Here is a 240,822-nt window from a genome sequence, read left to right on the forward strand (position 1 = left end):
GCATATTACATAATTTATGCAGCAGCATACAAGACATATTTGGACTCACTGTTGTTGTGCTGTGCTCACTTGTACAGGAAGGCAGTCCTTGTGGGATTTTTTTTAAATCAAACTTTGTCATCAAAGTCTGGCATTCACTGGATTTTTGGTGCTTTCAAGACAACTGGGAACTCTGGGGGAAAAAAACAAGGTAAAATCCTGACGTCAGGTTGGAGCTCTAGAAAGAGGCCAGAGTTTCTGAGTTTGATGACAGTTCAAAACGTATTTTCCCAGTCAGAGCTCGTTTTTTTTCCTGAGTTCCCAGTTGTCTTGAACTCATTGAAGTTGGAGATTTCCCACTTCCGAGTTTCCAGTTGTTTTGAATACAGCACACCTTCACACCTTGGACAATGTGACAAGTGGTCCATCAACACCCAACCCTAATTCATGAGCACCACATGCAAACATACTTGCAGATATATATATATATAAAAAAATCATGTATATTTAGTTAGCTAGCTAGTTAATGAAATGTTTAACTATCTAGCTAAATATCTAGGCCTTGCTGGGCTAACGCGCTCATTGACTGTAGGGTTTCCCACAGTTTTTTCCATAGAATTACCATTTGTCAAACAATAGAGGTCGCCAGCTTGTAGTCCTAAAACCCGGAAATAAGTTACATCTGGGTTGTTCGACCATACCAATGGGAAAAATCAATTGGGAAAGAATAGGGCTTAGAAATAAATGCAGAAAATAAGGCCTGAGGTTAACACAGGTTTAGGATATTTTATACGTTTTGTTATATGAGATAATAGCAGTCAGTTAACATGACTTTTATGAATTATGAAGCCTTTATGTTTTTTATAATTACATAAATATATTTTTTTAAATCCCCAAACGTGACATTGGCTGATGAAGATTATCTCATAGAACAAAACGTATAACATCTCCTAAACCTGTGTTTACCATAGACCTTGTTTTCAACATTTATTCAAAAACCTTAGAAAAACGCCATTCATTTTCTTGAAGGCTTTGTCCAACGAACTATGGCATATTTAGAGCAAATTATGAGCCAATGTACGCTTGATCCGAAAATGTGGTTCGAGGCGCCGTATGGATGGTGAAACGCAATTGCGGGCCCTCTGGAGGCACGCGGAAGCCAAATGTAAGTTAGCTCCTTTATTGATATGATTGGTTGACGGTAGGTGAGGGCGGGACGTCCTGTATAAACGCAACCCCCTTCTTTCACAACAGCTCCTTGCTGCTCAGCGAAGCACAAGAAGAATGCCCTGATTTCTGCTGAGGCCGTATCACCCTAAATTCTGCACGGCTGTTGCAGACCGTGGGATGAACATGCATAGCCTTTAAACCACGGACCTTCGCTCTGGTCTAACGACCGCTAGTGGGTATCATGGTCGAGTCGCCTGCGTTAGATACGTGACCATTTTTTCTCTTGCATTATTTTATTTCAAGTAGGATAGCAGCATACACAAGAAATAACGAATATTGATAACCATCTAGATGTCACCTTGATACATTTTCGGTTCCCAAAACTATAATCTGTTACGAAGAGTGGACTAAGTTTTGTAGACTTTACCCTTTGCCAAAGTTTAAAAAATGTGCGTTGTTTAGAAGGAGTGCGAAGGATAATTTACTTATTGCACACGCGCACCTCACAGAGTAGGTGTTCCCTAAATTTAAATATGCAAACGTCAGCTCGAACACGCCAATAGGATCTCGCTAGCTTGTGCTTGGCTCTGCCCGCCTCCTTGCTTGTTCTGCCCTCTATGACCAATTTGTTCCCGTTTCAAATGTCAGGCTGTGGTCTATCTTGGTTTAGTTATACAAATCTTTGCCCATACTCCCGGTTGCCTTTGGGATGCATCTATCTGCCCACGGCCGGCACACTTATTAGGCAAGATTAGGTGCCTATGGCGGCAGATTGAGGAGGGCGGCATTTTCTGAGCTAAACTGACCAACCTCACACAATTCTGCCCAAAAACAATGACAATTTCTCTCAACCAGTGGCATATGGGCTTTTTAGGTGAGCGCTAAATCTGCCCTTTGATAAGCAGTGCCCACTTTGTCAAAGGCAGGGGCGCAAAATATTTTGCTTGTCCATTCGCAGCGCGCCTCTCGACGGTGCTGTTGGAGTGACGCATTTCTGCAGTGCTCCGCCAATGTTCCGTCAAAAAAATATCGAACATAAATCATGTTGCAGATATAGTTTTTCTACCATATCCTATGTGGCTTTTTCTGTAGCCTACAGGCTGGAGATAAAGTGTATGACAATGTAATGAGGACACTTTTTACATCATGCCGGTTTCTCCGATCAAATTGCCTAACCTAAATGGCGCTCAATCAATTAAACAAATGTTGATTAGGTGACCATGATGGTTCGAGGGCCAGATTGGGAATTTAGCAAGGACACGAGGGTTAACACCCCTACTCTTACAATAAGTGCAATGGGATCTTTAATGACCACAGAGAGTCAGGACACCCGTTTAAAATCCCATCCGAAAGACAGCACCCTACACAAGTCCCTAATCACTGCCCTGGGGCATTGGGATATTTTTAGATAAGAGGAAAGAGTGCTTCCTACCAGCAGTGGGATGCAGGGTGGTATGCTGGTAAACACATTGCAAATAGGATCGCGATAACTCCTGGTAAAGTTGGATAGCTGATATTCAGAGCTGAAATAGCCACATTGATTAGTCATAGGAATCGGGACTAATAAAGTCAATGCAATGGCCTGTTTTACAAACGGTGGGCCTATACAACATGGGTGGGCTTTCATAAAATTCCATTGCAGGCTGACCAGGAGCACAATCCGACGTCTTTTATACGTTTTTTTCTTCTCCTGTCCAGACGTTATTTATTTGTTTTACGAACGGTAGGTAGGTTTACGATTTTGACGGGGATTCATAACATTAAACTTCAGGCAACACCTCAGTAAGCACGGACCGACGCCTTTTGGACATATTTTTTGGTGCAGTTCCGGACCAACCATTTTTATTTTACCTTTATTTAACTAGGCAAGTCAGTTAAGAACAAATTCTTATTTTCAATGACGGCCTAGGAACAGTGGAACAACTTCCTTGTTCGGGGGCAGAATTACAGATTTTTACCTTGTCAGCTCAGGATTAAATCTTGCAACATTTCGGTTACAATTCCAATGCTCTAACCAATAGGCTACGCCCCAATGATTTTCACATCCATGGACATGGTTTTTTGTCCGGTCGGGACCAAATCTTAACTTGATTTCAACGTCCACGGATATTTTAGGTACTGAGTGTTTGGTTCAGATTTGGTGTGCTCCAGACCGCCTTGATTTCAACGTCCCGATTGGTTCAGATTTTGTCCTGTCCGGAACAAATCTGAACCAATCATAGACGTCGATGTTTGGTTCATATTTTGTCCTGTCTTGACCAGCCTTGATTTGGCCCAAACATAGACATCTATAAATGACTTATTTTCAACTTTCATTCAGAAGCGAAAATGAACCTGATTTCAATGTCCGGAAAATACATATCTTTCAACATCTGGAAAAGATGCATTTTCAATGTCCTGGAAATACCTTTTCATCTTTCATACAGAACCTAAATTGAACCTAACATCAACGTCTGGAACTATTCTAGTTTCGCAGGGGAACGGAATTTTTTGGTCTTGCCTACAGCGGCAGAATGGCAAGGACCGGCCCTGTATCTACCCCCTTACTATCACTGTTACAATCAACTCATAGTGCAGCCCAATCAGCCACGCAAAACAGTTTTGAGTGGCAGCAAATCTGTCCAATTAGCTGAGTCGCTTTCCATACACCCACTCCTTTCGAAACACCCACTCGCCCAAACTCCGGTCGCCATATTGAGTTAGTGCCTACAAAAATACGCCATTACTATTTCTCTCCATGGGCGTAGTCCTTCTTCCAAACATAATGGCCCTAAAACTACATCTCCCATGGCGCACAACTGTAGACCTGAAACTGTATTCCTCATAATCGATGATCTCAACTTAGTTTCCTCTCTAGTGGCATGAAGTAGGCTAGCTAGGGACCGCGGCTATGGAGCGAGCTGAAAATACTATCTGATAACGGTATCCGCTTATAGACCGCTGAACTTTTTGTTCAGATCAAAAAGTTGAGGACCCGACGAGAGAGACAATAACACAGCCATGCCGTTCAAATACAGAAGGCACTGATTTATTTTTTATATGCTTTTCTGTTGTCCTTCAAGTGCTGGCCAAGATGTCTGTGGAGGAACAGGAATATCCAGAGGCGACTCTGGTTGCAGAGGCCGGGCCGCAGTGGTTTCGGGCGGAATTAGAACGCCTATCCCGGGAGTTGAGCGAGACGACTCATGAGAAGATCCAGGCGGCGGAATACGGGCTTGCGGTGCTCGAAGAGAAGCAACTGCTCAAACAGCGGTATGATGAGTTGGAGACTGAGTTCGAGACCGTTCGGAAGGAACTCGACCAGCTGAAGGAGGTAGAGTCAGGTCACAACATTCCACTACACATTTGTCAATTTTACTGTCAAAGAGCGCCCATTTAACTTTGTAACCGTTAATGGCTAAATTGTTTCTTACAAAGAGTACAGTCATTAGTGTACGTTTCTCATTCGATTCAGGCTAGTTATGCTATGTTCCATTACTTTGTCGAACGTTTTAAATTCAATTCAGCTGTGATGTTATAAGGGACAGTTCGACATTTACCGGGGGGTGCATAGCTGGAGGAAGATGTTTTGAGTAGGCGGTGCTGTGTGTGTGAGGTAGAAAAAAACATAAGTATTTGCAGGCTAACAATAAAATACAATTCCAAATGTAATGAGTAGCCTAAGCATAGGACAATATTCAATAAGAGTAGTCACTGCAGCCTAAATTGAATTGAAATACATTTGCCAAAATTATATAATTAAGCCTGTCTATGGAAAATACTTAAGCAGAGAGCATGATTTAGCCACAGAGCATCATTAGCTCCTTTTAAAGCAGTGATTGAAATCACAACCGTGTAGGCCTATGCGCCTAGTTGGGAAGCCCGCAATTTGCTTTTTTTGAGATGTGGCAGTCAGTGAAAAGCAATGCATCTAAAATATGTGTGAAGATAATGTCTTCAGTATAATTTGAAATGTTGAGAAGAAGGGAGGGGTGTGTGTGACAGAGAGGCCAGCATCCTGGAGTCGCCTCTTCACTGATGACATTGAGACTGGTGTTTTGCGGGTACTATTTAATGAAGCTGCCAGTTGACGACTTGTGAGGCATCTGTTTCTCAAACTAGAGACTCCTAATGTACTTGTCCTCTTGCTCAGTTGTGCACCGGGGCCTCCCAATCCTCTTTCTATTCTGGTTAGGGCCAGTTTGCGCTGTTCTGTGAAGGGAGTACTACATAGCGTTGTACGAGATCTTCAGTTTCTTGGCAATTTCTCAAATGGAATAGCCTTCATTTCCCAGAACAAGAATAGACTGACGAGTTTCAGAAGAATGTTCTTTGTTTCTGGCCATTTTGAGCCTGTAATCGAACCTACAAATGCTGATGCTCCAGATACTCAACTAGTCCAAAGAAGGCCACATTTATTGCTTCTTTAATCACAACAACACTTTTAAGCTGTGCTAACATAATTGCAAAAGGGTTTTCTAATGATTTAAATAGCCGTACGCCTATGTAGATATTCCATAAAAAAAAAATATCTGCCGTTTCGAGCTACAATAGTCATTTACAACATTAACAATGTCTACACTGTATTTCTGATCAATTTGATGTTATTTTAATGGCCAAATAAATTGCTTTTCTTTCAAAAACAAGGACATTTCTAAGTGACCCCAAACTTTTAACCTCTCTGGCGCATGTGGGACGAACTCGTCCCACCTACGTAACAGCCACTGAAATCCAGTGGCGCGATTTTTGAATCGTTAGAAATACTATTACTTCAATTTCTCAAACATATGACTATTTTACAGCTATTTAAAGACAAGAATCTCGTTAATCTAACCCCACTGTCCGATTTCAAAAAGGCTTTACAACGAAAGCAAAACATTAGATTATGTCAGCAGAGTGCCCAGCCAGAAATAATCAGACACCCATTTTTCAAGCTAGCATATCATGTCACATAAACCCAAACCACAGCTAAATGCAGCACTAACCTTTTATGATCTTCATCAGATGACACACCTAGGACATTGTGTTATACAATACATGCATGTCTGTTCAATCAAGTTCATATTTATATAAAAAAAAAGCTTTTTACATTAGCATGTGACGTTCAGAACTAGCATAACCCCCGCAAACTTCCGGGGAATTTACTAACAGTTTGCTAAATTACTCACGATAAACGTTCACAAAAAGCATAACAATTATTTTAAGAATTATAGATGCATTATTCCTCTATGCACTCGATATGTCCGATTTTAAAATAGCTTTTCGGATGAAGCACATTTTGCAATAATCTAAGTACATAGCCCGGCATCACAGGGCTAGCTATTTAGACACCCACCTAGGTCAGCCTCCACCAAAATCACATTTCCTATAAGAAAAATGTTCTTACCTTGCTTGTTCTTTGTCAGAATACACTGCCAGGACTTCTACTTCGATAACAAATGTTGGTTTGGTCCCAAATAATCCATCGTTATATCCAAACAGCGACGTTTTGTTCGTGAGTTCTAGACACTATCAGAATGCTTCATCACGGTCTTGCGCATGGCGCATTGGCGTGACAAAAAATGTCTAAATATTCCATTACCGTACTTCGAAGCATGTCAACCGCTGTTTAAAACCAATTTTTATGCCATTTATCTCGTAGAAAAGGGATAATATTCCGACCGGGAATATGCATTGAGCCTAAACAGCCGAATTAAATTTCTCCTCAGGAGCGAATCGTGCACGCGCCTCATTCAAAGGTCCTCTGAGCCGCCACTTACCAAAGCCGATAATGTGTTTCAGCCTGAGGCTCCCTCGTCAACCTTCAGGTATTTCCCGGGTTCTGAGAGCCTATCGGAGCCCTGGGAATTGTCACGTTACAGCTAAGATCCTTACTTTTCAATAAACAGATGCAAGACGCACGACTCCTTGTCAGACAGGGTACTTCCTGCTTGAAACCTTGTCAGGTTTTTGCCTGCCATAGGAGTTCTGTTATACTCAGACACCATTCAAACAGTTTTAGAAAATTCAGAGTGTTTTCTATCCAAACCTGAACAATAATATGCATATTCTAGCTTCTGAGTTGGTGTAGGAGGCAGTTAAAAATGGGCATTTATTTTTTCCAAAATTCTCAATACTGCCCCCTATCCCCAACAGGTTAAACGGTAGTGTATTTCCTATTACCAAGTCATTAATGGTTTCTATGCCTTTATTTTTCCACGTGTCTGGCATCTCTGTCCTCTTAATGTTGATGGAGGCTAAATGGATGTCTGATTTCTGATTGTCCTAACTCACCACAACTAATAAGCTGAGCGTGTCAAAATTATCTTCACCTCACACAGTAAGTCAACATAGTCAGTCATTTAAAAAAAAATCCGTTGTATATGATAACATTTCCTCACACTATTTGAAAAATCTTTCAAACACTCTCCCCCTCGATAATCACCAGGCCTCGGTGTGAAAGAGCAAAATATCATGCTCCGAGGATCCCATACATCCAGTGGAAACGTCATAAAATACCCTACCTGAACACATGTCCCTTTGCGCAAAAACAGCTTTTTCTGTCCGGAGTTCACTGGAGCAGGAAACTCTGAGGGCCCAGAATAGGCTAGTTGATGCAATGTTGCAAGTTCGCAAGCAACAGCATAGAGCCGGACCTTCATATATAGTAACTGGCGCTGGACCCAGTAAGACAGAAAGAAAGGGAGACAGACCGGCGGAGTATCTATAGAGAGATGAAAGAACCTGCATTTTCATCAGGACATATGTCTTCTTTATGTATTTTTTACTTAGTTGACAATGGAAGTTGTAGGCCTACTGCTACATTTGCCTAGGCTATCTCTATTTTATTTAGCCGCCAATGGCTCACGGTGAATCGATGTGTCTAAATGGCAGAGGCTGGTGCTCTCGTATTAGTGGAATTTTAACTTTCGGATTGGTATCATTTTTGTGTTATTAACCACGTGACAATGATTTTGAGTAACGAAAACGTTATTATTAAAATGAAACTGTTTCACGAAAATGTGCATATGAAATGTCATGCAGATCGGTAGAAATGGTAGGATACATTGTAAGCTTCCCCAAATGTGAAACTCATACTTAACTCACGCGCCTAAGAACAGACTATTGTTAAGAGTGCACATTTCTTTGTACTGCGTAATTACAACGTGTGAGAGCGATAAGGAGAGGGGTGTTGTAAGTAAGATTGTGCGTATTAAAACTGAGCATAAATGGACAGCTATGTGGAGAAAAGCGCTCACCTCGATCCAGCACCAGCAGGTGGATAGCACCACTCGCTGGTCAATCCCCAGCACTGTGTTGCTTGCCATGGGAAGGAGCAGGCCTGCGAGCCGAGGGGGCAAGAGAATGCCATGTACCTTATTTGATATTGTTCCCTTTTCGCCAAGTTTAGAATTGTAAACTAATAGAAAACAGAAGTGTAGAACTAATTGTGAGCACTGCTTCAGATCACTTGATATCCACTACAATTGGGAGAAAAGAGAGAGGGAGAGAGAGACCCGACTTAAATCAAACTAAACTGTCTATTGCACAGCAGAGGGTGTGTCCAAAATCCCACAACTGAACAGATAAGAGCATACCGCTTACAAAACAGAGCTGAGAGCTCTCCATGCAGAATGGGCCCCATATATAATTATCCCATGTTTTCTTCTCTCCCCTACCCGAATCCCATTATCATTATCATCAAGAATGCAACAGAAAACACACATTCTTACTGGGGAGGGGGTGGGCTGGTCTAACCCGAGGTGTCATGAAAAAAAAGCACCCCCTCCCCAAGGGTCGTCGTGGTATCGGCTTGAGGGGGAATATACACAGCTGTGACTATAAACGAAGAGAATTCTCTTGGGAGGTAATACCGTCGGCATTTGATTGAGAGGCATTCTTGGTCGGGTGAACAAAAGGACTTGAGTTTCTGTATGTTTTCACAATCACACAATGAGTAGTTTAATCATGAAACACACATCCTCGCCTTTGTTCTTCCTGGAGAGTTCTTTATTCTTGTCTGCGCGATGTACTGATAATCCAGATGGCTGTATGGACGGGGACAGTATATCCCGAGAGAGCCCTGTTTCTGTGAAGCAGAGTATCTTACAATCCCTGATATCTCTCTGGAAGGAGATCCTCGCCCTGAGCTCGTCTACTTTATTATCCAGAGACAGTAAATTAGCGAGTAACATACTCGGATGCGGTGGATGGTGTGCATGCCTCCTGAGTCGGAATAGAAGTCCAGTCTGAATACCTCTCCTCCGCCGGCGGTGTTTTGGAGCAGCCTCTGGAATAAGTTCAATTGCCCTGGGGGGTACGAACAAAGGATCCAATTCAGGAAAGTCGTATTCCTGGTCGTAATGCTGGTGAGTTACCACCGCTCTGATTTCCAAAAGTTCTTTCCGGCTGTATGTAATAACACCAAAAAATGTAGCAATACAAAATAACAATAACAAGGCTACAGTGAGGGGAAAAAGTATTTGATCCCCTGCTGATTTTGTACATTTGCCCACTGACAAAGAAATGATCAGTCTATAATTTTAATGGTAGGTTTATTTGAACAGTGAGAGACAGAATAACAACAACAAAAAATCCAGAAAAACGCATGTGAAAAATTTTATAAAATGATTTGCATTTTAATGAGGGAAATAAGTATTTGACCCCTCTGCAAAACATGACTTAGTACTTGGTGGCAAAACACTTGTTGGCAATAACAGAGATCAGACGTTTCTTGTAGTTGGCCACCAGGTTTGCACTCATCTCAGGAGGGATTTTGTCCCACTCCTCTTTGCAGATCTTCTCCAAGTCATTAAGGTTTCGAGGCTGACGTTTGGCAACTTGAACCTTCAGCTCCCTCCACAGATTTTCTATGGGATTAAGGTCTGGAGACTGGCTAGGCCACTCCAGGACCTTAATGTGCTTCTTCTTGAGCCACTCCTTTGTTGCCTTGGCCGTGTGTTTTGGGTCATTGTTATGCTGGAATACCCATCCACGACCCATTTTCAATGCCCTGGCTGAGGGAAGGAGGTTCTCACCCAAGATTTGACGGTACATGGTCCCGACCATCGTCCCTTTGATGCGGTGAAGTTGTTCTGTCCCCTTAGCAGAAAAACACCCCCAAACCATAATGTTTCCACCTCCATGTTTGACGGTGGGGATGGTGTTCTTGGGGTCATAGGCAGCATTCCTCCTCCTCCAAACACGGCGAGTTGAGTTGATGCCAAAGAGCTCCATTTCGGTCTCATCTGACCACAACACTTTCACCCAGTTGTCCTCTGAATCATTCAGATGTTCACTGGCAAACTTCAGATGGGCATGTATATGTGCTTTCTTGAGCAGGGGGACCTTGTGGGCGCTGCATGATTTCAGTCCTTCACGGCGTAGTGTGTTACCAATTGTTTTCTTGGTGACTATGGTCCCAGCTGCCTTGAGATCATTGACAAGATCCTCCCGTGTAGTTCTGGGCTGATTCCACACCGTTCTCATGATCATAGCAACTCCACGAGGTGAGATCTTGCATGGAGCCCCAGGCCGAGGGAGATTGACAGTTCTTTTGTGTTTCTTCCATTTGCGAATAATCGCACCAACTGTTGTCACCTTCTCACCAAGCTGCTTGGCAATGGTCTTGTAGCCCATTCCAGCCTTGTGTAGGTCTACAATCTTGTCCCTGACATCCTTGGAGAGCTCTTTGGTCTTGGCCATGGTGGAGAGTTTGGAATCTGATTGATTGATTGCTTCTGTGGACAGGTGTCTTTTATACAGGTAACAAGCTGAGATTAGGAGCGCTCCCTTTAAGAGTGTGCTCCTAATCTCAGCTCGTTACCTGTATAAAAGACACCTGGGAGCCAGAAGTCTTTCTGATTGAGAGGGGGTCAAATACTTATTTCCCTCATTAAAATGCAAATCAATTTATAACATTTTTGACATGCGTTTTTTGGGATTTTTTGTTGTTATTCTGTCTCTCACTGTTCAAATAAACCTTCCATTGAAATTGTAGACTGATAATTTCTTTGTCAGTGGGCAAACGTACAAAATCAGCAGGGGATCAAATTCTTTTTTCCCCTCACTGTATATACATGGGGTACGGTTTAGTCGAGGTAATATGTACATAGTGGTGAAGTTACTATGCATAGATGGTAAACAGAGAGTAGCAGCTGTGTGTGTGTGTGTCAATATACGTGTGTGTGTGGGGTTAGAGTCCAGTGAGTGTATTTGAGCCTGTGCAAAATAATTATAAAATAAAGGGGTCAATGCAAATAGTCCAGGTAGCCATTTGATTAACTGTTCAGTCTTATGGCTTGGGAGTAGAAGCCGTTAAGGAGTCTTTTGGTCCCAGACTTAGAGCTCCGGTACCGCTTGCCGTGCGGTAGCAGAGAGAACAGTCTATGACTTGGGTAGCTGCAGTCTTTGACAATTTGTAGGGCCTTCCTCTGACACTGCCTGGTTTAGAGGTCCTGGATGGAAGGAAGCTCGGCCCCAGAGATGTACTGGGCCGTACCCACTACCCTCTGTCGGATGCCGAGCAGTTGCCATGCCAAGCGGTGATGCACCCAGTCAAAATGCTCTTGATGGTGTAGCGGTGGAACTTTTTGAGGATCTGAGGTCCCATGCCTTTTCAACCTTTTGAGGGGGAATAGGCGTTGTCGTGCCCTCTTCACTGCTGCCTTGGTGTGTTTGGACCATGATAGGTCCTTAGTATTGTGGACACCAATGAACTTGAAGCTCTCGACCCGCTCCACTACAGCCCCGTCGATGTGAATGGGGGCATGCTCAGCCCTCCTTTTCATGTAGTCCACGATCAGCTCTTTTGTCATGCTCACATTTAGGGAGAGGTTGTTGTCCGGGCACCACACTGCCAGGTCTCTGACCTCCTCCCTATAGGCTGTCTCATCATCGTCGGTGGTCAGGCCTACCACCGTTGTGTCGTTGGCAAACCTAATGATGGTGTTGTAGTCGTGTTTGGCCACACAGTAGTGGGTGAACAAGGAGTACAGGAGGGGACTAAGCACACACTCCTGAGGGGCCCCTGTGTTGAGGGTCAGCGTGGCGGATGTGTTGTTGCCTACCTTTAGCACCTGGGGGCGGCCCGTCAGGAAGTCCAGAATTCATTTGCAGACCAGCCTTTCAATGCATTTCATGGCTACAGATGTGAGTGCTACGGTACGGTAGGCATTTAGGTGGGTTACCTTGGCGTTCTTTGGCACAGGGACTATGATGGTCTGCTTGAAACATGTAGGTGTTAGACTGGGTCAGGGAGAGGTTGAACATGTCAGTGAAGACCCTTGCCAGCTGTTCAGCGCATGCTCCGAGTACACATCCTGGTAATCCGTCCTTAGGCCTTGTGAATGTTGACCTGTTTAAAGGTCAGCTACGGAGAGCGTGATCACACAGTCGTTTGAACAGCCGGTGCTCTCATGCATGGTTCAGTGTTACTTGCCTCGAAGCGAGTATAGAAGGTATTTAGCTCGTCTGGTAGGCTCGCGTCACTGGGCACCTCATGGCTGGGTTTCCCTTTGTAATCCGTGATAGTTTGCAAGCCCTGCCACATCCAACGAGCATCAGAGCCGGTGGAATAGGATTCAATCTTAGTCCTGTATTGACTCTTTGCCTGTTTGATGGTGGTTAGCTTCTTCCAAAATCAAGCTTCGCTTGGTAACAGCATAGAATCCCTTCCTGGATCAACAGCCTTGCTGTCTAATATTTGTTATGTGCGTGGAGCAAACTGTGAGTAGTATTTTTGAGTTACTTGTATAGTTAAGTCAGAAACTGTATAAAATGTTCGCAATGCACTTGTTAGCATTTAATTATAATTCTCTGAGATATTACATGTACGTGTTAGCAACAAATTTTCCACCAACAGGTTTCTGTGCAAATGCACCACACAACCAATAAACAAAGCATCCTGACATTGGGCACACTAATATCATGGTTTGCGTTTTCAACACCACAATAAATAGACTATAGCCGTATTTGCACGGGACTAGAATTACTAGAGAATGTTGGTTATGTAATTATTACGACAGAATGTCCATTATTCCAGATGACTATTCGGACGGGATTAGTTTTTTTCCAAACTGCCCCCTGTAATTCTTATTTTCTGTAAATGAAACATTATGACGGAAGCCTGGAGGTTTATGTTCTAGAAGTGATATTTCAACATGTCCAGGCGATTAAAGGCTACACTGATAACTTGAGCTCCCAAGTTTCTAAACCATACCAAACTTGTCATTTCCAAAAGTTTAGCCCAGTTGGAATGCTGCTTTGCGATCAATTAACAGCAAGGGTTGCATTAAATAGGCACAACATTTTATTTTTTATTGACAGATTTGGTGATCAATTCATTGGCACAAAACTTAAAAGCATTCACTGTGAAAGTTGATACATGTAGGCCCTTATATGTATATACTGCCGTTCAAAAGTTTGGGGTCACTTAAAATTTCCTTGTTTTTTTTTTTTAAAGAGAAGCACAGTTTTGGTCCATTAAAATAACATCAAATTGATTAGGAATTTAGACGCCTCAATAGTCCTCAACTGGCAGCTTTGTTAAATAGTACCCGCAAAACACCAGTCTCAACGTCAACAGGGAAGAGGCGACTTCGGGATGCTGGCCTTCTAGGCAGAGTTGCAAAGAAAAAGCCATATCTCAGACTGGCCAATAAAAAGAAAAGGTTAAGCTGGGCAAAAGAACACAGACACTGGACAGAGTGCCTACCACTCTAAAACCACAAACTGTGGTTTTAGAAGGTGCAACAGGTCAGCACCTCAGTAGTAAATGTCAGTTGGCTTTTCAATTGGAGAGCGTTTTGAGCTGTGTCTCATGTCTTCACTGTCCTTTCGCAATGATGCACCTGGGCTCCGCTACCTATCAGCTATTCCTATTTGTTCTTGTGGATTCATGTAAAAAAAATGTATGCAGCATTGAATGCTTTAATGTGTTGTATGATTTGTAGTTAGCCTATTGCAGATCTTGACAAATTATGCAGATCTTGACAAAATGATACACCTCCCACGATTGTCACTATGAATAGTGCGTTTAGGGCAGGATAGGCTGTTAGACTGGTAGACTATACAAACCTGTGGTATAGTAAAAGTTAGCACACAGAAAAGTTTAGTGCGTAAGGGAAGTACCAAAACACCTTTATATAGGGGTGGTGCATGCAAACAGATCAGGAAATGTGGCTAGGATGTAAGAAATTGTATAGTAAAACCTGCAAAAGAGTGACTGTAAAACAGGGAAAAAACACACTACCCTCCCGTGTGCCCAATAAAAAAAACACACAACCCTCCCGAAAGCAAAAAAAAAAAAAGCTAATTAAATCGAGTTGAGGAGGAAACTGACACCTTTGCAGCCTGAATGGAGGATGTTTTATGTACCAGCCGGTCCATGGGTGGCACGAGTGTATTACCAGCTGGGCTGACTGTGTCGACACCTAGAGGTAATACGACATCAGGAAGAACTCTCTAGGGGTCTCGGTGCTAGAAGTTTGTTAGCCTACTTTAATAACATCAAAGTTGGCCTACTGTGATAAAAGACGAGGAAAACATTCAAAAAGACAGAACACTAACTTCAGGCAAGAGTGTAGATGTTTTCAGATGTTTACAAACACGTGTGTGTGTGTGTTAGTATTATTTGGGAAAATGTGGGTGATATTTGAATATCCTTGTTATTATCTCTGCATGACATCTATCAGCAATAACCTACACCAGTCCCAACTTGCTCTTTGTTTGACAGTGGAAATTGTTGTGGTGGAGGCCAGTACTATATTTAAAGCCAGTCAGCCCCATGCTGGCTTTGCCTCTGCCAGAGAAAGGTTTCCCTGCCTCAGGCTTCTCCAATTGGAGAACAGCAGTCGAGTTGTTTGGCTGGTTTTGATCAGGTTTGACCTAATGCTTTAGGCTTCTCTCTGAGAGACTAGGGCCTCTATCTTGTGAATCCTGTTGCAGTTTATCCCTGCGTCATAGGGGCTAGTACCCACTGTTGAACAGGGCTGGAGTCCAGAGGCCAAGCTAGGTCCAGCCCATGTCTTTATGACATTTAAGGGGATTTTAGTCACCCTGAAGCATGCGTGTCCCTCTCCCAACAAAATGGCTTGCAGTATACTGAAATCAACTGTTAGGCTATGTCTTAGAGCTAAGCAACAACATTCTCACAGAATTCTGACTATGGTGCTCTAGCAGAATGACAGCATTTATAGCCACACAGCGCAACTTCACTGGCATTGTTTATGTTTATCTCTATCAAGAATAGCTAATTTGTGACCTGATTCAGGAAATTAGGCGTATGTCGCAAGTCACAACTTCACAGGAGAGCCGTTTGAACGTAATATTTTTTTAAAAATCAAAATGCAGTTTTTTTGGCAGAAATGCCTTCTAGAACATGTGAACTTTCATGTGCCTTACTAACAAACTTGTATGCCATCTGATAATACGAATTAAATTGTTAAATTACGAGCCTTGTTGGTTAAGCTACAGAAAAAGGGAGTAACCTTCCCACTAGCCATGGCTGAGATAATGAGTGGGCTGGACATGCCAAGAGATGAGTTCGGATTGGTCTGCCATATAGAAGGCTTCTGTCTATTTGAGCTCGTCAATCTGTGTTGGTAATCCTGTTGAACATGGCTTTTAAAAAAATGTATTGTGTAGTGGAGCTGCATAAGTGTGGTTCTCCACTTTCTGGAGGATCACGTTTTGAAATCAGTGGAATTAGAGTATGATAGCTAAAGAGTTGGAGAAAACACCAATCTCCGTATTACATCTTCAAACTAAGGGCAACTGTGGTATGGCGTTCCTGACAGGGAGACGCGTGGTGATGTACACAGGCAAGATAGTCAAGCGACAGCTAGCTACATTTTCAGATATTACACGTTTCTAATTTTGACAAAGTAGTTTCATTTCAAGCTAAAGTGTACTGTTAGCTAGCTATCTAACGTTAGCTAGCTGGCTCCCTAGCTGATGATATTAGTTTCCCAGGGCCAGTTGCTTTTCTAGTTAGAGCCTAATCAATCAATCAATCAAATTTATTTAGAAAGCCCTTTTTACATCAGCGGACGTCACAAAGTGCTGTACAGAAACCCAGCCTAAAACCCCAAACTGCAAGCAATGCAGATGTAGAAGCACGGTGGCTAGGAAAAACTCCCTAGGAAGGCCAGAACCTAGGAAGAAACCTAGAGAGGAACCAGGCTCTGAGGGGTGGCCGGTCCTCTTCTGGCTGTGCCAGGTGGAGATTGAACGTTTATAACGGAACATGGCCAAGATATTCAGTTAAACGTTCATAGATGACCAGCAGGGTCAGATAATAATAATTAGAGGTCGACCGATTATGATTTTTCAGCGCCGATACGATTATTGGGGGGGGGCAAAAAAAGGCGATAACGATTAATCGGCCGGTTTTTTGTTTTGTTTGTGTGTGTGTGTGTGTGTATATATATATGTATATATATATATATATATATGTATATATATATATATGTATATATATATATATATATATATATATATATATATATATATATATATATATATATATATATATATATATAGTGTGTGTGTGTATGTATATATTATAATAATAATAATAATAATAATGACAATTACAACAATACTGAATGAACACTTTTATTTTAACTTAATATAATACGTAAATAAAATCTATTTAGTCTCAAATAAATAATGAAACATGCTCAATTTGGTTTAAATAATGCAAAAACATGGTGTTGGAGAAGAAAGTAAAAGTGCAATATGTGCCATGTAAAAAAGCTAACGTTTAAGTTCCTTGCTCAGAACATGAGAACATATGAAAGCTGGTGGTTCAATATTCCCAGTTCTTCAATATTCCCAGTTAAGAAGTTTTAGGTTGTAGTTATTATAGGAATTATGACGCGTCAACAATTTCTCTCTATACCATTTGTATTTCATATACCTTTGACTATTGGATGTTCTAATAGGCACTTTAGTATTGCCAGCCTAATCTCAGGAGTTGATAGGCTTGAAGTCATAAACAGCGCTGTGAAGCAAGGATTGCTAAGAGCTGCTCGAAAACGCAGTAAAGTTTGAATGAATGCTTACGAGCCTGCTGCCCCCTACCACCGCTCAGTCAGACTGCTCTATCAAATCCTAGACTTAATTATAATATAATAAACACAGAAATTCGAGCCATTAATATGGTCAAAAACGGAAACTATCATTTCGAAAACAAAATGTATATTCTTTCACTGTAATACGGAACCGTTCCGTATTTTATCGAACGGGCGGCAAGCCTAACTCTAAATATTACTGTTACATTGCACAACCTTTAATGTTATGTCATAATTATGTAAAATTCTAGCAAACCAGTTCGCAACGAGCCAGGCGGCCCAAACTGTTGCATATACCCTGACTGCGTGCAATGAACGCAAGAGAAGTGTCACAATTTCCCTAATTAATATTGCCTGCTAACATTAATTTCTTTCAACTAAATATGCAGGTTTAAAAATATATACTTCTGTGTATTGATTTTAAGAAAGGCATCGATGTTTATGGTTAGGTACATTCGTGCAACGATTGTGCTTTTTTTGCAAATGCGCTTTTGTTAAATCATCCCCCGTTTGGCAAAGTAGGCTGTGATTCGATAAAAATTTTACAGGCACCGCATTGATTATATGCAATGCAAGACAAGCTAGTTAACCTAGTAATATCATCAACCATGTGTAGTTAACTAGTAATCATGTGAAGATTATTTGTTTTTTTTATAGGAAGTTTAATGCTAGCTGTAATGCTAATGCTGTAATGCAACTTACCTTGGCTCTTTGCTGCACTCGCGTAACAGGTGGTCAGCCTGTCACGCAGTTTCCTCGTGGAATGCAATGTAATCGGCATCCAAAAACGCCGATTACCGATTGTTATGAAAACTTGAAATCGCCCCTTGACCTCTAATAATAATCACAGTGGTTGTAGAGGGTGCAACAGGTCAGCACCTCAGTAGTAAATGTATGTTGGCTTTTCATAGCTGATCATTCAGAGTTAGAGACAGCAGGTGTGGTAGAGGGAGTCCAAAACAGCAGGTCCAGGACAAGGTAGCACATCTAGTGAGCAGGTCAGGATTCCATAGCTGCAGGCAGAACAGTTGAAACTGGAGCAGCAGCATGACCAGGTGGACTGCGGACAGCAAGGAGTCATCAGGCCAGGTAGTCCTGAGGCATGGTCCTAGGGCTCAGGTCCTCCGAGAGAAGAGAAAGATTGAGAGAGGGAAAGATTGAGAGAGCATACTTAAATGCACACAGGACACCGGATAAGACATGAGAAATACTCCAGATATAACAGACTGACCCTAGCTGACCCCGACACATAAACTATCGCAGCATAAATACTGGAGGCTGAGACAGGAGGGGTCCGGAGACACTGTGGCCACGTCCGACGATACCCCCGGACAGGGCCAAACAGGCAGGATATAACCCCACCCACTTTGCCAAGGCACAGCCCCCACTCCACTACAGGGATATCTTCAACCACCATCCTACTACCCAGAGACAAGGCCAAGTATAGCCCACGAAGACCTCCTCCACGGCACGAACCCAAGGGGGGGGGGGGGGGGGCGCCAACCCAGACAGGAAGATCACTTCAGTGACTCAAGTGACGCACCCATCCTGTTAGCTAGCTGACATTGAACCTGGTTGGTTAGCTCCGAGCACTGTGGCATTGTTCATTGTTGTTTAACTAGCTAACGTTAGCTGGCTGACTCGTTAGCTAACCTTACGTGACGTGTGTACAACGCCCGTGGAATATGGCCAGAGTCAGTAAATGTCTGCAAAAAAGCGTCATGAAATTGTTGCCAGCAGAGCTGGTTAGGCTGTTTTCATGTTATCCAGAGTTAAGCAAATCATCGGCCAGAGCGTCAGGTGTGCGTTCCGAGAGCGAAACGAGATGGGTGGGGCTAAATCTTAAGAAGGTGTGAACGATGCTGAATGGGTGTAGACAAAGAGGAGCTCTTCACTAGATACCAAAACATTCAAAGGCCATTTTCACAAAAGTGGGTTTACAAGTTGATCAACTTTCAAAGCAGAATTACTTGCCCATTGTTCCTGAAATGTAGTGTATGATATATCATTTTGTAGCTCTGAGTCTCTACTTTTATCCAATGTAAAAAAAAAACACTTTCAAAGACCAAATCCAGGTGGTGAGTCACATTTCTGTTGTCATTTATCTCAAGCATGTTGATGCTAAATCCACTCCAATGTAGCTAATATCTGAATACATTGTAGACAGCCTCAATATTGAACTTTGTGTGAGAGACAAAGGGAAATAAAAGAGCATGAGTTCCCAGGCCAAGCATCAAGCATGTCTGTCCCTTGTATTGTATGTGTACCTAAATATTCTCTCTCTCTCGCTGACACACACAGCCTATGTTCTTACTCACAGACACTTGACAGGGCTTGACATTACCACTTGTCCTCTTGTCGAACAAGAAGAATTTAGATTTAAGTTGTCCGAATGGACAAGTGAAAAAATATCAAACAAATCCGAATATCAAACAATTACACCTATCAGATTTGGATCAGAGGTGCTAACATTGGAAAAATATTCAGATCTATTTTTCATAGGCCTATACATAAATAAAAAAGCCTACATGTCAAAGTGTAGGTGATAGGCTGTAGCCAATATGCATCATGTCCAAACCGATGCTGACATGAGGGAGGCGCAAGAAAATGTAGACAAACATTAATGAGACTTTTAATTGGATAAATATAGGCTAAAAGCCAGTGATGTTTGACAAATATAATGAAGGGTAATTCACTTAACGTTTAAAGGCTTGATTCTGTCGACATACTCGAGGCACGGTTCGTTCAGCTCAAATGGTCATAAGACCGGAGAGTGAAGGACGGTGCCTGTTGCGCACCCCAAATCACCCACCTTGAATCTGAGCGGAGGAGATTAGCATTATGAAACAATTTAACCATAAACAGGATGTTTTATGTCATTTTATGACACGTCTAGTTTCAGTATGCCATTGAAACCAGCTTTTTTCCTCATGTTCTATTGGTTTTCAAATCAACTTTATTTTATTGTCCAGCAGCCAAAGGCACAATCCTAGTCATATTAGTAACCCATACTAGTTGATGCATCTTTAGATCTCCCCTCTTTCTTATTTTCTAATGGATATTTTTTTTTATCTCTGCCACATGAAACCGCTCACATAGAGTGCACGTTTGAGAAGTATTTTCCCGCTAATTGTTTTTTGGAACATTTGCCCGTAGCCTACAGACATGTGCATTGTTGAGCTTATAATATGAGGAAATAAAACTTTGTCAACAATTTTAAGCTAAATGATCTGATCTGTTGCATAAGTGTCATTGCTTTTGTTTTTCTTTTCTTTTTTACATTTATTAGGTGCAGTGTTTGTATGAATTTTGGATGTCTTCCCAGAGTCTGTATACATTTCTTTATCGTCCCAGGGATGAAGGGACGCCCTTAACTTCGAGCCCTGGAAGGAATCAATTTTTAAAGACATTTAGTTGTAATTGTAATGTTACCCTGTTAAGTGAAATATGTTTTAGGCTACCAAGGGTGGCCAACCATTCTCCAGGAGAGCCTTAAAAGGCCAGTGTTAAATTTGAAGACAGGCTTGAATATGCAAAGTTGCCAATAGACAGTGTGTGGCCTACATTTTTGTTTGATTCTCTATGCTAAAAAATATAGTAATGCATTTTATTTTGTAAAGTGGATCCTTGAGTCATACAATGATGTAAAAATTGTGTTAGAGAGAACTTTTTTGGGGGACAAGTGACTTGAGCTTTTGGACTCCAAAAAAATCTGTCCTACTTGTCCAAAGGACAAGTGCCTAAAAAATGTTGTCATGCCTTGCTTAATTGTTTGGGTAAGCCATTCAACTGTATGCTCTAATCTTTTCTAAACAGCCCTAAATAAAGGTCTAAATCTAAATCTCCCACCGGGTTTTAAGAGGATCTATCCTTTCTCTATGGCCTGGCCCTGGGAATATGCCAAGAGCAGGGGGGGGGGAACTAAGACTTGTGGGACTTGTAGTTGAGAAAGGATCTATTTTTCTTCTCAGTAGCTCACACACCAGGACCAGCGTCAGAGGGTATGGGGCCACCATTAAGCTCATGCCTCTGCTGATTGAACTAGCCTACATCAGAATGAAAAACAGACTTCTTTATTCAGCTACATTGCACTACGTTCACTATGTACTGCGATTTTGGTGTGAAAACAAAGACATAGGAGGACACAGTTCAGTTGAATGCATTCAGTTGTACAACTGACTAGTTATTTCCCTTGAGTTTGAGAAAGAGGGAGAGAGGCGGCAGATGGGATGGGTAGAACCAAGCCAGTAGGCTCACCACACTCCTGTAAAGGCACTTCTTTACAACCGAAACAGTTCGGAGCAGTTCATGTTGACATATTATGATGACATTTTGTGACGTTTTGGTTCATTTAGTTTTTTTGGGCACACGTTATTCTCGAGGCAAGCTGAAGTTGGTAGCCGAAGTCTACACCCCCTCGTCGGCGATTGGTCAACCGTAGGGATTCTTCAACGACTCGTCCTCATGCACAGTTTTTTACTTGAGAAATAAATAGTGCATCAAACATCCTAGTCAGATGCAACATTGCGCGACTAAGATCTCCTCGGCAAAAACAACATCAAAATGAATGACCGATTTCTTGAGTTATCAAACAGTAGATAAATTCTGACTAATTTGAGGAAGTTTATATCGGCTACGGCGTCTCAAAATGGACAAAAGTACAATTGCTGCTTTTTTCTTGTTTTTCAAGTGAATGTCTTCTAAGGGAGTATGCGAGGCTAGGCGCCAGCCAAACTGAAGCATGCTGACGCCATTACACACATTCCCACACTAGCACCCTCTCCTTCCTTGAATTCCCAATTCAGCAAAACCATAGCTTAGTTAACACATGTTTATATGCTGACCTTTACGTGAACTGCTTAAGTGTTTCCGTGTAGGATTGTCTGTTCCTGTGAAACATGGATGCACATACACTCACACACTGAATGTACGTTAGGTACGTGGACATGGGTTTAGACACAGGTGGAGGTAGTTAAGACTAAGCTCCTCATGTCTCAGACAGGCGTGTCTCATGCCTCCCTTCGACTCTACTGCTCCAAACACACTTCAGGAACTTGTAGGAAAGAAAAGGAGGAAGGGAAGCGCTGCTAAGGTACACAATAGTAGGTTTTGGTAGACAGAAGGTGCTAAGGTACACAATAGTAGGTTTTGGTAGACAGAAGGTGCTAAGGTACACAATAGTAGGTTTTGGTAGACAGAAGGTGCTAAGGTACACAATAGTAGGTTTTGGTAGACAGAAGGTGCTAAGGTACACAATAGTAGGTTTTGGTAGACAGAAGCTGCTAAGGTACACAATAGTAGGTTTTGGTAGACAGAAGGTGCTAAGGTACACAATAGTAGGTTTTGGTAGACAGAAGGTGCTAAGGTACACAATAGTAGGTTTTGGTAGACAGAAGGTGCTCTTTGGTAAAACGGGTAAATTGGTCATCAAAAAGAAAGGAGGATCAAGGCACTCTTCATATAATTAGTTAAAATGAAGAGTGCCTTGGGCCTCCTTTTTTATGACCTTTTTTTAATGACACTTCAGGAACTATAGGGCTCCCGAGTGGTGCAGCAGTCTAAGGCACTGCTTCTCAGTGCTAGAGGCGTCGCTACAGAACCTGGTTCGATTCCAGGCTGTATCACAACCTGCCGTGATTGGGAGTCCCATAGGGCGGCGCAATTGGCCCAGCGTCGTTGGGGTTTGGCCGGGGTAGGCCGTCTTTGTAAATAAGAATTTGTTCTTAACTGACTTGCCTAGTTAAATAAAAAAAGAAACTATTGGACAGTGCAACAACAGGCCTAGGTTTGCAATATTCCAGGAACTTCCCCAAAATCCCCAGTTGTGCATAAATCCTGGTTGGAGGATTCCCAACTGGGATTTCTGGAAAACCTGGGAGTTTTGGGAAAGTTACTTTTGCAACCCTACCAGAAACTTTGGGACAGGCCTCTAATAAATGACAGGCCTTTAATGTTTGTATTTCTAGGCCTGATTCTTTAATCAATTGTCACATCATCTGATCTGGAGTCCAACACATGACATGTCAGAGAGTGTGTCCGACCAAGTATAAAGTATCACAGTGGTGAGATGCATAGCCCCAGATACTGAAGAACTTTAGAATCATGCCTGACAAAGCCAATGAACACCGTGCCTCAATGGAAGCCCCGCCTTTCACAGTTGATAATCCCAAGGCACGGATTCATTCATTAAATTCTTTCACTCTTCACTTCAACCTGAGCAGAACAATTTCACGCATTCTTTAAAATAAACATGGGAATGCGAAATCTGTCAGGCTTAATCCAACCATTTCCTGTTTGCGAAAGTTGTAATAGTTGTCCTAATTTGAGTTTCACAAAACAAGCAAGTATAGTTTAGAGAATCATTGTACCATCTAAACCGCTGTGAAATGGCTTTTCCACAACCAAAAATATTGTATTTTCAGCTGTTTTAACCTGGTGTACAAAACCGAAAGTGAAAGATGCAAAAACTAAACTTAAGAACGGGAAGCATAGAAATAGCACAGATCATCTGCTTCTTAGACTTGCTTTCAATGACAGATCTATAACACACATTGACAGATCTATAACACATATTTCTATGTGAATTTGGTCTGGTCACCCAAAAAGTTACATATTGCAGGTTTAAAGGAAAACGCCATCCAAAAACTATTTCTCTATTTTTAAACTTGAATATCTTGAAAACTTGATTGCTGACATACAAAACATTTCCTGGTTCCCAGAAGGGGTGTGACTTTGCATCCCTCTTTAGACAAGCACTTCAGGGTCTACAAATTCAGAATGCTTACCAACAGCAGGTTGTTACAGTCAGTGTGCCTGGGTGATTGGAGGTGAACCATCGACCTGAAGGACGCGTACTTTCATGTGGCCATATATCCCCCTCACAGGAAGTTCCTGAGTTTCCATTTTGAGGCTGCAGCGTATGAGTTTCCGGTGCTCCCTTTAGGGCTTTCCCTCGCGCCTCACACTTTCACCAAAGTTGAAGTACTACTCCCTTAACAGAACAGCGCAAACTGGCTCTAACCAGAATAGAAAGAGGATTGGGAGGCAGAGTTGCAAAGAAAAAGCCATATCTCAGACTGGCCAATAAAAATAAAATATTAAGATGGGCAAAAGAACACAGACACTGGACAGACGTTGAGACTGGTGTTTTATGGGTACTATTTAATGAATCTGCCAGTTGAGGACTTGTGAAGCGTCTGTTTCTCAAACTAGACACTCTAATGTACTTGTCCTCTTGCTCAGTTGTGCACCGGGGCCTCCCTCTATTTCTATTCTGGTTAGTGCCAGTTTGCGCTGTTCTGTGATGGGAGTAGTACACAGCGTTGTACAAGATCTTCAGTTTCTTGGCAATTTCTCAAATGGAATAGCTTTCATTTCTCAGAACAAGAATAGACTGACGAGTTTCAGAAGAAAGTCTTTCTTTCTGGCCATTTTGAGCCTGTAATCAAACCCACAAATACTAATGCTCCAGATACTCAACTAGTCTAAAGAAGGCCAGTTGTATTGGTTCTTTTAATCAGCACAACAGTTTTTAGCTGTGCTAACAATTGCAAAGGGTTTTCTAATGATCAATTAGCCTTTTAAAATGATAAACTTGGATTAGCTAACACAACGTGCCATTGGAACACAGGAGTGATGGTTGCTGATAATGGGCCTCTGTACGCCTATGTAGATATTCCATAAAAAATCAGCCGTTTCCAGCCACAATATTCATTTACAACATTAGCAATGTCTACACTGTATTTCTGATCAATTTGATGTTATTTTAATGGACAAAAAAGTGCTTTTCTTTCAAAAACAAGAACATTTCTAAGTGACCCCAAACTTTTAAACGGTAGTGTACATAGATACATACATGCATACTGAATGCACCTACAGTAGAAACGACAACACGATATACAGAAAATAAGGAACTTACTTTGGTAGGAACGCACACATGTCCAAAGTTATTATTGGTAATGAAAACAACAAGGAAGGCAATGCGAGCGCCAGCCAGAAAATGTTCCAATTCGTGCAAGACTGCTCAAATGTCTGCGTACTTGATCTGCGCAAACATTGGTGAAGTACATGGGCTATCCTCGAAGAGAGAAGTTTGTCCGGCTCAGTAAAGCCTCAAACATAAATTGTCCGCAACGCTGAAATGGGCAACTTCTATGTGAATTAATGAGGAGGCGGAACACACCTCAATTCAAACTGTTGTTAGAAAATACAACTTGTTCGAAAATAATTAGAAATTGACAAGTTGAAACACAGCCTATAGATAATTAGCAGGCAGCGTGTTAACTGTCCGGTTGCGAAATAATCACATTTTGGAACAGTGAGTGCATTTTGACATCACGTGCCTAAAACAACTCATGCCGGGGCGACTGTTAGAGGTATTTGAAACTCACGTATGAAAAGGTTAAAGGGTTGCCTGTAGGAGATATTTGTGCTGCAGCGAGTTGGGTGTGCTTACAGCTGGGACAGGAGTGGGTCATTAGGCAGCGTGCAAATTGTGCAATACCCAGGTACCGCAGGTCTTCCTGTCGGGTTGGCACTCTGGGTTGTCTGCCGTGGGCCCTGCTTCGGGCGTGATTTCATATCCCAATAGTTGTGTTGTAGTGAGTTGACCGACTGAAAGGGAACATGCAGTTATGATAACTACTGTTCCCTGAAGGAGGGAAACGAAGGAACAGCACAAGTTCAGCCCCACGCCGCCCAGTTCTGGGCTATGTGAAGAGTGGTACTGAATTGAAGGAATTCATCCGTGCCTCAGTTTAATTACCTGTGGAAGGCGGGGCTTTCGTTGAGGCACGGTGTTCATTGGCCTTGCCAGAAGTGACTCTAATGTTCTTCGGGTTAGTGCACACAAACTACCTATAGCTGTGTTGTTCCTCCTTTTCCTTCATCAGGGAACAGTAGTTGTAGTCATAACTGTATGTTTTTCTGGGTCGTTACAGTAGTACATTTACCATTGTCGGCTGACATGTTGACTGGCTCTCTATGAATGAATCGCGTATACCTGCATATGGCTACTCACGACGTACTCGTATCCTCATCCCTTTGTAGAGGTGATAGGTGGAGGTCTTAGCTGTTCTCTGTCTGATACACAGCTAAGCCTGTCTGATCCTGGGCCAAACCGGTGTCCGTGTCTGAAATCTGGCTTGCCTACTACCTACTTAAACTGCATACTGTGTACTAATCATACTAGACACTATTTGTAATATACTGTTTAGTATGCAACAAATATCATCATACTAGGCCCATCCTACTGAGAATGCGTCATCCAATGCACAGTTGCGTTGAATACCCCCATTCGTTCATTTTGGTACAGGCGTCCCTTCAGCTGATTAGCAGCTGTCAGACACACGTGGGTTCAGAAAGACGATTATTTTCTTCCTCAATGGTGTTCATCGAATTCTACTAGATAAAAAGCAGCACGGCCACTGTCTTGGTTTGTTTTAGAAAGCAGGGATTGGTTGACGTCTAGGGTCAGGCTAGGGCAGGGCAGAGACGAGAGAGCTAAGGTCAGCTTATCCTTCCTGACCAACAGGTGGTATTGGCATGTGTGTCTACTGGCTGGTGAGTCTTATACCACTGTGGCCCAATTACATACGCATATAGTATACACGGGGTTATACAATGAGTGTTATAGCGACATTCTCAAATACCTAATAACACAATTGGTTCACAGTTGTAAACTTTGGACAGACCTACTCATTCCAGGATTTTTTTATATTTTCTACATTGTAGAAAAGTAGTGAAGACATCAAAACTATGAAATAACACATATGGGATCATGTAGTAACCAAAGTAGCCACCCTTTGCCTTGATAACAGCTTTGCACACTCTTGGCATTCTATCAACCAGCTTCACCTGGAATGCTTTTCCAACAGTCTTGAAGGAGTTCCCACATATGCTGAGCACTTATTGGCTGCTTTTCCTTCACTCTGCGGTCCAACTCATCCCAAACCATCTCAATTGGATTGAGGTTCAGTGATTGTGGAGGCCAGGTCATCTGATGCATCACTCTCCTTCTTGGTCAAATAGCCCTCACACAGCCTGGAGGTGTGTTGGGTTATTGTCCTGTTGAAAAACAAATGATAGTCCCACTAAGCGCAAACCAGATGGGATGGCATATCGCTGCAGAATGCTGTGGTAGCCATGCTGGTTAAGTGTGCCTTGAATTCTAAATAAATCACTGACAGTGTCACCAGCAAAGCACCATCACACCACCTCATCCATGCTTCACGGTGGGAACTGCACATGCAGAGATCATTCGTTCACCTACTCTGGAACCAAAAATCTTTAATTTGCACTCATCAGACAAAAGGACAGATTTCCACTGAACAGTTGATGTTGAGATGTGTCTTTTACTTGAAATTTGTGAAGCATTTATTTGGGCTGCAATTTCTGAGGCTGGTAATGCTAATGAACTTGTCCTCTGCAGCAGAGGTAACTCTGGGTTTTTCTTTCCTGTGGCAGTCCTCATGAGAGCCAGTTTCATCATAGCGCTTGATGGTTTTTGCCACTGCGCTAGAAGAAACATTCAACGTTCTTGAAATTTTCCATATTGACTGACCTTCATGTCTTAAAGCAGGGCTGCCCAACCCTCTTCCTGGAGATCTACCACCCTGTGGGTTTTCAGTCCAACCCTAATTCAACACACCGTATTCTACTAATTATCTGCTCAACAAGACCTTAACTAGCTGAATCAGATAAATTAGGGTTGGACTGAACCTACAGGACAGTAGATCTCCAGGAAGAGGGTTGGGCAGCCCTGTCTTAAAGTAATGATGGTCTGTCATTTATCCTTCCTTATTTGAGCTGTTCTTGCCATAATATGGACTTGGTCTTTTACCAAATAGGGCTATCTTCTCTATACCACCCCTGCCTTGTCACAACACAACTGATTGGCTCAAACGCATTAAGAAGGGAAGAAATTCCACAAATGAACTTTTAACAAGGCACACCTGTTAAATTAAATGACTACCCCATGAAGCTGGTTGAGAGAATGCCAAGAATGTGCAAAGCTGTCATCAATGAAGGGTGGCTACTTTGAAGAATCTCAAATGTAAAATATATTTTGATTTGTTTATCACTTTTTTTGGTTACTACATGATTCCATATGTGTTATTTCATAGTTTTGATGTCTTCACTATTATTCTGTAGAAAATAGTAAAAATAAATAAAAACCCTTGAATGAGTAGGTGTGTCCAAACCTTTGACTGGAACTGTATGTCTATTGAATAACCCAGGGTCAGTTTTGTTGTAGCAGCTAGCTGTTGAGTGAATGAGTTCAGCTTTTCATTCTGTGTCTGCACAAGATCCTTATGATGATTCCCACTGTAACTCAATAGCTTTGTTTAGTTCTGTCCTTCTTTGTCTGTATGAAGCTATAAGTGAATTATTCTGTAGGCTAGTTATTCTTACAGCTGTCTCTGATTTGACTGAGCTCTTCCTTTATCTGTGTGACTCGGTCCAGATCGCTGAACTGTTAGTGGGCGTGACCAATTGCGTGGTCTCTGAAACATTTTAGAGGCCCTCTTGGCTACAAAGACAATATTTATCAGTTTTAAAGCTAATTTCCTGCAATTCTATAAATATTTGCATCGCTTATGCTGTGTTTATATGCTATATTACCACAAAATGAATGGGGGTGCCATGCCATTGTTTAAATTTTAGTTCCTCCCAGACTGTGTAGTTTTTATTTTGGTGATTGTTAGTTCTCAATTATCTTTTTTAAAATATATATAGCTCCATTATGTTTTCTACATACTTTATACAGTTGAAGTCGGAAGTTTACATATACTTAGGTTGGAGTCATTAAAACTAGTTTTTCAACGACTCCACAAATTTCTTGTTAACAAACTATATAGTTTTGACAAGTCAGTTAGAACATCTACTTTGTGCATGAAACAAGTAATTTTTCCAACAATTGTTTATAGAATGATTATTTCACTTATAATTCACTGTAATTCCAGTGGGTCAGAAGTTTACATACACTAAGTTGACTGTGCCTTTAAACAGCTTGGACAATTCCAGAAAATGGTGTCATGGCTTTAGACGCTTCTGATTGGCTAATTGACATCATTTGAGTCAATTGGAGGTGTACCTGTGGATGTATTTCAAGGCCTACCTTCAAACTCAGTGCCTCTTTGCTTGACATCATGGGGAAAATCAAAAGAAATCAGCCAAGAACTCAGAAAAAAGATTGTAGACCTCCACAAGTCTCGTTCATCCTTGGGAGCAATTTCCAAATGCCTGACGGTACCACGTTCATCTGTACAAACAATAGTACCCAAGTATAAACACCATGGGACCACGCAGCTGTCATACCGCTCAGGAAGGAGACGCGTTCTGTCTCCTAGAGATGAAGTGCAAATAAATCCCAGAACAACAGCAAAGAAACTTGTGAAGATGCTGGAGGAAACGGGTACAAAAGTATCTATATCCACAGTAACCTGAAAGGCGGCTTACCAAGGAAGAAGCCACTGCTCAAAAACCGCCATAAAAAAGCCAGACTATGGTTTGCAACTGCACATGGGGACAAAGATCGTACTTTTTGGAGAAATGTCCTCTGGTCTGATGAAACAAAAATAGAACTGTTTTGGCTGTAATGACCATCGTTATGTTTGGAGGAAAAACGGGGGGGCTTGCAAGCCGAAGAACACCATCCCAACCGTGAAGCACGGGGGTGGCAGCATCATGTTGTGGGGGTGCTTTGCTGCAGGAGGGACTGGTGCACTTCACAAAAAATCATTAGGAAGGAAAATGATGTGGATATATTGAAGCAACATCTCAAGACATCAGTCAGGAAGTTAAAGCTTGGTTGCAAATGTGTCTTCCAAATGGACAGTGACCCCAAGCATAATTCCAAAGTTGTGGCAAAATGGCTTAAGGACAACAAAGTCAAGGTATTGGAGTGGCCAAGCCCTGGCCTCAATCCTATTGAAAAGTTGTTTGCAAAACTGAAAATGTGTGTGCGAGCAAGGAGGCCTACAAACCTGACGCATGTACACCAGCTCTGTCAGGAGGAAGGGACCAATATTCACCCAACGTATTGTGGGAAGCTTGTGGAAGGCTACCAGAAGCGTTTGACCCAAGATAAACAATTTAAAGGGAATGCTCCCAAACACTCAATTCGTATATGTAAACTTCTGACCCACTGGGAATGTGATGAAAGAAATAAAAGCTGAAATAAATCATTCTCTCTTATTCTGACATTTCACATTCTTAAAATAAAGTGGTGATCCTAACTGACCTAAGACAGGGAATTTTAATGTCAGGAATTGTGAAAAACTGAGTTTAAATGTATTTGGCTAAGGTGTATGTAAACTTCCGACTTAAACAACTCAACACCAGATACAGTTGAATTTTACACTGAAGACGTTTTACAATCCCAGCAACGATTTAGGGGAAACACTGTGTTGGGAATGTAAAAAGAAATGTGACGTGGCATTGTGTAGTTCTCTTCATCCCTCTCTCTCTCTCTACCCCCCCCCCCTCCCCCTTACAGGGAAATATTTTGGTGCTCTTGCTACTGACTCAGCCAGACCAAGCAGTGCCTGCCTGCCCACCCAGGCCTGTATTAGTAATGGAACATTTGTCTTGTGAGAACATGTCAATGGTCAGTGGCCTCCGTAATGCCTCAGTGCTCAAACTAGCAACCCCTTGGCATTGCTTCAGCCACACTGACTGACATGCCGGTGTATTTGTATACACAGTGCGGAGAAAGAGAGGTTAGATGGACACAAGTGAGGCGGGAGAAGAACCCTGGCTCTGTTGTAGCTGGGTTTTTTTTGGACCGTTCTGCTCCAGCGTCCTGTTACATCATCAGTTGGCACAGTGTCCCTGGCTGTGTTCCAGATGGCACCTTTTTCCCTATAAAGTTCACTACTTTTGATCAAAGCCCTATGGACACTGGTCAAAAGAAGTGCACTATATAGGGAATAGGGTGCCGTTTGGGTCGCAGACCCTGTGATGCGGACTGAATGTTCTATAAGCCCAGGGGTCAACTGTCTGTTAGTATCTTACATTGATATTTTCAGGCCATTTAAACTGTTGTTTTTTACCTTCACTGGCCTTGGACATCTGGGTTATCATGCCTGTTATCATATCTGTCTTAACCCTACATGTATGCTCTTCTGGTTGTGTTAGATGCGTGAAGACATATTTCGGTTGAACGCATTCAGTTGTGCAGCTGACTAGGTAACTCCCTTTCAGTGTTACCCAACACGTTACAAAAGTAATCAATTATCTTGGCCAGGTCGCAATTGTAAATGAGAACTTGTTCTCAACTTGCCTACCTGGTTAAATAAAGGTGAAATAAATAAAAAAATAATTACTTTTATGAGTAACAGAGTAATATAACGATTTACTGTGTTCAAATATTGTAAAACTATTAGTTACTTTTTAATGTAACACGTCTGTAACTTTCAGAAGTTAACGGCCCATTCTTTTTCTGTGTTTTTATTTTTTTACTTAGCGCAAAATTGTTTTGCTCACCCTTCCTTCACATTCATCACTGTCAAGAGAATTCTAGAGCAGATGGTGTTAAACAAATTGTAGCCTACTGTACCTGTGTCTTGTTTCAATCTATTTTGCATTGTGGCACGCACTGTTGAGTTTTGTGGCCGCATAAGCGAAAAATCCGACCATTCAGATTTTGTCTTACAGTAACGTTATAGTATGCTATTATATTCAGTTCTATAGTCTATAAAATAGAGGTCGAGCGATTATGATTTTTCAACGCCGATACCGATTATTGGAGGACCAAAAAAAGCCAGTGCCGATTAATCGGCCTATTTATTTATTTATATATATATGTATTATTTTTCTTTTGTAATAATGACAATTACAACAATACTGAATGAACAATTATTTTTTTAACTTAATATAATACATCAATAAAATCAATTTAGTCTCAAATAAATAATGAAACTTGTTCAATTTGGTTTAAATAATGCAAAAACAAAGTGTTGGAGAAGAAATTAAAAGTGCAATATGTGCCATGTAAAAAAGCTAAAGTTTAAGTTCCTTGCTCAGAACATGAGAACATATGAAAGCTGGTGGTTCCTTTTAACATGAGTCTTCAATATTGCCAGGTAAGAAGTTTTAGGTTGGAGTTATTATAGGACTATTTCTCTTTATACCATTTGTATTTCATATACCTTTGACTATTGGATGTTCTAATAGGTACTTTAGTATTGCCAGCCTAATCTCGGGAGTTGATAGGCTTGAAGTCATAAACAGCGCAATGCTTGAAGCATTGCGAAGAGCTGCTGGCAAACTCAGGAAAGTGCTGTTTGAATGAATGCTTACGAGCCTGCTGCTGCCTACCACCGCTCAGTCAGACTGCTCTATCAAATCATAGACTTAATTATAATATAATAACACACAGAAATACAAGCCTTAGGTCATTAATATGGTCAAACAAAACGTTTATTCTTTCAGTGAAATACGGAACCGTTCCGTATTTTATCTAACGGGTGGCATCCATAAGTCTAAATATTTCTGTTACATCGCACAACCTTCAATGTTATGTCATAATTATGTAAAATTCTGGCAAATTAGTTCGCAACGAGCCAGGCGTCCCAAACTGCTGCATATATCCTGACTCTGTTGCACAGAATGCAAGAGAAGTGACAGAATTTCGATTATATGCAACGCAGGACAAGCTAGATAAACTAGTAATATCATCAACCATGTGTAGTTAACTACTGATTATGTTAAGATTTATTGAATGTTTTTTTATAAGGTAATTTTAATGCTAGCTAGCACCTTGCCTTGGCTCCTTGCTTCACTCGCATAACAGGTAGTCAGCCTGCCAGCAGTCTCCTCGTGGAGTGCAATGTAATCGGGCATAATCGGTGTCCAAAAATGTCGATTACCGATTTGTTATGAAAACTTGAAATCGGCCCTTATTAATCGGCCATTCCGATTAATCGGTCGACCTCTAGTATAAAATGATCATTGTGATCTCGCAGACATAGATTTAGCTTTGATCTAACTTTATTAAAGGTCCAATGCAGCAATTTTTATCTCGATATCAACAAAAAAATTGGGTAACAATTAAGTACCTTACTGTTATTGTTTTCAATTAAAATGGTCAAAAAGAAACAAAAATATATATTTTAGCGAGGATATATTACTCAAGCAAGAATTTAGCTAGGACTTGTCTGGGAGTAGTCTGAGTGGGGAGGGGAAAACTTAAAAACTAGCTGTTGTTGGCAGAGAGGTTTGGAACTCTCTTTCTTATTGATTTATTAACCCATTTACCGCAGTAAGATGTCACCAGGCAGGCCCAAACTCCATCCCACCCAAACAGGAAGACATTTCAGGTGGTCTTTTCAAACAGCAGTTACACTAAAAGGGCATTATCATAATTTTCACAATTTCCCAGTATTTATTATTATTCCAACCTCTTAGGGTGGAAATATAAAACACAGGCAAATCGCATTTTTGACTGCACTTGTCCTTTAAACGAGCACCATTCTCCATTCATGTTCTGAAATGCTGAATGGAGAAATGCTGGTATATCCTTAGTCTATATGGAATTATTCCACAAAAATGTGTAAAAGAGGAGACATTTATACTCATTATGATAAATAATTTTTCCAATTTCCATATAAACAACCAAAATGTTCAATAAATGCAATTCAAAACGTCAAGAAAAGTGTATATCACATCAAAATGGATCTTGATATATCTAACGCATCAAATGAATATTGTCCATAAACATTCAGGCAACTTTAAGAAACAAAATATACATATTAAATGCCAGTTAAAATCTAACATTTTTTCAGCTGGAAGACGAAATATTAAGTCAGTAAGTCATTGTTTAAGTCAAATTATGATATATTTGGTCTTGAAGTGGGAACTTCGTGGAAATCTGTGTCAATGACGTGTAAGTTCATTCTGATTTACGTGTCAGTTGTAGGGCTGGCTTTAGTTAATTTGGAACCACCTGCCTAGAAACATGTTAGAGCTAACACGTGGGTTCCTTACTTCGTGCTTACAACCTTTTGCTACTGTGGCTTACTGCGGTCTGCAATGCGTTTCCACGGTTGGATGGGCTGACGCCGATGAAAGGGTGAGTAAGAAAAGAGCTATATTATTCTGATGAAGTGGATAGGTGAAATGTCAAAACAGCTGGGACACCTCGTAGTGTCTGGAGACGTGCTGGATGTCGCTACAGCAAGACTGCAGCTAGCTGGCAAGTAGCATTTGCTCACTTATTATACAAGTTTGGTTGGCTAGCTATAGCTAGCATAGCTAACTTGCAGTGAACTAAATTCAAATGAAGTAAGTTAATATATAGCTCAGTGAGTAAATCAGTGCTTTACCAGTACAAATGCTACCACATCGCCTTACTTTTGTTAACGAACTCGAAGCGGTCTCCAAAACTGCAAGGTGTCTCTACAGTAATGTACCTAGCTGTCAAAGAGAATGTGCTTGCAAAGTCATATCAAAACATTGAAACTACAGTTCAGGTAAAGTTGTAAGGACAAAACATAATACAGTGCCTTCAGAAAGTTTTCAGACACCTTGACTTTTTCCACATTTTGTTACTGTTCAAGCCTTATTCTAAAATTGATTGAATAGTTTTTTTCCTCATCAATCTACCCACAATACCCCATAATGTTTTTAGAAATTTTATTTTTTTATTTTTAATAAATTAACTATCACATTTTCATAAGTATTCACGCCAGTACTTTGTTGAAACACCTTTGGCGGCGATTACATTATCGAGACTTCTTGGGTATGACGCTACAAGCTTAGCACACCTGTATTTGGGGAGTTTTCAAGCTCTGTCAGGTTGGATGGGGAGCGTTGCCGCACAGCTATTTTCAAGTTTCTCCAGTGATGTTTGATCGGGTTCAAGTCCAGGCTCTGGCTGGGCCACTCAAGGACATTCAGAGACTTGTCCCAAAGCCACTCCTGCGTTGTCTTGGCTGTGTGCTTAGGGTCGTTGTCCTGTTGGAAGGTAAACCTTCGCTCCAGTCTGAGGTCCTAAGTGCTCTGGAGCAGGTTTTCGTCAAGGATCTCTCTGTACTGACTATCACAACAAGGCCGACTAGTCTCCCAGTCCCTGCCGCTGAAAAACATCCCCACAGCATGATGCTGCCACCACCATGCTTCACCGTAGGGATGGTGCCAGGTTTCTTCCAGATGTGACGCTTGGCATTCAGGCCAAGGAGTTCAATCTTGGTTTCATCAGACCAGAGAATTTTGTTTCTCATGGTCTGAGAGTCTTTAGGTGCCTTTTGGTAAAGCAGGCTGTCATGTTCCTTTTTTACTGAGGAGTTGCTTCCATCTAGCCACTCTACCATAAAAGCCTGATTTGGTGGAGTCCTGCAGAGATGGTTGTCCTTCTGGAAGCTTCTCCCATATCCACAGATGAGCTCTGTCAGTGACCATCGGGTTCATGGTCACCAATCGTCTTCCATTTAAGAATGATGGAGGCCACTGTGTTCTTGAGGACCTTCAATGCTGCAGAATTGTTTGATACCCTTCCCCAGATCTGTGCCTTGACATAATTTTATCTCGTATCTCTACGGACAATTCCTTCGACCTCATAGCATGGTTTTTGCTCTGTGGGACCTTATATAGACAGGTGTGTGCCTTTCCAAATCATGTCCAATCAATTGATTTTACCAGAGGTAGACTCCAAGTTGTAGAAACATGTCAGGGATGATCAATGGTAACAGGATGCATCTGAACTCAATTTTGAGTCTCATAGCAAAGAGTCTGGATACTTGTGTAAATACGTTTTTTTTATGTAAATGTACAAAGATTTCTAAAAGCCTGTTTTCGCTTTGACTTTAAGGTATTGTATGTAGGTTGCTGAGGATTTAAAAAAAAAATCATATTAGAATAAGGCTGTAACGTAACAAAATGTGGAAAAAGTCAAGGGGTCTGAATACTTTCCGAAGGCATTGTATGTTTTAATTAGCTAGTTGAGAGATTGGCTGTATGCAGCTAGTGAAATTAGTTCATCTCTCAATTTTGCACTTCTGTGTTTAGCAGAGTAACATTCAATCCTATCCAACAGACAGCAAATGTGAGAACTAATATTGTAGTTGCCTACATGCCATTTTCTCTTAGGCTACCCATCCCAGCCCCCCTCTGCTCTGCATGGCCACATAAGTGAAACAATGGCCAGACAGACACCTTCCCCTCCACGGAGAATGTTTGAATATGTTATTGTCAAGTTCATAGAATTTAGGCTACGTTGATCCATGACAGGCAGACAATGTGACTATTCACTAATTCCACCTTTTGTGTCTGTGTTTCAGGAGTCAACAGACAACAACAATTCACCCATACTGAATTTTTTCCAGAGAAATGCAGTGTACACATTCATTTAAGTAGCTTATTGCAAATCAGGTCATCGTCCATGATTGTCGAACCCTGCTAAAATTCAGTCGGGACTACAACAAGGCTGGACAGTCATGGGAGGCTTGACCAGGGTGTTGATCTACACAGTGGGTAGGAACCTGGCAGCACTGTCTTGACTGTGTACAGAGAGAATCCCTGCCTGATTCTCAGTTCTCTGGGCTGAACTGAGAACAGTTTATGATCCATGAAAGACATGTGTTTCATGTGTCTTACAGGACTGAGGACTCTCGGTCGGTGTGACACAGACCAAGGACAGAGGCTGAGCAAGCAGCAATATTGTAATATTGACAGAAAGTGAAGATTTCGTTGAAATTGTTAAAAAATATATATCATATAATGGGTCCATGTTTTGTTCTGTTTATCATTCAATGCCTGTTCTGATAATGTTTACATAACCAACTACAAAGCTGAGCAAACAATGGAATGGGAAATAAATGATTACACTGTACAGAAAGACCACATGTTCATTATAGCCTACTCCTGCACTCAGGGTACTATCATAAATTGACTGCTGAGGGTTCCCAATGTTACAATATGTTTGTGGGGGGCCACATTGACATTTCAATTGTTATGGGGGTCCTGATGAGCACCACTGAAATGTGAAAATGTGCTCTAACAAGCCACCAATTCCTCCTCTCTCGGCTATAACCTATCTATATTACATTATACACATTATTTTACAGGAACACTGGTGTTATTGTTTGTAGAATACAAGCCAACTAGTAATATTGTACTCCTACACACCAACCGTGTAATATCCGGATGAAGTTTGATAATACTAAGTAAATAATTAGGAACATACAGTAAGTAGAATTACATGATATGTATGCATTGAAATATGTTTTTTGATAGGCAATGCATTTGGTACAGAGTATGATTTTTATTTATTTAACCTTTTAATTAACTAGGCAAGTCAGTTAAGAACATTCGTATTTACATTGGCGGCCTACCGGGGAACAGTGAGTTAACTGCCTTGTTCAGGGGCAGGATGACAGATTTTTACCTTGTCAGCTTGGGAATTCGATCTAGCAACCTTTCGGTTATTGGCCCAACGCTCTAACCACTATGCTACCTGCCGCCCCGATTTGACCAAGTGACATCCTTATTCTATTTGCCTCATCAAAACAATATTCAAGAAGTTGGGCGATTTTATTAGTAGCTAACTATATTGCTATTAAAGTATTGGTCCATATTCTAGCTAGTGTCCAACACTGATACCGTGTTGGACACTGCAGCTAGGTCGTTTAGTTAGCTAGCCAGGTAGCTACGGTGCCTTTTGGATTAAATGTAGATTGTGTCTCGCTGGCCTATAAACAGTACCCCATAATGTCAAAATGGAATTATGTTTTTAGACATTTTTACAAATTAATAAAAAATGAAAAGCTGAAATGTCTTGAGTGAACAAGTATTCCACCCCTTTTGTTATGGCAAGCCTAAATGTGTTCAGGAGTAAAGATGTGCTAAACACGTCACATAATAAGTTGCATGGACTCACAGTTTTTGAATGACTACCTCATCTATGTACACCACAGATACAGTTATCTTTTTATTTGTATTCTTTTTATTTAACCTTTTATTTAACTAGACAAGTCAGTTAACTCAGGGGTGTGAATACTTAGGTAAATGAGATATATTTCTTTATTTAATTTAATACATTTTCAAAAATGTCTAAAAATATGTTTTCACTTTGTCATTATGGGGATATGTGTGTAGATGAGGGGAAAAAATGGCATCTATTTTGAATTCAGGCTGTAACACAACAAAATGTGGAATATGTCAAGGGATATGAATACTATCTGAAGACACTGTAGCTAGCTACATTTTGAGTGCACTAGCTAATAACTACCTACCTGAATGGTAGCTAGATAGATAGTGACAATGACAAATATTTAAGATATTAAAGCTAGAACTATAATTTTTCCTAGGTACGCTTGTGCTCTTAAGTAAAAATTCCAGGTTGCACAACAAAATATTTAGGTGCATTTTTCAAGTAAAATGTTGGCACTGTAGAGCCTTGTATTGGTCCAGGGAGTAGGTTAGCTAGCCTCTAGCATCACCAGTAAAACTCCAGTATTGGCGCTGCACTGTATTCATCCTTGATCATTCAATTCTGTTGCAGAAGAGGAGAATGGATGGTCCTTCGCCATGTCATAGCTACCGTTAGCTGTGCTTTGCTTCGCGACTCTGACCCTGGATTTTTTGTTTGTTTACAAAAATTGTGGAGTATGGGCAGTGTAGACATGCACGCCTGATTTAATCAATATTTATAAGGAGCCATACCTCTGTGTTCGGATGGTGGAACTATACAAGCATTTTCGCATTAAGACAGGAATTAGGTCGTAATAGTGGCAGAAACTTCCTCTGGAGGGGTCCTTTTAAAGCCATTAAATACCGGCTATCAAGTCACAACAAGGCCGACTTCAAATGCCGACTTCAAAATTCAAATAACCAGTGCATTAATATAAGGATCGGACCCTTTTTTTCCAATTTTCGCCAAAAATGACACCCAAATTTAACTGCCTGTAGTTCAGGACCTGAAGCAAGGGTATGCATATCATTGATACCATTTGAAAGGAAACACTTTGAAGTTTGTGGAAATCTGAAATTAATGCAGGAGAATATAACACATGAGATCTGGTAAAAGATACAAACAAAAAAGCATGTGTTTAAAAAAATGGTGTTCCATCTTTGAAATGGAAGAGAAAAGCCATAAAATGACACAGGAGTTTAGGTGCAATTTTGACTTTGCCACCAGATGGCAGCAGTGTGTGTGTGTGCAAAGTTTCAGACTGATCCAGTGAAGCATTTCATTACTGCACAACATTTTGAATCAAGTCTTCCCAAATGTGCCGAATTGGTCAATTGATTAATTCAAGTACATAACTATGGAGAACATACAAAAATGATATGGTAATAAAAAATTAAGTTTACACACTCCCAGGGAGGTCATACATGATGGAAAATTAGCTTCCCTACAGTAAAGACACTAACCTTCACACATCTAGATGGCGGGGTGGGTGTGGGGCCGGAAACAGCAGGGGTTCAAACTGTAGAACCCAGTTCCTACATTTGAATATAAAAATGTATTTTATCTCTGGAACCCTCAGGATGACAAATCAGAGCAAGATTGCTGAATGTAAGTAGATTATTTACCTCCAGAGGTGAATGTTGCCGTGACACAAGTTTTTTGTTGTGCACTCTCCTCAAACAATAGCATGGTCTTTTTTCACTGTAATAGCTACTGAGAATTGGACAGTGCATTTAGATTAATAAGAATGTAAGCTTTCTGCAAATATATGACATGCATATGTCCTGGAAAGTTTGCTGTTACTTACAACGTCATTCTTGTCACATTAGCGCACGTTAGCGACAACCGTCCCGGTATAGGGACACCAATCCCGTAGAGGTTTTAAATGACTGCGGCGCGAATTCAAACTGTCAGATAAATCCTAAATATAATAATGCATTGAAATAGACTGCATATAATCAAAAGGATTACTTATCATCAAGGATGCATGTAAGTCAAACAAAATTGACCAAAAAATTGCCTTTCCATGCAAAGTAATATTGCAAGGTGATTACTTTTGTTAAAAGTAACAAGTAATAGATTTACTTTTTCAAGTAATGAATCCCAACACTAACGCTGATGACTCTCAACTAGTCATGATGTCCACCCTTCTCCTCCCAGTTCTGTACTCATATGACTGTTCTGTCCTGGTACTAATCTATGCGTATATATGTTTCTCCCCTCCTGTCCCCAGGCGTTCTGCAGGCATACTCCACCCTTAGGAAGGTGTTCCACTTCAGTCCTAGTATTAATCAATGTATTTTTCTCCTCCTGTCCCCAGGCGTTCGGTCAGGCCTACTCCACCCATAGGAAGGTGGCTGCAGATGGGGAGAGCAGGGAGGAGTCACTGATGCTGGAGTCAGCCAGTAAGGAGGCCCAATATCAGCAGATGGTCCTGGATCTGCAGAATGAGCTGCGGTTGGCCAGAACCGCCCTCACTAGCACCCAATCAGAGAATGAGCGCCTGGCTGCTGTCGCCCTGGAGATGAGAGAGGTGAGCTGGAAGGTGGAGGACCTGCCAAAAACACAACCATGGTCAATGTGGAGAGGTCAAACCACAATGTGGAAATACTCTTGTATCTCACCAATCTGACGAAGAGGACCATGTCTTTTTAGTAGGCACTCTCACTCAATGGCCTAGTCTGGTAACTGGATCTTGGTCCTCCCTAATTAGAGTTAACAAGCTTCCAAGATCTCATCTCAACACTATTCCACTGGCATACAGCCACATAAGCTGGGTGTTGGGTGTTCCTCAATATTCATACTACCATGCTGCACATTCTCATGCTCCGAGTACATTCTCAAATGACGTTCTCTGGAGTATATTCTTGTGTGGATGAGAGTGTGGAGAACGCATAAAACATTTGAGAAGCACTGCTTTTTTATCTCACGCTGCACCTCCCCATTCACTGAATTTTTCTTTATTTTACTATTTTCTACATTGTAGAATAATAGTGAAGACATCAAAACTATGAAATAACATATGGAATCACGTAGTATCCAAAAAAGTGTTAAATCAAAATATATTTTATATTTGAGATTCTTCAAAGTAGCCACCCTTTGCCTTGATGACAGCTTTGCACACTCTTGGTATTCTCTCAACCAGCTTCATGACGTAGTCACCTGGAATGCATTTCAATTAACAGGTGTGCCTTGTTAAAAGTTAATTTGTGGAATTTCTTTCCTTCTTAATGCGTTTGAGCCAATCAGTTGTGTTGTGACAGGGTAGGGGTGGTATATAGAAGATAGCCCTATTTAATAAAAGACCAAGTCCATATTATGGCAAGAACAGCTCAAATGAGCAAAGAGAAACGACAGTCCATCATTACTTTAAGAAATGAAGGTCAGTCAATGTGGAAAATTTCAAGAACTTTGAAAGTTTCTCGAAGTGCAGTCGCAAAAATCATCAAGCGCTATGATGAAACTGGCTCTCATGAGGACCGCCACAGGAAAGAAAGACACAGAGTTACCTCTGCTGCAGAGGATAATAAGTTCATTAGAGTTACCAGCCTCAGAAATTGCAGCCTAAATAAATGCTTCACAGAGTTCAAGTAACAGACACATCTCAACATCAACTGTTCAGAGGAGACTGTGTGAATCAGGACTTCATGGTCGAATTGCTGCAAAGAAACCACTACTAAAGGACACCAATAATGAGACTTGCTTGTGCCAAGAAACCACGAGTAATGGACATTAGACCGGTGGGAATCTGTCTGAGTCGTCCAAATTTCAGATTTTTGGTTCCAACCACCGTGTCTTTGTGAGACGGAGAGTAGGTGAATGGATTATCTCCGAATGTGTGGTTCCCACCGTGAAGCATGGAGGGGGAGGTGTGGGGGAGCTTTGCTGGTGACACTGTTGGTGATTTATTTGGAATTCAAGCACACTTAACCAGCACACTTAATAATCTAGCTAGCCAGCTAGTTTAACAGACAAAAACTACCTAAAACTAATGTTATGCAAGGTAGATGACTAGCTGTCAATTCTTCATGGGTAGCTAGCTACCAGTTCTTGATGGATAGCTAGCCAGTTAGCCCTATTGGCTTACCATGGGCTTGCGATCTACTCACACTAACACAGTATGTATTTATTAACTAATATACAAAATATTTTTGTCACAGAACATATGAGATGTTATTGGTCAACATTTTATTCCGAAGTCAGAGCTCATTTCATCTCCCTTCAGCTGAAATACTGTCCGGCATTGATTTCAATACATTTTGTGACGTTTTTTTCATGGTTGCGTCATATTTCTGTGCATACTTTCCGTTGAAGCTCACATTGATGCATGCTTCAAAATATGTACAAACGGAGTACGCATCCAAGAAGTGCCCTCCGTGCTCCGTTTCACACACTTTGATACTTCGGAGTATGCATATTGAGAAACACCCACTTCGTTGACATTACAGTACAGCCACGGAATGCATTTTTATCAAATCCACATTTCCTTGTGTTGCACTCTCTGACATTACTTTTTCCTCTTTCGCTTCTTCTCTCACCCATTTCTTTCCCCGTGTCTGTAGAGCACTGAGCAGGTCGAGTTGCAGCGCACCCAACTGCGTGATGACATCAGAGAGTATAAAGTGCGGGAGACACGTCTGCTGCAGGACTACAGTGAGCTGGAGGATGAGAACATCTCCCTGCAGAAACAGGTGTCCCTGCTACGACAGAGCCAGGTGAGAGGAAGAGGAAGGGACCAAGGGGAGGGGAAGTATGAGGGAGGGGGAGGATTCGTTTAACATTTTAGTCATTTAGCAGATGTCCTATCCAGAGCGAGTGATTAGGGTTAAGTGCCTTGCTCAAGGGAACATCTACAGATTTTTCACCTAGTCGGCTCGAGGATTCGATCAAGCGACCTTTTTGTTACTGGCCCAACGCTCTTAACCACTAGACTGTCTGCCGCTTCCCCTGCCCTAGGATAGTCCGCTGGGGGCAGGGGAGGAAGTGGGCGCTGTTGTGTATGGAGATTAGGGGAGGATGAGGGCTTATTGTGGGTAATGGGTAGCGGTAAAGGTTATAGAGACTGGCCAATACACTTCAGATGTTTGGGTGAAAAAGTGACAAGGCTCGATAGTCGAAAGCCGTTGCCAATGAATGAGGCTATTGATACAAGGACCAACTGGACGGGATGAGACAAAAATATGCTTTTGTGATGAGTGTAAGGGGGATTCTCCCTATTTAGTTAGTGATTCCTCTGATGTGCTGTGGCTTCTCTGTGATCTCTAGGTGGAGTTTGAGGGTCTGAAGCATGAGATCTGTCGCCTGGAGGAAGACTCCCAGTGCCTCCACAGCCAGCAGGAGGAGGCCATGCGCCTGAGGGAGATCGCCGAGCGCCAGCTGACCGAGGCTCTGGAGACCATTAAGACTGAGCGCGAGCAGAAGGCCGCCCTGCGTAAAGAACTGTCCCACTACATGACCATTGGGGACAACCTGTTACCGTACCACCACAGTTCCCTCAACATCTCCCTGGACGGACTCAAGTTCAGCGAGGATCCCACTGCTGCCACCAACGAGCCGAACAACGATGACTCGTTCCGCAGCTACGAGAACGGCCTGGCCAAGATGGCCACCGACGGCAACGAAGATAACAAAGCCAAACTTCGGCCCGCCCCCAGCCTAGTGGATGACCTGCTGAGTGAACTCAACATCTCAGAAATCCAGAAACTCAAGCAGCAGCTCATGCAGGTAAGATGACCACATAGTAGCTTTAGCAGGCAGGACTGTAAAAATGCTTAGCTTGTTTGCTTTATTAACAGTCAACTTTCAAGGTGTCAGCGTCCCTGGTAAAGCAATAAAGTAATAATTAGCATTATTGAGCTGTGTTTGTAAGTGTTGCCAGGAAAATAGATAGGCTTACATGCAGCTGTGAACAGTTCTCTGACTTATGGCTGGAAAGTTCATTAAGCATTGTGGAACACAGTGTTCATCCATTTAGGGACATTGATTACCTATACTGGCCTTAGTGGCCTAGTCAAAGACTAATCAATTGAGCCCTATGTGGGACTTCATGGACTGACTTGGCTACTTCTCTTATACATGCACTGTTGACTTGCTGGTAAATAAATACTGTGTGAAATTATTGAGTGAGTACCTCACACTACATATGGCGTTTTGGATTACACTTCATTTTAGAGCCAGATATTTACCTGGTATTTACATAGAAATTAGAAGAAGAAAAAAAAAGACAAGTGTAAATATATAATTGTTACTTAATTTCTCAATCAAAAGTAATAAACACCAAGCTGAAATAGGACTGTATCGTAGTGTTGCAGACATTTCTCAGTGCTGTTATGTGACTGTGTCCCGTGTCTGTTCTCCAGGTGGAGCGAGAGAAGGCGGCGCTCCTCTCCTCTCTGCAGGAGTCCCAGAAGCAGCTGGAGGTGGCCCACGGGACTCTGTCAGAGCAGCAGGAGACGGTGGGACGCCTCACCGAGAACCTCAGTGCCATGAGGAAACTCCAGGCCAGCAAGGAGCGCCACTCGGCCCTGGACAGCGAGAAAGAGCGAGACAGCCGCGATGACGGCGACGGGGACTACTACGAGTTGGACATCAATGGGCCTGAGATCCTGCAGTGTAAGTACACCATTGCCGTATCAGAAGCCGGGGAGCTCAGACAGGAGCTGAAGACTCTTAAAGCCGAGTACCAGTCGTGCCGGAGCCAGTACGAAGAAGAGCGAGTCCGCCTGGAGAGCGACGTGGCAGGGCTGAGCGAAAAGCTGGCCTCCCTGGAGAAGAGCAGCCGGGAGGAGCACGAGGAGGTGGCGAGGCTGGAGAAGGAGCTGCGGCGAGTGAGTGAAGCGGTTGGCGAGTCGCAGGGAAGCCTGAACGTGGCGCAGGACGAACTGGTGACGTTCAGCGAGGAGCTGGCCAACCTCTATAACCACGTGTGCATGTGCAACAACGAGACGCCCAGCCGGGTCATGCTCGACTACTATAAGGAAGGTAAGGCCAGTATAGGGGGCAGGGGCAGCCGAGAGGGGAAGACACAACATCTGTCCCATGTTCTGCTCTCCAATGGGCTGGTTCCTGAAACTGAACCCAATAAATCTGAAGCCAGTGACCCAGCCACCCCAGCCCCAATCCCAGAGTCCCGTTCAGAGCCCATGAACATCTATAACCTAGTTGCCATCATCAGGGACCAGATCCGTCACCTGCAGCAGGCGGTGGACCGCACCACAGAGCTGAGCCGCCAGAGGATGGCCTCCATGGAGCTGGGTACTGTGACCGATAAGGACAAGGAGGCCTGCATGGGGGAAATCCTCAAACTCAAGTCTCTGCTCAGCACCAAGAGAGAGCAGATCGCCACCCTGAGGACCGTGCTCAAGGCCAACAAACAGGTGTGTGCGATAGTGTGATTTTTCTGCCAAAACATGAACAGTTGGTACTGTTTAAAAGTGGAGGTGATACGGTATGAAATTAACAGTAGTTGAGAGAATTTACTTTTTGTGTAGAAGTTCAGAATGAATATTAGCATAAGATCTTACTAATCCTGTGACTGTAACCTCTGCCCTTCATTCTAATAAAATCGACAATAAAGTATTCTACTCTACTCTGCAGACGGCTGAGGTGGCACTGGCCAACCTGAAGAGCAAATACGACAACGAGAAGACCATGGTGACCGAGACCATGTTGAAGCTCCGCAATGAGCTCAAGGCCCTGAAAGAGGACGCTGCCACCTTCACCTCATTACGGGCCATGTTTGCTACAAGGTAAGGCTTAGTAGATACACGTTTAGCGCTTATTGGTATACTTAAGTTATCAGAAGTCTGCCTTTAAATGTAATGTAAAAATGTAGTTTCCCACCTAAATACACATACCCAAAAGTAATTTATCACGAGTACAAATATGATACAAAAATGAAAATATGAAAAATCATGATTCTTTTTTTTTTCTTCTTTTCAACAAATGTGGGGGAAATGGGGCTTGAAATTATTGAAATACTTTCCATGTAGTAACAATCAAATTATAAACAACTTACAATAATATTTCATCTTTTCTCATAACTGTAAAATAAATGATATACTTAGTAATATTATTATAAATATACTTAGTGACAGTACAAAATTGCCACGATTTCATAACTGTCAACAAAGCATTTTCTGCCCAGCTTCCTCTGAGAGACTCAGAGACGTCATTCAAATGCCTGCTGACTCGTTACAACTTCAGCTTTATGCACAAAGTCATTTCGTCCCTCTGTGACCAAGAGGAAGTGGTCTTGTTTCAATTCTACAAAATTATTTAGTATTTTTTTCATGCTGACAGCTCTAAATCCACCTGAGAACATCACAGTGAGATGACTCATTTCCTGAAATCGCAAGGTTTTCTTGTTTCATATGCGATATTGCATGCAGGGTTCCCCATTTTATTTGTCCCCCCCCACAATTTTTTTAAGCCCCCCCCCCCCCCAAAAAAATGTACACCATTTTTTTTTGCATAAATAACTGTAAAAAGACCAGAAAATCAGCTCCATGTGATTTTAATTTTAGAAATCTGTTCCAAAGTATTACCACACATAATATATATAGATACAGTGCATTCACACTATTCAGACCCCTTCCCTTTTTCCACATTTTGTTACGTTACAGCCTTATTCAGCCTTTTTTCCTCATCAATTTACACACCATACCAAAATGACAAAATCAAAACAGTTTTTTTTTTAAATGTTTGCACATTTATAAAAAATAAAAAATAAACAGAAATCCCTTATTTACATAAGTATTCAGACCCTTTGCTATGAGACTCAAAATTGAGCTCAGGTGCATCCTGTTTCCATTCATCATCCTTGAGATGTTTCTAAAATTGATTGGAGTCCACCTGTGGTAAATTCAATTGATTTTAGACATGATTTCTCTATATAAGGTCCCACAGTTGACAGTGCATGTCAGAGCAAAAACCAAGCCGTGAGGTCGAAGGAATTGTCCGTAGAGCTCCGAGACGACAGGATTGTGTCGAGGCACAGATCTGGAAAGAGTACCAAAACATTTCTGCGGCATTGAAGGTCCTCAAGAACACAGTGGCCTCCATCATTCTTAAATGGAATACATTTTGGAACGACCAAGACTCTTCCTACAGCTGTCCGCCCGGCCAAACTGAGCAATCGGAGGGGAAGGGCCTTGGTCAGGGAGGTGACCAAGTACCCGATAGTCACTCTGACAGAGCTCCAGACTTCCTATGTGGAGATGGGAGAACCTTCCAGAAGGATAACCATCTCTGCAGCCTTTATGGTAGGGTGGCCAAACGGAAGCAACTCCTCAATAAAAGGCACATGACAGCCCGCTTGGAGTTTGCCAAAAGGCACCTAAAGACTCTCAGACATGAGAAACAAGATTCTCTGGTCTGATAAAACCAAGATTGAACTCTTTGGCCTGAATGTAAGCGTCACATCTGGAGGAAACCTGGCACCATCCCTACAGTGAAGCATGGTGGTGGCAGCATCATGCTGTGGGGATGTTTTTCAGTGACAGGGACTGGGAGATGAGTCAGGTTTGAGGGAAAGATGAACGGAGCAAAGTACAGTGAGATCCTTGATGAAAACTTTCTCCAGAGCACTCAGGACCTCAGACTGGGGCAAAGGTTCACCTTCCAACAGGACAACGACCCTAAGCACACAGTCAAGACAATGCAGGAGTGGCCTTGGGACAAGTCTCTGAATGTCCTTGAGTGGCCCAGCCAGAGCCCGGACTTGAACCTGATTTGAACATCTCTGGAGAGACCTGAAAATAGCTGTGCAGCGACGCTCCCCATCCAACCTGACAGAGCTTGAGAGGATATGCAGAGAGGAATGGAAGGAACTCCCCAAATACAGGTGTGCCAAGCTTGTAGCGTCATACTCAATAAGACTTGAGGCTTTAATCGCTGCCAAAGGTGCTTCAAGAAAGTACTGAATAAAGGGTCTGAATACTTATGTAAATGTGATATTTCAGTTTTTTATTTTTAATACATTTAATACATTTCCGGAAAAGCATCAGATAGATAGTCAACATATTCTGAGACTGAGGGGAGCTGTTTCGCTCGCTCGGATGCTTTACCTGAGATTGATGCGTCTTTCTGTCGGGGCGCGCGTCTCGGTCAAATAAATGATCAATACTTTATTTGATTTGGACGGGCAAGGAGGTACATTAGGGCGGGTCAGGCTCCCTAAGACCCGCCCATAACGCCGGCCCTGAATGAGCTTCTAGGTTGTTGAGGAGCTGTGTTTCTGCCAGAGGCTGCATGCAAAGATGTTGGATAAATGAAGATGCTTCACTTAGGCCGTTTACCAATGATAAAAATGGTCAGTTCCTGTCTACTTAGCTGGGGGTGTCTCCCATAGACACCAATGCAATAGCAGGTGGGTCTGGTCTACTTACTTCATTGACTTTCATCGAACTAGAAAAAAAAACGTAAAAAATAAAAAAGTGAGTGGGGTGTCTCACTTCCTCTTCCGTGTCTGCTACATGTGTGTGTGGGAGAGACGGGGCATTGTGGGAGCAGTCTGATGTAATACTGAAGAGATTCAGAGGCTGCTGGCAGGCTCCTCCTGACAGCATCTGGAAAATGCGGCTCTGTGAGTCTGAATGGAGGAAACATGCACCGACTGGCAGCAGGAAAAGATTTGCGCCATCTGGTGGAGAAAATTACAAGTTCCTTATTTGGTTTTCATTTGACTAATATTTTCCCTTCTCTCACTATTCCTGTCTCCCTTTTGCTCTCGACCTCTTTCTTTAATCCCTCTTTATCGCTCTTTTTCTCTGTCTCCCTCCCCCCTCCTCTCTCACCCTCTCAGGTGTGACGAGTATGTGACCCAGCTGGATGACATGCAGAGGCAGCTGGCTGCAGCGGAGGATGAGAAGAAGACCCTGAACTCCCTGCTCCGCATGGCCATCCAGCAGAAGCTGGCCCTGACCCAACGACTGGAGGACCTGGAGTTTGACCACGAACAGGCGCGCCGCGGCGGGGGAGTGGCTGCAGGCGGGCGGGGAAAATCCTCCTCATTGGCGCGGGGCAAAGTGGCATCGGCCAATCATTATGTAAGTCAGAGACGCTCCTGCAGGGTCCTCCCCGAGCCCAGCGGCATCCTGGGAGGCCCCGTGGTCCTCTGCAGCGAGATTTACTTTGACCTTTGAACTCTAACCTCCATCATAACCTCTAACCTCCATCATAACCTCTAACCTCTCATCACGCTTTGCACTGCTGAGCTTCACCGGCATGGTTCTGTCTAGGCTGTTGCTGTGACTAGGACAGTGGTGGCTAACGGTGCTTTACCACACTACTGTGTGATGGCTATGTGTTCATATCCAGCATGGCATGATACTAGCTTGGCTCAGGCATACCTTTTCTGCTAGTAATACTCACAGAGTGGCAGAATGTTGGCAAGGTTGCAGAATTTACTGCTATCAGCTCTCCTCAAACAGTCAAGAGTTCAGAGCAGGCGTGTGTACATAACATAATCTGTTATGTCTATGTTATTTCATGTTTATGACTGTGTAGCTCTTATGACGAAGGCTTCCAGTAAAGTGTAACTGAGTAAGCTTATAACTTTCATTCAGACAGGCAGCAGTGCAGGCTGCAGAAAGACCTCTGCTGCGTCCGTCTAGTCCATGCCATTCGGGGACCATTAAAACAGTGCAATGAAATGTACCGTAGCTGCTAAATAAAAAAGCACTGTGGCTAAGCACTTGTCATATCACTTTTGCTGTGATGTCACAAAGTGATAACTGTGGTGTGGCACATTCGGTTTACAGATTAAGTTCCCTGGCACTTGATGTAATAGAGATTGTAGGGCAGTGGTCATTACAAAGGCAAATAGTAAAGCACTTCTAAATAGGGGTTAGTTACAAACCCTAGTTAAGGAATAAGCTTTTAAAAATGATATATGGGTCTAGTTTTGTGTGAATTAGCCTGGTGGTTTTAAAATGTTTAGAGTAAGGTGAAGACTGAGTGAATCTGTTCCATACACTCCAACTCTTATAACCCTCATCCAGTCATCCATGTCTGCCTCATCCTCCTCATCTTCTCCTGCCTGTCACCAGAAACCTCTATGCTGGTGTAACTTACATTTACCTCATAACTCATGATCATCCCTTACCTGCATGTTGAGTACCATACTTGTGAGTCTTCTGCAGCCAGTTGCATCATGGTCCGCTGTGCACGACTAACCCTTACCATCCTAACCCCACTGACTCCCCCACCTTTCCAATGCAACTAACGCAGGTAATGATTTTATCAAATTAGATTGTATCAAATGAAGACTGACCAAATGATAATCAAACGCTCAGATTTTAATGTTATTTAATTTTCTCTCCATTTTACAGTAATTTAATCAAGCCCAGTGTTGACAGTAATCAAGCCCAAAAGGTTGACAGTCACCTTGCCGATGATTACTTCAGTACCCCCACCCCCCGTGGCCTGGGACCCATGTCAGAGACACACACTGCTGTAATGTGAGGACTTTGATTTCTGAGTGCAAACACACACCAGAGTATGTGAGCGGAGTTGAGCGGTCAGAGATCCCACTCATTGCTCACGGAGGGGTCTTCTGCCACTCCAAATTTGCTCCATTCATTTTCTGTTTAAAAGGGATCACTTAACAAACACCCCATCTACTTTTGTGACTATGTACTCGTATCAACATCTCTTTGCATTAGTGGTAGGGGTAGGCTAAATAAATACAACAGAATAGGCATAATTAAAAGAACATAATGAAGGAAATTAAAAATGCTGGCCAGAGCATGCCCAGAGATCGTGGCTGAGCAGTACCGGAGCGAAATTGGAAGCGGGATAGAAGGCCGACGCTCCAACATTTTAGAAATTCGCTGAAGCACGATCCACTTCAGCTCCACTCTGCTCACGTCCTCTGACACACACACACACACACACACACACATGCTCCAGGCCCCTACAGACACACGTGAAACCCCCAGGGTTTAGTCCCTCTGTGCGGCTACATGAAACAAGAAAGTCTCCTCGGTATGATGACCAATAGAGGTCTATTTATATGTATATGACCGACAGTATGACCCTCATTTGTGATCCAGTCATTCACTCCACATTGTCCACCACTATACTATTATAACTCTTGTGTCTTTCCCCCGACTATAGCCGACTCCAACTCAACTCCACGATTTACGATGGAGTTGAGTGGCGACTAGTGTTGACGAACTGGAGCGCCGACGTCACATAAAAACCCACTGTCGCGTGTAATTACGGGCTATGTTTTGGGTGCTGAAATCATTTTATGTGATAGTCGCCGCTCAAATCCATCGTAAATCATGGAGTTGAGTTTAATCGGCTACCCGGATGACTGCGCCCTTTTAATGTATTTATTTATATTTTTTTGCTTGTTGTAACTCAGTGAACGTGTGAGGTGTTCATAAGCTTTTTGTTGCATTTAATAATTGTTGATAATTGAAGCATTCATAATAGAATTTCCATGGAGAGCAAACCTGTGTTGATTTATATTTATTTCTAGAGAAAGATCAGAGGCAGGAAAGTCATAGGAACTAAAGTGACTTGCTACAGTTTTCCCTGGGGGTCAATATTCAGTGGGACTCCCAGGCTAATGTAAGTTCTCTGCAAGAACATGGATGGAAATCTTGATTGGAAATAGTCCTTTCTCTCTTTGTTTTAAATCTTGTCACATGTATTTAGATGTTTTATTTAACCTTTATTTATCCAGGCGAGTCAATTAAGAACAAATGGTTCTTTACAATGACCGCCTGGCAAATTTTTATAATGTGCTTCAAAAAAGTTAACCAGAGAGCAGGATGTTCAAGAAGGCTTTTTGGCGCCTTATTCTTCTACCTTCTGGTCTTAGTTTTGACTAGTAGTGCCTTACTGTCCATAAAATAGAAGCTAGATTTGGTTTTTTTATGTTTTCTATGTCTTTGAGAAGGAATTGGGGTGAGAGGTTTTGACCCCAGTCATTACAGATTGAGGAAAATAACAGGAACTGTGGCGAATTCTTTTGTAGTGATTCTGTGATCTTGCAGAATTGCACATTTAGGGGCTGTTATTATGATTATTATTCTAAAGAAAAAACGTATTTTAAAAGTTTTCATACTATAACTGTTAACTTTGGCTGCCGAGTTAGTGGTTCGAGGCATTTACAACAGTGGCTGATTGAGAGATTACTAATGCACATACTTATTTATACTCTATTGTGTATGGCAAAGGTCAGGCAATGTCAATATAGAATTGACAAGTATGGAGGATCATTTCTTTAATTGTCTGTTTTAATGCAATTTTATTAGCCTTTTTTATGTCCTCTAATAGAGTTGTTGTGACTTCAGCAAACAGAAGAAGTAAAGTCATCAACACTTCTGCAGTGCCATTTAATTCACAGCTTTGTTGATGCAATAAAAGTTACATTTATGACTTTCTTTTCTTTCTTTCTTTTTTACAAGTGCAATTTAAACGCAGTATCAATATGGAAATACGGTATAAAAATGCTGTCTGTTTGCTGATGCTATTATGTTTTACTACTTACTCACAATCTTGATCCAATTTGAGTTTATCTTTGTACTAAATAACTTGTTTGTATTTATTTTAAACAATGTCATGTATGTTGGTATTGTCAATAATGTGGATTATGATTAGTGGCATATTGATACCATATTGATGTCATTTTCCATGTTATCTTCAAGGGACTTTGGGTGGAGATGGTGGTCGCGTTCCACTGCTAGGTTCGTTGCATGCATCAACCAATGGTTGCTTGCCATGTCATCGACTGACAGATTGCTATAACATAACGATGTGGTTAGCTGATAGGTAAAATACCTATCCAGGCGTTGTAAGATCTGGCAACGTCTAAGCAGTGGAACGCTCAATAGAAGCCAGTAGCCTACCTACCTACCTATGTGGTGGTGATGATGATGTTGCACTGGCAAGGTGCATGCTTAATAGTATAAACTTAACTTCAGACTTAATGTGGTGTTGTTGGGGTTATTATTAAAACATATATATTGATCCTATCTAAGCCTATTTCTGCTTCGGTCATTCTATGTCTCCTTCTAAAATAGTCTGTGTATCAATTTAGGAAGTTTTCCAACATGCATTTGTCAACAACAAAAATGTGGCCATAATAGCATAGGCCTAAAATTAGTCAAATTGGGAAATTGAGGCCTACTGTAAATCAAACGAGATCAAATTATAACAAATTCCTTTAGTAAAAATGTTTAAATAGATAATATGGATGTCAATTCAACGTTCAATAAAAGAAATGACATATTGATACTGTAGGCTACTTCATAGTTACTATCCAATGTACTGTTGTCGGTCTAAAATAAGACAGTGTATCAGGCGTTTCCGGGAAAGTTCTAGCCACTCCCTGCAGTGCTGTCGTGTTAATGGTCTCGAGGAGGGAGGGGCCACTCAAAGGAAAGAAGGGACCACACAATGGGAGGTTTGTAGGCGACTTCTTAAACTATTGTACTACTGTGTTTCTTGTTTGTTTTGCCATGGGTATATGGGTTTTGTCATTTACACATACCCACATATTGTCGCTGCGCTTGAACAATTTAAGAACCCCGTCTGTCTTTTCGATAGTTTTGGGTGGCACATGGCGCTTTCAACTTCTGTTTTCTGTCGGGCTAACAGCGCTTGATAGCCTAAACTTTTGCAAAGTGTAGTGTTCCCGACAGCTACGTCTATTTCTAGCAACATAGTTTCCGATGTAGGCTACACCTCGTGTCCGCCTTTGACCTAATGTAACACGACATCACCAGTTGCTGTATTCTACTACCCTTTGCCACATTGTAACACATCCCATATACTGTATGCCACTGACAGCGAGAGAAGTTTTGGCCAGATACTTTACTAGCAATTACGCAGGCAGACTGAGGTGAATTCAACAAATTGTCTGAAGAGACAATTGTATAGCTACTGACACATTTTCATCTTTTTCGGTAGTCTATTTCGGTTAACTTGTCCAGTGATTTGTTTTGCTGTCGACATTTAGAAAGTTCGTATAGAAAATAGATGCGACAATTGCCAGCTAGAGTGCGTTGCCATTTAACCATCTCGTGTCGATAAAACATCTGGACGTCATGACGTCACACCTACCGTTTATAATATTTCCATAAAACCCAGTGTCGAATAAGAATGTAGTGGTTGAAGTGGTTACTTTACCCATTTAGGGAAATTGCGAATTAATAACGACAGCCTATATGCCCTCCCATTTATCTTTTTTTTATGTCTCGGAGCCAGCGAAAACCACCATGAATAGAATGCAATCATTTACAAATATTTTCCATATACTAATAATTCTCATGCGCCAACGTATCACCGCGGTTCATGCCATGGTGAAACTTGCACTACTGTAGATCTGAAATAATTGGACACGGTGAAACCTGCCAGCCAAGCAGAAAAGCAAGGGGAAGCAATTCCGACATTCTTGGAAGTCAGGACAATCCTTGTCCTGCAAAGAAACATACATTTTATGGTTGAAAAATACTATGTTGCAAGTAGCAGACTACCTTAAATGATTCGGCAATAATCATTTATTCGAAAAACACCTTTCCACCATAATTTTTTCGCAATAAAGGAAGTTCGACAAAAGAAACATCTGCCCCTGTCAAACGATTAAAAATGTCGTCGCTCTTTAGAAAATGTCTCATATCTGCCGTTTCCATGACACATTTTTCTTGCAACATTGCTTTTGTCGAATAAACCTGGGTCAATGGAAACCTGCCTGGTGTAGCTATACAGTTTATGCGAGATATGTGATAACTATGGCATTGTGGGGTATTGTGTTTAGATTGAAGAAAGGAGAAAAAAGTATACATTTTTGAATAAGGCTGTAACGTAACACAATGTGGGAAAAGTCGAGGGGTCTGAATTCTTTCAGAATGCACTGTATTCTATAGGATAGGTTCCAAAATCGAATAGGGTTTTCTATTGGATTCTAATAGGATATTTGTATTGGAATCCAAAATGATTTTTTTTTTACTACCGCAACCACAAAGGAGCTTGCTCTCCCTGCCTGTTTCATTACTTCATGATCAGAGCCGCTTGCAATGATCAGCTAGGAGGAAATCAGATTTTCAACATTCTGATGCCTTATAATTATATAAAATATATGCAACGATTTTTCCATCACAGTGTGCCAATGCACCACACAACCAATAAGCAAAACATACTGACATGGTTTGCGTTTTCAACAACACAATAAATCGACTATGTCAATCTCGACAAACAGAAAATGCATCCCTCCCTACCTTGTAGGCATACCCAGTATCGAAGGCTTGGCTTGACAATCTCTGAATGTCATTAAACTTTTTGGTGTATTCTAACAGATGTCTCATTCCATTAATCGAATTGCCTTTGCACCGTTTGGATTGATTGATTTTTATTTGTCAGTAAAAAAAAAAACATATACACAAATAATTATAAATGAGACCGGGATTTCACAACAGAGTCGGGACTTATTTCCATTGTGGTCCCTACATTTGCTGCAGCATATACAGTAATATAACTACTGAATGCACGTCTAATTTATGTCCATCTGGCTTTCGGGGGTCGCCTTGTGTTTTTCTGTTGTGGGTAGCCTATATCTTAGGCTATGTATTGGATAACCGCACAACCAGTAGTGTTTCCATCAAATTGACTTGTTGCAGATAAAAGTCTACGTAAATATGTAGTGCACATAAAAATACATTTTGGGGGGTTAAATTCCCATGTACCGAGTAAAAAATACAAGTTAAATGAGATTCCATCGCATTTTCAACTCCAGGTGTACTGATGGTTTTGTCACAATGTTGCGTGGTTATAGAGAATGTGGCCACTGGTATTGGCACGTGCGCTGATGAGATTATTATGGACAAAAGTGCGAGATTATTTGTTTTTGTCAAATGGCAGCCAAGCATTGATCATCATGTCACCAGAATAAGACCCTTTTGATATTTATTGAAAGGAGAATCAACCTCATCACTGTGGACTTTCACTAACCTGTGAAGTGCATCATCATTTATTTCGTTTCCTAATAAACTGCATGCTTTCCCGTGATGTGGTGCCATTTTTTTATTAGACAATTTACTCTCATAAAAAGATTGGAAACCTGTTTAATGTCAATCCATTTTGAGGCTGCTGGAATTCTATTTGGACGGACGTGGGCACGCCTACACGAGACTTTTGAAGTAGTCTGGTAATATTACAACATTTTGACTGGTTGTGTTTATGCCACATATAAAACGTAATACATTTTTGAAAAAAAAAGCTAAATTAGAACTATTTTGGAGTTTAGATTGGAGAAGCTGCAGAGCGTGTGTTAAGCTTTTTACTGGGCCTTTCTAGACCTTATAAACTGTTGAGAGTAGACCCGCAACTGATCCAAATCGAAGGAAACATTCAAATCATAGGTGCTTTTGCGCCATTATTCAAGTGACATTTTCACTCTAGGCTAGAATGTTGTACTCACTTGAAAACACTGACGCAATTATTCATTGCATTTTGGTGTTGTAAACTAGTCTAGGTAGCATAATTCCATTGTCCCGAAACGAGATCAATAGTGGAGATTTTTTAGCTGTGTCTCATGTCTTCACTGTTCTTTTTAGATGAGCCATGATGCACCATGCCGCTCCGCTGCCTATCAGCTTCTCCTATGTGTTCTTGTCGATTCATATTTAAAATGTATGCAGCCTTGGATGTTTTTATGTGTGGTATACTTGCTAGATCTGGACAAACGATCCACCTACCACTGTCACTATGGTATAGTAAAAGTTAGCACACGGAAAATCGTAGTGCACAAGGGAAGTACCAAAACACCTTGATATAGGTGAGGTGCATGCAAGCGGGCGAGGAAATGTGGCTAGGGTGGAATAAATTATATAGTAACACCTGCAAAAGAGTGAATGTAAAAGAGCCCCCCCCCCCCCCAGAAAAAAACACAACCATCCCCAAAGCCAAGTAAATTGGGATCTGTACCTAAATCCATTGTAATTCAATCACTTTTTGACAGCGTTCTTTTTGTTTTAAACAAAACTTTTCAGACATGTGTTTGCCCTTGGAAGAAGTGGTCAGAAAGTGACTTTTTGGACATCAATGCCAAAAGAGAAATGTGCTCAAAGTTGACACATTTTGCATATGCCTATCCCAAAATACATGAGATATCCATGTCTTCATCACTGGAAAATATAAACGTTTGAGTTTGATATCATTTCAAAGGTTACAAACAATGCTGTCAAACTATTTTATTGTTTGTTTTTTTTAAATAAAAATTGTCTTAAATCTTGAACGTCAATTATCTAAAAACGCGTAAACTCCGATTTTAATATGCGCATACGTTGTAGCTTAGACCCTATTTCACATCATCTGAGGTTTCTGTGTTGTGCCGCCATCGGTTGAGACACAACGTGCTCTTGAATACAGCGTGGGTGTCATTTCAATCATAGCCTACCCTGTAGCTCAGTTGGTAGAGCATGGTGTTTGCAACACCCGGGTTGTGGGTTTGATTACCACGTGGGGCCAGCACAGAAAAAATATATATATATATATATATATATATGAAAAAATGTATGAAATTGTATGAAATGTATGCATTCACTACTGTAAGTCGCTCTGGATAAGAGCGTCTGCTAAATGACGTAAATGATAGACCACTGCAATTTAGCTGGTACACACACCATTGACATTTAAGTTGAATTGAAATGGTATCTAATTCATAATACTACAAAGATGACTGCTGGCCCACCCACCATCACATCATGTCCATTCTATTATATCTATTTGTATGATTTCAAAAGGTTTCCTTTGGAGGATTGACAGTATCATTTAAAACAACCGATATTCCCATTTAAGTCAATATTCTCTGATGTGTGGACCTCCAACTATCTTTTTGGTAGACATTTTTATTTTAGTACATTTATCAGCCAAAACATGACACCCACGCTATATTCACGAGCATGTTCTGTCTCAACCGATGGCGAGCACAACACAATCACTTTAGATTACTAAACTAGGGACTAAGCGACAACATATGCATATATGAAAAAAATAGGACTTCATGCATTTTTTGATAATTGACAAAGGACAAAAAACAAACGTCATTATTATATACATAAAAACATCTCCAGAAATGGTTAAATAGTTTGACAACCCTGTTTTCAAGCTTTTAAATAATATCAATCTCAACCATTCATATTTTCCAGTGTCTCATGGTATGGTGGGGTATCCAAAATGTGTAAACTTTGAACACTATCTCTTGAATGATTTGGCATTCAGGTCCAACAGTCACTTCGAGTATTTCTACAATGGGCAAATACACTACATGGCCAAAAGTATTTGGACACATGCTCGTCGAACATCTCATTCCAAAATCATTGGCATTAATGTGGAGTTGGTCCCCCCTTTGATGTTATAACAGCCTCCACTCTTCCAGGAAGGCTTTCCACTAAATGTTGCAACATTGGTGCGGGGACTTGCTTCTATTCAGCCACGAGCATTAGTGAGGTCGGGCACAGATGTTGGGCCTGGCTCGCAGTTGGCATTCCAATTCATCCCAAAGGTGTCCGACGGGGTTGAGGTCAGGGCTCTGTGCAAGCCAGTCAAGTTGTTCCACACCGATCTCAACAAACCATTTCTGCAGGGACCTCGCTTTGTGCACAGGGGGCATTGTCATGCTGAAACAGGAAAGGGCCTTCCTGAAACTGTTGCCTCAAAGTTGGAAGCACAGAATTGTCTAGAATGTCATTTTATGCTGTAGCATTAAGATTTCCCTTCACTGGAACTAAGGGGCCTAGAACGAACCATGAAAACAACCCCAGACCATTATTCCTCCTCCACCAAACTTTATAGTTGGCACTATGCATTCATGCAGGTAGCGTTCTTCTTGCATCCACCAAACCCCGATTCGTCCATCGAACTGCTTCCACTGCTCCAGAGTGCAATGGCGGCAAGCTTTATACCACTTCAGCCAATGCTTGGCATTGCGCTTGTGTGCGGCTGTTCGGCCATGGAAACCCATTTCATGAAGCTCACGACCAACCGTTACTTTGCTGACATTGCTTTCAGGGGCAGTTTGGAACTCGGTAATGAGTGTTGCAACCGAGGACAGATGATTTTTACGCGCTACATGCTTCAGTACTCAGCGGTCCCATTCTGTGAGCTTGTGTTGCCTACCACTTTGCGGCTGAACCGTTGTTGCTCCTAGACTTTTCCACATCACAATAACAGCACTTACAGTTGACTGGGGCAGCTCTAGCAGGTCAGAAGTTTGACAAACTGACTTGTTGGAAAGGTGGCATCCTATGACGGTGCCATGTTGAAAGTCACTGAGCTCTTCGGAACGGGTCGTTCTACTGCCATTGTTTGTCTATGGAGATGGCATGGCTGTGTGCTCGATTTTATACACCTGTCAGCAAGTATTCAAATCAAAAGGGTGCTGTCAAAGTGATTGAATTCAAATGGATTTACCCTACAGCTTAGTTTATGCAAAACGCTGCCATATATATGTCTGTCAAGTTGCCGGTGGTTCTACAAAAATGAGAGAAAATTCTGAAAGATGTTAATAAAATCCATGTTTTGTATCGAGTGAGATGTCTCTTGCATGTGTAGATCTTTGTTTTCGTCGCAAAGTGTGACGCGCTGTCGTGTACTTCTACAAGTGACCACGGCTGCGTCGCATAGAACCGACCAGTTCCTGCAAAGACGCTGGGAAATGCTAGATGTGCGGCAGTTAAGATGGCAAGGAACCTCCTCAGGATGTACAAAACATGGATTTAATTCATATCTTTCTGAGTTTTCTGTGGTTTTTGTAGAAACCACCAGCAACATAGTTATCACATATCTCGCGTAACTGTAGCTACACTGGCTCCTGAGCACTTCGGTAGCCTATACTTGCCTCTTCAGACAATTTGTTGAATTCATTTCTAGCAATCGGTAGGTGGTGCCAGTGAGGCATCATGCGTATGTATCTCACCCTAGAGAGTTAGTACAAGCACTTGGCTATTTTAGGACGAACGGTGTCCCTGACGAGCAATGTTGAGGTCGACCTCCTGGCATAGCTTACCTATTCTTTAAAAACGTTCAAATTCTGCTGTAAATGTAAAAGCCTGTTTTGAGATTTCGCTTCCCTCGTTTGTTTGTTGATATATCCTCATTATCAGAAAGTGAATCCTTCCTTATCCTGGACCTAATATGAAGAACTGTGTTCGGTGTTAATCAATTACCGTTTTAATCATGTTGTGATTCATTCCCACGTGACTGTCAGACAGTTTCCATGACCAGCTATTGGAGGACAGCCGGTTCCTCAGGACAGACCGTCGACTGGACACAGAACTAGTGGATAAGCTCATCCTGCAGCTCAACAGGATCTACCCACAGATCCTCACAGACAAGGAGGCCACCAAAGTGAGTAACCTCCTCCTGGACAAATTAGTTTGAACCAAGGTCATTTGTAACTTCCACATGCAGAGCTCTTTGCTCTAAGGGATGTGTCCTACTGAAATGTAGCGAATGACTGCTTGTTCAGGCAGCTGTGGTTTAAAGCAGCACTTTGTTACATCTACAGTATTTTAACTCGATCTAAGCATCCGTTCCATTTCCAGACCACTTGAACATGAATTTAGTTCCAGAACGTGCAGTTAGTCAATTAGTAGCCCCTCGTGGCCGACTGTAACAAAAAAATTCTAATTGAGTAACAGGCTAGCGTGTACAGGACATTCGTTTCTGGTTTCCGAAGGTAATCACTTAGATTCAGAGAGAGAGGTATTCTACACACACATCTGGGTTTCTGAATATGACATGATGATCCAGTTTAGGGACCTTGATGTGCCCACCTGCGTCCGACTGGCCGAGCTCCTGGCTCACCTGCAGGGGAAAGGTGACGAGGCCTGCCGGGAGTTCTACCGGGCGCTTCACCTGCATGTGGAAGAGGTGTACTTCAGCCTACCAACACGCCTCCGCCTCAGAGGTTAGTCCCTCCGCCCCGACAGTCAGTCTCTGGAGAGCTGAGATTTGCTCTCATTATTATTCACGTGAAAATGTTCTAGTATTTTTTTTTTTGTACACTACCGATGGCATATTTGCATCTAAAAACCTGCATACATGTATTCACCAAAATCACTGACATTTTGTAATCCCTTTCCCAGATTCTGTAGACCCGTTCACGATTAAAGCCTCACCCACCCAGCCGAGATATGTGCTGAACGACCGAGGTAAGCATACACACAGAAAGCTGAAACTCTGTCACACATACAAACACACGTACTGTAGACACACATACCTTTCTTTCTCACAAACAGTCTCCTCTTCTCTCTCCTCTGTCTCTAGGTCCTCTGTTCTTCCTCGGTTGTTTCGGTGTTGCGGTGGGGATGGCTCTACTGTATTACTATGGCGGTGAGTACAATATGTCCCTTCCATGTTTTCTTTCTTTCCCCACAGAAAAAAACAGAAGTCATTATGTCGTATGGCTCCGAAACGGATTATTTTGAAACCAAGCTAAGCTTAACATTGCATCTTCATGTTGTGCCACAAATCAAACTCCACATCAAACTTGATTTAAAGGGTATTTAAAATCGCAACCCACTTTTGAAGTATAACAAACAAGAAGCGGTGAACAGGATGAATAAAAGACACATAAAAACCTCCGTGGTGTCTGCCCCTCTTACTTGACTGGGCAAGCTATTCTGTAACGCACAGACCAAATCATGTACACCTATTCTGTTTCCATTAGGTTGAAGTTGTCAGTGTTATCATGCTTAGTTGTTAGGAAATAAAACAAAGTGTAAACCGTCCATGTGTTGTCCTACAGAGGCCAAAGTAACAGGGGGAAGCAGGGCTCTTGGCATGGCTGCTCTTGGACTGGGCCGACGAGCCAGAGAGGTTCTCATATGGTACGCTGAAGACCCCATCAGGAAGTAGTCTGTGTGTCTCCACTACCACAGCAAAACAAGCACTCCAAAGGTGTTTCCCGGACATCTATAACACACTACACAAATACCCTTTTCACATTACAATGCCAACCTGAACCAAACTGTGCTGGTTACAACAACTATGGTCGATGAGTAACTGGGCCAGTTGATTACAGCTTGGTTTGGCTCAGTTCAGTTTGTCTCAGTGGTGTGAAAAGCCAGGGGGTTACAACTTTGTACATACTGTATATAGCAGTCTTTTGGCTTTAGGAATCAGAGTTTTTTTGTTGTTGTTGACAATTTGTCATACAGCAACTGGTTTTCTTATGAACTTTCATTGTCTTCATAATGGTTAGATATTAGACATGCGTCTTCTCTGGTGAAAGGGACTATTAATCACACTAAAGCTCTGTTACTGAACAGCATCTTGTCAAGAGCCAGCCTCCTTTCGTTGTTGTTCTTTTGGTGGGGTTTGGACACCGTGTACAGAAACCGATGAACCAGACTTACTTTAAATAAACCTTTCCTATTGAATGTGTTGTACTACTTACGGTATACTCAGGAGATTGACGTTAGGAAACATCAAACGGCAAAGGAGGGTATTTATAAAAGTCGGATGTTTATTTGTTTACTGAAGGAAACCAACCAAGCACTACGTTTTATTGCATTTTGATTTGTAATATCATCTCTGTTATCAGGGAGGATCTATAAATGGAAAACATGAATGTTATATAATTTGTCTTTTTAGCAGACACTCTTATCCAGAGTGACTTACAGTAGTGAGTGTATACATTTCATACTGGTCCCCGTGGGAATCAAACCCACAACCCTGGAGTTGCAAGTGCCATGCTCTACCAACTGAGCCACACGTTGTAGCTCAGTTGGTAGAGCATGTTGTTCGTCCGGTGTTTTGTCTTGGATGAAATGTCTACCACATAATGCCTTTCAATTAGATCAATCCAGGCCCACTATGCTCGTAGCTAGATAGCCCGGCACTGGTTCAATGAATGCGTGACCTAACCATATCAGAGAGATTGCAATATGTTCACTAGAACTATCACATTATAGCGGTTGATTACACTACTTTTGAGTGACAATAGTACTTAGTTACTGTTTTTGAAAGTGTTCTTTTTGTTATTATGCCCACTGAAAAGCCAATGCAAAGTACTACATTTCAGGTCTCAGCCGTGTTGTTTCACCTCAGTCTGTTTTTCTCTCACTTTTTTCTGTTATTAAGCATTTTCAAAGTTTTCTCTAACACAGTGTGAAGCCTTTGTTCGCTAACTTGCCTTAATCTGTGCTTTGTTTGGGACAGGAAATATTGTTCATTGGGGAAGTAGATTATAACGGTTATACTGTTTTATAGTAGGGAACATTTATAATATTAGATACACATGTAACCTTCCTGATATATATTCAATGTGAGGAGAAAATCCTAACTCCCATTTAAGTCAAATGGACATCAATGCACGACTAAGTGGTTTTAGTGGAAGTTAGGATTCTCCCCAGAGTCTCTGTCTAACAAGTGCCATCATTATGATTTATATAATTGTATGACTTTTCACTATTTATTCTTTTCAAGCCTTTCTATGCGTGGACAATACAAAACAATATCTGGACAAATGGTTACTTTTCATTTACAAACTTCATTTCAGGATAGTACAGTTTTCTACTGCATACAGTGCATCAAACAACAAAGTGCATTAAAAGTGGGGCTAAAATATGATTTGGTCCTTCATTTAAAAAAAGAGAAGTCCTTCAATCATAAAAAAAAGTATATTGGCAAAGCTTATGGTCTAAACAAGGCATGAAATACACACTTAGATTTTTTTATTAAAACAATTTTTACATTTAAATTGTAATGGTACATACTGTATGTTGCATAGACCTGAGATTACATATAAGGCAGCATGCAAAGTCAATGTCCGGTTGTAAAATTCCAGTAACTTAACATGAGAATTTTGGGTATAAATCCACTAATTACCAACATTTTGCAACGCTAGATCAGTGGTTCACAAACTCTTCACACCCCTCTTGTTGGCGGAGAGAACATTTTGCAGGTTTAAAGCATATTTCCTGCAGTTCTATACACTCAGCTATCACATGAACACACAGAAGATATGGGAAATGTGTGGAATACAGGAAATGACCTTTAAAATGGCGGCCATGGAGGGTGATATTTTTTGGGGGCATTTAAAAGCTAATTTCCTGCATTCTACACATTTTGCCATATCTTGTGTGTGTTCATCTGATAGCTGAGTGACTCAAACATTACAACAAATCAATGGGCTAAAAAACACAGCAGCTGGGTCTGTACAGCTTGAGTATTTCTAGAACAAAGTTACCACGACGGCAGCTCTAAGATATGATATACTTTAGTGTATGTGGACACCCCTTCAAATGAGTGCATTCGGCTGTTTGTTTGCCAGTGACCGTCTCTCTCGTCCCATTCAAATATTTGTTTTCAACAAAAAGTTCAGTAAAAGACCCATGTGATTCCATTTGATATTGCGAGGGTTGTTTTGTTTGCGCGTTACGCTGTCTATGCGTTGGTATATTGTCTATAAAAGTGGATCCTCGTGATTGTATCGCCTTTCCCTTTTAGACCACAGGCCTAATAAAATACTTCCAATGGTAGGCTAACCGCTTCTCTCACTCTCTCTCTCTCTCTCTCTCTCTCTCTCTCTCTCTGTGGTGACTTAAAGAAGAGTACAGGTAAGGCCTCAAAATCTTGCTGAATTTATATGAATTAACGTCTGTCTGAATTTCTGTCGGTGTCCATTTTGAAGGTGCTTGTTTAAGCAAGTCAGCTATGGTTTTAAAAAGAAAGCAAGTGAGGCTGAAGGAACTGTTTTCGCCGCCGGACGAGGCTCCGCTAATAGCCAGGTGTAGCGATGGTAAGGATTCACTCCATGGTGCTGAAAAGAAAGCTCTGCTGTTAGGGCCTACATCAAGCTGTCCCAACAGTTTGTGGGCACCGTTTGTCACCGTTATAATGCAATTAATGTATTTTTTTTAGTGTTGTGGTTGCATCAAAAAACTAAAAATGGAGTTTGCCCCACCAAGATTTACATGCTAAAAATCGCCACTGAGCAGTGTGTGTATATATAAAATAACCCTGATATGTCCATATTTGTAAAGGCAATACATTAACACTATTGGTCATTTGAACAATGTATTGTTCACACAAGTGATAGCAACATATGAAGTGTGACAGGATCGTCATGAAGAAGGGTCAACCTGACTGAGATTGTGACTGGCCGTGTGTATGAAAGGCCAGTGGGAATCCTGCATAATGGATCGATCCATTATCTTTGGTGTCACGGAGAATCTGATGGAATACTGGATCCGTGAACCTCTCTTGCTTGTAAAGTGGCAGTGATGTGCTTAGTGCAGCTATGGCATTCCGGTATAAAACATTTACTTTAAGATTCACCTATGTGTATTCTAACTCTAAGTCTATGTACAATACATATATTTATTAAACTTATGTAACCTGACAATTTGACACTGATTACCAAACACTTGTTTGATGGTTTCAACCAAGGGTACACGTTGGCATATATGTGTGTATTGTGCATATAACACCAGTATAATGCCTTTATAACTGTAATAATTGATGACCGGGGAGTAAGGAGTGAGGGCGGTTAATAGTTTTGATTGGGCTTCTGGACGCCGAAGGCCGTAATAAAGACGTTGACTACGACGATGATGAAGATGAGCGCTGTGGCGATGTTCTCCATAATGTTCAGCTTGTAGTGGGTGCTCTCATCGTTCAGGTTCCACTTCACTGCAGAGCAAGAGAAGAGCACAAACGTTGCGGATTAGCTTAGTGGCTCCGAGCATGTCCTCAGTTCATAGAAAGCAACCAACAGAGGGAGCTATGTCAAAAGTTGTTTCTAAGACTGGGGGCCCTGTTTTGAATTCCCTAAAAGTGCATTCTGCCTCTTCCCCTTGACGTAATCCCTGAGAGGTGCAGGGGGCTGCCTTAATCCACATCCACGTCTTCGGGGAGCAGTGGGTTAACTGCCTTGCTCAGGGGCAGAACGACATATTTTCTTTACCTTGTCAGAGCGGGATTCGATCCAACAACCTTTCGGTTACTGTGCTCTAACCACTAGGCTTGATGGACTTTTAAATAATCAGACCGAGGCCTGGCTTTTGAACCATCAAATACCCATTGTCGTCATATTTAACTAATCATTATTGAACCATGTGATATGAAGATACAGCATTTTACATTTCCTACACTCAGGTGAATGACTATTTAGGACATTAGTTATATGCCTCACCAGAAAGGAATGCCAATATGTTGTTGTGGGTGTTGTGAGAGTTGAAGCCCAGTTAAGCATTTTTTCACATGCTGACTCAGAGCCACACCTCCTGTAACATTAGCAAATTCTGCCCGAGGACATTAAACTGAGTATTCCTCATTTGAACCAACTGACAGGAGAAATACAATGGATATACAAACACTGTCTCCTATGGTCCCATTCTTTAACTCTCCCACCCACACAATGGGAGCCCCTGGCAAGGGAAGATACGGACATTATAACCAGGTACACAGATAATAACATTTTGCTGAGAGAGCCGTTCAAACATAAAGTAGGGTCAGAAACGTAGGGAGTTTATCTGTTCTTGGAGCTGAGGAGAAACAATGGCACCATAAACCAAGTGTTTATGTCTCGTCAATAGGGTCAGGAGTTTGTCAGGTCACATGGTCAGGAAAGACTCTTGGCCCCATGCCTCATCAATCTGTGGCTACGTCCCAATTATCCCTCCTTCCTCCCAAAGTGTGCATTTCCCTTAACTAATTTGAAATGAAATGACTGGAACAAGAAATATGGTGGAAACTCCTTTTAGCCCATGCCTCCGCCAACCCAATGCTTTTAGATTTGTGGAAAGTATTAAATGACTTCACTCTTCAGGAGAAAGGAGATCTTATTGGGTTGCGGTCATTATGAGGAAGAGGACTTTGCTGGTTAGAGCCAGACGGGAGTGACTACGACTTTCTTAATTGCCTCTGAGGGGATAAATACAGTTGAGTAGAAAAGAACTGAGACCCACCAATGAAGATGAGCAGGATGCCCACGGTGATCTGCAGGATGAGGGATATGGAGATGAAGGTGATGAGGGGGGTGTAGAAGGTGAAGTCTGGACCCTGCTCCAGGACGGCCTTCAGCTGGGAGGCGTTGGCCATGAGTAACGCCACGTCCAGCATGCTCTCTGCTGCGCTCTTCTTATTAGCATACCGGTTCATGTTTATAGGCTGGTCTGCCTGCCTCCGATTCCAGCTGCCTCGACGCGGCTCCTGGACATAGAGAGACTTAACGTCAGTACAACATAGATATACAGAGATTTAACACGGGCACATCACTGTTAGGACTTAAGTAATCTAGCTTTCTACTAACTGGCAAACATGGCATTTAACTGATTTAACATGCATATAGCCATGCTATTACCTGGTACTCCCTGTACATAGCCATGTTATTGCCTGGTACTCCCTGTATATAGCCATGTTATTACCTGGTACTCCCTGTACATAGCCATGTTATTGCCTGGTACTCCCTGTATATAGCCATGTTATTACCTGGTACTCCCTGTATATAGCCATGTTATTACCTGGTACTCCCTGTACATAGCCATGTTATTGCCTGGTACTCCCTGTACATAGCCATGTTATTGCCTGGTACTCTCTGTATATAGCCATGTTCTTTTTACTCTTATTGGTATTCTTTATTCACTGTGTATTTAATCCTTGTGTCACTTTCTGTTTTTTACCAAACAATTCTTATCCTTAACTCTGCATTGTTGGAAAAGGACTAGTGAGTAAACATTTCACTGTTAGTCTACACCTGTTTTTTACGAAGCATGTGACAAATGACATTTGTTTTGATGGGGAAAGATGGGGAAATTCTAGTGATTTCTGCAGTTACTCTGCTGTGGTTTGTGGGAAATTAGTGTTGTGGGACTTTTAACAGGAAGTGTGACCATGCACATGTTTCTCACCCATCTACACACAATACCCCATAATGACCAAGTGAAATAATCTTTAGTGGGAGGGGATTTCTGGGGATTTCTACAGGGACTGCTGTTCATTTGTGGGAAATGGCCATTGTTCCGGCTCACTGTGCACAGATAACTGCTAGAGAGGACAAGAGGTCTAGTGCCATGATTCCTCTGTCATTTCCTCCCAACCAGGGTGTAGCTACTGTAACTGTCAACCAAGAGGAAGTTGGATAATATGAATGTAGAAAGCAGAGAGGTGTGTTATTGTGTCTTAAGTGATGCGGAAGCATGTTTTGTGTGTGTGTGTGTACTGAACATGTACTACTTGAGTGTATTGTAGAGCAGTAGTGAATACTGTTCAGTAACAGTCCATTCGTTGTATAAGTTAATTGTATTTAGGAACTGTAATTGTCCTATAATCAATAGCATGATAATGACTAATGTCAGAATATAGCAATGTTATCAAATGATGAGGACTGAGGAACACTTCCCCTAAAGTATGTGCTACTATGCTATGGTAATAACATTGTGTAGTACAGCAGTGAGGAGAGGAGAGAAGCAAGGCCGGTCTAATGAGTGCCACTCATGACTCATGCTTACAAACAGAGTAAACCCCAGGAATCCATTACAGCAGAACTGATGTCATGCTGTCTGGCTCAGTGGTCAAACACATGACAGTGTCTATATATCTTGTCCTGTCTCAGCTTTCAGAAAGTAGTTCAGAATGTCCGCTCCAGCTGTGAGCCAGGTTACTCAGCTTTACATTGCTTTACTTTCTCCACTAATTCAGAAAGGCATAGAGAGGGCATGACTGTACGGTGATGTAATTACATTGTTACGTCATTGGAAAAGTGGGCCCCTAACCCAAACATTACCCAGGTTTTTGTGTGGGTTGAAGGACAGAGTTTTTTTTGGGGGGGTGAAGTACAGTCTGGCAGTCCAACAGCCAACAAGGAGTGCTTTGTGCCCAATTTGACAGTGTAAAACAGAGAAGCCCACATCCACATGCCTCTTGCCACCTCTGAAAACACACAAAGCCCACAGAGGGGAAAAGTCTCCTTGTGACCAAGGCTAGCGATGACTGGACAGTTAGTTATCTCTGAGAAGCAGCCTGCTTTCCCTCACTGCCTTATAACCCTCAAATTCCTGCACTCGTCTTTCTTTCTTTTGTTCATTCCATTCTCTCTATTATTCCCTTTCTACGGCCCTGTTTTGTGTGTGCCATTTTCCTCACTCGATCTTGTTGCCCATTTTTCTGCATGCCCTTCCCGATCATGAGGGCTAGTTTCATATACCGGCGTTCTAGAAATAGGCCTACTGAAAAGGGTGAACTTCCTCAAATTCCGTTTCTCGTAGTCCATTACCTCCCCTCGTCTTCCTTCTTTGTTCTCCGTTTGGTCTGGTTATCTGTCCAACTCCCTCTCTCTCTCGGGCTGAGGAGGGACTCGCCTCTACCGCTGATGTTCAGAGTGTTATAAGGCGCTGAGATACAGTACATGTCACGTAATTCCCTGTGACGGCAGACACCCTTCTTCTGCGGGATTGTTGAGTAACAGATAGATCATTGTAGGTCTGAACAGACACTGCTGACTAGTCAGTGTTGTTACTCATGTAGAGATGGGAGTTCCTTTCAGCTCTTCTATTGACTTTTTCTTCTCTGCCTCTGCCCTTGTTCATACGCCGGTAGTACATCCACTGAACAACTGTTGTTGTTTGACTGTGAGCTTCACATGTGGGCTCTTTTCATGTTGCTTTTCACTGAACAATTAGACTCGCCAATGAGTCTAAGCCACAGGTTTAAGATCAACACTGACGGGTTAAAAAAAACAACAAAGCGTGACGATCACACAGTTTTCAATTGAGTTCAATCAGGACCTTTCGGAGTAACCTAGTCGTCATTTCCAGAATACCAGGCCATGATGTCACTTTGCTCACAGAGCAGAGCGGCCTCAGACTGGACACCTCCTTCATGTTGCTCATAGCACTCTTTCAGAGGTGTGAAATTGCCCTAGGTCATAAACAATATTGTGCTTCCGTATTTCTGGACTGTCTGAAATAGGCCTGGACAATGTCTAGCAAATGGTTTTGAAAGCTATCTGACAGACAGGACACTGTGTTTTCTGATGGTGCCAAGTCTAGTTTCCTCAATATTATAAAAGGGGTACCGCTGAGGTTGGTATTGGGACCTGTTCTCTTTACTATTTATGTAAATAATATTAGTCTATGTATTAAATTGTGTAATATTCATCCGTATGCAGACAAAACGGTTACGTATGCCATAGCCTGGTCAACAGTCGGTGCAATGTTGGAGCTGCAATCTGAATTTGTTGCATTACGGAAAGCCCTGGTTGATTTAAAACATACTGAATATATGTTCTCTAATTTGTGGGAACATTTCTCAGGTGGGCTACATATTCACTCATTGGATGCCTCTCTTATCGAGCAGGTTCCCGCCTATAAATATCTCTGTGTTTTTGATTGATAAAGATCTAACATTTCAAAAACATAATGATGAGCTAGTGCCAAAAAACTGATTTGAAGTTGGCTTTTTTAATTTATTTTATTAGATCTTGCTTCCATGAACAGAACGAAACGGGTAGTGCGGTCAACTTTCCTGCCAGTTCTTGACTATGGTGACACCGTTTACCGGACGGCAGCAGCCCCCACTCTTAAACCAGTGGGGACTTGGGGAATTCTACTGCTTTCCTCCTCACATTTGACATGGTTATAACCTCTTGGTGTTGTGTAACAGGAGTTTACGCAGTGACTGAAATCTTAGGTGGTTTCCCCCTTAGTATCTGTTCACCAACACATGTTCCCTGAATAACCTCTGATTTAACTTTAAGACACACCAGTGGGAAATAATTTACTGCTGTTGGATTGATCACTGTGCTCAACAAAGTGGGTTTTAATTTGAAAATCATCAAATACATTAAACAATGTTTAACATGAAATGTTTGAAACACTAATATTTTTGGTTTACTAAGTATTTGTGTTACATCAACTCATTAATCATATTATCATCATATTATTACAACTTATTCAAGTTTAGAATCCAAAACAGGACATTACATCTACTCAATAATATAGTGTGTAAATCTATTGCCTTCATTTTATTATGTAGATTCAACACTTTTTAATTATTATTATTTATTTTTTTACAGTGAACACTCTTCAGCTGTTAGACTATCATAGATAACTTCCTCTAAACGTGTTTAGGTTATAACTGAGTTATAATGCATCACAGTTTGGTTGATTTTATAAACAATTGATAAATCTCGTTATTGCCATCTTCTAGCTACCCAACATTGTTGGATCAACTCCTTGGTTGAACAGTGAAAGTGATACTTTTCCTCATTTGGGTTTTCAAACACATCAACATAATATTTGAAGGTTGGTCACTATGCTACATAAAATTGTGTGTTGTCCAAGTTGCATGCAAAAAGGAATTCCCCTGCTGTCGGTAGCCTAAGTCAGGGCAGGGCCCATGTTGTGGCTCCCGAGTGGCGCAGCGGTCTAAGGCACTGCATCTCACTGCGAGAGGCGTGGTTCAAATCCAGGCTGTATCACATCCGGCCGTGATTGGGAGCGGCATCGGGTGGCGCACAATTGGCCCAGCGTCGTCCAGGTTTGGCCAGGGTAGGCCGTCATTGTAAATAAGAATTTGTTCTTAACTGACTTGCCTGGTTAAATAAAGGTTAAATAAAAAAAAAATTAAATGATGGTCTCACACCTAATCCTCAACAGGTGCACTTTGGACTAGAATGAATGAGTTTATTTGATTAGCTGTAGGCCTTGTAGTAGAAACCCTGACCTATTGTCCCAAGGTTCGTGTGACAATGGTCTTTGAAATAGGCCTAAAAAGTGATCAAGCTTTGTTTAGGGCAGGCTATGCTCTGTTGCCAAGTGTTAAAGCACCCTGCAGCCACTGATAATGTAATAAATGTTGATAATGTAATACATTGCCAATAATGCAATAAATATGCTGAATGCATAATGTAATAACGTTTTTTGCGTTGATTACTACATTATGTTGTGGGTAAAAGATATCCATGAATAGTGTAATAACTATATCCAATATTGTAATATTCACTGCCTTTCCCCCCCCCCCCCATGTATATCAAGTGCCATGCTTCAGTAATAGCTGACTTCACACCAAGCCACATTCCTGAACCGTAGCTTGAAACCTGACTTTAGCAAGACTTTCAAAATACACATTTGACCCTCAATACACACCCACAGTCTGTCTGTCTGTCTGTCTGTCTGTCTGTCTGTCTGTCTGTCTGTCTGTCTGTCTGTCTGTCTGTCTGTCTGTCTGTCTGTCTAAATGAGGGCGAGAGTGTGTGTGTGCGTGCTTCTGCAGTTTTTTTGTTGCAAACTACTACTAAAATCCCAAATGTTATGCAATGTTTTTATAGATATAACCCTGCGAACAGCATCACAAAATGGTTGCCTAAAGTGGTAAGGACTTTGTTTCATGGTCCCACAAAGGTTTTGTCTAGTTCCCGGTTTGTCCCAGGAACGTTCACAATAATGGTTTTAGGACATTCATGGGACGTTGTTTCATGGTCACCTGGAGGTTTTTGTGTAGTTCCCGGTTTGTCCTGGGGACGTCCCAGAGGGCATTTTTAGGGCGTTCTCAGGATGTTTTGTCATGGTCCCCTGAAGGGTCTTGTACCCGGCTTGTTCGCTTGTGTGTTTCAAAGAGCTGTCAGTCAAGGCAGCGTAGGGGTGGCAGCGTAGCCTAGTGGTTAGAGCTTTGGACTAGTAACGAAAGGTTGCAAGTTCAAATCCCCGAGCCGACAAGGTACAAATCTGTCGTTCTGCCCCTGAACAAGGCAGTTAACCCACTGTTCCTAGGCCGTCATTAAAAATAAGAATTTGTTCTTAACTGGCTTGCCTAGTTAAATAAAGGTTAAAAAAAAGTCAGGGACATGAATAATAGCTTCCAGCCCACTCAACCTGTTCTTTCAGGCTTCCTGATTGTTAGAGATGAGAGAAAAGGTGCAATATCTTCAATTTTTAGCTTTATAATAGTGAACAAATATTATGGGTGATGTTTTGGTCATTCAAAATAATTTTTTACTTGGGAAATAGGATGACTGTGCGGGACCTTTAACACTCTGTGTTATTTCTTTTTTTTGTAACTGTGTGACTATAATATAAATCAATTTAATTAAGATAAAATATCAGAAATAAATATTAGATAACGGCCAGTATCATCTTATTTACTTAAATAAAAGGGAATAAATAATCTCAAACTGCAGCAGTCAAATGATTTGCGCTCAGAAGCAAGCACCAACAAGCTTCACATTGAGCGTGGGAAATGAGCTCTACAAAGTAAATAGTATTATTATTATTATTATGAAGACAGAAAAATGCACATGTAAAAGCTTAATTAAATAAAGGAATATTCGTGGGAATGTAGCCATAATATACACAAGAGAAAGAATATATTCGAAAAGGCATTTTTTTTATAAATTGAAGCAGCCCCCATGTGTGAATGCTATTTTTCAAACATTTTGATATTTCTTAGTGTCTATTGTGCAAATAATGTTATTTTTTATTGGAGAAAGAAAACAAGTAGGTGGCCAGTAAGGTGCAATAAACTTTTGTGAACTATTTACCGAAAATATACATAAAGGAACAAATCAGCCTGAATATCAGGACGCGCAACTGCAATGTGTTTCGACTACTTATATGAACATTACATCTGAAACTGTTCTTTAGAGATTGCAACCCTTCTGTCCCAACGCACTGTGCGTTTAGGGATCTATCTACGTTCATTCCTCCTGGGCCTATTGATCCAGTGCTGGATGCGTACCTATGGCTGCTTTGTAAAGACATATATCCAAGCTAGAAACCTCTGTCCCCTATGCCAGAAACATCTTTACCCACTCTGACAAACAAGCCCTTAAATCTCCAGAATGACACCTCTGTCATCCACCTAGTGGACAAGGTAGGTGCTGTTACTGTACAAGATTACACTGTCTTTAAGACTGAAGTACTCAGAACGAAATGATCAGACGTTCTATAAGAGACTCACTAAAAAACCCACGAAACAGTATTTGGCTGTAATCGAACAGACTGTCACTGAGGGTATGTGCAATGGTGATCTCACCCAAAGAAATCTTACCTCTGCGTCGGCATGTCCGTTCATTTCCATGTTTTCAGTCGCCATATTTGCCTCTTAACTATTGAATTTGAAATAAAGCGGGTTAAATTCCAAAAGTATTGTGGGAGTTCGTGTCGTTGTTTCGCTGCCGGTGTCCGCCAGGTCTGTCGCTGTGTGAAATAAAGACTGAGATGAGGAAGAGTGCCTAGCACCCGTCGACGAGGGGCGTCTCCACACCGGGGCTCAGGAACTGAAAGTAGATCCAGAATTGTCATGTTCTCATCTATAAGGAGAGCCCCTTTTCATTTGGAATGAGAAACAAGAGATTCCACAGAGTTTCACAACATAAAATATGCAATAAAGGGTTTTTATGAAATTATGTAAATTCTCGTTGATCTGATCATTTACAAGCCTCTGTTTCTAACTTTGGGTTAAGCCTGATATGTATAGCTTTTGACAAAGCATCATGTCAACATCAATTGAATAACCTAATGCTTATTTTTCGACTGTAACACCAGTGTTACACTATTGTATAGGATACAAGGGAAATTATGTTTTCATAGCACTGACTGTGAGAACTTGTGAAGCGCAGAATCAACAACAACCTCTGCATAATCTCATACTGAACAGTTGCTTTGTGAAAAGGTGTTAAAGTTCACTGTGAGCCATTGTTATGTAAATGACAGCTGAAAAGTATAAGTGGCCTGGCTTTGGGCTCAAGTGAGACACGGGTACCGGCCCCCGAATGGAAACAGAAAGGCCTTTTAGGTAAAACACTGGGGTAAATCCTGTATAGAAATGCACCATAACTGTTGTAGAATGAGTCAGAATAACGATCAAATTTTCAGTGCTGAATGAAGGTGCCACATTGCGTACATCTTCAGAAACAACACCTCCACTACGCTGATCGTCAACACAGGGGCCCCACAAGGGTGCATGCTCAGCCCCCTCCTTACTCCCTGTTCACCCGTGACTGCGTGGCCAAACAAGCCTCCAACTCAATCATCAAGTTTGCAGATGACACAGCATTAGTAGGCCTGATTACCAACAATGACGAGATAGCCTACAGGGAGGAGATAAGGGCCCTGGCAGAGTGGTGCCAGGAAAATGACCTCTCCCTCAACTTCAACAAAACGAAGAAGCTTATCGTGGACTTCAGGAGACAGCAGAGGGAGCACGCCCCTATCCACCTAGGCAGGACCGCAGTGGAGAAGGTGAAAAGTTTCAAGTTCCTTGGCGTACACGTCCCTGACAATCTGAAATAGTCCACCCACACCTCAGGAGGCTGAAGAAATTTGGCTTGGCACCTAAAACCCTCACAGACTTTTACAGATGCACAATTGAGAGCATGCTGTCGGGTTGTATCACTGCCTGGTACAGCAACTGCACCGCCCGCAACCGCAGGGCTCTCCAGAGGGTGGTGCGGTCAGCCCAACGTATCACCGGGTGCACACTGCCTGCCCTCCAGGAGACCTACAGCACCCGATGTCACAGGAAGGCCAAAAAGGACATCAACCATGCAAGCCACGGCCTGTTCACCCCGCTACCATCCAGAAGGCGAGGTCAGTACAGGTGCATCAAAGCTGGGACCGAGAGACTGAAAAACAGCTTCTATCTCAAGGCCATCAGACTGTTAAATAGCCCTCACTAGCCGGCTACCACTCGGTTACTCAACCCTGCACCTTAGAGGCTGCTGCTCTATGTACGTAGACATGGAATCACTGGTCACTTTAAACATAGAACACTAGTCCCTTTAATAATGTTTACATACTGTATTCTACTGTATTTTAGTCAATGCCACTCCGACATTGCTTATTCTAATATTTATATATTTATATATATATTATATATGAACTCTACAAGTTGTAGAAAGCATTCCACAGAGATACTGGCCCATGTTGACTGCAATGCTTCCCACAGTTTTACCAAGTTGGCTGGATGTCCTTTGGGTGGTGGACCATTGTTGATACACACGGGAAACCGTTGAGCGTGTAAAACCCAGCAGCGTTGCAGTTCTTGACACACTCAAACCAGTGCGCCTGGCACCATACCCTGTTCAAAGGGAATTAAATCTTTTGTATTTCCCATTCACCCTCTGAATGGTACATATACACAATCAATTGTTTTAATGTTTAAAAATCCTTATTTAATCTGTATTCTCCCCTTTATCTACACTGACTGAAGTGGATTTAACAAGTGACATCAAATAGCACCTTTTTTTCTAACAGTGTATCTATAACCTAAAAGGGTTATTTGGCTGTCCCCACAGGACAACCATTTGAAGAACACTTTTTGGTTCCAGGTAGAACCCTTTTGGGTTCCACAGAGCTTACAGAACTTACTAAATGACTGAGAGTTTGACTGTGTGATATTAGGTTGCTTCTTGTGTAAATATCTTCCGTTTGGATTTTAATGATTTGTATGGGTTCTCCTATGGGGACAGCCAAATAACCCTTTTGGAACCCTTTCTTTCTAAGGGTGCAAGGGATCATAGCTTTCACCTGGGTTCACCTGGTTAGTCATGGAACGAGCAGGTGTTCCCAAATGTCTTAAGTATAGTCAGTGTATTTTCTGAGGCAGAATACGTGAGCAGTAGTAATAGAACTCTCCTGTAGGTGGAACAGTCTGCACGGGCAAAAATAGCACTGTCATGCAAGTTTCATTTCAACAGAGATTGGCGCAGCGCCATTGAGAAATGAGAACTGAATAACTGTAGAACTCAATTCGTTTAATAGAATATAATATGTTTCTATTGTATTCTATTGAACAGAGTATAATATATATTATGTTATCAAAAACAAGCATGTTGCCTACTTATCGCGGATCACTTTTAGGCTATTATTTGCTGGCTGTTCTATTCCATTCCAATCTATTCTATTTCGTTATTTTCTATTCTATTCTACTGCACTTAACTCGAATGAATAGAATGTAGGCTAAAATATATTTTAGTCCATCAAGAACAAGCAATTAGCCTACTTATCAGTCATCATTTGCATGCTGTTCCATTATATTCTATACATTTAAGTGCAGTAGAATAGAAAACAATAGAATAGGCAATTATCCTAGTAATCCCTTTTCGGAAATAATTTGCAGGTTTCTGCCGGGCACAGAGGGAGCGCCCTACAGGCTTCTCGTCCTTCACGGGAGCCTGTAGCGTCATGCAGAGGATGGGAGGACACAGCGAGTGGTGTGGTCCATTACAACCCGTGTCACGGAGGCTGAAAGGTAGCGCCTAAAAACGTGCGTATTTATTGGATGCGTGTTGTTGCTAGGGGCGTGGGTTTGTGTCTTAAAATGGGCCTGTCTCCTTACCATAGAAAGTGTCATTCGAGAGAGACATGGCACAAATACTGTCCGAACGAACGGTGAGATGCTCTGGGCACATGCTCTGGGAGAAAACTGTGCCGCAGTGAGCAAACCATTTGATCTGATCAGCGTTTTTACTCCGCACCCGGACACCGCTCAACAGAGGAACTGCCCCCCCAGCGGAGTGCTGCGCATAGGGGGCGATGCAATGGGGGCGATGCTCTGATGTGGAGGTCACACTTCCCTGACTTCATTCTGCTTTTCAATCGATAAATAACCGTAATACATGCGCAATAAACAGCTACTGGATCGACTAGCCTACGATTATAGTGGTCACAGCTGCTCACCTGACAGTTGCATGTGATGGGTATTTTGAGTGATTAGAGAGAGACAGGGAATTATCCTTGCCCGACAACCGTGAGTGTTCATCGTAGCAGTTCTACCTTCTACGAGTTCTGCAGCCTACACTGTAACCAATTCGATCAGTTGATGAACCAAAGTCGCAATAAACGAAGGCTTTACCGAAACTGCATATGATAGCAATTAATTACAATTGTAATGTATTAATGCAACATTTCAATTGGCTGTTTGGCTGGCTGGCTTGATTCGTGATAAGATGAGCCGTATTAAATCATGCGGTGGCACCATTGCGACTGTTTTAAGAGTTTGTCGTTATTAATTGCCGTTTTATAAATATGCTAAGATATCTCAAGTGAGATTGTTTAAGGGATTGTATAGCTGCCTAACTGCGTCAGTACATGCGAACGTTGCAGGTAGCCTATGCACACCCTCACTGCTGGGGAAGGACCATGAAAGCAGTAGCCTCTGAATGTCACCGATAAGTGTCTAAATATTTCCCGGGGATGGATTCCGGGGATGACTCGGGCTCGGACGCGCCACTTGGATCGACATTCTCCTCGGTTCCCAATTTAGACTCTGACACCAACGCGAACATCCGTATCTATGAGAACGGTGGAGAGCGGAATGTCAACAACATGGAAACTGCAGCGCAGAGAGGGGCAAGCGATCCGAGCGCGTACCCCTTATCGGATTACCGGGGACTGGTCCGTCAGAGGTTTATTCGCAGAAGTTTGTGGTTTTCCGACGCGGACGACCAAGCGTTGGACGCGCCAGAATGCGTCAACAGTACTCCAATGCTCAGCGTCCACCTGCGCACCATCGTGGACCGTACCCGCGCGCTCGGACCTCGCGTGGCTTTCCAGGTCCAGGAGAGCTCGAGCACCGAGAGCCAAGTGGGGCAGAAGGACAGTGCGACTGAGAGTGTGAGCGCGGATGAAGAGAAGGAGAGGAGCGAGGCCGAGCCAAAACCAGACGATGCAGCTGCACCGTCGCCTGACACCACCGGGAAAGCGGGGATTGATGAGAACGAGGATGAGAACGAGATAAAAGCCGTGTCCACCTCACCCGGGGGCCGGTTTCTCAAGTTCGACACTGAGATCGGGAGAGGGTCATTCAAGACTGTCTACAAGGGTCTGGACACAGACACCTGGGTAGAAGTTGCTTGGTGTGAACTCCAGGTAATTCAATAGGACTCCTTGGTTTACACTTGAAGTTACTAACTCCAATATCATGTCTAATTGTTTAGAACTAGAAAAATCCTTCTGAATCCATTTCTATCCTGGTGATAAGTTCTTACACTGCAACGTGAGCAGCATAACTATTTTATGAAGCTGTAATAACACCTGCTCTTATGGCTGCCTAAGGTGCCCATATAACACTTTGCACTAAACGTGGCAATTGTTAGCACATTAAGTATGCTGAATTCCTCCCAGATTTTTTTTTTTGGGGGGGGGGTTATGAGGGCCTTGGTCATGAAACCGTACTCTATTATGAGGCCTAAGATACCACTGCACAGACACACTGACAGAAACGATGTGTTGCATTTAAAAGCATTACTGTAGATTGCCACCACTTGAACCGGTGCTAGTTCAGACGAGACAGAGTCGGAGGCTGGTAGTACTGATGATGGGACGCCAGTTTTGACGATGGGTTGTCAGGTTTGCACCACCTGTCCCTCCCTCCACCCAGAAATGCAAGCAGACCCAGTCACCATTGTGTTTAATACAACTCTGTAATGTACATTTTCAGTGGACTGAACAAAAATACCGTCATCTTTCTGCACGTCGGTTCTGGATTGGGTCCATTTGCAGTCAATCGGAGGTTTCCGTACTGCTGCATAGAGCGTTTCAGGGTGTCGCCAAACGAGCTGAGAGAGGAGTTTAGCGTCAGAGCGGAGACGGGTGAAAGAGAGACTCGGCTAGTTCCCCGAGATGATCTTATACCAGCATTTTAGAAGTTCCACTGATATGTGTATGGATGGATGTGATCATTTAACAATACACAACCTACTATTTGCACCATGCCAGCCATTAGGTAATGCTATGAATACACTGTTTCAGTGTACAGGTAGGTGAGTCAGAGTCCGTGTTGTGGTTCCGGAGCTAAGCCAATGGAAGGGAGAGAGAGATATTCAGTATTTCAGACACATAGGGGCGAGAGGGTTTTTTGTTATGGAGCTGATGCAGCATTTCTCAGTGTTAGACCCAGGAGCGGAGAGCTGGTGTTTTTTAGGAACAGTTTTAGCCTGGAGCCCCCTCATTGTTTAGGTTCCCCTGGGGAAGTCAGGCATGAATATCATACTGTACCTCCAAGACATGCTAACCTCTCATCATTACCGATAACAGGGGATGTTAGCATTTTTGGGGTGGGTATGATATTTATGCCTCTAACTTTCTCCCTCCTCATTATTCACGGTTCATTCATGATTATCCGTAATCACGGTAGCATCCACATGAATGTAGAAGTGTTTAGAAACATATTCTATTCTTATTTACAATAAAAGTGACAGCAAAATGACACAATACATTATTTACCAATTTGAGCTCCAAATAATCCGAAATGTTGTTATTATTTATTTATTTATTTCACCATTATTTAACCAGGTAGCCAAGTTGAGAACAAGTTCTCATTTACAATTGCGACCTGGATACATCCAAAACAACCAGAAATACAACCAAAACAAACTGAAAATGCATCCAACAAGTTTGTATAGTCACAGTCTTGATGTAGTCATTGAGTGCTAGGAATATGGGATGAAAATACTAAACTTTTGACTACTTTAATAGACATAAGTGAATTTGTCCAAATACTTTTGGTTTCCTAAAATGGAGGGACTATATACAAAAAGTGCTGCAATTTCTAAACAGTTGACTCAATATGAATGAAAATACCCTTAAAATAAATCTGACCGTCTGTACTTTAACCTCATAGTCATTGTATAATTTCAAATCCAAAGTGCTGGAGTACAGAGCCAAAACAACCAAACAATTTGTCACTGTCCCAATACTTTCCGACCTCACTATATAAAGAGAGATAGAAAAGAGAGCGATACAGAAACATTAGCCAGATGAATGAGAGAGCAAAATAAGGATGATTGAGTTAAAAATATTTCAAAAGACAAAAGGGATACAGCCGTCTGCAGAAATACACAAATGTACACATTCATTTAGTAAATCAACTGATCATATGGATGTGTTTCCCTCTTTCTCTCTGTCCCTATCTCTGGGTCAGACAGACTTACCAGCTCCTGATTGTCTCGGATCAGTGGATGATGCAACATGATTCAGGGAAAAACTGCCAGCTGCCAGTGTGTCTGATCAGCTGAGGATACAGTTCTACACACACGCAAACAAACCTTCCACTCGGCGCGTCTCCACATCATGTGGACAGGCCGATAGTACAGCATACTAAACTAAACGACAGCCTATCCCCTGGAGCGTTACTGGGCAGATCTGTCTGGAGAGGCTAAACCTGCTGATGCAAGCGCACCCTTCTGCAGAGAGAGAGACAGAAAGAGAGAGAGAGAGAGAGAGCGGGAAAAAGGGAAAAAGGGAGAGGGAAAGAAAGGGAGTGTGCGCCTGTGCGGGTCAGTTGGGGATAAGCAGTGATCGGCTCTGGCTTGCTGTGTATCGGGGACAGGAAAGCTATGCGTCTTATATCATAGCTCATTGCTGTCATGCTGGGTCTCACCCATTCCGTTAGAGCAGAGGGCTAATATAGCTTCTCTGTCTTCTTTCGCAATGACAAAGCTCAGTAAGGCAGGCAGATGCTGTAACTGCCACGCCCTGCCTGGGGGGGGGGGGGGGGGAATCCATAAACTGCCACAGGATCCTTAGATAGCTCTGAGCAATTCCCACTCCCCAGTTAACCTCCTTCCAGAATAGGATCCTGAAAAATGTGTTGTATAGGAAACAGTATGGGCAATTAAGGACATGCTTACTAGGCTAGCATCTGTTTATCAACATGTTAGATATATACGGATATACGGCAGCTTAGGTCGCTATGGGCTTTAGGTGAAATACGACTCTGCACCTTCCTCCAATAATCCATGCTGGTGAATGGACATTATGTGAACATTCTTTATTACTGCCATCTGGAAATCTGTAACACTATATGCACACGCTTCCCAGAAGAAAAAGTGTGTGTGTGTTTGAGAGAGAGAGTGTGTGTGTGTCTTTGCCACTCAGTATCTCAGTATTGTTGCATCCCTCTGCGTCCCTTTGACGTTTCTCTCTGATTCTCAGTGGGTATTTGGTTATGTGCACTGTAGCCTTCCCTGTAGCTCAGTTGGTAGAGCATGGTGTTTGCAACACCAGGGTTGTGGGTTCGATTCCCACGGGGGGCCAGCACAGAAAAAAAAAAATTTTATGAAATGTATGCATTCACTACTGTAAGTCGCTCTGGATAAGAGCGTCTGCTAAATGACGTAAATGTAATGTAAATGTCTGTAGCCACGGTTTCTCATTGCTGTATGCTGCGGTCCCCTCTTCTCCATCACTGTTTAGTGGTCATTTGGGTCATGTACACAGTACACAGGTGTGTGTATACTGTCTGTAGTGTGAAGAGTTTGTACAAGTATGTAGGAGTATGAATCTTGTTACAGACAAGATCTTGGGTTCATCCTTCGTTTTGTGGGTCTCATGATTCAAGGCTGTGACTAAACTGTGTGTGCGTGCGTGCGTGCGTGCGTGCGTGCGCCCAGGCCGGGGTTGTCTAAGGTTTCTGCCAGACTGTGCTGAGTGGAACAGAGATGTAGAGGATCTTTACTGTCAGCTGTTTCACTATTTAAAGAGAAGGAGAGGGCCAAAATATTGATCCACAGTAAACTCCATCACCCAGAGGCTGTATAGCCAAAGACACAGGTGTTCCATTCAGCCTCTCCTCACTACAGCTGTGGAAGGCATCCTCATTCTTAGTGTAGAGCCTATATCTGCTTCACAACACCTTTGTAACAAAGCAAGACTCTGATCCCACTTCTGGCATCACCACATGTCATTCAATTAGACATCTTTACTGAACATCGTGCTTTCAAAAGAGGACATCACCTATGACATCATGTCCAGATCACACTGCATGTTTCACACATGGCTGTTACGAGAAGAATGATTCCCACCCCTGCGCTTTCCTCACTCAAAATATCACACTTGCGTTCAATCCCAGTCTTTTCCCTATATTCATTTTGCAGCGGTGGCCGACCGCTGCTAAATCGTTTCCACCGCTCCAAAAGATAAGTCATTTAAAAAAAAATATATATATTTCTGCCGAGACACACTTCGGCAATTGAGCCCTTTATCTACTTACCCAGAGTCATATGAACTCGTGGACACCATTTTTATGTCTCTGCCTGCAGTCTGAAGGAAGCTGCTAACTCGCGTTATGGAAACAGCTACCTTTTCCACCGCTGCTGAAAAAAAAAAAATCCTTGGGGAAAATTCATAGCATTACTCCCAAACATGGCCCACAGGAGTCCTACAGTACATTCATGGGTTTCTAGACCATCCCATAACGGTCGAGACACTGGAATGATGTCATTGTCTCCCCTTTCTTCTCATAGGACCGTAAGCTGACCAAAGCGGAGCGTCAGAGGTTTAAGGAGGAGGCAGAGATGTTGAAGGGTCTTCAACACCCCAACATTGTGCGTTTCTACGACTTCTGGGAGTCACCGGTCAAAGGGAGGAAGTGCATCGTTCTGGTGACAGAGCTCATGACCTCAGGGACACTAAAAACGTGAGACAAACACAACCAGCAGCATTCTCTCTCCCCATCACACAACACTGCTGAGCTTAACATTAAACAAGGTCAGGTAAAACCTCCTAAACTGTTCTTATGAAATGAAAAACAGTAACTTTCCAAAAGGGGAAATTCCACTGGTGTCAGTGGAAAGTTTTCATTGTATAAATTAGTTCATCCACAGTTTGACAACTTAATTGGGCAAACTAATAGGTGAAGGATAGTTGTTCTTATCAGATGGATTGTAGTGGTCGTGATGATGATGATGATGCCGATGATGACAATTATGATGATGATAATCATGATGCTGCTGATGATAATGGTCAGCTCTTCATCCTCCAGCAGTGGAGGCTCCTCAGAGGAGGAAGGGGAGGACCATCCTCAGTGAATTTTATAAAATCAAAATAGTGAAACATTTTAAAGTTATCCTTTTTAGATACAACTATACAAAATATATCTAAATGTCACCAAATAATTCATTAAAACACACTGTTTTGCTATGAAGGCCTACATTAGCCTCAGCAGCACTCGTAGGGTAGCAGCATGGTGTAGGCGGAGGAAAGCTAGCTTATGTCCTTCTCTGTGTACATTGACTTCAATACAAAACCTAGGAGGCTCATGGTTCTCACCCCCTTCCATAGACTTACACAGTAATTGTGACAACTTCTGGAGGATGTTCTCCAACCTATCAGAGCTCCTGCAGCATGAACTGGCATGTTGTCCCACCCAATCAAAAGATCAGAGAATTAATCTAGTACTGAAAGCATAAGCTACAGCTAGCTAGCACTTCGGTGCATACCGAGTAGTTGACTTAAAGAGAGAGAAAGATAACAGTTTAACAATTTTGATCGAGAGAGCGGGAGAAAAGGAGAGAGAACTATATTTAGTTGTATTTTTTAAACTTTCACTTTCACTTAGCTGGGAAATACAGCTAGCTAGTTTAGCCTACTCAAATAGAGATGTTATGTTAGCTAGCTGGCTATGGCTATCCGACACTGGAACTCTTTCAAGACAAGGTAAGCTTTTGATTTTATGATTTTTTTTTGCCACCGGGCCCACCGGTGTAACTACTAAACTGCTTTCTGACTGTACCGCATGATTGTAGCGTGTTTACTAACACGTTAGTTCTATTAGTTTTAGTTGACTATGATGTTACAGCAATGTAGGCTGTGTGTAGTGGTTAGCGGTCATAATATGAAGGTTTGGCTTGGAACGTTTTTTTTTGCCTGGTCACAGACAGCTGATGTGTACTGAAGTCCACAAATGAAGGGAAAAGGTGAGAGGAGGAGAGTGCGTAGATAGTTGAAAGAAGGAATTATTTATACAACAACCAAAGTGATCATGCTGTTTTTATATGGCTGCTGTGAAAGTGAACTGTTTGCGTGTGATCAGAGGTGTATTCATTCTGCCGATTCTGTTGAAAAACATTTCTTAAACAGAAACAAAAGTAACGAAACGGGGACAAACATACCTGAATTTGTCCAATAGAAACTAATTTGCAACTGTTGGATTAATGATTACACCCCAGATCAGCTAGATACAGGCAAGAGTGTGCAAGGCGGTATTGAATGTGTCACTGTCTGTCACCTTGATTACTCAAAATTATTTCGACCTGTGCACTTACGCTGTAAACTTTCATTAATTTGATAGGTTGTAGAAACCTCATGATGGGTACAGGGATTTGAGTATTATGCAGTAGCCTAAACCTATCGGTGATACATCGAGCTGGGTGAATGGAATATGAATGACAGTCATCCAGTATGCTGTAACAAAAATAAGGCCATGCTCCTAAAAAAAAGAGAGAATCATCCTCCCTCTTCTTAAATGGCTCCGACCGCCACTGTCCTCCAGGTATCTGAAGCGGTTTAAGGTGATGAAGCCTAAGGTTCTGAGGAGCTGGTGTAGACAGATCCTGAAGGGGCTCCACTTCCTACACACCAGGGACCCTCCCATCATCCACAGGGACCTGAAGTGTGACAACATCTTCATCACCGGCCCCACCGGCTCCGTCAAGATCGGGGACCTGGGATTGGCTACCCTCAAGAGGGCCTCCTTTGCCAAGAGTGTCATTGGTGAGGAATTACACATGCTCTTTCATGCTCTGCTTGGAAGGGTCGTAAACGCATCATCTGTAAAATGGTATGGAATCTATACTGTAACTATGCACTTAATGGATTGTGACAGTACTTTAGCCTTGACTCCACTTGATCCCTGAAAGGCTGTTTCTGAATTCATTGATCCTCTTTCGGATGGGTATACAGTATGTGAGATAGCTTAGCATGTTTATCATATTTGTGTGTGTCAGTGTGTTAGGGAGAGAACCTTGTTTCTTTCAAGAGGAGCCCTGTAACTCTTGTGACCTTTGATGTTTGCTTTTTGCCTTCTCCCCTGACCTCTGTCCTCCCAGGCACCCCAGAGTTTATGGCCCCTGAGATGTATGAGGAGCACTATGACGAGGCGGTGGACGTCTATGCCTTTGGCATGTGTATGTTGGAGATGGCTACCTCAGAATACCCTTACTCCGAGTGCCAGAACGCCGCTCAGATCTACCGCAAAGTCACCAGCGTGAGTTTAGCGAGTCCAGCACAATACTGTCTATCACCCACACCGTGCTGGCGCGTATGTTTTTCCACCAGCACTAAGTCACCCGTCTCATCGCCATCGCCAATGTTTACTTACTAGCACGAACAGCAACGCCATGAAGATCTATATTCAGTATATAGTTCAAAAGGTTACCACAGTGATGTGAGATGCTACTGCTTACAACAAAAACCTACGAAAGCACAGATACAGTCACTCAAATGAGTTAAAGTAAAATACCAAGAGAAATGATCAAAATTCTCTCTCTGCTGCTTTACAAGAAAATAGTTGTTGCAGTGTGCTTTTTGAAGTACAACAACAACCCAGAGGAATGTACAGTGCAGAGGTTTAAAAGGAAGTGAATCATCACATTTTCAGAAATAGTTTGCAGTTCTTTCAACAAGGATAAATAAGATGTTTATGACTTATGGAGAGCATGCCTGTATTTCAAAATGCACCTTATTCCCTACAGTGCACTACTTTTGATTGACTTTTGGTCAAAAGTAGTGCACTGCATAGGGAATAGGGTGCATTTTTGGGACGTAGCCCATTCATTTCTTCACAGGGAGCTTCCTGCCACAACCTTCCTCTCTAGAGCAGTGTAACGGCAGCTCATCACTTCTCATTGGAGTGGAGTAGACGACATGTCACCATGGGGAGTCTGTTCTTAATGGGGTGGGACATTTGTTAGCCGTCTTACTCCTGTCGCAAAGAACGAAGGTCACACACTCTGTGTGTTATTTTTGTGACACTGACTCAGTGCAAGACTGTGTGAGAAATGGTATTTGTGGACTCCAGGACCAGTAGCTGTCACACCCGGGGATCCAAATAAACAAATGTGTTTTATATTTGTCTTCAGGAAGATTGTTTTGGTTTTTCTGTCTGTGAGTGTCAGTGTGCGAATGTGTAATATATCCCATGACATTCTTCTTACGTCATACTTTGTGAGATATCGCGTAGAATATACTTCCCATCCTGCATATTGTTGTTCTTTGTGTCTGGCATCTCCAGGGGGTGAAGCCTGCCAGCTATGATAAGATCAGTGACCCAGAGATTAAGGAGATCATCGGGGAGTGTATCTGCCATCGGCGGGAAGAGAGGTAAGTGGACCAAGTCAAGTCCATCTGTAAAGTAAAGTATGCCGGTAAAGTACTGAGCAGGTAGAGGGCATTAAATGGTCACAACCAACACATACACACAGGGGTATATCCATTTAAATTCAGTCACTTTTTGACAGGACCCGAATGCCAAAACATTCAAGAGATAAAGGTGCTGAAAGTTGAGGCGTTTTGCATAACCCACCATGCTATGAGACATCCATGTCATCATTATTGGAAAAGGTAAACGGTTGAGATTGATATAATTTGAAAGCTTACAAACAGGATTGTCAAATTATTTGATAATTTCTTGAAAAAAACATTTTGTTAATTAAAATGATGACATGTTTTAATCTTTAATGTCAATTATCAAAAAATGCGTGAAACTCCTAGTTTTCTTTTCTCCAACCGATGGTGGGCACAAAACGTATGATGATGTAAAGAGAGTCTAAGCTACAACATATGCGAATGTGAAAACAAATCTGAGTTGAGATAATTGACGTTAAAGGTACGAAATGACAGAATAAAAATATTGAATAATAATTGATTTCAAAAAAGTTTAAAATTTTTTGACAACCCTGTTTTGTAAGCTTTTAAACGATATCAATCTCAAGCATTTATCTTTCCAGTGATGAAGACATGGATGTCTCATAGTATTGGTGGGGTATGCAAAATGGGTCAACTTTGAGCACCTCCATCTCCTGAATGTTTAGGCATTCAGGTCCAAAATAATAATTCACATTTCCTGTTGCTGTGGGATTATTGTCCTGCTGAAGCAGACTGGCTCAAATTAAGATCCTACGTCTGCACTGTTGATGTTCCTATGTGTACTGACGTTTCGGATCAGTCATTCTGAGTGACACCATAACCGTTCCACAGCAGCGGCGTTGTGTGAGTGTGTGTATACTTTACTGTATGTTTGTTGACTACAGGTACAGCATAAAGGACCTCTTGAACCATGCCTTCTTTGCGGAAGACACAGGCGTGAGGGTGGAGCTGGCCGAGGAGGACGATGGGAAAAAGAGTTCCATCGCCCTGAAGGTGTGGGTGGAGGACCCCAAGAAGCTGAAGGGGAAGTACAAAGACAGTGGTGCCATCGAGTTCACCTTTGACCTGGAGAAAGAGACCCCAGAGGGCGTGGCCCAGGAGATGGTGAGTAGCAGAGTAAAGGTCTTCACGGGTCCACCAGACCCGGAATTCCGAGATCTGTCCCGGGCCCAAGTGGGTCGAAGTCCAAAATTTGGACCTTTGTCTCGGATCTAGGTCGGGTCTGATATAATTGCCACAGGACTCGGGTATGTGGAATTAAAATTGATTTACCAACTGGACCCGATTGGACCCGTCCTCTAGTAATTTAATCAGTGAGGTGATGAGAAAACTGTGCAAGCTTGTTATCTGTGTCACTCCCATTGCAACTTAAAACATAGCTTATGCCGGCCAGGTCAAGCTGAAACTTGTTCCGGCCGCTCACCTCTCGTACGTATGTTGCTGAGGAGAGAGAGCAGCCTTGGCCTAGGCTGCTGTTGATTGCGATGTGTGGAGGCATTTTTCATTGAAGTAAAGCAAACGTTAGAGGGGAAAGAGTACAATGAAAAGAAGCTGAGAAAGGGAACGGACAGGTCGCTATTCAGGTTTGATGCAATTTTCTAACTTTTTATTTATTTTCGTGTTTATTATCTTTATTATCCTTATTATTATTATTATTATTATATATCATGATTATTATTGTAGGCCTATTTATCCTAATCTAAACCAGTTCTTTAAGTATGCAAAAAGTGTTTTGTTTCATTCTGTTGAGACATTTTCGTTGGCTAAATGAAGTTTCAACTGTAGGCTCATCCTAGTGTTCACTGCAATATAACAGCCTGTTCATATTTTCCCTATAAACACAGACTTTACTTACTTTTGATAATACCCCTATAAAGATTAGAAACCTTTGTGAAGGTTTGTTGTGGTGTGGCTATTATTAGGCTATAGCTGCAGGCCTATGAAGTTCAGTGAGCACCGACGCTCCCTCGGACGCCGACAGTTGAATTTGACATGACAGTTTAACTTGATATGATTGATATGTGACAAAGAATGTTTTAGGACTACCAATGTTACTCCTATAATCTAACAATATAATGCTTATCTTTAATAAACAAGTATTGATTTAATCATATCGGGTCAGGTAGGAAAGCCACGGATCCATTTCGGAACAAGTCCAACTGTTTGGACCCGTGAAGACGTCTATAGCAGAGCCATATGTAGAGACTCTAAATGGCTGTGGTGAGCAGGGTTCACATTATCATGGCTCAGATCTGTCTTGCAGACACTGTTGTTGTATTTGCACTACCAGTTGCAGAGTATGATATTTATGTTATAGTGAGAAATTATATAACTGTCCCCTAGATACCATTTATTTGATGAGCAATTTTTTGATTTATGATGAGTAAAATGTAGCGTTTTACTTTAATCTAGCCATGTGGCATCCTCATGGAAACAACTCTGTCCTCTAGACATATATATATATTTGGATAACAGAAAAAACAAGCAAAAATGAACCCAGCCATTATCACCTTGGCTGTTGTAGGTTCATTCACCTCAATCGATCTACACTGAACAAAAATATAAACACAACATGTAAAGTGTTGGTCCCATGTTTCATGAGCTGAAACGCAAAAAAAAGCTTATTTCTCTCGAATTTTGTGCACAAATTTGTTTATATTTGTGTTAGTGAGCATTTCTCCTTTGCCAAGACAGGTGTGGCATATCAAGAAGCTGATTAAACAGAATGATCATTATACAGGTGCACTTTGTTCTGGGCACAATAATAAGCCAGTCTAAAATGTGCAGTTTTGTCACACAACGCAATGCCACAGATGTCTCAAGTTTTCAGGGAGTGCGCAATTGGCATGCTGACTGCAGGATTGTCTTCCAGAGATGTTGCCAGATCATTTTATGTTAATTTCACTACCATAAGCCGCCTCCAACGTCGTTTTAGAGAATTTGGCAGTACGTCCAAACAGCCTCACAACCGCAGACCATGTGTATGGCGTCGTGTGGGGGAGCGGTTTGCTCATGTCAATGTTGTGAACAGAGTGCCCCATGGTGGTGGTGGGGTTATGGTATGGGCAGGCATAAGCTATGGACAACGAACACAATTGCATTTTATCGATGGCAATTTGAATGCACAGAAATACTGTGACAAGTACCTGAGGCCCATTGTGAGGCCCATTTCTTATAAGGTATCTGTGACCAATAGATGCGTATCTGTATTGCCAGTCATGTGAAATCCATAGATTAGGGCCTAATTAATCTATTCCAAATGACTGATCTCCTCATATGAACTGTACCTCAGTAAAATCTTAGAAATTGTTGCATGTTGCGTTTATATTTTTGCTCAGTATACAAACACATAGCCTATTAGCTATACAATTGTAATGTTGTTCCCCTGAAAGGGGCGAAATATGAGAAATGATTCACACTGACACGTAGCATCAGCAACTGTTCAATCAGTTATAATGATGAAATGCATAAAATCATCAACTCTTTACATAGATAGTTATTTTCTCAAATTACACAGTGTTCACATTTGTAATCCTAGGCATTAATAATCAAGCTCCGCACAAACAGACATCAACGGAGCACACAGATGATCGTATTATCACATTCACATGAATTATTACGATATTACTTACGATTCTGTATTGCTCTCAGTGATGTAGTGGTAAAAAGGTGAGTAATGGGTAAACTATAAACTCCAGTGGGCGATCGAGATGAGACGAACAACCACAGATATAAATGTAAACGGATGACATTTTTAGAACTGTATTGATTGCATTTTAATGCAGGTCTATAGGGAAGATAGTCCATGTGGAGATGTTCATATTGAAACATATCTTCTTTTTTTTAAGTTCCTAACTTGTTTGATAAGATTAGTACCAATTTTCTTAGGGGACTCCACATGGGGCCATGACCCCAAGTTTGTGACCTACTGTACTAACCCCTCTCTCTGCTTGCTTCCGCTCGCTCTCTCTGTCTCCTCTACTTCCTCCTGAATGCATTGCAGCCTGCCTCAGCCTCACCACTGAGTGCCACATCACCGTCTGTCTCAGTAGCCTCTGTAAAGCAAATTTATTATGAGAACTTAATACCTTATTGTTTGCTCTTGCTGAAGTAGGCTCCATTTAACATTAGCTTCTTACTTCATTCTTCTAGTTGGCTAAGTAATAAGTTTACCTCCACTGTACTCACATCCTACCATACCCTTGTCTGTACATTATGCCTTGAATCTATTCTTCCACACCCAGAAATCTGCTAATTTTACTCTCTGTTCCGAACGCACTAGACGACCAGTTCTTATAGTCTTTAGCCGTACCCTTTATCCTAGTCCTCCTCTGTTCCTCTGGTGATGTAGAGGTTAACCCAGGCCCTGCAGCCCCCAGCACCACTCCCATTCCCCAGGCGCATTTGTTGACTTCTGTAACCGTAAAAGCCTTGGTTTCATGCATGTTAACATCAGAAGCCTCCTCCCTAAGTTAGTTTTATTCACTGCTTTAGCACACTCCGCCAACCCTGATGTCCTAGCCGTGTCTGAATCATGGTTTAGGAAGTCCACCAATAATCCTGAAATTTCCATCCCTAACTATAACATCTTCTGACAAGATAGAACTGCCAAAGGGGGCGGAGTTGCAATCTACTGCAGAGAGAGCCTACAGAGTTCTGTCATACTATCCAGGTCTGTGCCCAAACAATTCGAGCTTCTACTTTTAAAAATCCACCTTTCCAGAAACAAGTCTCTCACCGTTGCGCTTGTTATAGACCCCCTTCAGCCCCCAGCTGTGCCCTGGACACCATACTGTATGTGAATTGATTGCCCCCCCATCTATCTTCAGAGTTTGTACTGTTAGGTGACCTAAACTGGGATATGCTTAACACCCTGGCCGTCCCACAATCTAATCTAGATGCCCTCAATCTCAACCAAATTATTAAGAAACCTACCAGGTACAACCCTAAATCCGTAACTATGGGCACCTTCTTAGATATCATCCTGACCATCTTGCCCTCTAAATACACATCTGCTGTCTTCAACCAGGATTTCAGTGATCATTGCCTGCGTGCGTGATGGGTCTGCGGTCAAACAACCACCGCTCATCACTATCAAATGCTTCCTAAAACACTTCAGCGAGCAGGCCTTTCTAATCGAAATGGCCCAGGTATCCTGGAAGGATATTGACCTCATCCCGTCAGTAGAGGATGCCTGATTGCTCTTTAAAAGTGCTTTCCTCGCCATCTTAAATAAGCATGCCCCGTTCAAAAAATGTAGAACTAAGAACAGATATAGCCCTTGGTTCATCCCAGACTTGACTGCCCTTAACCAGCACAAAAACATCCTGTGGCGTTCTGCATTAGCATCAAATAGTCCCCGCGATATGCAACTTTTCAGGGAAGTCAGGAACCAATATACTCAGTCAGTTAGGAAAGCTAAGGCTAGCTTTTTCAAACAGAAATTTGCATCCTGTAGCACTAATTCCAAAAAGTTTTGGGACACTGTAAAGTCCATGGAGAATAAGAGCACCTCCTCCCAGCTGCCCACTGCACTCAGGCTAGGAAACACTGTTACCACTGATAAATCTACGATAATCAATCATTTTTAATAATAATTTCTACGGCTAGCCATGCTTTCCACCTGGCTACCCCTACCCCGGCCAACAGCTCAGCACACCCCTGCAGCAACTTGCCCAAGCCCCACCCGCTTCTCCTTCACCCAAATCCAGACAGCTGATGTTCTGAAAGAGCTTAAAAATCTGGATCCCTACAAATCAGCTGGGCTAGACAATCTGGACCCTCTCTTTCTAAAATTATCTGCCAAAATTGTTGCAACCCCATTACTAGCCTGTTCAACCTCTCTTTTGTATCGTCTGAGATCCCCAAAGATTGGAACGCTGCCGTCGTCATCCCACTATTCAAATGGGGAGATACTCTAGACCCAAACTGTTATAGACCTATATCCATCCTGCCCTGCCTTTCTAAAATCTTCGAAAGCCAAGTTAACAAACAGATCACCGACCATTTTGAATCCCACTGTACCTTCTCCACTATGCAATCTGGTTTCCGAGCTGGTCATGGGTGCACCTCAGCCACGCTCAAGGTCCTAAACGATATCATAACCGCCATCGATAAAAGACAGTACTGTGCAGCCGTCTTCATCAACCTGGCCCAGGCTTTCGACTCTGTCAATCAACACATTCTTATCGGCAGACTCAAAAGCCTTGGTTTCTCAAATGACTGCCTCGCCAGGTTCACCAACTCCTTCTCAGATAGAGTTCAGTGTGTCAAATCGGAGGGCCTGTTGTCCGGACCTCTGGCAGTCTCTATGGGGGTGCCACAGGGTTCAATTCTTGGGTTGACTCTTTTCTCTGTATATATCAATGATGTCACTCTTGCTGCTGGTGATTCTCTGATCCACCTCTATGCAGACGACACCATTCTGTACACATCTGGTCCTTCTTTGGACACTGTGTTAACAAACCTGTTGTATGGCTTCAATGCCATACAACACTCCTTCCGTGGCCTCCAACTGCTTTTAAATGCTAGTAAAACTAAATGCATGCTCTTCAACCGATTGTTGCCCGCACCCACCTGCCCGACTAGCATCACTACTCTGGACGGTTCTGACTTAGAATATGTGGACAACTACAAATACCTAGGTGTCTGGTTAGACTGTAAACTCTCCTTCCAGACTCACATTAAGCATCTCCAATCCAAAATTACATCTAGAATCGGCTTCCTATTTCGCAACAAGGCCTCCGTCACTCATGCTGCCAAACATACCCTCGTAAAATGACTATCCTACCTATCCTCGACTTTGGCGATGTCATTTACAAAATAGCCTCCAACACTCTACTCAGCACACTGGATGTAGTCTATCACAGTGCCATCCGTTTTGTCACCAAAGCCCCATATACTACCCACCACTGCGACCTGTATGCTCTCGTTGGCTGGCCTCACTACATATTCGTTGCCAAACCCACTGGCCCCAGGTCATCTATAAGTCTTTGCTAGGTAAAGCCCCACCTTATCTCAGCTCACGGTTCACCATAGCAACACCCACCTGTAGCACGCGCTCCAGCAGGCATATTTCACTGGTCATCCCCAAAGCCACACTTTCTTTGGCCGCCTTTCCTTCCAGTTCTCTGCTGCCAATGACTGGAACGAATTGCAAAAATCACTGAAGCTGGAGTCTTAAATCTCCCGCTCTAACTTTAAGCATCAGCTGTCAGAGCAGCTTACCGATCACTGTACCTGTACACAGCCAATCTGTAAATAGCACACCCAAGTACCTCATCCCCATATTGTTATTTATCCCCTTGCTCTTTTGCACGCCAGTATCTCTACTTGCACATCATCATCTGCACATCTATCACTCCAGTGTTAATGCTAAATTGTAATTATTTTGCCTCTATGGCCTTACATCCCTACTCTTCTACATTTGCGCACATTGTTCATAGATTTTTATTTTGTGTTAGTGACTGTACATTTGTTTGTGTGTAACTCTGTGTTGTTGTTTTTGTCGCACTGCTTTACTTTATCTTGGCCAGGTCGCAGTTGTAAACAAGAACTTATTCTCAACTGGCCTACCTGGTTAAATAAAGGTGAAATAAAAAATAATAAGTTAGTAGTTTGTTTCTCATTCGTTTCACGTCCTGTGTCGCAAAAGGGCAGAGTTACCCGTTTCAGAGATTGGTGAATGTGCTGCTAAAAAGGCAAATCTGGGGGATGCAGGCGAACATAACTAACAAACCACTGTTCATCATTCCAAGAATATAAGTTTTCTGAGCTTTGATCAATGCTGGGAGCAATATTTAGATGTTGACCCGTAATTGATATTCTGTATTGTGTACAAAATATATATTTTTATTATTATTCTTTTCAAATTAGAAAAGAATGAAACATTACTGTAGTCCGGATCTCAGTGTCCTCATATGTAGTTATGGCCTTGTCTGTACAGACTACATCTCCCAACATGCCTCTGGGGGTTGGAGCCTGCTGTGCAATTGGCGATAGTCATGTGTTTTTGAGATTACAGTCAGACTGCACAGAATCACAGATCTACAAATAACCTCTAATCCCATTTAAGACGGAATATACTGTGTTCAATAGCGGATAAAATGAAAGTGGAGCGAGTTCCAGGTCGCGTGCCCCAAACAAAACAGTCCACTTGGCTCTACACTCAGAAAGGAAAGGGCTACTTCATTTCTCAAAGGAAAAACATCAACCACTTTCTAATGACTGTTGACATCTAGTGGAAGCCATAGGAACTGCAAGCATATTTCTATTAAAAGGGATTGCCATAGGAAACTAATGGAAAACAGATTGAGCTCCAAAACATTTTTCCCTGGATGGATTGTGCTCGTGGTTTCACCTGCCAAATCAGTTCTGTTATACTCACAGACATTATTCAAACAGTTTTAGAATCTTCAGAGTGTTTCCTATCCAAATCTACTAATAATATGCATATCGTAGCTTCTGGGCCTGAGTAGCAGGCAGTTTACTTTGGGCACGCTTTTCATCCGGACGTGAAAATACTGCCCCCTAGCCCAAAGAGGATAACAACTCATTATGTGATTAAACTGATCTTCCTCAAACACGCTGAAAGACTTCATATCGTGTTACAGTCCATTCCTGGACAGTAAAAGAACTAATCTCCACAAGCCGGTCCTGATATAATTACCCATCATGTAATCAGTAAATTCTAATTGGTCTTGTGGTCGGGCCAGTATCATCCAGGAAGGTATTGATTTAAACCAGTCTGTCTGGTAGACCCTGCCTAACCCTGTGGCCCATCAGAGAGCTGTGGGCTAAGGAGGGGCAAGCTTTTATCTCGTTGGGTGACTGTGATACAAAGATAGGGACAACTGATGTCCCTAAAGTGCTGTCTGATCAATTCAAATTTCCACGTTAGCTCTTATGCGTCCCTGTTTGATGATAACACCTCTGCTTTGCTGTCCTGTCTACTGTAGATTTAGTCAGGGTTCTTTGTGATAACCTCTGTCCTTCCCTGTTCTGTCCTGTCTGCATTGTCCTGTCTACTGTAGATGGAGTCAGGGTTCTTCGTGATAACCTCTATCCTGCCTGCACTGTCCTGTTCTGTCCAGTCTGCTGTAGGTGAAGTCAGGGCTCCTCCTGGTTTGTTTAGTGATAACAAAGACAATCTACTGAAAGACCCTAAACTGTAGGAAATATTAATATAGAAATGCCTAACGCTCTGAGTTTTTTGACCAATCACATTGACATTGTCATGCTGTATCACACGGTTGCTAGGCCATTCATCACACAGTTCCTTCTAGAAGGTCAGGGTATGAGTCGAGAAACTTGTTTTTTCACTCAAAAGCATGTAATGTCACGATTACAAAGCAGAAAATATTACAGAGAACTTAATAATCTCACATCTCAGAAAAGATCTGTAATATTGTGCATCTTGTTCATGTAATTCAGGCTATACTTGGGATGTTGAGCTAGTGCCCAATTGACTCCCATTCACTCCTTGAAGGAGTGCACTCCTTGACCCAGAATGCACTGCACTGCTAATCGAAAAGAACTGGATTAGCATCTCGTCCTTAGAGTATTTCTGAGGATAACCTCTTTACTGTCGGTGGAGTCAGGCTTCTTCCTGGTTTGTTCATGCTGCATTCATAAAAAGTGGGAAACTCTGAATATACTACTTGTAAATTTAGAGCAACGAGTTGTGTGCATTCACGTGCTTTCAACTCATTGAGATCGCCAATTGGCTAATGGCAAACAAGCTGCAGCAATCATAAAGTAAAAGTACAGATCATGCTCGTAAACAAATTATAGTGGTCAAAAACCATATTAATTGTTTTTTAAAAATAATGTTTTTTTGTAGCATTTAACCCTCCGAAAATTCTGTTATCGGGGTAATTTTAAGTTTCAAGTTTTATTAGTCGGATGTATGGGATACACATGTTATACACCATCCAACGAAATGCTTACTTGCAGATTCCTTCTTGACAATGCAACAGCAATAAGAAATGATAAAATATAAGAATACGAGTAGTAGCATAAGTATAATACAATTTATAGTCTGATATTTACACATGTTTTGGGGAAGAGGGGATTGGTGAGCAAGTTTTTAAACTATGCGGCATTTAGCAATCATAATGGTAGCAGCAGTTGTGATGTGTGTGTTTGTGTAGCATGAATGTACACTGCTCAAAAAAATAAAGGGAACACTAAAATAACACATCCTAGATCTGAATGAATGAAATAATCTTATTAAATACTTTTTTCTTTACATAGTTGAATGTGCTGACAACAAAATCACACAAAAATAACCAATGGAAATCCAATTTATCAACCCATGGAGGTCTGGATTTGGAGTCACACTCCAAATTAAAGTAGAAAACCACACTTCAGGCTGATCCAACTTTGATGTAATGTCTTTAAAACAAGTCAAAATGAGGCTCAGTAGTGTGTGTGGCCTCCAAGTGCCTGTATGACCTCCCTACAACCCCTGGGCATGCTCCTGATGAGGTGGCGGATGGTCTCCTGAGGGATCTCCTCCCAGACCTGGACTAAGGCATCCGCCAACTCCTGGACAGTCTGTGGTGCAACGTGGCGTTGGTGGATGGAGCGAGACATGATGTCCCAGATGTGCTCAATTGGATTCAGGTCTGGGGAACGGGCGGGCCAGTCCATAGCATCAATGCCTTCCTCTTGCAGGAACTGCTGACACACTCCAGCCACATGAGGTCTAGCATTGTCTTGCATTAGGAGGAACCCAGGGCCAACCGCACCAGCATATGGTCTCACAAGGGGTCTGAGGATCTCATCTCGGTACCTAGTGGCAGTCAGGCTACCTCTGGCGAGCACATGGAGGGCTGTGCGGCCCCCCAAAGAAATGCCACCCCACACCATGACATGCTGGAGGATGTTGCAGGCAGCAGAACGTTCTCCACGGCGTCTCCAGACTCTGTCACATGTGCTCAGTGTGAACCTGCTTTCATTTGTGAAGAGCACAGGGCGCCAGTGGCGAATTTGCCAATCTTGGTGTTCTCTGGCAAATGCCAAACATCCTGCACGGTGTTGGGCTGTAAGCACAACCCCCACCTGTGGACGTCGGGCCCTCATGCCACCCTCATGGAGTCTGTTTCTGACCGTTTGAGCAGACACATGCACATTTGTGGCCTGCTGGAGGTCATTTTGCAGGGCTCTGGCAGTGCTCCTCCTGCTCCTCCTTGCACAAAGGCGGAGGTAGCGGTCCTGCTGCTGGGTTGTTTCCCTCTTACGGTCTCCTCCACGTCTCCTGGTGTACTGGCCTGTCTCCTGGTAGCGCCTCCATGCTCTGGACACTACGCTGACAGACACAGCAAACCTTCTTGCCACAGCTCGCATTGATGTGCCATCCTGGATGAGCTGCACTACCTGAGCCACTTGTGTGTGTTGTAGACTCCGTCTCATGCTACCACTAGAGTGAAAACACCGCCAGCATTCAAAAGTGACCAAAACATCAGCCAGGAAGCATAGGAGCTGAGAAGTGGTCTGTGGTCACCACCTGCAGAACCACTCCTTTATTAAGGGGTGTCTTGCTAATTGCCTATAATTTCCACCTGTTGTCTATTCCATTTGCACAACAGCATGTGAAATTTATTGTCAATCAGTGTTGCTTCCTAAGTGGACAGTTTGATTTCACAGAAGTGTGATTGACTTGGAGTTACATTGTGTTGTTTAAGTCTTCCCTTTATTTTTTTGAGCAGTGTACATTTGTGTGTGGGGGTGTGTGTGAGTGAGTGCATGTGTGCTAAGGTGCGGAGAATCAGAGCAGGCGGTCAGTCCCGTTCAAGTGTTCAGCAGTCTGATGGATTGTAGACAGCAACAGGATTAGAGATAGTGTCTATCAGACCTCATGCTCCGATACCATCTGCTCGAACGGTAAGGGAGTGAACAACTCGTGGCTGGGGTGTGTGCGGTGTCATTTCCTTAGTATGTGACATCAGAGTTGTGACATCAGCATGTGAGAGAAGTCGGAGAGAGATGATAGACAAGTTTCCCACTAGTAATTACCAGTTGGAGGGGCATTCAAGTGGATTTTCCCCAGTCGTATGCTGGTATTTACGAGATGTTATGAACGCAGCATTGGTAATAACCTCTCTGTTATAGGTAGATTCAGGCTTCTTCCTGGACAGCGATGTGAAGATCGTAGGAAAGTCCATCAAGGATCGAGTGGCTCTCATCAAATGGAGGAGGGAGCGAACCGTCCCTGCAGTCGAGACCCAGACCCAGAACCTTCTACAGGTTTGTGCTTTTTAGGGGTTCACAGCAAAGCTACCGTTATTCTCTGAATTATAATTGTTTTCTTGACATGGTCAAATAACTTAAGCATAGATTGGTCACTTTTTTTCTAATTTGGCACACAGGAACTAGAGGCCATGAGTAACTTGGTCAAAAAGAATGGCACCAATTGGCCTATAGGCGCCGTTTTTACAAGCAGTCTCACTTAAACCTTCATATCGGCCCTGTTTGAGCTAGAGACTTGAAACGTTGTCTGTAGGTCTCTTTCCTCATGCTGAAAAAAATTGCCTCAAGGACCTATAAGGTCCATCAGGATAGATTTTCCTCCATCTTGGACATTTTGGAAAACTTTGAAAAGCGTATTCTCATGTACAATAAGTCCAAATAACACCACATTCGACCATATGTGGGAACTCCTTCAAGACTGTTGGAAAAGCATTCCTCATGAAGCTGGTTGAGAGAATGCCAAGAGTGTGCAAAGCTGTCATCAAGGCAAAGGGTGGCTACTTTGAAGAATTTAAAATATATATACATTTTTGGTTACTACATGATTCCATATGTGTTATTTCATAGTTTTGATGTCTTCACTATTACTCTACAATGTAGAAAATAGTACAAATAAAGAAAAACCCTTGAATGAGTAGGTGTCCAAACTTTTGACTTACTCATATTTATATATAAACTCAATACATTAAGTAATGACTTTAAGAGTGATAACCTGCTGCTTTCAAAGATAACCACCCTAAAGCACTAGAACAAACTTCACCTGCGTCATTCTTGATTTAACAAAAGGAAGATAAGAAAAATTGTTGAGAGTGCTTGCTTTGTTATCCAACTGATCTTTTGTCCTTTCTGTCATCCTCTGAAACCCGTTCATTGCTGTTCCCAGCTATATTTGTTGTTGTTGTTGGTGTTTAAATTGTCCCTTTATTCGGTCACCAAACCTTTCTGAGTCAAGATCACTTTCGGAGTTAAAATGCAAGCTGAGATGTACCACTCAGATTAAGCCTATGCAACATTAACCTAATAAAAACAGGTCTGTAGAAATGAGGTTTGTGCAGTAGGCCTAATACATTATTGCAGCATATTGGCTATGCTTGGCCTGCCAATATTGTTCTCCTCGGACCATATTATATTTAAAAACTCAAGCTATGATAACAAAATAGATCAGTTGTAGTATACTTGGGAGGCACAAAGAGCATACATTTGAATAATTCTCTTTTTTATTTTACTGGACTGATGGTACCTGAATCTGATGGTAGGTCTCAGCGGAGAGAAGGGAGAGAGCGGCACTGGGTCCGACTCTCACTGCCCCTGCTCTCTACTTGTCTCCGGTGAGACTGACCAGAGGGGACACCGTCTTCCACCTGACGGCGAAACTTGAGTCGTACCTCATTATTTCTGCCTTAAAATTCATGTTGTTCCTACGGCCAGAGAAAGTTAAATATTCGATTAAAAAATAGACACTACGAGCCGCTAGTAATAAAAACACAGGCCTATCGATATACTTAGCTACTCATTCATTGCAGCTGAGGTGCTGGTTGTACCGTGACTGTAAGTGAGAAGCGCGTTTAATGTTTTGTAAAAGTGTTGGAATAAAAACAGTGTTGACAGTTCTGAATAAAAACTTAAACATGAATTCACTCATAAAAACAGCAGCTCTTTGCTGTATTCTTTGACAGTCTCGCTCTTGTCATGATTTCAAAAGTTGTGAAATCTCAGGTAGGCTAGTATCAAACTTTGCTGTGGGTTAGGAAGCTGCAGGCATGGTGATTTAAGCGATCTGATTGGCCTGCGCAGTAGACACACTTGATTTAGCTTTTCTGGTCTACCCGGTAGGCAGAGTTTGTCCCCTCAGACAAATGAAATGGTTCAAACTGGAGACACTTTGCCTACCTGGCACGAAGTGCACCTACCGCCAAACAGTGCAAGACAAATGTCGTTGGCCTTTCTACAGACATTTTTGGTGATCGACTAGGAATAATTTGAAGATCGAGTGGTTGGTGACCACTGGTCTATCTGAATCAATGTTTCATGTTATTGTTGACCGAATCTGTACATTAAACAACTCTGCTGCAGGTGCCCAGCATGGGGGTACCACGACAGGGGGCGCAACTGGCCCCAGCAGAGCCAGAGGAGGCAGAAGCCGACCAGCCCCTTACCCTGATCTGCAGCCTGCCCGCCCACGCCACCTCGACCACATGTAAGAACCTGACTGCAGCCTCTAAACACAAAGAGAGAGACAGAGGCAAACAACAAACAAACAAACAAACAACAAACAAACACATAGATGAATGTGTATACAAGAAAACTGAGAAACACTTTAAGTAAATGAAACGCACACACACAGGCAGATCACCTTGTCTTGAGGAAGGGCCGATCATTTCAACGTAATCAAATCAAATCAAATTGTATTTGTCACATGCACCGAATACAACAGCTGTTGACCTTATCTTACAGTGAAATGCTTACTTACAAGCCCTTAAACAACAATGCTTTAAGAAGTTAAGAAAAAACAAGTGTTAAGTAAAAAAATAGAAAAAAAAGAATAAATAATTAAAGAGCAGCAGTAAAATAACAATAGCGAGGCTATATAGAGGGGGTACAGGTACAGAGTCAATGTGCGGGGGCACCAGTTAGTCGAGGTAATTGAGGTAATATGTACATGTACAGACAAAGTCTGCTGCCTCAGTTTGTGTGATGGCAATTTGCATATACTCCAGAATGTTATGAAGAGTGATCAGATGAATTGCAATTAATTGCAAAGTCCCTCTTTGCCATGCAAATGATCTGAATTTAAAAAAACACATTTCCACTGCATTTCAGCCCTGCCACAAAAGGACCAGCTGACATCATGTCAGTGATTCTCTCGTTAACACAGGTGTGAGTGTTGACGAGGACAAGGCTGGAGATCACTGTCATGCTGATTGAGTTCGAATAACAGACTGGAAGTTTCAAAAGGAGGGTGGTGCTTGGAATCATTGTTCTTCCTCTGTCAAACATGGTTGCCTGCAAGGAAACACGTGCCGTCATCATTGCTTTGCACAAAAAGGGCTTCACAGGCAAGGATATTCCTGCCATTAAGATTGCACCTAAATCAACCATTTATCGGATCATCAAGAACTTCAAGGAGAGCGGTTCAATTGTTGTGAAGAAGGTTTCAGGGCACCTAAGAAAGTCCAGCAAGCGCCAGGACCGTCTCCTAAAGTTGATTCAGCTGCGGGATTGGGGCACCACCAGTACAAAGCTTGCTCAGGAATGGCAGCAGGGAGGTGTGAGTGCATCTGCACGCACAGTGAGGCGAAGACTTTTGGAGGATGGCCTGGTGTCAAGAAGGGCAGCAAAGAAGCCACTTCTCTCCAGGAAAAACATCAGGGGCAGACTGATACTCTGCAAAAGGTACAGGGATTGGACTGCTGAGGGCTGGGGTAAAGTCATTTTCTTTCCGATTGTTTGGGGCATCCGGAAAAAAGCTTGTCCGGAGAAGACAAGGTGAGCGCTGCCATTTGTCTTGTGTCATGCCAACAGTAAAACATCATGAGACCATTCATGTGTGGGGTTGATTCTCAGCTAAGGGAGTGGGCCCACTCACAATTTTGCCTAAGAACACAGCCATGAATAAAGAATGGTACCAACACATCCTTCGAGAGCAACTTCTCCCAACCATCCAGGAACAGTTTGGTGATGAACAATGCCTTTTCCAGCATGATGGAGCACCTTGCCATAAGGCAAAAGTGAAAGCTAAGTGGCTCGGGGAACAAAACATCGATATTTTGAGTCCATGGCCAGGAAACTCCCCAGACCTTAATCCCATTGAGAACTTGTGGTCAATCCTCAAGAGGCGGGTGGACAAACAAAACCCCACAAATTCTGACAAACTCCAAGCATTGATTATGCAAGAATGGGCTGCCATCAGTCAGCATGTGGCCCAGAAGTTAATTGACAGCATGCCAGGGCGGATTGCAGAGGCCTTGAAAAAGAAGGGTCAACACTGCAAATATTGACTCTTTGCATCAACTTCATGTAATTGTCAATAAAAGCCTTTGACACTTATGGAATGCTTGTAATTATACTTCAGTATTCCATAGTAACATCTGACAAAAATATCTAGGCAGCAGACTTTGTGAAAATTAATATTTGTGTCATTCTCAAAACTTTTGGCCACTGTAGGTAGAGTTAAAGTGACTATGCATAGATAATAAATAGAGAGTAGCAGCAGCGTAAAATAGGGGTCTGGGTAGGCGTTTGTTTAGCTATTCAGGAGTCTTATGGTTTGGGGGTAGAAGCTGTTAAGAAGCCTTTTGGACCTAGACTTGGTGCTCCAGTATCGCTTGCTGTGAGGTAGCAGAGAGAAGAGTCTATAACTAGGGTGGCTGGAGTCTTTGACCATTTTTAGGGCCTTCCTCTGACACCGCCTGGTATAGAGGTCCTGGATTGCAGGAAGCTTGGCCCCAGTGATGTACTGGGCCGTACGCTATAACCTCCGTAGTGCCTTGCGGTCGGAGGCTGAGCAGTTGCCATACCAGGCAGTGATGCAACCAGTCAGGATGCTCTCGATGGTGCAGCTGTAGAACGTTTTGAGGATCTAAGGACCCATGCCGAATCTTTTCAGTCTACTGAGGGAGAATAGGTTTTGTCATGCCCTCTTGATGACTGTCTTAGTGTGTTTTGTTGGTGATGTGGACACCAAGGAACTTGAAACTCTCAACCTGCTCCACTGCAGCCCCATCGATGAGATTGGGGGTGTGCTTGGTCCTCCTTTTCCTTTAGTCCACAATCATCTCCTTTGTCTTGATCACGTTGAGGGAGAGGTTGTTGTCCTGGCACCACACGGCCAGGTCAAATCAAATGAAATGTATTTATAAAGCCCTTCTTACATCAGCTGATGTCACAAAGGGCTGTACAGAAACCCAGCCTAAAACCCGAAACAGCAAGCAATGCAGGTGTAGAAGCACGGTGGTTAGGAAAAACTCCCTAGGAAGGTCTCTGACCTCCTCCTGTTAAGCTGTCTCATCGTTGTCAGTGATCAGGCCTACCACTGTTGTCATCTACAAACTTGATGTTGGAGTTGTGCCTGGCCATGCAGTCATGAGTGAACAAGGAGTACAGGAGGGGACTGAGCACGCACCAATGAGGGGCCCCTATGTTGATGATCAGCGTGGCAGATGTTTTGTAACCTACCCTTACCACCTGGGGGTGGCCCGTCAGGAAGTCCAGAATCCAGTTTCAGAGGGATGTTTTTAGTCCCAGGGTCCTTAGCTTAGTGATTAGCTTTGAGGGCAATATGGGGTTGAACGCTGAGCTGTAGTCAATGAATAGCATTCTCACATAGGTGTTCCTTTTGTCCAGGTGGGAAAGGGCAATGTTGAGTGCAATAGAGATTGCATCATCTGTGGATCAGTTTGGGTGGTATGCAAATTGGAGTGGGTCTAAGGTTTCTGGGATAATGGTGTTGATGTGAGCCATGAACGGCATTTCAAAGTATTTCATGACTGGAGACGTGAGTGCTCCGGGTCGGTTGTCATTTAGGCAGGTTACCTTAGTGTTCTTGGGCACAGGGATAGGGACTATGGTGGTCTGCTTGAAACATGTTGGTATTCCAGACTCAGTCAGGGACAGGTTGAAAATGTCAGTGAAGACACTTGCCAGATGGTCAGCGCATGTTTGGAGTACACGTCCTGGTAATCCGTCTGGCCCTGCAGCCTTGTGAATGTTGACCTGTTTAAAGGTCTTATTCACATTTGATACGTATTGCATTATCACACAGTCGTTTGGAACAACTGATGCTCTAATGCATGTTTCAGTGTTACTTGCCATGTAGCGAGCATGGAAGTAATTTAGCTCGTCTGGTAGGCTCGTGTCACTGGGCAGCTTACGGCTTTGCTTCCCTTTGTAGTCTGTAATAGTTTGCAAGCCCTGCCACATGCAAGGAGCGTCGGAGCCGGTGTAGTACGATTCGATTTTAGTCCTGTATTTACGCTTTGCCTGTTTGATGGTTTGTCGGAGGGCATAGAGGGATTTCTTATAAGCTTCCAGGTTAGAGTCCCGCTCCTTGAAAGCGGCAGCTCTACCCTTTAGCTCAGTGCGGATGTTGCCTGTAATCCATGGCTTCTGGTTTGGGTATGTAGGTATGGTCACTGTGTGGATGACGTCATCAATTCACTTATTGATGAAGCCTGTGACTGATGTGGTGTACTCCTCAATGCCATCGGAAGAATCCTGGAACATATTCCAGTCTGTGCTAGCAAAACAGTCCTGTAGCTTAGCATCTGCTTCATCTGACCACTTTCTTATTGACCGAGTCACTGGTGCTTCCTGCATTTGCTTGTAAGCAAGAATCAGGAGGAAAGAATTATGGTCCGATTTGCCAAATGGAGGGCGAGGGAGAGCTTTGTACGTGTCTCTGTGTGTGGAGTAAAGGTGGTCTAGAGTTGTTTTCCCTCTGGTTGCACATTTAACATGCTGGTAGAAATGAGGTAAAATGGATTTAAGTTTCCCTGCATTAAAGTCCCTGGCCACTAAGAGCGCTGCCTCTGGATGAGCTTTTTTCTGTTTGCTAATGGCCGTATACAGCTCATTGAGTGCGGGCTTAGTGCCAGCATCGGTTTGTGGTGGTAAATAGACAGCTATGAAGAATATAGAGGAAAATTTTCTTGGTAAATAGTGTGGTTTACAGCTTATCATGAGATACTCTACCTCAGGTGAGCAAAACCTCGAGACTTCCTTAGATTTCATGCACCAGCTGTTGTTTACAAATATACATAGACCACCACTCCTTGTCTTACCAGAGGCCGCTGTTCTATCCTGCTGAAAAAGCTTGAAACCCGCCAGATGTATGTTATTCACGCCGTCATTTTGCCACGACTTGGTGAAACATAACATTTTACATTTTTTTATTTTCCTGTTGGTAAGATATACGTGATCGTAGTTTATCTATTTTATTTTCTATTGATTGTACGTTGGTTAATAGTACCGATGGTAAAGGGAGATTACCCGCTCCCCGCCGGATCCTTACAAGGCACCCGGACTATATCTCCGTCTCTTTCTCCTGCGTATGACGGGGATGTGGGCCTTGTCGGGCGTCTGAAAGAAATCCTTCCCGTCCGACTCATTAAAGAGAAAGTATTCCTCCAGTACTGGTTGAGTAATCGCTGTCCTGATATCTAGAAGCTCTTTTCGGTCATAAGACACAGTGGCAGGAACATTATATACAAAATAAGTTACAAATAACGAAAAAAACACACGCAATAGCACAATTGGTTAGGGGATTGTAAAACGCCAGCCATTTCCTCCGTCGCCATTATCTAATCCAGATGGGGAAAAAACTCCACAGGGCTTATAGATGATGGATAGATAGATAGATGGAGAGAGAGAGAGATGCAGGGAGAGAGCGAGAGATGCAGGGTGTGACTCAGCTCTGAGTCATCTCCCAGCTTTTGAATTCGAATGACAGTTCATCTCTCCATCCCTCTGTTTCTTTCTTAATCTCTCTCTTTCTCTCCGTCTCCCTCCAGATTGACATAATGTTTTCTCCCCTTTGTTTCCTGTTATTATAGCTGATGGTGGAGTGGGCCTCATGGTGCTGTCAAATGTTAAAAACGGTCAGCCCAGTGCCCCATACCAGTCCATCCCAGAGCCCATCTCTACACCCCAGGTGGTCTACAGCCCCCCTGTGCAGGCCCAGCTGCACCAAGGAGCCTACCAGAAGCCCACTGCACAGCCTCCCCAAGTGGCCTACTCCTTAGCTACTACCACACAGCTTCATCAGGTACCCTACCAGCAAGCCACCACTCAGCTGCACCACGGGGCCTACCAGCAACCTAAAGCTCAGCTGCACCAGGGGGACTACCAGTCTCCACCTGTAAGTTTTCTCATACAAAATTCCCCATTGCCTCTTAACTCAAATTTCTAAACATATTCTCACTGCAAGTCTCAGACATTCCCTTTTTATGTCTCTTTAGCTCCTTGTTAACGTTTTCTTTTCGGTATGATCTGTCTTTTGTAAAGACAAACTGAACTAAAATCTGTTTTCTTTTGTCCGGTTGATGCCACCTGAGCAGCGACACTTCAGTGAGCCCTTTGCATTCCAGAATGCTCTTCTCTCCCCAGAGATGACAGGAAATTTCTTGGTTGGTTGTGGGACCAATGAGAGTACAGTGTGTTGTGGTGGGACCAATCAGTGCGCTAGACGTGGAAGCACCTCCTTGATTGACATGTGCAGGACCCACTCCCTCCCTAAGCCTCTGTGCCGTTCTCCCTGCCACCTCTGTCCCAAACGAAACAAAGTCACACATCGGAGCCCGGAGGGTAACAAAAACTCAGAGGAGCACGCAGCAGCCACGGTCCCGCCTTTAGACTCCCCTCCCCCTCAGTATCCTGTCCTCTCCCCTCACCTGTCCCACCACCATCAGTGTTCCTACCATGACTCAATCAATCAATCAGTCAATCCCCCCCATCCTGCCATCATGGTTACAAATCCTATACGACGCCCCTCAGACCTCCCTCTACCCCACTCCCGCAGGGCTTCTGTGAGCTTTGACCTTCTACTAAGAACTAGGATGGAGGCTGGGGGGTCTCTAAGCCACCTCTACACGCCTCCCCTCTCTCCCTCCCCCCAGCGCTTATCAGTACACACCCCCTCCCTAGTCTCCCCCCAGCTTCTCTCACTGCTCAATCGCCCTCTAATCACCTCCTCCCTGTCGGCTCCTCCATCTCCCTCACATCTTTCCCCGCCTCCTTCCCTATTGGTCCGCTCCTCCAGTGGAGATCTCTCCCTGCTCAACCACTGTCTCAGCCACATCGTCAGTCGCAGGAGAAGCTCCCCAACACCCCTAGATGCCCCGTACCGGCCCAGCCAAAGCTATGGAGAGGCTAGGGTTCGCAGGACCAGCTCCCCTACTTCCCCAGACAGCGGGGCCTATTGGCCCAGCCAAAGCCAGCCCACCTCTCCAGTGCCTGAGCATTCTGACCAAGGCCTGGGTTTGGAAAAGTCCCTGCTTCTATCACCAAATGGTTCAATGGTAGGTCAGGGATACTACCGGCTTGATTGAACTTTGACCCTTCTGAGCCATTGCCGTAGCAACACCACACCTAGCTGCAGCACCTCAGCTTTCTCTTAGCCTCGCAAGCTGCCAGATCCCGCGAGCTTAGCTTTCTCTGTCCCTCCCATGATGACCAAGTGCAACATTACTTCCCAATCCCAAATCAACCCCAAGGGATGCAACATTTCCGGTAACTCCCAAATTTCCCAGGTTTTCCATAAGTCCTCATTGGAGGATTTTCTGTTTATTCCCTCCTGAAAAATCTTCCAACTGGGATTTCTGGAAAACCTAGGAGTTTTGGGAAAGTTACTGTAATTTTCTGACCATAACACCGACCCTCAAGCGTAACAGTGATGTTCTATCTGCCTCTGTTCACTCCTCAGCAGATAAACACCACATGGTTCGATTACTACTTCTTCTTTGGGATGATGGATCAGCTGTGTAGATTCCCTTACTATTGCAGCAGCCATTCCTCAATTACTTTTTCCGGCAGTTTCCAGCAACAATATCAAACCTGCTCAAGAATGATTTGTCCCCTCTTTGCTCCTGTGAAGAAAAATGATGATTCTATATGATGTGTTCTTGATAATATTTGTCATAAACTGAAAGACTGCCTTTTCCCCTGTGTGTTCCAGCCCAGTGCAGGGTGGATCCAGGCCCAGGCCCAGGCTCAGCCAGCCTCTGCTCCAGCCACCCCAGGGCCTCCGATACATCAGAACGGCCTCACGGCCCCACAGAGCTTCCCAGCTGCTGCCCCTCTCACCACTGTACAGGCACAGGCGCAGCCTGCTGTTACAGCCCAGTCCAGCCACGAGGTAAGGATCTGTTCTAAATCTAACACTTGGGTGTTAAGATGGCATCGTTTTACATGCCCTTAACCAATTGTGCTACTTTGTTCTGTTTTTTTTGCTATGTTTGTAACTTATTTTGTACATAATGTTGCTGCTACCGTCTCTTATGACCGAAAATAACATCAGAACTGGGATTACTCACTGGAAAAAGCTTTTTCCTTTAACGAGTCCGACGAGAAAGATATACTGCTCTCCCGGGAACAGGCCCAGATCCACGTCATTTGCATGAAGAAAAGACGGAGGAAAACAGGACGCAGATCGGGCTGCCTTTTGAGAATTCGTAGGCGAGCGAGTAAACTCCCACTGCCAACAGTTCTACTTGCTATCATGCAATCATTGGAAAATAAAATTGATGAGTTACGATTATCCTACCAACGGGCCATTAAGAACTGTAATATCTTATGTTTCACCGAGTCGTGACTCAACCACTCAACCAACTCTATAAGGCCATAAGCAAACAAGAAAATGCTCACCCAGATGCAGCGCTCCTAGTTGCCGGGGACTTTAATGCATGCAAACTTAAATCAGTTTTACCAAATTTTTACCAGCATGTCACATGCCTTTACTCCACACATAGAGATGCATACAAAGCTCTCCCCTGCCCTCCATTTGGCTCCTGATTCCTGCTTACAAGCAAAAACTAAAGCAGGAAGTACTAGTGAATCGCTCAATGTGGAAGTGGTCAGATGACGCGGATGCTACGCTACAGGTTTTGCGACCAGAGACTGGAATATGTTCCGGGATTCATCCAATGGCATTGAGGAGTATACCACCTCAGTTATCGGCTTCATCAATAAGTGCATCGACGACGTTGTACCCACAGTGACCGTACGTACATATCCCAACCAGAAGCCATGGATTACAGGCAACATCTGTATCAAGCTAAAGGCTAGAGCTGCCGCTTTCAAGGAGCGGGAAACTAATCCGGACGCCTATAAGAAATCCTGCTATGCCCTCAGACGAACCATCAAACAAGCAAAGCATCAATACAGGATTAACATTGAATCCTACTACACCGGCTCTGACGCTCGTCGGATGTGGCAGGGCTTGAAAAATATTACGGACTACAAAGAGAAACCCAGATGCGAGCTGCCCAGTGACGCGAGCCTATCAGATGAGCTAAATGCCTTTTATGCTCTCTTCGAGGCAAGCAACACTGAAGCATGCACGAGAGCACCAGATGTTCTGGATGACTGTGTGATAACGCTCTCGGTAGTCGATGTGAGCAAGACCTTTAAACAGGTCAACATTCACAAAGCCACAGGGCCAGATGGATTACCAGGACGTGTACTCAAAGCACGCGCTGACCAACTGGCAAGTGTCTTCATTGACATTTTCAACCTCTCCCTGACTGAGTCTGTAATACCTACATGTTTCAAGCAGACCACCATAGACCCTGTGCCCAAGGAAGTGAAGGTAACCTGCCTAAATGATTTCCGCCCCGTGTCACTCACATCGGTAGCCATGAAGTGCTTTGAAAGGCTGGTTAGGGCTCACATCAACAGCATCCTCCGGATACCCTAGACCCACTCCAATTCGCATACCGCCCCAACAGATCCACAGATGACACAATCTCAATCACACTGCGCTTTCCCACCTGGACAAAAGGAACACCTATGTGAGAATGCTGTTCATTGACTACAGCTCAGCGTTCAACACCATAGTGCCCATGAAGCTCATCACTCAGCTAAGGACCCTGGGACTAAACACCTCCCTCTGCAACTAGATCCTGGACTTCCTGACGGGCCGCCCCCAGGTGGTAAGGGTAGGCAACAACACATCTGCCACACTGATCCTCAACACGGGGGCCCCTCAGGGGTGTGTACTTAGTCCCCTCCTGTACTTCCTGTTCGCCCACGACTGCGTGGCCAAGCACGACTCCAACACCATCATTAAGTTTGATGACGATACAACAGCCTGATCACTGACAATGATGAGACAGCCTATAGGGAGGAAGTCAGAGAACTGGCAGCTTGGTGCCAGGACAACAACCTCTCCCTCAATGTGAGCAAGACAAAGGAGCTGATCGTGGACTACAGGAAAAGGTGGGCCGAACAGGCCCCCATTAACATCAATGGGGCTGTAGTGGAGCGGGTCGAGAGTTTCAAGTTCCTTGGTGTCCACATGACCAACGATATTTCAAGGTCCAAACACACCAAGACAGTCTTGAAGAGGGCACGACGAAACCTTTTCCCCCTCAGTAGACTGAACAGATTTGGTATGGGTCCCCAGATCCTCCAAAAGTGAATTTTTTACTTTAGTTTATTTGGTAAATATTTTCTTAACTCTTCTTTAACTGCACTGTTGGTTTGTAAGTAAGCATTTCACGGTAAGGTTTATACTTATTGTATTCGGTGCATGTGACAAATAAAGTTTGATTTGACTTTTTGATTTAAATGTGAGTGTAAATATGAGATGTGCTAGTTTGTTGGACTCTCACTGACAAAATCCTGACTATCCAGTCAGATGCTGTCTGTCCCCAGGCTTCTGTTTAATAAGCAGAGATGATAGTGGCTGTGATTTTTGTTGTTCTCAGCTGTGTGTGTGTATGTGTGAGCCCAGAGCTTTGTGTATGTTTATGTGTGTGTGTCCAGTCAGACGCTGTGACCGAGGGTGTGTGTTCCAGTCAGACAGACTGTTTGGCAACTAGACTTGGTGACTGGACAGGCAGAGTGTATGAGAGGCAATATATTATGTTTGTGTAACAGGACAGATATAGATGTTCAATTAACTTCGTCATGAATTTTACTCACCCTGCCTGTCCTTCTCTCTCTCTCTCTCTCTCTCTCTCTCTCTCTCTCTCTCTCTCTCTCTCTCTCTCTCTCTCTCTCTCTCTCTACCACAGTTGTCCGCCAGCCAGCCTGTACCTCAGCAGTGCTCTGACATCACCATCAGTCTTGCCCAATCAGCTGCCTGCCTGCGCAGCAATGCTTCTACCCCTCTACAGCAGCCTTCCCAGGCCACGCCCCCTCTCCAGCCACTGCAGATCAGCTCACAGGTGGGCAGTAGGTTTGTTCGATTTTTGAGGGATTTCATTAGAATCTCTTTAAGACCTTGTTCAGACTAAGTCCTTAAACATTTAAATACAATGTATAATACAATCACATGTTCACATAGAACACACTGTTACAAACAACAGACGTAATACATTGACAGGTAAGAAAAACATAACATATACAAACCCTGACAGTCTGAAAAGATAGATTGGTTCCTTCATCTGCCCTAGTCCTGCACAACCTTCCAAATGATTATGTTCAACTGGTTCTAAAGTATTGTTTGAATTTATATATTGAAAAGGAGAAGGTGCAACACTCGCTCACCATAAAATTATTAGTATTATTTTTTTTCAAGGTTAAAAGATTAACTTTTCGGCCTGCAATGGCCTTCATCAGAATAAGAATATATATTGAAAGGTTTCTGGTTTGCTGGCCATTTTTAAATGGTGTACTCTGAAACAAAATAAGCATTTATTTTTATTTTGTATTATCTTATTGATTGATGACCACCCAAGAGCATTGTTCATAACTACAACAAAGGAACCGTATCCCCACCTTTGCATTCTGCAGCCTCCTAATGTCACGTGCTGTTGCATTTCCCCACACCACAGAACAGTAGATCACCTGACTCTCAATTAATGCTTGGGTTGTTTGCTTAAGAATCTTTCCCTGTAAATATTTTGCTATCCTTCTGACCATGCATGCAGTTTTAATTATTTTCTTACATAGATTAGTTATTTGAGACAACAATGATAAGCAGTTGTCTAGCTGTACCCCTAGTAGTTTGGTTTCCACTTCCTTAATTTGTACTACCCCCCCATGCTTAATCGCATCCCATGTTGTGTTTGCTTTTTCCAGACCAACATAACCTTGGTTTTCTTAGCGTTCATAACAAGTTTGTTCCGGCAGACCCGTTCCCTGATATTTCCCTGATCTACTTGTAGAGCTCGCTGTACCTGTTCAACAGATTGTCTTGATGTATAGATTGTAGTATAATCTGCAAATATAGTACCTTGAGTTTCAGGTAAGGACACAGTTTAGCATGCTTCAATACATTTGGAAATTGTCCCTTTTTCAGTGACCAATCAAATATGTATTTCAGTGGAGCTGCAATCTGGGGAGCAGCATACCGAAGTGTAAAATTGTCTAAGATCATAACCTGTAGATTTACCATTGGGTAATGACTTCAATAGATTTAAAACCTCTACTGACACCAGCAGTTGTTTAGCTCATGATATGATCATCATTTCATTGGACAATAGCTTGTTTGGAAGAATGGATGTTTACATGATCTCTCAGTAAATTTGTTTTCTTTGTAAAAATTTTTTTTTTTCAATCAGCAAAATGATTGGCAATGTCAGCTAGTTTTGTTATTGTTCTCTCACCAACCTCCACAGTAGATGAGCATAATGAGAGAGATGGTGGTCATTCTGTAGCATTCTGGAACATTCTGTAGCCTGATTTATATCATCCTCCAGATGCAGTGCCTTTAGAACACATTTATATCCCTTGACTTATTCAAAATGGATTAAATATACATTTTTCCCACCCATCTATACAGAATACCCCAAAAATGACAAAGTAAAAAAATATATATAATGAAATACAGAAATATCTCATGTACATAAGTATTCACAACCCTGAGTCAGTACTTTGTAGAAGCACCTTTGGTGGCGATTACAGCTTTGAGACAAAGCTGTAATCGCCACCAAAGGTGCTTCTACAAAGTACTGACTCAGGGTTGTGAATACGTCTTGGGTATGTCTATCAGCTTTGCATATCTGGATTTGGGGATTTTCTCCCATTCTTTCTTGCAGGTTTTCTCAAGCTCTGTTAAGTATGATTGGGAGCAGCGTTCAACAGCAATCTTCAAGTCTTCCCACAGTTTTTCAATGGGATTGAAGTCTGGGCTTTGGCTGGGCCACTCAAGGACTTTCACATTCTTGTTCCAGCGATGCTTTGGCTGTATGCTTGGGGTCATTGTCCTTTTGGAACGTAAATCTTCACCCCAGTCTGAGGTTGTTTGTGACCTGAAGCAGGTTCTAATTTGCCTGTATTGGTCTCCATTCATTGTCCCCTCTATCCTTACCAGTCTCCCAGTCCCTGCCACTGTAAAGCATCCCCATTGCATGATGCTGTCACCACCATGCTTCACAGTAGGGATGGTGTTAGACGGATGATGGGCTGTGCCTGGTTTTCTCCAGACATAGTGCTTTGCATTCAAGCCAAAGAGTTCAGTTTTTGTCTCATCAGACCACAGAATCGGTCTTTCACATGCCTTTTTGCAAACTTCAGGCGTGCTGACATGTGCCTTTTTCTCAGGAATGGCTTCCGTCTGGCCACTCTCCCATAAAGCCCAAATGGGTGAAGTACTCTATTGACCATTGTCCTTCCAGCAGGTTCTCCCATCTCAGCCAAGGAACTATGTAGCTCTGCCAGAGTGGTCATTGGGTTCTTGATCACTTCTCTGACCAAGGTCATTCTTGCCCAGTTGCTCAGTTTGGTCAGGTGTGCTTCTTTCTAAGTCATGTCCAAGCAATTGAATTGTCCACAGGTTATCACCAATCAAGTTGTAATGACATCTCAAAGATGATAAAAGCAAATTGGATGCACCTGAGCTCAGTTTGGAATGTCATAGCATAGGGGTGTAAATACTTAGAGTACCAGTCAAAAGTTTGGAGACACATATTCATTCCAGGGTTTTTCTTTATTTTTACTGTTTTCTACATTGTAAAATAGTAACGAAACAACAAAACTATGAGAACACATAAGGAATCATGTAGTAACAAAAAACGTGTTAAATCAAATCAAAATATATTTTATATTTGAGATTCTTAAAAGTAGCCACCCTTTGCCTTGATGACAGCATTGCACGCTTTTGGCATTCTCTCAACCAGCTTCATGAGGTAGTCACCTGGAATGCATTTCAATTAACAGGTGTGCCTTGTTAAAAGTACATTTGTGGTATTTCTTTCTTTCTTAATGTGTTTGAGCCAATTCGTTCTGTTGTGACAAGGTAGGGGGTATACAGAAGATAGCCCTATTTGGTAAAAGAACAAGTCCATATTATGGCAAGAACAGCTCAAATAAGCAGAGAAACGACAGTCCATCATTACTTTATGACCTGAAGGTCAGTCAATCTGGAAAATTTCAAGAACTTTGAAAGTTTCTTCAAGTGCAGTTGCAAAAACCATCAATACGCTATGATGAAACTGGCTCGCATGAGGACCGCCACAGGAAAGGAAGACCCAGAGTTACCTCTCTTGCAGAGGATAATAAGTTAATTAGAGTTACCAGACTCTGCAGCCCAAATAAATGCTTCACCGAGTTCAAGTAACAGACACATCTCAACATCAACTGTTCAGAGGAGACTGCTGCATGGTCGAATTGCTGCAAAGAAACAACTACTAAAGGACACCAATAAGAAGAATAGACTTGCTTGGGCCAATAAACACGAGCAATGGACATTAGACTGGTGGAAATCTGTCCTATGGTCTGATGAGTCCAAATTAGAGATTTTTGGAGACGCAGAGTAGGTGAACGGATGATCTCCACATGTGTTATTCCCACCATGAAGAATGGAGGAGGTTTGATGGTGTGGGGGTGCTTTGCTGGTGACCCTGTCTGTGATTTATTTTGAATTCAAGGCACACTTAACCAACATGGCTACCACAGCATTCTGCAGTTATACGCCATCCCATCTGGTTTGGGCTTAGTGGGACTATCATTTGTTTTTCAACAGGACAATGACCCAACTCACCTTCAGGTTGCGTAAGGGCTATTTGACCAAGAAGGAGAGTGATGGAGTGCTGCATCAGATGACCTAGCCTCCATAATCACCTGACCTCAACCCAATTGAAATGGTTTGGAATGAGATGGACTGCAGAGTGAAGGAAAAGCAGCCTACAAGTGCTCTGCATATGTGGGAACTCCAAGACTGTTGGAAAAGTATTCCAGGTGAAGTTGGTTGAGAGAATGCCAAGAGTGTGCAAAGCTGTCATCAAGGCAAAGGGTGGCTATTTTGAAGAATATAAAATATATTTTGATTTGGTTAACACTTTTTTGGTTTCTACATGATTCCTAATGTGTTATTTCGTGGTTTTGATGTCGTCAATGGCTTCTGACGCATCCAGTGTGTTTGCACGCAGAGTAAAGAAAATAAACAAAACATTGGATGTATCTTTCCGGAACTATACAGGCTGTCAGTAGATACACCCAATACAAAAATGTAATTAAACGATTCTGTACTCCTGGCAGTTATATTTAACTATTTGCCACAAACAATTCACTTTAGATTGCACTACCTGCTCACAGAGGGGTTGTTTCTCTATAATGTGTAGATTCTCGCTTGACAGACTCATGGCGCTTATGCAAAACAGATCTATCATGTATATTTGATCATAACTGTAGAGGCACAATCCATAAGCAAGTAATACGTAATGAGAGTAACAAGTAAGAAAAGTGCCCTGGAGGACTGACAGCTAGGGAGGGTATTTGTGAGTGCACACATACTGCAAAACCAATGAAGAAGAGGAACCAGGTGCACTCAATTGTGAAAATCAAACAACTTGTTTTGTTTGTTTTTGTTTTGTTTCTGGTCCATTGTGTTTGTACTTTGTTCTGTTACCACTGGGGACACATCATTTATGGATTGGGCCTTTAAGTAATGGATAACGATCAGGAGTTGTGTTCACTCCTAATCTAAACTGATATCTTTGGAGAAACATAGAGATTAAAGCTGTGTGTTTATTACGTTCTCATTATGTTGCTCTGTTTATTTAGCTATTTGCATATATTTTTTTGCCCTACCCTGTCATGCCAACAGGTTGGAGGGGGAGTGTCGCTGCACAGCTATTTTCAGATCTCTCCAGAGATGGTCGATCAGGTTCAAGTCCAGGCTCTGGCTGAGCCACTCATGGACATTCAGAAACTTGTCCCGAAGCCACTCCTGCGTTGTCTTGGCTGTGTGCTTAGGGTGTTTGTCCTGTTGGAAGGTGACCCTTCGCCCCAGTCTGAGCTCCTGAGCACTCTGGAGCAGTTTTTCATCAAGGACCTCTCTGTACTTTGCTCCGTTCATCTTTTCCTCAATCCTGACTAGTCTCCCAGTCCCTGCCACTGAAAAACATCACCACAGCATGATGCTGCCACCACCATGCTTCCCCATAGGGATGGTGCCAGATTTCCTCCAGACTTGTCACCTGGCATTCAGGCCAAAGAGTTCAATCTTGGTTTCATCAGACCAGAGAGTCTTGTTTCTCATGGTCTTTGAGTGCTTTAGATGCCTTTTGGCAAACTCCAAGTGGGCTGTCATGCACCTTTTACTGAGGAATGGCTTCCGTCTGGCCACTTTACCATAAAGGCCTGATTGGTGGAGTGCTACAGAGATGGTTGTCCTTCTGGAAGGTTATCAGAGTGACAATCGGGTTCTTGGTCACCTCCTTGACCAAGACCCTCTTCACGTCTCCAATCAAGTTGTAGAAACATCTCAAGGATGATCAATGAGTCTCATAGCAAAGGGTCTGAATACTTATGTGATAAGGTATCTGTTTTTATTTTTAATACATTTGCAAAAATGTCTAAAAAACAGTTTTTGCTTTAGAATTGTGAGGTATTGTGTGTAGATTGATGAGGATTTGTATGTATTTAATCAATTTTAGAACAAGGTTGTAACAGCATTTGGAAAAAGGTCTGAATACTTTCCTAAGCTGGCTTTACAAAACCTTCCAAATACGTTGGCTTTACATTTTGACTATGTTGGAATATGGATAGTAACTGTAGCACAGCACATAACATACATTTGGATGAACAAGTAGGTTGTACTGTGTCTTTAGCAGCAGTGGCAAAGAAGGTTCTGTCATACCTGAGTCATTCCTCCTTCCAGGTCCAGTCTGGTGCCCCTCAGGACCCCCATGGAGAGGCTCAGGTGTCTGCCCCTGCTCCGCTCCACCCCGTCCAGCCTGCCATCCTCTCCCCACCCTGGAGGGCCGAGGTGGTGGACCCCGAACCTGCTGCTGCAGCCGGGTCTGACCAAACTGTCCCTGAGAGCCCAGCCCGGGTCCCGCGCCTGGCTCCGGTTCCAGCTGCAGCCCTGAAGCCCGCTGGCATCCAGATAGCAGCCCCAGTGCCTGACGGTTTCAGCTTGTCCACAGCTCAGCAGAACCTGGACACTGCATCTATGTCCACCTCTTACCAACCTGAGACCAGCCAAGAGGTAGCTATTCACCACACAGTTATCAACCGTTTCTACAGTACAGTACACTCTTAGAATTAGTGGTTACTCGAGGAACCATGGATATCCTCAAGGAACCGCTGGAGTTCCTCAATGACTAGTTAATGGTTCATATTTGCATCTTCCGTTACTTGAGGGATTCTTGGAGGAACCTTTAATGGTTCAATGTAGCAACGGGTTCCTGGAGGAACCCTGGAGTGGAGGCATGAGTTTACGATAGATCGTTTTTTTTGGCTACCCGTTAGAGTAAATGTAATCAGCAATGTTAATATGATGAATATTATATTAGAATAAAATACGCATACATATTCAAGTACAAACTTAACACGATAAACAGGAATGACTACGCTAACAAGTGACCAAAAATAATGATTTGAAAGTCACACCTGCATCAAGCCACAATCAGATAGGCTGCCACCTTTGCAATATATTATTAAAAAGGTTTAAAATTGAACCCCTCCCATCACAAAAACACAGGGGTTCCTCGAAGAACCTTTTTCAGCTGGAAAGGTTCTTCTAGGCGCCTTGACTTCCAAGAGAGTCCAGATACAACTCTAACTCTACTACAACGCACAGCACATACTGTGTACAGTACTCGTACATGCACCAGTGCACTCTTTTCTTGTGTTTCGGCTATGCACCGCCCATATTGTAAATGCAGGCTGCGTCCCAAATGGCACTCGATTCCCTACGTAGGCGCTGGTCAAAAGTGGTGCACCATATAGGGAAGGAGTGGAGTGCCATTTGAGACCCAGCCAAACTCTAAACCCTGTGACATGTTCTTGTGAATCCAACAACCCCATTGTTTTGCCTTCAGGAGCCACTGCAAGAGAAACCCATGGCGTTTCACAGTTACCCAGGCTATGACAGGTGTGTGGCCATACCTTCTGAGCTTGACTAGTGTTGTTGAAATGTTCTTCCCCAACAATGGCTATAGTGGGTACTGTGTACGGTATAGGGGCTGTAGTGTGTGACCGTGGTGTGGACACCTGGCCTTGTCAATAGTGAATACTTTCTCACTGAAATCTTAAAGGGATAGTTCACCCAAGTTATAAAATGACATATTGGTTTCCTTGCCATGTAAGCAGTCTATGGACAAGGTCAGCAATCCATCCTTAGGTTCAGGGTAACTATATCTTTAACCTAAACACCAGTTACTACACCAGAGTCCCATCTTAATGACACACAGAGAGACCGAGAGAGAAAATGTGTTAAAAGTATTGTTTAACTCTTTCACATCCCTGCCTTTAGCTTCAACTCAGACGTGGCGTCGGGTAAGGAGATGAGTGATGGCTGCGATGGCTCGGCCAGCGGCGGGAAGGGGGATGGGAAGACCCGTAAACACCACCGCAAATCGGCCCGCACACGCTCCCGCCAGGAGAAGACCAACAAGCCCAAACTGAGCATGCTCAATGTAAGTCTGTCCGTCCACACTGACCACAGCTCTGAACTGGCCAGTGCACAATAATCTTATTGTCTTACTTTTTATAATTACTTTTTATTTTAGTCTACTTGGTAAATATTTTCTTAACTGTTCTTGAACTGCACTGTTGGTTAAGGGCTTGTAAGTAAGCATTTCACAGTAAAGTCTACACTTGTTGTTTTCGGCACGTGGGAAAAATAAAGTTTGATTTGATTTGCTCAACGTTTTAGCCGTTCATAAGCTATTCAGTTAGCCCAAAGGGGAGAAGTTTGAAACTGAAATGACAATTTATACTGTATATTCAAAGTATATGCATATTCATACTTTCACATTCAAAGTGATTTCTCCTTCCCCTCAGGTGTGCAACACAGGCGATAAGATGGTGGAATGCCAGCTGGAGACTCACAATCACAAAATGGTGACCTTCAAGTTCGACCTGGATGGAGATGCTCCGGAGGAGATAGCCATTTACATGGTGAGGTCATGACCTTGGCAGACCGTCCTACGTCCCAAATTATACCCTATTCCCTTTAGAGTGCACTACTTTTGGCCAGGGTCCATAGGGCTCTGGTCCAAGTAGTGCACCATGTAGGGCATAGGGTGCCGTTTGGGACGTAGACCCGGGTGCAAAAAACCGACTTGAAGTCATTTCAAATTCTTTATCCTGGCTTAATGGGTGAATTAGAATAGACACAAAACTGCGAAGCCCGCCCATCTGGCTCTCCGGGCAGGCTAGAGCAAATGCTCAAAAGATTTGAAGGATTTCAAATAGTATTTGACCCCAGGTCTAGACAGAGGTCCTCTGTCTGTCTGGGATGTCCTGGGAAAAGCTATTTTGAGAGCTTCAAATAGATCTTTTAATATTTAAATAGGGCCACCAAGCTCAAATGCTTTACAGCAGAAGTTCTTATAAATGAGTATTCTGTTCGGTCATCCAGTTCATTATCAATCCCCTTGTAATCATACCTTTCCTGTATTGAAATGGTATACTTACATTATGATTGTTCCTGAAGTGCTATCACTTCTTCAGAATTCTTGTTTTGGCATTATTATATTGCTTGTAGTTACATTGTGTGTGTGTGTGTGTGTGTGTGTGTGTGTGTGTGTGTGTGTGTGTGTGTGTGTGTGTGTGTGTGTGTGTGTAGGTGGAGAATGGCTTCATCCTGCCCATAGAGAAGGAGATGTTCATTGACCAGCTGAAAGACATCGTGGACAAGGCTGAGGACATGCTGAGTGAGAACATGGAGGGAGAGACGGCCTCCGCCCTGGGGGGCAGTCCCCAACTGGGACACAACTCTGGGGGGCTGGGGGGAGAGGTGAGGGGGGGGCATCCCAAACACAAGTCCCTCACACACAGACGCTAATATACTCACATGGATGTTTATTCAGAAGCCACACGCATGAAATGCGCACACACACACACACACACACACACACACACACACACACATTTAATACATCTCTCACATGTCTGTTTTCTGTCTTCCTCTCTATCTCTCTGAAGATTCAGCAGCCCGGAGCACACCATCCTGTTTATCAGCAGAATGGTAATGCCTCACTTCTCTCTCTCTTTTTCTATCTCTCATCTATCCTGTATCTATTCTATAGTGGATACTATTCAACTTGTTACAAATTGTGCAATAATTTTGGAACATATATAGTAATGGAACTTAGCATTTTGAGCCTGGGACACGGTTCACGACTAAACTGTTGTCATCAGCCTACAGTTCTAAGATCAGTAAAGCTTATGGTTGATGTGTATTGTCCAATCACTGTTGTACCCGTTTCTCACCTTCTGATATTTCATGGTTTGAACAATTGAATATGTGAATTTTCAGGATGAATCAAACCACTGTATTTTTGATTTACCAATATATTTAGTACGTAAAGGCTCTCCATACCGTTTTTTTATGATTCATAAACACTTTTCTAATCCTAAATAATCTACAAGGTCAGAGTGTTTTTAAATCTATTGGTGCTAAAAAGGAGGCAAATATATATGTATTTCAATGGCTTTCTTTAATTTTTCGTTAATGTTCATAACCCTTTTTCTCTCGATAGCCTATATTCTAATTAATTCTGTTGTGAAAATTCAAATGAAAATGTACAACGTATTTAAAACCTTTAAGATGTAAAGACCTGCGTGTTTCTGGTACCGGTTCGGACTGACATATTCACTGTAGATCGATTTAGACTACCGAAATGGCTTGCATTGAGTGGTAGCCCTGATTCTCACGGACAGTTTTCAGTTCCCAAAACTAGAATCTGTTTTGAACAGAGCGGATTACGATTTTTTAAAACTTTGCCAAAGTTTTAAAAAATCATGTCATTTAGGAGTGCACTGGCAAATTTAGTTATTGCACACGCGCACTTCACAGAGTAGGCGTTCCCTAACATAAATATGCAGATACATGCTAGAACAGGAAAATAGGATCTCGCTGGTTTGTGCTTGGCTCTGCCCACTTCCTTGCTTGTTCTGCCCACTATGACTCTTTTGTTTCCATTGGAAACGACTGGCAGTGTTCTATCTTGGTTTAGTTTAAAAAATCTTTGGTATGTCTTTTTTGCCTCTGTGAAGCAGGATGTGAATCTGACACCACTTGCTGGGTTGTCCCTCCTGTCATTTCATTCGCTCTTCCGACTGTCCATCAACTCCTGGCTGAACCATAATTCACAGCCACCAACATGCCAGGAATCCTTACATCGTAGCGCAAGTGGTTTTGTTGTCATTCACATTCAGAAATTGATGTATAGCCAGTAATCTAAAATAATTCATACAAAGACACACTTTCTGTTTGTCATAGACGGACAAGAATAATATGAGATGAAAGGCGAGTTCCTAACGAGTTCAGGAAGCCGAGTTCCTAACGAGTTCAGGAAGCCAAGCTAGGGCTCTGTGAGATGTTCACAGTGATCGGGGCAGACGTTTTGATCAAGCGAGACCTTAAGAAAATATACACATTTTCTCTGACACTAAGCATACAAATATGTTTTTTTTTACAGTTATAAGGAAGGTGAAATCTTATAGTTAGTCATTTTATAATTTGATAATACTGTATTTAGAAAGCATGTATGTAATTTCAAGCCAGTTTTGTTGAATAGGAAATGCATCATATATAATATTATTTTCATATTTTTATTATAATTGTACTGTGTACATGAGCTCTTGTCTTCAAAGTGATAACACATCAGCAACTTTATTTTTTAACCAAAAAGGTGAGATGCAGTATTACTAGTTATTGTTTATGGCCCTCTCCTGATAAATAATACTTTTTGGGGAGTACTTAGATTACATTTTCAATTACATTTGGTTACATTTTGCTGGTTTTTATAGACCTGCTCTGAAACTCGGGGGACTAGTAAGTATTTTTTTAAACTTCCAATTTGGGCTGGATGTGTCAATGTGTAGTTCTACATGCATAATCTATGAGCAAAATTACTGTTTTACCCCAATTAGCCACGAAATCCCTAATTTGGGCCAACCCCCTAGCAATTTGGTTTTCAGCCAATTAACTTCAGCCCCTCACCATTTGAGTGACAGCTAGCAAGATGTACACATAGCAAAGTGAGAGAGAGAGAGCAATGATGTGGTGCACATATAGTATGTGAGGTAGTATGCAATTTTCGGGGACCACTTTTGGCTTTTGAGTACTACTTTCAGAACTACTGGCTAAAAAGTATACAAAAGTATGGTTGAATTAAATGTATTCAGAGCGCGCAAGACCTGTTATGCACCTTGGTTATTCCATGTCGTTTCAGCAAGCCACGACACCCACCATCCTCAAATTTTTTGGAAAACTTTTTTGTAATTAGAAACAGCATTCCTGTAACATAACTTTGTAGAATTTTTTTCCGATTTTTGATAAATTAGGCTAATTGATTGCACCCAAATTGGCCCTTTTTAATTTAGGGATTTACATAATATTCAATAAATAACCACCCACGGACACCCACACCAATCAAACCCCAACAACTAGTATATATTATCAGTTCTCTGTGTCTGTAATATAGAGCTGCATCTTGGAGTATTGCTTCTTCATCCCTTGTAATGTATTCTGTGTGAATCTGGTGATGTTTTGTCCCCGTTTGGAGAAATTATCCATTGAAACTTGCACTAACTTTCGCGACTTTGCTTGCATTATTTACCATAAATTTGTGTGAAAATGTCAGATTTTGCCCACTAGATGCCGCTGCTCCTGCTACTGCCAGCACACATTGCTGTCCATTTTGCTGGTCTCTTGTTTTTAATAAATGGATCAACTTAATTTATTTTCATCATGAGTAATCATGATGAAAATAAATTGTGTGGTCAAGCCATTCCTCCATGAAAGCAATTACGTTTGTCTTTCTCTTAGCAACCTTTTGCTTCAACCCAACACTTTTTGAATAATCCTACAAATGGCAGCTCTCTGAGCTCTGGTGCAATTCTCATAAAAATTCCAAAACTTTGATGGCGAAATGGGCTAGTGTCTAAAATGTTGTGACAACTGTAATAAAAGAATACAATTATAAACAATTATTTGTCCACTAGATGCATGGCAGGTGTATGTTTGTCAGTATAATTATTAGAAAACATCTATATATGTAGTGTGATTAGTGACATTTACCATTAAATCCAACTCAAAACCATTACCATTGCAAAACACTGTGTGTTTGGGACTTTTACCATTGAAGCCTGTTAGAGACTATAACATTAAAACCATTAGAACTACTTTAGCCTAATGGTTGCTTGTTCGCCAGGAATGGTCTAACAAATCCAGACCTTTTTGAAGGGAGTAAACCCCACACAGAGGGGCTATTTCCTGGACACAAATCAAGCCTAAGAGATAGACAAACGGAATTGCTTTCATGAAAGACTGGCTTGAATTGTAAAGATCACCATACCATTTGTTTGTCATCATGAGCAAAAGCTATTGGTGGCTTTCTGGCCAAAGTTGGGGAAAAAAATGTTGTGGTCCATTTAATTAACAAAAGAGACCAGCAAAATTGATAAAAGTGTGTGCTGCCAGTAGCAGGAACATCGGACAAAACTTGGTACTACCATACTAATTTATGGTAAGTAATGCTAGCGACTTCAATGGCTAATTTCTCTGAACAGCGGAAAAAACCCATCACCAGATTCACAGGGAATACATTACAAAGGATGAAGAAGCAATACTCCAAGCAGCAGCTCCATACTACTTGTCAGACATAGATAACTGATACTGTGTACTGGTTGTTGGGGGCTGGGATTGGCGTGGGGTGTGGGGGGTCCGTGAGTGGCTTTTGATCATTGTATTGGATTCCTCATGTCTTACTCATTGTTAGGTAGAATTATGTTCCAAATCGGATGTTAGGTACTATATTTATGGACGATTATAAGACTCATATATATTAAAATAGCCAAATTGGGCACCATCAATTAGCTTAATTTCGCAGATATCAAATAATATTTTAGGAATGTTAGACGTATCCGTTTCTAACTACAGAAACGATTTCAGAACAATCTGAGATGGTGGGTGTCAAAACCCTCTTTCTTGTGTTTTTTGAGGTGGAATGACTCTGTTTTGGTTGCTATATCTGTTTGACTGGCCTTTCTCTTCCACTCTCTTTCTCTATCTCTCCCTATCTTTCTCTAAGTGCTCCACACAGGGAAGAGATGGTTCATCATCTGCCCAGTGGAGGAGCCTCCCACCTCCAGCCAGGATGGAACTGCAAACATAACTGCTGATGGGACTACAACTGCTCAGCCTGACAGGACTACAATTGCACAGCCTGATGGGATTACGGTGCCTGGCCAGTCTGCTGAGGGTGGCACTGCAGGGACTGCTTCAGGCAGAGGTGACTTTGTTTCCATGTGACCATTTGAACATGAAGCCATCCTGGTCGAGCCATGCTACCATGCTGCCCTCTAGTGCTCAATGAATGAACAACGTTCTGTCAACATCTGTAATCAGCCATGTGTACAATTGTAAAAGAAGGTTCAGGAGAGCAGCTTAGAGAGTGTTGTTTTTTGCTGTTGCATTTCTGAGCAAGCTCCTTTGTCAAACCACTTTGCAACACTCTGTCAGAATGCCACAAATACAATATTGAGTTGTTAAGTTGAAATATTTGTATGTCTTTGGATGTGGTCCTGTTGTAGAACGGTTGATTAAGAGAATGCTAGTCCTGTTGCCTTTCTGTCTATAATCTTCTGTCTTCTTTTGCTTTTCTCCTGTAGTATCAGCGTCATCCTCCATAGCTAACTCAGTTTCTGGGGGGAGTGGAGGCTTCGCCTACGAGGGCTATGGCCTCTGTAGCCCCCCCATCCTGTCCTCCACAGACCCTCTCCTCCTGGCCATGTCCCATGTCCCAGCCCCCTCTGGCCCCCCATCTGTCCACCCAGGACCTCCTCCGGAGGGCCAGACCCACAGTTCTACCCTTCCCAGGGTGCATCACACCCAGCCAGCCTCGGCTCCTCCAGTGGCCCCCTCTGGAGGTCGCCGCAGCTTCCTGTCCGGAGAGGAGCACCAGGGAGGAGGGCGTCTGGGTGCCATCTCTCCCATCCACGCTGCCCAGCAGATGGCAGAGATGGCGTGCACTGCCTCTATGGTGGAGGAGGTGCCCTGTTGCCCGCTGGTCATGCCCCTGTCCCTGAACGTGAGTTGTGATGCCCAAGGGAGCTCAACTCCCCTCACCCCTCTGCCCCCCCAGGACCCCTCTACTTCCTCAGCCAGAGAGTCCCTACAACTCTCCTATCCCTCTGTTTCCCGCGGCGACCGCTCCCAGCAGCCCGTGGTGCTCCATCAGCCTTTCTCTTCAGTGGGCGGAGCCAAGGCCCCCTCGTTGCCCCAGAGCCCGGCACCCCACCAGCACACGGCAGGGGGGCCCAGTGAGTCGGACGGGGAGGGTCGAGGGGTGGGGGGTCGGGGGGGCTTTGTGGACAGCACCATCAAGACTCTGGATGAGAAGCTGAGGAACCTGCTGTACCAGGAGTACGCTCCCATGTACCCATCAGGCACTGCTGCGGAGACACCCGGCTCGGGGACAGAGTACGTCCAGTCCCCTCCTGGGCCCGACAGTGCCACCCTCGGGTCAGGAAACAGCACGCCTGGACCCATGGGGGAAGGGCGCTACCGGACAGGGGAACAGCTGGTAAACATAGAACATGTCATCCATAGAACTCATAGGATGCATCCCAAATGGCACCATATTTCCTGAATTAGTGCAGTACTTTTGACCAGAGCCCTATGGGCTCCATTTGGGACTCAAACACACTTTCCTTTCTGAGATTATAATTGTTTTCTTTACCCACACCCCAGACTACATGTAAAGTACATGCAATCTATCTATACCATTCATCCTTACATGTTGGCCATTCTCCCTTTAAAAACGACTGCATTATATTACCCTCATACATTATATTACCCTCATGCCCTCTCTTTCTCTGCTTCAATCTTTTACCGTCTCTCTTTTCTCAACCCTCCCTCACCACTTTTTCGTTCAGCCTCAGATTCCAGAGAGGATGGACAGTTTAAGCGCGTTGAGTGATTCTGCCATGTGTGGTATGTACACTCTACTGTGTTGTATGTAGGCTACAACATTACAGTTGCAATTCTTTTTCTTTAACTTATAGAACAGCTGTCGTGAAAGTGCAAGATCAAAATCAAGTTATTGTAGTTATTTAGATAACCTAGATAATCTCTCTCATTCTCTCTGTCTGCAGCCCCCATGTCTAGGAGAAAGAACATACTCCACTCTACCTCCTGCTCTGGTTCGGGCTCCAGTGGCCGGTCTAAGGTACTTTACTGTATTACATGCTACACAGATCATACATGTGACGTTAGCTAGCGAGCTAACGTTTGATAGCTAACCAACAGTGCGCTTTAACTTGCAATAAAAAGGACTTTCTGACTAAATTAGAAACTTATATCTGAAAATGTAGCTAGACTCTGTCGTGTCTTTGGCTATGCCGGATTAAGTGATATGACATGCTAACTTATAAAATGATTTCTCTGTAATTAATATTACCTGATTAAGCTAATCATGTAAATGTAATTAACTAGAAAGTTGGGGCACCACGGAAGAACGTTTATAGAGCTGTTATCTTCCGAATAAACTCTTAAAATACTTAGTAATATTTTACATCGATAGCAGTCAATATTAACCCTTATCTTATTTTCAGTCTCATAATGAAAGCTGTAAATTCTTGGTTATCTTCACGAACCCTGGCTAACAAGTTGAATCAGCAATACAAAATTGGGTTTAATTATTTATTTACTAAATACCTAACTAATCACACAGAATTACAAATACACAGAACACCAATGATGTCATACAGAAAACGTCCCGGTGGACGGAACCTGGTTACACAAAGGAAAGGGGGTTGGGCTTGAATGAAAGAGCGGGAAGATTTAGGAACATAGAAACAGCAGCTATGCTATCGTAAATACATTATCTTATGCATTCTAAATTACCGCCCATTTGGAAAAGGAAAATGCAATAAATATTTACTCTGAGCTGCGCTTCGGTAGATTGGTCGTAGATGCTGGCTGGGTTGGCCAACAGATCTTCTTGTACTCGGAACAATGTCTCTGGTGGTAAATTGGATACGTGGTGGTATCTTCGTCTGTTTGTTAGACAGGATCCGTCGTCCGTCCTTTCCTAGCCCCCGTCGACAGCGGCCGCTGCTAACTCAACGGCTAGGAAGTATCACTTCTGTAGTGAATAAGCTCAAAGTTCATACCAGTTCATAACATAGCTCACGCCAAGGTTGGCTTAGTTCTGTCCTTGATATGGTTTAGTTAACATGTGTGTCCTTCTAACGTAGAGGCTGCAGAACTCACGTGCTGGAACTACCGGTTATCTTTTCGTCAAAGGCTTATATAGTGGAGAGGGGGAAAGGAGGTGTTTCATCGTTTATAACCCCTGTCTCTTCACAGGGTTGGGCCACTGATCGAGCAGGGCACTTTCCTTATGAAAACCCAATTCTCTCATTTGGAAGCTAAAATTACATTTAATCTCCTAACAAAGAATTTCAATATCAAACATTTCAATTGCATAACAATTCCATGTGGCTATGATAACTAGAGGGTGTATACCTTCTCAGGTACAGTTTATGTCGTCCTGTCATCAATCATAATGTCCCAGATAACAATGAACTGACCTCCATACTCATTACGTTATCAAGCATATTTCCAACTGGTTTTATTACCAAAATATGGTTCCTTTCCCCATTTGTTTGATGTTCCCAGACTCTCTATATTTAACAGGACAGCAGTCCTTCAGTAGGGTCAGTAAGAGAGGGGAAGGGAGAAAGGTATTTATGGGGGGGGGGGGGTCATAAACCTTACCCACAGGCCAACGTCATGACAACTCTTACCCGTATACGTGGATGAATGCTTCACGGCAGACGGGAACCATTTAACTCTATTTTGTTTGTAGCTACATCTTGTTTGGCCAGCGTTGTCAAGTCACTCCGGTTCACACTGACCGTGGTGTGTGCAGAAAGTAGCCCATCACTTTTTCGATAGCGCCTGCTAAATTCAGGGCATCAATGTTGAGAAAAGTAGCAAAACTTTTGTAGATCGATGGCTAACGTTATATATTTCAAAAATGGCGCGGTAGAAAGGACTGTTAACTCATACTGAGCAGCTCATGTTATAGACAGAAGCATGCTACATTGCAGACCAATCCAAACTCATCTCCCGGCATGTCCAGCCCACCCGTTATCTCAGCCAATCATGGCTAAAAGGAAGATTCCTGTCTTTTCCGTAGCTAAACCAGCTAGGCACCTAATTTAACAATTGTATTCGTATTTATGGATGGAATACAAGTTCGTTATTAAGGCATATGGAAGTTCACATGTTCCAAAAGGCATTTCAGCCCAAAAATGCAGTATATTTTCAAATGCCACTCTTGTGAAGTGCAACATACGCAAAGTTTCCTGAAACAAGTCACATATTTGTTCCCAATAGTCATTATCCACTACTACCTCTAGAGGTGCAATACCTCTTAGTTACGCCTACATACAATGCCCGACTAATCGAAGTTTTCAAATATAACGTCTTATAAAGTTAGTTTTGTAGAGGAAACGGCGAATGCGGTATTTTAGACCGATATCATAATTACCTGCAAAGGTATTAACTTGGAAGCGGCTCTTTAAACAATAACTTTATCATTGCTGTTGTCATCCGTGTCTTTAGATTATCATAGGCCCTCCTGACATGGTGACGCGAGGAGAGCTGAAGCAGAGGAGTTGGAGCAGCGCTGCCTCCCCAGCACATCCTGCTGGCCACTCAGACCACCGCAGCAGTGCCCAGGCAATGGCCATGGCCCCCTCCACCACCATCGGACGCTTCTCCGTGGTCAGCACCGAGGACGACGTCACCCTGAGGACCCGCAACAGCCGCTACTCTGCACCGCCCGATTTCTACCTGGATACACCCCCCTCCATGGCCAAACGGGGGTCACTGCCGCGCGCCTCCACTACCACTTCCATGTCTGTTGATGTTACGGTCCACGCACACCCACGCTTCCTGTCATCAGACTCGGGGGCGGAGAGTAGTCCCGCCAAGCTGGCCCCGGCCACACCTTCACGGCACGGCCGCTCGGGGGAGCGGAGAGGAAGTGACCTCATGAAGAGGGCGGTGGCCTTCCTCCGCCGTTCGGGCCGCCGCAGTAGTAGTGTGCAGAGCTCTGATTCGCCGAGCCGGCAGGGGGGCGTGCACGGCTCGGCCTATGTCAGTAGTGACAACGACTCCGAGATGGAGGACTCGGATATGAAGAGAGAGCTGACCAGACTCAAGGAGAAGTAAGTTGTGTGTGTTTAGAACAGGGGTTCCCAAACTTTTTTTGCTTCGTGACCCACCAATTGAAGTGTCTTTTGAGTCGCAAACCACCATAAGGGTAGAGCGATGAAGAAAAATACACAGACCAAAGAATATTTTTTTTTAAATTGCAGTTTGAAAGCTAATCTCTTGCAATTCCACACAATTTTGACATGGCTAATACTGTGTACTTATTCTTAAACATTATAACAAAATCAATGAGGGACTGATTGTCTAGCTTTTACTTTGTTGATTGTAAATTCTCAAAGAATAGGTCCATTATCTTTTCTACATACTTTCTATTTGATTATAGTCATTTATGTTTACACTGAAAGTGTTTTTCTTTCGCTTATTTTAATTACATTTTTTGGGGCAATTTCATCTCGCGACCCACTTGGACATCTGCCGTGACCCAGAAGTGTGTCCCGACCCATAGTTTGGGAACCACTGGTCTAGAAGACCATTTTCTGGAGGAATCAGGCACCTTACCCTTTCTCTAAACCTATCTCTCCTCCCCCTCCCCTCCACCCAGGCATTTGAAGGAGATTTCGGAGCTGCAGGCCCACCAGAGAGGGGAAATAGAGCTGCTGTACCGAAGGCTGGGTAAAGCCACTCCACCCCCCCTAGGTTTCTCCCACACAGCTCCCCCCAAGCGGAAGAGCAAGCACAAGCACAAACTGAAGGCTGGCAAACTCCTCAGTCCTCTGGTACAACAGCTGAAGAACGTCACCACCAAAACCAGTGATTCTAGCAAAACCAGTGAGTATGAGGGCACTGAAACCAGTCACTCCACTGATGGTGTTGAACTGCGAGATACATCTGGGATTGAACCTGGCTTGAACCCAGCTTGTCTGCGTAACTTAAGATTGCATCAGCCCACTAAAGCCTGGGCAGGTCCTCAGGTCTGAGGCAAGGTTACTCTCATCATGTGAATATAGTAGCAGGTTTAAATTGTAATATATGGGCCGTGGTCAAAATAATTGAACTAAATAGGGAACAGGGTGCCATTTGTGATGCACTTTGTCTATCTGTCCAGGTTTCTGTGTGTAATATTTACAGTTGAAATCGGAAGTTTACATACACCTTAGCCAAATACATTTTAACTCATTTTTTCACAATTCCTGACATTTAATCCTAGTAAACATTCCCTGTCTTAGGTCAGTTAGGATCACCACTTTATTTTAAGAATGTGAAATGTCAGAATAATAGTAGAGAGAATGATTTATTTCAACTTTTATTTCATTCATCGCGTTCCCAGTGGGTCAGACGTTTACATACACTCAATGAGTATTTGGTAGGATTGCCTTTAAATTGTTTAACTTGGGTCAAACGGATTGGGTAGCCTTCCACAAGCTTCCCACAATAAGTTGGGTGAATTTTGGCCCATTCCTCCTGACAGAGCTGGTGTAACTGAGTCAGGTTTGTAGGCCTCCTTGCTCGCACACACATTTTCAGTTTAGCAAATTTTCTATAGGATTGAGATCAGGGCTTGGCCACTCCAATACCTTGACTTTGTTGTCCTTAAGCCATTTTGCCATAACTTTGGAAGTATGTTTGGGGTCATTGTCCATTTGGAAGACCCATTTGCGACCAAGCTTTTAACTTCCTGACTGATGTCTTGAGATGTTGGGCATCCCTGTGGCTCAGTTGGTAGAGCATGGTGTTTACAATGGTGTTTGCAACGCCAGGGTTGTGGGTTCGATTCCCACGGGAGGCCAGTACGGAAAAACCCCCCAAAAATGTATGAAATTAATTGAAATGTATGCATTCACTACTGTAAGTCGCTCTGGATAAGAGCGTCTGCTAAATGACTACAAAAAAAAGAAATTGTTGCTTCAATATATCCACATAATTTTCCCTCTTCATGATGCCATCTATTTTGTGAAGTGCACCAGTCCCTCCTGCAGCAAAGCACCCCCACAACATGATGCTGCCACCCCCGTGCTTCACGGTTGGGATGGTGTTCTTCGGCTTGCAAGCCTCCCCCGTTTTCCTCCAAACATAACGATGGTCATTATGGCCAAGCAGTTCTATTTTGTTTCATCAGACCAGAGGACATTTCTCCAAAAAGTACGATCTTTGTCCCCATGTGCAGTTGCAAACCGTAGTCTGGCTTTTTTATGGCGGTTTTGGAGCAGTGGCTTCTTCATTGCTGAGTGGTCTTTCAGGTTATATCGATATAGGACTCTTTTTACTGTGGATATAGATACTTTTGTAGCTGTTTCCTCCAGCATCTTCACAAGGTCTTTTGCTTGTTCTTCGATTGATTTGCACTTTTCGCACCGAAGTATGTTAATCTCTAGGAGACAGAACGCGTCTCCTTCCTGAGCGGTATGATGGACGCGTGATCCCATGGTGTTTATACTTGCGTACTATTGTTTGTACAGATGAACGTGGTACCTTCAGGCGTTTGGAAATTGCTCCCAAGGATGAACCAGACTTGTGAAGGTCTACAATCTTTTTTCTGAGGTTGGGGCTGATTTCTTTTGATTTTCCCATAATGTCAAGCAAAGAGGCACTGACTTTGAAGGTAGGCCTTGAAATACATCCACAGGTACACCTCCAATTGACTCAAATGATGTCAATTAGCCTATCAAAAGCTTCTAAATCCATGACATAATTTTCTGAAATTTTCCAATCTGTTTAAAGGCACAGTCAACTTAGTGTATGTAAACTTCTGACCCACTGGAATTGTGATACAGTGAAATAATCAGTCTGTAAACAATTGTTGGAAAAGTGACTTGTGTCATGCACAAAGTAGATGTCTTAACCGACTTGCCAAAACTATAGTTTGTTAACAAGAAATTTGTGGAGTGGTTGAAAAACAAGTTGTAATGACTCCAACCTAAGTGTATGTAAACTTCTGACTTCAACTGTATATTGGTCTGTGTAGGTGAGCCTACAGTGAGTCTGAACGGATCTCCAGCAAAAGCTCCAGTTCAGTCAGACAGCAGAGCCCGTTCAGGTACAAGTCACCTGGCTACCTCCATCTCTGAGCCCGTCCAAACCCAGCAGCCCTGCTCCCTCAAGGGTTCCCTCTCCTCAGACAACATTTACGCTGGAGCTGGACTACACGGAGAGGGGACAGGTCCACAGACTCCACCAAGCCAAGGTGACCCACAAACTACATGTCCCAACATGCAAAAGGAAACACTATCAGAGTTTCCAAATTCCGGTAACTTTCCATAAATTTCCAGGTTTTCCAGAAATCCTGATTTGAGGATATCAGATTTCCTGCTTATTCCCTCCTGATTCTGTGAATATTCCAACTTGGATTTCTGGAAAACCTGTGAATTTGGGGAATGTGATTGGAATTTTGCAACCCTAACTATCTGTTTTATTACATTCATTTCACCCAAATGACAAGCAACAGATACAGATAAATATTGTGGGTCATACTCATGTTTAGAGGAAGTGCTGCAATAGGATGCCTTAGAAAATATATTTTATATGATGGAACACAAAGTTACATTGACCTTTATCAGGCATCTGTAGCCTTTAACATATGGTTCTGACATAGGATGCTGTTCAAACTCATTTCTCAAGCGGGTTCTGCTCAGAGCTGTGTGCTCTTCTTACCCTGGTGTTCTGTGTCTCCTCTCCTCCTTTCCTCTCCTCCTCCTCTCCACAGGCTGGCCCGCTTACCCTCCACCACCTGAGAGAGTGACCTATAAATCCAGTAGCAAACCACGCGCTAGATTCCTCAGTGGGCCTGTGTCTCTGTCTATCTGTTTGTATCTCCTCCTCTCCTCCATTGCTCCACCACTCCCCACTCGCTCTGCTTCTCGTCCTCCTCCACTGCTCTCCTTCCTCCCCTCCTTCCTCCTCTTTTCATGTCTTCCTCTTCTTCTCTCCTCCTCGTTACCCAGTGAGCCAAATTACTTAGAAAATATGTAAAGATGACGTTGAGATGACGTTAATTTTCTGTTCTGAACGAAAGTTGAAAAGACGTATTTTCCGGATGTTGAAAATACATTTATCCAGACATAAAAAATACATATTTTTTGGGTTATTGTTTCTATGGTCATATTTCAACCCTACATAATTGAACTTATATTTAAATGTTAATGAAGAAAGAATTATATCACATTACAGGAAAATGGAGCAAAATGAAGATTGCAGTATAGAATATTTATTATTACTCCCATCTGTCACCTTTTCAAAAGCTTCAGAACTGGAAGTGATCATGTTTTCTGACAAGCAACAGAAAGAACACTTCAACTACAACACCATTATCGGTAACCGTTATAGAAACTCTTTACTTTCTATGACTGTGATATGTTTACCTACCTTAGTTGAACACACTGACTGTAAGTTGCTCTGGATAAGAGTGTCTGCTCAATGAACTAAATGTAAAAATGAACACACAACTGGACCTTATTCAAATGAGCTCTGGTCGGTCCGGACTGTAATGTGCAGTCCAAACTTGTGAAACATATACGTCTATGATTGGTTCAGGTTTGGTACGGTATGGACTGAAAAATCAACGTCTACGGATGTTGAAATCAAGGCTGGTTCTGGGCCGGATCAAAAAACGACGTCAGTAGATGTTGAAGTACTGACCATTTTTTAACTATGGATATCCTCATCCTCTAGCTCTTTTCTTTTTTTTTCTCCCCCTCTTTTTCCTTCCTCCATCCCATCCTCTCCCCTGTGTCTCTCTGATTCTCGGAACTACAGTGAAATGTCTCTCTCTGTCTGTTGTGCTTGGCTGATGAGTAGTGGATGTACAGTATAGTAGTAATGCACTGCAGCAGTACTGTGTACTCACTCTCTGCTCCTGTCTGTCTGTGTATCTCTGCCTCTCTGCCCCTGCAGTCCTGCCTTGTGGACCCCGTCTGCATGGCTACACACAGCCACTGTTATTTTGCGCCCTGTTGGTTACTCGCTCTCTCTCTCTCTCTCTCTCGCTCTCTCGTTTTGTCTCTCTCTCTCTCTCGTTTTGTCTCTCTCTCTCTCGTTTTGTCTCTCTCTCTCTCGTTTTGTCTCTCTCTCAGACCTCTCACAGTTCTGTGGCTCACTTCTAGAGGGACTGCATGATTGGCCTGTCCAGCCGTATTCAGATAGTTGTCTAAACCGTGCTTTTCCACAGTGTTATGTGTCTGATGATGTTGCATCTGGCTTTTGAGCAGATCTTTGTTGCAGTGTGACTGTATGTTTTTAGACGTACGTCTATGTGTGTTTATGTTTTCGTGTTGCTTGGAGTCCTAACTCTGTTTATCTCCTAGGGTCAACTCTGAAACGGCTCTGCCTTGGTAAAGAGCGTGGTAGGGGTAAGTATAATTTGCAGCAAAGACATTAACCATTTGGAGAATCCCAAACTATTTCTTGTATTTATTTATTTATTCATGAATTCATTTATTTATTACTGTATCTACTCATGTACCTTGTTTTCTTTCCCCAAAGTTCCTCCCATAAGTAAGAGTAGAGGTACATTTCATTAGATTAGAATGCATTTTATAAACGAGAGGGGCCATCTAGTGTTCATTTTAGCTACATTTACTTAGATAACATGTTTCAGCAACAGAGCTAGTTGGAACCAGAGTATGTAAGCGGAGTTCAGCGGTCGGAAATCCCGCTCATTCCTCACGCTCCACATCCTTCACAACCACTTGCAACTAGTTCGCTAAAAAACGCTCCTTCCTCACAAGAAGAAAAAAAAACAGTTGTTCCAAATTCGCTCCATTCATTAAAAATCCCCCATTTAACCAACACCCGTCTATTTCTGTGACTACCTGGACCTACCATTTGGTTTTGAAGTACTGAAACCAAACCATATGATTTGAATGAAAATGATATTAATAAACAACATGAAAAGGTGACTGTAAGAAGCGCTAATCATTTGAATTAGGCTACATGTCGTATTAAACGGCACACTCTAAATAGGTCAGGAGCCCGACAGGTAGCCTAAGTATTGTATTATTTAGGCTATATTATAAGCCATTTATTTCAATTATTTCAAGGCTATACCCTACAAAGAAATACATTGTGAATCATTTGCAAGTGCAACACACTAGGCTGGCAGGAACATTATAGCGCTCAGCGTTTAAACTACATTTCGTTGTATTAAATCATTATAGTCAATTAATTGCCCATATAGGCTGACTTAGAATTTAATTCAAATTAAACTAAAAATGCCTTATTAGGCTCAGTCTACAGTGCCTTTGAGTTCATTTTTAGAAACATGAAGGGTCTGGCTTCAGGCTCATGTGATGGTGCCTGGAGAGCAGGCCAGCAGCGGAGAATACCCTCTCTGCGTTTGCAGAGCCAGAGTCTGGCTTCAGGCTCATGTGATGGTGCCTGGAGAGCAGGCCAGCAGCGGACAATACCCTCTCTGCGTTTGCAGAGCCACTGTGGATGCTAAACACCCCTCAGGCTACTCTTGCTAGGCAGGGATGCAGAGTTTTTATTTTTCTATAGGTAGGTCTAAAGGTTTTTAGGCAAAATAACCCTATTAAAACAGAAAACTCCTTGAAAGGGGTAATGTAATATGTCAGGCCTATTGGGCAAAAATCTATTAGAACCCATTGTATAGATAATATAACTTTTAAGAGATCACATTTTTGTTTACAAATCATTTGCTACAATGACACACTTAGCTCGCTACCCACCTCATTCCTTTCTGTTAGCATGTGCATGTAGTAAGTACACCATCATGCTTTTGGGATAGGTGTCTTTTCAGATTCCACAATGATTATTTAGTTGTGGAGACTACATCACTGCATTCCCTCTCTTGCTCTTGGTTTCTTTATGAAAATATTCAGCCAACTCCATGACAGTAGCTAAAGCAAGGGGCAGTAGCAGCACACAAGTAGCCTACAAATGCATGCTGGGCCGGGCATTTCCTGAGCTCCTGAAGTGAGCGGTACTGGAGCGAAATTGGAGCGAAATTGGAGCAGGTGAGAAAGCCGATGCTCCAGCCTTTGGGAATCTCGCTCCGCACTCCAGTCAATTTGGGCACTCCTAGCTCTGCTCCAGCTCCGCTCCGCTCACATACTCTGTTTGGAACTTGAGGCAGGGTCTGAACAGTATGTCCATCTCCCAGGGACTGGATCAGGCTCAGGTGCATCCAACCAGCCGTCCCAGCAACAGACAGCCAGCTCCACCCCTCCTCCCCACCAGCCAATAGCAGGGTTGGCCCAAGCCCAGGCCAACAACAGCAACAACAAGACAGGCACCTTCACTGGCACTTACCCTGGCGCCTACATAGGCTCCTATGCAGGGTCCTTCACAGATGACCTCCACAGACTGGTGGATGACTGGGCCATGGAGGCCCTGGCTGTCTCCTGGCGGCCGCGGCCCAGTTCCCTCAGCTTCAGTGGGCAGCCGCGTTGGAATGACGACCCCATGGGGCCCAGAACCAGAGCCAGACTGGCCAGCGCTCCAGATGTGAGTAGTTGTTGGATACGGTATGTATCTGTGTTTAACTGTTTATGTACTATGCATTATTTATTAGTAGGGGTGTAGCTAAATGGGTTCAACTAGTATTTTGTTTTCTTTAAAATTATATATAGATTTTTCTGCACTTGGCACTTGATTGGTCATTTCTGGCCCAATAGAACCACGGTGGGAAATTTACTTTTTGGTCCACCAGCCACTGTGGTAGATAGGTAAAAAAAATCTACCAGCCAATCAGATTTTTTACCAGCCAAAATATTTTCCTTTACTTACACACAAAAATATTTTCCTTTACTTACACAAAAAGATATTTCCCTTTTCTTACACAAAAAAATCTAAAATAACTGATGACCATTTGTAATATTTTTAAAACAAGAAATATATTACTAGTAATAAGTAATGTGGTATATTGCTCAATTGAATTAAATGTGTGTGGCCTGAATCTTTTATCCAATGTATAGATGTTAAAATAAATAATTTAGATAAAATAGTAAAAACAGGTTAACAGTTCTATAACTGAGCATTAAGCATCAACAAAGTGCCTTCCCTACCACACAATGCTGAGTCATGCAGTTTATTTATTATTATAAACTTTGTGGTTCGAGCCCTGAATTCTGATTGGCTGGCAGCATTGGTATTTCAGACTGTATACCACAAGTACGACAAAACATGTATTTTTACTGCTCTAATTACGTTGGTAACCAGTTTATAATAGCAATAAGGCACCTCAGGGGTTTGTGGTATATGGCCAATATATCACACCCCGTCGGTCCTTATTGCGTAATTATAGTCCAGGGCTCTAAACTGACATTTGTTACAAGGAGTACATACATTGAAATTTAGAAGCACACAAATAAGTGAAGGAGCACAATAAAAGTATTTGGGTGTGTTAGTGATAAGAATTAATAAGAGTTTATGAATAAAAGTCTTTTGGAGTCTTCAATACTCAGTTAAGCACAATCTACCCCTAAATATTTGAGTCATTAGGGGTGTGTTCGTAAATTCACTCTAGAGAACCAGAGTGTGCTCTGGGCATTCGTAAATTCAGAGTTTTGTCAGATTGTCCATTAGTAAATAATGCGTTTCATTGGGCCGGTCTTTGCTGTTCGCCGCCATAGGCAAGCCAAAAAATGTCGCCCTTCCCCCCACAGAACTAGCTAGTATAGTCCCAGTAAGCAAAATGATGTTGAAGATACATTTAAAAGACGTCTTTTCCAGACGTTGAAGTTAGGTTCAATTTAGGTTCTGAATGAAAGGTGAAAATGTATTTTCCAGATGTTGAAACAAGCAAATTTTTGGTTCTGAATGAAAATTGAAAATAAATCATTTATAGATGTCTATGTTTGGGTCAAATCAAGGCTGGTCCAGACCGGACCAAATCTGAACCAAACATAGACGTCTATGATTGGTTCAGATTTGGTCCGGACCAGAAACCAATGTCCGTGGATGTGGAAATCAAGGCCAGTCTGGAACTGCACCAAAAGAAGACATCCAAAAGCGTCAGCGTCAGTCCGTGTTGACTGAGGTGTAGCCTACAGTGTTGCTTGAAATGGAATTTTAAAACACCAAAAACACGAAATGGAATTGTAAAACACCAAAAATCTACTTCCAGACAGGACCAAAAAAGATGTCCAAAAGACGTCTGCTCATGCTTACTGGGGTGTAGCCTAACATGTCGGCCCGCTATGGAATTTTATGAGCGCCCATCCATTTGTAAAACAGGCCATTGCGTTGGCTTAGTTAGTCTTGATTCCTGTGACTAATCAGTTTGGCTATTTAAGCTCTGAATATCAGCTACCCAACTTGATCAGCAGTTATCGCGAGCCTATTTGCAATGTGTTTACACAGCGGGAAATGCAGAAGTATTTTCTTTTTAAATATGATCAGCTTGTCAAAAAATGTATGGATACAAACTTGAAACCACTGATCATGACAATGGTGTGCAACTCCTGGACAACAGTTGTGATTGTCCATTCCATATTGTCCATTTTACTTTGACTTTGTCCTGTTTTTAGGATATGTTGTTTGTTGACATGACAGCACATTTTCTATTTGATTGAGCGCCATTCAGGTTAAGCTATTTGATCGGAGAAACCTGCATGATGTAAAAAGTGTCCTTCTCATTACATTGTCATACATTTTATCTCTAGCCTGTAGGCTACAGAAAGGACCACATAGTCTTTCTACCATATCCTATATCTTCTACATGTTTTATGTTAGATTATTTTTGACCCGAACGTTGATGGAGCGCTGCAGAGATGCTTCTCTCCAACAGCACCCTGGGAATGGACAAGTAAAATATTTTGCGCCCCTGCCTTCGACAAAGTGGGCACTGCTTATCAACGGGTGTAATCAGCGCTCACCTAAAAAGCCCATATTAAAATCAAATCAACATTTATTGGCCACACACATGTTTAGCAGATGTTATTGAGGGTGTTGTGAAATGCCACTGGTTGAGAGAAATTGTCATTGTTTTTGGGCAGAATTATGTGAGGTTTTATGTGTTGTTGTTGGTGTGTCTTGGTGACTTTAGCTCAGAAAATGCCGCCTTCCTCAATCTACCACTATGGGCGGCTACCTAATCCTGCCTAATGAGCGGGCCGGCCGTGGCGTTTCGCTCTCGCGTTCAGAGCGCACACTGGACACTGGCCGAGGAGGAGTAGTGTTGATCTGAGTGTTCTGACCTCACAACATGAGTCAAGCACCCAAGCTAACTGGCTAAAGTTGGCTAGCTTGCTAGCTACTTCTAGACACAAATAAGAGAGCACCTCACTCTGACCATTTTACTCACCCCAGCAGAGCTGGATAGGCTGTTTTCATGTTATCTAGAGCGTTGGTGACTGTAACTGTGCTGCTGGCAACAATTACATTTTGATTTTTTTTTGCTGTTTACTGACAGCGGTCATATTCAACGGGTGATGCTCGTTCGTAAATTCATCAGTTATTCTGCACTCTGGCACACTCAGAAGGGAGTGCTCTGAAATCGGAGTATATAGTGTGAATTTACGAACGCACTCAGTGAGACAAAAAAAAATGTTATCTGCCGCTTTAAGGGGTGGGCTGTTACCGTAGTAACGGGCACTGGATGTCTGTCAGAGATGAGAATCTCTGTCTAGTCTCAGTCAGGGTTGCAGTTTTTGCAGGTTTGCAGTTAAATTGGGTTTCATTGAAAAAAACATGTATTGGTCGCGGGTGGCGCATTTTTAGGCTACTCCTAAATTGAACCGCGGCCACCATGGCATTTGTCTTTAAATATATATATATAAATATATTTATATTTCCTTATTGTTTAATCATAGCAGTCAAAACAAGTTAAATCGACATCCATTGATAGAAAATGATCTGGAGAGTTTAATAAGGGCAATTTATCTTTTCTCTCGATAATGTTATGGAAAAAGGGTTTATTGGATAAGTACTGCGGTAAAAACATGTTGGGCTAGTTTTCAGGCCTTGTGGGCAAGTTTTCAGAGGTCATTGGGCTAGAAATTTTAGCTGGACCTGGAAACCCTGGTCCCATTTGGTATTATATAGAACATCCTGGCCCTGCCCGCCTGTGGGGAAAACATGTGGTTACCTAGGTTACCCCGTTATCTCAACACAATTTTCTTGTTGTCTGCTGGTTTAAGTCAATTACAAAACTACATTTAAGAAAAGTACAACATGTCTAAAGATTACTTTTCAACATTGCCTGCTCCCGAGCAATCTTACTACTTAGAAAAATGTAATTTTGAAGGGCTTCCCCCGAGTTTGTTCTTAACTGACTGGCCTAGTTAAATTAAGGTAAATAACATTCCCCTTTTCATGAAGGCGCTAGCAGCCACGTCAGTGATAGCTAGCGAACGACCGGAACATTGTTAGCCAAGACCAACTTCAAACAAACTGACCATACAGCTACAAGTAGTGAGTGGACTTACAAATGAACTATACTGAACAAGTTATATGTCCTACCTGTGATGAAATGTTTTCCACACACATAGCTACTCTACCGGTCAAAGGTTTTAGAACACCTACTCAGGTTTTTCTTTATTTGTACTATTTTCTACATTGTAGAATAATAGTGAAGACATCAAAACTATGAAATAACACATATGGAATCATGTAGTACCAAATAATAAACTTTAATAACATTTTCCCCTGACCCTATCACCTCTCCCCTAATTGGAGTAAACTAATTAAATATATTTTCTTTCTTTCTTTATTATTTTCCCTTAACCCTACCACCCCCTCCCCTAATTGGAGTAAACTAATGGACAACAATACTTAGGATTCTACTTCCAGCTTATATATACTATACATTTTACGGACAGTATGCTTTACATTGGTTATCTTTTGTTTGTTTTTAGTCCCATCCTTCAGCTACCCTCAACCCCTCCCATCTATCTCTGAAGAACATCCAGTTTTGATTTCTAGCTGCCATATATTTTTCAACTGTGCTGTGATGTTTCACAACATTTCTGAAACGTTCTATACTTTCTACAGATTGTAAATTAAAGATAAACATTTTTGCTAAGATTATTATTACATTATTATATCAATTGACTATGACTTTTCAAATCACCCAGTAGAGCTGTTTGCAGAGTTAGCTCCAAGTAAATGTTGCAATTTTTCTGCCATTTGGACTATCTTATTGCTAGCAGCAGACAGTTGCAGAAAACTCAAACCAATATTGAAAAACAACATAGCGTGTTAACAAAACACTGTAAATAGCCATGAACATGATGACAAAGTCACACTTTAGTAGCCTTTCGGGTCAATTTGACTTTTCATTTAAAAAACTGTTGTCAAATGCTCTGTGTGACCACCTGCCAATGGCTGGTGAAATAGGCATTCTTACCCACCAATGCCAAAAATTTCCCTGCATTTGGCAGCTGGCGGGTGTTCATTTCCCACCCAGAATAGAAACAATGGACTAGTCCCAAGTGCAAAACTTACCAGCTGGCACTCCAGACAGACTTAATCATAGGTTGAATTAATTTTAAAGAAAACAATTACTATTTGAAGCCAGGTCTGGAATAGTTAAGATGAAACCTGTGGTGACTGAAAGCTCACCTCTATATCTTTCTCCTCAGGCACCTGCCAGGACAGCCCCTGGCTTTGAAGGCCCCCAGCTCTCCCTGTCATGGCCGATGATTGACAGCCAGGCCCAGGGGTCAGTGATGAGGACCAGCTCCCCGGGACAGGCAGGGTTCCATCCTAGCTATATGGTGGCCCATCCAGCCCCAGACCTGTTTGGGGGGCTGCCACCTTCGCCCCTCTCACCCTTCTGTGTAAGCCAGTGGCCTGAGCTGCTGTCCTCCTTGGGTTCAGGGGTGTTTGCTTTCCCTATCGTGCCCCCAGCCTGGGGCACCCCGACTTCCGCCCCACCCTACGAGCCACCCGACCCCAAAACCAGGAACCTCTAACCCCTGTAGCATCATGTCTTCCAACTATGTTACCAAAAAATAAGTCATATGTAGTTAGAGCTGTGGTCTACTCTACGCACAGTATGTAAACTGTATATATTTAACCAGCATGTATGTATATAGTAAGCATTTGTATATATAGCCCATATATGTTGTTATCAATGTGTGACATTATCAACCTCAATTTACATACCTCATATGTATGTACATAAGGGACATATGTATATTTTATCACCTGTGTGAATGTGCTGTAGTGTATATAAGGTGTGTAATACATTCATTATATTTGCATAATCCATTCATTTTTTTTGTGCATATAAGCTTTCTGTGTATTTAAATTATCTATTTCTATATCATTCATTCCTACTGTAAGTCTTTGTACATAAACTGTTCATGTTTGTGTGTTTATCACCCATATGTGTGTATGTGTACCCATGTGTGTGTGTTTTTGAGAGAGTGTGTCCAACATGTTATCCATATGTACAGTAGGGGCTGCAGGGCTCTGTCCTAACCCAGAAGAGAGCCATTCACCATCTTGCCGTCACTGTGAAGCCTTGTCTACCTGGATACCAGCCTGGTCTCCCTGGTTACGAGCCTTGTTACCCAGGTCACCAGCTGTGTCACCCTGGTTAACAGCCTGGTCACACTGTTGGTTTCCCTGGTTACCAGCCGTGTCACCCTGGTTACCAGGACCGTCTGCTTCATTACTCTGATATTTATGTTGTAATATACTTCCTTCATTCTCATTGAAACTCTTCCAACGCTAGTGCTTGAAATAGTCCTAAGAAATGTGGAAGAACTTGAACTTAATCTTCAGGAGAAATATCCTGCAAGAGTGCCTTGGAACAGTAGCTTCAGTTAGTTCTGGAGACAAGCATGAGGCCATTTGAGATAAGTTAGGATAATGGGGTCATATTATGTGTATGGTTTTGTCTTTAAAGGTACTTGATATATTTGTGTGAATGTTATATTTAGGGGGAAAAAAACAGGTTGGTTATATTCAGGTTGCCAATTTAGAATGTTGGGAGTATGACCATGTTATTGGTTGTTTTGTGAATATTATAATAACAGATGGGACATTATCTAATGTAGTACTGTAAGATTCACACAGTGCACTGAAGCTATGTGTTGGCCTCTTTGTCCAGAGGTTTCTACAAAGCAGTAGCTATACGATTTTGCTCCACTGACCACGGCCTGCATGAACACGCACTAAAGCTTGCACAGGATAAGTGCAAGAGTTAGGGGCATTCTCTGGGTGATAGCTACTGTTACTTGGCTGTCACAAAACAGTGGATATGTCATACTGCACTGTACAGTATGAGTAGAACTAAAGGGTTTCTCAGTATGGACATTCCTACAGTATGCCTTATTGTAGGTTTGAATCATTGTGGTTTCAGTATTAAGGGGGTCATTCCACGAATAGTGCCTTTCATGGCCTTGTGACATTTTTATAAAACACGCAATTTAACAGTTGGTTCACATACTTCTCCGCTCTTACTAAGCTAAACATGCAATTTAACAGTTGGTTCACATAAGTCCAATAGTAGCGTGTTTTCATGAAAGTAAATAAGTTGTTGCCTCTGAAAATTCCCATTTTGGCATGTCCCATGTTTGACAATTTTAACCCACTCGCCACAAACATTCCCAAAGTTTTCACCATCATTGTAAAGCCGTAGTTATTTTCTTGCTTTGATCAAGTACCAATGGGTCCCTCAGGTTTAAGGTCAGCCCCGTTACATGAACTGAGCTCTCCTTTAAAAAGAAAAATGGAACATCTAATAGTCAAAGCATAGTGTAAAAGCAGGTGAGCTGGTTCCACTCTTTTTGTCCATTTCCAGTTTTTTGTGGCGGAAAACTGAGCGAGTCGATCATAACGCGCCGACCCCGTTACCCCTAGACAGATAGGCTACACATTTTTTTTAACAAGTTCACATTTTTTGGTTCACCTCGTATTGAATTGCGCCTCTCTGTTCCATACCTCCTGAGTTATGGCTTAATTAAGATGAAATCGTCAACGCTTTTACTTTAATTGGCACTTTTACAGCCATTTTTTGGGGGATGGGGAAACATGTTTTTATGTAGTTTAACATTTACTCTTAATGACAGAAATAAATGTGTATTTGTATTATTACACCACCGACAAGGCACTCTATTCGTGGAATGACACAAGTATGGGTTTTGTTCATTTTCTGTAGGGTTAATGCACAGTACCGTATGACATATATGAATGTTAGAGGCCGGTATGATATATAATGATTTGTAATTTATTGCATGACCTAAACAAGTTGACTCGTCTAAAGCCCATGTAGTAACCAACGGAAAAAATTTGCATTTCATACGGTGTCTGTGGAGGCTGTTGGTTAAAAAAAAGTCATAATGTTCAATAAGGAGTTTGATCATTGATGTAAGATCAGTCATAATCTGTATTATGAGGATAATAAGTACACAGTAACTAATGTAGTGCTGTGTGTTGATGACAGAGAAGGGGCTATGTCTTCTAACTGCACAGTTCTTCCACTTTAGTCTTCTGAGATGATCAGAATCGCAAGACCAGCCTAGTGTGTATCAATCAGTACTTCTTTCATTTTGGTTTTGTGTTGTGTGACACAATCATTTAAATCCAATATAACACACATCATGTTGTACAATAATATCTATCAACAAAGTTCAGAAATCATATGACCCAAACAATCCCAGCAAAGGCTCCATACCCGGAATGTGAGATAAATAGTGCCTGTCACTACTACACGCATTCAGCCAATAGCTTCCTTTGCCAACCAGTTGGCAATTCTTGGATATAAATCATTTACTTGTTATGATTTGAAGCCGTTTCCTAGCTGTACAGTCGTTCAGTCAGTTCAGTTTGAATTGAACTTTTGTAGACGAATAGTGCAGAATGTTCTGCTCTGAATCCAATCTTCCATCCCGTGCAAAGCGAGACTTGTGTTCTCTGTAAACAGCATCTGGCCTATGCAGCTATTGACAGGACTCATCATGCGCTCACTATACACAGCAAGGCTGAACTCTGAACTCTGATCTGTGACGCTTGCACTAGAAGCTCTGCTCTCTGTACGATTGCTTTTGCCTAGCTTATACTCTCCCTGCACTTTCCTGACACACTGGTCATTAGCGCTCATCTCGCTCACAAAGATTGTACATATTTGAAGACAGAAATAAATAATAAACTTGTTTTTGCTTGACAACATGTTTTCTCTGCGTCTGTTATATTCAGTAGCGGTGTGTGGGTAAAATCTAAAAATCCGGGGAAGGTTCTGATTTCTGTGTGTGTGTGTGTGTGTTTATTCGTGAAAGCAGAAAAACATGTTGACTCACCCTACTTGTGGAGAAACGCCAATGCCATCCTCCTCTCATGTTGACGAAATGGTACATCACTATGTTATACACTCTAAAAGTTATGCACTCTAAAAGGTTCCTGGAGTATCCTTTAGGGCAGTGGTTCCCAACATTTTTATAGTCCTGTACCCTTTCAAACATTCAACCTCCAGCTGCGTACCCCCTCTAGCACCAGGGTCAGCGCACTCTCAAATGTAGTTTTTTTTGCCATCATTATAAGCCTGCATTTATTAAACATAAGAATGAGTGAGTGGGAAGTCACAAAGAGCTCTTATAGGACCAGGGTACAAATAATAATATAATAATAATTAATCATTTTGCTCTTTATTTAACCATCTTACATATAAAACCTTATTTGTTCATCAAAAATTGTGAATAACTCACCACAGCTTAATGAAAAGAGTGTGCTTGAAAGGATGCACATCACTCGGCAATGTTGGGTTGTATTGGAGAGAGTCTCAGTCTTAAATCATTTTCCACCTAGTTTGTGCCTGTATTTAGTTTTCATGTTAGTGAGGGCCGTGAATCCACTCTCACATAGGTACGTGGTTGCAATGGGCATCAGTGTCTCAACAGCCCGATTTGCCAAGGCATGATACTCTGAGCGCAGCCCTATCCAAGAATCTGGCAGTGGCTTCTGATTTAAATTACATTTTCACAGAATTGCTTGTTGCAATTTCGATGAGGCTCTCTTGTTCAGATATCGGTAAGTGGACTGGAGGCAGGGCATGAAAGGGATAACGAATCCAGTTGTTTGTGTCATCTGATTCGTAAAAGGAACTGCGTAATTGCGCACCCAGCTCACTCAGGTGTTTCGCCATATCACATTTGACATTGTCCGTAAGCTTGAGTTTAATCATACAAATCATACAATGATGGAAAGACCTGTGTGTTGTACTTGTTAATGCAGACTGAGAAGAGCTCCAACTTCTTAATCATACCCTCAATTTTGTCCCGCACATTGAATATAGTTGCAGAGAGTCCCTGTAATCCTAGATTCAGATCATTCATGCGACGAAAAAACATCACCCAGATAGGCCAGTCGTGTGAGAAACTCGTCATCATGCAAGCGGTCAGACAAGTGAAAATTATGGTCAGTAAAGAAAACTTTAAGCTCATCTCTCAATTTAAAAAAAAACGTGTCAATACTTTGCCCCTTGATAACCAGCACACTTCTGTATGTTGTAAAAGCGTTACATGGTCACTGCCCATATCATTGCATAATGCAGAAAATACACAAGAGTTCAGGGGCCTTGCTTTAACAAAGTTAACCATTTTCTCTGTAGTGTCCAAAAAGTATTTCAAGCTGTCATATTTCAAGCTGTCAGGCATTCCCTTGGCAGCAAGAGGCTCTCAGTGGATTCTGCAGTGTACCCAAGTGACGTCGAGAGCAACTGCTTGCACGTGCATTACCACTCCACTATTTCTCCCTGTTATGGCTTTTGCGCCATCAGTACAGATACCAAAACATCTTGACCACCAAAGTCCATTTGATGTCACACAGGTGTCCAGTACTTTAAAAATATCCTCTCCTGTTGTCCTGGTTTCCAGTGGTTTGCAGAAGAGCATGTCTTCCTTAATTGACCCCCCCCCCATAAACGTAATGGACATATACCAGGAGCTGTGCCAGGCCCGCCACGTCTGTTGACTCATCCAGCTGTAACGCATAGAATTCACTGACTTGTATGCAAAGCAGTAATTGTTTCAAAACATCTCCTGCCATGTCACTGATGCACGGTGAAACAGTGTTGTTTGATGAAGGCATTGTCTGTATAGTTTTTTAGGCCTTTTCTCCCAGCATTGTTCCAGCCATATCCACAGCAGCAGCAGGAAGAAATAAGTCATCCACAATAGCATGTCCTAACCACTCGGTAGCTCACCATATAAGACGCTTCTAGCCCCTTCTTATTAATGGTATCTGTTGCTTTAATACATGTCTTACTACTCGAAAGTCATCTTTATTCTCGCTCCAAAAACTCCCGTGGCTTATTTTTCAAATTGTCATGTTTCGTTTCTAAATGTCTGCGCAAGAGTGAAGGTTTCCTGCGAGAGAGTAACGGTTAATGTGATTGGATGTTAATTATTAATTACCCTGCTGCCCCACAGGTAGCCTAGTGGTTAGAGCGTTGGACTAGTAGCTGAATGGTTGCAAGTTTGAATCCCCGAGTGACAAGGTACAAATCTGTCGTTCTGCCCCTGAACAAGGCTGTTAACCCACTGTTCCTAGGCCGTCATTGAAAATAAGAATTTGTTCTTAGCTAGCTATCTATCCTTTGGACAGATGTACATCCCCAAAAAACATATTCTAGTCCCACAACCATTATTTTCATATTTTCGGAAATATATGTTCAGTATTGAATAGGGTTGTTATGGTGATCCCCCTGTGTGGCTCAGTTGGTAGAGCATGGTGTTTGCAACGCCAGGGTTGTGGGTTCGATTCCCACGGGGGGCCAGTACGGAGACAAAAATGTATGAAATGTATGCATTCACTACTGTAAGTCGCTCTGGATAAGAGCGTCTGCTAAATGACTAAAATGTGAAATTAATGCCACACTGGCGATCACGAGTCATGACAGCAGTCAAATTTCATGTGACCATTAGCTGAAGGTAAGGTGACACAGTGTGTGGCACTGCAATGGATTCTAATTATTTCTTACAAATCTCAACATAAATCATTTGAGTCTAACAAAAACAATAAAAAAAAAAAAATCCCAACTGAGCTTCATTAGCAGGAATATAAAAGTGCTGAATCAACCTTTTAGGACGTTATTTTAAGATGTTACTGCTACATTTCAACACGAGCACGTCATAGTCAGTAAATGGTGGATGAATGACTGACTGCTGTGTACTCTCTGTTTGCTGGCCAATAATATCCTGTGCTCTTCTTTAAAAGGCTGGGTGTGTTTTGTGGGGCTTCATTTCTGCGGAGATCATGATGAAGGGAGTCTCTGTAGGAGTCGGCCTCCTTGGGCTGCTGCTGGCCTGCGTTACCACAGCACCAACCGATAAGGTAGGGTCACACACAGGTAAAAGTGGGGAAGGTACTCTACCTAGCGGTTAAGAGTGTTGGGCTAGTAACCCAAACTTTGCTGTTCGAATCCCTTGTTCGAATCCCTGAGCCGACTAGGTGAACAATTGGTCGACGTGCCCTTGAGCAAGGCACTTAACCCTAATTGCTCTTGTAAGTCGTTCTGGATAAGAGCGTCTGCTAAATGACGTAAATGTAATATTGTTTTTGATTGTGTTGATTTGCCTGCATGTAAATGTGACCATGTGTGTTTGATTAGTTACATCAGCTCAGATGTGTCTTTTGTTCACAGCTTTGGGTGCACAGAAAGCACAAAATAGAACAGTTCAAGATACCTCAAGTTGAAGGGGTCAGATTGAGCTAGACCCTGTTAGACTAAGTGAAGTCTATAGCTGTCCTGGCTGCTCTGCTTCTTTACCCTGTCCAGTCCCTTGAAAACAGTGCGCACCATGTCTCCTAGCTAGACAAACAAATGCCTGGGGTGAAAGAACGACTGGTCAATGCTTTTTCTCATTTGAGAGTATGTGGGCGTGTATGAGTCTAGAGGGCAGTCAAACAAAAAGTAGTTGTAATCAGTGAGAGACCAATCAGGTTTCAGATATACCAATCTTGAGTTCTGCTGGTTATGTATTTGTAAATGGTGGGATTGCTTGTGCGTACAGCGTGTGTGCGTGCGCGCGTCTGTGCGTGTGTACGTGTCATCAACTAGCACTCACAGTCTCATGTCAGAATTAGACGTTCAGACATGCTTCTCAAACGTCAAATTACGAAGTTGTTGCAAACGTCACATTTCAAAGTGTTTTAAGTTTAAGTATAAGCATTAACTCAGAATTTTTCAGGTTAGGGTTAAGGTTTGGGATAGGCAAAAATTAAATAATTCTATCACGGATTGGAAATTGCAACCTTTGTAATCAGAGGCAGATGCTTACGCCTATTCGCTATCCCTGTCCACAACGCCCTATTAAAACCGAAATCTTTTTGAAGGTAAGAGTGCTCACTGTTGCCCCTAGTGGTCGGTTTCCACATCATCTCCTGATGTCAAATACTGTATCACGGGTGACCTGGCTGTTGTCATTGTGACCATAAAATTGAGCAATACCGGCCATGTGGAGTGTTTTCAGTTTGTTCTGGATCTACAGTATGTAAACAACGGAGCAGGTGATGGGCCCTATACAGTCTGCCGTCCAACTAACCTCTCTGTCTTTCCAGAGTCACGTACCCCCCCCCCCCCCCCCCCCCCCCCCACACACACACACACACACACACGCCACCCCCTTCGCCCCTGACCGTCATGGAGAGAGTATGGACCAGGGTGGGGGTGAAAAGGAAAGTAAATAGGGAGAGTAAAGCGTAGAGAAAGATAGAGTGATAAAGTAAAGAGAGAGAGCGAGAGAGAGGTGGAATGGGCTTACTGAAGGCTGGGAGCCGGGACGGTGGAGGGAGAAGTGGAGGGGGGTAATTATCCGAGTGTGGGGGGTCAGGAGCGGAATGGTGGAGGGGGAGAGAGTGACAGGGCCGCCGATAAGCCCTTGTTCACACAGACAGAAAGAAAACAAGGAGAGAGAAGGGGACAGAGAGAGAGAGAAACACTGTGACATCCCTTACTGAGGCGGTGGGAATAATGTTGAATGGAAAGAAAGGCATGATTAAACAAAGAAAGGAATGAAGGGGGAGACCCTTTTTATAGACCTCCATGGCTGGACATACAGTACTAGTACTGTTACGCCAGCCACACACACACACAGGTACACACACACACTTAATGCATATGGAGCGGGATGACATTGTGAATCAAGGGACGTTTAATCAATGTCAGAGCTCAATCAATGTGAGTCCCATGTGACAGTGTTCCCCTCTGCTGCACTCTGCACTCGTCTCACCTTCCTCATGTTGACCCTAAGAGTGGTCAATATGTCCTCACCAAAGATTCTCTAACACAAGAAATCCAGACACTGCCTACATAAATTTGTGTTTAATGGGTATATTTAGTACGTAATCCAGACACTGCCCTCATAAAGTGTACAGATGTAGTCCTTTTTGTTTTGCATGTCAGTGCCAAGCCACAGCACGCCAACATATTATAGAGGGTTATCAGTGCTAATTCTACAATGCAATCTCTAAATCGGCACGCAAAAATGATAAATGCAGTCATTAAATGCTAATTTGTAATGGTAATTGATAAATGTAATGCTTAAATACTACATTGGAATTCCAACGAAGCATTTCGTTTTTAGAAATAATGCTGTGACGTGACACACGCAATAAAAAGACTGCATATGTATTCAAATGTTGTCTGATAGTAAACAGTGTGCCCACTAGGCACAAACTGGTTGAATCAACGTTGTTTCAACGTAGTTTGTCAATGTGTAGTGACATGGAATCTATGTGGAAAATACATTGCATTTGAAAAAAAGTTATCCACGTCCACTGTTTCTCGAGGGGGAAATTTCAACCACAACATTATGTCATCATGGTAACCAAATTTCAACATAGACAAAAAAATATGTTGAATTTGTACAACGCCAGATCTTCAACATTACATCCACTGTCAGAAAAAAAACTATAGGCTGGGCAGCACCTCCTACTGGAGAATTGATCTGTATCTACAGCTACCCTTTGGTCTCTCATCCAGGGTTTTATCCAAGCCCAGCGATGATATTTGCCATTGACTGTTACCAATGTTCCATCGTGAGAATGATTGTTGAGATATCTCCACTTAACAACGAGATAGATTCACTGTTGCTATTGAAGTCATTCCAAAGGGTAGGTTTAACAGAGACTAATTAAATGTCACCATACTTTATCACTCATTTAACATCAATGATGCTATCTATATACAGTGCTGTGAAAAAGTATTTGCCCCTTCCTGATTTCTTATTTTTTTGCACATTTGTCACACTTAAATGTTTCAGATCAAACAAATTTAAATATTACACAAAGATAACATAAGTAAACACAAAATGCGTTTTTTAAATGATGATTTTATTTATTAAGGGAAAAAAGCTGTCCGAACCTTCATGGCCCTATGTGAAAAAGTAATTGCCCCCTAAACCTAATAACTGGTTGTGCCACCCTCAGCAGCAACAACTGCAATCAAGCGTTTGCGATAACTGGCAATGAGTCTTTCACATTGCTGTGGAGGAATTTTGGCCCACTCTTCTTCGCAGAATTGTTTTAATTCAGCCACATTGGAGGGTTTTCGAGCATGAACCACCTTTTTAAGGTCACGCCACAGCATCTCAATCGAATTCAAGTCTGGACTTTGACTAGGCCACTCCAAAACCTTCATTTCGTTTTTTTAAGCCATTCAGAGGTGGACTTGCTGGTGTGTTTTGGATCATTGTCCTGCTGCAGAACCCAAGTGTGCCTCAGCTTGAGGTCACGAACTGATGGCTGGACATTCTCCTTCAGGATTCTTTGGTAGAGAGCAGAATTCATGGTTCCATCAATCACAGCAAGTCGTCCAGGTCCTGAAGCAGCAAAGCAACCCCAGACTATCACACTACCACCACCATATTTGACTGTTGGTATGATGTTCTTTTTCTGAAATGCTGTGTTACTTTTACACCAGATGTAACGGGACTCACACCTTCCAAAAAGTTCAACTTTTGTCTCGTCAGTCAACAGAATATTTTCCCAAAAGTCTTGGAGATCATCAAGATGTTTTTTGCCAAAAATGAGAAGAGCCTTTATGTTCTTTTTGGTCAGCAGTGGTTTTTGCCTTGGAACTCTGCCACGGATGCCATTTTTTGCCCAGTCTCTTTCTTATGGTTGAGTCATGAACACTGACCGCAAGTGAGGCCTGCAGTTCTTTAGATGTTGTTGTGGGTTCTTTTGTGACCTCTTGGATGAGTCGTCGCTGCGCTCTTGGGGTTATTTTGGTAGGTCGGCCACTCCTCGGAAGGTTCACCACTGTTCCAAATTTTCTCCATTTGTGGATAATGGCTCTCACCGTGGTTCGCTGGAGTCCCAAAACTTTAGAAATGGCTTTGTAACCCTTTCCAGACTGATAGATGTCAATTACTTTGTTTCTCATCTGTTCCTGAATTTCTTTGGACCGCGGCATGATGTCTTGCTTTTTGAGATCTTTTGGCCTACTTCACTTTGTCAGACAGTTTCTATTTAAGTGATTTCTTGATTCAACAGGTCTGGCAGTAATCAGACCTGGGTGTGGCTAGTGAAATTGAACTCAGCTTTCCAAAAAACGTGATTAACCACAGTAAATTCATGATTTAACAAGGGGGGGGGGGGCAATTACTTTGTCACATATGGCCATGAAGGTTCGGATAGCTTTTTTCCTTTAATAAATAAAATTATCACTTAAAAACTGCATTTTGTGTTTACTTGGGTTATCTTTGTGTAATATTAAACTTTGTTTGATGATCTGAAACATTAAGTATGACAAATGTGCAAAAAAATAAGCTATCAGGAGGGGGCAAATACTTTTCCACAGCACTGTAAGTCTATATATGAATTGCAACGTCATTAACAACTATTGTTTCAATTAAACCCTGAATTGAATAAAAATAGACAATACAATATGCATTGGGTTTCAAGCTCTGGTTGATTTAAAATGTTATATTTAGTGATATCAAATTATGTTTGGTTGTCAACGCAACCACATACCGACATTTGAAGGAGATATCTTCTGCTTGGATAGGTCCATACGACTTTAATTCCAGTTTGTCTACAAATGAATAATTGATATGTTGGATTCGCGTCTCCACCTCAACCAAAACTCAAACTGTATTTATTGTGCTCTTAAAGTTTAGTCCTATTCTTTAACTTAACATTTTTGGTATGCCCAGTGGGTTGATGGTGCTTCATTACCCTTTATAGAACAGGGACTGGGACATCTACAGCTTTCACATCAACTCCACAGTGACCAGTCGCTATGCAACCACTATCATCACCAGCCGGGTTGCCAATCGGATCGACCAGTCACAGGAAATAGAATTCCATGTCAAGATTCCCAAGAATGCTTTCATCAGTAAATTCAAAATGTAGGTCTACGTGAATGTTTCACTGTCTAAGATGAGTTTACCCACATATTACACAAATATTACAAAAATGCTCACACATACAGTAACCCTACCTCCTCTCTCTCCCTCTTCCTCCGTCCCTGTCTTTCTCAGGACCATTGAGGGGCAGACGTATGATGGGGTTGTGAAACAGAAGGAGGAGGCTCAGCAGCAGTACACTCAGGCAGTGTCTCGTGGTCAAAGCGCTGGCATAGTCAGGTGTGTGTGGGTGTGTGCAGGACTATCTAAACCTTGTAGTACTGTAATCATGGTCAAATTATTGACCAGGCACCCAGGGCACCTGGGACCTCCACCATTGATTTTGTTAGTCACTCTACACATTTTGCCATGACTAATGCCATGTTCAAAATGTATGGAATGTGAAAATGTGTAGAGTTGTAGGAAATTAGTATTAAACATTTTAACATTTTCTCTCCACCCCATCACAAAAACAAATGGCAAAAAAGGCTAGGGCCGGCCCTGTGTGTGTGTATCTGTGTCTACAGTATGCATGTGTTGTTATGTATTAGACGGTACCCCTTTTTGTCTCCTAAAGTTCAGTGGGGAGGACCCTTGAGGAGTTTAAGACATCTGTGACTGTGGCCGCGCTCAGTAAGGTGACCTTTGAACTGACCTATGAGGAGCTGCTGAAACGCCGAATGGGCAAGTACGAGTTGCTGATCCATGCTCGACCCATGCAACCTGTTGCTGACTTCAAGGTGAGAGAGAGAGAGAGAGAGAGAGAGAGAGAGAGAGAGAGAGAGAGAGAGAGAGAGAGAGAGAGAGAGAGAGAGAGAGAGAGAGAGAGAGAGAGAGAGAGAGAGAGAGAGAGAGAGAGAGAGAGAGAGAGAGAGAGAGAGAGAGAGAGAGAGAGAGAGAGAGGAGAGAGAGAGAGAGAGAGAGAGAGAGAGAGAGAGAGAGAGAGAGAGAGAGAGAGAGAGAGAGAGAGAGAGAGAGAGAGAGAGAGAGAGAGAGAGAGAGAGAATTGATTGATGAGTCATTTGATATTGGGGTTGATGTTGTATTTTCTTGCTCCTTTTTTCTGTCTCTTCCTTATGGCCAGATTGATGTGTACATCAATGAGCGACCAGGCATTCACTTCCTGGAGATAACAGGAGGGCTGAGCACCAAAGCACTGGCAAATGCCATCACCAAAACACATGCTTCTAGTGAGGTAATGTCCAAAAACAGGGCAATGTAGAGCTAACCAACAGAAAAGTCCAGACCCCAACACATTACATGGTAAAAAGTCTGTCTATGAGCCCTTGAGCACGGCACTTAGCCCTAATTGCTCCGATACGTTGCTCTGGATAAGAGAGTCTAGTAAATTACTTAAATGTACATTTTCACACCTCTGGACATGTTAATGCTAATACGAATTAGCTCATTCTAACAGGGTAGGGTAAAGCAGGGTGTGTTTTTAAAAGCATAACCGTAAACTCCCAACCCCTCCCCAGGCCTGGGTACATTTCTACCCCAGCAAGGAGCTGCAGAGCCAGTGTGAAAGCTGTGGAGAGCAGGGCCTGAATGGAGACCTGGTCATCACCTATGACGTCCACAGGAAAACATCCATGGGAGATCTCCATGTACACATCTTCCATCCTCTTTCTGGCATTACTTTTCCATCTCTACCCTATCCTTTAATCACTGATCATTCCCTCCTCAGGAGTCAGAGGGGTATTTTGTCCACCACTTTGCCCCCAGTGACCTACCACGCATTCCAAAGAATTTGGTCTTCATCATCGATCGGAGTGGCTCCATGCATGGCAGGAAAATGGAGCAGGTTTGTGTGTCAGTGTGTTGCCTGTTGTAATGCAGCTAAATGCTTAGCGATTAAGCAATGTACACATACACCACATATTTATTTTCAATGAAGGGGACAATGCATATTGATTGAGTGGTTAATTGGTTGCATTTGATTGTATTTTGATTGCACTGCGATCTGTCAGACCCGTGAGGCCTTGTTGAAGATCCTGGGAGACCTGGCAGAGGACGACCACTTTGGCCTGATCACGTTCGACAGCTCAGTGTCTACCTGGAGGAAGGAGCTGCTGCCGGCCAACCAGGACAACCTGGAGGCTGCCAAGAGCTTCGCACGAAACATCCATGAAAGAGGAGGTTCAAGAAATTAGTCTTAGCTGAAACCCTATACCCGGGACAGCGAGTGTGACTCACCCGTGAGGGTAAACTAGAAAGGAAAGACCAGCCGCTAGCAGGAATGTCTGAGACTCTGCCGCGCTTATAAAAATGGTATAACCCTGTGGTTGCCTGAAAGGCAGGATGACACGTAGTAAGCCAGACCATGGCGCAGAGCGGACTTTAAGTAAATATTGGATTTCTCCTGAATGGCGCAGCAGTCTAAGGCACTGCAACTCAGTGCATGAGGCGTCACTTCAGACACCCTGGTTTGATTCCAGGCTGTATCACAACCGGCCGTGATTGGATATCCCATAGGGCGGCGCACAATTGACCCAGCGTCGTCCGGGTTTTGGCCGGTGTAGGCCGTCATTGTAAATAAGAATTTGTTCTTAACTGACTTGCCTAGTTAAATAAAGTTTGGTGTTGTACACAAAAATTGCCCCAACTTACGCGTAATATAGTGTGACACAAACTACCCTTGAAGTGTTAACAGTAGGAAGGACTGAGCTAACATCTGGCAGGCAGAGATAGACCAAGAGGGGTGACCAGGGTTAATAAAGTGGAGCCTAGAGCTTCTCTGCTAACTCAGCCTAGGATGGGAAGAGGGAGTCCCGCTCACTGGGAAACAGGCTCATACCGCGGAATAATCCAGGCCTAAGGCACAGTGGTAGCTGACCCACCCTGTGTGGTCAAGAGAAGATCCACAGGCAAAGACTACCAGTGCATTTGTGACCCTTAGTGTGACCCTTAGTGTGACCCTTAGTGTGACCTTAGTGTGACCCTTAGTGTGACCCTTAGTGTGACCCGTAGTAGTCACCTCCACATTACCTACTTACTTATTTTCAAAGATTTCCATAGCTGACAGTACAGTTATGATATACGGGGCGGCAGTGTAGCCTAGTGGTTAGAGCGTTGGACTAGTATCTGAGAGGTTGCAAGTTCGAATCCCCGAGCTGACAAGGTACAAATCTGTTGTTCTGCCCCTGAACTAGGCAGTTAACCCACTGTTCCTAGGCTGTCATTGAAATTAAGAATTTGTTCTTAAATGACCTGCCTAGTTAAATAAAGGTTTTAAAAATATTTATATCAGAATTTTGTAGCACTTAAAGGGATAGTGAGATTTTGGCAAGGTGAACTCATGAGTCAGATGAACTCATGGATACCATTTTTCTGTCTCTGCGTCCAGTATGAAGGAAGTTGAAGGTAGTTTCGCAAGTCAATTCTAACTAGCGCAATGACTGGAATAAACTGGAACAGCTAGCATGCATGAGACATTTAAATGGTGTCCATGAGTTTATCTGACTCTGGTTAAGTAGATAAAGGGCTTAATTGACAAAGGCTCTCACTAACCCTTTAAAGGGCACACAGGGTAAAATAATGGCAGATATGAACAACAGTCTACTTGGTGACAATAGCAGCTAATCCATAGATGTGTTTTCCTCTCTCTTCTCTTCTTAGCCACCGACATCAATGCTGCTGTGTTGGAGGGCACAGCCATGCTGAACCGACACCCACAAGGGGGCTCAGTCTCCCTTCTTATACTGCTCACTGATGGAGATCCAACCACAGGTACACATACACACACACACACAGTTTTGTATTGCTATCCTTGTGGGGACCAAAGAATTGATTCCCATCCTAACCATTTAACCTTAACGCTTAAACAAACCATAACCCTAACCTTAACCCTAAGCCTAACCTTGGGTGTCCCAAGTGGCACAGCGGTCTATGGCACTGCATCATAGTGCTAGAGAAGTCACTACAGATCTGGGTTCGATCCCGGGCAGTGTTGCAGCAGTGACCGGGGGACCCATGAGGCGGCTCACAATTGGCCCAGTGTCATCAGAGTTAGGGGAGGGTTTGGCCAGCTGGGATGTCCTTGTCCCATTGCGCTCTAGCGACTCCTGTGGCGGGCCGGGCACATGCTCGATGACATGGTCACCAGTTGGACGGTGTTTCCTCCGACACATTGGCGCGGCTGGCTTCCGGGTTAAGTGAGCAGTGTGTCAAGAAGCAGTGCGGCTTGGCAGGGTTGTGTTTCGGAGGACGCATGACTCTCGACCTTCGCCTTTCCCGAGTCCATACAGGAGTTGTAGCGATGGGACAAGACTGCAACTACATATTGGATATCATGAAATTTGGGAGAAAAGGGGAGGTAAAATGTTTTATCAAAACAAAAAACCTAAACCCCTAACCCTGACCCGAATTCTAAACCTAACCCTAATTGTAACCCTAAACTTAACCCATAAGCCTAAAATAGCATTTCTCCTTGTGGGGACTGGCAAAATGTCTTTGTTTTACTATCCTTGTGAGGACTTCTGGGACCCACAAGGATAATTAAACAAAAAACACGCATGCACGAACGAACGCACACACACACAAACACAAAAACACACACACACACACACATACAATGAAAACCAATCTCACTTTCCTCAGGTGAGACCAACCTGGAAAAGATCCATAAGAACATAAAGGAGGCTATTGGTAAGAAATTCCCCCTTTACTGTCTCGGCTTTGGAATGGATGTCAACTTTGACTTCCTGGAGAAGATGGCGCTGGAGAACAGTGGTGTGGGACGCAGAATATATACGGACTCTGATGCTGCTCTGCAGCTGCAGGTAAGGTAACACACAGTGTGTGGCACTGCAATGGACTGTAATTATTTCTTACAAATCTCAACATAAATCATTTGAGCCTGTAACAAAAACAATTTAAAAAAAAAATCCCAACTGAGCTTCGTGAGCAGGAATATCAAAGTGCTGAACCAACCTTTAACGCTTTATTTTAACAAACTTAACGCAATTGTAATCTAAGTGCTGGTGGTAGCGCTATAAGTTCGGGGGTGTGTCAGAAATATTTTTGCTATTTTCACAACCAGAATTATGAGCCCAGTAGCTGGCGGTGGCATGAAAGGGCTGGGTTTTGATGAATAAACAAGTTGAAGGTGTGTAGAGGCTTGATCCTGGCCAATCAGAACATCACACTGATAATGGTTTAATGTAAAATGCACCACATCTGAGCCATGGACAAACGTTGTCAATAAGAGAGATTCAATTCATTATTGATAAGAGCTAAAAAGAGAGAGTGAATAATTCGAATCAAATTCGAATAAAACGAAACAACAACTTGTTTTAAATATGCTAGGTCTAAATACTGTTACAGGTAGGACTGTTATGGTGACTGTATTACCGCCACACCGGGGGTCAGGAGTCATGGCGTCATCCAGTGTAATTAATAACTTCACCATGCTCCAAGAGATATATAATGTCAGATATTTTTACCCATACCAATATGTGCCCTTATTACCATGCAACTTATGTGACTTTGATGTTTACTCCTGAACTTATTTAGGCTTGCCATAACAAAGGGTTTGAATACTCGTGCGACAGTTTTTACATGACAAAATTGCAAACTAACGTTTGACACTTTCACCTCCTTACCTCCAGTTTAAAATAGAGCACTTAATAAAGTGTAATAAAATCCTATCTCATCTAAGCAGGCTTAACGGTTGTTTCCCATTTTCCTGACTGTAGTTGACTTGGGAGGAAACAAGGAGGAGCAGGGGGTGGGACTAATGGCTTCTGTACTTTATGATTGACAGGGCTTTTATGAAGAGGTGGCTACACCCCTATTGACGGACGTGCAGATGATATATCTGGGTGGGGCTAACCTGACCCAAACCAACTTCAGCCAGTATTACAACGGCTCCGAGATCGTTGTGGCTGGCCAGATCCCCGACAACAACATAGAGATGTTTACAGCAGAAGTCATAGCCATATCGGTGAGGTCACCTCTGCCCTACCCCACTTTACAAGTTCATAGGTCAGATCACTCCATACTGTCCTGTTCTTTGTTTAGTATGTTCTTTTATTTTTTTTAAATATACAAAATATTGATTAAATTTCTCCATATCAGTACTTTAGAGACACCTCAGTCAAACGTCAATATATACAATAAAGTCAATGTTTAGTATTGTGATGTGAGGATGCCTTGATTATTTCAGAAAAGCAATAGGGTGATGTACTCTGACACATTACCAAAGGAGGAGCCCATTGAAGCCAGGTCTGACAGCCACATCCAGAGGCTGTGGGCCTACCTCACTGTAAAGCAGCTCCTGGACAAAGAGTGAGTTTGCTTTGCATGGCATTGTCTGTGATTGGGTGTGTTTGCACCTGTGTCTATGAAGAGGGTTATCCTACAAAGCAAGCTAGATTTACTTAGAGTTTTCTAACGCCAACCAAGCTTCAGTTATCTTCACACACTAGCTCAGGCTTCATCCGTACTACAACGGTGGATATTGCTCATCCACCTGCTGCTAACTCTAGCAGGTTTGTAACTGCACGAGCATAATGCACACGGCAAGTCAAATGCCAAACTCTACATTGAGACAATTCTGAAACATCCATTCATGGGCGAGTCAGTGCCACATTTTCATTTGTGCCAACAACAAAAAAATATTCTATAAAAATCTAGCAAACTCAGCAGGTTATGGTCTGAAATAGTCTTTTAGAAGTGCAGTTTTTTTTATTACTTGTCGTTAATACCATCTTTGGTCTGCTTATCAATGCAATAGCACCTTTTTTTCCCATTCCTTTCAATATTTCTGTATTATTAAGTCATACAAAAGTGTTACATTGAGTGAAGTTTAAAATTAATTCTGTAATATATTTTAACATTAAATGTTTACCAAAAAAACAAACATTTGATTAATAAAATATGTAATCAGTCATCTTCAAAAATAGGTTTGTAGACATTTTTCTAATTTATATAATTTTGGGGGGGAAATATCACATTAAGTAAAGTATTCAGTTACTTAGTACTTTGTTGAAGCACCTTTGGCAGCAATTACATCCTAGAGCAGGTGTTCTTAAACCTTTTCAGCCTGGGACACAAATGAGAAATTCTGTGTTTTCCTGGGACCCAAGTTTAGGAAAACATGCAACTATACGTAAATATCAGTACATTTCATTACACTTATGCCCATTAACAAATGCAACACAGACAAATAACAATTAAGTTAAATACCCATATAAATAGCTATTCATGTTTCTTTTCCCCCTTAAAAGACTCTTACATATCTGTCTAGGTTGGAACTGTTGCTGTTAAAATACAATACATCATTTTAATTCTGAACTCATTGATAACAGAACACACACAGAGACTCAATACAACCTTAAGTAACAGTACAGATGAAAAATGACCAGGCCTACTGTACATCTTACTGTAGAAATTATTGTTGAAAAAAAGTATAAGTTGGAACTGTTGCTGTTAAAATATAATGAATCATTTTTATTCTGAACTGGAATAAACTGATTGATCACATCACACAGATGTAGACCAGAAAACACACACACACACACACACACACACACACACACACACACACACACACACACACACACACACACACACACACACACACACACACACACACACACACACACACACACACACACACACAGTCCTAATGAGAGGTGTTTGAAGCTTCAACAAGCAGGTCTATTCTGTTTTTGACAGTGCAACCCTGAGGTCATGTTCAGCATTGAGTCTGTTTCTTTACTTTTTTCTTAACTATGCCAGAGTTGAGAACCCTGACTCGCATAGGTAACTTTATATGGTGCCAAACTGGATCAGAACGTCTGTACTGCTTTCTCTGCCAGGCAAGAGACTGCTGTGCATAGTCACTTTAACTCTACCTACATGTACATATTACCTCAATTAAGAACTCACATCAACTACTATGAGATAGCACTCCCTTATTTGTGCTTATCATCACCTGTTATAAAATGACAACAATGCCTTGCTAGCTGACTTACATTTCCGCTGTCAAAGCACTGTTTCCTGAAGCATTCTGCCCTGTTCTGAAGTAACTCCCTGGGTTTACCGTCATGCTGTGCATGTTTGGTCAGGACCTGTCGTTTTAATATGTTTGTTTTGAGAGACTCATTACTAAGAACTTCACTGCACAAAACACATTGTGTGTGCTCCTCGTTATTTCTCAAAGTTTGTATTAAACCCGTTTGTATTTGCGTTTCATAACATTTGAGCTCAGTCAGAACCTGCTGTGGCTAGCTTGAGTACATTTGATGACAAGCTGGTGCAGTGGCTGACAGCGCATCATCTGCTGCTAAACAACAGCACTGCAGCGTGTGGGTCGCAGAGTGATCTTCAAGAAAACTGCAGAAGAAAGATCAGGCAAACCGTGTAGGACACAGGCATTTTCCACCCACTCACACAGCTGCCAAACTGAGCAGAAACACTGCTACTAAGCAGAGAGTGCACTGAACAGAGAGTATCAATTTACTTTGACACGTCGTGACCCACCATTAACAGATCCGCAACCCGCTTTGGTTTCATCAGTCCAGAGAATCTTGTTTCTTTAGGTGCCTTTGGCAAATTCCAAGAGGACTGTCAAGTGCCTTTTACTGAGTAGTGGCTTCCGTCTGGCCACTCCACCTTAAAGGCCTAATTGGTGAGGGCTGCAGAGATGGTTGTCCTTCTCGATGTTTCTCCCATCTCCACAGAGGAACTCTGGAGCTCTGTCAGAGTGACCATCGAGTTCTTGGTCACCTCCCTGACCAAAGCCCTTCTCCCCCGATTGCTCAATTTGGCCGGGCGGCCAGCTCTAGGAAGGGTCTTGATGGTTTCAAACTTCTTCCTTTCCAAATGATGTCCAATCAATTGAATTTACCACAGGTGGACTCCAATCAAGTTGCAGAAACATCTCAAGGACGATGGAGGCCACTGTGTTCTTGGGGATCTTCAATGCTGCAGAAATTGTTTGGCTTTGTTTTTGCTATGACATGCACTGTCAACTGTGGGACTTTATATAGACAGGTGTGTGCCTTTCCAAATCATGTCCAATCATTTGAATTTATCACAGGTGGACTCCAATCAAGTTGTAGAAACATCTCAAGGATGATCAATTGAAACAGAATGCACCTGAGCTCCATTTTGAGTCTCATACTAAAAGGTCTGAATACTTACAGTTGAAGTCGGAAGTTTACATACACCTTAGCCAAATACATTTAAACTCAGATTTCACAATTCCTGACATTTAATCCTAGTAAAAATTCCCTTTCTTAGGTCAGTTAGGATCACCACTTTATTTTAAGAATGTGAAATGTCAGAATAATAGTAGAGGGAATGATTTATTTCAGCTTTTATTTCTTTCATCACATTCCCAGTGGGTCAGAAGTTTACATACAGTCAATTAGTATTTGTTAACATTGCCTTTAAATTGTTTAACTTGGGTCAAACGTTTCAGGTAGCCTTCCACAAGCTTCCCACAATAAGTTGGGTGAATTTTGGCCCAATAAGTTGGGTGAATTTTCAGGTTTGAAGGCTTCCTTGCTCGCACACGCTTTTTCAGTTCTGCCCACAAATGTTCTTTTGGATTGAGGTCAGGGCTTTGGGATGGCCACTCCAATACCTTGACTTTGTTGTCCTTAAGCCATTTTGCCACAACTTTGGAAGTATGCTTGGGGTCATTGGCCATTTGGAAGACCCATTTGCGACCAAGCTTTAACTTCCTGACTGATGTCTTGAGATGTTGCTTCAATATATCCACATCATTTTCCCTCTTCATGATGCCATCTATTTTGTGAAGTGCACCAGTCCCTCCTGCAGCATAGCACCCCGACAACATGATGCTACCACCCCCGTGCTTCACGGTTCTTCGGCTTGCAAGCCTCCCCCGTTTTCCTCCAAACATAATGATGGTCATTATGGCCAAACTGTTCTATTTTTGTTTCATCAGATCAGAGGACGTTTCTCCAAAAAGTACGATCTTTGTCCCCATGTGCAGTTGCAAACCGTAGTCTGTTTTTTTATGGCGGTTTTGGAGCAGTGGCTTCTTCCTTGCTGAGCGGCCTTTCAGGTTTTGTCGATATAGGACTCGTTTTACTGTGGATATAGATACTTTTGTAGCTGTTTCCTCCAGCATCTTCACAAGGTCCTTTGCTGTTGTTCTGGAATTGATTTGCACTTTTCGCACCAAAGTAGGTTAATCTCTAGGAGACAGAACGCATCTCCTTCCTGAGCAGTATGACGGCTGCGTGGTCCCATGGTGTTAATACTTGCGTACTATTATTTGTACAGATGAATGTGGTACCTTCAGGCATTTGGAAATTCCTCCCAAGGATGAACCAGACTTGTGGAGGTCTACAATTCTTTTTCTGAGGTCTTAGCTGATATCTTATGATTTTCCCAATGAGGCAATGAGGTTGAAGGTAGGCCTTGAAATACATCCACAGGTACACCTCCAATTGACTCAAATGATGTCAATTAGCCTATCAGAAGCTTCTAAATCCATGACATCATTTTCTGGAATTTTCCAAGCTGTTTAAAGGAACAGTCAACTTAATGTATGTAAACTTCTGTCGTGACGTTGTATTAGTTAATGTGACGACTGTTGCTCATCGAATGATTAACGGTTTATAATTACGTGATTAAATGAATTAAGCAATGAATCAAGCAATTATTAACTCATTAACCTGGGGCACCATGGGAACATTGTTTTGATTGAGTTTCTATTTCCCAAATTAACTCAAAGGATATCAGAATATCGATTACAACAGTCGCTAAATTAATCAGTTTCCTCTACAGTCTCATAATCTGAAAGTCGTATAATCCGGGAATCTGCACGGACCCGGGCTTTACCACTGAATTTACCACACCAATCTTAGTTGATTATTTATTTACTAGCAAGCTAAAATGATGATAAAAATGCACATACACAAAACACAGTCTAGCTATTGATTAGGACTTAGTATAACGGGCCAACACACTCTGGCGCTTGTTACCCAAAATGGGGATTTTAAAGAGAGAGAAATAAAGGAAGTACACGAGAGAAACATACATTTGGGTTCATTTGTCAGCCATGCTTATTTAAAATTAGCCTTGCCCCGAACTGCCGCTCTTATGGGTCAGAATATAATGATGTAATTACGTGTTGTAGTTCTCAGGTGGGACGCTCCGCGTGGGTCGTTTAGGCTTCTAAATGACGCAGTTCTACGGCGCAACTCTCTGGTTGTCCTCACGATGTCAGTGTCCTTCTTGGCTAAGTGGTCTGATCCTCACCCTTGATCGGAAAGGGGTCTTCTGAGGACAGACAGCTCTGTAGCTCAGAGCTCACAGCTTCGGCTCGAATGGTGTCGATACCACGATTCAATGGAGAGTGGAGGCTGGGTGGTTCGGCTTGAATTCACCCGCTTAGACACAGCTACTCGTCCGTAGCTCGTGTAGAAAAATATTTCTTTGTCTTCAACCTTGTGTTTCGTTTTGGGGTTCGTCGACTTTGTTAGACCTTGGCTGCAGCTTGGGGTCAATAGTCTACTATGTTAATTCTTCACTCTCCTGTCTTATACCCTCGGGTCAGAAGTGGGTGTAACAGCCTTTAGGGCGATTCTCTGGGCGGACCAAGTACAGGGGGCAAGGCTTAGATTTGGCTAAAAATCCGATTTTAGACACTAACTTCACATTTCATCTTTATCAAAACATTCTGTTTGATTTGGATATTTTCCAAACAGCGTACAATGTATAAACATCAGGCATATACTGGGAAAACTCTTAAAGGTACAATGTTTTCATAATAACGTCATCTCTTAACCTTTAAAAACCAATACAAAAGTTACATACATTTTAATATTCCACTTTTCGTCATAACCACCATTGTGGCTGACGGAAACCATTGTTCCAAAGTTCCTTTATTGCATGTTTAAGGTTCTGAGGCCAGTTCTCCATTGTTAGGACAAAGGAATTTCTCTGTATTATGGGCATGAGGTGTCATAAAACCCCCACATCTTCAGACCCCTAGATCTCTCCTCCTCTGTTGGGGGTTTGGGAGATCATCTGTAGGGTGGTGGTCTCCTGTACCCTGACCTGATCAGGACAGTCATGACAGTCCCCCTCTGGTAGGTTCAACTTGGAATGATTCTGCATGTTGCAACCCACCATAAGAATGACCATCGGATGTCCTGGTCTGTGGATCATCAGAGCAGCCCCCCCCCCCCTTTAGTGGTTCCCCCCTGGTAGGCTTTCCGCAAGCTGTGGATCACCACCAGAATGGATCAAGGAGGTCTGGCAGTGGCTCTGTGTTCCGGCCCGTCGTCCGGTTATCCCGGTTAGTGGACCTAGGCAGTAACTTGGCAGACGTTAATAACGCACAACACTCAGGCAATACATCATTACATTTCCTCCCCAAAGGAGCGGTGTCTTGGCTCTAAGGCTTCCTAAGTGTCAAAGGTAATGAAACAAAAAATTGGAATAAAAACATAAAAGTATACAAAATATGTCTACCACACCTTAATCATCTAATATGGACTATGTTCTATATATGTCCAAGGCCTTGGCTAAATAGCTTTATCATGGCATTGTCTCTAATGTCATGTCTAGGTTGATCCTACTTGCAGGTGGGTAGTTAAGGCACTTGGAAAAACATGGCCCCTGAAGGCCAAGCTTACATTAGGGACATTACTGGGCTGACCTAGCGAGTTCGGGAGAGGAGGCTGGTACTGGGCCCTGTAAGAGGGTTTCCGGATCCATTGCTACCTTTCCAAAAATCGGGATCGCTTCCGTCCCACGGGTGATCCTAGTATAAGACCTCATTAGGTCTTCCATTGCACGTGTGCGCCTGTGTACGTAGTAGGTGCACACGCCAAGGGAAATGAGACCAAGGATCATGGTAACAGTCAGGATACTGTCCGGCACCGTCCAAGAGCGGGCGACAGACCAATCTTTTGGTCTGTAGTCAGTCGGGTCGACTAACAGTGCCTCATCCAGTACGCTAAGATCGACAGTCATGGGTCCCTCGTACTGGATTTGGTATTGAATGGCTTGTGGTAACTCAAGGGAACGTTTAGCAAAAGCGTCCGGCATTTCAATCTCTGTGTCTATCCGGTCGTCGGGAAGGTGGTATAGAGCGAGGTCGTCTACGTGAATAATCGCCCCCTCTGGTACCGTAACAAAACCAGTCTGGTTGGGGAGGTTCAATTGGGTGATGGAGTCATGGCGTTCGTAAGTCATAGTGGCGGACGCGAACGGTGTGTTGACCAACCATCGGTTCCCTACCACCTCCACTTGTGTGGTGGTGGCCCCATCCCTGGCTGTTAGTTTGGCTCTACAGCGTTCTTCGCTGGTGATAGCTTTAATACCACAAAGACGCTCAGTGTTATCCCTGACGAATGGTTTGCTAGGACAAAGGTAGTGGACATCTTTGGTTAGAGTACACATTAGCAGGTTAGGGGTGAGATAGAAATCTGGGTTGTTTTCCTGGTAAGCTACAACTGGGGGCGTGGCAATCTTTACGTGGGTACTGTCGCGCCAAAATCCTACATTGAGAACCGTTTTCAATCTATAGATATTCTCCAGTTCAACAACCGGCAGCGTCAGTAGAAAACCCACTTCATTACGATCAACATCAACGTGTATTGGGATGGCCGACCCCAGACTATAGGCCAAATGTGATTGTAACGGCCTTAGTGTGGTTGAAGTAGCTGAGGTCAATATGTCGTGCACCATTGAGAGGGGCACTAGATATGAGGGGATTCTATTCATGGCCAAGTGGTCCATAGAAGAGCTAACTTCACGGAGAAAATCCTCCAGTAACAATCGAACCAATTGGACATGGGCATAGTCATGGTTCATGACCTCTGCTAGCTTTCCTACAGACAGGATAGTTTTGTTCAGGAGAGTAGCGTGTGTGTTGACCACCAGAATAGTGTCCTGGAGAGACTTTCCCACATGTTGCAACCTAAGGGCCTGTGCCTTCATCTGCTGCTGGATAAGTGGCATCTCTTCAGTAATCTCCCTAACATTCCTCTTGACTGTGGCTAGACTGACTGCGTTGACGGCAGTGGTACCTAGGGCAAATAGTGACCCTACGGCTGCCCCTATCGATAGTAGCGCCCCGACGAATCGTTTTTCTCGCCTGGGCTCAGCTAGTTCTGACTGGGTTACTGTGAACTTTTGGAGTTGGGCCAACATATGGGCAGTGTCTAGCTGGGCGTGCTTAATTGCCTGGCTGGTCCAGTCAGCCCCGGCCCAACTCAAATGCGCCGCAGGTGGAATGTGTTGGCGGTACACATTCTCTGCATCTAGGCGGACATATACCCTCTGCGTGTGTACTCTGCAGTTAGTTATGAGGAGTCCTGGATCGTCGCGGAGAACGATTCCCGTAGGGGGTCCGTTCGTGATTACGTCTGCTGGGTTGGTTTTGACCAGGGCGCAGAGTGTCAGGATCATCCAAAGGAACTCCATCCTACAGAAACGCATAATCAGAGGTTGTTGGATTATTTCAGTTATTTGTATTCGTAAACAAAAATTGTTTTGACAACTATTTTTCTGTTTTTCTTATTTTTAATCAGTACAGCGCAGGACGATATCACTAGTGACAACAGATGTATATCTGGTAGCTGGGAAGAGAATAAAAGATATTATGTGCAACGTACTGGTCTCCTGGAAGGGATCAGCTGAGGGTACTTAAGAATTTTCTTAGTACCTCTGGGTTTTTGCTAGGGTTTTTATCTATTCGGTGCTGGCTAGCACCCCTTCTATTCCCATGGGGGGAGTGTACAACTTGATTTGGTTCCGGTGGACCCACTTTAATGTGGCGTTTTGTTGACCTTTGCTGATTTTGATCTGGTAAGCTACAGGTGATAGCTTCACCACAATCTCGTGTGGCCCCGTCCAGTGGGGCAGGAACTTTGTTGCGACGCCCGCGGGTTTGGTGTATATGTAGTACCACACCTTATCTCCGACCTCGAACACCTGGTGTGAGGCTTTTTTTGTCGTAATAGGTCTTGTCACCTTCTGCACTTCTTTCCAATTGTCCTTGAGCGTACGCAAAGGTAGTCTGGAGATGGTTCCGCAAGTCGGTCACGTATTGATGAGCCGTGTAGGCGGTGGCTGCGGCGACATCTCCCGGTTGGTACAGGAGATGCAGAGGAAGGGTAATTTGCCGGCCCGTCATCATCTCAAAGGGTGTCATTCCCGTAGACTTGTTGCGTGTGGCTCTGATTGCCATCAGTACCAATGGGAGTTTGAGGTCCCAATCTTTGTGGTTGGCTGCCACATATTTCCTCAAGATTCTGACAATTGATTGTTTGCTCTGGTCTACCCCCCCGAGCTCCTAGGGTGGTACGCGATGTGGAGTTTAGCTTTGACTCCCAGGAGCTTCCACAGTTCGGTCATTACAGCTGCCGAAAAGTGGGTTCCTCTGTCGCTGTCCACGGTTTCTCCTGGCAGGCCGAAACGACTGAAAACGTGGTTTAGCAAAAGAACGGCAGTGGTTTCCGCTGTGTCATTGGTCGCCGGCAGGCACTCCACCCACTTTGTGAATGCGCAAGTCACTGTGAGGAGGTACTTGTTGCCTCTGGCAGACCTGGCAACTGGGCCGACCCAGTCGATCTGGATCGAGCTCCAGGGGTAAGACACACCCGTGCGTTGCAGGGGTGCTCTGTGAAGTGGCTTGGTGGGTTGAAACTGGCAGCAAACTAGACACCCCCTCACGTATCGTGCCACGTCTTGTTCCATGTGAGGCCAGTGGGCCACCTGTCGCAATGTTTCGCATGTAGCCTTGACCCCCCTATGGCCTCCACATGGCTCGTCGTGGGCATGAGCTATCATTATCCCCCTCTGTGTTTTAGGAACCACCCACCTTCGAGCGGTGTCGGTTTCTGAACCATACACCAATAGGTCATCTACAAGTGTGAGGTGCTGTTTAGTTGCGTACAGCGAACGCAAGTCGTGTGAACCTGCCAAAGCCAGTTCGGACACTGGGTGGTTGACAGGATCCGACAGGAATGCCATCAAAGTGGCGAGGGACTCATCTTGGTGTTGCATTGCTACCAGGTCGCCATTCATGAATGAATGCGTTAGCAACACATTATGTTTGTGCGACGACGTTTTCCGTGGTGCTACATGGTTACGCGTTACCGCAGACACCATAGCTTCCTCAGTGGGTTTTTCGTCTCGAGCAGCAAACACCCAAGGGGTGCCGTGAATTGCACCAGATTTCGCCATGCTGTCAGCATGGTCGTTGCCAAGTTTGTCACGACCAGGTGATTTGGAGTGTCCCTTGACTTTCTTCCAATACACCTGTATGTCGTGTTTGGTGATGAGATCATCACAAGCTAGAATGAGCTCTTTGTTTTTCACCTCTTTACCACTTGAAGTAGTCATGTGCTTTTGTTTCCAAAACGGCAAGTGGCATAAGAAGGTGAGTCTCGCGTAGTTAGAGTCGGTGCAGATCGCCAGTTCTGCCAATCCGTGTTTCACCGCTGTTTGCAGGGTGATCAGCACACCAGCCACTTCTGCAAACTGGCTGGTCTTGTTGCCAAGCTGAAATTGAAGTGGTTTGCACGGAATGTCGTTGTGCCATACCAATCCCACCCCAGCTTGCAAGTGGTCTAGATGGCGGTAAGAACAGCCATCTACAAATGCCATCGGCATGTCGAGACACACGTTCTCTTCGAAATAGTGATGGTTCGAAGGCAATGGCGGAGCGATGTCACGCGGGGGTGGTCCGGAGTCGGTTTCATCGTCACCACAGTGTTGACACACCGCCAAAGCACTGCCCAAAGGCAGGTTCTTTGCTTTTGCGTAGTTGATTACTACATCATGGCTCTGCAGCGTCATGAGCCAAGCCGCTATCCTGCTGTTGTGTACAGCACCCTCACGGATTCGTTGGCTTTTCAGAAAAGTCACAGGCTGGTGACATGTTTCTATGATCACCTTTTGTCCGCCGACATAACTGGTGAAGTGTTTGATCGCCCAGACTGTCGACAGCAGCGCTTTTTCGCAGTCTGAGTATTTGTGTTCGGCGGGGTTGAGTGTTTTGCTCGCGTAAGCAACCACACGTTTGTCTTGGTCGTATTTTTGGTACAACCCAGCGCTAAGGCAGTGCTCTGAGAAACCGACTTCCAAAAAGAATGTCTTGTCTTTGTTGGGGTATACCAGGCAGGGTGCCTCGCAAAGCATGTTTTTCAAGGAAGCCACCGCTTCGTTGTGAGTGACATCCCAAACGAATGGGGTGTCTTTCTGAAGAAGGTGAGTCAACGGTTTTGACAAGTCGGCGTAGTTTTCGATGAATTGACGGGAGTAATTACATACTCCCAAGAATCTGCGCACCTCGTGAAGGTTTGTAGGTGTTTTGATGTTGCGGACTGCTTGGATTCGGTTAGACTGTGGCAGGATGCCCTCGGCACCCACCAGAAGCCCAACGTAGTTTACCTTGGTCCTGCACCATTGCCCTTTTATGATGGCCAACTTAGCCCCTGCAGTCCCGAGTTGGGTGAGAACGTGGTCCATTTCATTGAGGTGATGTGACCAAGTCTCACTTCTCATGAGAACGTCGTCCACGTAAATTATCGTCCCCCTAGAGGCTGCGTCTGGCATCGCCTTGTGCAGGAAGATGTTGAACTCTGAGGGGGAGTTCGCATACCCGAATGGGCAACGATTGAACGTGAAGAGCTTGTTCGAGAAAGAGAAAGCCAACTTGTGTTGGTCACGCGGGTCGACTGTCATGGTCCAGAAACCATTTGCCAGGTCTTCATCGGGTGGTGGCGGCATGTCACTTTTGGAAGAGTCATCGGTTGTTACCTCACAAGAGTGTACTTCGCATGCAGGAGGAGACGCAATATCATCCTCCGTGACGATGGAGTATATTAACAGGTTGCTGTCAGGATCGACATCCAGCCGGAATGCCGATGTGTCGTCCAGTGGCAATACAGGAGTTAGTGCTATTGCTTTTGACTGACAAGTAAACAGCGTACCTCCCTCGCCATCTAGGTCTAGGGAGGACGGAAGAGGCCCAATCACAGGAACAACTAGTTCAAAATCATGGAAGGCGTAATCGATCAATGTTCCTAGCTGAGTGTGCCGAGGAATGGAAATATCCGCTTGAGTCAGATTTTGTACCAGGAGGTAAGTGGATCTAGCGGTTAGTTCCAACAGTGGGTTACCATTGATAGTTAGCCCCAAGTCGAATAGTTTTGGAGAGGGTTGGAAGAACGCAGTGGTGCCTTCCATCCGGTATCCGGGCGCCAGGTTCAGTCTTACAGAAACCTCTGTGGTTCTTGCCGGTGTCAACATGGCGGACTCAGTTATCGTCTTGCAAGCTTCAGGAATAGTCTGCCCGGAAGCCATTCGCACCGGGTCGAAAGACAAGGCATGTTGGTTTGGCTGCGCCAAAGACCAAAGAACTTGGTGTATGGTATCAAGTTTAACACCCAATCTTACCAAAATGTCCGCTCCCACATAGACTGTATGTGGGAGGTCCGCGACAACCAGTAGGTAGTGGGATAATTCCTTGGTTCCAATGCGGATCGATAGCGCACACACCCCTATTGCGGTGAGTGTTGTCTGGGGATTCGTTCCCAGTGGAAATCTAAACGTTTTCGGCACAAGGGGATGGCAGTTAGCCGTTTTCGAAATTTCGTTGAACATTTCCAAACTGATTGCGGATTTTTCTGACCAGGTGGCCAGCCTGGTATCCTCAGCCCTAGTGCCGTTTAGGCACACGCCCCCTATCAGAGGAGGGCGGTAAGTGTCGGCTGGTGAATCACCCAAGCCGCACAAGAAAACCACATGTTCGGTTAAGTTCCGAGTCGAACTCACATTGTCCTTTGCCACAAATGGCGGGCTCATGGCCAAGTTCACAGGGTTTGCGTCAGATGCTGACGTCGGACCCACGTCGTTGCACAATGTAAGGCAGGTCGCCTTGGAAGAATGCGGCGAAGTCAACGGAGTAGGCATAGGTATTTGTGACCAGATTTGATTGGTTTTCCAATCCATTAGTGGTACCAAACGGTCAATTAAATCACTCCCAATCAGCATTCGTTCAATTTCGATGCTAGTCACATACACGGGGTGTATCAGTGACACGCTTTCGAAGTTGAGTTTAAGTAGGAGACGTTTGGTTAGGGGCGAGGTAGCTTGAGTGAAACCTCGAAGATTCGTATCGCAATGTTCCGTTTTCAACCAACGTTTTGTTGGGTCCACTGCCCTTTTTAGTTCATCCAGCAAGGTTTCGGATATGAGGGAAATTGTTGAACCCGAATCTATCAGAGCGTGACAGGTCACACAGTCCTCCAGGACTGTTCTAAGGTATGGCCTGTTCGAGTTGGTTTTTCTCGTCATATCCCCAACAAAATGGAGTGGGTTGGGAGAACGGAGCGGTTTGTAATCTGCGTCGATTTCCAAGACAGATAAGTTACCTACGTGACCCAGTGGGTCCTCTATCGGAATGGTAGAGGAATCATCTGTTACAAAGCTGCTTATCTCGTGCATCTCCACCTCCGTGTCCAAGTCTGTAGACAAAACCTGCGGGCTTGTGTCTAGAACGGGCGGTACCTGGACAGGGATTCGAGTGGGGGCGGGGGTAATGGAAATGTTTGCGTCCTCTTGAATTGCATGAATTTCGGCGGACTCGGTTTCCAACGATTTTACGCCTAGTCATGAGGATTTATCCTTGTCCTCTTTCTCAAATTTCTTACGATGCAGTACATCTTTTATCAGAGCTTCTATATCATTTCGGTTAGCGTTTAAATCATTGTTGAACACTTTGTTGCCCTTGTTACGCTTGTTACCCTTGTGTCCTGACCCTTTGTGAGAGTTAGGCGGAGGGGCATGTCGGCTAGGTTGATCTCTACGGGACCTGTTAGATTGGGGACGTTCATCGTAGCTATTGTTACGGCGGTGGTTGTCGGGGTGGTGGTTACTTGGTAGCCACCCCCTTTGATCGTCCTCTTTTACAGCATATGTCCCTGATGCAGCCCCTTCTAATTCGAGTGATGGTTCCCGCCTAAGCTCGAAAGTCGAGGTGTCCGGGCTCTTAGCCCGGCTTGCTTTTGATGCTTCAAAAGCGGTGCTTGCCAGCTCTCGGAGCGTCGAGATTGGCAACCCGACGTGGGCAGTAGGGCCCAAGTAGTTAATGAAGTTGGGAGACATGTTTGACAGAAAAAGTTGTTTGAACGGTAATAGGTCTTCCATTCCTGTTTCAGTGAGCATGCCAAAGTAAGCTGAACGAAGCCGGTGATAGTAGGCTTGTGGGTGTTCATTTCGAGCTTGTCTGATATTGTTAGCCAACGAACTATCGTGTTTGCGAGTCGCAGAACCACTGAATTCTATTTTCAAAACCGTGGCAAGTTTAGCATAGTCGTTTTGCACGTGTTGCTCTTGTAGACGGATGAACCTTGTCACGTGTCTGTTGGACGTTCGCTTCAAAAGATAGAGCCTGTCTGCATTCGCAGCGTTTGGGTAGCCATCCAAGGCGTCCTCTATGTCTGCTAAGAATGTCTCAGTGTCGTTTGGCTTTCCCGGAACGGGGTCGAAGAGGCGGAAGTTTTTGACGATTTTGTCAAGGCGATCCCCGCCAAGTGCGCGGGGAGCATCTGCACTCTCCCGTGGAGAATTGTCGGCCGAGAGGCCAAGAGGAAAAGTCAAGCTGTGGTTGTGTTGGCGAGGAAGCCCCAATTCACTGTGGGCCGAATGGCCAAGAGAAAGAGGCTGAAATCTCCTGTCATCTACATTCCCTCGTTCTCTTAGCTCCGGATGTGAGCTAGGTTGCTTGGTTTGGTTGTCCCGCGATAGCGCGTGACTGTTCTGGAGTTCCTCCAGATGATACCTAAGGGTGGTGTTATGCTGCATCGCAGAGTCCACCTGGGAGTTGAGGGTGTTTATTTTCGACACGTAGGTGTCGCCCTTTTTTCGCTCGGCCTCATACTTATCTGTCATGGTTTGCAGGGAGAGGTCGCGAGTGTGGAGTGAGAGATCCAGTGATGCGATGTCCTCCTTTTGTTTAGAGGTCACATTTTCCAACTTTCTCACCTGGTCTTTCTCATCCTTCATTAAATCAGCGACTTCAATGAGTTCTGCTGTTTTGTCCTCCAACTTGGTCATTGTGTTCATTAACTGATCGTCTTTGGTCTGCAGCTTTTGGAATAGAGCATTATTGCTTTGAGTGGTTTCATTCACAACCGTTTGTAGGGCATCAATTTGCTCGCCCCGTTTTCTAACTAGCTCTTCCGATACATCTAGTTTCGCGTGGACTTCATCGTATTTAGTTTTGGCTAAACCGAGTTGTTCTTTTAGAATACGGACTTGGTCAAGAGATTGTTCGCGTTCTTTGTTATAAGTGTTAGACAGATCTTCCAATTTATCTGTTCTCACACACAGTTCCTCAGCTAGCAGTAGCTTATCTTTTTCGGCTTTCGATGCCAGCTCCCTGGTTCTCTCCACCTGTACCTTGAACTCCCCAGCTTCCTGCTCGTGCCTCTGCTGGGCACTGAGGTACTGGTGCACTGTCCATCTCTGCTGGTGGGCATAGTTGAGGGCTAAACTGGAGAGAACCTTCACAAGGCCTCCGCCTGATGGTCTATTTTGAAGAGCGTCTGTCGCAATGTCTGCATTTTTCTCGCTTATGGCATTGAAATCTAACATTTTCAGCCCCTCGGCATAGTTAGGATTTGCATCGTTGCTGAGGTCCGCGATCAATCTTTCCGTGGGTGAAGGTCCACTGATTAGAGGGGAAATGGGTGGAAACCCATCTGATGGATTGCTCATTATTATGATTGTCAGTTATTTCAATTTACGTAATGTTTGGGGTTTTTAGTTGGAGGCTGCAAACACGATTTAACTCAGTTTGTAAACGTCAATGAATCATCAAGACTGGGTCAGTAATGTGAGTTGGTTATTACTGAACTTGCCAAAACAGGTTTAATTGATTAAATCGATTTTAATGATAAATCTAACCTGTATCGGCTATTTGGGAATTTTAATTTTAATTCACCTGAAAGAGTTGCTATCTCTAAGTTAACGTTGAAAAGTTTAACTATGTCTCATTGGTTAGTACACATTAGTTTGCGTATTATTCCAATAACCAACCTGGACGGTAGTGTAGCAATTTAATGTATATTAAATTGAACGAGACAATGATATCCAATCAGTTGAGACCGGTTAGATATCGTACAGCATAACCTGAATTATTTAAAAATAATTACTGGTGATTCTTCACCACCGGAGGTCACTGTTAACACAAGCTAAAATCGACAGGGTACCAGTGAAAATAGAATCTTACAATACTGTTAAAAAGTCTACCTAAACACCATTAAGCTGGTAAAACAGCTTTAATCTATTAATCAATTTGAATGATTAGTCAACCCCGTATAGCTAAAGGAATTACCTTTAATTAACCTGAAGTAATTGCTATATCTAAGTTAACATTGAAAAGTTTAACTATGTCTCATTGGTTAGAACACATTAGTTTGCGTATTATTCCAATAACCAACCTGGACGGTAGTGTAGCAATTTAATGTATATTAAATTGAACGAGACAATGATATCCAATCAGTTGAGACCGGTTAGATATCGTACAGCATAACCTGAATTATTTAAAAATAATTACTGGTGATTCTTCACCACCGGAGGTCACTGTTAACACAAGCTAAAATCGACAGGGTATCAGTGAAAATAGAATTTTACAAAACTGTTAAAAAGTCTACCTAAACACCATTAAGCTGGTAAAACAGCTTTAATCTATTAATCAATTTGAATGATTAGTCAACCCCGTATAGGCTAAAGGAATTAGCTTTAATTAACCTGAAATAGTTGCTATATCTAAGTTAACGTGGAACAGTTTAACCATGTCTCATTGGTTATGGCACATTCGTGTGTGTATTATTCCCATAACCAACCTGGAGAGGTAGTGTATCAATTTAATGTATGTATAAAATTGAACAAGACAATGATATCTAATCAGTTAAGACTGGTTTGATATCCTACAGCGTAACCTGACTTATTTCACGAAAAATGACTGGCGATTCTTCGCCAGAGGTTACGGATAGCCCAAGCTGAGAACACACAGGATTCCCGTCTAACGCGGGAATTCACTATGAACAAAGAGGAAAACAAAAATGGCGGCTCCCCTTTGTTAGCTTAGCATCTGGCGCAATGCTTAGCTTTCCTTGCGCGGGGTTTCCCCCTCGCCGCACAAGGGATGTTCCCTCCAACAAGGGAACGGGTTTACTTGGTGACGTCTCACGTTCAACCCTTAACCTCTCCCCGTTACCCAACGCGAGAGTTAGAGAGATAATAACTTCGCTTCGGTCAAACGAATATATCTACTCTAATTTCCGTAATGGCTGGCTCATATGTCCTCTGCTCTAGGAATTACTTATGACCGAGTCAGATCACTCCTGAAAGCGATCGACAGAAATAACACTACGTTAGGCCCAACTAGTATTATTTCTCAGAATGCCTGCATCGGCTGGTACATATGCCCTAGCTCGTAGCATTCAGTAGACCCCCTTCACACTGGCTTTGGTCAGATATACAACAGGGGTCGTTCTCTCCCGACCAGTATCTGGGTCAAATGGAACGACACACACACACTTCTCTCCCGCACTAGTCCTGCCTATAGCTATTAATGGAATGTATATATATTGCTACACAATTGATATGGAATAACACAACAGTGCGGCCTAGTCCTATCTTAGATTCCTCACAGGGGGCGCCATATGTCGTGACGTTGTATTAGTTAATGTGACGACTGTTGCTCATCGAATGATTAACGGTTTATAATTACGTGATTAAATGAATTAAGCAATGAATCAAGCAATTATTAACTCATTAACCTGGGGCACCATGGGAACATTGTTTTGATTGAGTTTCTATTTCCCAAATTAACTCAAAGGATATCAGAATATCGATTACAACAGTCGCTAAATTAATCAGTTTCCTCTACAGTCTCATAATCTGAAAGTCGTATAATCCGGGAATCTGCACGGACCCGGGCTTTACCACTGAATTTACCACACCAATCTTAGTTGATTATTTATTTACTAGCAAGCTAAAATGATGATAAAAATGCACATACACAAAACACAGTCTAGCTATTGATTAGGACTTAGTATAACGGGCCAACACACTCTGGCGCTTGTTACCCAAAATGGGGATTTTAAAGAGAGAGAAATAAAGGAAGTACACGAGAGAAATATACATTTGGGTTCATTTGTCAGCCATGCTTATTTAAAATTAGCCTTGCCCCGAACTGCCGCTCTTATGGGTCAGAATATAATGATGTAATTACGTGTTGTAGTTCTCAGGTGGGACGCTCCGCGTGGGTCGTTTAGGCTTCTAAATGACGCAGTTCTACGGCGCAACTCTCTGGTTGTCCTCACGATGTCAGTGTCCTTCTTGGCTAAGTGGTCTGATCCTCACCCTTGATCGGAAAGGGGTCTTCTGAGGACAGACAGCTCTGTAGCTCAGAGCTCACAGCTTCGGCTCGAATAGTGTCGATACCACGATTCAATGGAGAGTGGAGGCTGGGTGGTTCGGCTTGAATTCACCTGCTTAGACACAGCTACTCGTCCGTAGCTCGTGTAGAAAAATAGTTCTTTGTCTTCAACCTTGTGTTTCGTTTTGGGGTTCGTCGACTTTGTTAGACCTTGGCTGCAGCTTGGGGTCAATAGTCTACTATGTTAATTCTTCACTCTCCTGTCTTATACCCTCGGGTCAGAAGTGGGTGTAACAGCCTTTAGGGCGATTCTCTGGGCGGACCAAGTACAGGGGGCAAGGCTTAGATTTGGCTAAAAATCCGATTTTAGACACTAACTTCACATTTCATCTTTATCAAAACATTCTGTTTGATTTTGATATTTTCCAAACAGCGTACAATGTATAAACATCAGGCATATACTGGGAAAACTCTTAAAGGTACAATGTTTTCATAATAACGTCATCTCTTAACCTTTAAAAACCAATACAAAAGTTACATACATTTTAATATTCCACTTTTCGTCATAACCACCATTGTGGCTGACAGAAACCATTGTTCCAAAGTTCCTTTATTGCATGTTTAAGGTTCTGAGGCCAGTTCTCCATTGTTAGGACAAAGGAATTTCTCTGTATTATGGGCATGAGGTGTCATAAAACCCCCACATCTTCAGACCCCTAGATCTCTCCTCCTCTGTTGGGGGTTTGGGAGATAATCTGTAGGGTGGTGGTCTCCTGTACCCTGACCTGATCAGGACAGTCATGACACTTCTGACCCACTGGAATTGTGATACAATTATATAAAAAATAAGACTGGAATTTTCCAGCCCAGCTGGCAATGAACACATTGGTGCTCCAAGGATCCACCCCAGTATTTTCCTTCTACTGTACAAGAAGATATCCCCCCCCCAAAAAAGAGAACTGCTTATTTGGATTGGATATATATATTTAATTTTTTTTAATTTTTGTATTTTTTTGCAAACATTTCTGTTTTCGCTTTGTCATTATGGGGTACTGTGTATAGATTGTTCAGGATTTTTTTAACGTAACAAAATGTGGAAAAAGTCAAGGGGTCTGAATAATTTCCGAAAGCACTGTATATGCCAGGTCGCAACAGAAACAATGATGTCACTCGCGAAACGCCTGTTATTTTGGCAAAAGAAAGATCATAAAAGTAACAAGTAAATCAATCAATATGTTTCAGATTCATACATTAATTATTGGACGTTATACAGAGAATAATAGAGATTATATTTCTTTAAATTCAATTTAAAGGAATAATACACCTGTCGTGGAAATTCTACGCAGGGACACTCAAAGTCAATATTAAATGAATCATCCTTTATTCTCAACGCGCTGGAGAGGTTCTAACCAACTCAATGCACCATGTACACATGTCAATCAGGAGCTCCGACAGGCAGCCTCGTTAGTTCTCTTATATACTTACACAGAAAGTAATAATAACATGATTTAGCTTATTCATTATTCATAATTAATTCATCATTAACATTTGCTTCATTCATGTGACCGACCAATACTGGTTCATGCATGTGACAGACCAATACCTCACGAGGCTTTCTTCTCTCCAAGTTGAGACCTTGAAACTGAGATATCGTTCTCAAAACAAGGGTCTGGGCGTACTGCCAAATTGCAGATACTACAGTGAGGAATTCTCCCAGGCACGTTCAATCAGTCACTTACATGAACACAGAAATTGGTTATTAGAAAACTACAAACGTAAACAGTTCCATCTCATTACACTGTTAAATAACACAAATATATGTTAACAATATTGTTTGTGAACAAATGTTTAATTTTTTCATTTTAATAAGGTTAGGAGCAACATGTGAAAATCGTTGTGGAAATCTGATGCAGCTCAAGTCGACTACAAAACCCACGATGCAATGCTCTCTCTCTCTCTCTCTCTCTCTGAGCATGCTTTCTAGCTTGCTAGTGTAGCTAATGTACACACAATAACACCAAAGAGAGTGTAAGGTGCCAGATGTTTCACCGGATATATAAATCTGAAGCATCCAAATATGGTGAGGAGAGGAAGCCCAGTGGGAGAATATGGAGTGAGATGGAACTGGGCCTACATTCTGCAGATTTTCTCACTGAAGAAATGCCCGATCTCAATACAGTTTTCTTTTACCAAAACTAGAATCTGTTACAGATAGAGTGCATTAAGTTTTGCAGGTTCAAGTCCCGTACTTTTTCTGAATGTCCTCTCCCGATATGATCAAATTCATGAAAATGTGGTCATTTAAATGTATGTAAAATTGTATTCATATTTGTGGGTTAATATACCTTCATCCAATACACACCACACACACATATACGCACACACGCACACACACACAGGGCAAGGGGGGAGAATAGAAAATTGCGTTGCGTGATGGACGCTGAACGAAAAACTGAGTTGAATATTTGGTCCACTGTTTAGTTTGAGGACATCTTAGCAAAATACATACCTTGTCATGACGATATAAACGGATGGATGTGTTCTAGACAAGTATGCCCATACCATATATTGGCTGATATGGCGATCAGGAGTGGAATAATGTTTTAAAAAGCATTATGAAATGTTTGTTACACCCTATCTCCATTGACAAGAACCTTATTGTGAGGACGTGGCACAATGCGATTTCCTGAATTCACTGACGGACCACTTATCTTAGATGTTAAATCACGGTGAAAATACATGTTTTACCCAGCTCATAGAACATAGACTACAACCAAATGAACAGGAGTTTCATTCTGTAATGGATTATCCCTTTAAATGTTTGGAAAATCGTATTTTGTAAATGTTTTATGCAAATACAATTATAATACCTGTGTTTGTGTGTGTTTGTTTCAGGGTGCAGTTGAGCGGGAAGGAAAAGGAGAAAGTGAAGAAGGAAGCCCTGGATCTTTGTATGAAGTACAGCTTTGTGACTCCTTTCACCTCAATGGTGGTCACCAAGCCCCAGGGAGAGGACTCACAGGTGGCCCACAAGCCCAAGGAGGGGGAGAAACCGATACGATCTAGTCGAGTCATCTCCGGGTCAAGATTACAAGTCTTGAAACACCAAGTCAACAGTGAGCAAAACTACCATCATCACCACACACACACACACACACACACACACACACACACACACACACACACACACACACACACACACACACACACACACACACACACACACACACACACAAAGGCAGGCATGTGCGTGCACAGGCACCCCCCCACCCCCCCCCCCCCCCCACAGGCACACAAAGTGTGGCAATTAATGTATGGTGTGAGTCAATGGCGTAAATAAAAGACCAAAGGCTGTCAATTTACAGTATAAACTTTACATTATAAACTGTATATGAACTTTAAATATATGTTATGTTTACCAGGCCACCCTGCGATGGCAGTCCAAGACGCTTATGGTAAGACAAATACCTTACCCCTAATTTTGGCCGGGATTCAATTCAAAACTGCGATAAAGCGAGCTTGAAGCGCGATCGGATTGAATCCTGGCCCTTATCTAGGTTAAATTCAGAAGTCACTACTGACTGTACCCAAAATGTTCTCTCTATTTTTATCCCTCTCTCTCTTTCACTCTTGTTCTCTCATCTATTCTCCGGTTACTTAACTCTATTTTTCTTAAATGTTTAGATGAAATACACGTTTGTCTGTGCAGTATGTGTTTGTAGTTGGACAGAATGGAAAGAAAATAACTACAGTAAAAATATACACTCACCGGCCAGTTTATTAGGTAACCACCCCGTTCACAAAAATGGATCGCTCCTACAGACAGTGAGTCTCGTGGCTTGCTATATAAAGCAGGCAGACAGGCCTCAAGGCATTCAGTTACTGTTTGATTGAATGTTAGGATGGGCAAAAAGAGTGACCTAAGAGACTTTGAGCGTGGTATGACCGCCGGTGTCAGGTGTGCCGGATCCAGAATCTCAGAAACATTGCCTTCCTGGGCCTTTCGCGCACTACAGTGTCTAGGGTTTACCGAGAATGGTGTGACAAACAAAAAACATCCAGTCAGCAGCAGTCCTGTGGGCAAAAACAGTTAGTTGATGAGAAAGGTATATGGAGATTGACCAGAAAGGTCAAAGGAGAATGGCAAGAATGGCAACAGGTGGGACACAAACAGGCAAATAACGGTGAAGTACAACAGTGGGGTGCAGAACGGCATCTCGGAATGCACAACTCATCGATCCTTGTCACAGATTTGCTATTGCAGCAGACGACCACACCGGGTTCCACTCCTACAGCTAAAAACAAGAAGTGGATCCAGTGGGCACACTATCACCAACACTGGACAGTCGACGAATGCTGTTGCATCACGATGATGGCAGGATTTGGCAAAAGCAGCATGAGTCCATGGCCCCATCCTTCCTGGTATAAACTGTACAGCCTAGAGGCGGTGGTGTGGGGAATGTTTTCCTGTCACACGCTAGGTCCCTTGATACCAATTGAGCATTGAATGTTTCAGACACCTTGTAGAATCAATGCCCCAAAGACTTCAAGCTGTTCTGGAGGCAAAGGTGGGTCTGACCCGATACTAGATGGGTGTTCCCTAATAAACTGTCCGTGAGTGTATGTGAACATATACAAACACTAAAACCTGTATAAATAGCATCAAGATCAGTTAAATCAGGTCAAGATTAGTACAGTTGAAGTCGGAAGTTTACATACACCTTAGCCAAATACATTTCATCTAATTTTTTCACAATTCATGAAATTTAATCCTGGTAAAAATTCCCTGTCTTAGGTCAGTTACCACTTTATTTTAAGAATGTGAAATGTCAGAATAATAGTAGAGAGAATGATTTATTTCAGCTTTTATTTCTTTCATCACATTCCCAGTGGGTCAGAAGTTTACATACACTCAATTAGTATTTGGTAGCATTCCCTTTAAATTGTTTAACTTGGGTCAAACGTTTCCAGTATCCTTCCACAAGCTTCCCACAACACGTTGGGTGAATTTTGGCCCATTCCTCCTGACAGAGCTGGTGTAACTGAGTCAGGTTTGTAGGCCTCCTTGCTCGCACACTCATTTTCAGTTTTGCCAACAAATTTTCTATAGGATTTAGGTCAGGGCTTGGCCACTCCAATACCTTGACTTTGTTGTCCTTAAGCCATTTTGCCACAACTTTGGAAGTATGCTTGGGGTCATTGTCCATTTGGAAGACCCATTTGTGACCAAGCTTTAACTCCCTGACTGATGTCTTGAGATGTTGCTTCAATATATCCACATCATTTTCCTACCTCATGATGCCATCTATTTTGTGAAGTGCACCAGCCCCTCCTGCAGCATAGCACCCCCACAACATGATGCTGCCACCCCCGTGCTTCACGGTTGGGATGGTGTTCTTCAGCTTGCAAGCCTCCCCCGTTTTCCTCCAAACATAACGATGATCATTATGACCAAACAGTTCTATTTTTGTTTCATCAGACCAGAGGACATTTCTCCGAGAAGTACGATCTTTGTTCTCATGTGCAGTTGCAAACCGTAGTCTGGGTTTTTTATGGCGGTTTTGGAGCAGTGGCTTCTTCCTTGCTGAGCGGCCTTTCAGGTTATATCGATATAGGACTCGTTTTAATGTGGCTATTGATACTTTTGTACCAGTTTCCTCCAGCATCTTCACAAGGTCCTTTGCTGTTGTTCTGGGATTTATTTGCACTTTTCGCACCAAAGTAGGTTAATCTCTAGGAGACAGAATGCGTCGCCTTCCTGAGCGGTATGACTGCTGCGTGGTCCCATGGTGTTTATACTTGCGTACTATTATTTGTACAGATGAATGTGGTACCTTCAGGTGTTTGGAAATTGCTCCCAAGGATGAACCAGACTTGTGGACTTCTACAATAGTTTTTCTGAGGTCTTGGCTGATTTCTTTTGATTTTCCCATGATGTCAAGCAAGGAGGCACTGAGTTTGAAGGTAGGCCTTGAAATAAATCCACAGGTACACCTCCAATTGACTCAAATGATGTCAATTAGCCAATCGAAAGCTTCTAAAGCCATGACGTAATTTTCAGACATTTTCCAAACTGTTTAAAGGCACAGTCAACTTAGTGTATGTAAACTTCTGACCCACTGGAATTGTGATACAGTAAATTATAAGTGAAATAATCTGTCTGTAAACAATTGTTGGAAAAATGACTTTACATTATAAACTGTATATGATCTTTAAATATATGTTATGTTTACCAGGACCCCCTCCGATGGCAGTCCAAGACGCTTATGGTAAGACAAATACCTTACCCCTAATTTTGGCCGGGATTAAATTCAAAACTACGATAAAGCGAGCTTGAAGCGCGATCGGATTGAATCCTGGCCCTTATCTAGGTTAAATTCAGAAGTCACTACTGACTGTACCCAAAATGTTCTCTCTATTTTTATCCCTCTCTCTCTTTCACTCTTGTTCTCTCATCTATTCTCCGGTTACTTAACTACATTTTTTCTTAAATGTTTAGATGAAATACACGTTTGTCTGTGCAGTATGTGTTTGTAGTAGGACAGAATGGAAAGAAAATAACTACAGTAAAAATATACACTCACTGGCCAGTTTATTAGGTAACCACCCCGTTCACGAAAATGGATCGCTCCTACAGACAGTGAGTCTCGTGGCTTGCTATATAAAGCAGGCAGACAGGCCTCAAGGCATTCAGTTACTGTTTGATTGAATGTTAGGATGGGCAAAAAGAGTGACCTAAGAGACTTTGAGCGTGGTATGACCGCCGGTGTCAGGTGTGCCGGATCCAGAATCTCAGAAACATTGCCTTCCTGGGCCTTTTGCGCACTACAGTGAAATGATGTCAATTAGCCTATCGAAAGCTTCTAAAGCCATGACGTAATTTTCTGAAATATTCCAAACTGTTTAAAGGCACAGTCAACTTAGTGTATGTAAACTTCTGACCCACTGGAATTGTGATACAGTGAATTTTAAGTGAAATAATCTGTCTGTAAACAATTGTTGGAAAAGTGACTTGTGTCATGCACAATGTAGATGTCCTAACCGACTTGCCAAAACTATAGTTTGTTAACAAGAAATGTGTGGAGTGGTTGAAAAACGAAGTGTATGTAAACTTCCGACTTCAACTGTATATATGAAATGATGTAACTAAATGAAATGGTCATTAATATAAAGTTTAATTTTACAAACAATTTCGTCACAATACTCTTCACAAACAAAACAAAAATTATAGGGAAGAGGAGAGAAAAAAGGAGTAAAGGGGATAGAAAACCGTCAAATCAAAAGGAATGACAACAACAATAAAGAGATGCTATATCAGTGGATTACCCCAGCACTTTTAACTCAATGAACTTTCCTCCTGTCATTCCCTAGCTGGTCTTTCCCCAAAACAAGGACTAAGAGGCAAGTGTGTCAATTTCAACTGCTGTGAAAATGTAGTGCAGAAGAAATCAATTTCCGCAATGATTGAATTCTGACCAATTTCCAAAATTTGGTGATGAGTTTTACAACTGCCCCTGCTTTACAGAAAATGCTCCGCAAAGGGGAGACAGAGGAAAAGGAATCATGTCAAGAGTCGGCAAGTGACTATCTTTCCCCTGTATCACAGCTGAACTTGTTGAACATCAGCTTACGTGTGCTCAATTTGTGTTTGTTTTTTTGTCGTAGGCTTAATGCGTCGTACTAATGACCATGCTGTACAGAAGTCATTTCCTGACTTTGCCATGGGTAATTCTTCCACATGAAAAAATTATTGTTTGATATTTTGTGTGTGTGTATCTGTGTGTAGGATTCTTTGTGTTCATGTTCTGATTGTGTGTAGGGTTCTCTCTGTGAGTGTTCTCTCATGTTACACTTTCAGCTTCTCTTGATTTTAATGATCCTCCGCGAGCTCGCGCAACTAAAACTACAATGAGAACTACAACTACAACTGGTACTGCAATATTTATGTCGCCCTCAAAATGTATTTTTTTGTATATTTAAGATGTTGTCCAAGGTTATTGCTGTTTTTTCTCTCAAAGTATCTTAAGCAACCTTTTGCATTCTCTCTGTCTGTCCCTCTCTCTATCCCTTTCTCGATTTTCCTCGCTCTCTTTCTCTCTCTCGCTCTCTCTCAGTGAGTCCTCTCCGGAGGTTCCTGTTGCCCGCTGAGGGTCAGGCTCTGCCACTGTGCTATGACATTCCTGTGGCTCTCTCTCTCAGACTCCTACTAGACCCCAACAATGGTGACTTGACCTTAGAAATGGATTCTCATTTTGAATTCTGATTTTGAATTCAAATGTTATTTCATTCTTTCATTCAATTATTCATTGTCCTTTCCACATCATCCACTCACTCCTCAAACGTCGTCGAATGAACCGTGTCCGTCTTTCACCAGAGTTGTCTATGAATGGTCAGCTTGGTCAATCAGCCAGTGCAGGCTACCGGAAGATTGTGATCCATTACAGAAGCGATCAACATATTGAGTTAGACACTACTGGCATCACCTTCAACGATGAGCAGAATACAACATACTTCTCCTGGAGCCCTAAAATCAACCACAAAACGGACAGGTGCTGAATCATATACCGACTACATACTTTCGAATAAATGTCCTTATGTGCTATTGTTTTGTTTCTGTGATGAGAATTCAGATTTTGCCTTTTGTGCAGTGCAAGGTGTTTTATGTATAGCCTGGTTAAACCAAGTGAAGTGAGCCAATAGTGAGCATAGCGTTCAGTATTTAGTATTGTGTGGAGACATAAAGAGCTCTAGAGTGTATATTACTAAAGTTGCATAATGACAGGAATTCTTATACGGTAGCTATATAGGGTACTTTATAGGATGCCGTTTTTTTGTTGTTGATTGAATTGATACATCTTAGTCTTGTTATGTCTCTTCCTGCAGTGTGTCTCTGATCCTAAGGGACAAGGAGATGGATGTCACCATAGCGTCAACACGGGTCGTCATCATGCTCTACAAGAGGAATGGAATCAAGTTCCTGTGGCCCGTCCTGAGGCAGCGCCCGACAGGAGACAACATTATCGGGATCATGGGTGAGTGAAACGTTATCAGTCACTCCACTTCATATCCTTATGGTCTAGTCAATAGTCATGACATATTCTCTTTGTTTATATTTGATGAGACACTTTTGAAAACAATATTTGTTTAGATTTTTGACATTACTTGTTTTGTGTGACACAGATGAAAATACGTTATTTAGTGACACGGTATAATATAATATATAATAACATATACCATTTAGCAGATGCTTTTATCCAAAGCAACTAAAGGTCATTTTACATATGGGTGGTCCCGGGAATAAAACCCATAATTCTGCCGTTACAAGGGTCATGCTCCACCTACTAATCTACATAGGACAACTCCTAAGCTACAGAGGACCACCTCTTTATAATGGCCTTTTGATTTATGTTGACAGATCAATTGAGTACAGGCTTTAACTGAATGACAACAGAATATAATAAGGAATGTTATTGAATAGTTTGAGGTAGGCCTCATCTCCGAGGATCGCTCCTTAGAGCCAGATGCTGATGGCAGGTTGCCCTATGCTGGGCAGCTGGCATTGAACCCCCCGCTGAGGGAAAGGAGTTCCAATGACGGGCCTTGATGTTATTATGCTGTTGGTGGTGGGGAGGTGGAAAGTCACTGGAAGACTGTTGCTGACATAGAAATATTCCCCTAGTTTCATGCCCATTGGTTGAAAGAAAGGATAGTGATTATTGCACAAGTGAGCCAATAGGTTAATCAGCAACTGTGGTGGAATTGCCATAGTGTGCCATGCTTATAGGTTGAAGTTTAATAGGTGGATGACAATCCGCACGCTTGCTAATAGGAAAGGAGGAATAGAGACGTGACGCTATGCTGACGAGGCGACATTATAGACACTACCATATAAAACACCTACTATGCTGATGAGGCGACATTATAGACACTACCATATAAAACACCTACTATGCTGATGAGGCGACATTATAGACACTACCATATAAAACACCTACTATGCTGACGAGGCGACATTATAGACACTACCATATAAAACACCTACTATGCTGATGAGTGAGATAGGAAGCGATATGAATTATGAGTTAACTAGATTAATAACAAGTGATGATCCATTCAGACCTGCCTCTCTGATTGAACTTTCGTAATTACATTATTTGTACTGTGTGTTGCAGCTCATCCACCTGTTGCCTATGAGGAGGTCCAGGGAATAACAATGAAACTTAAGATTCGGGACAAAGAAGTCGACGTCTCCAGGTAAGCAGTGGTGGAAAAAGTACCCAATTGTCATACTTGAGTAAAAGTAAAAGATACCTTAATAGAAAATGACTCAAGTAAAAGTGAAAGTCACCCAGTAAAATACTACTTGAGTAACAGTCTAAAAGTATTTGGTTTAAAATATACTTAAGTATCAAAAGTAAAAGTATAAATCCTTATATACATCCAAAATCCTTATATTAAGCAAACCAGATGGCACCGTTTTTTTTTTTTTTTTTTTTTTTAATTCATGGAAAGCCAGGGGCACACTCCAACAATCAGACATAATTTACAAACAAAGCATGTCGGTTTAGTGAGTCCGCCAGATCAGAGGCAGTAGGGATGACGAGGAAAGTTCGGTTGAAAAGTGGCGTGATTTGGACCATTTTCCTGTCCTGCTAAGCATTCAAAATGTAACGAGTACTTTTGGGTGTCAAGGAAAATGTATGGAGTAAAAAGTACAATATTTTCTTAAGGAATGTAGTGAAGTAAAAGTAGTCAAAAATGTAAATAGTAAAGTACAGATACCCCCCAAAAAACGACTTAAGTACTACTTTAAAGTATTTTTACTTCATTACTTCACACCACTGCAGGTAAGTTTAACTGTCTATCAGACACAAGCTGTATAGAGATCTGACTGTTCATATGTTGTCTGTGATACTACTGTGTATCTATATCAAGGATGCGTATTTGGTATTCTGTTCATGCTATTAAATGAAGAACCTTGCTGTGGATTGTGTGTGCGTTACAGGGACTCTGCTGTGGATCTCAGTGTTCGCTCTACTCCCACAGTGGCATGCTGGTTGATGCCTCTTCAGTCTGCCCTACAGGGGGAGCTAGCTGACTTCACCATCACACAACTCTAACTGACCGTGTAGTTGCTCCTCCACCGCCAACTCATAAACGTTTAACATACAATAATTATGTTCCAGAATTAAGCAGAGCAACCATTAAGACTGAGGTTTCTAGGAGTTCACATAGTAACACAACTCAAATCTCCTGTGACAAATTCATTGTACAATAAATATCATGTTTGGGAACGGTTTGATTACTTTTTTTGTGTTTGCATTCCACCCTCTTCAATAAACACTGTCTTTCTGATGAAACTCAAGCTGACAGAGGATCCTCTAACTGCCACCATGAACATACAAACACACACTCTCTCTCTCTCTCGCTCTCTCTCTCTCTCTCTCTCTCTCTCTCTCTCTCTCTCTCTCTCTCTCATACACACACACACACACACAAACACACTCTCTCTCACACACACACACACACACACACACACACACACACACACACACACACACACACACACACACACACACACACACAGGCCTATTGTGTACCTGTGTTTACATTCAGGTTTGAATCTCTGACCACCATCTACAAGGCAAAGGCTGTTTGCACTTGGTGGGTCTGGGAGGTGATTGCTACCAAGTGGGCCACCAAGTACATAACATGGAAATAATCAAACATTCTCTATTAATATACAACTAACCATACTATTTTCAGAGTTGTGTGTATGTGAGTTGTGCTTCGAGCCGTGTGTATTATCCCCACCAGGGTAAAAAAGCTATTACGCAATCCAGGAATGCATTTCTGTAATAGTTTTCATGAACTGAGGTGACTAACTTGTTTTACCGGACAGACTGAAAAGGGAAGCTGACATTTATGTGGACTCAACCATTGAACTCAAACTAGTATCACTGACATTTTCAGTAAATCTACAATCTAATTGTCCCAAGGCTCTTCAGTGGGTCTTGACATGACTATGCTTATGTAAATAGACAGACATATGCCATTTAGGTTTTACATTTGCTTTATGCTTCACTGATAATAAACAAAGCCCAAGGATCTAGACTTTGATCCGCCTGAGTGCTTTGGGTATACTTTTACCATAATACATGTTCAGGGTTCTTGGATATTACTTCTGTACTACTTTGTGTTTTGTGTCACTGTGTTTTGTTGTTTGATTGAGGCTGTGTGTGTGTGTGTGTGTGTGTGTGTGTGTGTGTGTGTGTGTGTGTGTGTGTGTGTGTGTGTGTGTGTGTGTGTGTGTGTGTGTGTGTGTGTGTGTGTGTGTGTGTGTGTGTGTGTGTGTGTGCGACAGAGAGGGGAGAGAGAGACAGAGAGGGGAGAGTGTGTGTGTGTGTGTGTGTGTGTGTGTGTGTGTGTGTGTGTGTGTGTGTGTGTGTGTGTGTGTGTGTGTGTGTGTGTGTGTGTGCGACGGAGAGGGGAGAGAGAGACAGAGAGGGGAGTGTGTGTGTGTGTGTTTGTGAGAGAGAGAGAGAGAGAGAGAGAGTGTGTGTGTGTGTGTGTGTGTGTGTGTGTGTGTGCGACAGAGAGGGGAGAGAGTGTGTGGGTGGGACAAGGACACAGAAGGGAGGGATCATGCCATGGTTGAGACATTCACTACATGACTCAACCTACCACATACCAGTATACCAGTTACCTAGCAATGACAGAACACACTAACAACAAAACTGTTGGATTTCACTGGATACTTAATTACCGTATTCCCTAACTGAGGAGATTTGTAGCTTTTTCAACCAAGGAAACTCTGACAGATGGATGTGAAGATGAAATATCAATGACAGAACACACTGACCACAAAACTGTTGGATTTCACTGGGTACTTAATTACCGTATTCCCTAACTGTGGAGATTTGTAGCTTTTTCAACCAACGAAACTCTGACAGATGGGTGTGAAGATGAAATATCGATGCTGTAAGTAGTACACATGTATGCTCATGTAAACCACTGATCAGAATAGCATTCAAAAATCACATACGTTATCTGAAATTACATGGTTAGGCTATTCTACCATGGGCTATCATTCATTTTCACTCTACCAGTTGAAATTGAGCAAGGCACGTCACAAATGTCTTATCTAATCGTAGCTATACTAGGCAGCACCTTGCACTCTAACCATAACCCTAACCCTCAGGTATTCATCGCCATTCCTTGCTATTGCCTACAGTCTGATATCAGGACATTGGTTTCAGTCCAGACTTCTACCGAAGCCCGATGAAAGAAAATAGGACTCGCTCAACTTGTTTTCCATGTGTCACCAGTAATACGGAGGCGTACTGATGGGGTTGTGTGTGGACATATCTGACAACAGTTGGCACATCATACTCACAGAAGAAAGAAACACTAGTGCTTGAGGATCCAAATGGTACAAACCCCTGAACGTGGCCAATTTGAGGACAATTATGGAGCGGTGGCTCGCAATCCTGCTCTCCATACAGCTGTTGGTTTCAGCATCGGCGCTGGAGATGATGGACTACGAGAGTCAACGCGTCACCTGCTCAAAGGTAATATGCTAATGATCCTAATGGGTCCGCAATCATGGAGTGTGTGTGTGTTTGCCTGTGTGTGTGTGTGTGAGAGAGAGAGAGAGAGAGAGAGAGTGACAGAGAGAGAGAGAGAGAGAGAGAGAGGGACAAAGAGAGAGAGAGAGAGAGAGAGAGAGAGGGACAAAGAGAGAGAGAGAGAGAGAGAGAGAGTGACAGAGAGAGAGAGAGAAAGAGAGAGAGAGGGACAAAGAGAGAGAGAGAGAGAGAGAGGGACAAAGAGAGAGAGAGAGAGAGAGGGACAGACAGAGAAAGAGAGAGAGAGAGAGAGAGAGAGAGGGAGGGACAAAGAGAGAGGATGCAGAGGGGGATGGGGAGAAAGATAGACATCAACAGTCATGGTTTATTATGTTGTCACGTCACACATTCAATTTCCTTTATGTACTGTATGCCACTATCTGTTAATAACTGAATTTAAAAAATAATAACAATAATATGAAATGGAAAAAAAAGAAAAACACCTTGCACGTCACTTATTTAATGTATTCAAATATTTGAATATCGTTTGTTTATTGTACAAATATTTAATGACTATGTAATGAGATCAAAAGCTGGCAATAAGGTCTACATACTACAGAGCACACTTTGTCGAAAGACGTGTCATATTTACTGTTGCACGTATTATCATAACAGCACCCAAGGAAATCAAACAAATTGGTGGAAAAAACTATGAGACTATAAATCCATGGCACACCAACACCTGTCACCTCAACAACATCCTGTTTCCACAAGTAGGCCTACACAGCTCTCTAGGGCCTTGGGAATATGAGAGAGAGAGAGAGAGAGAGAGAGAGAGAGAGAGAGAGAGAGAGAGAGAGAGAGAGAGAGAGAGAGAGAGAGAGAGAGAGAGAGAGAGAGAGAGAGAGAGAGAGAGAGAGAGAGAGAGAGAGAGAGAGAGAGAGAGAGAGAGAGAGAGAGAGAGAGAGAGAGAGAGAGAGAGAGAGAGAGAGAGAGAGAGAGAGAGAGAGAGAGAGAGAGAGAGAGAGAGAGAGAGAGAGAGAGAGAGAGAGAGAGAGAGAGAGAGAGAGAGAGAGAGAGAGAGAGAGAGAGAGAGAGAGAGAGAGAGAGAGAGAGAGAGAGAGAGGAGAGAGAGAGAGAGAGAGAGAGAGAGAGAGAGAGAGAGAGAGAGAGAGAGAGAGAGAGAGAGAGAGAGAGAGAGAGAGAGAGAGAGAGAGAGAGAGAGAGAGAGAGAGAGAGAGAGAGAGAGAGAGAATGTCAGTCATGATTAAAACTGATCCCACAACAGGTGTGTTTGTAGTTATGTAGTCACTGTGTATGTATGTATGGACACACCTACTCATTCAAGGGTTTTTCTTTACTTTTACTATGTCCTACATTGTAGAATAATTGTGAAGACATCAAAACTATGAAATAACACATATGGAATCATGAAGTAACCAAAAAAGTGTTAAACAAATCTAAATATATTTTAGATTCTTCAAAGTAGCCACCCTTTGCCTTGACAGCTTTGCACACTCTTGGCATTTTCTCAAAAAGCCAGCTTCACCTGGAATGCTTTTTGATTGTCGAGGCCAGCTCATCTGATGCAGCACTCCATCACTCTCCTTCTTGGTTAACCTGTTATGCATAGGGGGCAGTATTTTCACGGCCGGATAAAAAACGTACCCGATTTAATCTGTTTATTACTCCTGCCCAGAAACTAGAATATGCATATAATTGTTTGATTTGGATAGAAAACACCCTAAAGTTTCTGAAACTGTTTGAATGGTGTCTGTGAGTATAACAGAACTCATTTGGCAGGCCAAAACCTGAGAAGATTCCAAACAGGAAGCGCTCTCTCTGACCATTTCATGGCCTTCTTGATCATCTCTAACAAAAACAGGGGATCTCTGGCATGACGTGACATTTTCTAACGCTCCCATAGGCTCTCAGAAGGCGCCAGAAAGCTGAATCGTGGCTTTGCAGCCCATGGCTGAAAAACATTAGCGCATTTTGATAGTGGTCGATCTGAGGACAATGGGACGGCGCGCGTGCCCGAGTCGACTCCATGTTTACTTTCTCTCTCTTTGAACGGAAACCACCACTCCCGGTCGGAATATTATCGCTTTTTTACGAGAAAAATGGCATAAAAATGTATTTTAAACAGCGGTTGACATGCTTCGAAGTACGGTAATGGAATATTTAGAATTTTTTTGTCACAAAACGCGTCGGGCGCATGACCCTTATTTACCCTTCGGATAGTGTCTTGAACGCACTAACAAAACGCCGCTATTTGAATATAACTATGGATTATTTGGGACCAAACCAACATTTGTTATTGAAGTAGAAGTCCTGGGAATGCATTCTGACGAAGAACGCCAAAGGTAATCAAACTTTTCTAATAGTAAATCGGAGTTTGGTGAGTACCACACTTGGTTGGTGTCAAAATAGCTAGCCTGTGATGGCTGGGCTATCTACTTAGAATATTGCAAAATGTGCTTTCACCGATAAGCTATTTTAAAATCGGACATAGCGAGTGCATAAAGGAGTTCTGTATCTATAATTCTTAAAATAATTGTTATGTTTTTTGTGAACGTTTATCGTGAGTAATTTAGTAAATTCACCGGAAGTGTTCGGTGGGATTGCTAGTCACATGCTAGTCACATGCTAATGTAAAAAGCTGTTTTTTGATATAAATATGAACTTGATTGAACAAAACATGCATGTATTGTATAACATAATGTCCTAAGATTGTCATCTGATGAAGATCATCAAAGGTTAGTGCTGCATTTAGCTGTGGTTTGGGTTTATGTGACATTATATGCTAGTTTGAAAAATGGGTGTCTGATTATTTCTGGCTGGGTACTCTGCTGACATAATCTAATGTTTTGCTTTCGTTGTAAAGCCTTTTTGAAATCGGACAGTGTGGTTAGATTAACGAGAGTCTTGTCTTTAAAATGCTGTAAAATAGTCATATGTTTGAGAAATTGAAGTAATAGCATTTCTAAGGTATTTGAATAATGCGCCACGGGATTCCACTGGCTGTTGAGTAGGTGGGACGCAAGCATCCCACCTAGCCCATAGAGGTTAAATAGCCCTCACACAGCCTGGAGGTGTGTTGGGTCATTGTTCTGTTGAAAAACAAATGATAGTCCCACAAGCGCAAACCAGATGGAGTGGCGTATCGCTGCAGAATGCTGTGGTAGCCATGTTGGTTAAGTGTGCCTTGAATTCTAAATAAATCACAGACAGTGTCACCAGCAAAGCACCCCCACACCATCACACCTCCTCCTCCATGCTTTACGGTGGGAAGCACACATGCGGAGATCATCCGTTCACCTACTTTACGTCTCACAAAAAGACGGCGGTTGGAACCAAAAATCTCAAATATGGACTCAACAGACCAAAGGACAATTTCCACCAGTCTAATGTCCATTGCTCGTGTTTCTTGGCCCAAGCAAGTCTCTTCTTCTTATTAGTGTCCTTTAGTAGTGGTTTCTTTGCAGCAATTCGACCATGAAGACCTGATTCACACAGTCTCCTCTGAACAGTTGATGTTGAGATGTGTCTGTTACTTGAACTCTCTGAAGCATTTATTTGGACTGCAATTTCTGAGGCTGGTAACTCGAATTAACTTATCCTCTGCAGCAGAGGTAACTCTGGGTCTTCTTTTCCTGTGGTGGTCCACATGAGAGCCAGTTTCATCATACCACTTCATGGTTTTTGCCACTGCACTTGAAGAAATGTTCAAAGTTCCTGAAATTTTGATGGACGGTCATTTCTCTTTGCTTATTTGAGCTGTACTTGCCATAAAATGGACTTGGTCTTTTACCAAATAGGGCTATCTTCTATATACCACCCCTACCTTGTCACAACACAACTGGTTGGCCTAAATGCAATAAGAAGGAATGATGTTCCACAAATTAACTTTTAACAGGGCACACCTGTTAATTGAAATGCATCCCAGGTGACTACCCCATGAAGCTGGTTGAGAGAATGCCAAGAGTGTGCAAAGCTGTTAAAGGCAAAGAGTGGCTACTTTGATGAATCTCAAATATATAATATATTTTGATTTATTTAATTTTTTTTTAGTTACTACATGATTCCATATGTGTTATTTCATAGTGTTGACGTCTTAACTATGATTCTACAATGTATAAAATAGTACAAATAAAGAAAAACCCTTGAATGAGTAGGTGTGTCCAAACTTTTGACTGGCACTGTATGTTTGTATTCATGAATACAGTATAGTACTTATTAACATTTGTGTAGTCACTCTGTATGTATGGATGAATACAGTATGCAGGTGTTGATCTTAATTTGAGCCAGTTTGCTACAGTAGGAAAATAATCCTGCAGCAACAGGAAATGTTAAAATAATGGACAATTTTGTAAGGGTTGATACTTCTTTTCAGGGCAAATCAAGTCGGAAATTTCAAATTGAAAATTACAAACTTTAGAAGCCTTTTTGGAACTCAAACACACTACAAGTTTGCATTTCCTGTTGTGCAGGAAAATTCTCAGCAACAAAAGAGTGATCAAATTAGGATCCTACATCTGTAGTACTCATCAGTAGTTCTTTAGTGACCTTGTATGTATGGATTACTACACTACAGTGTAATACTTTTCGGTGGGTGGTCATCACTGTGTCTGTATAGATAAACACGGCGTAGTACTTACATACAACGGTATAAACTGTTTACCTTGTATCTCACCAGGGTCTCTCTAACTGCACAGTGAAGGCATGTGCTGGGATTCCGATCCAAAGGTGTCCTGTGGATGAAAAAGGGCTGGCGGTGCAGCCTGTGTTGTGTTGCAGACAGGGCACAGCATGCAGACCTTGCCTACACATTCGCCTTGACATCCAGCCCAGAAACGACCAGACAGGTGTGTGAACAACCTACACACCCTTTGTTTTCCATTTCAACCTCTGTGGTTACAATGTGAAACACAATGTGGAAAGTGTACCCATATTAGCTTCTAATGCATGGTTTATTGCTCAACCCCTCACATTGTGTCAGTAAGTCATGCCGTCGTCCCTCCTGCGGTCAACTGGGTTCTCTCTGTGTTTCAGCATCGTATGTGAGCGTGTGTTACACTGTGCCACAGCTCATAATGCCTCTGTGCAAAAAGCTCGAGTTCACAGTGATCCCTGCTGCTCCGGATGAGCAAGCTTCATCCGAGGTATATTCTAAAAGACTTCACGTGTGAGTGTGTGAGTGTGTGAGCATGTTTTTTTGATTCATCTCCATGCTCTCCTATATACCCAGCAGGCGTGGCTGTCACTGCTGCTGGAGTCTAAAGCCCTGTCCTTCAGCAGTCAGGTGACTGTGTATGTTTGCTTCCTTCACTCGACCGTGGTGCTTCCGTCAGTGGATGAAGGTACGGTCTTGGGATTCCCGTAGTGATCAAACAGCTTATGTCAACATATGTTTGTTTGAAAATGATCCTCCGAGGCCCCGACTGATTAAAATCTGATAGTCAATTGTCCTTATCCGTCCTTAGTGTGTTCATCCGCCTCAAAGGGAGTTGTAGAGGAATGTGAAGGTGAGTTACATGTTCTATGTTCGTTCGTCTCCATGTTGTTATTGCCATAGAAATAGAAGTACTGGAATGGTTGTACCTATTCAGTAGTGTACCCATAGGACTAAGCAGGAAGTTAAAGCAGGATGTATCGCATTCAATCTTGTTTAAAATCCCATTCTAATCATTCTAATTCTATGATTCTTGCACCTCCTGAGTCCTGTGTGCAGACATATTGGTCTTACTTTGATGGATAGTCCCCAATAGAGGGTCTATTGATGCGCAGACGTTCAACACACTATCAATTGCGTCCCTGTTGAAATGCAACAGCTTTCCTAGGGTTAGGGGTAGGGTCAAGGCTTGGCAAAGGGTTAGGGTTATGGTTCAGGCTAGAGTTAGGGTCAGGGTTAGGGTTAAGACTAATGTTAGGGCTAGTGGATAGTTGAACATTTGTTGATAGTCAGATGAGCCTATATTAACCATCTGTAGGGGACTATGCAACTTCCAAACCAATATATATTTTATTCATGACCATTTGTTCTGTTTTTCCATAATGACTCTGGTTTATGAAGTGAGAGACATGGTTAGACATGTGCAACTCTGGAATTTGAGTAAATGGCTGGGTTTGGCTGCTCTCTAATTTGCCGGTGTGTCTGTCAGTCCCCAGTTTCAGCACTCTGATTGATCCGGAGAGACGTGAGGTGATGCTGCAAGTCGCAAAGGAAGAGGACAGCCCCTACCAACTAGAAATGTGCCTACAACATGAACATAATGGAATGTGCAGGGTCCGTGTTGTACTTGGCTTTCCTCCCAACTCAGTTATTTATATGCAATATTTTTCTCAGACTTTCACTCTTCCCTCTTTTATGATAACATGTTGTCTGTTGTCCTACAGACCTGGAAAGACAAGTCCCTTCCACTGCACTCTGTCACCCCCTGCATGTGCTTCCAGGTACTGTTACTATTTCCCCCTTAGTTATTAGCAATCTGTATCGGGGCTACTTTTGTCAGTTGTGATATTACTAACTCAGTCCAACTCAGTCTAACTGACAACATTATCCCCTTTGTGTTGCTCATTCGAGTTCTCCGGTTTTGTGTGTGATTGGTGTGTGTGTGTGTTGTGTGTGTTTCAGTTGTGGTGGGATAAAGGAGACGAGAGGTCTCGTCGATCTAGGAGCTGTCCTTTTAGGAACAACACCGGTAAGAGATGAACCATGCAGCGTCCTCCTTGTTACACGTGTTCCACTATGACAGTCGTGAATGTGGGTCATGGAGTTGATTCCCATTGCTTCAGTAACTCCCCTATAAAGTATCTTATACCTTTATCACTCTCTTCCAGAGCTGTTCCAGAGGAACCTAATGGAGAATGTGTCAGTATCTGTGGTGCAGGGCCAGATGAACAGTGGCGGTGAAATGCTGTCCTGGAACCTGACTGCCCCCTGTAGGGTGGAGGCTGAAGTGTGGCCCTGCCAGAGAGACGCAGGCGTGGACAAGGACAGATGCACAGAGCTGGGGGACATTAGGCAGCGTCTGTCAAATGACATATGGAGGGAAAATGACAGGGGACACTGGGTACGTATACTGGAGCATTTGGTTGGTGCCTCACATTTTTTTATTGGTGCATCTTTAGTGTCCTTTTTGTCATTGGGATGTGCTCTCATCATTTGTATCAATTGGTTTTGTGTTTTTATGGTCTGGTGACATATGGATAAAACAGATTATTTTTGATTGAATGATAGATTATTTTATGAATTTGTTTTCTTCTGTTTCAGCTGATGCCAGGTGTGTTTGAGGATGTCAAACCTGGCCTTGATCTCTGTGTGATGGTAAGACACTTCTACTGGAAGACTCTGTAGGGGACTTGACTCTAATATTGAACTTTGATCCTGTTGCAGCATGATGGGAGCTCATCTTATAGTGTGTGTGTGTGTGTGTGTGTGTGTGTGTGTGTGTGTGTGTGTGTGTGTGTGTGTGTGTGTGTGTGTGTGTGTGTGTGTGTGTGTGTGTGTGTGTGTGTGTGTGTGTGTGTGTGTGTGTGTGTGTGTGTGTGTGTGCGTGTGTGTCTCCATCTTTGCAGGTGAAGGTCAAAGGGAAGAACAGTGAGCTTGGCCCTTTCTGTCCCATTGACAGTGAGTATTTTAGGAGAGGGCTGAAGTATCAAAGTTGATATGGACCCTACTAAAACTGATACATGTACCATTTCCTGACCACTTCTCTGATTGTATGTTACACACACAGGCATTTATGTTTAAATCTTCATCATCAATCAAGTATTTACTTGTATGCTTTATAAAACAAATGTTCACAAAAAGTTGATTGTTCTGATTAGCCTACCTGTAGGGACTGATAACAAGAAATTCTGAGGATTGGGAAATAATTCATATCTGTACTTCTCCCTCTCAGCCAGATGGTGGCACTGGCGCTGGGGTCTGCTGGTCCTCGTCTCCCTGATGCTGGTGGGGCTAGCAGGAATTTGTCTCTATTTCCTGCATGGCAAACTGAAACGTGAGTCATTCTGGTCAGATCTCCCCCAGCTAAACACAAGCAAAGGCACTGTGTGTAGAGACCAAAAAAGTCCAAAAGTGTTACATTTGTGTTAGTATTGTGTTATTGCGCTACTCTGTGGCGAAGTGAGGGCTAAACTCTTCTCACCACAAATATGCTCTCTGCCTCCCGCCAATGAATTCTTAATAGTGGGGAAAGGGGGAACTTTAAAGGAGATCAAGATGTAGAGATAGACAATAAATCCGATATCTTTTCTATTGTGTGTATTCTTCAAGCTCCCCCTTCTCTCAATACCACTATTCATTCTTTTTAATTGTATTCCAGTTTTATTTTTTATAGCTCTATTCATGTATCTCTCCGACGGACTTTTTTCTGGTGGGTGTTGTTTACTACGGTCAGGAATTTGGGGGGGGGGGGGGACAATGGTCAAAGTTTTTTTTTTGTAAAGGACAAAAAAACTCTCACTGAAAATGACACAAGGGCCTCTGTGTTACAGAACCATGTCAGGGTGTATCATATTACATTTCTGTCTCTCCAACAGGGTGGGCATGGGAATGGCACCAGAAGGAGTGTGATCAACGTAAGCAGGTTTCTCATGGTCCAAATGTACAACATGTAAAATAAAGAAGATACATATTTATCTAGCAATAATCCTTGACAAAACAATGGAAAATGAATGTATTTAACTCCCCCTGCCCTTCGCCTCCCTTCCTTCCTTCTTTCCTCCCTTCCTTCCTTACTTCCTTCCTTCCTTCCCTTTGTAGTACCTATAAGGGGCCACGTGGTGCTGCTGAGCCCGCCGGATGTGGATAACTCTGTGTCAGAGCTGGTATGTGAGCTTGGCTCCTCTCTGCGTGCCAGGGGCCTCAGTGTGTCTGTGGACCTGTGGAATCGGGCTGAGCTGTGCTCTCTGGGGCCCCTGCCCTGGCTGCACTCCCAGCTGCAGCCCCTGGACAGCCAGGGGGGCCGGGCCTTACTGGTACTGACGCAGGCAGCCTGGAAGAAGGCAGAGGACTGGGGCCAACAGTGGGACCAGCACGGCCAGCAAGGAAGGGACATAGCCCTGGGAGTGGAGGAGGAGGGGGAGTATAAGAGGCTTCTCCAGGGCTTGTCCTCCCCATACGCGGACGTGTTCAGTGCCGCTCTGAGCTGCATCAAGGTGGACCACCAGCAAGGGCACGCTGGAAAGCGCTTCCTACTGGTCCACTTTGAGGCCCATTCTGCCAAGCCCCTCAGCAGTGAAAGGGGTCTCCCAGAGTTGTTCCAAGGGCTGCCCTTGTTTCACCTGCCCTCCCAGAGACAGGAGCTCCTCGTTCAGCTGGCCATAGGATCTAAAGGGCCTAGGGCTGGTATAGGTGGATAGAGGGGCTGAAGGACGCTCTATTTACGGACTGTCTAAGGGGACTCCAGGGTTTGAGGAGAGATAGTGGGATACCTGATGAAGTGGTTTCCCCATAAGTATGTTGTCATTGGAGTGGAGAACAGCTGGGAGACTGTGCCCTTACAGCAGAGCAGTCACCCTGAGGTCTAATTCCTCCCAACCATCCAAGCCTGCTCACATCATCACCCCAACACCCCCGGCCACTCACTTTACATTAGCACTGCCATACACTGGACGCAACTTGTTGGATGCAGAACCCTTGGATTATACTGTATGTGGTGATGTTATGAGGGCCAGAGTTACTGAGAGTGTATGAAACAACAACACAGCTGACACCTTCCGTACACCTTGAGGATGGACTTCTATGTGTGACACTATTATATAGGTTATTATATAGACCAGGGAACAAAGTAACAGTTTAGGCTTTTGTTTAGTATGAAAATAATATTTGATGTAGATTTATTATCTTTTTATACAAACCCACATATCTTAGCTACCATTATACACTCTAACGAAGTTTACAATCTGTTGAAATGATGAGAATAGAAAGGTCATCACACAGAACAGTAGAAAAATATATGGCAAATAGAAATCAAAACTGGATGGGGTTCAGAGATAGATGGGAGGGGTTGAGGGTAGCTGAAGGATGGGACTAAAAACAAACAAAAAGATAACTAATGTAAAATATACTGTCCGTAAAATGTATAGTATATATAAGCTGGAAGTAGAAGCCTAAGTATTGTTGTCCATTAGTTTACTCCAATTAGGAGAGGGGGTGGTAGGGTTAGGGGAAAATAATAAATAAAGAAAAAATATTTATGAAAAATACATATACAGTACAAGTCAAATGTTTGGACACCTATTCATTCAAGGGTTTTTCTTTATTTTAATGTTCTATATTGTAGAATAATAGTGAAGACATCCAAACTATGAAATAACACATATGGAATCATGTAGTATCCCAAAAAATGTTAAACAAATCAAAATATATATTATATTTGATATTCTTCAAAGTAGCCACCCATTTGCCTTGATTACAGCTATGCACACTCTTGGCATTCTCTCAACCAGCTTCATGAGGTTGTCACATGGAATGCATTTCAATTAACAGGTGTGCCTTGTTAAAAGTTAGTTTGTGGAATTTCTTTCCTTCTTAATGCGTTTGAGCCAATCAATTGTGTTGTGACAAGGTAGGGGTGGTATATAGAACATAGCCCTATTTGGTAAAAGACCAAGTCCATATTATGGCAAGAACAGCTCAAATAAGTAAAGAGAAACAACAGTACATCATTACTTTAAGACATGAAGGTCAGTCAATGCAGAACATTTTAAGAATTTTGAACATTTCTTCAGGTGCAGTTGCAAAAACCATCAAGCACTATGATGAAACGGGCTCTCATGAGGACTGCCACAGGAAAGGAAGACCAAAAGTTACCTCTGTTGCAGAGGATAAATTCATTAGACTCACCAGCCTCAGAAATTGCAGTCCAAATAAATGCTTCAGAGAGTTCAAGTAACAGACACATCTTAACATCAACAGTTCAGAGGAGACTGTGTGAATCAAGTCTTCATTGTCGAAATGCTGCAAAGAAACCACTTATAAACCTCTATTTTCTTATTCTTAGTTTTTTTAGGTATTTTTGTTTTTTTTAATATTTTACATTTTTTCATTATATTCGTTTTTTGTTTTCTTTATTTTAATTTGATTTTATAATTAGTTAAAAAAAATATTGCATTGTTGTTTAGGGCTTGTAAGTTAGCTTCTACACCTGTTGTATTCGGCGCATGTGACAAATAAGATTTGATTTTGATTTAAAGAAGTGTTTTGCTTGGGCCAAGAAACATGAGCAAAGGACTTTAGACCGGTGGAAATCTTTCCTTTTGTCTGATGAGTCCAAAGTTGCAAGTTTTGTCTCCAACCGCCGGGTCTTTGTGAGACACAGAGTAGGTGAACGGATGATCTCCGCATGTGTGGTTCCCACAGTGAAACATGGAAGAGGAGGTGTGATGGTGTAGTGGTGCTTTGCTGTTTATACATTCAGTGATTTATTTAGAATTCAACGCACACCTAACCAGCATGGCTACCATAGCATTCTGCAGCGATATGACATCCTGTCTGGTTTGCACTTAGTGGGACTTTCATTTGTTTTTCAACAGAACAATGACCCAAAACACACCTCCTGGCTGTGTAAGGGCTATTTGACCAAGATGGAGAGTGATGGTGCTGCATCAGGTGCCCTGGCCTCCACAATCCCCCGACCTCAACCCAATTGAGATGGTTTGGGATGAGTTGGACCGCAGAGTGAAGGAAAAGCAGCCAACAAGTGCTCAGCATATGTGGGAACTCCTTCAAGACTGCTGGAAAAGCATTCCTCATGACGTTGGTTGAGAGAATGCCAAGAGTGTGCAAAGCTGTCATTAAGGCAAAGGGTGGCTACTTTGAAGAATCTAAAATCTAAAATATATTTTGATTTGTTTAACACTTTTTTGGTTACTAAATGATTCCATATGTGTTATTCATAGTTTTGATGTCTTCACTATTATTCTACAATGCAGAAAATAGTCAAAGTAAAGAAAAACCCTTGAATGAATAGGTGTATCCAAACTTTTGACTGGTACTGTATATATATATATATATATACACACATTTTTTTATATTTATTTAATTTATTTTTTTTACAAAATAATATATGGGGGATTGGAAATGATGCAGACAATTACACTCATAGAAGCCACAGTCTATCTGCAATATTAAAGTTGATATACCTCCTGAATATATATATATATATATATATATATATATATATATATATAATAAAAAAGATAACAACAAAAAATACATTTTATAACAATATGTTCCTAGGACAAACCAGTTGTTTACAATTCAACCAAAAGTGGTGGAAGTGAAATGTCGCTCTTGTATTTCTCACTTCTCACAGGGTTAATTGTAACAGGCTGCGGGTTCATTGTATCACTGTTTTCAATTTTCAAAATAAGGGGTAATTGAATAATATCTGATTTGAAACTGATATTTGGATGAAAATTGCAACACTAAATTGACCAAAAATATTTTCCTTTGACCATGTCATATTAACGCCTTACATCCAATTCAGTGGTATTTTATATGGTATTTAGACACATTCACATAATGTGGTAAAATGTAACTTATTTTCATCAAGTTTGCCAGTACAACTGAGATTATGCCCTAGAAAAAAAGTAAAATACACACTTTTGACTGCTAAACGTATTTTATATAAAATGTATAAACTTTGGCTACTCTGTTTTTACAAATCTAGAGTCTAATCTGAGTCTTGTGTGAAAATACAACTATAACTAGAGAAGTACATATCCTGAAGAAAATGTGGTGTGCATGCTAGCTTGTGAATGACCGATTGATTGGTAGGATAGGATAGGCTGAACATGTGAAAGTTGGTTTGGTGTCTCTAGCTTGAACGGATCAAGAGTTACTGTTGGTGGGTTATTTTATGCCAATGTATGGAAATGTATACAGCTAAAGTTGTAAAAATGATTTAAGAATTTGAAGTAAGGATAGCCTGAACATGTGAAAGTTGGCTTGGTGTCTATAGTGTGAATGTTTCAAGAGTTACTGTTGGTGAGTTAATTTATGCTAATTTATGCACATGAATGGAATTATAGTTCATACAAGTTTTAAAGAATTTAAATTTAGTATAGCCTGAACATGACAAAGTTAGTTTGATGTAACTAGCTTGAACGGTTCAATAATCACTGTTGTTGAGTTATTTTATGCAAATATATGCAACTGTAAATAGTTATAATACATTTTTTAACATTATAGAATTGGATATTAGGATAGCCTGAACATGTGAAAGTTGGTTTGGTGTCTCTAATTTGAACGGTTTAAGAGTTACTGTTGGTGAGCTATTTTATCTTAATTTATACACATTCACATAGTAATAATTGATAAAGATCTTAAATCATTTGAAGTTTAGGATGCCCTGAATGTTTTACAGTTGGTCTTATAGCTTAAATGGCCTAGGAGGAAGACCATTTTAAATACCCACCACTGTATTACTGTGGTACTAATTCGAACCCATGTTCTTTAAGTAAATGTTAAATACTTATAGTTTAAAAAGTATAAAAGGCTATGGAGCTTTTATTAACATTTAAAACGGTTATATTTCAAAAAGTATAAATGATCAAAATTTGAAATCCAATCAATTTAAGTAGGGTCAGTTTGCGCATGTCGACGTTGGTTTGGCGTTGATAGCTTAAATGGTGTAAGAGGAGATAAGCATCACATTTAGATTTTTTTTACCATTCAAGTCTAAGTACCATTTTCCCCCGTTGAAATGCATTGGGAGATAATTTCAAGATTGTTACAGTTAAAAATGATAAATGCTATAAAAAATATTTTCTCAACAATCTAAGTTGGAGTATTCTGCACATCTGGAAGTTGGTTTCGTGTTAATAGCTTAAATCATTTAAGGGCTATAGAGCAAGCCGAAGAAATTAAATAATAACAATAATAATGAGTATGTAAGAAATCTAGAGTTGTACATTATTTTGGTTGCATAATTAATTATTGTCATCAACTATACCAATCAAAATACATTTTTAATGATAAAAAGTATATATGATAAGATACATGGGGAATGTTCTGCAGGTCAATAATCAAGAAAGAGAAGAGGCAAGAATATTTAGAATTTGACCTGAAAAATATATTTTCTGTAAATACAACACAAAATCATTTATGGATTTAAGCAAAACTTCCTCGGCATGTAGATAACCAAGCATTAGCACATTGAATAACAGCTTTCTAAGTTATTCCTAATGGTATAAATAGTGTTACTTTGTTACCTGGTCCCTCCTACATAGAATGTTCAACAATTGTTCTTTATCTTACTCTTTGAAATATTAGCTGGATCAAAATAGGACAAACCTAAATGCCATGCTCCTTCTTATCTGTTTATGCATTGGTGTAAGCCTATGTAAATGACCTAAATGACTTTTGACCAAAACAATATCTCTATCATGTAATGTATAATATATTCTATTTTTCTATGTGCAAGATGAAAAATACATGTATTTCGACACAAACAAATAGTACTTTTAGTTTTAAAAAACTTTACAGAAGTGACAGACAACAAATATCCATGGGAAACAGCCGCGGGGTGGGGGGTCCCACAAAGGACAGAATGCAGCCCTCCGCTCACGCAGTTATAAATAACATTGCCTCTTTGTGTGGTGGTGCGCTTGGTGCTCTGATTGACCGACTTGTACAGTAGTCCCGGACCCTTTTGCCCCTCAAGAGGTTGTGATTGGTCAAGGGCTAGCCTGTCTGAGCGCAGACCAGAACCGATGAGCAACAAGAACGACGACAGCTGAAATCAACAGAGTAGAAAGACTGCGGTCCCACACAGACTTGCACAGTTCAGTCATTCCTTTGAAGGGTGCCTTCGGACAAAACCGTTTGCTGTTCCCGCTCAGCGTCGAAATACTTAGAGGTAAATATAGTGTGAACTTTTCAAGGTAATTTACAAAAAATAGTCCATGTGATCTACAGTGTTGTCAAGTTGCACAGAATTGCATGGCGCTATTTTCCTTAGTTGTTTGTGGTTACTGACAATAACACTCATTATACTTTCTACAGCAGGGTTGGGGAGTAACTGATTACATGTACTTTTGGAAAAAGTAGATGATTTCTTCTTGGATACTTTTAAATTCAGAAAGGATGTTTGCTAAACAATACATTATGACACTTTCAGTTTTCTCAATTACATTCAATTCAGCATTGAAAAAAGGTGCAAATATAAAGTGCCAATCAGCAGTCGAAACAATAACAAACTGAACTCCCTGTGCCTGTTTTGGTAAAAAGCTGAGGGATGGTGCTGGAGAAATGTAACCACTCTCAATTTGATAGACAGAGCTATGAATTGACTCATTCCAATTGGCTCATTCATCCCCCCTCCTCTCCCCTGTAATTATTACGTAGGTCGTTGCTGTAAATGAGAATGTGTTCTCAGTCAACTTACCTGGTAAAATAAGAAAAAATATATACATATAAATTAATGCAAAGGCTGACCATCCATGATATCAAAATGATAGTTTTAGTTTTGTTTTTAGGCCATACAGTGTTTGTTTACATTTACTTTTACTTACAAACATTGGAGTAAAACAATTTAATATTTTGGGTTCTTATGGAGTACGACAGTTGAACTTAGTTCATGAGGCATTTATAAGATGTATTCTTCAAGAATCAATGGGTACATATCATTAACTCACAAGTCCAAAAATGGATGTAGCAACTGCAGATTGCCCCTTTAAGGCCTAGATTCAATCAGTTCAAGTGTTTAAGGGCGATAGCCGACAACCGCATAGCTGATGTTTTGGCAGTATGGGAGGTAGAATAGAGCTCGGCTACCGGATCCGAGCCCGACGGACTCTGACATTATACATCGGGTTAGGGCGGGTTAGGGCCTGTTTTTCCATCAGTAACTAGGGTACGGGCAGGCCTCAGGTATCACTAAATTGATCACAAAAATGTTGAAGTTGAGCCATTTGCTCGTGCTCTGCTGCACAGTACAGTCATATCTGGGTAATATCATAACATTGTGTCAGATGTGCTCCAATCTCATCAAATATAAAACAGGAGAGATTATTTTACAGAAAATAATCATGTTCCTTGAGTTTTGTCAGAGTTTAGAGTGATGAAAAGTAGCTAACAGCTAACTGCTCTCTCATGTCTTTTCATTGAGCAGAGCAACACAAGAAGAGCAATTACCATGGTTACTCAGACTCAGAGCCACAATAAACAGAGCAAGCTGTGCGCAAGGAGCGAGTGACAGACAGAGAGAAGCAGCTAATAGATTTACTAAGGAGGCAGTTATTTTGGGTTTCGGGCAGGGCCGGCCTTAAATTTGGCAGAAGCAATCGATCCGGGGTAGGGTAGGGCCTGAGCTTTGGGGGCATGGGTAGGGCTCGGGCTTAAAATTCATGCCTGTGCAGTGCTCTGAGTTGGAGCTATCAAATCGGTGATCAACTGCTCTTGTGATCATCACGAAGCCACCCCCCTCCCACTTGATAGAAACTCAGAAACGAGAAAGTATGGGCTATATAAAAAATAATGACTCTCAAATTGAAAATCATTAAACAAAATACTGAGGATTTCTATCAGCCTAATCGATGTGTAGATTATGTCTCACATTCCAGTTTTCAAACTTGTAAACAAGGCTGTATGGGATTTATGTGGGAAAGTAAAGGGGATACCGAGTCTGTTGTCTTCTGCATTTAACCCAACCTCTCTGAATCAGAGAGGTGCGGGGGTGGGGGGGGGGCTGCCTTAATCGATGTCCATGTCATCGGTGCCTTGGGAGCAGGTGTTGTTGGGGTGTTAAGTTCCTTGCTCAAGGGCAGAACGGAGGATTTTTCCACCTTGCCAGCTCAGGAATTCAAACCAACGACCTTTCAGTTACTAGCAGCCAATGGCAATGTCCACTTTAGGTATAATGCCAGGAGCCGCTTGTGGATTTGACAGCTCTAATGCAGTTCCACCTCTGACACCGCGAAAACATCAGCTATGTGGGCTAAAGCAGATCTGATTGAATCGGGCCCTAAGTTTGTTCCACCTGAGCAAGTCTAACCATAAGTCAAAGACCAATATGACACACCAAGTGCATTTGATGGATGCTTCTTGTCTTCTTCTAATGCCTCTGAAGGGGAAAGTAATCAGATTATGTTACTAATTACAATTTTGGAAAGGTAACTAGTAACTGTAATGGATTACATTTAGAAAGTAACCTATCCAACCCTGATCTACAGTAACATTAATTGAATTCAAATAAAAAAAAGCAATAACTCCACTTTAGAGGGGAAATCTGCAGTAAAACAATGTTACCACTCTCAAATTCGTACGTACATACCCCAACCAGTAGCCATGGATTACAGGCAACATACTCACTAAAATAAAGGGTGGATCTGCTGCTATCAAGGAGCGGGACTCTAACCCGGAAGCTTATAAGAAATCCCGCTATGCCCTCCAACTAACCATCAAACAGGCAAAGCGTCAATACAGGACTAAGATTGAATCGTACTACACCGGCTCCAACGCTCGTCGGATGTGGCAGGGCTTGCAAACTATTACTGACTACAAAGGGAAGCAAAGCCACGAGCTGCCCATTGACACGAGCCTCCCAGACAAGCTAAATTACTTTGATGCTCGCTTTGAGGCAAGTAACACTGAAACATGCATTAGAGCATCAGTTGTTCCAGATGACTGGGTGATCACGCTCTCCCTAGCCGATGTGAGTAAGACCTTTAAACAGGTCAACATTCACAAGGCCGCAGGGCCAGATGGATTACCAGGACGTGTACTCCGAGCATGTGCTGACCAACTGGCAAGTGTCTTCACTGACATTTTCAACCTGTTCTTGACTGAGTCTGTAATACCAACATGTTTCAAGCAGACCACCATTGTCCCTGTGCCCAAGACCACTAAGGTAACCTGCCTAAATGACTACCGACTAGCAGCACTCATGTCAGTAGCCATGAAGTGCTTTGAAAGGCTGGTCATGGCTCACATCAACACCATAATCCCAGAAACCTTAGGTCCACTCCAATTTGGATACTGCCCCAACAGATCCACAGATGATGCCAGCTATATTGCACTCAACACTGCCCTTTCCCATCTGGACAAAAGGAACACCTATGTGAGAATGTTATTCATTGACTACAGCTCAGCATTCAACATCATAGTATCCTCAAAGCTCATCACTAAACTAAGGACCTTGGGACTAAACACCTCCCTCTGCAACTGGATCCTAGACTTCCTGACGGGCCGCCCCCAGGTGGTAAGGGTAGGTAACAACACATCTGCCACACTGATCCTCAACACGAGGGCCCCTGAGGGGTGTGTGCTCAGTCCCCTCCTGTACTCCCTGTTCACTCATGACTGCACGGCCAGGCACGACTCCAACACCATTATTAAATTTGCTGATGACACAACAGTTGTAGGCCTGATCACCGACAACGACGAGACAGCCTATAGGGAGGAGGTCAGAGACCTGTCAGTGTGGTGCCAAGACAACAACCTCTCCCTCAATGTGATCAAGACAAAGGAGATGATTGTGGACAACAGGAAAAGGAGGACTGAGCACGCCCCCATTCTCATCGACGGGGCTGTAGTGGAGCAGGTTGAGAGCTTCAAGTTCCTTGGTGTCCACATCACCAACAAACTATCTTGGTCCAAACACCCTAAGACAAACGTGAAGAGGGCACAACAAAATCTATTCTTCCTCAGGAGACTGAAAAGATTTGTCATGAGTCCTCAGATCCTCAAAAGGTTCTACAGCATCCTGACTGGTTGCATCACTGCCTGGTACGGCAACTGCTCAGCCTCCGACCGCAAGGTACTACAGAGGGTAGTGCATATGGCCCAGTACATCACTAGGGCCAAGCTTCCTGCCATCCAGGACCTTCGATTCAAGGTGGTGTCAGAGGAAGGCCCTAAAAATGGTCAAAGACTCCAGCCACCCAAGTCATAGACTGTTCTCTCTGCTACCGCACGGCAAGCGGTACCGGAGAGCCATGTTTAGGTCCAAAAGGCTTCTTAACAGCTCTACGCCCAAGCCATAAGACTCCTGAACAGCTAATCAAAGGGCCTCCCAGACCCCTCTTTTACTCTGCTGCTACTCTCTGTTTATTATCTATGCATAGTCACTTTAACCGTACCTACATGTACATATTACCTCAATTACCTCGACTAACACGCACATTGACTCTGTACCGGTACCCCCTGTATAGCCTCGCTATTGTTATTCTACTGCTGATGTTTAATTATTTGTTACTTTATATTTCTTAAAACTTCTTAAAGCATTGTTGGTTAAGGATTGGTAAGTAAGTGTTTCACTGTAAGGTCTACACCTGTTGTATTCGGCGCATGTGACAAATACAATATGATTTGATTTTGATTTGAAATTCATAGACATACACTAACGGTTCAAAGTTTTAGGAAGACCTACTCATTCAAGGGTTTTTCTTTATTTTTACTATTTTCTACATTGTAGAATAATAGTGAAGACATCACAACTATGAAATAACACACATGGAATTATGTAGTAACCAAAAAAGTGTTAAACAAATTAAAATATATTTTATATTTCAGATTCTTCAAAGTAGCCACCCTTTGCCTTGATAACAGCTTTGCACACTCTTGGCATTCTCTCAACCAGCTTCAGCTGGAATGCTTTTCCAACAGTCTTGAAGGAGATCCCACATATGCTGAGCACTTGTTGGCTGGTTTTCCTTTACTCTGCGGTCCGACTCATCCCAAACCATCTCAATTGGGTTGAGTTTGGGGGATTATAGAAGCCAGGTCATCTGATGCAGCACTCCATCACTCTTCTTCTTGGTAAAATAGCCCTTACACAGCCTGGAGGTGTGTTGGGTCATTGTCCTGTTGAAAAACAAATGATAGTCCCACTAAGCCCAAACCAGATGGGATGACATATTGCTGCAGAACGCTGTGGTTGCCATTCTGGTTAAGTGTGCCTTGAATTCTAAATAAATCACAGACAGTGTCACCAGCAATGCACCCCCTCACCATAACACCTCCTCCTCCATGCTTTACAGTGGGAACCACACATGTGGAGATCATCCGTTCACCCACACCGCGTCTCACAAAGACACAGCGGTTGAAACCAGAAATCTCCAATTTGGACTCCAGACGAAAGGACAAATTTCCACCGGTCTAATGTCCATTGCGCGTGTTTCTTGGTCCAAGCAAGTCTCTTCTTCTTATTGGTGTCCTTTCTTAGTGGTTTCTTTGCAGCAATTCGACCATGAAGGCCTGATTCACACAGTCTCCTCTGAACTGTTGATGCTGAGATGTGTCTGTTACTTGAAATCTGCGAAGCATTTATTTAGGCTGCAATTTCTGAGGCTGGTAACTAATGAACTTATCCTCTGCAGCAGAGGCTCAATCAGAAATCAACTTTACATTTCTATCGCACAATCTCTAATGCTTCAGTGATAAAGATTGAATAGAGTCTTGAACTCATGAGGCATTAAAATTAGGGGTCGTTCCAGGAAATGAGTGCCTTTTGTTTCCCTTTGATTTTTTAAGTAGAAATTGTGTCACAAGTTCCGGACTTGTCTTCATGCTGCTGTGCTGTTTGATGGTACTTGGCTACCTGCCAAACTTTTCAGATTGAACTTAAATCTGCATTTAACACATTTATGAACACATTTATGAACAAAACAGTTTTTCCCTTGCTCAACTTTTTTCATTCAACTATTTCACCCCGGATGCTTTATCTGGACATGTTTGTACAGGACCTCCACCAGCCGAAAAAGCTAAGTAGTAACATTAACACTACGCCATCTAATTGCAGTCGCTGCAATCATAATATACAGAACTATCGCCTTATGGTGAGGATAGCCGTGTTGAAAGCCCAGCTTCAAATGCAATCATAAGGCAAGGGTCATTTAAGTGTAGGAAAGGATGAAACAGCTTGTTATCTGAAAAAGTACAGATATTACTTTAAATACCCCCCGCACAGTCCATGCTCAGCCGACAGAAACTTTCAACCGCCGAAGCCTCCAACCATTAGCTCTGACAAATGGAAAACCCTAGTCATTGGCGACTCCATTACCCGCAATATTAGACTTTAAAAAAGTCATCCAGCGATCATACACTGTTTACCAGGGGACAGGGCTACCGACGTTAAGGCTAATCTGAAGATGGTGCTGGCTAAGGCTAAAACTGGCGAGTGTAGAGAGTATAGCGATATTGTTATCCACGTCGGCACCAACGATGTTAGGATGAAACAGTCAGAGGTTACCAAGCGCAACATAGCCTCGGCGTTTAAATTTGATAAAAAAAGATGTGTCAGCTTCAAGTAAATGTCTCTGGCGTCCTCCCAGTTAAGGGGGGTGATGAGCTCTACAGCAGAGTCTCAACATGTTTTCTGCCCCTCCCAAAATATAGAATTTGTAGACAATTGGCCCTTTTTCTGGGACTCACCCACAAACAGGACCAAGCCTGGCCTGCTGAGGAGTGCCGGACTCCATTTTAGCTGGAGGGGTGCTTTCATTTTATCTATCAACATAGACAGGGCTCAAACTCCTCTAGCTCCACAATGAGATAGGGTGCCAGGTTAGTGGTGTCTGCCACAGGCACAGTCAGTTTAGTCAGCTCAGCTATCCCCATTGAAACCGTTTCTGTGCCTCGATCTAGGTTGAGCAAAACTAAACATGGCGGTGTTCTCCTTAGCAATCTCACTGGAATAAAGACCTCCTCCATTCCTGTCATTATTGAAAGCGATTGTGATCTCTCACATCTCAAAATAGGACTAATTAATGTTAGATCCCTCACTTCCAAGGCAGTCATAGTCAATTAACTAATCACTGATCATAATCTTGATGTGATTGGCCTGACTGAAACATGGCTCAAGTCTGATGAATTTACTGTGTTAAATGAGGCCTCTCCTCCTGGTTACACTAGTGACCATATCCCCTGCGTATCCCGTAAAGGCAGCGGTGTTGCTAACATTTAAGACAGAACATTTCCATTTACCCCCCAAAAAGATGACTGCGTTTTTGTATTTTTAGCTTCTAGTCAAATATATGCAGCCTACTCAATCACTTTTTATAGCTACTGTTTACAGGCCTTCTGGGCCATATACAGGTGAATGGCAAGGCACTGGAGAGACGAACAGCCCTTGCTGTCTCTGCCTGGCCGGCTCACCTCTCTCCACTGGGATTCTCTTCCTCTGACCCTATTACGGGGGCTGAGTCATGGGCCTACTAGTGCTCTTCCATGCCGTCCCTAGGAGGGGTGCGTCACTTGAGGGGGTTGAGTTACAGTGGAGAGAGGTGAGCCGGCGAGGCAGAGACAGCAAGGGCGGTTCGTCTCTCCAGTGCCTTGCTGTTCACCTTCGCACCCCTGGGCCAGATTACACTCAGTCATCGGACCTACTGGCTATGGAACCCTGACCTGTTCACCGGACGTGCTACAGTACCTTGTCGCGGACCTGCTGTTTCTGACTCTCTCTCTCTCTCTTCCGCACCTGCTGTCTCAACCTCTGAATGACCCTGCTGGTCGTCTATGAGCGTTTGAACATCTTGAAGAACAATCTGGCCTTAATGGCCATGTACTATCTCCACCCGGAACAGACAGAAAAGGACTGGCCACCCCTCAGAGTCTGGTTCCTTCTCTAGGTTTCTTCCTAGGTTCCTGCCTTTCTAGGGAGTTTTTCCTTGACACCGTGCTTCTACATCTGCATTACTTGCTGTTTGGGGTTTTAGGCTGGGTTTTTGTGTAGCACTTTGTGACATCTGCTGATGTAAAAAGGGCTTTATAAATACTTTTGATTGATTGGTTTTAAAAGCCTTTATATTAAATTAAGTGCCCTTTAATGTGACTCACCACCTGGATTATATCTTATGTAGCATCATTTGAATTTCTGTTTTTCACATTGGATAAAACTAGAGACAGAGCTACAAAATTGTATTTCATACACTGCATTTGAGGAAACAATGGGAAAGTAATTCTGCTTTGAAAGTTGATCAACTTGTAAACTCACTTTTGAGAAAATCGCCTTTCAATGTTTTGGTACTACCATTGGAGAGCCCTTCTTTGTCTATAGCCATTCAGCATTGTTCACACCCTCTTAAGCCTTTGCCCCACCTATCTCTTTAAGGTTTGATCCAAGCATGCTGTACAAACTTGCCAGCTACTTCCAGACATCTAAGAGAGAGAGAACAACTCACTGAACATTACTCGTCCTAGCAGAGCTGGTTACGCTGTTATGTTATCCAGAGCGTTGGTGACTGCAACTATGCTGTCAGATTGTCCGTTCGTAAATTCAGAGCGTTTTGCTTTCAGAGCGCACACTGGACGCTCTGGCCAATAAGTAGGGTTGTTCCGAAAGCTCTGACCTCACAACGACAGACAAGCACCCAAGCTAACTGGCTAACATTGGCTAGCTACTTCCAGACACATAATGAGAGAACACCCCACTCTGACCATTTTACTCCCCCTAGCAGAGCTGGTTAGGCAGTTTTCATGTTATCCAGAGCGTTGGTGACTGTAACTGTGCTGCTGGCAACAATTGAATTACGCTTTGTTGCGACGTTTACTGAGACCGGACATATTCAACGGGTGTTGAGCATAAAAAATGGTATCAGTTATTCTGCGCTCTGGCACACTAAGACGAGAGTCTTTTGTTGAGAAATATAGCTAGATAACTAGCGAGGTAAACACTGAATCCAGCCAGCCAGCTAACGTTAGCTAGTTAGCTAACAGGACACTAACTTGAAATGAAAATAGTTTGTCAAAATTAGAGTGGAGTCTTTTGTTAAGACATGTAGCTAGCTAGCTAGCTAAACAATGGACCATAATCACAACTCATGGCGTTACTACCCTGCATGAATCTGCAGGTAGCTAACCAACCAGATTCTATGGCTATAACTAGCCAAGCAGCCTTCCCTGTAGCTCAGTTGGTAGAGCATGGTGTTTGCAACGCCAGGGTTGTGGGTTCGATTCCCACGGGGGGCCAGCACAGAAAAAAAAAAAGTATGAAATTGTATGTAATGTATGCATTCACTACAGTAAGTCGCTCTGGATAAGAGCGTCTGCTAAATGACTAAAATGTAAACGTAAGCAAATCTTACCAGTATACATCATGTTTGGACGCATCTCCTGTCTGATGCCATGCATAGTTGCCCTTAGTTTGACGACATAATCCAAACTGGTGTTTTCTCCATATTCTTAGCTATCATACTCGAATTCCACTGATTTCAAAACTCGGTACTCCAGAAAGTGGAGAGCATACACATAACGTTAGCTAGCCAACAGTACACTTTCACTTGACATTAGGTTTATGCAGTTTTACGATGCGATACATTTGAAAAAAAGCCGTGTTTAACATGATTACCTAGCCATACTGACAAGCTCCAATAGACAGATGCGTGCTATATGGCAGACCAATCCAAACTCATCTCTCGGCATGTCCAGCCCACTCAATATCTCAGCCAATCATGGCTAGCGGGAAGGTTGCTCACTTCTTCTGTGGCTAAACCAACTAGGCTCATAATCTAACAATTTCATCTGTATTTACAGATGGTATACAAGTTTGATATTAAGGCACATGACAGTTCACATGTTCGAGGAGACATTTCTGCCAAAAAATGCATTTTGATATATTTAAAAAAAAAATCACCTCCAAACAGCTCTCCTGTGAAGTCATGACTTGCGACATATGCCTAGTTTCCTGAACCGGGTCACTAATATAGACCACATGGAAAATTCAATAAATACATTTTTGAAATGAATAAAGACTTGCTAAAAGTGCAAAAATTCTGATATTGACATGTCCCTTTTGTGGATCCTCTGTGACTTCTAGGAAGATTTTAACCCACTAAACCACAACATTTATCCACATTTTCACCATAATTGTTAACCCGTAGTTATTTTGTTGCTTTCACAAAGTATTTTCTGAGGATTTGTATTTATTTCAGTTGATTATGAATTCATTTTAGGGTAAAAAGAAAACCTGTTCCTCATTTTAAGGTCAACCCTGTTGCATGAACTGAACTCTCATTAAAAAAAAATATTCTAAAGAAACAACGAACATCTAATAGTGAAACTATAGTGTAAAAGCTGGTGAGCTGGTTCTACTCTTTTTGGCCATTTTCTAGTGTTTTGTTGTGTAAAACTGAGCTGGTCGATCTTAACAGGTCAACCCTGTTACCTATAGATAGACGGGCTAGAATTTTTTTAACAATTACATTTTTGGAGTGAAACTTACATTCAATTGCCCCTTCTTGTTGCAGACAACAAGCTTCCATCCCCCCTGTCACAATGGAATTTATGGATATCATATTACAATTAGGTGAAATAAAACCAAGTTACACTACTCAAAAGGCTCCAAAAGGTGCAATTACATATTCTACAACAATCAATGAATAGACCTATGTATAATTAATTTAAATGTCCAAAAAATTTATCAATTGCAGACTGGCCCTTTAATTATCTAAATGATTAAAGTTAAGTGTTCAACCTAATACAGAACTGTATACTTTCCTGTCTGTGTCCCCTGGTTCCTATAGAACTCAGTGGTCCAATCCACTCTCTCCTACTGTCTCAGTGGCTGCTTGATCGGGAGGGTGTGATGAGGACTGGCTGGCCCCTCCTTGCTGCAGGGCTGTACTCAGTGCTGTCCCAGGTGGTTCTGGTCCGAGGCTGTCCGGACTCCTGTAAGGAATGCTCAGGGCCTCAGAATGACCTGTGTCTGGAGTGCAGAACAGGCTGGACCCTCCATGACAACACATGTGTAGGTAAGTGGGACTGTGTGTGTGTGTGTGTGTGTGTGTGTGTGTGTGTGTGTGTGTGTGTGTGTGTGTGTGTGTGTGTGTGTGTGTGTGTGTGTGTGTGTGTGTGTGTGTGTGTGTGTGTGTGTGTGTGTGTGTGTGTGTGTGTGTGTGTGTGTGTGTGTGTGTGTGTAGAGAGAGAGAGAGATATATTATGTGTGTGTGTGTGTCTCAGATAAATGAAGAAATGCATCAACATCTAATATCTTTCTAAATGTTGGTGTTTGTGTTTATAATGTAAAATGCTTCAATGTGTAATCTTACTGTGCTGTACTTTATACAAAACCTGTTCTGTTGTGTTGCTATAATATCTGTTGCTGTTGTGTTCAAGACATAGATGAGTGTGGCACAGAGCTGGGCCAGTGTCCCCCCAACACCTACTGCTTCAACACAGAGGGCAACTATCAGTGCAAAGGTCAGTGCTGCTACCAGAGATCACTTCTTCTTCTTCAACAGCCAATCAGAAGTTGATTGGCTGTCGGTCGGAGGCCGAGCACTACAGAGGGTAGTGCGAAGGGCTAGTACATCACTGGGCCAAGCTTCCTGCCGTCCAGGACCTCTATACCAGGCGGTGTCAGAGGAAGGCCCTAAAAATTGTCAAAGACTCCAGCCACCCTAGTCATAGACTGTTCTCTCTGCTACCGCACGGCAAGCGGTACCGAAGCGCCAAGTCTAGGACCAAGAGGCTTCTAAACAGCTTCTACCCCCAAGCCATAAGACTCCTGAACATCTAGTCAAATGGCTACCCAGACTATGTGCAGTGCCCCTCCTCCCCCTCACCCACTCTTTACACCACTGCTACTCTCTGTTGTCATCTGTGCATAATCACTTTAGTAACTCTACCTACATGCACATACTACTTCAAATAACCGGTGTCCCCGCACATTGACTCTGTATCGGTACCCCCCTGTATATAGTCTCGCTATTGTTATTTTTATCTCTTATCTCTTATTCTTATCTGTATTTTTTTGAAACTGCATTGTTGGTTAGGGGCTCGTAAGTAAGCATTTCACTGTAAGGTCTACACCTGTTGTATTCGGCGCATGTGACTAATACAATTTGATTTGATTTGATTTTAAAGACTCTATGGGGCGAATCCTAACTTCCCCTTAAGTCAACTTTTTGTTTCCCAATTATATAATAAAAAAAAGGTGAAAGGTTGTCATAAGACTATCAAGAACTTCATTGTATAGATAAGAGTTGTCTTGAATACCACAGAGATCCTATTCAATTTAATGTGTAATTCTATGTTCAATACAATTTCATTCAGAATCCATAAGATTTCTCCAGGTTGCTGTGTACAATTATATTATGATCTCTGAAACAGAATCTCCTCTCCCATTAGTGTGAACTGTGAACTGTGTATGGGTTTTATGTGTTGATGCAGATGGTTTGTGGTCTTTCGCCAGGCTGTGACCAGGCCTGTGTAGGCTGTATGGGTGCTGGGCCAGCTCGCTGCAGGAAGTGTGCTGCTGGCTACAGACTAACCGGAGCCAAGTGTTTAGGTAAGTGCCGTATTTTGTGTATGAGAATGTGTACAGTATGTATAAGGATGAGTGTGTGTGTGTTTGTCTGTCTCTCTGTCTGTCTGTCAGTCTGTCTGATTCTTAGTCCAGAAGTATACATATATATTTTCTCTCCCTCTCTCCCTCAGATATAGATGAATGCAGTGAGCGGGTTCTGGCGTGTTCAGGGCTGGATGAGATCTGTACCAATTTGGATGGTTCTTTCCATTGTGACTGTGCTGAAGGCTTCACACGCAAAAACAACGTCTGTGTGCAGAAAAAGCTACCCAGAGGTAAGTGTTCTCTACACCACGCACTGACGTGGTGAACACATGCACACACACACACACACACACACACACACACGCACACACACACACACACATCTCCAACTCTCCTCTAGCTGTATTTATTTTATTTATTTATTTTTGAGATTTTAAAACATACATTGAACACCGAAGAGAAGCCGCACCGAACACCCAAAACACTCCGGTTGTACCCCGAACACCCCCCCTCCATCCTCCTCACAACCCCACCCCCATGCCCACCAAGTACCACCCCAGTTCAACCAACACCCCTGCCCAGCAGAGAGTTTTTAAAAAACGTATTATGAGGAATGGAGTGGGTACAGTGCCTTCAGAAAGTATTCACACCCCTTGACTTTTTCCACATGTTGTTGTGTTACAAATTGGGATTAAAATTGATATTTGTCAACAATTTACACAACATACTCTGTAACGTCAAAGCCGAAGAAAAACTAGAACGTTTGTAAAAACAAAAATATGACAAGTAAAACACAAATATATCTTCATTAGATAAGTACTGTATTCACAGCCCTGAGTCAATATTTTGTAAAAGCACCTTTGACAGCGATTGCAGCTGTGAGTATTTCTGGGTAAGTCTCTAAAGCCGGTTGTACACTACACAACATTCAAAATCCTAACATCGCTAAACCTCTCACATTAAACAACCATCTTTCCTGTCGTTTGTTTTGTCTTGACAACGTAGTGGTGCGCACACTAAACAATGTGGCACAGGCGGTGGTCACACACTACAAGATTCTACACTTGGTCTTGACGATTGTCGATACAACGCTGTCTCGCAAAAAACAATGATGTGGTTAGATGTAACGGACTCTAGACAGACATTCACGCTTCCCATTCAGAGTTGAAATGTCTAGCCAACATTTTGAATTGAATGACATCGCTTGCGAACTTCAGAGCTGTAACGATTTGACGCTTTGACTTTGATTAAAGGCAAGTACAAACGCATATTAGTAGTAATCATCGCTCCTTCTCGAGAGTCTACACATTCTGGGTGATGCGAAACAAAGTCAAAATTCACTGGATTATTCTCTGGCGAGCTCTCATAAATTATTGCTCATCCTCATTCTGAAACTTGTCGTTGCACATCTCAAACGACAAGAGCACTGCAGATTTTATGCCGATAATATATCAGGAAGTCTGGGACTGCTCAAAGACAAGACTGGTAGCCCTCAGAATGCATATCTGACCCACTCACGTTAAACGAGCCTCAGTGACGGCTGCGCGCCAAAGTAGACAATGACATGGGGATTTTGTCTTTGATCTCAAAAACTTGTCTGGGACAGCTGAATCAGGTCAAACATCGTGTAGGGTGTGTGCACCTGGCTTGAGCGTTCCACATCTGGATTGTGCAACATTTGCCCATTATTATTTTCAACATTTTTCAAGCTTTGTCAAATTGGTTGTTGATCATTGCTAGACAACCAACAGATGAGAAAGTATGAATTTGCTTATAGAAATGAAAATATCAATGAAAATAATGTATTTATACCGGTAAATGTGTGCTTTCATGTTGCTAATTAGATTTCTACGGGAGCACGGACATCGACTCTAGGGGGTTAACAGCAAAACCTGCAGAGCTAAGATGGTTGTATGCCGCATATATTTAGTATTTTGCTCGTAGCAAGAATTTTGTACAGTACTTTAAATTGAAAAACTCAAAGCATTGAATCTTGCATCGTTTTGTATATGTATATCAGCTCATACACCTTGTACCCTGGAATCAGTAAATCAAAAATGTCTTCCCAGCTATTTTGCAACCTGTATGGCACAGCTGTCAACATTTTGGTCTTCAAATGAAACTGGTATATTTTTCTATTTTTGCAAATGTTTTTCACCAGTTTTGGTCAGACAGACCAGTTCCCTACTTCCTCCCCCTTCTACTTGCCTCCTCCATTTCTGCGGTAGTGCTGCAATAAATTGGTTGTAACTTTGGATTGAGCAAACCTTCTCATATATTTTCAATAGCTGCAGGTGTGACATAACTCTACCATTCCTATTCATAATATCATAAATATAAAACCCTCTTTAATATTTTTTTCCATAAAGAATTTTTTTAAATCAATGAGAATATTTGAGTTGAACTATAATATTTGTTATAATGTACTTTGAACATGGCTTAATTTTCAGTTAACCGAAAATGAGAAATAGGGTGGCAGGTAGCCTAGTGATTAGAGCATTGGGCCAGTAACCGTAAAGGTTGTTAGATCAAATCCCCTTGCTGACAAGGTAAAAATATGTCGTTCTGCCCCTGAACAAGGCGCTTAACCCAATGTTCCTAGGCCGTCATTGTACATAAGAATTTGTTCTTAAACTGACTTGCCTAGTTAAATAAAGGTTAAATAAAAAGTAGCTGTATTAAGGAAAAAATAAAAATGTTGAACAAGATATGACCCTTATGAATCTACTGGAGAACAAGTTCGGGTTTAAGTTAAGCTTTTGTATGAGTGAGGCTTTTAGTGAGAGGTTTAGTGCTTTAATATTTAATAATTGCAGCCCCTCAAACTGATATTCATTATAGAAATAGGCATGCTTAATCTTGTCTGGCTTAGTGTTCCAGAAATAGGTTTTGCTCATATGATTTGAAAAATAAATCACCTGGAGCAGGCAACTCCATAAGTAAGTAAACTGTGATATAAGTTTATCAGTGTAGTTTTTACCTCTAAGTCGTTGCAGGATCTTGTCTATTTTTATTAACTTTCTATTGAAAAGTATTGTTGAAAATGAATTTCTCTCTCTCTCTCTGTCTCTCTCCCTCTCTCTCTCCCTGCAGGTGTGGGTGAGAAGGGTCTGTTTGAGGACGTACAGGATGAAGAGGTGGAGGTTCTCCAGCAAATGTTCTTTGGGGTGCTGCTCTGTGCTTTGGCCACCCTGGCTGCTAAAGGAGACATGGTCTTCACCTCCATCTTCATGGGTGGAGTGGCGGCCATGGCTGGATACTGGCTCATAGACAGGGGAGACCGAGTACTGGACAGCTTTCTGAAGGGACGCTAGAGCTACACTGCTATCAAGGACTTATTACCATAACCTGTTGGTGGGTATATGCATATAGGAAATGTTTAATTGACATTAACACCAATCAGACTCTAGCCTGGGTGCCAGTTTGTTTATGCTCTCTTGCCAACTCCTCATGAAATTGTGTAAACATGGCAATTGCTTAAGGAGTTGGCAAGAGAGTAGAAACCGACTGGCACCCAGGCTAAACAGACTATTACATATAATTTGTAAATAAATAAAGATCCCTGAGACAAACTGTCATTTTACAAGCTTAAATAATAAACATTGCTGTAGGCACCTTGTCTTTAACACTATCATGCTCTCAATTTCAACAAAGATTATAGATTGGACGCTTGATCTCATAAAACGGTGTTAAACAAAACATTTAAAATAAAATGTGTCTCTGTGTGTATGTGCGTGTGTGTATATACACTGAGTGTTCAAAACGTTATGAACACCTGCTCTTTCCATGACATCGACTGGTGAAAGCTGTGATCCCTTATTGATGTCACTTGTTAAATCCACTTCAAGCATTGTAGATGAAGGGGAGGAGACCGATTAAAGAAGGATTTTTAAGCCTTGAGACAATTGAGACATCAATTGTGTATGTTTGCCACTCAGAGGGTGAATGGGAAAGACAAAATATTTAATTGCCTTTGAACGGGGTATGGTAGTACGTGCCAGGTGCACCGGTTTGTGTCAAGAACTCCAACGCTGCTGGGTTTTTCATGCTCAACAGTTTCCCATGTGTATCAAGAATGGTCCACCACCCCAAAGGACATCCATCCAACTTGACACAACTGTGGGAAGCCTTGGAGTCAGCATCCCTGTGGAACACTTTCAACACCTTGTAGAGTCCATGCCCCTAACGCTAGTTAGTAACTTACTTCAAACTGGGGGGAGGGGTGTTCTTAATGTTTTGTACAGTCAATGTATGTATGTACACTATGCATAGTAAGTTATCAATTTCAAAAGAAAAATGACAGAAGTCTCAAAGATGCATTAAATGTTAAAATACAATGTGTGTGTGTCTGTATGTGTGTGTGCGTGTGTGTTTGTAGGTATGCACAGTGATTTAGCAAACTGTCAACGAAAAGTCTTCATTACTCTGGTCCGCCCTCCTGCTTCTCTTTGGAACTCCTTCAAGACTGTTGGAAAAGCATTCCTCATGAAGCTGGTTGAGAGAATGCCAAGAGTGTGCAAAGCTGTCATCAAGGCAAAGTGTGGCTACTTTGAAGAATCTCAAATATAAAATATATTTTGATTTGTTTAACACTTTTTTGGTTACTACATGATTCCATATGTGTTATTTCATAGTTTTGATGTCTTCACTATTATTCTACAATGTAGAAAATAGTAAAAAATAAAGAAAAAACCATGGAATGAGTAGGTGTGTCCAAACTTTTGACTGGTACTGAACTTTGGCTGTGATCATCCTGTCTGGCTGTAGGTCTGTACAACATAAAAGTATAAGAAGGTTGTGGTAAGAACATCTCATCATGGACAATATAGAACTAAAGGTTGATACAATCTGCATCATATTCACAAGGGGAATTCTTACATCTGAGAATAGGTTTTCTCTGAAAAACAAATTAGGCCATATTATTATATTGAATATAGCCTACCTTATACAATATGACCAAATTTAGTTGATAGATATTGCCTAACCTATACAATATCACCAAAAGGAGTTGATAGATTAAGCCCTGTCAACGGCACTTACATTAATATGACAAAGGAAAATGTTTGCAAATTATTTGTTATGCACAATCAGAAGTACTCACTGGTCCTCCTGCAGAGATAGACAGCTGTCAATCCCATCAGGAACACGCCCACTCCAGAAGCCATACACACTGCTATCTGCCATAATTGCACCGCTGTTTGGTGACATGATGTCATCAGAAGAGGTCATTAGCTCTTAATCCAAATGTAAATATTTAAATAGTAGATAGGTGTTAGAATACCACATTATTATTAGTCTGAGAAAATGTTTACGTTTTCATGTGTAAGAAAAGACAGCTAGCCAGTTAAACATTTTACATTTAAGTAATTTAGCAGATGCTCTTATCCAGAGTGACTTACATCAGTTAATTCATCTTAAGATAGCTAGGTGAGACAACAACATATCACAATCGTAGCAAGTACATTTTCCCTCAACAAGGTAGTTATCAGCAAAATTAGTGCTAGTTTTAAAAGGCAAGTGTATTTTTGCCGTGGGATTAATAAAAAGGATACTTAACCAAAACTATTTTTTGAGAGTTTGTGTTCACAACACTGTCTGTGGAGCTTTGACCTCCTTTGTGTACATTTGTGATGAAAAAAAAATATATATAAACAAAACCTGGGTAAGATAGACTACCTTTATTTGTTTCAGTTTTGGTAACTGAAGATGACCAACACACCTGATGTAGGAGAAGAAACATTATGAGACAAAAAATGTACATTTGTTTCATATCTAAGAAAAGTACACCAATTTAGAGTGAAAGTACAAGCAGCTATGAATAGGTTAATGAGTAAACCACAGTCAAACCTGGTGCAAGGAAAGTCATTCTAATTATACAAAAAGATGGTATCTAAATGGGTTGATTTAATTCATCAAGTATCACCTTTTTTGTAATGAAGCAAATTTCTAATGATAAAAAACATACAAAAACCTAGAGAACATAAAGCAATTCTATTTGTTTCGGTTCTATCTGCTAACTAGGTAAAGATGACTAACACACCTGATGATGGATTCAGTGCTGTACTGGGGGTCAAAGGAGAGGTCAAACCTGGTGAGAAGAGAACTCATTACACAAGAAAGTCATTAATTGAGCAGAAAGAGAGAAGTACACTACACATTACCTACAAATCAGATGGACTAAAGTACACGAATATGGACTGAAATTACACGCAGCTATGAACAGTTCTATTAGTAAACCGGTCGGAGCTTTAGCGAATTAATGTGAACATAAAAATGTAAACTGTAAACTATGTTACATTTAGTGGGCCTATTGGTAGTTGGTCTCTGTAATGTATCGACGTGACTCAGACTCTCGAGAATCATTCACTTGTACTTCATTCCTGGTCCCCCAAGAATAGCCTCCCTCCGTTCCTCACGTGACACATAATGCACCGCTGGTGTTGCACCACTAGGTGTCGCTAATACACTACATCCATCCTCTTCTCAGATGTCATAACCATTATGATAACATTATGAACTCCAAACTGCAGATCTATGCATTATAACGTAACAAAACATTATCTAGTGCTCAAAATAAAGTATCTGTGGTTTGGAAGATAGTTGACAACTTGTTTTGCTTTGGTTGTTGTAGCAGAACCATGTCACCTTGTTGGATTGTGCTTTCAGTTGCTCTCCTAAATCTGTCTGCGTTCTGTCAGCCCTTCTCCTTCCTTTCAGCATCACCAAGCCGAATGGCGTTGTCTTGTGGTTCAGCTCCTGGTTGCATGTTGGCTGACAGCTCTGACTGTTTGGTTCTAATTTGGCAGTTGAACAACAGTTCAGCTGGACTGCGGCCTGTGACTGAGTGTGGCGTACTCCTGTAGGCCATGAGAAACGTCTGTAGTTCTGTGCGCCAATCCTTCTCTTCTGATTGAGAGGAGCGAATTGGCGGTGGTGATGCAGTTTAGGATACTCACATCAACCCATCTTCAGTAGTAGTCTGTTGTTTTCGAGGTGTTCTCCTGTTGGAATGGCCCACACATGTCAATGGCTAGGACATGTCATGGTTTAGCTGGTACTGTAGCTCTGTTCTGACTGTGTGGACCTGCATTGGTGGTGAGCCATTGACTTGACATGCTGGACAGGACTTCACGAGCAGTTCAACCTCTTTATCAATGTTTGGTCACCACACTTTTGTGCGCTGTCTCTGTTTTGTTTTTACTATCCCTTGATGCCCTTCGTCTGCTTACATCAAAGTCCGATTCTGAGCTGCTCGTGGCATAATAATGCGGTTGTCTCATAGAACTATCTGTCCAAGAATAGAGAGTTCTTCTTGAACACCTCGGTATGCAGTGTCGCATGTGCTCTGATCACCCTGTCTGATGCTTGTTCGTAGAGTAGCTAGAACTAAGTCATTTGCTGACATTTATTCCAGCTCTGGTGGGGTGAATGCACATGGCACTGTGTATTTGGCTACGTAATAGAAGTGGTCGTCCCCATAGTGTAGAGATTCCGGACGGTTCAGAGTCAACCGTGACAGTGAGTCGGCTACATTCTGAGGCCCAGGCTTGTATACAACCTTGAATCTATAAGGCTGCATTCTCAGTGCCCATCTCTCAATCCTCGCTGATGGTCTGGATTTTGGAGAATAAATGTTCTCTAAAGACTTGTGGTCGGTTACCATTACAAAGTCTTTGCCATAGAGAAACACATGAAACGTCAAACACAGTGATATCATCTGAGATGTTGTGGACCCCCTCGATGCCTTGTAGGACTTGGCGCATGATGTGATGTGATGTCTCTGCAGCAGAGGAGAGACCGAACATTAGTCTCTTGTAGCGCCACAAACCTGTGTTAGTCATAAATATGGTCAGGGAACGAGACTCAGGTTTCAGCTCGATCTGATGATATCCCCGCTTTAGGTCCAGTTTTGAGAAGACCACGGCTCCTGACATGTCCTCCAGGAACTCGTAGGTGGTGGGGATGGGGTGTCTCTCCCGCACAACAGCTTCATTTGCTCTATGCATGTCAACACAAACTCTGATGTCATCAGTTTTCTTGTGTACCAGAACTAATGGGGACACCCATGGTGTAGGTCCATTCGCTTTCTCAATAACATCCATGTCCTCTAGCTAGTTCATCTTCTCTTCAACACACTGAATGGGGTTCTGCGTACCGGCTGTGCAACAGGTGTGGCAGTCTCATCTACATGAATTCTTAACTAGAAGTCTTTCAGATTTACCAGCCCTGTGAAACAGTCTTTGTATTCCTCTTGAAGTTCAGCTTGGAATGTCTGTGTCATCATCTTGGACTGAGTTTGTGTGCCTCTGGCCCTATGTGCAAAATGCCAGGAGCAACTGCTGATTTCTTTCCCAGTACAGATGTCTGTGCATCTTTCACGGCTAAAATGTATGCAGTGACCGACTCAGAACTAACAACTGCTGTAATGTTGGCAGTGAACAGGCCCTCAACTGCTGATGGTTGTGTTGAACCATATGGGTAGTCTCTTTGATGTTAGTTTCAATTAATCATTGCATTTGGTCTGCAAATGATTGAATGTTGCTGTGCCCACAATGTTACAGCTTGCCCCAGAGTCAATTAACTTGTTAACTGGCTGGCCATTGATTAATAACTGTATTTCCGCGTTATCAGTACTGCTGGTAAGAGTGAACACTTCCTCATTGTCATTGTCTGTATTGTAATTTTGTAAAGCAGGTGTGTTTGTGACTTGATTTACGTTCACTTATGTCTTTGTCCTGCACATTTTGGAGAAATGTCCATCTTTGCCATATTTGTTGCATTGTTTACCTGATGTGATGGAACATGCCCGTCCAGTATGGCCCTCCTAACCACATTTAACTTCTATGGGCTAGGTGGCACGTCACCGTCCCACTCTATTCAACAGCCAGTGGAAGAGCGTGGCGTGAAATACAAAACCTCAAAAATGCAATAATTTCAATTTTTCAAACATACGACTATTTTACACCATTTTAAAGACAAGACTCTCGTTAATCTAACCCCATTGTCCGATTTCAAAAAGGCTTTACAGCGAAAGCAAAACATTAGATTATGTTAGGAGAGTACATAGCCACAAACAATCACACAGCCAATTTCCAAGCAAGCATATATGTCACATAAACCCAAAACACAGCTAAATGAAGCACTAACCTTTGATGATCTTCATCAGATGACACTCCTAGGACATTATGTTATACAATACATGGATGTTTTGTTCAATCAAGTTCATATTTATATCCAAAAACAGCTTTTTACATTTGCATGTGATGTTCAGAACATGCATTCCCACCCAAAACTTCCGGTGAATTTACTAAATTACTCACCATAAACGTTGACAAAATACATAACAATTATTTTAAGAATTATAGATACAGAACTCCTTTATGCAATCGCTATGTCAGATTTTAAAATAGCTTTTCGGCGAAAGCACATTTTGCAATATTCTGAGTACATAGCTCAGCCATCACGGCTAGCTATTTTGACACCCGCCAACTTCGGGGCTCGCTAAACTCAGAATTACTATTAGAAAAATGGTATTACCTTTGCTGATCTTCATCAGAATGCACTCCCAGGACTGCTACTTCCACAAGAAATCTTGTTTTTGTTCCAAATAATCCATAGTTATGTCCAAATACCTCCGTTTTGTTTGTGCGTTACTACCGTACTTACCGTACTTAGAAGCATATCAAACACTGTTTAAAATCAATTTTTATGGTATTTTTCTCATAAAATAGTGATAATATACAATAGTGTATTCATTCAGAGAGAAAAAGAAAAAACAGCATGGTCGCGGGACCGCGCATCTCCAATCTCTTTGTCACTAGGCAGACCACTGACAAACTGTGCTAGTATACTCTGCCCAGAGAGAGGAGATGCCTCAATCCGCTTTCTGAAGGCTTTAGAGAGCCAATGGAAGCCTTAGAAAGTGCAACGTAACCCCAGAGATACTGGGACTAGAAAGAAGAACTACAATTTCTCAGACAGGCCACTTCCTGCTTGGTATTTTCTCAGGTTTTTGCCTGCCATATGAGTTCTGTTATACTCACAGACACCATTCAAACAGTTTTAGAAACTTCAGAGTGTTTTCTATCCAAATCCAAATACTAATAACATGCATATCCTACCTTTTGGGCCCGAGTAGCAGGCAGTTTAATTTGGGCACGTCATTCATCTGAATTTCCAAATACTGCCCCCTGTCACTAAAAAGTTAAACAACAATAAAGGTATTCATCAATTTGTTAGAAAACAACACAACTCAGTCAATAGAAAGATGACATGTTCATAATAGCATAATACCCCCAGGGGTACGCGCAGTGCCGTCGGGGGACGGCAAATAAAAATGTGATTCACATTTTCAAACAGTCCATTTAGATTTTCCAACAGGGCTATACATTTGGGTGATGTTTTTTTCTCGCCTGATTAGCCTCGTTTCGTTGGGGTTCACTTATATTGGGAGTAGTGCCTTTCCCTCAGCCACAGTGTGTTAAATAGTGCCAAAGTACTATCTCACAACTCAATGAAACCTTCACTCTTGCGCATAAATTTAGAATTGAAACATGCCAATTTGAAAAATAAGCCATGGGAGTTTTGGAGCGAGAATTAAGAGGACTTTCGAGTAGTAGACATGTACTGTATAAAAGCAACAGAAGGGGCTAGAAGCGTCTTATGTGGTGAGCTACCGAGTGGCTAGGACAGGCAAGCCCCATACTATTGTTGAGGACTTAATTCTTCCTGCTGCCACAGATATGGCTGGGACAATGCTGGGGGAAAAGGCCCAAAAAACTATACAGACAATGCCTTTATCAAACAACACTGTTCACAACTCATCAGTAAAATGGCAAGAGATGTTTTGAAACAATTTCTGCTTTGCTTACATGCCAGTAAATTCTATGCGTTACAGCTGGATGAGTCAACAGATGTGGCGGGCCTGGCACAGCTCCTGGTATATGTCTGTTACATTTATGGGGGGTCAATTAAGGAAGACATCCTCTTCTGCAAAACACCGGAAACCAGGACAACAGGAGAGGATAATTTTAAAGTACTGGACAGCTTTGTGACATCAAATGGTTTTTGGTGATCAAGATGTGTTGGTATCTGTACTAATGGCGCAAAAGCCATGACAGGGAGACATAGTGGAGTGGTAACGCGAGTTTAAGCAGTTGCTCCCAACACCACTTGGGTACACTGCAGCATCCACCGAGAGGCTCTTGCTGCCAATGAAATGCCTGACAACTTGAAAGACATTTTGTAGACCACAGTGAAAATGGTTAACTTTGTTAAAGCAAGGCCCCTGAACTCTCGTGTATGTTCTGCATTATGCAATGATATGGGCAGCAAACCATGTAACGCTTTTACAACTTACGTGCTGGTTATCAAGGGCCAAGTATTGACATGTTTTGTTAAATTGAGAGACGAGCTTAAAGTTCTCTTCGCAGACCATAATTTTCACTTGTCTGACCGCTTGCATGATGACGAGTTTCTTACACGACTGGCCTATCTGGGTGATGTTTTTTCTCGCCTGAATGATCTGAATCCAGGATTACAGGGAATCTCTGCAACTATATTCAATGTGCGGGACAAAACTGAGGCTATGATTAAAAAGTTGGGGCTATTCTCTGTCTGCATTAACAAGGATTACACACAGGTCTTTCCATCATTGTATGATTTTTTTGTGTGCAAGTGAACTCAAGCGTACAGACAATGTATCAAATGTGATATGGCGAAGCACCTGAGTTTACTGGGTGCGTTATCCCTTTCCTGCACTGCCTCCAGTCCACTTACCGATATCTGAACAAGAGAGCCTCATCGAAATCGCAACTAGCGGTTCTGTGAAAAAATTTTGTAATCAGAAGCCACTTCCAGATTTCTGGATAGGGCTGCGCTCAGAGTATCCTTCCTTGGCAAATCGCGCTGTTAAGACACTGATGCCCTTTGCAACCACGTACCCATGTGAGAGTGGATTCTCAGCCCTTACTAACATGAAAACTAAATACAGACAGTGTGTGGATAATGATTTAAGACTGTGACTCTCTCCAATACAACCCAACATTGCAGAGTAATGTGCATCCTTTCAAGAACACCCTTCTCATTAACCTGTGGTGTGTTATTCACAAATTTTTATGAACAAATAAGGTTTTGTATGTAAGTTGGCTAAATAAAGAGAAACATTATTGATTATTATTATTATTTGTGCCCTGGTCCTATAAGAGCTCTTTGTCACTTCCACAAGCCAGGTTGTGACAAAAACTCACACTCATTCTTATGTTTAATAAATGTATTGTATAGTGTGTGTGTGGCAGACTTACAATGATGAAAAATCAACATTTGAGAGTGCGCTGACCCTGGTGCTAGAGGGGGTGCGCAGCTGGAGGTTGAATGTTTGAAGGGGTACGGGACTATAAAAAGTTTGGGATCCACTGCCTTAGAGGACCAATACACCTGTTGTTGGACTCACTGTCATGCTGAGGGGCAAAGTAGAACCAGGGCCTTTCTTACTGCTGTAACGATCTCTGCAATCAAATAACAGCAGCGCCATAAAGTACTTTAAAAAAAATAAACAAAACAAATGTGTAGCCTACAGTACCTGCTGGAAAGGGTTTAGTTGTTGGATCTAAAAAAACATTTTGGGGATTGAAATGTGGTTTTTAGTTTGTGGGTCAGAATGAATATATTAATACTAAGAATATGCTAAAATCAAAGTGATTTAGATCATGAAGACCTGCAGCCCTGATAGATTTGTTTAGATAATGACTCACCTGGAAAGGTGTACCCATCACTGTGTGGAGAGAGAGTTTTTGGTCCTGAGCTCACTCTGTCATCACAGCTCACCTCCTTATGCCTCACTGACTGTAGTCTTCTGATAAGATCACTCTCAGTTACAAGTAATCTACAGAACCAGTGTTTGGAAACTTTGGTTAGTTTTTTCCAGATCTTTTCTGTCAATAATAGCTGACTCTGCTCTCCAACATACAGGTTACAGGTGGTGTCATTGTCACGTCCTGACCATAGTAAGATGTTGTTTTCTATTGTAGAGTAGGTCAGGGCGTGACAAGGGGTGTTTTTCTATATTTTGAATTTCTATGTTCATGTTCTAGTTTTGTATTTCTATGTTGGTTTTGTTTGGGATGATCTCCAATTAGAGGCAGCTGGTCCTCGTTGTCTCTAATTGGAGATCATACTTAATTAAGTAGGGTTTTTTTCCACCTGGGTTTGTGGGAGATTAATTTTGAGTTGTGTATGTTTCACCTCTGCATCACGGTTTGTTGTTTTTGTCTTTCAGTATATGTATGTATTGCATAGTTTCACAGTGTAAATAAAAATGTGGAACGACACACACTTTGCACCTTGGTCCTCTTCTCCTTTCGACAGCTGTGACAGTCATTACCAGCAGGGCCAGGAATCAAATCAAGTCAAATGTTGTTTTTCACATGAGCCGAATACAACAGGTGTAGGTAGACCTTTCTGTGAAATGCATACTTAGAAGCCCTTAACCAATATTGCAGTTCAAGAAATAGAGATAAAGATGATGTTAAATAAAACAGATGATGATGAAATCCTCCTTCTCATGACTGGCAGTAATGACTGGTTTCTAAACTGTGAAGTAGAACACACATCTATGTATATCATTCTGTATATTATATTGTATAAGTTCCATTTTTACAAGAAAAGCTACAATGTACGCTACTGTTCAAAAGTTTGTGGTCACTTAGAAAGGTTGTTTTTGAAAGAAAAACACATTTGTTGTCCATTAAAATAACATAAAATTGATCAGAAATACAGTGTAGACATTGTTCATGTTGTAAATGACTATTGTAGCTGGAAACGGCTGATTTTATATAGAATATCTACATAGGCATACAGAGGCCCATTATCAGCAACCATCACTCCTGTGTTCCAATGGCACGTTGTATTAGCTAATCCAAGTTAGATCCAACTCTTTTGCAATTATGCTAGCACAGCTGACAACTGTTGTTCTGATTAAAGAAGCAATAAAACTGTCCTTCTTTAGACTAGTTGAGTATCTGGAGCATCAGCATTTGTGGGTTCGATTACAGGCTCAAAATGGCCAGAAACAAAGAACTTTCTTCTGAAACTCGTCAGTCTATTCTTCTGAGAAATGAAGAAAATTCCATACGAGAAATTGCCAAGAAACTAAAGATCTCGTACAACGCTGTGTACTACTCCCTTCATAGAACAGCGCAAACTGGCTCTAACCAGAATAGAAGGAGGAGTGGGAGGCCCCGGTGCACAACTGAGCAAGAGGACAAGTACATTATGTCTAGTTTGAGAAACAGACGCCTCACAAGTCCTCAACTGGCAGCTTCATTAAATAGTACCAGCAAAACACCAGTCTCAACGTCAACAGTGAAGAGGTGATTCCTGGATGCTGGCCTTCTAGGCACATTTCCTTGTTTAATGGACAAGGAAATTTCTAAGTGACCCCAAACTTTTGAACTGTAGTGTATATGTTCATTCAAACTTTTTTCTCTAACTATAAGGCAATTTAGAAATGTAAGTGTTCATACTGACAAATAAGATCAATTAATATTGCTGTGATGCTATTAATTACCAGATTGACTGATGCTACTCATGTGGTACACAGTGAGGGAGAGCTGCATCACACTGGTCTTCACCAGCTCAGTCCCTGTGAGAGTCTGCTGACAGGTTGAAGGTTTAGGATCTCTCCCTTCCATGCAGAAGTAACAGTGAGACACAGAGACGGATGGAGGTCTATGACAGCTCAGCTGAGTCTCTCTCTCTCTCATAATGGTTATGGGTAACACCCATAACCATGTCATAATATGTCATAACAACTGACAAAACTTGTCATAACCTGTCATAATATCATCAGACATGTTGTGACATATATTGTGTTATTTTACGGCTGGTTATGACAATAAGATTGTCAAAACCCACAACACAAGACAAAACGCTCCGTTACACCATAGCCTACTGTACCTGTCAACAGTATGTTTATTTTATATATATATATATATTTTTTATTTTTATTTTTATTTTTTGTTTTTTTTTAATTGAGCATATTAAATTATCATTGTAATTGCGCACACATTGATGTCAGACATGCACCTACCACAATGCTCTATTGCTAGTTACTGGGATGAATGCAGGAGTTTACTTCAGGAGCAGGACACAAGACACCCTCTTTTTGACTGATGACTGATGTAAGGGCATGTATGTGAGAGGCTTACGTGGTTTATGTGATTATGATGGTCATAATCCTTCTTGACAGTGTCATAAGGCGTATTTATTTAGGCCAAGTGACACAGGTTGGTCATGATGCTTAAAGACAATGTCATAAAGTCTATTTCCTATAAGTTATTTAAAATATAATGTAAAAAACATGACAGTAAAGAATTCAATACAACAACAAAGGATTTAAGAAACAAACTTTCAAACGAAAGGATACTTCTTGGCAGATGTCACAACAGGTGTACCTATATGGGTTATGAAAAGGGTTATGACCATAAAATGACAGGTTATGACAAGTTAAATCAGCTGTTATGACATATCATGTCATGGTGATGACCGTGTCATAATGTGTTATGATACTGGATATCAAGTAAAGTGTAACTTTACACATTTAATGTATGTTTGGTGAGGGTTTTCACATTTAATGTATGTTTGGTGAGTCATGTTCAATAATATGACTCACCAAACATTTTTAGGGGCTCCCGAGTGGTGCAGCGATCTAAGGCACTGCATCTCAGTGCTAGAGGCGTCACTACAGACCCTGGTTCGATTCCAGGCTGTATCACAACCGGCCGTGATTGGGATTCCCATTAGGTGGCGCATAATTGTCCCAGCGTCCTCCGGGTTAGGGTTTGGCCGGGGTAGGCCATCATTGTAAATGACTTGCCTTGTTAAATGCCAGAGCAGTGCTGATCAGCAAAATAAAACTACTTCCTAATTGTCCGAATCTGTTCTGATTAAGCCTGTGGTTTTAAGAAGGAGTTGCTTGAAGTGCATAAAGTTGGAATCCCATTTCATTTGGAGGCTAGAACATACAGTTCTTCTGTTTTTTAAGTAAAAACTGTTATAGAGTCTAATTTGAGATTAATACTTTGATAAGGCCACCCAAAAAAGCAGCAGCTTCCGAAGAAGTAATTTCATCATCTTCTGATGCACCCAAGAAAGATGAAAAGGTGTCTGCAAAAGCTAAATCAGGGTTGTAGGCCTACAGTACGTGTGCATTAAAGAGGCAATCTGCAGTTAATACATACATTAATTGGCCCAATTAATTAACTATATCTACCCATTGATTCATGAAGAATATAACGTATAAATGCCTCATGACTAGCTTAGTTAAACTGTCGTTCCCAATCAAGACCCCAAATTATAAGCTTGTTTTAATCCAACGTTCGTAAACAAAATAAATGTAAACAAACTCTGTATAGCCTCAAAACATGCTTAAAACTATCATTTTGATATCGTAGATAATGCAATAGATTAATTCATGATACTGTGATTTTCAATTGTCTGTATTTATTGATTTTGACTACGAAGACATTTTATTTAATAAATTGGGACTGTTATGGAAGGAATATACATAAAAACAGCATTTACTAGGAGGAAAAAATGAAAGTATGCTCCAAACTACTCCAAAACTCCAAAATAAAAATGCTAACACAGTAACAGATATTATGAACAGGCATGTAACATAAGCCAGGTGCCCATATGTAAAATATACATTACCTGCTAAGGGGCGTATTTACAGTAACTTGATGAGTGATAATAAAGGACATCATGTGAGAAAGAGGATATTTGTGTGAGACATGTGAGACATAGCTACAGAGAGTCAGTGGTGTAGTTTCAGTGTGTCTGCAGAAGACTGTACAACCTATCAGGCTGGGCTGAGGTTACTGGTCTGTCGGGGATTGAGCTGTATACGTGGTACGTATCAGACTAGAGAAAGGAAACAGACAGTTTAACTTCAGTCCTTTGAATCTACAGTACTGTAAAGTCATCTAAAAAGATGTGACATCAATCTGAAACTGAAAATGGTTCATAAAACACAGTGGGTGAATCTGAACTGACATTGACATTCTCAGAACTCACTTTCACCTGAGGAAGGTCTGTAAGGGGTAAAATAATTGAGGGGTTAGCATTTTGTGGATTTTAGAAATGTACTGACTTAATCGCTGCTTGTTATTTCAGACAATCTCGGTTAACCCAGAACTAAAGCATTTTGTAATTGGTCAGATGCTTGATTATGTTCTGAGTCCAAATGTGGTAATTAAGAAAAGAGAACAGAACGAGGATCAGAACCGGAACAAAGAGCTCCACCCTTTGTCTTTGCAAGTTACAGGCAAGTCTATGGGCCAAATGTCCCCTCCCCTTTTTCTACTTACCCAGAGTTAGATAAATTCAAGAATACCATTTTTATGTCTCTGTGTGCAGTTTGAAGTAATTTGCTAAGTAGCATTAGTGCATTTGCTAACTAAAGTTAGCAATAGCGATTGCTTGCGAAACTACCTTAAACTTCCTTCAAATTCCACACAGATACGTAAAAATGGTTTCCATGAGTTCATCTGACTCTGGGTAAGTAGATATCCATTTAAGGATCTTGAGTCCATTACCTCATGCAGCGACAGTATGGGAAATTAAGGAGATATAATATATTCCTTGATAGCTTCATGTAATAGTTTATAACAACACACAGTATGATAAAATATCCCGAGAGGAACATGGTAATGATGGCACAACAGCACATTGTTTACAACCATACAAACAATCTTCTTACCCTGAATTGTGACTGTTGAAGGCTCACTGTATATGGATCTAAACTGTGAACCTGACAGTGTATTTTGACCTCAGCTGGTGAACTTTGACCTGTTCATGTCACCAGTAGAGTTCCGGTGAGTGTCTGCTGACAGGGTAAGGTAAAGGTATTTTCCTTTCTGCCTTTTAAGTAAAAAATAACACTGAGCTTCAGAGATGGATGGAGAAGTCTGACAGCTCAGCAGAACTGAGTCTCTCTCTCTGATGACTGTAGAGACTCACTGTCAGACTGGGCTGAGGAAGGTCTGTGAGATGAAGAGGGTAGATGAAGAATGAGGTTAGAGGAATGGAGTGTGACACTTTGGGATGGTTTCCCCAGACACATTAAGCTTAGTCCTGGATTTAAATACACTTTCAATTAAGAATCTCCATTGAAAAGTATATTTAAATCATGGATTGTGTCACAACTCCTACCGAGGGTGGCTCCTCTCCCTGTTCGGGTGGCGCTCGGCGGTCGTCGTCACCGGCCTACTAGCTGCCACCGATCCCCTTTTCCTTTTTCTGTTGGTTATGCCTTTATTAGTTGCACCTGTGTCAATTAGGTGATTAGTTGTGTTATTTAAGCCCGTCTCCAAACCTGTTCTGTGTGCGGGCATGTTACGTTCAGTTTCACTGTGTTTGTATAGTGGATCATGTTTTGGACTTTGGGTTTTGTTACGCCCTGTTGTTTTGGGCATATTCTCTTTTGTGGTACTTATTAAAGAAGCATCGTACCAAACATTTTTCTGCCTCCTGCGCCTGACTCCGCACCCACGACGTCCAAGCGCTACAGAAGCCCGCACCAAAAGCATGGAGTCAGCAGAAGCAGCCGCCACCCCTCTACCATCAATGGAGGAACGGGTCCTCCATCACACCACCGTCCTCCATCGGATTGTGTCAGCTATGGACCAGATGATGGAGAGGATGGACCGATGGGAGAGGAGTGGTCTCCTCCCTTCACCCCCGGCTCACCCGACAAGTTCACCTACTCCACTCCCTTCCCCGTCTGGATCTGGGGCACTGCGTCTTACGCCCCCGAGGGAGTACGATGGAGCAGCGGCAGGGTGCCAGGGGTTTCTGTTACAACTAGAGTTATACCTGGCTACCGTGAGGCCGACTCCCTCGGGGGAGGAGAGTGTGAGCCTTCTCATCTCCTGCCTGATGGGTCGAGCATTGGAGTGGGCCAACGCTGTTTGGAATGGCCCAGACTCAGCGAGGGATAACTACCCTGAGTTCACCTGCAGTTTCAGGGCCGTATTCGATCACCCCCAGAAGGTTGAGCGGCGGGTGAGTGACTGTTTCACCTTAGGCAGGAGATGAGGAGCGTGCAAGACTTTGCTCTGGAGTTCCGGACCTTGGCTGCTGGGGCCGGGTGGAACGACAGGGCCCTAATGGACCACTACCGGTGTAGCCTCCGGGAGGACGTCCGCAGGGAGCTAGCGTGTCAGGACACTACACTCTCCCTAGATGAACTGATCGACATGTCTATACGACTGGACAATCTGCTGGCTGCCCGCGGGCGTTCAGAAAGGGTCCTGTCAGTTCCACCTCCTAGCCTGCCTGCGCCCATTCCTATGGAGCTAGGGGGGGCCACATCAAGGGGATCCGGAGGAGGGCGCTCCTCCTGCACCAATTGTGGTCGACGAGGACACACGGCCGACCGGTGCTGGGGGGGTCCCTCTGGGAGTCGAGAAGGCAGGCAGAACACTCCTCGTCCATCCCAGGTGAGTCAGCACCAAACTCACCCAGAATCCTCTGTTGGTCACGTTTGTCTTAATTTTTTTTCTTGATTTTGCTCCCTTTTCCCAGCATAAGGCGCTAGTCGATTCAGGTGCAGCTGGGAACTTTATGGATCGCGGACTCGTCCTTAAGTTGGGAATTCCACTTGTACCGATAGATTCCCCTTTTCCAGTGCACTCCTTAGATAGCCGGCCATTAGGGTCAAGGCTGGTCAGGGAGGCCACGGTGCCACTGGACATGGTAACACAGGGGAATCATAAGGAACAAATTAGTTTCTTTTTTATCGATTCACCTGCGTTTCCAGTGGTACTGGGGGTGCCCTGGCTAGCCAGTCACAATCCCAGGATTTTGTGGAAACAGGGGGTTCTCCAGGGTTGGTCAGAGGAGTGTTCAGGTAGGTGTCTGAGTGTTTCCATCGGTGCCACGTCGGTGGAGATTCCAGACCAGGTTTCCACTGTGCGCATTCCCCCTGAGTATGCCGATTTGGCTCTCGCCTTCTGTAAGAAGAAGGCGACTAAATGACCACCTCATCGACAGGGGGATTGTGTGATAGACCTCCAGGGTAACGCTGCGCTTCCCAAGAGTCACTTGTTCCCATTGTCCCAGGAGGAGACGTTGGCTATGGAGACATATGTCATGGAATCTCTGGGGCAGGGGTACATTCGGCCCTTCATTTCCCCCGTCTCCTCCAGTTTCTTTTTCGTGAAGAAAAAGGGGGGAGATCTGCATCCGTGCATACTTAAATTCACACAGGACACCGGATAAGACAGGAGAAATACTCCAGATATAACAGACTAACCCTAACCCCCCGACACATAAACTACTGCAGCATAAATACTGGAGGCTGAGACAAGAGGGGTCGGGAGACACTGTGGCCCCGTCCGACGATACCCCCGGACAGGGCCAAACAGGCAGGATATAACCCCACCCACTTTGCCAAAGCACATCCCCCACACCAGTAGAGGGATATCTTCAACCACCAACTTACCATCCTGAGGCAAGGCCGAGTATAGCCCACAAAGATCTCCGCTACGGCACAACCCAAGGGGGGGCGCCAACCCAGACAGCAAGATCATGTCAGTGACTCAAGTGACGCACCCCTCCTAGGGACGGCATGGAAGAGCACCAGTAAGCCA

General features: G+C 42.5%; 7 protein-coding genes across 18 annotated transcripts; 6 read left to right on the forward strand and 1 right to left on the reverse strand.

Annotated features, from left to right (window-relative positions):
- Positions 1–3,102: 3,102 nt before the first annotated feature.
- LOC115208214 (protein bicaudal D homolog 2) lies at positions 3,103–53,084 on the forward strand. The gene is made up of 8 exons (XM_029776077.1): positions 3,103–4,462; positions 40,415–40,627; positions 42,657–42,809; positions 43,360–43,818; positions 44,454–45,470; positions 45,691–45,842; positions 48,899–49,142; positions 50,427–53,084. Exons 1-8 carry the CDS (start codon positions 4,223–4,225, stop codon positions 50,427–50,429), a joined length of 2,481 nt encoding a protein of 826 aa, XP_029631937.1. The 5' UTR covers positions 3,103–4,222; the 3' UTR covers positions 50,430–53,084.
- A 341-nt stretch (positions 53,085–53,425) lies between these two features.
- On the forward strand, positions 53,426–62,492 carry card19 (caspase recruitment domain family, member 19). Its single transcript, XM_029776078.1, has 6 exons — positions 53,426–53,515; positions 60,317–60,456; positions 60,862–61,018; positions 61,197–61,262; positions 61,378–61,443; positions 61,859–62,492. Exons 1-6 carry the CDS (start codon positions 53,509–53,511, stop codon positions 61,966–61,968), a joined length of 546 nt encoding a protein of 181 aa, XP_029631938.1. The 5' UTR covers positions 53,426–53,508; the 3' UTR covers positions 61,969–62,492.
- A 1,096-nt stretch (positions 62,493–63,588) lies between these two features.
- ninj1 (ninjurin 1) lies at positions 63,589–74,286 on the reverse strand. Its single transcript, XM_029776079.1, has 3 exons — positions 74,104–74,286; positions 67,026–67,269; positions 63,589–65,748 (listed from the first exon to the last, which is right to left on the reverse strand). Exons 1-3 carry the CDS (start codon positions 74,146–74,148, stop codon positions 65,606–65,608), a joined length of 432 nt encoding a protein of 143 aa, XP_029631939.1. The 5' UTR covers positions 74,149–74,286; the 3' UTR covers positions 63,589–65,605.
- A 3,020-nt stretch (positions 74,287–77,306) lies between these two features.
- Positions 77,307–146,781, forward strand: wnk2 (WNK lysine deficient protein kinase 2). 5 transcript variants are annotated; one of them, XM_029776080.1, is made up of 28 exons: positions 77,307–78,926; positions 83,303–83,475; positions 85,330–85,550; positions 85,886–86,043; positions 87,070–87,158; positions 88,088–88,307; positions 99,318–99,452; positions 101,529–101,652; positions 107,006–107,310; positions 109,126–109,305; positions 112,187–112,339; positions 118,219–118,548; positions 119,384–119,436; positions 119,818–119,980; positions 120,348–120,464; positions 121,135–121,305; positions 121,494–121,536; positions 125,609–125,809; positions 126,189–127,102; positions 127,455–127,512; positions 127,674–127,747; positions 130,153–130,760; positions 131,309–131,535; positions 133,670–133,888; positions 134,408–134,506; positions 136,005–136,049; positions 137,822–138,165; positions 143,244–146,781. In XM_029776080.1, exons 1-28 carry the CDS (start codon positions 78,252–78,254, stop codon positions 143,574–143,576), a joined length of 6,432 nt encoding a protein of 2,143 aa, XP_029631940.1. In that variant the 5' UTR covers positions 77,307–78,251; the 3' UTR covers positions 143,577–146,781. The 5 variants fall into 5 exon arrangements, with proteins under 5 accessions (XP_029631940.1, XP_029631941.1, XP_029631942.1 ...); XM_029776081.1 differs by having other exon boundaries at positions 134,408–134,482; XM_029776082.1 differs by having other exon boundaries at positions 134,408–134,455.
- Positions 146,782–149,829: 3,048 nt separating this feature from the next.
- Positions 149,830–190,649, forward strand: LOC115208219 (inter-alpha-trypsin inhibitor heavy chain H3). 4 transcript variants are annotated; one of them, XM_029776085.1, is made up of 24 exons: positions 149,830–149,940; positions 154,798–154,961; positions 155,094–155,198; positions 155,536–155,698; positions 156,043–156,153; positions 156,437–156,565; positions 156,646–156,762; positions 156,929–157,097; positions 158,577–158,687; positions 159,558–159,739; positions 160,723–160,902; positions 161,125–161,246; positions 182,251–182,471; positions 182,778–182,810; positions 185,592–185,624; positions 186,727–186,756; positions 186,881–186,931; positions 187,021–187,080; positions 187,214–187,285; positions 187,470–187,577; positions 187,730–187,904; positions 188,239–188,387; positions 189,528–189,609; positions 190,361–190,649. In XM_029776085.1, exons 1-24 carry the CDS (start codon positions 149,863–149,865, stop codon positions 190,473–190,475), a joined length of 2,760 nt encoding a protein of 919 aa, XP_029631945.1. In that variant the 5' UTR covers positions 149,830–149,862; the 3' UTR covers positions 190,476–190,649. The 4 variants fall into 4 exon arrangements, with proteins under 4 accessions (XP_029631945.1, XP_029631946.1, XP_029631947.1 ...); XM_029776086.1 differs by lacking the exon at positions 185,592–185,624; XM_029776087.1 differs by lacking the exons at positions 186,727–186,756; positions 186,881–186,931.
- Positions 190,650–191,995: 1,346 nt separating this feature from the next.
- On the forward strand, positions 191,996–202,911 carry LOC115208220 (uncharacterized). 4 transcript variants are annotated; one of them, XM_029776089.1, is made up of 15 exons: positions 191,996–192,336; positions 192,557–192,926; positions 197,623–197,791; positions 197,979–198,088; positions 198,175–198,286; positions 198,410–198,451; positions 199,088–199,212; positions 199,323–199,379; positions 199,561–199,627; positions 199,767–199,999; positions 200,200–200,253; positions 200,505–200,556; positions 200,831–200,932; positions 201,474–201,512; positions 201,697–202,911. In XM_029776089.1, exons 2-15 carry the CDS (start codon positions 192,825–192,827, stop codon positions 202,293–202,295), a joined length of 1,863 nt encoding a protein of 620 aa, XP_029631949.1. In that variant the 5' UTR covers positions 191,996–192,336; positions 192,557–192,824; the 3' UTR covers positions 202,296–202,911. The 4 variants fall into 4 exon arrangements, with proteins under 4 accessions (XP_029631949.1, XP_029631950.1, XP_029631951.1 ...); XM_029776090.1 differs by having other exon boundaries at positions 192,590–192,926; XM_029776091.1 differs by having other exon boundaries at positions 192,684–192,926.
- Positions 202,912–207,477: 4,566 nt separating this feature from the next.
- On the forward strand, positions 207,478–224,867 carry creld1a (CRELD disulfide isomerase 1a). 2 transcript variants are annotated; one of them, XM_029776094.1, is made up of 7 exons: positions 207,478–207,799; positions 218,441–218,630; positions 218,995–219,078; positions 220,073–220,168; positions 220,318–220,461; positions 223,265–223,525; positions 224,550–224,867. In XM_029776094.1, exons 2-6 carry the CDS (start codon positions 218,465–218,467, stop codon positions 223,483–223,485), a joined length of 711 nt encoding a protein of 236 aa, XP_029631954.1. In that variant the 5' UTR covers positions 207,478–207,799; positions 218,441–218,464; the 3' UTR covers positions 223,486–223,525; positions 224,550–224,867. The 2 variants fall into 2 exon arrangements, with proteins under 2 accessions (XP_029631954.1, XP_029631953.1); XM_029776093.1 differs by having other exon boundaries at positions 207,481–207,799; positions 218,403–218,630.
- Positions 224,868–240,822: the final 15,955 nt, after the last annotated feature.

The sequence above is a fragment of the Salmo trutta genome, chromosome 14, assembly GCF_901001165.1.
Source record: "Salmo trutta chromosome 14, fSalTru1.1, whole genome shotgun sequence".
NCBI classification, from domain to species: Eukaryota; Metazoa; Chordata; class Actinopteri; order Salmoniformes; family Salmonidae; genus Salmo; species Salmo trutta.

Excerpts from the sequence above, each read along its gene's own strand:
- creld1a (XM_029776094.1), top strand. The coding sequence starts at position 218,465 with ATGAGGACTGGCTGGCCCCTCCTTGCTGCAGGGCTGTACTCAGTGCTG. Across the intron at positions 218,631-218,994 it reads CCATGACAACACATGTGTAG|ACATAGATGAGTGTGGCACA; the intron begins GTAAGTGGGACT and ends GTTGTGTTCAAG. Across the intron at positions 220,462-223,264 it reads GCAGAAAAAGCTACCCAGAG|GTGTGGGTGAGAAGGGTCTG; the intron begins GTAAGTGTTCTC and ends CTCTCCCTGCAG.
- card19 (XM_029776078.1), top strand. Across the intron at positions 60,457-60,861 it reads CAGACAAGGAGGCCACCAAA|TTTAGGGACCTTGATGTGCC; the intron begins GTGAGTAACCTC and ends ATGATGATCCAG. Across the intron at positions 61,444-61,858 it reads TCTACTGTATTACTATGGCG|AGGCCAAAGTAACAGGGGGA; the intron begins GTGAGTACAATA and ends GTTGTCCTACAG.
- LOC115208220 (XM_029776089.1), top strand. The coding sequence starts at position 192,825 with ATGGAGCGGTGGCTCGCAATCCTGCTCTCCATACAGCTGTTGGTTTCA. Across the intron at positions 199,628-199,766 it reads TCCTTTTAGGAACAACACCG|AGCTGTTCCAGAGGAACCTA; the intron begins GTAAGAGATGAA and ends ACTCTCTTCCAG. Across the intron at positions 200,000-200,199 it reads AAAATGACAGGGGACACTGG|CTGATGCCAGGTGTGTTTGA; the intron begins GTACGTATACTG and ends CTTCTGTTTCAG.
- LOC115208214 (XM_029776077.1), top strand. The coding sequence starts at position 4,223 with ATGTCTGTGGAGGAACAGGAATATCCAGAGGCGACTCTGGTTGCAGAG. Across the intron at positions 43,819-44,453 it reads TCAAGCAGCAGCTCATGCAG|GTGGAGCGAGAGAAGGCGGC; the intron begins GTAAGATGACCA and ends TCTGTTCTCCAG. Across the intron at positions 45,843-48,898 it reads CGGGCCATGTTTGCTACAAG|GTGTGACGAGTATGTGACCC; the intron begins GTAAGGCTTAGT and ends TCACCCTCTCAG.
- LOC115208219 (XM_029776085.1), top strand. The coding sequence starts at position 149,863 with ATGATGAAGGGAGTCTCTGTAGGAGTCGGCCTCCTTGGGCTGCTGCTG. Across the intron at positions 154,962-155,093 it reads TTCATCAGTAAATTCAAAAT|GACCATTGAGGGGCAGACGT; the intron begins GTAGGTCTACGT and ends TGTCTTTCTCAG. Across the intron at positions 187,081-187,213 it reads ATTTCCTGACTTTGCCATGG|CTTCTCTTGATTTTAATGAT; the intron begins GTAATTCTTCCA and ends TTACACTTTCAG.
- wnk2 (XM_029776080.1), top strand. The coding sequence starts at position 78,252 with ATGGATTCCGGGGATGACTCGGGCTCGGACGCGCCACTTGGATCGACA. Across the intron at positions 119,981-120,347 it reads CCAAACTGAGCATGCTCAAT|GTGTGCAACACAGGCGATAA; the intron begins GTAAGTCTGTCC and ends CCTTCCCCTCAG. Across the intron at positions 127,103-127,454 it reads ACCGGACAGGGGAACAGCTG|CCTCAGATTCCAGAGAGGAT; the intron begins GTAAACATAGAA and ends TTTTTCGTTCAG.
- ninj1 (XM_029776079.1), bottom strand. The coding sequence starts at position 74,148 with ATGGCGACTGAAAACATGGAAATGAACGGACATGCCGACGCAGAG. Across the intron at positions 67,270-74,103 it reads ACGGACATGCCGACGCAGAG|GAGCCGCGTCGAGGCAGCTG; the intron begins GTAAGATTTCTT and ends CTCTATGTCCAG. Across the intron at positions 65,749-67,025 it reads CATCCTGCTCATCTTCATTG|TGAAGTGGAACCTGAACGAT; the intron begins GTGGGTCTCAGT and ends CTTGCTCTGCAG.